The 288,358-nt window shown below is 39.0% G+C and overlaps 11 protein-coding genes and 1 non-coding gene across 48 annotated transcripts; 6 read left to right on the plus strand and 6 right to left on the minus strand.

Moving 5' to 3' along the window:
* Positions 1 to 11,830: 11,830 nt before the first annotated feature.
* On the plus strand, positions 11,831 to 26,321 carry LOC126378291 (uncharacterized). The gene is made up of 5 exons (XM_050026484.1): positions 11,831 to 11,938; positions 13,297 to 13,401; positions 17,788 to 17,850; positions 18,998 to 19,297; positions 21,146 to 26,321. Exons 1-5 carry the CDS (start codon positions 11,831 to 11,833, stop codon positions 21,350 to 21,352), a joined length of 783 nt encoding a protein of 260 aa, XP_049882441.1. The 3' UTR covers positions 21,353 to 26,321.
* Positions 26,322 to 27,440: 1,119 nt separating this feature from the next.
* Positions 27,441 to 47,874, plus strand: LOC126378441 (actin-like protein 6B). The gene is made up of 9 exons (XM_050026803.1): positions 27,441 to 27,760; positions 28,781 to 28,932; positions 29,780 to 29,887; positions 31,025 to 31,143; positions 31,599 to 31,716; positions 32,254 to 32,385; positions 44,935 to 45,085; positions 46,114 to 46,314; positions 47,269 to 47,874. The coding sequence occupies exons 1-9, from the start codon at positions 27,559 to 27,561 to the stop codon at positions 47,370 to 47,372; spliced, it is 1,287 nt and encodes a 428-aa protein (XP_049882760.1). The 5' UTR covers positions 27,441 to 27,558; the 3' UTR covers positions 47,373 to 47,874.
* Positions 47,875 to 48,608: 734 nt separating this feature from the next.
* LOC126378470 (uncharacterized) lies at positions 48,609 to 61,365 on the minus strand. 3 transcript variants are annotated; one of them, XM_050026851.1, is made up of 12 exons: positions 61,168 to 61,365; positions 59,596 to 59,679; positions 59,151 to 59,194; positions 58,407 to 58,540; positions 57,048 to 57,160; positions 55,874 to 56,010; positions 54,631 to 54,689; positions 54,077 to 54,248; positions 52,743 to 52,862; positions 52,250 to 52,316; positions 50,847 to 50,981; positions 48,609 to 49,995 (listed from the first exon to the last, which is right to left on the minus strand). In XM_050026851.1, the coding sequence occupies exons 2-11, from the start codon at positions 59,663 to 59,665 to the stop codon at positions 50,848 to 50,850; spliced, it is 1,050 nt and encodes a 349-aa protein (XP_049882808.1). In that variant the 5' UTR covers positions 59,666 to 59,679; positions 61,168 to 61,365; the 3' UTR covers positions 48,609 to 49,995; position 50,847. The 3 variants fall into 3 exon arrangements, with proteins under 3 accessions (XP_049882808.1, XP_049882810.1, XP_049882809.1); XM_050026853.1 differs by having other exon boundaries at positions 52,743 to 52,847; positions 61,168 to 61,364; XM_050026852.1 differs by lacking the exon at positions 61,168 to 61,365 and adding an exon at positions 60,909 to 61,104.
* A 12,979-nt stretch (positions 61,366 to 74,344) lies between these two features.
* LOC126378498 (uncharacterized) lies at positions 74,345 to 90,534 on the plus strand. The gene is made up of 7 exons (XM_050026904.1): positions 74,345 to 74,475; positions 74,725 to 74,790; positions 75,372 to 75,504; positions 76,558 to 76,678; positions 77,053 to 77,215; positions 88,357 to 88,473; positions 90,050 to 90,534. Exons 2-7 carry the CDS (start codon positions 74,734 to 74,736, stop codon positions 90,233 to 90,235), a joined length of 777 nt encoding a protein of 258 aa, XP_049882861.1. The 5' UTR covers positions 74,345 to 74,475; positions 74,725 to 74,733; the 3' UTR covers positions 90,236 to 90,534.
* On the minus strand, positions 85,159 to 87,467 carry LOC126378434 (differentially expressed in FDCP 8 homolog). Its single transcript, XM_050026797.1, has one exon. The coding sequence runs from the start codon at positions 87,212 to 87,214 to the stop codon at positions 85,886 to 85,888; it is 1,329 nt and encodes a 442-aa protein (XP_049882754.1). The 5' UTR covers positions 87,215 to 87,467; the 3' UTR covers positions 85,159 to 85,885.
* Positions 90,535 to 102,659: 12,125 nt separating the features above from the next.
* LOC126378381 (uncharacterized) lies at positions 102,660 to 116,680 on the minus strand. Its single transcript, XM_050026692.1, has 9 exons — positions 116,595 to 116,680; positions 113,870 to 114,015; positions 110,847 to 111,049; positions 109,398 to 109,501; positions 107,848 to 107,999; positions 107,007 to 107,081; positions 106,475 to 106,590; positions 105,338 to 105,603; positions 102,660 to 104,379 (listed from the first exon to the last, which is right to left on the minus strand). Exons 2-9 carry the CDS (start codon positions 114,003 to 114,005, stop codon positions 103,467 to 103,469), a joined length of 1,965 nt encoding a protein of 654 aa, XP_049882649.1. The 5' UTR covers positions 114,006 to 114,015; positions 116,595 to 116,680; the 3' UTR covers positions 102,660 to 103,466.
* A 961-nt stretch (positions 116,681 to 117,641) lies between these two features.
* Positions 117,642 to 149,260, plus strand: LOC126378408 (adenosylhomocysteinase-like 1). Of its 7 annotated transcripts, none has more exons than XM_050026752.1 (11): positions 131,106 to 131,189; positions 136,169 to 136,294; positions 136,910 to 137,112; positions 137,685 to 137,823; positions 138,470 to 138,640; positions 138,949 to 139,081; positions 140,293 to 140,419; positions 141,025 to 141,102; positions 141,730 to 141,909; positions 142,861 to 143,028; positions 143,285 to 149,260. In XM_050026752.1, exons 2-11 carry the CDS (start codon positions 136,186 to 136,188, stop codon positions 143,441 to 143,443), a joined length of 1,467 nt encoding a protein of 488 aa, XP_049882709.1. In that variant the 5' UTR covers positions 131,106 to 131,189; positions 136,169 to 136,185; the 3' UTR covers positions 143,444 to 149,260. The 7 variants fall into 7 exon arrangements, with proteins under 7 accessions (XP_049882706.1, XP_049882709.1, XP_049882713.1 ...); XM_050026751.1 differs by having other exon boundaries at positions 131,112 to 131,231; XM_050026755.1 differs by having other exon boundaries at positions 131,117 to 131,122.
* A 2,519-nt stretch (positions 149,261 to 151,779) lies between these two features.
* LOC126378326 (uncharacterized) lies at positions 151,780 to 165,490 on the plus strand. 17 transcript variants are annotated; one of them, XM_050026541.1, is made up of 14 exons: positions 151,780 to 151,888; positions 156,187 to 156,377; positions 156,698 to 157,612; positions 157,797 to 158,117; positions 158,369 to 158,716; positions 158,886 to 159,233; positions 159,423 to 159,908; positions 160,020 to 160,556; positions 160,660 to 161,208; positions 161,310 to 161,843; positions 161,927 to 162,478; positions 162,582 to 163,004; positions 164,223 to 164,525; positions 165,299 to 165,490. In XM_050026541.1, the coding sequence occupies exons 1-14, from the start codon at positions 151,885 to 151,887 to the stop codon at positions 165,338 to 165,340; spliced, it is 5,553 nt and encodes a 1,850-aa protein (XP_049882498.1). In that variant the 5' UTR covers positions 151,780 to 151,884; the 3' UTR covers positions 165,341 to 165,490. The 17 variants fall into 17 exon arrangements, with proteins under 17 accessions (XP_049882498.1, XP_049882504.1, XP_049882506.1 ...); XM_050026547.1 differs by having other exon boundaries at positions 160,660 to 160,684; positions 161,335 to 161,843; XM_050026549.1 differs by lacking the exon at positions 161,927 to 162,478.
* Positions 155,283 to 155,354, minus strand: Trnav-cac (transfer RNA valine (anticodon CAC)). The gene has a single exon. It is a non-coding gene; the product is annotated as a tRNA-Val (tRNA).
* Positions 165,491 to 165,910: 420 nt separating the features above from the next.
* LOC126378484 (E3 ubiquitin-protein ligase RNF113A) lies at positions 165,911 to 170,732 on the minus strand. Its single transcript, XM_050026886.1, has 7 exons — positions 170,473 to 170,732; positions 169,758 to 169,906; positions 169,039 to 169,194; positions 168,010 to 168,137; positions 167,282 to 167,343; positions 166,638 to 166,812; positions 165,911 to 166,124 (listed from the first exon to the last, which is right to left on the minus strand). Exons 1-7 carry the CDS (start codon positions 170,564 to 170,566, stop codon positions 165,932 to 165,934), a joined length of 957 nt encoding a protein of 318 aa, XP_049882843.1. The 5' UTR covers positions 170,567 to 170,732; the 3' UTR covers positions 165,911 to 165,931.
* An 8,130-nt stretch (positions 170,733 to 178,862) lies between these two features.
* LOC126378489 (cysteine dioxygenase) lies at positions 178,863 to 194,365 on the plus strand. Its single transcript, XM_050026890.1, has 7 exons — positions 178,863 to 179,046; positions 183,839 to 183,941; positions 184,608 to 184,757; positions 186,237 to 186,383; positions 189,725 to 189,993; positions 191,738 to 191,907; positions 193,231 to 194,365. The coding sequence occupies exons 2-7, from the start codon at positions 183,850 to 183,852 to the stop codon at positions 193,270 to 193,272; spliced, it is 870 nt and encodes a 289-aa protein (XP_049882847.1). The 5' UTR covers positions 178,863 to 179,046; positions 183,839 to 183,849; the 3' UTR covers positions 193,273 to 194,365.
* A 1,371-nt stretch (positions 194,366 to 195,736) lies between these two features.
* LOC126378331 (uncharacterized transmembrane protein DDB_G0289901-like) lies at positions 195,737 to 217,166 on the minus strand. Of its 13 annotated transcripts, none has more exons than XM_050026568.1 (13): positions 217,051 to 217,165; positions 216,112 to 216,341; positions 215,431 to 215,857; positions 213,202 to 213,350; positions 203,054 to 203,365; positions 202,141 to 202,458; positions 201,408 to 201,929; positions 200,494 to 200,826; positions 199,561 to 199,860; positions 198,849 to 199,466; positions 198,171 to 198,410; positions 197,428 to 197,475; positions 195,737 to 196,795 (listed from the first exon to the last, which is right to left on the minus strand). In XM_050026568.1, the coding sequence occupies exons 1-13, from the start codon at positions 217,055 to 217,057 to the stop codon at positions 195,941 to 195,943; spliced, it is 4,359 nt and encodes a 1,452-aa protein (XP_049882525.1). In that variant the 5' UTR covers positions 217,058 to 217,165; the 3' UTR covers positions 195,737 to 195,940. The 13 variants fall into 13 exon arrangements, with proteins under 13 accessions (XP_049882525.1, XP_049882519.1, XP_049882523.1 ...); XM_050026562.1 differs by having other exon boundaries at positions 197,428 to 197,751; positions 198,123 to 198,410; XM_050026566.1 differs by lacking the exon at positions 202,141 to 202,458 and having other exon boundaries at positions 197,428 to 197,751; positions 198,123 to 198,410.
* Positions 217,167 to 288,358: the final 71,192 nt, after the last annotated feature.

The raw sequence follows: 288,358 nt of genomic DNA on the forward strand, positions 1-288,358 counted from the left end.
AGACCATAATTCTGAGTATTGCCATAGAATAAGGAATAATACTAGGTGTCGTATATTATAATATAATAAGAACAATTGTTGCTTGATATTTCTTGAATCAGATATGGTATAGAATTATGTTGCTACCTTTATTGCTTCTCTTTATTTTAATCAGAAAAATAATGGGTGGAAGATATGTTGTGCCTGAGTGTAATAACATAACATAACATAACGAATACTAAGTAATAAGAACAAAAGAAACAATAAATACTTACTAAAAATAATTACTTATAATAATTAATACTAATAATACGGAACCATCTATATTTTTTTAAGAACGTAACCTGGAATGTTCCTCATTCCACCCGGAGGAGGTATGGAGCATACTCCACCACGCTGCTCCACTGTGGGTTAAAGGAAATATTCTCATAATTCTCAATTTATTAATCAACAAAGCATAATATTTGGTACCAGGTCGATATTAGGGTACCTACCCACACGACCTATTACATTACTCATTATAAAAAGTATGATGTTACACGCGAGTTCCTTTCGAATAATTAGATTTTGTAACACGAAACATAATTGAAAATACAAGTCAAAATTAACAAACCGTGAAATGAATTATTTAATTACTTAGTAGAAGTTAGTGGGCCCAGCGTTATACGACTGTCAGGGCGAAAAAACAAGAAAAATGTTAATAAAAAAATAAAAATACAAAATGGCAGCAGCTGTGTTTATGACAGCAATTTTGGCGGGAGTTGCATTAATCCTTCTCACTGATGATGCAGAGCAAGACTACGATACTCACGAAAATAATTTACGATTAGGCTCAGAAGAAAATTCTGAATTATTGTACGATAATATTCATATTAAAGAAGCTAAAAAGAACATAAAGGGCGAAGACAAAGTGCACATAGAGACGGTAGAAGATGAGGTTATTTCCGCCATCTTTGTTGACCTTTTGGCGGGAAATGGAGTGAGTTTTGTTCACAAAGGAGGTTTGGGTCAAAAAAAAATTGTTATCATTTTGAGAACTGAGTGGGGCGATGGTTATAAGTTTCGTGTAAGAATATTTGGAAAGAAAGAAGACTAATAATATTGTTTTAGTGTTAATAAGTGCAAGTATTTAATTTCGTTTTGTTATCTACATAAATAATCATGATTTTTGTATTCGTGTTCCATACAATAGTAACTGCTTTTTGAGTATGACGACAGGGAAGTAAATGTGTAAGTACCACGTTCTATAAAGTATAATAACTAAGAAAATAGGGATTCAAAATAGAAAAAAAAATACGTAAGACATGGCTGTATGGGCATAGTTCCCTTTGCATTACCCTTCGGGGAAAACCAAAACAAAAAATAATAATAAGAAAATAGGTATATTTCCCTGAAATTCTTCCGCATAGTGATGTTATCCGTGGTCGTACGTCGTGATAAACAAACTTTTCAGACAAATTGATACATAATGCAAGATTTAGGGATAAATAAAACCTATTCCGAACATGTTTGAGCAGTCATGATATCAATTCAACGTAATTATTGAGTAAATACAAGGAAACCCGCAAATCAAAGGTAGATATTTGAAATGTGGAAAACCACGTGATATTAATTATCTATGATCCAATCATTGATGATAATTCAAACTCAGGTCGAATTCAGAAATTTAGAGCCTGAGACTGGATTCAAACCTGTGACTCTGTGATGTAAGTACGTCACTTGTTCTCCGAACATTCCTATCACGTTAAAGAGAAAGTCAAACATTACATCTGCCCACCTCAAAAGCGTCACAGCGTAAAGAATCCCTAATCTGGGTTAATTACAAAACCTATTGATCAATTTGCAACGCTATCGACAATGTTTAGATTGTGAGATGATACCCTATATCTCATAATGAATTCATTTCATACAACATTCTCTCTTAAAACAAGTTAAATAAAACCCATATTCGTCCAGCATGAAAAATTTTAATTTTCCCGCGAGTTCCAGAAAAAATAATCAAAGGAAACTCAGTCGTATTCATTAGACAATAAAGTGTAATATAGATCAAGTCGTAACGTTGCACTGGAATCGAAGTTAACTGGATTATAAACAAAGTGCGCGCGCATCTACGAAGTTGTAGGAGTGTTTTATAGTATACACACGGTAAGAGTTACGCCTAGTATACCTAGTATGTTATTTTTGCCGTGTCAAACAAATACATTTAGCTTAATTTTGTAAGTGATTAGTTTTTAGACTTTCCAGTGTAAGTACTTACTCTTCAATTGTTTTTCCAGCCAAGTAGGTAACGCCATTTGCGGTAAATGTAACAATAAGTCACGTCAAAACTAACTTCTATCGTTTTCACTTCAGTAACCGCTCTGTAACCATTTTCATATCCAGTCTTATACCTTAAGTAAAGGATTTATGCACATTATTTTCATAACGTAGCTTAGGCACCTATTATTTTGGCTGAATAGATAATGTGTCAAACTCTACCTACCTGTTATTTCAGTAACTATTACACGAGTATTAGTTACCCCGCGGGCACGATAAACAACCTTCCCCAGTGTTATTCAGGAAGCGGACGTCACCGCATTTTTTACCCAAAAATCTCTATTTTACCAAGGAATTTTCACATAAATCCAATATTTTCTAACGCGTTTTTTGCTATTTCCTACGTTTTATAGTAAATTGTATCAAATTTTTGCCCCTTTTAGTACGTTTTTCACGTTTTCTATCCATATCAGAATTTCTAGAAGGTAAATTATGTATTTTGGTAATTAAGTGAGAGTGTCTTTCGATAAATTTGGAATTAAAAAATAAAAAAGGTAAGTGCATAATATAGAATACTTTTCAGTGTTTAAATTGATACCTCAATAATTATAAGTAGCCGATTTAAGTTGCTTACAAAAATAATAATATGTTTGGTTAGAGAAGATGCAACAGTTTTTTCTTTTATAATAATTTATATATATTTTCCTCTTATATACTTATATTATGACTTATCTTCTTACATTATAACAATTTTATTTCTCGTAATAATGTGTAGATATTTTTTGGCTGTCTGTTGACAATCGTATGTATCTGGTTTCCCATTTCATGTCAGTAAGTACCTAACTCGTCAACGTCAGTTAATAAATTGGCGCCCAAAATGGGCTTCTTTTTATAATGTTATTTTAATTTTAGAACTGCTTTTTCGTTCATGACATTTTTAATTCGTGTAAGTATTTATGTTTTATAAAAAAATATAGAGAAAATAAACATTTTTTATAAACATAAAATTTGGGAATTGGGGAAAAACCCTGTTTGTTTGTTGTAAAGATTACATAATTTGTGTTACCTTTGTAAGAGAAAATTAAGTATTTTAGTTTTAGATTTGCAATTATAATATAATAAATAATTTGAATTGAATTGAATATACATCTGCATAGATTTGTTGGGGTTAAAGATTAATTATACAATGCTTATCTAAAAATACTTCGAAGCCAGTTTAAGATGATCAAAAATCAGGCTTATTTTTCTTTAAGTACTTATGGCTTATTTTCGAATTATAATTTAGTAGTAATGAGTAGGTACGACGTTTGACTTTGACCCGGTCAAATACCCTATTACAGGAAAATATGAAATACAAAAAGTATGAATAATAATAACAGTACTGATTCTTCGTCTTATTAAATTAAATTCAAATTCAAAAATATCTTTATTCAGTAGGTAACATAGTTACACATTGAATCGTCAATTTTACATAACGAACGTCTCATCCGCCTAAAACTACTGCAGTTTCTCACAACCTGTATAGCCGGGGAAAAGAAGCTGCAAGAAAAACCTCGGCACAGGGCCCTAGACGTTCTTAAAAAATAAAACTTCTTCCATCAATCATCACTCAATACACATTATCATCACTAATTTAAGAGCCACGCTCTTGTGGCATTCTCCATTCTTGCCAAGACACGACGTTCGCCTTCTCTTTAATCTGTTCCATGTAAGCTCTCCTTGGTCTTCCCCTTCCTCTCTTTCCTTGTAGCTTCCCATCTATGATGTTTTTAATAAATTCGTCGTTTCTTATTAAGAGTCCAAGCATCTTGTCTCTTCTACGGATGTGAAACTTCGACACTGACACAGAAAGACAGAGAGAGTCTCGGTGTTGGAGGAGGATGGAATTATTGAGTTGATGGAAAGGGTAACGAAGAAGCTAGTAAGAGTAAGGGAAAAGTGACTAATGTTCAGAGTTATTGAAGACTCAATCAATCAATAATGCTTTATTGCACAACGACATATACAAAGGACATAAATATACGAATAAAAACATGAGCATAATACGGCCTTATTGCTAAATAGCAATTTCTGCCAGGCAACCATAGGGTGAAAGAAGATTATTCATTGGAGCACGGGCTGGTGTAATAAACATATTATGACACAAACATAACTAAGAACTCATTACAATACACACATACTTACTTAACTATTCGTTTATGTAAATGCAATACATATCTATACATATTTATCATATTTCTCTTTACTTACGGTTGAGGTAATCTTCTTCTATCGTGTGGGTTGTGAGGTGAATTACCAACCTCATCAACCCTGGTGTCAGGGCTATATTGAGCCGCCAAAGGCCCCTGATATGGCACATGTGACGACTACTTACTTACATCTGTAAGTAACCGGGACAACGGCTTAACATGCCTTCCGAACCACGGATCCTCTTACTTGTCTGCAATCAGGTGATCAGCCTGTAATGTCCTAACCAAATTAGGGATCACAAAGTGTTTTTTTGTGATATGTCCCCATTGGGATTCGAACCCGGGACCTCCGGATCGTGAGTTCAACGCTTAACCACTGGGCCACGGTGCCGTTGGTTGAGGGTAATGAATGATGGACAAGCGTAAGGTTGCTTGGAAGAAATCGACTCATAATATAAGGCCGACAATGGACGTGTATGAATTTAATAGAAAATTATAATACTTATGTATTGTATGCGCTCGGTAGCGCAGCGGTAAACGCGCTCGGTCTGCGATTGTTGAAGTTAAGCAACTTTCGCAAAGGCCGGTCATAGGATGGGTGACCACAAAAAAAAAGTTTTCATCTCGAGCTCCTCCGTGCTTCGAAAGGCACGCTAAGCCGTTGGTCCCGGCTGCATTAGCAGTCGTTAATAACCATCAATCCGCACTGGGCCCGCGTGATGGTTTAAGGCCCGATCTCCCTATCCATCCATAGGGAAGGCCCGTGTCCCAGCAGTGGGGACGTTAATGGGCTGATGGTGATGTATTGTATGAGTATGTGTGTATGTAAAAAGCATAATAACACCTACTGGCCAGCCAGCGAAAGTCGTATGAAAGCAATATAAAAGTACTTTATTATGGCTCCTATATGTGTAGTATTGCTGTGTAAAATTATATAGCGTATGTAGAGTTACCACAATTTACTGTAAAAGGTGTCCAATGTCCATGGCCAGACATAGCGTACGGTCACGAGCATAAATATGGATACACTTTGGTACCATGTCACATTAACTTTTTGACAAATTGAACTGTAAGTCTCACTAAATGTCAAATATGTTAGTGCGACAGAGTCCTAAAGTGGGTACATTATATTGCTCATGACTGTACAAGCACCGGTGTCTACCGTACTCGTAAATAAATAAAATATCTTTTTTACTTTTACGAAGACGACGAAAAACCAACAGGCTACTTGAAAACCGAGTCAAATGAGATACTATTTACGAAACGTCAAAACGAAAGTTTTCTTCGGAGTTTGTATGGAAATACTGGTGCTAATTCCTGCAGATGCCATCTAATTTATTTTAAGTTAATTTAATTTAAAAAAGTTTACGCAGTTATTATCATAATTAAAACACATAATAACGGGTTCTTACCGCGTTTTAAATGCGGTAAGAACCCGTTATTATGTGTTTTAATTATTTAAAAAAATATATACTTTATCTTTGACCCAGTCATCTTCCCAAATATATCCCTATTTAACCCGAACATATGGCCAACCTAAGCTAAAGACATAAAATAGCGAAGATAAGTCGACATTTTCCCTTATTTAATATCGGTTAGATTCCCGATTCGTATGAAGATATTGGCTTGTAATTTTATTCCACTGAGTTTTCCTTTCAAGTACTTATGTGAATCGCGTCTAGTTGTGGAAATGTCACAATAATGGTAATGTGATGTAATGTGTAATTGTGTGTGTTGTATGTAATGTGTCGCTTATAATGTCACTAACTGACATATCTGTAATTTTTGGCGAACTTAAATAATAATAATTATACTTAAATGTCCGTGCTTCGGAGGGCCCGTTAAGCCGTCGGTCCCGGCTATTAGCCGTAAAAACACCTCCACCAACCCGCAATGGAGCAGCGTGGTGGAGTATGCTCCATACCCCCTCCGGTTGATTGTGGGGAGGCCTGTGCCCAGCAGTGGGACGTATATAGGCAGTATATGAGTTTATACTTAAATAAATTTATTCCACATTAACATATCCATGTGTTTTATTAAAAACATCATAGAAGGAAAGCTAGAAGGAAAGAGAGGAAGGGACCAAAAAGAGCTTAAGTACATGGAACAGATTAAAGGAAAAGGTTAACGTCGTGTCTTATAGGGAAGTCAAGGAATTGGCCTTTGATAGACTGGAATGGAAAATGCTACACCGACAAGAGCGTGGCTCTTAAATTGATGATGATGAACATATCCATATCTAATAAATTAAATTAATAAAATTAACATTCAAAATTATGATTGCACACCTTTTACACAATTATTCAAAAGTAAGTATAATGTAATGGTACAAGCTTATACAAAAATAATTGTTGCTTGATATTTGGATAAGGGGGATTAAAAAGGCTACATCGATACAATTCATCTAAGAAAGCAATATTGCAATTTGACATTTGCGCATATAAAGTAAGTGCGGAAGCAAATACCACATCAAAGATGAATTGCTTTGATGTGGCCATTTTAACCCCCCAGCGGGCCTAGCACCGTAAGCAAAGCACGCAACTCTTTCTCGCCGCGACAGAGATCATCTGTCTCTTTCTGTGCAGTACTATGAGAGAGTGACGGGTGACGTATGTCGAGGCGGTTTTATCCCCCTGGTCGTTCTGTTTAATAGTACCTACTACAGACACTTTATGTAAAAAAGCTTATAATTAAGATTAATTGCTTTTTTTACTGTTCTGGAAGAAAAAAATCATAGAACACGTTCAGCTGCTTGTCTGTCCGGGCGTGTCGTAAAAACCGACAGAGGAATTGTGTCCTCTACATTATGGACTAATGTTATGGGCGATAGGCTGATGGGTATCACCATAAGGTTTATCATATCCAGCTTACGACATCGTATCAACAGTGGCTGCAAGTTGTCTTTGATTACTTGTGGCTCTGGATTAAGGATTACGGGCGTGAATTTATGTATGTATTAAGATTAATGATTACCTAAGCGATAAAAATGGCTAGTATTAAATGTCTTCCTTTATTTAGATAAATATTCTGGTGGAATGATGCTCAGTCTACCTCTCGTGTTTCGCATTCCAGTGGAATTTCGTTGCCTGAGGTTCTCGAGAAGATCTCGAGAAAATTTATAACGACATAACACTCAACGGAATTACGAGATTTCTCATTTTGCGAGGACGTTTGGTGCTGTGCCAGGGATGGAGTAAGGGTGTTTTGTTGACAGAATTGATTGTCGATGTTCAGAGCAAGGGCACAGTATTTGTTCCGCTCTTGGTTTGTGTGGACTGTATGTGTAGATGGTGAGAGGTCGAGGGTTCTAATTTCAACTGCAGCAAAACACCAGATTGATTCTTGTCACTATTTAATTAAATTGTTAATAAAATACACTTAACACTTTCGCGGGAGGGCGTCGGCCATTCGATTCCTACAACATTGCCATACCAAAAAAATATTACTTATTTATTTTTATAATTGTGTTGCCAGCAACAGTATTCAGTGTGATGATACACACATTAAAAATGAGCCAATAACTACCGCATCGCCATTTTTTTAAGTGACTTATTGTAGATTTGCCGCAGATGGCATTAACTACTTGGCCGAACGCATCGTCATTATCTCTCTCTCTATTAAGAGCTGCGCTCTTGTCGGTGGAGTAATCGCCATTCCTCTCTTCTTCCCGCCAAAACCTTCACCTCCCGATACGACACGACCTGCACCTTCTCTTTTATTTGTTTCATAAATGTTATCCTAGGTCTACCCCTTCCTCTCTTCCCTCAATTTTTCCTTCTATAATGTTTGTTATAAATGAATCGTGTCGTATCAGGTGGCCAATCATATTTCCTGTCCAGGTCCGGCATCGCTATTATATTTTACGAAATACATTATAGAGATGAAGTAACAAATAGGTTAGTTTCCAACTAGTAAAATCATCATCATCAGCCCATTAACGTCCCCACTGCTGGGGGCACGGGCCTTCCCTATGGAGGTATAGGGAGATCGGGCCTTAAACCATCACGCAGGCCCAGTGCGGATTGATGGTTATTAACGACTGCTAACGCAGCCGGGACCAACGGCTTAACGTGTCTTCCGAAGCACGGAGGAGCTCGAGATGAAAACTTTTTTGTGGTCACCCATCCTATGACCGGCCTTTGCGAAAGCTTAACTTCAACAATCGCGAACCGAGCGCGTTTACCGCTGTGTCACCGAGTTCCTCAGTAAAATCGAGTCAAATCAGTTACTTTTTACTAAACGTCAAGACACGAAATTACTTTGGAATTTGTATGAAGTAATATTACAGCTTGTTACATAATATGTAAGTATTTTTTTTGACGTTCAAAAAGCGCTAACTTTGTAAGCCATTTTGAAAAATAAATATTTTGTTTTTTTTTTTTTAAAGCACACTGTGACATCATAGAAAAACGTGATAAATGTATCTTATGTCACTACATCCCTGTTGTCTTGAAGAGAAATCTTTCCCATATTTTTCTCCCGAAAATGACTGTGTAAAGTAATACGCGAGAAGAATTATTACTTTTGTTTATGATAGGCCGCGCTTATAAGATAAAGATATACTTACTTAAAATACCTACAAGCGCGCAGCCTTCACTTGATCCCGACAACCCGATTACTCTAGCCATAGAGGCAGCCTATCAGCTCGCGACACCAAACACTTCAGGGGCCCCGATACCGACCCCGCCGGCGTGGTCGACGATTTCCCTCATTCAGCGCTTATCGCTATCGACCCACTAGGGTCGATTAATTCTTTCAAATATTTTTCCTCTCAGACGACGCCCTGAGCCGAGGTTCGCGCCCAACTGGGCACCCTCAGGCCTGTTGTCTTAAACGTTGTACGGTTGAGAGCCTTCAGCGCTCCCCATTTGTCCGGCCAAGTAGTTAATGCCAACTGCGGCAAATCTACAATAAGTCACGTAAAAAAAAGCAGCCTTCACTATTCAAGTCTAAACTATGTTCGAGGGGGGTGAGGTAAACCAAACTCAGACGCTGGCGGAGAGTTGCAGTTTTATTTACTTGTAGTATTATTCAAATTTCAATTCAAATTCAAAAATATCTTTAGTCATTAGGTAATATAGTTACACTTTGAATCGTCAATTTTACATAACGAACGTCTCATCCGCCTAAAACTACTGCAGCTTCTCACAACATGTATAGCCGGAGAAAAGAAGCTGCAAGAAAAACCACGGCACAGGGCCCTAGACGTTTTTTAAAAAAAAATCAAATTCCTTATTCTGTGGTAAAATGTGGAATAGTACTTACTTAATAGTCAAAATACTTCCTCGCATTATGCCGCTTCATTGTAATATCTTTCATCATTGTTATAGCCATTGAAAATAACAATTCGAAATATTCCTTTGACTCGTTTTTGTTATTAAAGACGTCAATGGATACGCGCTTTTATAAAAGCCTTGTAACAGACAGAATATGAAAGACTTTTTTAAAAAATACATAATCATAATCATTTATTTGTGAAACATGTGTAACATAACAATAATCTTACAATTTATATTTTGAGTTTCAACATGTCCAGCCTGGTCGGCATACAAATATTTAACACAAAAAATGTCTATTTAGATGCTTATAAAAAATATCAATAATAATAAAATACATTAAAACACTACTACTACTACTACTACTACAGGCTACTATACTAGGGTATTACTTACAGGCTGTTTAAAAAAAAGTAAAAGAGTGAATCAGAATCAGAATCATTTATTCAACGTAATTATCATGGATAAACTTGTTGAAGGTCAATGTAACATTTTTTAATTTACGTCATTTCGCAAGGTGTTATGGCTGAGGAGAAGAAATGACAAGAAACTGCAACAGCAACACATTTTTTAAATCAATGTATTTACGTTACAAGTTATTTAATAACTAGAAAAACAAGTAAGTAGGTAAGTAGTCGTTACATGAGCCATGTCAATAAAATACCAGATAATATTTTTAAATTTGTCAGAAAATAAATTTAAAGCTCATGTGAAGCTTACTTTATGTAAAAATGCTTATTATAAGATTAATGACTACCTAAATGATAAAAATGTCTGGTCATGAATGTGTTCCTCTAGTTATTCAATAACTTGTAATGTACCCTCATTGATGTAAAAGATATGTTGCTGTTGCAGTTTCTTGTCATTTCTTCTCCTCAGCCATAACACCTTGCGAAATGACGTAAATTCAAAAATGTTACATTGACCTTCAACAAGTTTATCCATGATAATTACGTTGAATAAATGATTCTGATTCTGATAAATTAACAACTCATTGGTGCATGTCCGGTACCGGGATTCGAACGGGAGATCCCCGTTTGAGAAGCAAGTCGACCCACAGTGCCAAGAGGGTGAATGAATGCTGTAACGAAGTGGAAACCTTTTAAGCAGAACTCAAGGCTGAAACAGATTTTAAATAAGAAATTTCAAACTATTTGCATATCAAAGATACTAACCCTTTTTCATAATTCAATGAAAAAGTTATGAGATTATGTTTTAATGGGTGAGTTTCCAGGCTACGTTCCCCAAAGGAAGTATGGATGGCGCTGTACAGAGTTCGCTTCGTTTAATCTTCTAATTTAATCAAGTGATTCAGCCTGTAATGCACTCTCACACACCCTCTTAACGAACATATGCACACACATCCTAACAAACACACGTAATTACACCCTCTACATGCACACTTTATCAACACAGCTCATTAATTTTAATTTGTTTTGATTATCTAGATTAAGCATTTATATTTATTTTTTAGTGTTTTTTTTTTGGGGCACAGCTGAAAATCAGCGTTGTGGCACTCCCTCAGTGTCGGAGTGTCACAACATATTGCTGAGTTGACGTCCCCTTTTTAGAAATAAGTTTGTAATTACTATGTTCACTCCTACTGTTATACCAATACTTTTATCTGAAATAAATGATTATATTCTATTCTATTCAATTCTATAATGTCTTAGCCAAAAAAGGTTGGTCTCACAAAGTGATTTTCGACAGTGACCCCATCGGAAATCGAACTTGGACCTCCAGATCGTGAGCCCTGCGCTCTAACCACTAGACTAAGGAGGCTGTTCTGTGCTGGGAGGTTTTCTGACCACGTCTTTCCCTCAGTGATACAGCTTCCGATGTGGTAGTAGTTTTACAGCTAGTTACATAATAAGTAAATTAATATTTGACGTTCAAAAAGCGCTAACTTGGTAAGCCAATTTTGAAGAATAAATATTTTTGAATTTTTATTCAAAATAAAGTAGGTATAAATAATCAGACATAGAATAAAGAAATCAAAACCGTGTAAAATAAGATTTATTCTAAGGATATAAATTTTATTTTACATGGTTTTGATTGGGCTAGCAATGGCGGCTTGTCATAGGATTGTTTCAAGCGTTTTGTTGTATTGTAACTTTTCCCCTCCGACAGATGGCGCCGTCGAAGTTTGGACTATTCAAGGCTCGGAGTCGCGACCAGGCTGACCAGCCCTCCACAGAGAATCTACTACAGACCAGCAATAGCAGTGATAATGGTAATGTACCTGCATACTTCTTCTTCTTCTATCGCTTCCCCTAGTAGTTGCAACTTCCGAATACACCCCGCTTAAGGACGGTGCTGAAAAGTACCTATCGGCGTCCGAAGGACATAATATACGATCCCGACGACCCGATTACGCTAGCCATAGAGGCAGCCAATCAGCTCGCGACACCAAACACTTTAGAACCCCGATACCGCGCCGACGTGGTCGACGATTTCCCTCAATCAACGCTTGTCGCTATCGACCTACTAGCGTCGATTAATTCTTTCAAATATTTTTCCTCTCAGACGACCCCTAAGCCGAAGTTCGCGCCCAACTGGGCACCCTCAGGCCTGTTGTCTTAAACGTTGTACCGGGTGAGAGCCTTCAGCGCTCCCCATTCTCCCGGCCAAGTAGTAAATAAAAAAAATCTTCTATCGCAATGTAGTCGGCATTGAGTTCTATTTCATGCGACTAGAACTTCGATGGTGCAGTCTCTCTCTCTCTCTCTATTTAAGAGCTGCGCTCTTGTCGGTGGAGTAACCGCCTCCTCACACACATGATGAATGATGATGATCATGATGGATGGTGCAGTCACGTGTCACAAATGGCTGATCCCGGTAGGGACATATCCCAAAAATCACTTTGTGATCCCTAGTTTGGTTAGGACATTACAGGCTGACCACCTGATTGTCCGAAAGTAAGATGATCCGTGCTTCGGAAGGCACGTTAAGCCATTGGGCTCGGTTACTACTTACAGATGTAAATATGTAGTCGTTACATGAGCCATGTCAGGGGCCTTTGGCGGCTCAGTAATAACCCAGACACCAGGGTTGATGAGGTTGGTATTCCACCTCACAACCCACACGATAAGAAGAAGAATGACTGAGCGGTGGCAAAGCGCGTCTTTTCCTGACTACTTTCCTTAGGTACAAAGAAGTGGTGAGGTCAGACAGGCAGTCGCTTAGTATTAAAAATCGGACCTGTCAAATCTTCAGGTAGGTCAGCGAATAGGTAAGCGGCCCTGTGAAAAACGGGATAACTTTAAAGAGATGATGATGATAAATATGTTATATAGGCTGATGTATTATGTATATACAGGGTGTTAGTGACATCGTAACGAATACTCAGGGGGATGATTCAGACCATGATTCTGAGTTAATATCAAGTGGAATTTTCCGTCGCAAAATTCATGGTTGTTTTTAGTTTTTTAGAATCATGGCTCGAATGATCCCTCAAAGTTTTCGTTACGATGTCACTAACACTCTGTATGGTTCAGGGTTCATAAGGCTGGTACTCCACCTCACAACCCACACGATAAGACTATGTAGGTATTTGCTATACTGTAGATACCTTGGCTAGCTATTTTTGTTCGCAGTTGGGACCCCCCGGTTCGCCGATACCGTCGACGAGTAAAGGCCTCACGGAGGACCTCACGCCCGAAGACATATCTGATCTGAACATTGACAGCGAAGATGATGAGGTAAGCTCACACTGAGGGACTTTCCAGGCTAGGTTCCTCGATAATAATATAATAATCATGATGGCTTATTTAAGTACTTTTATATTGCTTTCATACGACTTTCGCTGGCTGGCCAGTAGGTGTTATTATGCTTTCTTACATACACACATACCCATATAATTCATATTAAGTTCATACACGTCCATTGTCGGCCTTATATTATGAGCCGATTTCTTCCAAGGAACCTTACGCTTGACCATCATTCATTACCTCAACCAACGGCACCGTAGCCCAGTGGTTGAGCGTTAGGCTCACGATCCGGAGGTCCCGGGTTCGAATCCCGGTGGGGACATATCACAAAAATCACTTTGTGATCCCTAGTTTGGTTAGGACATTACAGGCTGAATAATACTACGTATAGAACGGCAACTCTGACCTATACTACGTATAGGTTTACCTCACCCCCCTCGAACCTTGAATCGTATGGCGTCAGACGTTACACACACAGATGCGCGTGTACGATAACGTCAATGTGTAGTGTCTGTGTAAAACGAGGTTGTTTGTATGAAGTGTCCGGGGTGTGGCTATAAGTCTCCCGATACCGACCCCGCCGGCGTGGTCGACGATTTCCCTCAATCAGCGCTTATCGCTATCGACCCACTAGGGTCGATTAATTCTTTCAAATATTTTTCCTCTCAAACGACGCCCTGAGACGAGGTTCGCGCCCAACTGGGCACCCTCAGGCCTGTTGTCTTAAACGTTGTACCGGGTGAGAGCCTTCAGCGCTCCCCATTCGTCCGGCCAAGTAGTTAATGCCATCTGCGGCAAATCTACAATAAGTCACGTCAAAAAAAGGCTATAAGTCCGACCTCGTACGTCCCCGAAGTTTCGTCGACCTATTTAAAGGTAATCTATTATATCAGAAGTATCTTCATACCTCGTGTTTTCAATTTGAGAGTTATTTCAAGCAAATATATGCCTATAAAAGAAAGCATTTCACTGTTTTCACTGTTTTTCCTTGTTATGTCGTACACGCTTCGCCCGTAATAAGTATCACGCCTGTATCCCCTAAGGGGTAGGCAGATGTGTATAGTTTATAAATAAATAAATAGTTAATTTTTTGTTAGCTCAGTATTCGTTACGCCAAAATTAATGTCAAAAATTGTGTCAAAATTCATGTCTTTTTTTTCTGTTTTATTTCAATTATTTTCAATTCAATACTTTTGCGATGGAAAATTCCATCTTGATATTAACTCAGTTTAATGAGCTGAATCATCCCTCTCAGTATTCATTACGATCTCACTTACACACCGTACAAGTACATACAAGTAGATAGAGTGTTAGTGACACCGTAACAAATTCCATTCTTTTGCAAATTACCTACTTTTGAAATTTCCACTTGATATAAAACCAGAATCATGGCCTGAATAATCCCTCAAAGTTTTCGTTACGACGACACTAATGCTCTGTAAGTATGTTATGTAGAAAGATATGTTTGACATTGGAAAAAGCGAAAATAATCAAGGTCGTTGCAAATGGAATCCTGTGGGCTATGCCTACCCCAAAGGGAAAGACGCGTGATATTTTCATCATCATCATCATCCAAGCCGTGTCCGGCGACGGCGACTCCTAAATGTCTATCCCAGGTCGATGTTATGATAGGCTCTAATATGACTAAAAACCGAACTATGGTAGTAAACAAAACTCACCCCGGGTGAGGAATCAAAACACATGAAAGTAATTTCCCAGGATATTTCCCCATCTTCAAATTTCCACATGAGTACGATTATAGATTGGACGAGGTACAAGAAACAAGTTTATTATTGGCAGGGATATTAGGGATCTCCGTAACCGTAACCGTAACCGCAACTATCGGATATCCGATACAAAAACACAACCGTATCCGAATCCGAAATAAAAGTTTCGGATAATACCGGATAGGGGCGGAGCCTAATAATTGAGACACGGTATGACAAGTTGTTTTGATCGGCCGGCCGCTGCCAGCGACACACAAGCCGCGCGCATTGTTTGTTTTTTTCTTCTTTTGTCGTCATAACATAATAACTTGTCGTTATAAATAAAACCACTTTATTACCTATTCGTATTTTACTTTTGAAATTCCTTAAAAAAAAAAATATCCGTAACCGAAATTATCCGAAACTAACGGATAATCCGAAATTATTTATTATCCGTATCCGTAACCGTATCTAGTAAAATAATCATTCTTAAATCCGTATCCGATCCGTATCCGAAATTTCGTATCCATAACATCCCTGTTATTGACGTAACATTATAACATTTATTACATCACGGCCATAATTCCTAATGTGGTGGGCAGAGCCGCAAATATCGTATGACAAGTTGCAGCCACTTTTGATTATCCATTATCGGCGCCCGAAGGACGTAAATACCATGCTATAAGAAAACCGGGTATGCTTAATCCTATGACAAGCCGCCATTGCTAGCCCATTGATGACGTAAGTGTTACCAATTATTTTATATTAAGTGAACCACGTCAGGGGCCTTTGGCGGCTCAATCATAACCCTGACCATCAGGGTTGATAAGGCTGGTATTCCACATCGCAACCCACTCGATAAGAAGAAGAAGCGCGTCAACATTTCAGAACCCCACGCCGAGCCCGCCGGCGCGGTCGACGATTTTCCTCATTCAGCGCTTATCGCTTTTGGCCAACTAAGGCCGATTCAATCTTTCAAATCTAATCCTCGTAGATGACGCCCTAAGCTGAAGTTCGCGCTCTACTGACCACCTTCAGGCCGTTAATGCCAGAAGCAAATCTACAGGGTGTTAGTGACATCGTAACGAAAACTTTGAGGGGTGGTTCAGGCCATGATTCTGAGTTGATATCAAGTAGAAATTTCCGTCGCAAAAGTATGGATTGGAAAATAATTAAAAAGAAAAGAAAAATTTTCATGAATTTTTTGACGCGAAATTCCACTTGATATCAACTCAGAATCATGGTCTGAACCATCCCCCTCAGTATTCGTTACGGTGTCACTAACACTCATACCTACTTATATGTCTACCTTATGTACTTGTACGGGGTGTAAGTGTCATCGTAATGGCGCATCCACACATGCCGCCGGCTTATGCCGCCGGGTTTCAGACCGCCTTGCCGCTGAATGCAGGCCGCCGGCTTTACCGGCGGTTGCCGGCGGCCTGCAGATGCGGTTGCAATTTTCGCATTTTTATTTACTTCTATGAAATTATACGACAACACTACCACTCCGTATCGAAGCCGCAAGCAAACTGCCGCCGGCAACCAAAAGCCGCGCGTGCCGCGGCTGAGATGCGGCAAATGCCGGCGGCACGGCCGCCGGCCATGCCGCCGGCCGTGCCGCCGGGCATGTGTGGATGCGCCATAACGAATACTGAGAGGGATGATTCATCTGATTATTTTGAGTTAATATCAAGTGGAATTTTCCATCGCAAAAGTATAGAATTGAAAATAATTTTAAAAAACTAAAAAAAAATCATGAATTTTGCGACGGAAGATTCCACTTGATTTTAACTCAGAATCATGGTCTGAATCAACCCCCTCAGTATTCGTTACGATGTCACTAACACCCTGTATATCTCAATAAGGGCTTTCCAGGCTACGTTCACCATAAACAATGTAGATGGCGTTGTTCAGCTTTAACGTGATAGTTACCTATTTTCTCATTCCTAGTACGTAATTATTCGAAAATACAATCCAATGGCGGAAGCATGTATGAAAATAATTGTTGCTTGATATTTGGATCACATTATTTTTAGAATTAAAGCTCTCTTACCTTCTAACTCGTAAATGGAAAACAAGGCCAATACAGGTTAGGTCACGTACTTCCGAAACCCATTTCCCGGGAATGTGGGTTTCTTCACGGTGTTTTCCTTCACCCCTGAGTACGTGATAAACGTTTGCAGTTGCCAAACACTACAATTACTACACATGACTACATAATATGGCTACGTGACTACTTATACATATTTCATATGGGTTGTCTGTTGCTACCTACTTATATTGCTTCTCTTTATTTTCATCAGAATAATAATGGGTGGAAGATGCGTCGTGCCTGGGTGTAATAACAAGGGTCATAATACCCAAAAACAAGGAAAAAAAGATGCATTTTATTAAGTCTGTTATTCATACGAAGTATTACGAAGTACACCTATGTTGACAGCACACGTCAGGTTTGCATACCAGCGAGACACCTTTTTGATTCGCCCGGGTTATTCATCATTTACTCATTCTTCCTAAAATTAAGAGCTGTCAATCATCCGTCCCTTTCCTTTTCGGCGGATAAGAAAATGACAGGTATAACTTAAAGTAAAATTAGGAGGTGTCTGCAGGAATCGGGGCCAAAGTCAGCCAAAGTAATTATTTTATTGATACAGGACCATTGTTGCAGGTTTCGGAGAAACGGACCCCGGTACGAAGGAGAAGTTTAAGCAGCAGAGCTGATGATAGTCAGGTAAGGAGAGTAGTGTTGGCTAATATTGCCTATCGATAAGAAAACCACGCCAAACTATCGGATACACACCATCTAATATGCTAGTTTTCAACTAGTCAAATCAGTTACTTTTTACTAAACGTCAAACACGAAACGACTACGGAATTTGTATGAAAAAGCACCCTGTGACGTCATAGAAAAACAAAAATGTCGCAATTATTATTAGGTACATTTTTCTTTATTAAAATTCATAAATAAGTAAGTACGTTAAATAGAAAACATAAACGTTTTTCTTTAGTTTGTCTATGATTAGAAATGTACTTAACCCTTCAACGGTACACACCTCGCCTTGAAAGTATTTATGTACTTACACTATGCTATAAGTCTGATTTAGATTATGAACAATTATGATCCAAAAATACGAGATCGTGATCACATTGTTCGTCTGATTAATAGGGACACTCTTGTCCTCGTAATTCGCATAATTATTTAAAAAAATTGGCACAATGTTTGCTTTCTTCTCAATGCGTTTACAACAAAGTAGAGCATTCGATTCCTAATACAAATAAATATCCTAACGCGCAATTAATATCACTTATACAGTCATTATAGGTATGTAAAAAGGTACACCCAAAAATCCACCCAAGTATTTATTATGATTATAAGGGGCTTACGCCACCCTAAAGGATTTCGAACGAGAGTTTATTTTCAATAACTTTATTACCATTCAACAATGTTATCTACACGCCTCATACAGGTAACATTATAAAATAAGAATCATTATGTTGTTGTTATTATTGTTATTTTTAGGTTATGGCCATGGATCGCTTAGGAATACGACCGTTCTGCTAGTGTCAAAGAGATCAGAAAACAAATTGAAAAAAATATACAAATTTAATAGGTTAAAACTGTAGCCTTAACCTCGAGTTAGGCTGCGTTTCCATTGACGCGGAGCTTTTCAGATATGAGCGGAGATGTGAAGGAATCGAGCAACCACCATGAGGGAGAGAGTGACAGAGCGTCTTCGTTTTTCGCTCTCTCGAACGCTGTGATTGGTCAAATCCGCACATCTCCGCTCTTCTCCGCACAGCTGTGCGTCAATGGAAACGCAGCCTTAATCTGGAACTGTTGTTTATGTAAGATTATCTTAGTAATTTACTCATTCTAGGTAAACTACCACCCATTAAAAAACCAGACGTCAACCGACGCCACGTCCACATTAACATTACACGAGGATCAGCCCTATGACGAACTTGGATCAACTCTGGCCTTCGAAATCGACAACGACGGCGCTTCCACATCAGCTGACTGCAACTCCATACAGATGGACGATCTTTCTGTAGCTCCCAGTGAGGATATATCGGTGTACTGCGGAACGATGAAGAAGCCGAAAAAAAGTAGATCTAAAGAGGAGAAACAGTTGAGGGACCTGGATATGTGGCAAGCTAGCAACGTTGAAGTTATGCAGGTATGTTTTTGAAAGTAATTCAATGAAAAAAAATAAAAAAAATACTTATAAGAAGTCTATATACGTGCCACTGCTGCGTACAGATTTCCCTTCAATCAACCGGAGGGGGTATGGAGCATACTCCACCACTCTGCTCCACTAGGGTTTGGTAGAGGAGACCAACGTCTTTATTTATTGACGTGACTTATTCTTTGCCGTAGGTAGCATTAACCACTTCCATCTCCACTCGTGCTCATAAAAGGGCTTACCGTTCCATTATGATTTCCAAAATCCATTTAACTTTCGTTTGACTTACAAGAAGTTGTTTACAACTCATAATGAGCCAATTAATGGTAACAGGTAAAAGCAAATACAAAGTTGATCCGCTGTGTGGAACTTTGTATGGCCCTTCAAAACAATATCGCTTTCTGCGCAAGTGGCTTGTTAGAGGAAAGTGCTTGTTCAAACATGTCGGGGTTTTATTGCGGGATTGAATTACATGATACATACATAAATATAAGTACTCGTACGTTCAGGGATGTATTTTATTTTCAAGGATAAATTGGTTATGACTTTTGGAACATTTTCGTCACAAAAACATAAATATGAACAAGTTTTCTAAACGTTATAATTTCGATGGCATTCAGATTTTGCCACCTAGACAGCACTAAACTCACAACACAGTTCCGATCCGTTCAAAACTTCACCTGAACAGTTATCTCTACTTCAGGTCGTCTGGATTCGGATTTCGGAGGCTAATTAAATGTTTCCATGTAAATCTCGTCAACCGATGGCCAACTGGGTGGTTCTCCGAAAAGGGCACAAATGGAGTTGGCAGCGTTTTTGTGACTTATTGTAGATTTTTCGCAAATGGCATTAACTACTTGGTCGGAATTATACTGCGCCAAAGACCGCATCTTGGGGCATAGATATATACCTAAAGAACTGTAGGAAACTATTTATAGCTAGAGCTTATCAACCCTACAAGTAGCCAATAAATTAATAAGTATCACATCACCCGCAAGGAAATCTCCAGATTTAACACAATAATAAGTACCTCCTTCGTTACTTCTTCCAAACGTGTCGTCTTTAACAGCTACTATAAAACTAAAGTCGTAAAGGGACAACTGTGCACTTTAACGACGGCCATAAGGCCATAACACACAGTAGCAGCGAAGTATCTTTTAATTCAATTTTTATGTCGCTCTTGTTAGTTATTTATTGTGCCTTTGTTTGTCACGAGGAGGAACTTTTACTACAATTCAGTTGTAGAAGTCCACTGAAATGTACGTGGAATGAAGATAAAGCCTTTGCCCAGCACTTGGACAATGTATGCGAAACTAGCACACGCTATATTGATGGACGTTTTGACATAATAAACTACAGCATTCGTTGCCTCAATATAGTTATAAAATACGAAGCTTGATGAAAACAATAAAGACGAACATGAAAACGGTCATCTTTCCTCTTTACTAAATTGAGGTTGGTAATTCAACTCACAACCCACACGATAGAGGCGAGGAATTGACGATGTCGTCCACCAATGGCCAGGAGGGTAAAAAGGCCACGTCTTTCCCTCAGCGTTACAGATTCCGATGTGGTAGTAGTTTTACAGCTAGTTACATAATATGTAATTTAATTATGTTTGACGTTCAAAAAGCGCTAACTTTGTAAGCCAATTTTGAAAAATAAATATTTTTTGAATTTTTGAATTTTGAAGGCCACATTAAAGCAATTCATTTAAAAAAGTAATATTTCTATTTGACATTTCTTGACATTGTGCAATTACTTTTACGATATTGCTTGTCAGATGAATTGCTGAAGATAGACGTAATGACGTCTACAATAAAATAAAAACTTTAATTTCAGAACTTACTAAGCCGAAGTGGCACACTCGACGAGCAGATCAAATGGGAGGCCATCGCGACGGCCCGTGGACTGTGCACACTCACAGACAGCTGCACTTGCCCTGACTGCAAGAGGGCGAAGTACCTCACAGGAGTCACCGACGGTGATGGAGGCCTAGGCGCTGCCCCACTCTTCAGCGCGATCAGTGTAGGCTGCAGTGTGCAGTGAAGCGAGCGAGGACAAAGTGGCTTGACAAAGCCGATGGGCAAAGTGGAACGTTACAGGGGTTTGGATCAATGAATTCTGCTTAGTATTCTGTAGGCAACGGAAAGTTTGGTGTTTTCTACAACAAAATATTAGCCGTCTTTTCTTCGTGGCAATTATTCATTGGAATAACCATCGTGGTGACATAGTGACATTAAGTTTGTCAATTAGCGTGTTAATATCAATGTAATGAAAAATTATATGAACAGGTCGGACAGTGAAGTGGCTTGAAAGCTAAATAAAATGTCGAAGCAAAGTGGGGGTCAAAAAGGCCACATTGAAGCAATTAATCTAAAAAAGCAATATTGCAATTTGACATTTGCGCATTAAAAATAAGTGTATGAAATGTCAAATACTTTCTTAGGTGAATTGCTTCAAAGTGACCTTTTTTGCCCCCTTGATTCGTATGAAAAAACATTGCCCCCTTTAAAATACCTTAATATCTGCACTGAATATATTTTCTGTTTTGTATGTGGTGTTGTGGTTCTATAGACAACGTTTAGATCTATAAGTACTTAAATACAAATGCAATGAAGTTATACTACCTATAAAGTGACTTAGATTGCAATGACTGAGCGACTAATACTCGTATAAATGATGATTATAATGAATTTTATTATATCTACCTATTAGACTAGATTATATCGACCACTATACACCGTCAAATAATGCTCGATTCATTTGACAGCTGTGAAAATAATATATTTTCAAAGACACTGGCTGGTTTTCTTTTGCAAATTATTCTTTCTTGTACTCTGATCTTTTTGCCTAAAGGTTAGATAATAAATAAAGCTCTTTTTACATAACCTTTGCGCCTTTTTGCTGTCGGGATGTTCCCACTTTTGAAACGTCACATCACTTTATATAACCCTCATAAAAAAATCATAAATACCGTACTTTATACATTTAAATATTAATAAAATTATTTTATGTATCTACTTACTTTATTAGTTAAGTTGGTGTGTAACATGATATTTGTATGTTTAAATAAGTTACGCTTGTGTATAGGATCCTATGTATTAGAATAATGTTATTTTTATATATTTTAGACTACAATTTTATATCATTAAAAAAAAATTACTTAGTACTACGTGATTTTTTTTTATTTACTTAGTATTATTGATTGATTGATTGATTTTATCAATTTGCGTGGTATATTATCGCAGGACCAGGGTGTATTTTACTGGGATACTTTTCTTGTACCCCATTTGTATTCACAACTTATGTATCACACTTTTCGTACTATGAGAGAGAACTTTCTTTAAACACAGTTTTCAAATAAAGTCAAAAACGTAATAAATACCTAGTGTCAATCACAAAATTTTGTAAATATAAAAGAAACTATTTTCGTAACTATTGTAGTCTTTTTTGTCTTCTATAAATCGATGTCTAATGATAATCGTCAATTTTGTACCTATATCAGCACTATATAATTTAAAAGTTGAATCAATATTCCATAAAACTTATTTAGACTCATAAACTTGATACACGCAGAGCTGGGAAAACGGGACAAGCGGAGGGGACGCAGAATTTTGTTTGCGTTTTGATTCAAGTTTCCGCTTCCCGGCCCGTGTTTCGCTTTCAGGGCTCTTTTGTGTGTAGCAAGATTTTGATATTTGTAAGTTAATAGAATTATAAATTAGTCTGTTTTTTTGTATAAGCGCATATTTTGCGCCATCACAGGCAATGGAATGCAATTTTCTAACTGCCTTCATCTAACATCAAATATATTATGTCGATTTTGAAACATTTTTGTGTAGCGTAAGAAATGTAAAAGTAATTCTCATATTAATGATAATTATTATGTGGTAGTAATAGTGACCCTAATGTGTGTATTGTATTATCCTAAATATGTGATATATGCGACTTACTAACCATACGTAGCCGAAAATAAATATGGAGAAACATGATAAGTATTATATACTTTATTGCACTTAACAACTAGTTACAAACAAGAAACGGACGTTTACAAGGGTGGACTTATCTCTAAGAGAGATCTCTTCCAGCCAACCCAGAGGTAGTATTATAATACTGCGGAAGAATAAAAAGAGATATCCATTTCTTTAAATCTTTGCCATCGTGATGAAAGATCATTTCCCCAAATTGAACCGTCTATAAATCGAACTCAATCAAATGAAGGAATTCAATTCGTTACGATTTGTTTTCGATTGATGAATGAGCAGGAAGCAAGAGAAGCGTGTCAGGATCGCAGGAAATTGAATGTCTGCTCCGGTGGAAAATAGATGTGAGTTTATGTATGTATGTATAAATCGGACCGGGACCTCTGCTTTGATATATTTATTATCGGCTTCGTGTGACAGTGTTTATAAATACAAAATCTTCGAATAAAGTGAGTCAATGGCCTCTAATCCATGTAAGACTGATGTGAATTGACACTTTTCTATTGTTGTAAGGAATAAATTTCCTTTTGCCTTGTGGAAACGTTTACGTCACTCCTTAACAAAATTTTATATTTTATTATCTTAAAATATGATATTTATTTTATGAATTACTCTTCCAGTTGATGAATAGATATTTTTTTTTGTTTTGACTGTAGATTTACTGCAAATAACATTACCTATTTGGCTGAATATAGTATATTATATCGTTTCCTCGGAAGACAACTTGCTACCAATCTTATGCAACGGTATATAGGTATTACTCCTATTTTAGACAGGGTGTCTAAAATTCCGAGTGTAAATCCGGTGGATTCCGAGTTGATATCAAGTGGAATTTTCTGTCGGAAAATTCATGATAATTTTAGTGACGGAAACTTACACTTGATGGTCTGAATCACCCCGTTACTATTCGTTAGGATGTCACTTATAAATAGCCTATATTATAGTTCAGTAAGGTAGGCTTAACTGTCCTATAGAAAATATCAATTTGAAGAGTATGTATTTTTTGCAAGTTTTTTATTATACCATGGAATGGAATAAAATAAATATAAAATCACCACAGAAATCGCCAACCGCTTCAAATGGCGTTCACTTGGCTGGAACTTTTGCACGGGGGTTAAAAAGGCTCCATTGAAGCAATCATCTAAAAAAGCAATATTGCTGTGTTTGTTGACAATAGCAATATTGCCTTGTATATGAACTTGGGACATTCCAGGCTACGTTTTACAAAAAAAAAAATATAGATGGCGCTGTACAGAGTTGCCTTTGCCTAACCTTCTAATTTCATCGATAAATGTATGCATCTTTTTTTTTGGTATAAATGATAGATAACCCTTGTGTAATAACCACACCGGTTGTAATAACATCCGGGCACAACACATCTTCCGCCCATTATTATTATCATCATAATAAACAGAAGACATATAGGTAGCAATATAATTCTATACCATATCTGATCCAAATATCAAGCATCAATTATTTTTATTTATGTCTCTGCCATTACATTGTATTTTTGAATAATTAAGCAATGATCAATATTGTTTTTGCGGAATGTAGCCTGGAAAGTCTCTCATTGCCTTAACGTGGCCTCTTTAGACCCTAATACGTACTCTCCATTCATCTACCAAAGTAGTGGTTGCCACTTGAGGCAAATCTGTACCATGGTATAACTTACAATTTGCGTTTAATATAGGGTGGTTGTGTCATTGAAATGTCTGAGTAAATTAAGGTTTGTATTGTACGTTGGATGGTAGGTATACAATATTTATATAATACCCGTAGGTTAGACATTAATATTTTACAAAAAGTTGTGGCCAAAATGATTTGGGACTAGAAATGATTCAATCCCGAAAGCAGATAAAAAGTTTTGATTTAAAATTCCCCTTGAGAAATATTAGAAAAACAATTATTAATTTATAAAACCTTACCTACCTGTGTGTAAAGAAAAGCTAACCCGTGTAAGTAAAGTAGGTAATTAAATTAGAATAAAGTGATGTACCTAATTATTTAGAGTTTTTGGTACCTTTTAGGTACATTTTAGTACTGTGTGTTTTATATTATAAACCCTTATCATATTTAGTCAAATAAGTGATAATTATTCTTATGATATTTTCCGAAGCCTTTCCACAGTTCCTATGTACAATTTTGCTTTTTTTGTACTTTGCTTGAGCTTGTGATTGAGTGGTACGTGTCGGAATATTCACGTATAGTATATTGTAACTCTGACCCAAATTATTTTTCTGAAGATTCGCTGTTCTGCCCATCCTGATAAGGAAATACTCACTATGACTCAACACATTAAAAAAAATGAATTACTTATCATGAAATCAATCGAAAATGAATTAATATTTTGATAAATTTGTTCCCACTCACAGTTTTTAAGTTTATAGTATTAAAATGATAACTAATTGAACTTTACAAAGAATTAGGTTAAACAATTTTGAGTACATTTTAGTGTTATTGTGAATTGTATCGTGTGATTTTAAGGTGAGCATTTTATAAATTTCATAATTTCTGCGTTACTAATTGACCATAATTATATAATTATTATAATTATTATTAATATAATTATTTATAATTATTGAGGAGCTCGGTGGCGCAGCGGTTAACGCGCTCGGTCTGCGATTGTTGGAGTTAAGCAACTTTCGCAAAGGCCGGTCATAGGATGGGTGACCACAAAATAAAAAAAAAGTTTTCATCGCGAGCTCCTCCGTGCTTCGGAAGGCACGTTAAGCCGTTGGTCCCGGCTGCATTAGTAGTCGTTAATAACCATCAATCCGCACTGGGCCCGCGTGATGGTTTAAGGCCCGATCTCCCTATCCATCCATAGGGAAGGCCCGTGCCCCAGCAGTGGGGACGTTAATGGGCTGGTGATGATGATGATGATATAATTATTAGACATTTATACAATATCTAAGCAGCATACATATTATTAAAATTATTACTTATACTTAGTGAACGTATTTGTGTTGTCGGTGTTTCGTAGCAAATAGCAACGTTCGCATAAATTGATTGTGTTATAATAATAAATTATTGTGCCGTACACTGAATCTGAATTTTATTATACAATATTGTTTGGTACCTCTATGTCTAAGAAAATATTGTTCTAATATGTCCAATATTTTCCTCGGACTTTGTAATCTATACTGTTACCCGCAAACCTACAATGATTTTAAGTATTTCAAATAAAATGTTACAAAAATGTACAAGAAATTTTATAATTTTCTGTACATTTTACACATTTTAAAACAGTATGCAATTGACGGGTTAAAAGTTTAAAAAGTATAAACACGTTGTCTATGGTATTAGCATTGACGTTCCATTCCACCCAGACCCTTAGCTCACTCTTATGCAGGTTTTTACATTACATCGATTTTGTTTAATTATGCTTCCGTCATGTTTTACTGTTTTATTTTGGTTTTATTGCATTTATATAATGAATATTACTTTTTAACAATAACAAATAATTATTCATAAATTTTAAATAAATAATATTTATGCTACGTTCCGTTCCCTCGCAACTCGCAACCTAACCAACAGTGTTGCCAACTTAGTGGATTTTCCACTAGATCTGGTGGTTTAGACATGTGGTTCGGCGAAAAAATATTAGTTTTAGTGGCTAGTGGATTTTTTAGTGGATTAGAGTCCTTTCAGTTAGCGGTAAATGACGAATTTAACCACTAACACAACCGAATATGGTTTATGAGTTACTTGAGCGAAAGAACCAATATAAAGTTTATTTATTAGTAATACATACAATTAGTTTTATATTGAGTAAGATCAAGATGCCTAAGTCACAGTACACCCGAAAGTTTCGTGATTGTTGGTTACGTGACCCAGTTTTAAAGGATTGGTTGCAAATAGTCGAAAGCACTGGTGGTCCAGTTACTAAGTGCAAATTATGTGGTATATTATTAAGGAATCATTATTAATAATAATTGGATAATTTACCCTGTCTCTAGCACGTTTTTGCCTACGACGCGACGCGGCGCTAAAGAGGGGGAAAAAACATCCCACGATCTGACTGCACTGATTCGGCTTTGGGTTATCTAGTGAAATTCTGGTGGTTTGAGAGACCGCTCAGTTTTAGTGGTTTCTGGTGGTTTGCACGGCCGCATTTGGTGGGCTGGTAAAAATAAAGTTGGCAACACTGCTAACCAAACAAAATTATCATTTGTCACTTAACAACAACAATTTCTGTGCCGCTTTTTCTAAGAAAAACGTTAATATTACATTTATTTATAAGACAAATATAGTTGAATTAGGTTTAATATGAGTGGGCCTAACGGCATGTTGTATGGAGGCGATGAGATAGGCGCGTTAGTGTTTGATCCGGGCCACCATTCGTTGAGGGTTGGGTATGCTCAAGAAGATACTCCAAAAGCGGATATACCAGCAGTGGTAGGAGTTGGTCCTGCTACTCACATCCCAGATCCTGAGGAAAAAGTCCCTGATGGCAATATCACTCAAAGCGGTAAGTTATTTCATGACTCTTTACTTAAAAATGTAGAGCGGTATTTTTATCATTTTACGCTTTTTTTGCGTCGTCGAGCCTTGAGTAGATAAAAGTTTCTGTCGCACTCTTTTTAGAAATGTTCTTACTGAGCACTTATAGCATTAATACGAAGGATTAAATATCATAAAACACTTTTCAAATATTTTTAGGTTACAATAATATTCAGAGGAAAACAAAATGAATTACGTCTGTCTTGAAAGATTCCTAACGACTTCTGTGTTCCAGTGGTTGAGGGTTGGGGTCATGATCTGGAGATTCCAGGTTCGAATCCAGGCCATTGCAAGCTTGTTTTTTGCTTCTTGACAGATTGTTTGAAAGTAAGAATGATCGGTCCTTTGAAGGGCACATTGGGCAGTTGGTACCACTATTACTATTTACTTAAGTATAGTTGTTACATGAACTGTTAGGGCCTTTGATGACACATTAGTAAGAGAAGAAGACGGGAATAATAAAATAAAAATAGCATTTATTCACCGATATACAGTTCTACTTTACATAGGTTTATTATAAGTAGTACTTATTCTAATCGGGCTGTCCTGAGACATAGGCCTCCTCCATCATGCGCCAATCTGCTCTATTGTGTGTGTATTGTCTCCACCCCTTAGGTAGGTCGTCCTCCCATCTTTTGATTCAAGTTTCAAGTTTATTTATTTTTGAACAATTTTTACATTGTGTCGAAAATTGTACAAAAAAAATAATAACAATATATCAGTAATAAAATAATATGTATGAGAACAGTAAAAAAAAAAATTGGCCTCCCTCTTTGCTTTTTGCTGTCTCTGAGGTACCATTCCGTGATGTCTTTTGTCCATTTGTTAGTTTTAGATCTCATCATGTGTCCGGTCCACTGCCACTTAAGTCTTCTCACTGTTTTGGTTACGTCTGTGACTTTTGTAATATATACATAATGGGAATAGCTATGAGTTTATGTATGTGTATATATTTTCCAAATATACACAATAACTTGTCTGATCGCAGGCAACAAAACAGGCAACGAGTTGCGTCACTACATCGACGTGACAGAACTGCACGTGCCACGGCCCGGCATGGAGGTGCAGACGTACATGAAGGATGGACAAGTCGACAACTGGGACCTGTTTGAGAAGATGCTTGATTACTGTTACGCTAAGGTTTGTTGACTTGCACAGGACTGGAAAGGGTGGTGTTAAAAAGAGGAGGCCTGTACCCAGCAGTGGGTGGATATTCATTATCAAATGAACATTAGCAAGAAACAGAGATGCATGAAAATCTCTAGATAAGACCTTTGTGTCGAAGGGTTTTTTATCTAATTTTTTTCGCCAGACAAGGTCACGGCTTAAAAGACACCAGATCCTGCAATTGTGCAAAAGAGGATTGGCTTCTAATAAGGAGTGTTGAGATTGATGAATCCAAATGCTCCTCACCCGACTGATGAAATGAAGGAACAGACCTGCTTATGGTCTTCAGACCGATTGCAAGTGGTCACAAAATAAGAAAAACGACAAAAAAAAAAAATTTTTTTCGAGGCTTCACTCTTGGTGGTAATGCCAGCCTCATAGTTTATCACTTATGAAGGGATGCACTACACAGGGGACTGTCAGTATTTAAGAATGTTTTTTTTTTATTTCACCATTGCAAATCTGTTCTACGTGTTTAGTTAAATAAGAGTCTTTGAAATTGATGTAGGGTATTGCCCATCTCAAATTAAAATTTAAACGTTTTTTCGAGTCTGCTTCCGATGCTTCCGAATACATCCCGCTTAGGAACGGTACAGAAAAGTATCGGCGCCCGAAAGACGGAATGTACGATCCTGACGACCCGATTACTCTAGCCATAGAGGTGGCCAAGCAGCTCGCGACAACAAACACTTCAGACCCACGATACTGACCCCGCCGGCGTGGCCGCGAGCGAGACAGATTATTATTCCCCCTTCCCCCCTTTTGATAGAGGGGAGGCCTGTGGTTTGTGATGTTAGATAAAACACTATCAAATTTGCAGGTGATCCGTTCCCCCTCGGAGCACCACCCAGCGCTGTTTACGGAGGCGGTGTGGACACAGAGACCAGCGAGGGAGAAGCTCGCTGAACTGCTCTTAGAGAAGTACCAGGTAAGGATATATCATCATGCATCAATGCATACAAAAAAAAAAACATTTTGTGACCCCTAGTTTGGTTACGACGTTGAAGCAGTCGCCGTAGCCGAAATCGGCCAGATCACATCATCATCACAGGCTGATCACCCGATTGACCGAAAGTAAGGTGATCCGTGATTCGGAAGGCATTTTCAGCCGTTGGCCCCGGTTACTACTTACTGATGTTAGTAGTTGTTACATGAGCCATGTCAGGGGCCTTTGGCGGCTCAATAATATCCATGACGCAAGAGTATGAGTATGAGTATTTATTCACATAACAATTACAAGAATTGTGTTCGAAATACTGAAATAGAATGGTAAAAAATAAGTTTAACAAGCAATCAATAGGGCCCTGTGCTGGGAGGTTTTCTGGCCACGTCTTTCCCTCAGCGTTACAGATTCCGATGTGGTAGTAGTTTTACAGCTAGTTACATAATATGTAATTTAATTATGTTTGACGTTCAAAAAGCGCTAACTTTGTAAGCCAATTTTGAAAAATAAATATTTTTGAATTTTTGAATTTTGAATCAAAAAATAAATGAACTTAACATAATAAAAATTTAAAAGAATATAAGATAAAAATGTAGTCATAAGTAATTTTACAATTTTAAGTCACAATATTACCATCAAACGTAAAAGAAAAACAAAAGTAAAATAAAAAAAAATACCGTATAACATTGCGAGGGAGTCGTTAATCACGTTTTAGTCTACCACAATCTCTATCACCAATAAAATCATGAACTGAATAATAACATTTACTAAACGTAACGTAACGAGTGGGTAGTGAGCTTTTAATACGTCCTAAATTATTTTTTAAATACTATAGGATCACATTTGACCACAATCTCACCTGATGACACACCCCGGACACTTCATACAAACAACCTCGTTTTACACAGACACTACACATTGACGTTATCGTACACGCGCATCTGTGTGTGTGACGTCTGACGCCATACGATTCAAGTCTTAACTATGTTCGAGGGGGGTGAGGTAAACCTAGCTCAGCCGCTGGTGGGGAGCGGAGAGTTGCCGTTTTATACGTAGTAGTGGTCTAGGGTGGATCACGTTTAGCTAGCAAATGCCTATATGTTATTGTTTTGTTCCTTCCAGGCTCCAGCTTTCTTCCTGGTGAAGAGTGCGGTCGTGGCGGCGTTCGCTAACGGCAAGTCCACGGCGCTCGTAGTCGATGCCGGCGCCAGCCAGACCTCCGCTGTACCCGTTGTGGACGGGTAAGATACATACTTTATTCCATAACTGTCTACTTGGCTTTTTTTTTGACGTGACTTATTGTTGATTTGTTTTACGCGGATAAGACGTTCGTTATGTAAAAATTGACGATTCAAAGTGTAACTATGTTACCTACTGAATAATGATATTTTTGAAAAAATCTATATTGCTTCACTTTATCAGTTGTGCCTAGGTGTAATAACAAGGGTCATCATTTATACCCAAAAACAAAGACAAAAGATGCATATGTCTGTTCTCCATGAAATTAGAAGGTTACGAAGGCAACTCTATACAGCGCCATCTGTATTTATTGTTGGGGAACAATTCTATTTCTCTTTTGTTTTGTATTTTGTTTTTTCCTGTTTGTGCAATAAAGTATTTGTTATGTTATAGCCTGGAAAGTCCCCCTTGTTTTAAATAAATAAAAAAATGAAGGATAACTTTTTTGTTGTTACAGGTACGCGCTAGTGAACGCTGCATTTCGGTCCGCTGTTGGCGGCGACCACTTGGCCGCACAAGCGAAGAACATGCTCAACAACATGCACATACAAATGCTGCCTGTTTATAGTATAGCGGTAAGTATAAACGTCACTACACTTTACCCACCCTTAACAACTTACCCATCCTTAACATATTACCCACCCTTAACAGCTACCCACCCTTAACACCTTACCCACTCTTAACATCTTACCCACCCTTAACACCTTACCCATCCTTATCACCTTACCCATCCTTATCACTTTACCCACCCTTAACACCTTACCCACCCTTAACACCTTACCCACCCTTAACACCTTACTCAGGTGAGTAAGGTGTTAAGTTTAACACTTAACCCACCATTAACGTTACGTTACATAAGTTTGACGTTATTTGTATTTATTTTTAATTATTATAATGTACTTGGTCACTACTTATGGAAGATAGCGTCATTGGTTGCTATACTTCTAACAAATAAATAACAATGCATCAAATCTGATTAAAGCTGCAAGCGATTGATTGCAGATAAAAGGATCAGAAAAAAAAATGTGACTCAAAACTCAATAAATATTATTATTATTTGTATAAAACTGGTAATATAAATAAATAAACTTTTCGAATTCGCCATGTTGTAGAGTAAAGAAGTGATCCGCGAGCGGGAGCGCGCCCGCTACACGCTCAAGACGTTGCCGGCTGGACTGACTACGTCCTGGCAGCAGTACATGCTGAAGAGACAGTACGAGGATTTCTGCCATTGCGTCGCCCAGGTTAGTAATAATAGTAATAATAAGGCGTAGGGATGTAACGACCCCATCGTCCCCTGGTGAATCCATCAGCGAACCTGGTTTTCCTCTATCGTGTTGGTTGTGAGGTGAATTACCAACCTCATCAACCCTGGTGTCAGGGTCATTATTGAGCTACTAAAGGACTGACATGGCTCATGTAACGAATACTTACTACTTATGTATGTCATTTCCATATCTCGGGCCTGTGGAGTCCCGGACTTTTGGAAGGCGTGAGTCGGGTAGGGCCGAAGCCAACACGTAGAGGGCAGAGACAATTTGATCTAAATGTTGTGCGACACCAACCGGCGATTATCCCTGTACGCACTATGGGAGTGCATCCTTCTCAAATTCCATAGCCACTGTAAAGTGGCAATGTATATTTTATGTGATAGGCTGTAATTTTATCGTTTTCGTAAGATACTGCATACATAAGTATTTTTTGATAAATAGCCGATCATACTAAGGTTTTTAGCTACATTTCGTAACATACTGCATACAAAAGTGTTTTTTTGATAAATAGCCGATCATACCTAGGTTGTTAGCTTTCAAATCAAATCAAATCAAATATACTTTATTGCACACAACATACAAAACAAATTAACACAGATGATGATAGATACAGTACAATCTGGCGGCCTTATTGCTAAGCAGCAATTTCTTCCAGGCAACCAGTGGATAGGAAACAATGGCCCCGATTCCTGCAGACACCGCCTAATTTTATTTTAAGTTATATCCGTCATTTTCATATCCGTCGAAAAGGAAAGGGACGGATGATTCACAGCTCTTAATTTTAGGAAGAATGAGTAAATGAATGAATAACCCGTGCGAATCAAACGGTACGTCGCTGGTATGCAATCCGTTTGACGTGCTGTCTACTTAACTGTGTCGGGTTATTGACATGGTAAAATTTTTAGACGGTTGGTTTGACCAAATTGGAGATGTCCTTAGAAAAGGTTCAATACGATCTACTCTGAACCGGCGTGCGTGTATGAAGCGATTGATGAATGTGGAGGAAGCAAGAGAAGTGTGTCAGGATCGAAGCAAATGGAATTCTATAGTCTCTGCTTACCCCGGTGGGAAATAGGCGTGAGTTTATGTATGTATGTATGTTGGTTTAGATTTGTGCTTAAAATTGACGTGTGTTCCATAAATTTTATGCTTGTCGATTACCCGTCCCTTTCCTTTTCGGCGGATAAGAAAATGACAGATATAACTTAAAATAAAATTAGATGGTATTTACAGGAATTAGCACCATTATTACACTTTGGTGCGGGACAGTGCAACACACGCACACGCACGCGCACGCACGCATGTGTGCACGCTTTCCTGTGATAAGGAGTCTTGCATGACAGTCGATAGGTATTTGATTTTTTGCCCTGCCAGGTTATAATGCACAAGACGACCTTTTAATATACTATCGCGGAGCTCCGTGCGTCGTTAAGTTTGCGGACGAGTGGAGTGCAAATTTGAAGTATGAACTATTTGCTCATACTTGTATGGCGCGCGTTTCGCGCTCACTTGGCCCTTCCAACCTCTTTCGTCTATTCCGCGATGTAAAGGCAACTTACAGTTTTCAGATTACATTAACAGCGTGACATCAATTTTTTCACGGTTTTGAAACATTTCAGATAAGATTGGACGAAACATAACATAAGCTTAAGAATGTATCCCAATTGGGGCAGTTAGAGGTACGGTCACGAGTACTAATATGTATACACTTTGCAACCATGTCACATTAACTGTTTTGACAAATTAAACCGTAAGCCTCATTAAATTTTAAATATAATAGTGCGACAGGGTTCTAAAGTAGGTACGATATTGCTCATGACTGTACATCCATCGCAAGATGAACTAAGTACCCACGCCTCACCGAGCTTTCTGTTAGACCAACGTGATAGGTGAGCCGTATCGCCGTCTGTAATGGTCGGGCCAACTGTGTTAGTAAAAATTGTACTTTAAATTAATATTGAGAAGGAAGCCTGTGAACCTCAAAGACTTATAAATCGATTGAATATAAACAGGGTTTAAATTCTACAAAAAGTGCCAATAAGATGCCAATTTATTTTTAAAATAAGAATATTCTCAAATAAAAAATAAAAATATATTTATTCTTTTTATATTCTCATATTCTTATTTCAAATCAAATCAAATTTGTGTGCAATAAAGTGTTTTATTACTATTATTCTCAGCGGATGTGACGTCACTTAGGTTCCGAAAAGATGGCGTCTTGATTGTAGTTCTTCAGTATTGGTTTCCAAGCCAGCATCGGTCACATCCTGGTATCCCTGCAATAATAAAAGAATTTATGTATGCATTCAAACTCCATGTCTCCCTAGCGTTATCCCGTTTCTCACAGGGTCCGCTTACCTAACCCTAAGATTGGTCAGGTCCAGGTTTTTACACAAGCGACTGTATGTCTGACCTTCCAACGCAAAAGGAAAACCAGCCGAGTACAGGTTATGTCACTTACGTCAGAAACGCATTTCTCGGGTAGGGGATTTAGGTTATGTTAGGGGGTTTCCTCCCATCCAAAATGAATTTTACCAAAATCCAACATGACTTTCAAAGTGTTCTTAGAAGAATTCTGCGTTGTAGCGTGGTGTGTAAGACAGCTGGCAGAATAGGACATTTCCTTTGTCTGTCTCTATTAAAAAGAAGAGAGAATCTACAAGAAAAAAATATATAAGACATGGCTGTATGGGCATAGTTCCCTTTGCCTTGACTTACGGGGAAAACCAAAACAAAACAAAAAATCTCAGTAGCTATTATTTAGGCTTTTTGGCGGGAACTGGACGGTTGCTTTCTACATTGAATAATCTAAATAATTAATACGAAGTGGTGTTTCGTTGTTAATGATCATAATGAAAAACATTCGCGATAGTGTTATTATATCGGAATATTGAATAAACAAAGTGTATCTATCTATTTTCGCTTCGTGCCATCAAGCCGCTTTATAACTCAAAAGCTTATGCGGACTTTTGAGTTAATTCGTTTGGGGTTCGGAGTAGGAGTCTGCTCCGAGTGTGGGGGCTTAGGTTTCATCATTCATCGTCATCACCTTTCATCATTTAGAAAAAAATACATAAGACATGGCTGTATGGGCATAGTTCCCTTTGCTTTGCCCTTCGGGGAAAACCAAAACATCAAAATATCTGTTATTTACTAACAAAATATGTTGTCCAAAACAAAATGATGTAGTTGAAATGTTTTCGTTAAATACTATTATTTTCATTTCCTATAACTATGACCCTGACTTATTTATACACAAACACGGCCCAATTTTATTTCAAGTTATACCTGTCATTTTCTTATCCGCCGAAAAGGAAAGGGACGGATGATTGACAGGCACAAAATTTATGGAGCACACGAAAATTTTAGGCAGACATTTCAACAACTCGCAAAATTTTACATTTAGATGGTGGCTACAGGTATCAGCATAATTATAAATAAAGCATAATGTAATTCTTTTTTTTTTATTTATTTAAAAGGTACACACAACAGAAAATAAAAGGTTACAGATGTGGGTAATAACTAGATTGAAACCCAAAACGTGTATACACGGCATGGTTAGTAAATTTTGTAAATTCGCATAATTCTATAAAAAACATAACTATAGAATAGAATAATTTTATTTGCTTGGATACATGGAAATAAAGCACAAAAAAAAAACAAATTAAAAAACATATGTATATTAAAAAGCTTGATTAAAAAGTTATATTTTATAAAACGAATGTTAGTTTTCAGACATATACGACAAAATAATAATAATAATATATTATTTTTCAATTCGCACCTGTTATCGGCATACTAACCTAACCGATTTGGCCGCGAACCGAAAAGTTATGCTTAATAACGTAATGCCAATCTTGTTATGAAGATTAATCCAAACTAATATTATGCGCATGTACATTATGCGGATTTACATTATGAATTAGATTATGCCACCACTCTTACGCAAAAGCTGTACTCTTCTATCTTTCTTATTCTATCTTGTCCTGCGCACCATGCTAGAGCGCAGATAGATAAACACATGACATTCTTTCAAAAACTCTTGCGCATATTTTTTGGCTATACATTAACCATTTAACTGCCGAGATACCAGACACAATACATTTTACATTGTGTCTGGTTGAGATCTGCGTTCCGGCAGACGAGAAGTTAATAGAAAAAAAGACCAGGGTTGATGAGGCTGGTATTCCACCTCACAACCCACACGATAGGAGAAGAGATAAAAAAAGAATTTGAATTCATGTTTGGTTCATAGATAATTGATATCATGTGGTTTCCGGGATTTGCCCGGTCGATGGCAATAGGTTCGCCCCTACATGCGAGAATTGGATGTATATACTATATACACCTCAGCGGGCCTAGCACCGTAAGCACGATCGTCTGTCTCTCTCTGTGCAGTACCGTGAGAGAGTGACGGTTGACGTATGTCGAGGCCAGAGAGTCACGCGCTTACGGTGCTCAGCCCGCTGCTATGTTATATTAATGTAGAGGTAAAGTTTGGGGGAGTAATCTCCGCAACTTCTGAACCGATTTCGAAAATTCTTTTACCAGTAGAAAGTACTTTAGCACTCATGCTAAAGGCTATATTAGAAGGCCATGCGGACGGCCTCCGCATTGGTGGATTCCGGCCTCATGACAGTTTTACCCTTCAAGAGGATCCAGCAAGTTAATGTTACCAAGGAGCCCCCAAAGGGGTACCCCCATTAGTCCAAGGTGCCTGTTGTTTCCGACCACGCTGCAGTCCGTTGCCGGCGTCTCATCCACCTAGCAAAAACAAATATCTGTTAATTTTTTTTTTTTTTTTTTTTTTTTTTTTTTTTTCTTTTTTTATTGTCCGCGGTCAACGATACCCCAACGAAAAATCTTGAGAGTGATCTAGCTCTTCATAAATCTGTGTCTTGATTTAGTATGTGTTATGACGTTTTTTTTTTTAATATAACTGTTGTTAGCACTAACTGTACGTGGATAAGGTGAGTTATTACCGTGCTGCCAGTCTAGCGTGGCTTATATAACGACAACGTACTTACTTAAGTAAATAGTAGCCAAGGTCAACCGTACTAACTACTAATATACTGAAATAGCAACCTATTGCAACCGATAGACCAGAAAATGACAACCATATTTCAACCTCACAACAACAGAAGACATCCTAACCAAGACAACCACAACGACACCATTTGACCGACAAACCACAAAAACACAAGAAAAAAAATATCCAATCCCAAAACCGAACCAAAATCCATAACTCAGAATTCATGCCAAAAACAAACATGGCTGACAGGAATAAAATCCTTTGCCTTTCCCAAGATGACACGACAAAACATAACACCACCCAAAAGACCAAGACAGCCGACAAATTAAAAAAAAAACTGACATTGGCAGAATAGTCAAAGACTGATGCCATTTCTATGAAAGAAGAAACATTTCCCACCAAAATGAAAAACAGACAAAAAAACAACCTCAAACAAGTATTCTTCCATGAATAAAACAAACAAAATTCTCATCCTAACGACTTATTGTCAAAAAAAGCAAATATTACACAAACTCTATGACACTTCTGATTTTTTAAAACACTTACCAACTAAAACAAGTTGACAAAAAAAGAAAACATCAATTTTCACTGCAAAGAGATTGTATATCTGCAAACTTCTTGTCGATGAAAAATACATACATACCGCGTTGCATGCATTTGAAATCTAAGAAAAAAAATCAGCAATACAATATTAATTAAAATTATTGTGCATTATAATAATGGCCATTAAAATAATTTCTTTAATCAACTGTCAAACCAGCATGAAACACCTATGATTTAATTATTTTAATTAAGAGGTGTGACGGCGTTTTCAACGAGTTAATAGACTAGCATTTTTTCACAATACAGCAGTCCAAATATTACATAATATATACACGGTACAACCATGTGGGACTTTCCAGGCTTCCCCAAAAACAACATAGATGGCTTTGTAAAGTTTTAACGTAAAAATCACCTATTTTCTCATTGCTCGTGTACATAATTATTCAAAAATACAATGTAATGGCAGAAGCATATATACAAATAATTGTTGCGTGATATTTAGATCACATTATGTATAATGTTCCTACCTATATTGCTTCTCTTTATTTTGACCAGAATAATATTGAAGATGTGTTGTGCCTGGGCGTAATAAAAAAAAAATCCTTTATTTCGGGTGTTTTCCCATAGCAATTGTTAGTAACAAGTCTTATATGTATGTTGGTAAAAATTACAATAAATTATTCAATTATATAATTTAGTGTTTTTGGCAAGTTGGACGCGGGTCCAGTGCTGCATAGTAGCACTGTCCACGTCCAGCCTTGCCGCGACAGTCTGCAGGAGGCTGTGTGTAGTAACAAGGGTCATCATTTATACTCAAAAACAAAGATAAAAGATGCATATGTCTGTTATCTAATATAAAGAATAAGAAACAGTGTAATAAAGTTTTGTGCTGGGAAAGTAAATGTAGTGACGGGAATTGAGAAAGAGATTCTCAGTATAAATGATGACTCCTTTTATTGCGTATGGCAGACAAAATTAAAAAAAGTTCTGCGTGGATCATATATCCAGCTGAAGCTCCCCTAACCAAGTCTCTGCCGCATCCGTCACTCAATGCAGCTTGACACTCTCGGCTCGGGAGTCTTTATTACACCCACGCACAATTACATTTTCAATATTATTCTAAATAAGTATCTTATGTAATAAGTATGTTGTGTGTGTTATGTAGTATGTGTGTATGTATTTAGTATGTTTTTTTTATTTATTTCTTGGGCTGAAAAATCTGAATGCCATCGAAACGACAAGAAGAAGAATATTATTCTGGTCAAAATAAAGAGAAGCAATATAGGTAGCAACATAATTCTATACACAATCTGATCCAAATATCACGCAACAATTATTTAATGGGGAATAGGTAATTTTCACGTTAAATATCAACAACGCAATCTATATTATTTTTGGGGATCGTCACCTGGAAAGTCGCTCATTGCTTTGATGAGGCCTTCTAAACCCCCCTCTCATATACAGTGTTAGTGACATCGTAACGAATACTGAGGGGGATCATTCAGACCATGTCTCTCAGTTGATATCAAGTGGAATTTCCTGTCGGAAAATTCATGAACATTTTTGTGTTTTTAAAATTATTTTGCGACGGTAAATTCCATTTGGTATCAACTGAGAATCATGACCTGAATCATCCCTCAAAGTTTTCGTTACAAAGCCACTAACACCCTTTATGTATAATGCTGTAATTTTTTGAGATATCGATAAAATATCTTTATTATTTAATATTCAAAGGTACATTGCAATCCTTTGGCGTTTTTTGCTTAAGCTTTGAAACGTGTTGTTAATGTTAATAGCATGCACGGAAAGGTTAGTAGAATGGTTTTCTCGAATGAAATGAGCACTTACCGGGGTCGTAACCGGACGCGTTGACAGCATAGATCAACGCTATTAACAAAACCCAAAAAGTTAGGACAGACGCCGACTTCATTTTGACCTAATGAATGTACAGACTCTCGAGTTTACGACCTATTTATATCCACTGGCTTATCTATGAACGGTAATACACGGTAGGGTTTTTCATCCGGCGCCTTTAAGCCGTGTTTCCACTTGGCAACATTAGCTCGCGACCTTCTTCTCCTTCCTTCTAGCTTCCCTTCTATGATGTTTTTGATAAACGTCGTGTCTTATAAGAAAAATTAAAAAAAAAGTGAAATAATAGGCTAGTTTAACTAATTAAATCAGTTACTTTTTACTAAATATCAAAACACGAAATTACTATGGAATTTGTATGACAAAGCAACCTGTGACGTCATAGAAAAACTTGACAAAGCGTCGCACTTATTATTACATTGTTCTTTATTAAAATTCACAAAGAAGTATAATAGAAAAAAGAAAACGTTTTTTATCACCTTTAGATCTGTGTTTATTTAGTTATTTAAAAATTACTGGCGCTTATTTTATATCCCTTAAAATATTTTATTTTCACAAAAATGCTTATATAAAGCATTAGAAAAAAACATAATTTTTCTTCAATTATTTTAAATTTCGCGCGAAAACGGTTGGTCACGTGACATTTCGGCTAGTGACGTCACGTTTCAACGAACAAAGAAACTGTCAAACAGTTTTTTTTTTGTTTTGGTTTTCCCCGAAGGGTAAGGCAAAGGGAACTATGCCCATACAGCCATGTCTTACGTATTTTTTTCTTGATTGATGAAATGATGAAAGATGATGATGATGAAACCTAAGCCCCCACCCTCGGAGTAGATTCCTACTCCGAACCCCAAACGAATTAACTCAAAAGTCCGCATAAACTTTCGAGTTATGAAGCGGCTTCCTGGCACGAAGCGAAAATAGGCAGATACACTTTGTTCATTGAATACTCCGATATAATAACACTCGCGAATGTCTTCCGACTAACTTAATGCGATCATTAACCACAAAACACCACTTCGTATTAATTATTTAGATTATTCAATGAAGAAAGCAACTGTCCTGTTCCCGTTTCCCGCCAAAAAGCACCTGACAGATAGTGTTTATTTTGTGAAATGTGACGTCACACGAAGCTCAATCTTGGCCTCACGTATTTCGGGTCTTATGATACACACAAATAAAAAAAAAAACATTTTTTTTATTTTTAAAGATGACCAGATGAGCGCGAACCTCGGCTCAGGGCGTCGTCTGAGAGGAAAATATTTGATACCAAATATCAGAGCTACGGGTAACCTTATGAAAAAAGCTACCGTGTGTCGCCGCTCTTAATTTCTTCTACACCGTGAACAGTAATTTGATGTTATGCATGCTCCGCAATGTAATAAGCTATAAATATAATACGAATATCAATCAAGCGGTCAATTGACCATGGGTATACATTGGCCGGGGAACTTTAGTAAAGGCGCACACATAAAGAGCATAACAAAAGATTACAGAATGTTTTACTGATGGACAATTATTGGTGCTGATTCTAATAGACCCCAACATACATAACATAAACAGCCTATATACGTCCCACTGCTGGGCACAGGCCTCCCCTCAATCAACCGGAGGGGGTATGGAGCATACTCCACCACGCTGCTCCAATGCGGGTTGGTGGAGGTGTTTTTACGGCTAATAGCCGGGACCAACGGCTTAACGTGCCCTCCAAAGCACGGAATCATCTTACTTTTTTTCGGACAATCGATAAAATTAGATTCAAGCCTGAAAAGTCCTTACCAAACAAAGGACAGTCTCACAAAGTGATTTCGACAATGTCCCCATCGGGAATCGAACCCGGACCTCCAGATCGTGAGCCTAGCGCTCTAACCACTAGACCACGGAGGCTGTTAATAGACCCCATCTAATTTTATTTTAAGTTAGTTATTAATTAGTTAGTTAGTTTTATTTTAGTTAGTTAGTTTTATTTTAGTTAGTTTTTTAGTGTTTTTAGTTAGTTTTTTATCGGCCAAAAGCGACAGGTATAAAAGTTATGGCACACACGTCCTTTGTGACATTTATAACCACCCTGGTTCCAGACTAGGAGAATGAAACGACACGAATCCAACATTCCAACTGCGGAAGACTTCTCCTGCAGAGCGAATTTGCCGCTCCAGAATTGGCTTGCATAAAAAAGTTGCAAAAAAAAATGCATGACGCTGCGACAATTACGCGAAACGAAACTTATTGTGTTTACAGTCTTTGAAAGTATCCGGTAATTTATTAAAAAATATTTTTATACACATGGGAAAGCTTTTATTATCGTTCCTTTTTGGTGGATAAGAAAATGACAGGTATAACTTAAAATAAAATTAGACGGTGTCAGCAGGAATCTGGGCCATTGTCGCCTTATGGAGAACCATGGTAGCCCAGTTGGTAGAACGCTTGTCTCACTTCGAGGTCGCAGGTTCGAATCCAACGCAAGCCTAAACCAATGATTGTCGAATTTGTTTTCGAATTCATGTTTAGATCATAAATGATTATCACGTGCTCAGTGGTGAAGGAAAACATCGTGAGGAAACTGACTTTATTTACTTTATTTCTTCCTTTACTTTACTCTTTACGCTAATAATAAATAGGTACTTTATACCTCGTGTGTTCATAAGTTTTGAGACGAGATATAAAAACTTATATTATTACTAAAGAGTGCTGGCAAATAATTTTAATACTTTTTAAATTTTGAATTTGGAATGTTGAGAATATCTAAGCAGTTTTCTTTTTATATTTTTTCATTCATTATAAAAATGGCGCGAACGAAAGATTTGCGGTCGACCGCAGTTTCTCTGTTCAACGCTGGAAAAAAAACCAATGGAGATTTTTAATGAAATCAAATACTTAGGAGCAAGCCGCAACTTGTGTATTATACCCTAAAGAGATATAAGGAGACTAATGTACCCGGCTTCATCAGCGTCGACGAATGGCCACCGTCAAGTCCAGATTTGAACCCTCTGGATTATTCTTTGTGGACTGAATTAGAGCTAAAGGCATACAGAAAGCCTCACCCAAATTTGGATTTGCTCAAGCGAGAGCTTGTGAAAGAAGCGGCTCGCATTCCTATAGAAAAGGTGCGTGGCACCATTGACGTGTGGCCTGGACGGGTGAAGAACAGCGGACACTGAATAAATTTATATGATTTTAGTATTTTAGTGTTAGTATTTTAGTAATACTTATTAAAATATTTTAGTTTTATTCCGTCTCAAAACTTATCAACCTACGAGGTAAATAGTCAATATAAAATAATACATATTTACTAAAAATATACCTAACCATAATCTAAAGAAACTGTAATAATAAATTATACACTACACACACATACAAAACAAGTATTGAAACAAATAAAATACATCATACATAGAATAGCCGCATAAGGAATAAAAAAAATGAGCTCGTAACTCGTAACTTAAACAGCAGAGCGTGAATAATTTTAAAACTAATAAATCAAAATATACTATATAAAACGTTATTATATTTTATTTATTTTAAATATTTTTTTACTTATATAATACTTGCGGACAATCGGTGATTCAACTTGCAATGTCCTAACCATGGAATAGAAGAAAAGAGGTTGGTAAGGCCCTAACGCGCATTTTGTATGAGAACCGCTGTCGCCGGTTCAACCCCACTTCTTTTACTACTACTCCTGCAAACAGATAACTACGATAGCTCTACTGCTTCTCGAATTCCATAACCACTTTACCGGTAATGTCTATTAGACTGCAATTTTATCTATTTTGTCGTAATGCACAAGACGACCTTTTAATATACTATCGCGGAGCTCCGTGTGTCGTAAAGTTATGGATATTCGGCAATGTGTGCCTGAATGCGTTTCACGCTCACTTGGCCCTACCGACCTGTTCGTATGGTCCTAACCATACAAAGGACAGTCTGCTAGTGATTTCGATAATGTCCGCGTCGAGAATTGAACTCATTAAGACGTTGCTCCTGATTACAAGTCACACACGCCCTTTTTCTGCCTGGACAAATTGAGATTACTGAGGCCTCACACCCGGTAGAAAACCTCACAGACCCTAGAGGTTCTTTAAAAAAAATCTTATACAATGAGGGATTTTCCAGGTTACGTTCTCCAAAAGTAAAATAATATTATTATTATTGTTTTATTTTTTTATTTGAATTTTTTTTTATTTATATTTATTTTATTATCTTATTATTCGGGACTCTGGACCTATATATTTACACATACTTATTCAAAAAAATACAATGTAATGACAGAAGCATATATATAAAAATAATTGTTGCTTGATATTTGGATCACATTATGTATAGAATTCCGACACCAAGAGGGCTTAGAATCTCGTAGGTCTAACCAAACACATATCTACATGCACACATACATATGTACACGACATATGTGTTGTCTTAAAACTAATATAATTAATAACAATGGAAATAAAGTTAAAGAAAAACTGTTGAAATAAAACACATCACTGTTTAAAAATAGTAAGTAAACCAATTTCTAAAACAAGATATAATGAAGCGATGGCATGCCAGGACAAACCCAAGACGGTTTATTGGTATGTCTGCATTATTCCATTTATATGTAATTTTTTTTTGGTTAAATAAAAAAAAAAAATTATGTTGTAACGTACCTATATTGCTTCTCTTTATTTTGAACAGAATAATAATGAATCATCATTTATACCCGAAAACAAGGATAAAAGATGCATATGTCTGTTATCCAGGTTAAACGAAGGAAAATCTTTACATTGTTATTGAGTAACGTAGCCTCGAAAGTGCCTCATTTAGTAATTTATTCCTATGTATTAATATTTTCTAAATAATCATTAATCTTAAAATAACCTTTTTTGAGTATCTAAGTAGTAGTAAGTTCTTAAAAAGAACTTATGAAATCTATAAATGCTTGTATGTGTGTGTGTGTGTGTATCATGTGTATGAATATATGCACCAGAGATAGTTTTCTACGTTCAAAAGGGGAAAAAAGGCCGGCAAACAAAAAAAGTTTCTGTTTAATAACTGTCCTATTTGTATCTTCTTAATAATCATATAACTTGTCCCAGATATCGGAGAGTCCTTATGATGAGCGCACGGCGGCGTCGGTTCCCGGGGTACACTACGAGTTCCCGGGCGGGTACCACCAGGATTTCGGCCCGGAGCGGTTCAAGTTGACCGAGTGTTTGTTCGAGCAGACCGTCGGCGCGCCGCATTTGGGTGAGTCAATACATAATATATGTCTGTTTCGAACGGTTCATGAGTATAATTGTCACTGTTGAAATGTGTGTGGCTTGATTATTTCACCACTCAATCAATCAATAATACTTTATTGCACAACAACATATACAAAGGACATAAACATACGAATAAAAACATAAGCACAATAGGCGGCCTTATTGCTAAACAGCAATATCTGCCAGGCAATCTTAGGGTGAAAGAAGATACCACTCGTAGACTGTAGTAAAGAAACGCTGATTGTTTTGCCACTTCGCATATAATTCAGTTTAAGTAGATAATTACAAAGGTTACAAACACGTCCGACAATAAGAGATAGATCGATGAATATAAAATTAATTTAAAAAGTAAAGAATTAATTATTTTTTTTATAAGGTATTTTTATGTTGCAATTGTCAACAGTCACAGTCATGCCTTTTTTTCATGGCTGATGATTGACAAATGTTAATTTTAAAATGAATGAATAACCTGAACTTAATCTGTCAAGTTTCAAGTGATACTGTTTGACAGTCTGTTTGTTTGTTGAACTGTGACGTCGTCACCGGGAAAAATATCACGTGACCAACCGTTTTCGCGCGAAATTTAAATTATTTGAAAAATGTGTTTTTTTTTTCTATTATATCGTAAGGCCCGGATTTCCAGACACAATAGTTAAACAATGGGATTTGGATTTTAAAAGGACTTTGGGCCTTACGACCATATATTCTAGAAAATAAAATATTTTAAGAGGTATAAAATTAGCAACACAAACAGAGTATTGCGGGGCAGAAGGCAAGTGGGAAACCACTGATTTATTTTACCCTAAAAAGTAGCATGGAGGATGCTACACCGACAAGAGTGTGGCTCTTAACCTCCTAAGGCCGAGATTTCCAGACACAATAGTTAAACAATGGGATTTGGATTTTAAAAGAACATTCGGTCTGACTTTAAGTTAGTGAAAATAAGTAATTGTAATTTTTAAAATACTTGTCCGAAAACGAAAGTAGCCAATTTGAGTGTTCTTGTGTCAGTATGCGCGGCGTGCGCGGCGTGCGACGCGGAGGCGCGGCCGGCGCTGTGGGGCGCCGTGGTGGCGTGCGGCGGCGGCGCGGCCGCGGGCGGCTGGCTGGAGCGCCTGGCGCGCGAGCTGGCGGCAAGGGCGCCCTCCTCGCACCGCCTCAAGACGCACGCCGCGCCCTCGCCCAACGAGAGGAGGTTCGCCGCCTGGATCGGTGAGGAGCGCGCTGGGCTGCCCCGAGACATGGCTCTAATGTGATAGGGGTACAGGGCGTTAGTGACATCGTAACGAACACTTTGAGGGATGATTCTGAGTTGATATCAAGTGGAATTTCCTGTATATACTTTCGCTACGAAAAATTCCACTTGATACGATGTCACTAACAAACAATTTCAATTTAAAAAAAACTATAAAGAAAATATTTAAAAAAATACAAATAAGTTGACAATTTCTAATTCAAGTCAATCAAAATTCAAGTTTTTTTTTTTATTTATGCAAACATCTATTTATCTAAATGTCCCTTAGCAAGTTTTCCTTTATAGAATGTAAAAGTGTCCGTTTCTAAATTGTTCCTTTTTTAGATAAAGTCCCTTAGCATTTCTTTTTTAGTTTATCTCTATTATTTTAAGTCCAAAGTGGCCCCGATTCCTGCAGACACCGCCTAATTTTATTTTAAGTTATATCCGTCATTTTCATATCCTTCGAAAAGGAAAGGGACGGATGATTCACAGCTCTTAATTTTAGGAAGAATGAGTAAATGAATGAATAACCCAGGCGAATCAAAAGGTACGTCGCTGGTATGCAATCCGTTTGACGTGCTGTCTACTTAACTGTGTCGGGTTATTGACGGATGTAAAATTTTTAGACGGTTGGTTTAGATTTGTGCTTAAAATTGACGTGTGTTCCATAAATTTTATGCTTGTCGATTACCCGTCCCTTTCCTTTTCGGCGGATAAGAAAATGACAGATATAACTTAAAATAAAATTAGATGGTATTTACAGGAATTAGCACCAGTAGCATGCTACATATTCCAATGAGGCGTTATTAAAAAAAATGCAAACTACTTATATTTTTTATCTGTTTTTACATGACTTATTGTAATTTTGCCGCACGCATTAACTACTTGGCCGTACTATACAATAAGAAAAAAAAATGTTTTTTTGACAGGTGGATCAATCCTAGCGTCGATAGGCTCCTTCCAGCAGATGTGGATATCCTCCCAGGAGTACGACGAGGGAGGCAAGGGACAACTTGAGAGGAAATGCCCTTAACTGAGAGGAAATTATATCGTGTTCTATTTGCGCACTAGCATAACGCTTAGACAGCAGGAGTGAAATATAAAGTACAACCTAGTGTAAAAGGAAGAATTTAGGTATTTTACTGAGTCGAAGATATATAATGTTAATCTAGAAATAGAAGCCAGTCTAAGATGATCAAAAATCATTCTCATTTTTCTTTTTGACTTGTTTTCAAATGTCCAATTTTGTGAGTTTGACCGCTTTTTAGGTAACGTCATATCGCGTTATTTCCATACAAAATTTTTACCATGCTAGAGCGCAAATAGTACAGTAAATTCCTACAGTAAAAGATCAGAAAAGCATTCAGGAGGTAACGAATTGATTTCGCTATTTTTTGTAATTGATTACATGATCAACCCTGGAATATAATATTTGTATTGAGTTGTATGAATCGAGTGATAAGAGAAAGTGTGTATTGAAAATGAATGAATTTTGTATTGTGCACTGAGAAATAAATGTATTATTAAGTACAAGATTCTTATTGTTTTTTATTTATCTTTATAAACATCCAACTTATATGTGAAAAGTATATTCCGTTATAGCTTGATCTTAACCTAACCCTTTTTAATCTAACATAGTCCTTTTGTAATGTAACCTAATCCTTTTTTAATCTAACCCAACCCTTTTTTTAATCTAACCCAGCCCTTTTTTAATCTAACCCAACCCTTTTTTAATCTAACCCAACCCTTTTTTAATCTAACCCAACCCTTTTTTAATCTAACCCAACCCTTTTTTAATCTAACCCAACCCTTTTTTAATCTAACCCAACCCTTTTTTAATCTAACCCAACCCTTTTTTAATCTAACCCAACCCTTTTTTAATCTAACCCAACCCTTTTTTAATCTAACCCAACCCTTTTTTAATCTAACCCAACCCTTTTTTAATCTAACCCAACCCTTTTTTAATCTAACCCAACCCTTTTTTAATCTAACCCAACCCTTTTTTAATCTAACCCAACCCTTTTTTAATCTAGGGTTGGGTTAGATTAAAAAAGGGTTAGGTTAGATTATAAAAGGGTTGGGTTAGATTCAAAAAGGGTTAGGTTGGATTAAAAAAAGGTTAGGTTGGATTAAAAAAGGGTTAGGTTAGATTAAAAAAGGTATTGTTTTTATTAGGCCCTGGTGAACACATAGAACGTCACGCCGTCTCGCGTTATCAGGGCAGGCAGGAAGCATAGAGAATGGGAGTAATATAATCAAACAACACAAGTAAATAATAAAAGTAGGTTTATTGACGAACTTAAAAATAATCTTACAATAACTGATATCACTTCGCGTGTAACAATTTATTTATCAGTGCCAATTCGGGCAACCACCAACTTAATTCGACAGCAGTAAAACTAGCTCCATCTCTTTCTTTCATTTATTGTTAGTGCAGGACGGCACTAGTTCAAGATCTATCTCTCCAGCATTATTCCGTTTTCACAGGGTGACCTAACCTGAAGATTTGACAGGTCCGGTTTTTTCACAAGCGACTGCCTGTTTGACCTTCCAGCTCGAAAAACCAGCCCAATACAGGTTAGGTCACATACCTCCGAAAACAAGCTGTTAAATTAAAATTTGTTTAAGTTGGTGGGTGCCAAAATAGGCACCATTTTCCAACATGATTGTGCTATGCATACGCCACTCAGAGAAAGACGACCCTTCCGGAGACTGGAGAAGAGTACATTCGTGAGCAATATAATGTACCCGCTTTAGGACTCTGTCGCATTAACATATTTGACATTTAGTGAGACTTACAGTTCAATTTGTCAAAAAAGTTAATGTGACACGGTACCAAAGTGTATACATATTAATGCTCGTGACCGTACAGTATCTTCGTTTAACCTTGTAATTCCAAGGATAATATAACTGGGCCGATCGACATCTCCCTGGGCCCAACATGGTGTGCCGGCATTTCGTGATAAATCAATCGGCAATCTCGGTCAGCCCAGTTTTGCGATCGGCTCACGTCTAAATGCAGTCACGAGCATTAATATGTATACACTTTGGTACCATGTCACATTAACTTTTTCGACAAATTGAACTGAAAGTCTCTCTAAATGTCAAATATGTTAGTGCGACAGAGTCCCAAAGTGGGTACATTATATTGCTCATGACTGTACCCAGGCAGATCTCGATCGGCCCACGACATATCTACAAACGGGTAATCTACCGCCCGGTATCAAGATCTAAGGGCATAGCACCGTAAGCGCGCGACTCTTTCTCGCCTCGACATACGTCACCCGTCACTCTCTCACAGTACTGCACAGAAAGAGACAGACGATCGCTGTCGCGGCGAGAAAGAGTCGCGTGCTTGCGGTGCTAGGCCCGCTGGGGCATTAAAAAAGCCACATCAAAGCAATTCATCTAAAAAAGCAATAATGCCATTTGACATTTGTTTGCATTGCGCACACTTACTTTTATATGCGCAAATGTCGAATTGCAACATTGCTTTTTTTTAGATGAATTGCTACGATGTGGCCTTTTTAACACCCCAGTTGTAAGAATATAAACTATTTTTGGATTGCACAGATGTGAAAACACTAGCTGAAGGCAACGCTTGCGTACGACTACTCTATCCTCCATGTTGCTCTCCAAGGGCGTCAAATCAGCAACTGAAAAACAAGAAAAACATTTTTTACATAACATTAGCTTAAGACTATCGCGAATGACTACCACGTGCTCAGCGGTGAAGGAAACCCACGCGGTTTTCCCTTCGAGGGTTGGAAAGTCAAACAGGCAGTCGCTTCTGCAAAAAACCGAACCTGTCAAATCTTCAGCACACCCCGGACACTTCAAACAACCTCGTTTTACACAGACACTACACATTGACGTTAACACGCGCATCTGTGTGTGTGACGTTTGACGCTATACGATTGAGTACTAAAACTAAACTATGTTCGAGGGGGGTGAGGTAAACCTAGCTCAGCCGCTGGTGGGGAGAGGTTAGGTAAGCGGACCCTGTGAAAAACAGGATGACGCTAAGCTGATGATCAGCTCACGAATATATCCCAATTCGGTAGTTTCCTAAATCAAAGATAAATTATGAAATTCTGATTACTAAATAAAGACAGACATAAAGGTGTCAAAAAAAGTTTTCTTTATTCTATTTAACGTATTTATGAATTTTAATAAATTTTGTCACTTTTTCTACGACGTCACAGGTTGCTTTTTCATACAAATTCCATAGTAAATTCGTATTTTGACGTTTAGTAGAAAGTAACTTCTTCTATCGTGTGAGTTGTGAGGTGGAGTACCAACCTCATCAACCCTGGTGTCAGGGTTACTATTAAGCCGCCAAAGCCTGTAATGTACTAACCAAACTAGGGACCACAAAGTATTTAAAAGTAACTGAATTGACTAGACAAATCTTTAAGGCACAAATATAAGCTAATGTGTTTATTTACTTGTACAAATTCGAATAACCCCCGTTTCTGCTCACCCCTATAAAAAACAAAGTGCGTACCTCACACAGTAGTGGCCCCGTGCTCGTCCTCGATGTGTTTGATGAAGTCTGCCCTGACCGAGGACTCGTACCCGCATGCGCCGCACACCAGGACATCTGCTTCTTCTACTTCTTTCGAATTTAAACTTATCTTACCTGTGGATAGAGATAGGTAAATCAGTTGGTAGAACGCTTGCCCTAAACGCTTGGCCTAAACCAACGATTGTCGAATTTATGTTTGGATCAAAAATGATTATCACGTGCCCAGCGGTGAAGGAAAACATCGTGAGGAAACCCACTTCCCGAGAAATGCGTTTCAGAGGTATGTGACCTAACCTGTATTGGGCTGGTTTCCCCTTCGCGGGTTGTAAAGTCAGATAGGCAGTCGCTTCTGTAAAAAGCCGTAGGGGTGGGTAGATGGAAATGTGTGTTGGTAAGAGTGAGTTATTAGTGTATCTTAAGAGCACTTTCCACTAGCACAGTTGGGTCGACCATTATGCAGGGTGTTAATGATGTCACAGACAAGCGCCATCTAGCGAAAACGGGATGTAACAATTTAGCTAGCTGGCCACATATTTTATTATAAGAAAAACAATAGAAACAAAATGGGGTAGCAAGAACGACGCCGCTTTATTTTCCCGCTCCTTATATTCATTTTATACAACCAAATATATCCAAAGCGAGCTACCTATTTCTTCAAGTGACATACTAAAGAAAACTTTGAAGGATGATTCAGACCATGATGCTGAGTTGATATCAAGTGGTATTTTTCATCGCAAAAGTATGGAACTGAAAATAATAAAAAAAAAAACACAAACATTTTCATGAATTTTCCGACAGGAAATTCCACTTGATATCAACTCAGAATCATGGTCTGAATCATCCCCCTCAGCATTCGTTACGATGTCACTAACACCCTGTACACGGCAATACGGCTCACCTATCACGTTGGTCTAACAGATAGCTCGGTGAGGCGTGGGTACTTAGTTCATCTTGCGATGTATGCACCTCTACCCCAATCGGGAATATAGTTGTGAGTTTATATTATATGTAATAACAGCCTCCGTGGTCTAGTGGTTAGAGCTTCAGGCTCACGATCTGGAGGTCCGGGTTCGATTCCCGATGGGGACATTGTCGAAATCACTTTGTGAGACTGTCCTTTGTTTGGTAAGGACTTTTCAGGCTTGAATCACCTGATTGTCCGAAAAAGTAAGATGATTCCGTGCTTCGGAGGACACGTTAAGCCGTTGGTCCCGGCTATTAGCCGTAAAATTACCTCCACCAACCGGTATTGGAGCAGCGTGGTGGAGTATGCTCCATACGCCCTCCGGTTGATTGAGGGAAGGCCTGTGCCCAGCAGTGGGACGTATATAGGCTGTTTGTTTATGTATGTGTGTATTTTATTTATTATATATTATACTTACTGCTTGTAGTTGTGCTGGTGATAGTGTCCCCATCGCCGAGATGTCTCGACTGTATGTGCTTCATTAGCTGTATTACACAGAAACAGAATTAAAAATAAGTAGATTTACTCGGCACACAATGTGGCACAACAGTGAAAATGTCACGAACTTAGCTTTGTGTCTATTTCCAGAGAGATACTGTGTGCGTGTGTGTATACGTGCGTGTGTGTATACGTGCGTGTGTGTATACGTGCGTGTGTGTATACGTGCGTGTGTGTTTACGTGCGTGTGAGTATACGTGCGTGTGTATTGCGTGCGTGCGTATATACGTGCGTGCGTGTATACGTGCGAGTATTGCGTGCGTGTATGTATACGTGCGTGTGTGTATTGCGTGCGTGCGTATATACGTGCGTGTGTGTTTACGTACGTGTAAATGTATATTTGTAGATGTCGTGTATAAATATTCTCGTTAGCCAATGAGGACACTTAGTGTGTCCTCCAGCGTGGTAGTCACCTGCACGTGCGAGGCGCCGCGGAAGGGGCACCTGGCGCACTGGTGCGTCACGAGGGCGCGCGCGCCTCCGCCGCGGTACTTGCCGGCGCCCCCGTGCGACGCCGCCTGCCACATACAGTGCTACGTGAACACTCCACATACGTCAAATTATATAAATAAATAGTACGCATACATTCGGCCACTGACCTCACAACTTACACGAGAAAAGAAGAATGTGGAAGGTTGTGAGACGTTCAACAAAAAAAATATTTAGGTAAAAATTTACAATTTAAAATATAATGGGGGCGTTTCCAGATTCCTTTCCTCAAAGTATATTAAAATCTCGTCTTGTGCATTACAACCTGCAAGGCAACAAATCAAATATCGACTATCATGCAAGATCCCTCCTAATCACAGGAAAGCTAAAAACCTTAGTATGATCGGCTATTTATCAATAAATTACTTTTGTATTCAGTGTCTTACGAAAAGTAATGATAATATTGCAGCCTATCACATAAAATCTACATTGCCGGTAAAGTGGCTGTGGAATTTCAGAAGCAGTAGAGCTGTCGTAGTTATCTGGGTGCAGTAGTAAAAGAGGGTTGAACCGGCGACAGCGGTTCTTATACAAAATGCGCGTTAGGGCCTGCAGCACGCTGGGTGGTGAGGATATGGTATCCCGCCGTGCCGGCAGAGTAGGGAAGTGATTGGTGATAACGATGATAAATTAGAAGCAAGCAGGAATATATACAGTTTATGAAAAACACTTCACAAACAGGATAGGAATATACATAGTTCACAATATACACACTTCACAATATAATCAAGAGTTAGAGGGCACGGCCCTAAACTGTATAATACACTTGTGTTGTTTTAATGAAGGTCGGGGATGCAGTGAGTCAAAAGCGAGTAAAATGAAAGGAAATGCGGAATGGAATGGAACGTGAATTTCGTAATTTAAAATGATGATGGTCAGAACGAAAGGCCAGTATGTGCACAGTTTGTACTCTGCTGTTCGGACCACGAACAAAATATAAAAATGTCTATGGTTTTGTTACTATTAAAAAGGTATTGTCATAGACAAAAATGTGACTTCCTTCTTGGCATCATAAATGGATGCATAATCAATATTTTCTTGTGTTAAAAAATTATCTAAAATAATATTAAAAATATATGGTGATTTATAAAATAATAATAATAAAAGTGTAAAATGTGTGAATAAGTAAAAGAAAACAATAAACTTTAAAATATTCCTTTTTAATTTAATTATCAGCACACCACTCAACCATCACACCTAGAACGCCACACTCTGCTACAGGCCTTTCCAACCTACTTCATCAATTCCGTGAACTCACCCGATGCGCTTGCAGCTCCTTGATGGCGTTGCACTTGAACATGCATAGCTTGCAGGAGTACAGGTACAGCTTGAAGTTGGGCGAGGCCAGCAGCTCGTGTGGCGGCGGCAGCTCGCCGGCGCGACGCCGGCCCCGCCGGCCGGGCCGCACGTTCGCCGTCCACGCCGCCGACCTGCAGCGCCAAAGACCCACATACAACCACTGCCCAGTCTATCCAACTCAAAGACTACCGGTGAACGGATATATTTAGATATAGGTTCTTGTTGTATATTTTATTTAATTATTTGAGACATTTGATTATTTAGACATGTTCCATAGAGGTTAATAACAAGCAATAAACAACTCAACCTAGTGTAATCAAGTGTGTAGTGTGTGTGTGTGTGTGTGTGTGTAGTGTGTGTGTGTGTGTGTGTGTGTGTGTGTGTGTGTGTGTGTGTGTGTGTGTGTGTGTGTGTAGTGTGTGTGTGTGTGTGTGTGTGTGTGTAGTGTGTGTAGTGTGTGTGTGGTGTAGAGTGTGGCTGTTATGTTAATATTAAATACAATAAATTACTCACTTGGCTTTCTGTAATACCTTCACCCTTTCCAATAACTCAATAGACGATATTTGCTTCTCCTGGAAACAAGATTTTATTTTTTATTTTATTTCTTTGGTTTACTAATAATCACTTACATTAATACATTGTAATAAGTAACACATTTGCAACTTGTAGTGACTAATTATAAGTAAACACAGCATGCATTTATATAAAAAAGAAAGTGGGTACCTTTAGACAAAACTGCTGTTTAAAAGTTAAAAATATTTCTATTACTAACAATAAGTGGGTAGATTTATTTAAACAATACAATGCAATGGCCTCGATTACTGCAGACATCTCCTAATTTTACTTTAAGTTATACCTGTAATTTTCTTATCCGCCGAAAAGGAAAGGGACGGATGATTAAGCTCTTAATTTTAGGAAGAATGAGTAAATGAATGAATAACCCGGACGAATCAAAAAAGTATCTCCCTGGTATGCTAACCGTTTGACGTGTGCTGTCAACATAATTCTGGCGGGTTATTAGCCAATGTAAAATTTTTTGGCGGTTATTGTAGATTTGTGCTTAAAATTGACGTGTGTTCCATAAATTTTATGTCCCTTTCCTTTTCGGCGGATAAGAAAATGACAGATATAACTTAAAATAAAATTAGATGGTGTTTACAGGAATTAGCACCATTATCAACAGTGCTTTTACGGAAGCCATGAAGTGAGTCAGCATTGAGATCTAAAACTTTGCTATAGTGGTTCAAAAGCTTGCATAGTCTGGGCACAGGTGAGTTGGTACCAAGAACAGTTCTGCGGAGAGATTAACCTCATGATAGGATTTTGTACTCCAAATACTCCGATGCAGTATAAAGTGGGATACACGCCTTCGATGAGTATATGGTTCGGACTAATTTAATGTAGTTTGGTGGCGAGGGGTGTGCCAATGGATGTTTTCGTGGTACCGAACAGAGCATAGTACCCCGCTAGCCACAAGTTAATAGCGTGACTAGGGATCGACGATCCAACGGTGTTATGTTGGAAGTTGTATATATGCGTCTTGCTGTGTAAACTTCGATATCGCGTTTCACGACTGCTTGAAGACTGCATTAATGAATGTGGCGCCATCTGTTGCACGTGGGCGGAACTAGCTGGCCAACTAGTTGGGTCTTACATAAGATCGCGCCTATATCCCTTTGGAGTAGACAGAACGGCCATGGAATAGGGTAAGTTTCTAACTAGTCAGCAACGGTATTGCTCAGGACTGTGAACTTACGGATGTCTTCTGCGGCGGCGGCGCAGGCGCAGGTTTAGGGTTGGGGTCTGAAGATGTTGATGACGATGGTGATGACTGCAGGAACACCAGCGGACCCTGGTCGCCGTCCATCATCACATACTCCTGGCTGTCGTGCTCTGGAATCAATTCAATTCAATTCTTTATTTATAATAAATATTACACGTCAACAAATATTTCGATGAGCAGGTACACATTCTATAAATTACATTACAATATTTCAATATTACATCACAATAAAATCATAATATACAAATTACATCGCTATATTGTCGTCATCCTAATTTTATGTTATTGAGAAACTCTGTTAAGTCATAATAGGCTTTATGAACCAAATAATGTTTTAATTTATTTCCGAAGGTATGCGTAAGGTGGTAGGCGTTGTACACTTGTGGCCCAATCACATCCAAGAGCCTGCCGGTTTTGTGGCGTTAATTATAATTATGTTTCTTTTACACTGGTTTAATGTTATGGGCGATAGGCTGATCCCTTATCACCATAAGGTTCATCATATCCATCTTTGGACTTCGTATCAACAGTGGCTGCAAGTTGTCTTTGATTACTTGTGGCTCTGCCCACCCCATTAGGGATTACGGGCGTGAGTTTATGTATGTATGTATGTACACTGGTTGCCTGGAAGAAATTGCTGCTTAGCAATAAGGCCGCCAGATTGTGCCGTATCTTCCGTCCATTTGTGTAAATTTGTTTTATATGTTGTGTGCAATAAAGTATATTTGATTTGATTTGATAAGGGCTTATCTTCTTCTTCTTCTATAATGTGGGTTGTGAGGTGGATTACCAACCTCAGCAACCCTGGTGTCAGGGTTACTATTGAGCACCATTGGCCCCGATTCCTGCAAACACCGCCTAATTTTATTTTAAGTTATATCCGTCATTTTCATATCCGTCGAAAAGGAAAGGGACGGATGATTCACAGCTCTTAATTTTAGGAAGAATGATTGACTGACGTAAAATTTTTAGACGGTTGGTTTAGATTTGTGCTTAAAATTGACGTGTGTTTCATAAATTTTATGCTTGTCAATTACCCGTTCCTTTCCTTTTCGGCGGATAAGAAAATGACAGATATAACTTAAAATAAAATTAGATGGTATTTACAGGAATTAGCACCATTATTACATTATTTATTATTACATACCTTCAACATCGCTAGACTGCAGTACACAAGTCACAGTGCCGTCTGTGGACAAGTCGCCGCCATCGGAATCCGTGTTGGACACCAGACGGTAAGACTCCTCGCCGTCATCGCATCTGTTGAGCCATAATACTTTATAAATAAATACACAATGGCCCCGATTCCTGCAGACACCGCCTAATTTTATTTTAAGTTATATCCGTCATTTTCATATCCGTCGAAAAGGAAAGGGACGGATGATTCACAGCTCTTAATTTTAGGAAGAATGAGTAAATGAATGAATAACCCGGGCGAATCAAAAGGTACGTCGCTGGTATGCAATCCGTTTGACGTGCTGTCTACTTAACTGTGTCGGGTTATTGACGGATGTAAAATTTTTAGACGGTTGGTTTAGATTTGTGCTTAAAATTGACGTGTGTTCCATAAATTTTATGCTTGTCGATTACCCGTCCCTTTCCTTTTCGGCGGATAAGAAAATGACAGATATAACTTAAAATAAAATTAGATGGTATTTACAGGAATTAGCACCAACATACCACCACGGACCACGGCCTGACAAATGGGGAGCGCTGAGAGCTCTCACCCGGTACAAAATTTAAGACAACAGGCCTGAGGGTGCCCAGTTGGGCGCGAGCCTCGCATCAGTCGTCTGAGACGAATTCGCATCACATTTAACCATATTTTATCACCATTTAACGGCCTGTGGTCCAGTGGTTTGAACGTTGGGCTCTTCTTCTTCTTCGTCGTTCCCTCACTGCTGAGGATCGCGACCACAGGTTATGGTTTTCCACTCGGTACGGCTATATGCTGCGTGGACCGCCCTCTTCTTCTTCACGATGTCAGACCACCTCGTAGGCGCCCTTCCTCGCGCACGTTTGCCATCCATTTGCCCAACGATGATCTGCTTCTCCAGACTGTGCTTCAGAGACCGCATAATATGTCCGAAGAAGCTTAGGGCACGATTCCGGCATATTGAGGAGAGCCGCGTCGTGATCTTGAGCTCTTTTAATATGGACTCATTCGTACGCATCGCAGTCCAAGGTATGCGTAGCAACCTACGCCAACACCAACGTTGGGCTCACGATCCACGAAATAAACGTATTATCTATCTAACTAAAAAAAAATGTGATGCGAAGTCAGAATAATGAAGGGGGTGATTCTGAGTTAATATCAAGTGGAATTTTCCGTCGCAAAAGTATGGAACTGACAATAAATTAAAAAAAAACACTAAAATTTTCATGAATTTTCCGACAGGAAATTCCACTTGATATCAACTCAGAATCATGGTGTGAATCATTCCTCAAAGTATTCGTTACGATGTCACTTACAGCCTGTATAGTTATAATTTTAGATTAATCTTACCTGACAAGAGTCAAATTGAGTAGGTCTAGTTGGACGAGGCCCTTATTAGGATCCAACACCTGCATGAACTTGTTGACACAGTGGCTCCCGTCCCCCGAGTCGGATATCGAGTCTGGCAGAATGGATTCCACATCCTGTTGACAAATAATTAATAGACAATAATAGACAACATAACATAAACAGCCTATACATGTCCCACTGCTGGGCACAAGCCTCCCCTCAATCAACTGGAGGGGGTATGGAGCATACTCCACCACGCTGCTTCAATGTGGGTTGGTGGAGGTGTTTTTTTACGGCTAATAGCCGGGACCAACGGCTTAACGTGCCCTCCGAAGCACGAAATCATCTTACTTTTTCGGACAATCAGGTGATTCAAGCCTGAAAAGTCCTTACCAAACAAAGGACAGTCTCACAAAGTGATTTCGGCAATGTCCCCATCGGGAATCGAACCCGGACCTCCAGATCGTGAGCGTAACGCTCTAACCACTAGATGGTGGCTGTTACTATCAATTAGCTTACATAAAACTCTTAATTAAAACACATAATAACGGGTTCTTACCGCGTTTAAATCAGGGATATGAGACTCCCGATATTTCATCCCGTGATCATGGCACTTGCAACAATGTCGAAACATCGGGAGTCTCATATCCCTGATTTAAACGCGGTAAGAACCCGTTATTATGTGTTTTAATTATGATTATAACCGCGTAAACCTAAATAAAACAATGTATAAAAACTCTTTACCTTATCTCTCTCAAATGGAGTTACTTGCACAATTTGTAGTTGTCCTGAAACAAAACATTTTAGAATTAAAGATTCCTCACATTCATTAATAAAAACATAGATGGTGCTGCCACACCCCGGACACTACATACAAACAACCTCGTTTTACACAGACACTACACATTGACGTGATGTGACACTACACTATGTACGCTTAAATCTTTAAAACTACGCTAATTTTGATGCAGTTTTTTTTAAATAGATAGAGTGATTCAAGAGGAAGGTTTATATGTATATTTGTATAATAACATCCATTAAATAGTGGAGAAATACCACTTAAAACCAAGTCATAATAACCGCTTATGGTCAGTCGACCGATCGCGTGTTTGGGCACAAAAATGAAAAAAAAAGTGGTTTTCACTATAAGGAAAAGATATGGACATAACATATTTAAAAAAGAACATACCATCTTTATACTCGGCAGTCAGTAGCTGAGCGTCTGCCGAGTCAACTGAAATGCCTTCTTCTTCTGACATGGCTCAAGTGGACACTGAAACAAATTTTTTTAAATTGTTAAATTCAAATATTTTTTATAACCTTTTTTTCTTAGTTTCCTTATTCATACTCAATAAATCAGACAGTACAAGCTTCTCTTACTTTTTTCTTAATCATTTTCCTATAATGGCGTAGGACAGGACATATGATGCGAAAAAAAATAGAGAAATGGACAAAAGATGTAACTAAACGGTACCTCAGAAATGGACCATGATTCTGAGTTGAAATCAAATGGAATTTCCTGTCGAAAAACTCATAATAATTTAGTGTTTTTTAAATTATTTTCCATTCCATATTTTTGCGATGGAAAATTCCACTTGATATCAACTCAGAATCATGGTCTGAATCATCTCTCAAAGTTTTCGTTATGATGCCACAGATTAAGTTCATAATAAAGGCTACATCTACCTATTTAATTTATAATATATTTTATCAATTGTGTTATACAATACATAAAATATTGTTATAATATTTTATCTTTATTTATTTTTTTAAAAGAATATCTAGGGCCCTGTGCAGAGGTTTTTCTTGAAGCTTCTTTTCCCTGGCTATACAGGTTGTGAGAAGCTGCAGTAGTTTTAGGCGGATGAGATGTTTGTTATGAAAAAATTGAAGATTCAAAGTGTAACTATGTTACCTACCTACACTGAATAGTGTTTAAAACAGACTGCCACTTTTCATGGTCTTTTACAGTCTCTTAGCTTGCTCCCATGAGTTTTTATAGTTAGAATATGCATTCCTCCTAGAAGACTGGAGGCACAGCCTGAACACTGCCTTTTTAACCAACTCCAAAATATAAGGAGATTATTTTTTTAGTTATTTGGAACAAAGAAAGAGGAGGCCTTTGCTAACGGGTACATAGATATAACTATACAAAAATGAGTTAGTATATTCAGTCTTATGATTAGGGTTGGATTGGACTACATCGTTCAAGTTTTAAAGAATTTCTTCCAAGGCGCAAATGTATTGACTCGCTATTACTAGTAGGAAACTATAATTTTATACCAGGCAAGGCAAGAAGACGGAATTCTATTAACGTGATAGTACAACTTCTCAAACCTCTGAAAGAATAACTGTTAACTAAATCTCGTCAGTTTTTCGAGCGTTTTTTATGCCCTATCTGGACCCAGGACCAAGAATCCTAGGAATTAATTGTACAATTAAGCTTAAAATATAAAACGATTTTTAAATAAACTAGAAAATTAAAATAAAACTTTTACAAACCTATGCAAACGTAAACGTATTTTTCCTTTCATGATTCCACGCTGTTATCGGATTTCTGTCCACGGCTCAGAGCGTAAGCACGACAACGTAATTAAACGAAACATAATGTAAATCAAGTAATTTAATGAAACAATTCGGTAAATACATCGTAAATAACCAAATCAACATGTCAAAGTGACCAAAATTCTTCTTGCAACACCAAAAACTCAGTGTTTCTATATTCTATAGTATTTTATGATTATTGCAACAATTTACTTACGTTTGATGGCAACAATCAATGTTTTGATGGTTCTCGCCGCTTTACAATGGAAATACACCGATAATACAACTTAGATCTCGCTAAACGACTATAAAATCAAATAGATCATCGCTAAATAAGCGCCGCCATTGCAAAATTCTTAAATTTTTCTGTAAATATTCTTGAGCAAAGAGTATTTCTAATGTACAGCCAAAGTTGCCAGGTTAAAAAACAATTAATTTGTTTTTATTTATCATCCTCAAAAGGGTAAATGACCCATTTCAAGGATCACATAATTAATTTTAATTTAAATTCTTATTTTTTTTTGTTTAATAAACGAAGAGCCTATGTATGTTGCTGATACTAGAGGGCTGTACATTTCTACCAATAGCATAAACATGCGCAGTAGACCGTTTTGGTAAAACGCTCGTATTACATCTGACAGAATAATACTCGTCTCTCTTTAACGTAAGATCGCGGAATCTCTGACTCTATCTAAAAATCAATGTTAGAGTCTAGGAAGACTCAAAATAAAAGTGTTTAAGAATGGTTATAGACGTGGGCGAGCAAAACTGGGCGTTAAATGTTCTGTCTCTTTTACTCCTACGTTAGCGCCATAAGAACCATAGCAAAAACATTTTTCACTGATAAATTAACAACCAAGCTAAATTGAACGACATGAAGGTAAAACATAGAAACTTTACGACTTTTTATATCATAAAAACAAACTTTCGTCAGAAGTTTGATTCATTAAAGGGGTAAAATTAACGTTTAAAACTCATGTCCTAAAACGCGCTATCGATGTTTTCCAAATTGTCCGTATATAAGCAAACGCTAGTGTAATATTGCCGGGAGGTCCGTAGCTACTACGTGAGCCGGTGTTGGCAGGGAGCCGGTCTACTTCCTTGCCATCAGATATGTTGAAGCGTATTAAGCAATAAAATAATGTCAAATATGTCAAGAAAATGATAAAGAGAGGCCTTGGTCTCATCCACACGGTAGTAGCTAATTTGACTTCCTTTTGGTCCAGTGAAAAAAAATAGTGAAGCTCATGTTTTTGGACTAGTTGTATTGTATTTCGACAGAGGGATTGTGTCCTCTAATATGATGGACTAATGTTATGGGCAATAGGCTGATCCCTTATCACCATAAGGTTTATCATATCCAGCTTACGACATCGTATCAACAGTGGCTGCAAGTTGTCTTTGATTACTTGTGACTCTGCCCACCCCATTAGGGATTACGGGTATAAGTTTATGTATGTATGTATGCTGTATTGTATACATATGAAATCCAATAACTATAACACGGCTATTACTTAGTAGATCTTATTAGATTTCATCTGAAGTCGTCATTGAACTCTAATAATAACTTAGACACGTAACTCACGCCCACGAACACTAACGAGTTAAGTAGAAACACAAGTACACACCACTAACCAAACAAGATAAAAGAAAACAATCCGAATGTTAATGATTGACAGCATAAATGTGCAATATACTCATCATGTTAAGTGCACTACTATCTACAAAGTATTTCAAAAACCCTTCGTTTTTCAGTCTATTTAGTTCTTGCATTTATACACATACACAAGATCTTACGCTTATTTCCCGTTTGGGTATGTAGAGACTACGGAATTCCATTAGCGGAATTCCATTAGCTACGATCCTGAATCCTGACACGCCATTTATGTGTTATGCTTTATGTACTAATAAAAAGAAACAAAAACCGTTGGTAAACAAATGAATGATGAAACTAGTAAAAGGAAGTCAAAGTCACTACAGCTGTATGTGTGAGAAGAATTCTCGTTTTTCATTTTACAGAATGATTGACATTGTTTTTATTACCATTTTATAATATTAACCCATACATGACGACTTAAAGACGACATATTCAGATGGCGGGGGCTTAAACCGGCCCCCCGCCACGACCGGCCACCAGTGTAGCAATGGACTCCCCGATTCGTTCTAAGTGGAACTTGTATATATACGGTGTGGAGCGAAAACTTCGTTAGCGTGTTTCAGGCCAAGTATTCTGATTGGACGAATCCCCTGACGTAGCTACGTCGTAATATAGAGTTCAATAACCAAAGGTGTAAGTCTGATCGTTGCAGTATCGAGGTTAATAGTCGCATGATGCACCGTTAGATGGAATAGAGCACTGTCTATCAAGCCTTCAATGTATAGCCACGAATGTATGACAATGTAAAATACATGTCATAATACAATTTGTGCAGCAAAATAATGGAAAGTATATGTTTTCTTTAGTTGTCTAAATCAATAAAGTACATTACTTCGAATATGTAGTCAATTAAATAAGCAGAAGTAGGGACTACATACAGAGCGAGGTTAGACAAGAAATATATAGAGCTAATAGTTAATGCTCTTTTTTATTCTGAAAATGAGTTGTACAGTTTCTGTATAGAAGCTAGAACGTAAAAACGTGACTCATTGTATCCGTTCATCCGCAGTTACCCGCCCATCACGACGTTATGTTGCTGTGACGACGTTACTGCCTACGCAACGTAATATTTTGTAAACAACTCTACGTTATCAAAGATCGGACTAACATTCGAAAACAAAAATAGATTCTGTTTTGTTTTCTATTGATCGCATCGTTGTATAGTAATTGTAGTAACCTTAGCATTCGAATACCTACTTAATCGGATGACGTTATTGTCACATTAAATTATTACTAAATTAAATACTAGTAGGAATAGAAATTTAATGATCTTTTCTAGGTAAAGAGGATGCTATATGGCAGTCAATAAACCAATGAATGATCATAAAACTTATGTAGAGCTGTACATAGAAGTTAATATTCTAGCTTGAAGTAAATTGATGTCTCAGGATTCCGTCTTTTTTAATCCCACTTGTTTTTTGAGCATTAAAGGAGTACCTACCTACTTTCATGTGACGAGCTCTACCATTTTCGTAAGTTTATTAAAAGTTACAAATTGGATAAGTAAGAGCCAAAACTAGTAACTTATGTAAAGTATCGTAAAAAAAGGTTAATAGTAATGTAATAATGTTCCATGTGTTTCTTAATTGTATAATTGAACTTATGTCCTTACAGTAAAACATGCGATTATTATATTTAGTTAAATTATAGTTTTTCTCCCCTTTAAGGCGCGTTCGTGCGAGTTTACAGTTTAGCATAGGGACTCAGTTTATCTTGCGATGGATTTTAGCACTTGGGAATTTAGTCGTAAGCTTACATTTATTTTTCTTCCTTTCCAGGATGTTTAAATAAAATACACACATAGTTAATAAGTACATAGTTTGTTAGAAAATGTATTTACTTCATATGCCTATGCATCTGCTCCAAGACAAACATGACACAGACGCTAACAAAATAATAAAAAAACCAAAAAGGAGTCAAATTAGCCACATCGGTGCTGTAAGCATTCAAACAAGTTCAAGCATTTGTCATTCCACAGCGTCGCGGGTATCCAAATACAGTCTAGCAATTACTTCTAGTCGACAGAATGGCAAACGTTGAAGTTAGGTCTAAATGGGCGCGCACTTGAGTGTAGCGGCTGCGCGAACCGCTGTACCGTGTGGTGCTGGACTCCCCGACAAATGAACACCGACCATTGCTTATATACGGAGTGTCTCGAAAACTTCGATAGCGCGTTTTAGGCCCGAAGACTAGTGAAAGTTCAGAGACAGCAGTAGAGAGCGAGGCATACGAATGGTTCTTGACACGTACGGTAAAGGTAAACCTTCATGTAATACAAATATTTGAAAGTGTCTTTTACAGGACTAAACATAATGTCATTTTGATAAGATTCTAGTAATTTCTCATTTCCAAAATAAGAATTTATGTTCCATACTTCAAAATCTCTGCCAGAAAAGAATTTTTAACGAAGACTTCCTAATATGGCTAAATATTCATTACTTTTTTATAGAAAACCTCGATTAAAATCTGGACCAAATATTGTATCGACTCGGTATGGCATTACTCTGTAATGTAGACGTGCACTGCAGTAAAGGGGTAGGAATCAGGTTTCTTTTACACAGACAACTCTTAAGGCAGAGTGCTACACTGTAAGTAGATTGAATGTGTGAATTTGTAAGTAATACCGGTTCATCATTCATAAGAACACGATAAATTGCATACACTTAATCCATATTGAAGTCAAAATCACACCACAAATCGACTGAAGACAACCAACGTTACATCAACGTTGCATTATTTACTGCAAAGTAACAGTTTAATGGCTGAGATTAATCTTTGACGTATATTGGATGGGATATGAGTACCTAATAGACTTTACTTTACTTTAGGCTATGACCAGAGCGATAAGTTGCACGTTAGTTTGTTACCGTCCATTAAACTAACTATTAACGCTATTATAATGACCTCTAATTGTCCCTTAACTCAATAAAGTATAACACAATATCAATTTTCTTATGACGCGAGTCCCTCTCAAATCCATCGTCTACAGGTAATACAAAATCGTTTCATGCGGAAAGCCACGGGAGCTCCGTGGTTTCTTCGCAATGAAAATCTGCACATTGACCTAGGTCTGCCAACCATTGCCCCAATGGCTCAAATTAGCTTGAAAACGTTTTTTCGATTCTGCTCCGCACCACTCAAACCCTCTAGTAGTTGCGGCTTCCGAATAAATCCCGCTTAGGGACGGTACTGAAATGTATCGGCATCCGAAGTATGATCTTGACAACCCGATTACTCTAGCCATAGACGCGGCCAATCAGCTCGCGACACCAAACACTTCAGAACCGACCCTGTCGGCGTGGTCGACGACTTCCCTCATTCAGCGCTTATCGCTATCGACCCACTAGGGTCGATTAATTCTTTCAAATATTCTTCCTCTCACACGACGTCCCGAGGTTCGCGCGAAATTGGGCACCCTCAGGCCTGTTGTCTTAAATTTTGTATCGGGTGAGACCCTCAGCGCTCCTCAATTATCCGGCCAAGTAGTTAATGCCATCTGCGGCAAATCTACAATAAGTCAGGTCAAAAAAAAAATTGCTTATAAGGTAATTTCTTCTCCTTAACGATACCAACCGGTAAATGTTGGCAGCGTTGGCGCTCATGCGAGTCGCGAGCTCAAGCGGACTGCGGAACTGCAATTGAGTATAATTGTATATTGAAACATGCTTTTCAAAATAATCTTCTTCCCCATACCCGAAGTGAAACAAGAAAAAATAATCTGTGGTCTTTCAAAATTCTAATCATTACTACACCTACTGCTCTCCCATCAAAACTGGCGGCTTCTGACAACTTATGGCTGTGCGCATCCCAATATGGACAATATCCGCATTATCAAGAATTATTTAAGTTAAAGGAGATCATCGGCTCTCCATACTTTGGCCGGCCCAAATTCGAAAGTGCCGGCCAGAGAAAAAAAATGTGTCGAACCTTTCGAGTACATTGATGTGAACATTTTTTACTATGACACCAAACGTGTATGACCATTAGTTTGGCTTTAATTGGATTTTAAAAATCTCGATTTTTCATACATTTTGTAAAAAAAAATATTATGTCCGTTGGGAATAAAAGGGATACAGGCGTATTACAAAGGACCGTTAGAACATTTATTAGTATGGCGCCAAACTTCTATGACCATTATTTTGACGTTTATTGGACTTTCCGTTTTGGTTAATATGTTAAAATGCCGGCCATCGAATTAAATACGTCAAATCTGTCTAATAGTTGCTTCTCAATATTTTTTAATATGACACCAAATATCTATGACCATTATTTTGACTTTTATTGGAATTTACGTTTTAGTTCAAATGTGAAAAGTGCCGACCACCAAAAATACCATGTTGAGAGTATCGAGTAGATGCCTGTTAACATTTTTTTCTATAGCGCCAAACGTGTATGACCATTAGTTTGCATTTTATTGTATTTTAAAAATCTTGATTTCTTTTTTGTTTTGTTTAAAAATAAAGTGCTTTAGGCAAAACTTGCGGTACGGCGGATTACAAAGGACCTTTAGAACATTTAATAATCTAGCGCAAAACATTTTTGACCATTATTTTGACTTTTATTCGTCTCTCTTTCCGTTTTGGTTCAAATGGGAAAATGTCAGCCAGCGAAACAAAATAAGTCAAATCTTTTGGTAAACGACTTGAAACGTATTTTTTTACTATATTACCAAATATCGACTTTGGCTTTTATTAGACTTTTTAAAAAAATCTTTTTTTTATATACATTTTAACAATGACAATAAGCAGAGCTTTCCCTATGACTAGTTATTAGTCAGATAAATACTTTGTGTTTTTGTTTTGTGTGTTGTTAGGTGAACTTCTATATTAATACTATCTGATTTTAGATATGACGTTGGCTGTAGTTTTTGCATTCGACTCAAGGTTACGGCCTAAGTTTAGGTCGAATTATGGTATTGATTCATCTTGACCGTAGATGGTTACCACCCTCCAAAGATAAGCTTGCCATCTAGTGACGTATTTTGGCATGACGTCTGAAGTAGCTGTTAGGGAAGACAGGAGTCGGGCAGTTGTACTTTGCATGTATGCCGATCACAATGTCCTGGTGCTACTCGGCCGACATAGCATCGTAACTCACTTTTCTTTAAAAAAAAATAAGCTTCTAAAGCGTGTATCACCATCAGGTGAGATAGTGGTCAAACGAAAACCTATTTTTGATTAATAAAAATGTGTCCAAAGACGACCACGATATTACGCCTTTACCTGCATTATCGCCAGATAAAACGTTTTTCGCCAAAGTGTAGGTATCTATGAAAACTCCAGATTTTTGAGAAATCTAATTGAGTTCAAAATAGTGGTCATAGACGTTTAATGTCATAGTAATAAACATTCTGACGATCCTTTAAATAACGCGCCTGTCATATTTTATTTTATAACAAAATAAATCAAGAATCGAGATTTTAAAAATCCAACAACAGCCAAACTAATGGTCATACACGTTTATTGTCATACTGAATAATGTTTACAGGTATCTTCTCGATAGTTTTGACATGTGTTTTTGCTGACCGGCACTTTTCACTTAGAAACTAAAACGTAAAGTCCAATAAAAGCCAAAATAATGGTCATAGACGTTTGGTGCCATAATAATAAATGGTCAAAGGGATAAGTTTTAACGGAATATACCAATATTAAGCTTTGAACCGTTATTTGAAGCCTAAGTAAAATTATTTTAGAGTAGTATACCTGATTTCCGGTAACGAGTCGGTTTTTGGACGAATACTTCCCTTTTTGCCCCTTCCATCATGTGACGTCACGTCCTGTCCGCCTGGTGGGGGGCCTCGGCAAGGTGGGCCGAGCCCCTAGCGAACTGGCTTCATTAGTGACTTGTAAGTCGTAACAGTCGGTTGTCGAGTAAGTACATACGTACAATTATTATAATTTTTATTTAAAAAATTACGGCAAAAATTTAAAAACGGTGTTACCGTTCGTTATTAACTGTTTTTTATTTTTCAGTTATGAATATTTCAAATGAGGACGAATCCAGCAGCTCAGATTCGAGTTCTAGCTCGGGTTCTTGCTCTGATACTTCTATACAACCCGCGCCACAAAGGGAGCCTGAGGCGAACGACGTCCCCGAACCTGACCCACCTAGGGTTAATAGGAAGAGAAAGGCAAGGAAATCGTCAAAAAAGTCTAAACGGCGCCGCCGCGACACCGATAAGGCAATTTGTATATTGGCCGAGCAAGTAAGTGGTATTAAAAACTTTTTAAATAGTGTTGCCTTCCGCCCTACTTTTCATTCAAGTGCTTATATGCCCGAACCTGACGAGATTAATGATGCTGTTTCCGAAATAAGTGCCGATGTTAGTAGGGAGTTATATAATGAGGACGCCGTCGAAAACAGTTTGGCTCCGGAAAATAACCCGACTTTTACGTTGATGTCAGATTCTAAAACGCATCTACCCTCTACATCGGAGCCCACGGAATTATCATGCACAGTAGATTTACATTTAAATACCGTTCTCAAGGAACCTTCTGTACCTAAATCTACCTCCAAACATTTGGATTTATTAAAAAACATACAACATTTCGATACTGCTGAGTGGAATAATGTCCGTTATGCGGAGGTTCAAAAGCAATATTGTTCTTCGCCGGGCTTTACGTATTTGGAAACTAACGAGGAGATTAAACCGTATGATAAATATAACTCTTTGGCTCTTCTTGAACGCGGATTTGCCGCGATTACACAGGCAGTCATTAAACAAAATGAAGCGGCGCAAAATGGTTTTAAAACACTTATCGAGTGGGCAAAATCGACTGGCCAAGTGCCACATACCATATTGCAAGAAAAAATTCATGAGATTTTTGTAAAGGGTAGTTTTCAGAAAATCAGTAGTGATATTTTGCAGTTGACGTGTGGCCATAGGGCTGACTTAATACAACAGAGACGAGATAATATATTACGATCAGTAAAAGACAATTTTCTGAAAGCTAGCTTACGCAAAATCCCACCTACTTGTGAGAATTTGTTTCAAAAGGATTCCTTCTCCTCTATCATGGAAAGGGCCGGAGGTGTATCTAAAACATTCTGGCCGCTCAGAGCGCCAGCACAAAACCGAGCTGCCGCGCAAGCGCAGCCTTCACAGCAAACTCAGGTCCCGCCTAGTTATGCTGGTAATTCTAATACTCCCGCTGTGTTTGGCCACCCAAGCGTGCATACACAAGGTTTTACGAACGCATATAATGCTTCTACTTTTCAAGGGCGCGACTACCATCGCCCCGCATATAAACAACCTACTCAACAACCGCGATCTTCACGTCATAGATCCGGCCGTAATTACCCAAACGAGACGTATTCCAATAACACCCGAGGACAGGGTAGGCCACCCGGCCAGTCCGGTCGTGGACAGCCGAGGCGAAAATATTGACTCGCACAGTTTCCGGGCAGGGCAGTTACAACATTTTGTCAGTCGCTGGAGGAGTCTTCAGGCTCCAACTGCGCTCGTAAATATGATAGAAAACTTCCGTATACCCTTCATAGCCAAACCTCCCTTAATAACTCCAGACTTGATAAGGCATTGCTTACAAACTCCGGTTTCGTCGGAAATGGACAAAATTATAAATCAAATGTTGCAAATGGGAGTGTTGGAAATGGTGGAGCCCGGCCCGAGCTTTGTGTCCCAATTTTTTCTCATACCCAAAAAGGATGGAACTGTCCGACCTATTTTCAATTTAAAGATTTTAAACAAATACGTGTTTGCGAAAAAGTTCAGGCTTATAAACATGCAAAGAATATCCGATTTTTTGCAACCCCGAGATTGGTCAATCAAAATAGATTTATCGAATGCATACTTCCACCTCGCAGTGTCCAGGACTCACAGATGCTTCCTGCGTTTAATTTACAATCAACGCCTTTACCAAATGACATGTTTACCATTCGGCCTCTCGTGTGCACCGAAAGTGTTTGCATCCCTGACAAACTGGGTCGCACAGGTACTTCGAGAAAAGGGGTTTCGTATAGCAGTCTATTTAGACGACTTTCTGATCGTCAATCAAGACCCTCAGCTTCTGATGATCCAAGCTCGAGAGATTATTCGACTTTTGAGCTTTCTTGGGTGGCACATAAATTTCGAAAAGTCAGAGTTAGTCCCGCAAACGTCTCTCCAGTATCTAGGCATTGTTTGGAACCCTCATACAAACGAAAAATCTCTGCCTCGTCAAAAATGTCGGGACGTACAAAGAAAAGTGACAAGTTTGTTAAAAAAGAAAACGGCCAATCTTCGCGAAATTCAAAGTGTGGTAGGGATGGTCAACTTCGCCAGCTTTCCGGTTCCAAGGGGACGCTTATACCATCGGGCTCTCCTGAAGCACTGCCAACAATTGTTATCGGCGAATCCACGGTATCGATATCCAATACCAACTCTAGCGTTGAAAGAACTAGAATGGTGGAGAGTCAACGTAGTGAAAAGCTCACCAATACATTACCCCCCAGTATCCAATTACTTGGTAACAGATGCCTCAGAGATAGCATGGGGAGCCCAATTAAACAACACGAAGTACTCGGGGCGGTGGACTCCGGAGGAGGCCTTACTTCATTCGAACGTACGGGAGATGTTGGCCATATGGTACGTCTTAAGAGATCACGCTCACTGCCTAGCGGGATCAACATTGCTTATCCAAAGCGACAATATGACTGTGGTTACATATGTGAGAAAAGAGGGGGGCATGAAGTGCATACCTCTCATGGAATTGACTTATCAGATCCTGTCAATATTGGACAGATTTCGGATTCATGTAGTGATACATTACCTTCCGGGTCGTTACAACGGCGACGCAGACCGCTTGTCTCGCCTAACTGTGCCTCCAGAATGGCACCTTCTGCCCAAAATCACGAATCTGATCTTCACCAAATTCGGCTACCCTGTAATCGACCTATTTGCGTCAGCCACAGCTCACGTAGTATCGGTTTATGCCACCCTAGATCTGACAGACCCTCAAGCTCGCCTTTACGATGCCTTCAGCCAACCATGGCATTATCCTCTGGCGTGGGTGTTTCCGCCACCTCATGTAATACCTCGTGTGTTACAACATCTCAACACTGCCTCCGGCATATACTTAATAATAGCCCCGAAATGGTTGAAAGTGTTCTGGAGGCCGGACTTGAAAAATCGGGCTCTGGCCCCACCATTCACAATCCACAACCTGGATCAAGTACTGGTGGACACGACGACGGGTCGGCCGCCTCCAATGACTTCCGACCTGATTCTGGAGGTATGGAAATGTGGGGGTGGGCAGAGAGTCTAGCAGGTTGGAATTCTGATCAAAAACAGCAGTTACGAAAATCATGGAGAGATACATCTTTAAAAACTTACCGATTAGCATGGCAAAAGTGGTGTGATTGGGCCCGTCACAATAATATTAATATTTCAAAACCTAACGGCGCTGATCTTGCCAGGTTTCTAATTGATTTACATCTAAAACATGGCTTGGCATATAATACAATCCTGGTATATAAATCTGCAATTTCTACGCTCTGTGATCCAAATTTAGATAATCGTTTAAGTTCACATTTATTAGTTCGTCAAGCATTAAAATCTATAAATTCAGCCAAAACGAATCGATCTAAAGTCCCAATATGGGATACCGATGTACTTGTCAGTTGGCTTGTGGATAAAACGCCTAATTCAAACAATCTATATGAATGTTCTGCTCGAGCTGCTATTCTGCTTCTTTTATGTACAGGAAGACGGGTGCATGATTTAACATTGTTAGCCATTGGTAATGACAATTGTATATTATCGGATGATCATATAGTTTTTTGGCCAAAGTTCGGCTCCAAGACAGATACAGTAATAAACCGTCAGTCAGGTTGGCATATATTACATAATAAAAATAACCAAAATATAGACCCTGTATTCTGGATAAAAAGAGTAATTACATTATCTGAATCGAGACGTTTCATCTGTGGTGGAGATAACTTGTTTTTGACGGCTTGTGGTCCTCCTAAAGCGGCATCACGCACAGTAATAGCAGGCTGGATTAAAAAAGTGTTACTGCAAGCGGGTATTGAGGCCAGTCCTGGTAGTATTAGGCCTGCTGTGGCATCCAAAAGTTGGGTTCAAAATTGTCCACTTGATGAGATTCTTGCTCGTGGAAACTGGCGGTCTGAAAACACATTTTTTAAATTCTATTGTCGCGAGATTAATACATGTACCCCTGCGCAAGCGCCATTTTCAGTCACGAGTTTGTTTACACCTATTAATTAATGAATTGATTGTTATGTAATGTTTATTTTCATTTACTTACCCATAGAAATTGTCTACACTAATTTATAGTTGTACACAGAAGTGCGAATCATAACTTCATCGAGACTTATGTTCTATTATAGTTTTCCTGCTTTTCTGTTTGGCTAATTTGATTTTTTGTATGTGTGTATTAATATGTTATTGCATAATAAACAAATTATTATAGAAACAGTGTTGCCTTCTTTTTGCCTGTGTATATTATATAAGTACCTATATTGTCCTGTCCACCAGGCGATAACAAACAGGTCTCAAATAATTTTACTTAGGCTTCAAATAACGGTTCAAAGCTTAATAACAGCATTTTACCTACCATTAAAATGCTTATTAAGCGATAACCTTATTTGAAGCCTAACATTTTAATTCTGCCTGGTAAAGTGGCATACAAAATAATTATTTGAGATCTAATGAAGCCAGTTCGCTAGGGGCTCGGCCCACCTTGCCGAGGCCCCCCACCAGGCGGACAGGACGTGACGTCACATGATGGAAGGGGCAAAAAGGGAAGTATTCGTCCAAAAACCGACTCGTTACCGGAAATCAGGTATACTACTCTAAAATAATTTTACTTAGGCTTCAAATAAGGTTATCGCTTAATAAGCATTTTAATGGTAGGTAAAATGCTGTTATTGTTTCTTGGCCGGCACTTCACATTTTCACCAAAATGTATGAAAAATACAAGTTTATTTTTTAATTCGAATAAAAACAGAAATATTGACGCTACGGCTTTGGTGCCATAGTAATAAATGCTCAGATGGATAAGTTCTAAGGATATATACCATTATTGTTACTTGGCCGGCACTTTACATTTTCACCAAAAATGTATGAAAAATACAGTTCTTTTAATTCGAATAAAACCGAAGATATTGACCCTACAGCTTTGGTGTCATAGTAATAAATACTCAGACGGATAAGGTCTAACGGAATATAGCAAAATTATTTTTTGGCCGGCACTTTGACTACTGGGCCGAAATCCGATGATCTCCTTTGTGAGAATATTTAATGTAGTGAAATCATGTTGTAGACCTCAAAGTGATGTCCATGCTAGTAATCTGGAAAGTCCTTCATCAACGGTCCATTCATTTGAATTAGATTTTCCAATTATATCTACCTTCACCTTTCAAGTTCTTGTTATTATTCTTGATAATAATAAGAATTTCATCATAGTAAAAATATATCATAAATTTGTATAACGACACCTATTGGACCATTTACCTTACCCAGCCACTGCTACTCAGCTGATTACACTTGTCATCTTCATGTTCAGCTGAAGAGCTACTTGATGTCGCTTTTATAAATACTACAGTATTTCAAGATTAAATAAGAGTCAATTTATGTACTTTAATGTTATTAAAAAGAAGAGAAATTAAAATTGACTCACTATTTTTTATTTTTTTGGCAAAGCAAACAAAAAGGACATTTACGGAAATAATTAGGCCTTGCAACCCCAAAATTGTACTGCGCAAGTCAATACAGTGTCATATTGTCACAGTACCTACCTTTGTAAAACGAGATTACGAGAAATGCAAAGTAGAAATCAGAAATAATATACGAATAACTTTCGTAAATAATTACTACATAATCTTAAAAATACCAAATAGATTAATAAGGTAAATATGTAGAAAATTATCTAATACAAATCATAGCCATAATATTTAAAATCAAGACGTAACATACTTTATTTTAGATTTTTTTTTCAATTACTCCTTAGCGACCCTTAGTTGTGTTATAACGTTAATTATTAAATAATAGATACCTGTAATTTTTAAAAATTTTCTTTAATAAATTGCTCAATTGATCTATTTTCATTAGACATATTGATTGCCCGCCACTTTTTTAATTATGTAATTTTTTTTAAGGTTTTAAAAATGACTACAGGGAATTCTGGCGCGGTATTTTTCCTAGGAACACGAGCGCATTATCAGGTAATTTTTATTATTCATAAAAAATATTTACATAAATAAATGGGATATGAATTACACCCCTGTTGAGAAAAGGGACCTATTGTGACAATTCTGTTCGAAAAACGGAACTATTGTGAAAATTTAGTGTAAACTAACTCCAGTAATTCTTAATGTGGCGGGCAGGGCCACAAATTGTTAGAAGCCTAAGATAATATTCCGACAAACTGCATAATATGACCCTACAAATAACGTAATGAGGTCGATTTTATATGATATTTTTTCTCAACTTCAGCAGCACAAAATGGGTCGTGCACTAGGTTCAATATAAATTATGAAATTCTGATTACTAAATAAAGACAGATCTAAAACTAACGAAACACATTTTCGTTTTTCTATTTAACTTATTTATGAATTTTAATCAACAAAAATGTAATAAGTAGGTAATAAGTCCGACATTTTTATCACGTTTTTCTATGACGTCACAAGGTGCTTTTTCATACAACACGTTTAGTAGAAAGTAACTGATTTGACTAGTTGGATTTTCGAGCCTGTTGTCGATGCTTGTTTGAAAGATGTAATGTCGCTCTAAACTTTCCTTGTAGGTGCTCCAGCAACCAGAGTCCCAGTACGACGTCGAGAATGGAAACTCGACCGACTCACTCGTCTACCAGAAGCCAGAGCTATGGCAGGACGGCGAAGTCGACAACCTCGCTTACTGCGATACTGAACTTAATGGTGAGAAGAGAAGTCACATAATAACTCTCGATTTGAGTTCCCGGGTTTGATTCGCGATATGGACATAGAAAAAGGCTGTCCAGCTAATTGTCCGAAAGTTAGGTAATCCATGCTTCGGAGGGCATGTTACGAGTCACTAATGGCTAATAACCCGACAGAATTAAGATGACAGCTCACGTCAAATGGTTTGCTTACCAGCAAGATACCTTTTTTTCGCCCGGGTTATATCGCTTATGCCTCCAGTCAACCTCATTGGAGTAAACGAGAGATAAGGTTGACGCGCGCCGTGTAAGAATACGGATTTTTACCTTAAGGCGTAGGATAAGGAATAATACTACGCGCGCGGTGATAGGCGGAGAAGAGCGGAGATGTGCGGATTTGACCAATCACAGCGTTCGAGAGAGTGCAAAACAAAGACGCTCTGTCACTCTCTCCCTCACGGTGATTGGTCGATTCCTGCACATCTCCGCGTCAATGGAAACGCAGCCATAAGGTCGCCTCAACCACACGCCGGACACTTCGTACAAAAAACCCCGTTTTACACAGACACTACACATTGACGTTTTCGTACACGCGCATCTGTGTGTGTGACGTCTGAAGCCATTGAAGGGTGTTTCCATTAGGCACCCATTCCAATACGCCCCCGTCCAGCACGCTCCCACACTTGAAAATTTGTTTTTCCACTACGCTCCCATTCGACTTTTTCTTAATTATTTAACCTTCATAACAATTCTGTTCACAACAGTACTTTTATATGTATGTATTCTGGCAAAAAATACAAAAGTGGGAACGTAGTGGAAAAACAAATTTTCAAATGTGGGAGCGTGCTGGACGGGGGCGTATTGGAATGGGTGCCTAATGGACAGACCCCTATTGAAGACTAAAGTAAGACCGAGGGGGTGAGGTACACCTAGCTCAGCCGCTGGTGGGGAGCGGAGAGTTGCCGTTCTATACGTAGTATTATTTCTTATTCTATCCCTCAATTGAGGAGTCAGGAAGGTTCGAGTTAATCTTAGAATACGCGTGTGAGGCTCCCTCTCTTCTCTACTACAGTAACAGAAGAGAAAGACACCAACGTAGTGAAGCGGCGTACAAAGAGGAGACAGAGCGAGACAGCACTGTGCGAGAGGGACATAGAGATGAAACCAGCGCTACTCAACAATATCAACGACAAGTAAGTAATAGAGACGCGCTGAGTAACACTTTTGCCGAGTAACGAGTACCGAGTTTTACTCGGCTTAATTTTTTTTAAACCGAGTACTCGGCCGAGTAACTCGTTGGAAATTCGCGAGTTTAGACCAAATGTTAAATTCTGACCAACTGCAAACTGTAATACCATTTTTATTGCGAATATCGTCGTCATCATCAGCCGTACGATGCCCGCTGCTGGGCATAGGCCTTCCCCAAGGATCTCCACGACGATCGGTCCTGCGCTGCCCGCATCCAGCGGTTTCCCGTGACCTTCAAGAGATCGTCAGTCCACCTTGTAGCGGGCCTACCCACCGTCTTTATATATTGCGAATAATGTGTCAATGACCGCTTTCTCAGTGACAGTGTGAAGGCGAAGCCGCGCTCGAGCCTGTTGTCGTTGCTAGCGTCGCTCGCGCGGCGCAAGCGCCGCCTCCACTCGCATATCCAGTACCTCCAACATCTGGAGACTGCCCTCACCAGCTGCACGTACCGGGAGTCCTGTAGGTGTTTGGAGTGCCAGGTCAGTTTACCAATATATCTTCTAACAACAGCCTATGCACGTCCCACTGCTGGGCACAGGCTTCCCCTTTTCCTCTCAGACGACGCCCTGAGCCGAGGTGCGCGCCCAACTGGGCACCCTCAAGCCTGTTGTCTCATTTGTACCGGGTGAAAGCCTTCAGCGCTCCTCATTTGTTCGGCCAAATAGTTAATGCTATCTGCGGCAAATCTACAATAAGTCACGTCAAAAAAAACAGGCCTCCCCTCAGTCAACCTGAGGGGGTATGGAGCTTAGTCTACCACGCTGCTCCGCTGCGGGTTGGTGGAGGTGTTGGCTAATAGCTGGAACCAACGGCTTAACGTGCCCTCCGAAGCACGGAATAATCATATATTTATTAGTAAAGAGTAAAGTGCAGCGCGCCGATAGTCTCTCTCACTCTTACGCGTTAGGTAACACACGGACGAGTATGAAAATTTTAAAGTAACCGCGATCACCTCGGCTGGTCCGCTGATCACCTGATTGTCCAAAAAGTCAGATGATCCGTGCTTCGGAAGTAGAATAGAATTAGTTTATTATAAAAGGTGGACCGACGATCTGGTGAAGGTCGCGGGAAGCCGCTGGATGCGGGCAGCGCAGGACCGATCGTCGTGGAGATCCTTGGGGGAGGCCTATGCCCAGCAGTGGGCGTCGTACGGCTGATGATGATGAAAAGGACGCCACACACAAAAACAAGACAATAACATAAATTTAAAAATCTTCACAAAACAATTACAAAACAGCAAAACGGATGTTCGTTGAAATGATGATAAAGGTGGTGGTGGACGTCCTGAGATAAAAGTAAAGTCACGTTAATGTTCGGGGTTATGGGTCAGAGGAAGAAAATAGAAAATACTTTAGTAAAGAAAAGAGTAAATTTATTAACGCAACACACCCTACGCCATTGCATGTCAGAGAGAGAGGCCGTAGACAAACATAGACACTATAGTCTTTTTCTTAAAATAATAGGGATGCGTCACACACGACCAACACCAGTGATGTGACATTGCTACCATAACACCCCCCCTCAATGTTACATCACTCAACACAACTATATGAAAAAATATCCTATACAAAACAATCAAAAACTTTACATCCCATGACAACTTAATACAGACTTCTAACTCATAACTATATCTCTTTAATAATACAAACTGTTTTCCATAATATAAAATCAAACCCTTACTTATATAAATTTAAACTCAAACTTAAACTTCTTGAACTCAAAAACTCTTCCCTATAAACTTAAACATCTTCAACTCAAAACTTAAACTTAAAACTTCAATAATAACTTCTATTAATCAACTAAACAACATGTCTCTACAACTTACTTACACACAACTTAACTTCTAAAACAATATCTCTTTACATTTTTCAAACTTAGCTTTACTCAATGCTTTAGTACATATATCTGCCACTTGACTTTCAGTTTCAATATACTTCAAAATTACAACATTATCTCTAACTTTATCTCTAATAAAGTGATACTTCAAATCAATGTGTTTTAATCTTTTATGATGCTCAGGATTCTTTGCAATATGAATGGCTGATTGGTTATCTTCAAACACAACAAAATTATTACACTTTAAATTAATTTCTCTTAACAGATTTCTAATCCAACATCCCTCCGAAATACCTTTAGCTAGAGCTACATACTCCGCCTCCGTTGAAGATAACGCCACACACTGTTGCTTACCCGATGACCACGACACAGGACAACCATATACCTTCATAATACAACCTGAAGTAGACTTCCTGTCCTCCTGATCTCCTGCCCAATCCGCATCAGTATATCCTACTAATGGTACTTCCTCACCTTTCCTGTATATCAACTTTAGACCTAATGTCCCTTTAATATACCTTAAAATCCTTTTTAATCCCTTCCATACATCCTCACCTGCGCATGACTGAAACCTGCTTAAATAACTCAGAGCATAACATATGTCAGGTCGAGTACCTAACATAGCATACATTAAGCTTCCAATCAATCTCCTACATCTTCTTATCAGTTCTTCGTTCTTCTTATCACTCTTCTCAATTCTCAGTCCTAGATCCATTGGTGTAGATACTGGCTTACATTCTTCCATTTTATATTCCCTTAGTATTTTTCTCAAATAGTCTTCTTGGTCAAGCTCAATCACTCCTTCTTTCTTTCTTATGTTAATTCCTAAGTACTTTCCCTTAATATCTTTCATATCAAAATCCCTTCTTAACGCATTCTTCAACTCCTCAATCTTCGTCACATCCTCAGAAATTAAAATAATATCATCAACATATAATAACACGTAGAACTTTACTCCTTCCTTGTAATATAGACAATAATCACACTTGCTTCGAATAAACCCTTCCTGCATCATCAGCTTGTCAAATCTCTCATTCCAGTATCTGGGTGACTTCTTCAATCCATACAAAGACTTCCTTAACTTTAGTACCTTCCCATCCTGTTTCATACCTTCTGGCTTCTCCAAGTAAACCTCCTCATCAATACTTCCATTTAGAAATGCATTCTTCACGTCCATCTGTTGTATTTCCAAGTCAAATCTATTGGCTATAGCAAGCAGGATACGTAATGTTGGTAATTTCGCCACAGGAGCATAGATTTCTGAATGATCTAACTTATCTTCTTGTTTAAAGCCTCGTGCTACCAATCTAGCCTTGTAAACTTGTGTATCCTCGTCCTTCTTTATTTTGAACACCCACTTGCTATCTATTGTCTTCTTCCCTTTAGGTAAATCTGTCTCTATCCACGTCTCATTTTTCTCTAATGCTTCCAGCTCCTTATTTATCGCCTCTATCCACTTTATCTTGTCTTTTCCCTCTACAGCCTCCTTGTAAGTTAGTTCTTCCTCTCCATGTACCAACAATCCCACATCATAGTCCTCCAACCATTTGGGTTTCTTTACTCTCCTCTTTTCTCTTCTATTTCCCTCCTCCAACACCTCTTCACCAGCACTCAGCCACTCATCTTCAAGATATTCTTCTTCAAACTGCTCACTTCCATATTCACTTCTTTCTATATTTTTCTCCACTTCTTCTGTTCGCTGATCCTCTTCACTTACCTCCATCACTTCTTCATTTCCTGTCATCTCCTCTTCTTGTATTACACTGTCTTCATTATTTCCCATTGTATCTTCATCTTCTTTCAACAGGTCTTCACCTTCTAATACCTCCTCTTTATTTATTCCTCTGCTTTCCTCTGTATTATTTCTTGTCCTTTCCAAAAACACAACGTCCCTGTGTGTCTCCACTTCTCTCTTATTTTTGAACCAAACTCTATATCCTTTTGTATTCACTCCATATCCTACAAACCTTCCCAGTTCTCCTTTTGGGTCCCACTTTAATCTTCTCTGCTTTGGAATATGAACCGATACTTCATCTCCGAATGTTCTCAACTCCTTGATATCATAACTCTTTTTATACAGTAACTCATATGGTGTCTTCCCTCTCTGGCTACTACATCCTGTTCTATTGATCGTGAATACCGCATTATGCACTGCCTCAGCCCACAATTCCTTGTCAACATTCGCACTTATCAACATCGTCCTAGCAGCTTCTACTATGGTTCTCATCTCTCTTTCTATTCTACCATTCTGCTCCGGGGTGTACGCCACAGTGGTTTCATGCACTATCCCTTTCCTCTTAAATATTCCTTCCAACTCCCTGTTTTTAAATTCACCACCACCATCTGACCTGAACTTCCTCACTTTACATTCAAACTCACTCTCAAACTGCTCTAAAAACTCTACTATTTTATCCTTCGCCTCATACTTATTTTTAAGAAAATATACCCACCTGTAGCTGCTGTAATCATCCTTCAGTAAAAGGAAATAAGTAGACCCGCCTAAAGACCTTGACTCCATCGGCCCGCACAAGTCTGCGTGCACCAGCTCACCTGGACCCTCTGCACGGCTGTCACTGTTGGAGAATGGTAACCTATGTTGCTTTCCCTGTATACAAGACGTACATTGACCAATTAGCCCTTCATATTTTACATTGTTTTGATTTAATATTTCTTTTACATGCCTAAAATTTTGATGTGCAAATCTCTCATGCCATGTGGTTAAACTTAACATTGCTAAACTATCATCATTATCAAAATTATTTTCAAACTTGAATTGCATAAAATAGAATTTGCCATCTCGTTTAGCCTGAGCACAAACTGTGTTTTCCTTTAAAAACTTTACATGGTTACTACTTGATATAGTTATATATCCCTTATCAATTGCAGAAGTAAATGAAAACAAGTTAGCCATCAAATTTGGAACATATAAAACATTATACATTACAGAAGGTATGTATTCTGAACCGTTAAAAGCTAGAAAATGGATATCACCTACTCCTTCACAATCCAGATGCTTACCATCTCCTATCACAACCTTTTTAGAGAGAACCCTAAAATTGAAAAATAATTTTCTATCATATGTCATATGCTCACTGGCTCCAGAATCTAAAATAAATTCAGATTTATTTTTTAATATTGGCTCCTGAACTATAAATGCATTTTGAGATTGTTTTTCTTTAGATATGCTACAGTCTTTAGCCAAATGTCCAATCTTGCCACACTGATAACACTTTTTCTGTAGGTTACAGACTGCTGAAACGTGACCTGGTCTACCACACCTAAAACACTTCAACCGACACTCACTTTTCATATGTCCGATTTTACCGCACGCATAACACTTTACGTTTTTCTTATCGCTTTTCTTAGCAACAAACGCCGACGACGACTGTACTGTACTATCGCCCTTTTCCTTCACTCGCTCTTCTTCTATTAACAACCTAGCGACGAGATTATCATAGGTTTGTTTATCTTCGGGCGCCGACTCCCATGCAGACACGAAATGTTTATAACACTCGGGGAGTGACATTAACACTTTTGTAATTACGAATTTCTCCGAAATATCTTCTCCCATTTGTTTCAATTGATTTTTCAATTCTTCTATCTTTGACAGAAAAGTAGACATCTCTGTACCTTCCTCGTACTTATATTGGAAAAAGCGTTGTTGAACTATGTGGATGCTTGCTTCTGACTTCCGTTCATAAACACTGGCCAACTTTCTCCACATATCTGCCGCCGTAGAACAAGTTATAATATGCGTCATCGCATTTTCCGACATCCTTGTCACTAACCATGTTTGAGCTTTAGCATCTTTCCTTTCCCATTTAATCCTATCATCCTCGACTTCTGGTTTCACACATTTTCCTTCTACTATTTCTAACAAGTCTTGACTTCTTAGTAAAATCACCGATTGGAATTTCCACAGATTCCAATTGGACGCTCCCTCCAACTTAATATGCGATCCCGCACCCCTGGAATTATCTTCTCCCATTTTCTTGCTTGGCTTTCACACCTTCCTTCCCTTCTTTGAAATAACCTTACTTTTGTTCGACCACGCCGCCCAGTACGCCGCTTCCCTGCCGATCGTACCAAATCCGCTCTCCGATTCTTAACTAATTAATCACTCGCGCGCCTCTGGGCCCATAACCTGTTCGGGGTTATGGGTCAGAGGAAGAAAATAGAAAATACTTTAGTAAAGAAAAGAGTAAATTTATTAACGCAACACACCCTACGCCATTGCATGTCAGAGAGAGAGGCCGTAGACAAACATAGACACTATAGTCTTTTTCTTAAAATAATAGGGATGCGTCACACACGACCAACACCAGTGATGTGACATTGCTACCATAACAGTTAAGCCGTCGGTCCGTTTATTACTTACTGATGTAAGTGAGTGGTCGTTACCTGAGACATGTCAGGGGTTTTTGGCGGTTAAGTAATAACCCTGACACCAGGGTTGATGAGGTTGGTAATCCACCTCACAACCCACTAGCATAGGTATTCAATTCAATACACGTCATAGTTTACTATTGTGGGGCTGTCATGTGATGACACAATTATGTTTTAATTGCACACGTGTTTGTGAACAATAATGATAATTGCGTAAATAATTATGTCACCGCTATGATTAGATAGGTTACTAGAGACAGATGCACCTAATTGACGCCAATTAGTTGGCTAATATGACAGTCGGTAACTAGTAGATGGGTTTATTTTTATTTTTTGACGTGACTTATTGTAGATTTGCCGCAGATGGCATAAACTACTTGGCCGGACAAATGGGGAGCGCTGAAGGCTCTCACTCGGTACAACGTTTAAGACAACAGGCCTGAGGGTCCCCAATTGGGCGCGAACCTCGAGTCAGGGCGTCGTCTGTGAGGAAAAATATTTGAAAGAATTGACTAGTGGGTCGATAGCGATAAACACTGATTGAGGGAAATCGTCGACCACGCCAGCGGGGTCGGTATCGGGGTAGTGCGAACGATCTTCCTAGGAATATTATACCTACAAACCGGGAGCCGTGGTAGCCCAGTTGTTAGAACGCTTGCCTCTTGCTTTGAGGTCGCAGGTTCGGATCCAGCACAGGCCTAAACCAATGATTGTCGAATTTGTTTTCGAATTCATGTTTGGATCATATTATGATCCAAACATGAATTCAGCTCATGAATTGTGCTCAGCGGTGAAGGAAAACATCGTGAGGAAACCCACATTCCCGAGAAATGCATTTTCGGAGGTATGTGACCTAATCTGTATTGGGCTGATTTTCCCTTCGCGGATTGGAAGGTCAGGTAGTCGCTTGTGTAAAACCGGACCTGTCAAATCTTCAGGTTAGGTAAGTGGACCCTGTGAAAAACGGGATAATGCTAGGGGGATGATGATTGGAGTTTTTAAAAGTTGCTACAACATAAACCCATTTTTGGACATACGCCTATTTCCCACCGGGGTAAGCAGACTATAGAATTCCATTTGCTTCGATCCTGACACACTTCTCTTGCTTCCTCCACATTCATCAATCGCTTCATACACGCACGCCGGGTCAGAGTAGATCGTACTAAACCTTTTCTAAGGTCATCTCCAATTTGGTCAATGTAAGTCCTTCTAGATATGAATGATGACCCTTTTTATTACACCCAAGCGTAATTACATCTTCCACCCATTATTATTCTAATCTGCATGCCGCTATTTCCCAGAAATGATAATGAATGCTGCGTTTTCCGCGTAGTTACAATACATAACATCAATCATATCCAAAAACAAAGATAAAAGATACGTGTGTCTGTTATCCATGAAATTCGAAGGTTAAATGAAGGAAAATCTTTACAGCACCATCCATATTGTTTTTGACGAAGAAATCCAACTGACAATAGAAGAATTAAAGAAAAGGAAATAAGTGTTGGCCATTGCTTAGAAAATTTTACATCGGCCAATAACCCGACAGAGTTAAATAGACAGCACGTCAAACGGATTACATACCAGCGAGATGCCTATTTTATTCGCCCGGGTTATTCATTCGTTTTAAAATTAACTTGTTGACAATCATCCGTCCCTTTCCTTTTGGACGGATAGGAAAATGACGGAAATAACATAAAATTAGGCGGTGTCTGCAGGAATCGGGGCCATTGTTTTATGTTATGTTCTTTATTTTTGTTTTGTTGTTAAATTGACTTAAAATAAATATTAATCATAATCTTTCTTTGGCGTGATTTAAATTCTCTTCTCGCCTCACCTCGTCGGTGTAAAAGCTACTTTAGGCGGTTACAAAAAATGTCCTTTTTCGTAACTGGTTAGAAATGATAATTAATTACGAAAATAGAAAAAAAAGTCTTCTTTCTTAACTGGTTATCAAACAGTGAAAATTCTTTTTTCATAACTAGTTATGAAACTTTGGTTACGACAGGGGATGAAGGGGAAAGTCCCCCTCATTAATTTCAATCCGGGTAAAAATTGGGACCACCAAACCACCACTGCCATACCTTGTTTGAAACTAGTTTTTCTATTGAGGTTTTGTTAGCAAAATCCACATAATGTGAACTTTCTAGAAGACGCTTATGTGGTTTTCAAATGACAGGTAATTTACTGAAACATATAATTAAATAATTTTGTTTATTTCTGTTATGTTCTCCTTAAAAATAATTGCATATAACTAAACATTAAGATCACAAAATATCCACATGTTTTAAAACTAAAATATGGTGAGATGGTAACTGGCCCATAATATTTAAAAAGTTTTTAGATAAATATATTTTTTATAATAACAAATTAAATAAATGAGAAACTTAATTCCAGAATTATTTATCACAAAAGACTGTTTTGAGCTACATTATTTAAATTCGATAATTCAATTATTATTTAAATTACAATGAAATTATGATGTCAAAAAAATAATACTAAAAATATTTGAATTTACTTATTAGGTATTTGCTATTTACTTTTGACACTACACTTTTTATATTAGTTTAGGCAAAATTTTGAAGACATTTCTGACATATATGAGCCATTTTTAAAGCTTTTCGTAACGATTTAAATATACAGCACCGTTGTGGTTATTCATTTACTTATACTATCCCGTTAATAGCATGCAAAATTATAATAAAAGCATGCCGTATTGGGCTCTGCTTCTCTCTATATCAAACTAATAACTACATTTTATTAATAACCTGCATGAAATTCAACAATGTTAAGTCTGGATTAATTGTTAATGTCTGTTGAACATTTATCAATGCAAGAGTCAAAGTATGGCAAAAAATAACCTAACAATATTTACAAAAACATTATAATTTTTAAAGTCAAATTAACAAAACAGTCAGGTACAAAAACTAATTAACAAACTTATCAATGTCATATTCTAAATGTGAATCGTTGTGATCCGGTACGTCTATCTGTTTCTTTCTCTCTTCCAAGCGAATACATTTGAGACACTTCTGTCCTTTTCTCAACCAACAACCCCTGTGGTACATAGAGTTACATTTTTCACACATTATCGCTCCACTATCAAATGGATACAAAATCTCGTTGTTAGCACAGACTTCACACAAATATCCCTTACCAGAGCATAAAGGACAATTCGTTATATGAGATCTGCAAACTTCCGTTAACTCTGTCAACTGAGTTTCTAAGCTGCCATCGTTGATAGCTTGTAAATGAGCCATGCTGTACTTCTTGTTGACGTCTCCCAGTTGCACGAACAACGGGGATAGTAACGATGAGCCTTTATCACACGCACAGAGGTAACGACGCATCCATTCCAAGCCCCTTCTCATTTTGTGTACCCATTCTAGTTCAGCTATGAAATTAAATAACTTCGGGTTTATTCTTTCAACGTCAATGCATGGTCTAGACCACGATAAGTTTAACATTTGGAACCCAATACGAGAAACGGACCGTTTCTCCCAATCCCAGTTGTGGACCACTCTCGCTGGTATAGCAGACTGATCATTCCAATGGCACGTTGCACAGTAATATAACCCGGTGTAATCGCAGAGTCTTGGTTCGTTCCATGCATCTTTAAATGTCAACGCTGTGTCACATTCTGCACACTTATAGTCTTGCCCGGCCAAACCTTTTTCAGGGCAAATCGTCATTTCAAACTGTCCTTTGTCCGTCATAACGACATGAGCACATACTCTGCAGATGTGGTCTACGCATTTGTAATGGCAGAGGTAACCGCAGTCGGTACAAACATATGAACTCTGCACTATGCTCCATATAACTCCACTGCAGTGGTCACAGTATTGTTTCCTGTTGCTAGCACTTGTTTGCTGTTCAAAGTGGTGTCCTTTTATCGACACGCGGACCCTTAGGACCCCCTCATTGTCTTTCAGATCCTCTAATCTAAGCCGTAACTCCACTAAATAGCGCACAAACCATTTCCGTTCTTCCGAGCATTGTGGGCTACTAAACACATACTCTTTACACTGCAATATAGCCTTTTCTATCTCTTCTTTGGTCGCTGAACTGTGAATCTTTAGTTTTTTGTTCGCTACGGACCGAGGTATATAGTTTGAGTCGTAGCTTTCGTCCGCGGAAACACATCCAGAAGTTGAAGACGAAGATGGCGGGCTGGTACTCACTTCGACGGTCCTAGGGCTGCAACATATAAGGCTGTTGCGGTATTTAGGCGAATCGTTGGCCAAAACTTCCGCCATGGTGCAACAATAACATTAAACGCACAAAGACACACTCAAGGTCCCCCACGATAACATTCCCTGCTAACACTTTTGTCAATTTTGATATCTATCTACGTCACTGTAAAGTAAATTTTGGAAGCGGAATATTTTGTTTTAGGCTAAGAAACGTCTCATGTTGAAGAGGAAGCGCTTTGTTATGATAATTGTGATGAATGATTTGCTCGCAAAATGTTATTTCGTCATTTTCATTTTGACTTTGACGTTTGTAAAGATTTTAGTCGTTAGGTTGGTTCGCCTGGGTACGTTTCGTTTCCTGTTTTGGTTCGTCTTGTAACATGGTAGATACAATAATCCTTGGAATTTATGAATAATAAAAAAGAGTTTATCGTTATTACATTTTTTTGAATTATTTTATTATAAAATAAACTTAAGGTATTTTAATATCTAACAGTTTGTTATGAAAACTTCAAACATATCAAAATGTGCGTATTACGAAACCAAGCTTTAACTGCTCAAGGTAACCAACAAAACGACAAAAGTAGGTTGACGTCTACGCCCTCCGAGAATCTATATCTTTTCCAAATACGTTACGTACTACGTGCAGAGTATGCTTATTATATTATATAGCAAAGTAGCAACGAATAGCAAAATTACTTTAAATCTCATTGTTTTCTTTTATTTTACCGTCATCATCGGCACGAGCATTGATGAGATCAGCCTAACGACCTATTTATAAGGGAAATTAAATAATTAATATTATCATAATGAAACTTTGACCCAGTTCATCACGTGTTTGATATATGTCTGGGGTGCGTCTAATATAAATATTTACATCATATTAATTAATAATTTGTGCATCCGTTTGTTTGCATGACATAATTCCGGATTTTGTTCTCATATATCACTTTCGTAATGTTGTGATTTGTACACGCGTTATGTTTTTATTTACGATAAGTACCTAAATACCAGCAGGGATAGAATAAAGTTCAATGTATTTAAATGCATTTAAAAAAATCTAGATACATCTCTCATCTAGACAAATCTAGAGACCTCTGTGGTAGTTACACATAGTTCCGGGTTCGATTCCCGGTCGGGTCGGTTAGGAGAGTAACTTTTCTTGTAACATGACTCACACTGGTAAATTTGCTAAAATGTTACAGAGCCGTTACTTCGAGTGTGACGAAAGCGACTACAGTTCGGAGGAGAGCGAAGAGTACACCTCGCGGTACGCCGCCCAGGAGACCCCGCAGCCAGTTGTGGAGGAAGACGACGATGAAGTAAGTTTCCCATTCCGTCACACTAACACCTGTACTCTCTCTCAGTTGAGGCGACCTGAAGGAAGATCTGGAACTCTGTTCAAACTCGGTATTACACCTATGTTCAGAAGTCGAATTCTAAAGGCTCAAGTGTTACCACATTCCTAAAAAGAATCGAGTAATGTTTGGGGTGAGTCGAATCTTTAAAATCGACGCTACTCTTAAATTACATACATAAACAGCCTATATACATCCCACTGCTGGGCACAGGCCTCCCCTCAATCAACCACAGGGGGTATGGAGCATTCTCCACCACGCTGCTCCAATGTGGGTTGGTGGAGGTGTTTTTACGGCTAATAGCCGGGACCAACGGCTTAACGTGCCATCCGAAGCACGGAGTCATCTTACTATTTCGGATAATCAGGTGATTCAAGCCTGAAAAGTTCTTACCAAACAAAGGACAGTCTCACAAAGTGATTCCGACAATGTCCCCGTCGAGAATCGAATCCGGACCTAAAGATCGTGAGCCTAACGCTCTAACCACTAGCCCACGGAGGCTGTTACAATAGGGCACGTTAAAAAAAAGTAAATATCCTTTGTGTTGTATAGTGTTAATCTACCTATCTCCTTAATTTCCTTTAATCTATCTTAATTAATATATTTTCTTCATAATTATATTTGCTTATTTTCTTATTTATTGTAATCAAATCCCGACACTTTTTTGTCGGCACGATAGTTCAAAGTATTTATAAGCGTAACTTTGGTACAGGCAGAATATCAGTGTTGCTAAGTGTGGTATTTCTACTATCCTTCGCAACAACATGCTGAGTCAGTCCCATTTCCCTGGCAGTGTATTTTTGATTTGTATACTTATCTTTATCTTCTTTACTATTGTACTGCACTGTTTTGGGAATAAAGTTTTTTTTTTGACGTGACTTATTGTAGATTTGCCGCAGATGGCATTAACTACTTGGCCGGAGAAATGGGGAGCGCTGAAGGCTCACACCCGGTACAACGTTTAAGACAACAGGCCTAAGGGTGCCCAGTTGGGCGCGAACCTCGGCTCAGGGCGTCGTCTGAGAGGAAAAATATTTGAAATTCTATAAATAAATAATAAATAAATAAATAATACATTTATTTCACACAACAAGAACAATTTACATATTTTTAAACATTACATTAACAATAAAATATAATTTTGTTGGTGGCTATTTAAAAGCAGAAGGTAGGTAACCCTGTCTCTCAAACTAGGAGAGCTGTATCTTGAGAGGCAGTGTTCAGTTTTTACAGTTTTTAAAAATAGCATTGAGTGGAACTATATAATTTATATCCGAAATAGTCCAAGTGCTCGAACAACAAAAATACCTAAACTAATTTGCGTGAATGATGTATGTGTGTAGGTGTGTATGATGTTATATGTGTGAGAGTGCGTGTACGTGTGTTATAGTGTGAAAGGATGAGTGTGTGTGTTTTAGTAGCTTAACATTTTAATTTATATGTTGTTGATTGATTATGATTAAAGATAATTGATGTATTTCATTTACGTTTGTATACGAATAATATCCTTCGTTTTGTCGTAATTAAGTCTATTCTCCAGGTGTTCATAGACTCGGCCCCCGGCGACACCGCGTCGACGGACTTGCTGCTCGCTCCCGCCTCCCCCCCGCGCAGCATGTCGCTGTCATCGGCCTCGGAGCCCGACATGGAGATAGAGGTCGCCGCCGGCACGCCAGTGCTTCTCAACTACCTGCTGACACACCCCATCACATGCAGCATACAGTAGACTGCAGAACCGCCGTCTTAAACTAGGCTGGGGCCAGCGGCGTAGCATGGGTGTCGGCCGCACAATTTTGCCGCCCTTTTATTTAGATATTTCAATTTAGAATAGAATAGAAATAGTTTATTATGAAAGGACGCCACACACAAAAAAAAAGACAACACATATTAAATTTCCACTAAGACAATTACAAAAAAGCAAGACGGATGTTTGTCGAAATGATCATAAGGTGGTGGTGGACGTCCTGAGATAAAAGGGCCTCACTCAGCACAAGTCGCGGCGTGAACCACGACGCTGATAATATTATGTGGAATTTACAAATTACCACAGATTTTTTTTGTTTTAAATTGAATGACGTTTACATTCGTTACGCGCGGTTTTTTTAAATATGAAAAATTTAACGTATATTTTTCAATCTTTCTGAGAGATTTTCTTAATATTTTTTTCCGTAAGAACCTTGTACAGATTGTTAGTAAACTACAAAAAAGAAATCAGCCAAATCGGTCGAGTCGTTTTTACGTTATGTCGTGACAACGGAAAACGGGTTTCATGCCGCCCCCTAAAAAGTGCCGCCCGGGGCGGGCCGCCCCTGCCGCCCCCACTACGCTACGCCGCTGGCTGGGGCCCTTGGGCACTCAAGAATTTGGGGCCCTTTTGGAAAGTAAAGAAAGCGAATTGGAAAGTAAAAAACTAAATACACTTACATTTTTTACTAATCAAATACAGCATAGGTTTTATGGTTTTTGGAAAAGTCGCAGTCATCGATAATATAATGGCGTAGTATATGATATGCCGTGTAAATCTAACCTTCTGATAAGATTCCTGATTTGTGAAAAAAGTGTAATGTGCCCGACAAAAATGTTTTGAGAATAAATGTGTAAGACAAATTGTGGAGCCTTCGGGGCCCCCCGAGAATGGGGGCCCTAGGCACGGGCCCCGTGTGCCTTTATGGTGAAGACGGTATTGATTGCAGATTGAGTCGGTTATTCCATTTGCCAGTCCAAGGTTGCGTCACACGAACACTTCATACAAACAACCTCGTTTTACACATACATTTGTCCGGCCATGTAGTTAATGCCATCTGCGGCAAATCTACAATAAGTCACGTCAAAAAAAAAAAAACACATACTACATATTGACATTATCGTACACGTGCATCTGTGTGTGTGACGTCTGACGCCATACGATTGAAGACTAAAGTAAGACCGAGGGGGTGAGGTAAACCTAGCTCAGCCGCTGGTGGGGAGCGGAGAGTTGCCGTTCTATACGTAGTATTGTTCCTTATTCTATGGTTGCGTCTTGGACAATGACGTTCCCGAGAATGTTACCTTTGGGAGCATTCCCGGCAGTAAAGGTGCACAACTTATATAAAAAAAAATTTTTTGACATATAAAACAAGGTTACAAAAAAAAATCATTGGAAAAAAAGACATTGGTGCTAATTCCTGTAAATACCATCTAATTTTATTTTAAGTTATATCTGTCATTTTCTTATCCGCCGAAAACGAAAGGGACGGGTAATCGACAAGCATAAAATTTATGGAACACACGTTAATTCACAAATCTAAACCAACCGTCTAAAAATTTTACATCCGCCAATAACCCGACACAGTTAAGTAGACAGCACGTCAAACGGATTGCATACCAGCGACGTACCTTTTGATTCGCCCGGGTTATTATTCATTCATTTACTCATTGTTCCTAAAATTAAGAGCTGTGAATCATCCGTCCCTTTCCTTTTCGACGGATATGAAAATGACGGATATAACTTAAAATAAAATTAGGCGGTGTCTGCTGGAATCGGGGCCATTGTCCTTACAATGAGGAACTTTCCAATCGACGTTCCCCAAACACACGATAGATGGCGTTGTTCACTTTTAACGTGATAATTACCTATTTTCTCATTACTCGGGTAAGTATATCATTATTCAAAAATACAATGTAATGACAGAAGCATATATAAAAATAACTATTACTTGATATTTGGATCACATTATGTATAGAATTATGTTGCTACCTATATGTATTGCTTCTCTTTATTTTTATCAGAATAATAACGGGTGGAAGATGTGTTGTGCCTGGGTGTAATAACAGGGGTCATCATTTATACCCAAAAACAAAGATAAAAGATGCATATGTCTGTTATCCATGAAATTAGAAGGTTAAACGAAGGAAAATGTGTACAGCGCCATCTGTATTTATTTTAGGGAACATAGTTTGGAAAGTCGCTCCTTGTCTGTTATCTTTAGGTTACAACGCCGTGACTTGGAGATGATGTTTGTTTTTATAAACGGCCTAAAAAAAATACAGAGTGTTAGTGACATCGTAACGAAAACTTTGAGGGATGATTCATGCCATGATTCTGAGTTGATATCAAGTGGAATTTTCCGTCGCAAAAGTATGGAACTGAAAAAAATATAAAAAAAAACATGAGTTTTCCGACGGGAAATTCCACTTGATATCAACTCCGAATCATGGTCTGAATCATCCCCCTCAGTATTCGTTACGGTGTCACTAACACCCATACCTACTCGTATGGCTACATGTATACGTACTTGTATGGGTTGTAAGTGACATCGTAACGAATACTGAGGGGGATGATTCAGCTCATTATTCTAAGTTAATATTAAGTAGAATTTGAAATAAAAGAAAAAAATAAAAGAAAATAATTAAAAAACTAGAAAAATTATAAAAATATTATGGATTTTGCGATGGAAAATTCCACTTGATATTAACTCAGAATAATGAGCTGAATCATCCCCCTCAGTATTCGTTATGATGTCACTTTCACCCTGTATACAAAAAGAAAGGGGTTGTTCGTCTATGGCAATCACTTTGAACAAGTTAATTGTGTTTAGTATTACAAAAAATGCGGAATCAAAACCGTCCCCTTAACTTTATTCCTTCAAAACTGCTTTGAATGGACAACTTTTGGTCGGCCAGTGAAATTTAGTTCAAATTGTCCAACCTCATATTAATGTTTTCAAATACTAGAAGAATAGATAGAAGTAATAATTCCGTTTCAGTATTATTTTACAATATACTTAGTTAATAAATAAATAGTTAATTATGAATATGTATGTAAGTACGATGAGCTGCAAAAGTCCAATCAGTTTCTTGCAAATTAATAAATTTACTGGTTGTACTTAAGATCTCCAGCGGGCTTAACACCGTAAGCGCGCGACTCTTTCTCGCCGCGAATTTTTCTGTAATAGACCAAAAACACCTCCAAAAACATAAATTTTATAATTATGACAAACATTACAAATAATTCCCTGGGGTCAGTGACTGGACTTTTGCTCTTTGTTTGTACCTCCTGGTAGCTCTTCGTACCACGGAAATCAATATCTTCTTCTTCTTATCGTGTGCGATGTGAGGTGGAATACCAGCCTCATCAACCCTGGTGTCAGGAACTACCGTCTGTAATTACCGTGAACGCATACACATTCTAAAATCTTTTTGTAAAAATCCAGTTAGAACTTATGTATGTCGCCAACTTAAATAGGTAAGTTCTATCTGAATATTTTCAAAAATAATAAATAAATAGAAGAATTCTAGGATATATTAGCGTTCACGGTAATTAAATTGCCGGTGTTCGAAGAACTACCCACCCACCTATTTTGTATTTATTTAAAAATATTGCTTGTATTTTAAATCTATAAAATAAAATATTTTAAGGATATTGAAATTTAAAAGACATTTTGCTTGTAAATGTAAATTAATTAAATCAAAATAAAACGATCAAAGAAATCAAATTTCAATTTATTTCGAGATTACATAATTTTCAAAGAAACCGTGGCAACCGCCATCTTGGGAAATTAAAGTATTCCTATAGTCCTTGCGCTCTAGCACGGTGCGTAAGAGAAGGACAGAAATATACGAGTTCAGCCTAGTGCAAATGGGACAGACTAAGAAAATGTACCATTCTGACAGCTGGGAGGTTAAACAGGCCACATCGAAGCAATTCATCTAAAAAGCAATATTGCAATTTGACACTTGCGTATACAAAGGAAGTGCGCAAAGCGAACAAATGTCGAATAGCAATTTTGCTATTACTTTTTTAGATAAATCGCTTCAATGTGGCATTTTTAACCTGTATGTTTTACGCACTACGCTATAACGCAAAAGGCGTATTTGTTCGTAGTGAAACAAAAATATGAACATTTCGTCTAAATCTAGAAAAAAAAGGCACAACTGCCTTCGTAACTAGAGTAGGTACCAATATATACAGAGTTTTTAAATAAAATTAACAATCTTTTTAACAACTTTTCTCAAGTTCATTAAGTTGAAAGTTGTTCTTCGTAACTATTGGCTTTGAGTGACATTATAACCATTTGTATATGGATAATGGTGCTAATTCCTGTAAATACCATCTAATTTTATTTTAAGTTATATCTGTCATTTTCTTATCCGCCGAAAAGGAAAGAGACGGGTAATTGACAAGCATAAAATTTATGGAACACACGTCAATTTTAAGCACAAATCTAAACCAACCGTCTAAAAATTTTACATCAGTCAATAACCCGACACATTCATTTACTCATTCTTCCTAAAATTAAGAGCTGTGAATCATCCGTCCCTTTCCTTTTCGACGGATATGAAAATGACGGATATAACTTAAAATAAAATTAGGCGGTGTTTGCAGGAATCGGGGCCATTGTTTGCGCACTTAACATAGCGGTAAATATAGCTTATTATATAGGCAGTTGAATTTCGAGTGGGTTTGAATTTCTGCCTAGAATTGACGTGTGTTCCAAAAATATTTGACGATTACCCGTCCCTTTCGGGGGATAAGAAAATGACAGGTATAAAATTTGATGTGTGTACAGTCATGAGCAACATGTACCCACTTTAGGACTCTGTCGCACTAACATATTTTACATTTAGTGAGACTTACAGTTCAGTTTGTCAAAAAAGTTAATGTGACATGGTACCAAAGAGTATACATATTAATGCTCGTGACCGTACTGGGATCAGCACTAATACGAAGGTACATAATGAAGATGTAGTGCGCAAACGCAGACCCAAACCTACACTATCCCTTTTACTACTAAAATAATAACTACAACTTCTAGCATTGAGCTAAGAAATAAAAGACATACAATCTAATGTTTTCTTAGCAATTCTTATAAAATCTACCAATTCTTTTAACTATATTATACATTCTCCTTAAACCGGCGAAGCTTGAATATGCACAGGGAATACCATGGAAGGAAATTTCAAAGGCAATAATGGATACTGCAGTGCTTTATACGTCTTGCACTCTAGCATGGTACCATGGAGTAACTACACTACGTAATGCAGGGAATCCCTCACCATACCACACTAACGACACTTCATACAAACAACCTCGTTTTACACAGACACTACACATTGACATTATCGTACACGCGCATCTGTGTGTGTGACGTCTGACACCATACGATTGAAGTGTAAACTATGTTCGAGGGGGGTGAGGTAAACCCAGCTCTGACGCTAGTGGGGGGCGGAGTTGCCGTTCTATACGTAATATTAAGAAGTTGCCGATAGAACGCGAGCAAATGGAACGCCAGCCGTTTTCGTTTTGTACTTACTGTTAAAATGTTCATAGAGTGAGTTTCATATTATAATTCTGATGACCTCATGTTGGCAAATGGGAGACTTTCCAGGCTACGTTCCTCAAACACAATATAGATGGCGCTGTACAGATTTTCCTTCGTTTAACTTTCTTATTTCACGGATAACAGTCATATGCATCTTTTATATATGCTTCTGCTATTACATCGTAAGAGGTTGGGAGCTATACAGGTTGTGAGAAGCTGCAGTAGTTTTAGGCGGATGAGACGTTCGTTATGTAAAAATTGACGATTCAAAGTGTAACTATCTTACCTACTGAATAAAGATATTTTTGAATTTGAATTTGGAGCCTGGTGATCTGTCACACAGGGTCACACCTAGTATCGACACCACTCTCTCACAAAGGCACTATAGTGTGTATCATTACCTTAGTTAAGTTTACATAATTTGTGTTACCTTTGTGAAGGGAAAATAAAGATTATTTTATTTATTTTTTATTTTATTTATTTATTGTATTTTGGAATAATTATTACGCTAAAGCTGTACAGCGCCATCTATATTGTTTTTAGAGAACGTCTTCTGGAAAGTCCCTCATTGCTTGTGAACTGATGAATCGTAAAACACCAGTCACATTTTGTCCGATGACGTCATGCTCTACGGGACCCACCCGATTGGACTACGGTCACGAGTACTAATATGTATACACTTTGAAACCATGTCACATTAACTTTTTTGACAAATAAAACCGTAAGTCTCATTAAATGTCAAATATGATAGTGCGACAGGGTTATAAAGTGGGTACATGATATTGCTCATGATTGTACACTCGAGGTAAGGTTGAGGTGCAAACTAAGAATACCGATTTTGAGCCGAGTTCGAGGAAGATTTGAGGTCGTCTCAACTGAGGACGGGTCGAGGAAAGTTTGAGAACATCTTAGAATAAAGCCGTATACAGAAAGATAGCTGGAAACTTATAAGCGCTTACCGGCGCTGGTCTGTTCTACACAAAGGAAGCAGGTTGTTTATTATTTTTAAATGGCAGCGCCCAGCGCTGACCAGCGCGTGTTGAAGCTTGTCGGAACTTGTCGGCACCGTTCAGTGCTTATCGGCGCGCGTTCATATATTTTCCTGCGCGGGTCACCAGCGCTATCAATCGCTGGTAAGCGCTTATAAGTTTCCAGCTTTCTTTCTGTATACGGCCTAAGGGTGTAAATGCTGGAAACTGAGTCCACTAACACAACATATGACTGTAGGTTCGAAGATAAAATACATTCCTCATAATTTCCTTTCCAAAGAGTTTATTTGCAGTGCATACTGTAAGTCACATCATATTTTTTTTACAAAATAATCATTATTCCATATTTTTATATTAGTAAAGAAATATTTTTGTGCATATTTATACTACACAGGTACAATATTCATAATATGAGTTTATTTTACAATAGTACTTGAGCTGTAGTAGATTTTAGCTATCGGGTAGATGCATAATGGCCCCGATTCCTGCAGACACCTCCTAATTTTACTTTAAGTTATACCTGCCATTTTCTTATCCGCCGAAAAGGAAAGGGCGGGTGATTGACAGCTCTTAATTTTAGGAACAATGAGTAAATTAATGAATAACCCGGGCGAATCAAAAATGTATCTCGCTGGTATGCAAACCGTTTGACGCGTGCTGTCAACTTAATTCTGTCGGGTTATTAGGCAATGCAATTTTTTATAGGGTTGTTAGAGTTGTGCTTAAAATTGACGTGTGTTCCATAAATTTTACGCCTGTAGATTACCCGTCCCGTTCCTTTTCAACGGATAAGAAAATGACAGGTATAACTTAAAATAAAATTAGATGGCGTCTGCAGGAATTAGCACCATAATTATTATATTTAGATAAAAAGTAAACAACGTAAGCTCTAGACTTTATCCCAATTGGGGTACAGTCACGAGCAATATAATGTACCCACTTTAGAACTCTGTCGCACAAACATATTTGACATTTAGTGCGACTTACAGTTCAATTTGTCAAAAAAGTTAATGTGACATGATACCAAAGTGTATACATATAAATGCTCGTGACCTTTATCGACAATGCCTCTATTAGAATTCTATTTTGGAAAGACTATGACCAGTTGTTAGTAAAGTGCTCCCAAATACAATATAATTCGTTACATAACAATTACCTAATTAGGATACTTTACCCAGCTATAATGATTAAATAAGACGTAGTTTCATTATTTACTGTGTCCTTGGGCACTTTTTATAAAATGTTATATAACAAAATTATAAAATCGGTGTGGGTTTACCTTTACATCGCATTTGTAAGAATCGGAAAATAATATGACTGCACCAATGTATATCCTATTCCTGTGCCCGCGGCACGGGTTCGCTGTCGCGCGCGGCGCGATGTATATCGCCAGTTACGACCAAAGCCACACGAATTTTATCTACGTAGATAACACGCCAATAGACACATCTAAAAACGCGTCGATGGTCGAAAAACGCGGTGTAATTCACGCCGGGCGCGACAGCGTACCCATGTCGCGGCAGTTGACTATAATAAAAACTACGACTACATGTAAATTTAACATTAAAACTTATATTTCAAACTATAGTTTTACCATAATATTATGCATCGAATTACACGACAGTAACATTTAATCTATAAACCTTGCGAGGCCTACCAACATTTCATGAAACTCATGACAAACTTATAGACAAGAGTTGCTTTTCGGCTAGCTTTACTCTACATTCTGTCGCACACTTATAAGACTCAACGTGTTATCGCGTTGCATATGGTTAAATTTGTTATGTATAAAGATCCGTATGTCCGTTCAATAATAAAGATCTTTTTATTTGTTCTCCACAATGTACAGGTGGGTTACATAAAAAATGCACAATGCAAACTCAACAGCAGCGCCATCTGATGGGAGAAATAGAAAGTTTTTATCCTTATTGGCAAACTAAAATAAAATTGGTGTTAGAATCCCAAATTAATGCAGAAAAGCGGTGGGCTGGTTCGGTAAGAATATGACAACTCACTCGTAGGAATAATTCGCAGTATTTTCTAAAAAAGTTTAATTTTTAAGGCATATTTTTGACAAGGCAAATTGTTTCCGTCGATGCCTCATGTCGCAATGTGTGTGCATATATCGGCCCCACCGTCTATGCTCCCGCGGTATCTCTCTACAAGAAGAACTCTGTGGTTTGCAACTTTTATATTATCCCCCGTTTTATATTTATCTAATAAGTTCGAATGATAAACTATCACCAGCCGATATTGGTCGAAGTCGTCGATATAATTAGCGCCGCACGCTGCACGGTTCCTGTGCCGCGGGGGCTGGAAGTGTTCCATTCGACAAACACCAATATTACATTATAAATAATGTAACAAATCTGAAATCTTATTTGTAATTGGTTACTTATAATCGTGTCATGTTATAGAGGTAGGTATATAACGTAATTTTTGAGCAATAAAATATATACAGAAATGTACGTAAAATAAATTAAATGTTTATTTTTCATACCGGGCGCATAGGTATCTTATCGTATCATATCTTTGCTGCGTGGGTTACGCTATTGCGTAAAACACGACATATACCGCTTCGACCAACGGACGTACGTTTATCTACGTACGCAACGACTGTTACGCGCCGCGCGCGATAGCGTTACCCATGCAGCACTTTGGAAACGAGAGATATAAAGGATTGTCAAGCGGGTTAAAAAAGCCACATCAAAGGAATTCACCTGAAAAAGCAATATTGCTAGTTGACATTTGCACTTACTTTTATATGGGCAAATGTCAAATTGCAATATTGCTTTTTTATGAATCGCTTCGCTGTGGCCTCTTTAACCTTCCGTTCTTTTTATATTTCTGTACTTATGGCCATTATGTACTCAAGATGATTTGCGCTATTATAACTATTTATAGTTTATATGATATTAAATCTAAATTAATAAAATAACAATATTTCATACATCTATTAAAGGATGTACCTACTGCACCCAGTACAAGAAAAATAAATATCTTTGAAAGTTTGGGCTGCCACTTAAATTCCGCATCTTGAATGGCTACTTTCCATGCTATGTTCTCCAAAAATAATACAACATAGCCTGCGGGCTTAGCACCGTAAGCGCGCGACTCTTTCTTGCCTCGACATACGTCACCCGTCACTCTTTCACAGTACCGCACAGAAAGAGACAGACGATCTCTGCCGCGGCGAGAAAGAGTCGCGTGTTTACGGTGCTAGGCCCGCTGGAAAGTACTTATTCTTGACTATCACTTATAATTTTTCACTATACCAACCCCGACATTAGGGGACTCCACAATTTATTTTTAAATTATAATAAGTATTATAATATTCATTTTCAGTCCATTTCTTGTCGAGATTCCAATTGACTATTCGATGTATAAAATCGATTATAGTAAATCGATATTTTGCACTCATTTCAGCACCACTTTGGTGTTATGTTAGGACATAAAAACCACATTTTATCTAGCTAATTATAATATTTTGCCGCGAACAAAATTACCTTTTAATTTATTAAATGACAAATTTATTACGTGAATCTATTTTTGAACATAATTCATTCCCCTAAATCAAATGGAGGAAGTTATATTATTTTTGTCAATAATATAATACTATTGTCTTTAGATATGGTGTGGCCAGATCTTAGAATTTATTATTCTGATCAAAATAAATAGAAGCAATATAGGTAGCAACATAATTCTATACATAATATGATCTAAAAATCAAACAACAATTAGTTTTATACATGCTTCTGCCATTACATTACATTTTTGAATAATTATGTACCCCAGCAATGAGAAAATAGGTAATTATCACGTTAAAAGTGAACAACGCCATCTATCGTGTGTTTGGGGAACGTCGATTGGAAATTCCCTCATTTAAAAATAAAGATTGATGTTTACTTTCAAAAAAAAAAACAATTTTATAACATTTGGATCAGCCAAATATCAAGTAACAATTATTTTTACCGACTTCAAAAAAGGAGGAGGTTCTCAATTCGACCGTATATTTTTTTTTTTTTTTTTTTTTTTTTTTATGTTTGTTCGGGCATATCTTCGTCGTATATGAACCGATTTTGATAATTCTTTTTTTGTTTGAAAGGAGATATACCCAAGGGGGTCCCATGTCAAGGAAGTCAGGATCTGATGATGGAAGACCAGAGAAATCGAGGGGAATTTTCAAAAATCGTAGGAGCGACTAGTGCGTTTGTAAAGTCATATTGATCGGATCGATCTTTAGGCTTCCCGAAAACTTCCCGGCCTTCGAAAACTGGTCAGCATCAGGGAGATACCCTATGGCCTGGCAAAACTATACAACCTGGAGCAATTTTTCTTTCACGAAACGTATTTAAATCTTGATCAAATCCAATCGCCGGTGCAAAAAAACAAAATGGCGGAAAAAAAAGATGGCCGCCATACAAAATTTTGTCGATTTTGGAAGAAGCCCGTTTGGGTAAAAATAATGTATGGGGCGCTTACTCAAAACGTCATGTAGAGTACGGAAATACTTTCTGATCACCAAAAACTGCTCCGCATCAGAGAGATACTCTACGGCCTGGCAAAACTATCGCACGTGAACCAATATTTCTTTGAGAGCACTTATTTAAATCTTGGTCAAATTCCATAGCGCGTAAAAAAAAAACAAAATGGCGGAAAAACAAGATGGCCGCCATACACAATTTTGTTTTTTCAGAAAATGTCTCGGGATATAAAATATATATCGGGGTTGTGGTCGGATCGTCATGTTAAGTATGGAAATACTTCCCGATTTTCGAAAACTGCTCCGCATCAGGGTGACACCCTACGGCCTGGCGAAACTATCACACCTGAACCAATTTTTCTTTCACGAAACCTATTTAAATCTTGGTCGAATTTAATGGCCGGTGAAAAAAATACAAAATGGCGAAAAAACAAGATGGCCGCCATACAAAATTTTGTTTTTCCAGAAAATGTCTTGGGGGTAAAAATGATGTATAGGCGTGTGATCGGAATGTCATCTTTGAAAACTGCTCCCAATCAGGGAGACATCCTACGGCCTAGCAAACCTATTGCACCTGGATTTTGTTTGTTTCCACGACACCCATTTTAATCTTGGTCAAATTCTGTCGCCGGTGAAAAAGAACAAAGTGGCGGAAAAACAAGATGGCCGCCATACGAAGAGGGACAGTTTCGAATAAACAGGACACGCGAGCTGCTTTAGCAGCGAGCGAACCACGCGAAATCTACTGTATCTATATGTATGCGTGAGTGTGTATGATAGCAGCTTCCACTGACAACCACATGTGTGTATGTACACATACACAAGTGTGTGTGTGTGCGTGTGTGTGCGCGCGCGCGTGTGTGTGTGTGTGTGTGTGTGTGTGTGTGTGTGTGTGTGCGTGTGTCTGTGTGTGTGCGTGTGTACGTGCGCGTGTGCTCGTGTGCGTTAGCGCGTGTGTGAGTGTGTGTGTGTAAACATGTTCATCAATAATAATTGTGATCACTACTAATAATATATTATATTATTATATATGAATATAAATCAGAAAATCTGTCTGTCTGCATCCTTGCTCGGTCTAACCATCACTTAAAATCGTAAAATAAAATAAAATTTTTAACAAAAAAAAACCGACTTCAAACGCAAAACTAAAAAGCAATAAATAAATTTACTTCGCACAAAGTAATTAGTACGTATTTTCAATTAGTTAATTATTTTATAATTCTGAAGTCGGTGCCAAGTAAATGCTACAACAACCCTACTACAATATCAAATTACTATGTACACACAATATTGTTTAATACCTATATCAAAGCAATTACAAAACAATGTCAAACAAAAAATTACAAAACAATCAGTATTGAAAAATATATGAATCGGTACTTCGTTGTAGCATTTCCTTGGCACCGGCTTCAGAATTATAAAATAATTAACTAATTGAAAATACGTACTAATTACTTTGTGCGAAGTAAATTTATTTATTGCTTTTTAGTTTTGCGTTTGAAGTCGGTTTTTTTTTTGTTAAAAATTTTATTTTATTATATTATGCTTCTGCAATTACATTATAAAACTTTACAGTCATGAGTAATATCATGTACCCACTTTAGAACCCTGTCGCACTATCATATTTGACATTTAATGAGACTTACGTTTTTATTATGTCAAAAAAGTTTATGTGACACGGTATCAAAGTGTATCATATTAGTGCTCGTCACCGTACAGCGCCATCTCTATTGTTTTTGGGGAACTTAGGAAAGTCTCTCATTCTTAATTTGAATAAACGAGCACGTTGGTACTGTAGTTTAGAGTACGTAGTCGTTACATGAGTCATGTCAGGGGCCTATGGCGGCTCAATAATAACCCTGACACCAAGGTTGATGGGGTTAGTAACCTCCCAACCCACACGATAGAAGAATTTGAATAAATTATGAATTTGTGTTCATAAATAAATTGGCTACATGAAGTATGTATTATTGAGTGCAGGTTTTTATGTCCTATACGCCATTGAAGCAATTAAAAAACGACACAGTCGCTTAACACTTCCTTAAAAACTGTACTTATCATAGTTGTAGGTATAAAAAACTTAGGTATTTAGTCTAAAATCAATTTTTAGGCACCAACGTTGAACTATCGAATAATCACATCAAAATCGCGACACTGCAATTAAGCTAGCAACACTACACGTCACTAACTGTTGTAATCCTTGTCACACCGATCATCGTGGTCCCAATACTTGTGGTTCCTCGGTACCTCAGTGACATGTCTCCGGACTGGTGGGGCCTTCGGGTTCGTTGGAGTCACTGGCTCGGTCGACTCTGAACTGTTACGTCTGCTCAACCTTGCCCCTGGACGAGCGCTCACCGACCTATTTTTGAACTTTTCACTCTCCTTTTCCTCATCGTTAACATTGTCTTTAGACCGTTGCCTGGTCCAGTTTTTGGGACGGTTCTTATTAGGGTCTTCTTTTAGTTCGGGTTTCTCTTTCCTCCAGTTCTCAATCGGTCTCCGAGCTGAGTTTTTCTGGACTTCGTTGTTGACTCGTTCCGGCAGGGGTCTGTCGTTTTGTGGGTATTGAGCAACGAAGTCACCTTGGTTCTTTTCTTGTGGTGTTGTTGGGTAGGTTTTCTCGAAGCTTTGCCGGTCATTTGGGTAGGCGAAGTCTCCTTGTGGGGTGAAGTTAGGATTATTCTGATACTGATTTTGTATGTATGCCCCATCTCCCTGTTGCAGGTAGTTGGGGAAGTTTTCCTGTTGGAAGTTGTTGTACCGTACTGTGGGTGGGGGAAAGTCTGGCACCGTGACTGGTGGTGGGAACGGTGGGATGGTCGGTGGCAGAACAGTGGGATTGTAAACCGGTTCGGATTCTTCACTTTTCTCTTCCTCTGTTTGCCTCCAGGAATTTAAATCATATCTTTTGGTTAAACTGCTTTTAGTGGTCCAAGTGTCGAAGGAGTCTTGGCTAATAGTGGCTTGCTCCTGTCGCAAGAGACCGGCACCTGCGCCTAATATCGGTCTCAATTTGGGTTTATGGTCTTCCTCATGGTTCAAACTGATCTGAGACAAGTTCTGGCTCGCTTTCTCTGTTTCTGAGCTGTCCGACCTATAATCATAATTATTGTTGCTGTTAACTTGATATAGCTTTGATATAAAAAGGTAAGTGTTTTTTCTAATTTTTGAGTCTGCCAACCTCAATGGGAAACAATAGATCTCAGCTCTCAGGCTGCGTTCTGGACACATTCCAACAAATAAGTTTTATCACTTAATGGGTATTAAACCTTCACCTCTGTGCCATGTCTGTCATAGGACCAATGACCTTTGCCATGTATTGTTGGAATGTGCCCGGAATTTAGATGTGAGAAGGGTTCTTCGCTCTCATGGTGTGAATTCCCTTGACAACAGAGAATAGAATAGAAACTTTATTTGCGTTAAACATGGTGAATAAGATGACAAGTGTAGCCAAATGCTTGTTGGCAGTACCACTATCATGTATGGCTTTTAGTTTATATTATCTGGTTGGCCAATCCTTGAGGCTGGCATGATCATTCAGGATGTTCAAAGCCTCGTTAAAGGTAAATAAAAAAAAAAACCGACGTTACGTACGGGTGTCAGTGACACCGTAACGAAAACTGAGAGGGATGATTCAGACCATGATTGACCCTGTGAAGAACGGGATGCTAGGGGGATGAAGATGATGACTTCCTTCTAGGTCTTGCTCTGCCAGCGCGTCCTCTGTGGTGTGGTTGAGCGCTGGACTCACGACCCGGAGGCTCCGGGTTCGAATCGTGGTGTCGGTGGGGACATATCACAAAAATCACTTTGTGATCCCTAGTTACGTTAGGACATTACAGGCTGATCACCAGATTGTCCGAAAGTAAGATGAACCGTGCTTCGGAAGGCACGTCAAACCGTTGGTCTCGGTTGTTACTTGATGTAAGTGAGTAATCGTTACATGAGCCATGTCAGGAGCCTTTGGCGGCTCAATCATAACCCTGACACCAGGGTTGCTGAGGTTGGTATTCCACCTTAGAACCCACACGATAAGAAGAAGATAAACGTACCTGTAACCATCCTTCTCAGGTTTCTTCCACGGACCGTAGCTGACTTCACTGTAATTCTCCTCAGTGTTCAACTCGAGATGGGCGGCGTAGAACTGCTGGAGCGTGTTGGGCAGTGGGAGGAATTTGTTCAGACACAGATCAGCTGACAACAGCAGCCATATTATGCTGACAGGCGGCGGGGAGAGAAGACGAAGGCGGATGGAAATGGACAGGTCGTCCAGCTCCGTCGCTAGCACTGACAGGAGCTCGCGACCGTTTTGCATTAGCTGGAAGTGAAAAGTTTTGGTATAAATGCTGTTTTGACATATACAGGTTAGTGAAGGGTTTCCCAATCTTTTTCAACCTGCGGCGCAGTTACAAGTTTAGTATTTGTTTTGTATTTTTGTAAGTAAGTTATCGTGAGGAGCTCGGTGGCGCAGCGGTAAACGCGCTTGGTCTGCGATTGTTGAAGTTAAGCAACTTTCGCAAAGGCCGGTCATAGGATGGGTGGCCACAAAAAAAAGTTTTCATCTCGAGCTCCTTCGTGTTTCGGAAGGCACGTTAAGCCGTTGGTCCCGGCTGCATTAGCAGTCGTTAATAACCATCAATCCGCACTGGGCCCGCGTGGTGGTTTAAGGCCCGATCTCCCTATCCATCCATAGGGAAGGCCCGTGCCCCAGCAGTGGGGACGTTAATGGGCTGATGATGATGATGAATGGGGACATATCACAAAAAAAATACTTTGTGGTCCCTAGTTTGGTTAGGACATTACAGGCTGATCACCAGATTGTCCGAAAGTAAGATGATCCGCGCTTCGGAAGGCACGTTAAGCCGTTGGTCCCGGTTACTACTTACTGGTGTAAGTTAGTAGTCGTTACATGAGCCATGTCAGGGGCCTTTGGCGTCTCAATAGTAACCCTGACACCAGGGTTGATGAGGTTGGTACTCCACCTCACGACCCACACGATAGAAGAAGAGAAGTATTTAAAACACATAGTAACGGGATCTTACCGCGTTTAAATCAGGGATATGAGACTCTAAAAATTGCTAGATTACAATCGATAGAATTTCCAATATCGATTATTTGATTATTTTGGGGTAAATAATCGATTATCTGGCAACACTAAAACACGTGTATTATTAAAAAAAAAACCTCACCTGGGTGGCGAGGCTGCGGTGTGCTCGTATGTCGTCGCTATGAAGCAGTGCGCGTAGGTATTGCAGTAAGGGGGACGCCAGGATATGCACCTTGTTACCGTTACAAAGACGCGCCTCTGCGGAGAGTAAGTATAGCTATTATAGTTTCCTAGATCAAAGATAAATTATGAAATTCTGATTACTAAAACAGGACATCAAGGACTTTTTTCTTCTATATACACACACACACGCACGCACTCACGCACGCACGCACGCACGCACTGACGCACGCACGCACTCACGCACGCACGGACGCACGCACGCACTCACGCCACAACGCTTAAGTGTTGTGGCGTGAGTGCGTTGCCTAGCCTAGTTGGTCGTGACGACGTATGCGACAAATTGTATTATTATAAAAGTTGTGACCATTTTAACAATGAAAAATGTAATTTGTCACGCCCGACATTTTGTCAACTTTTTCTATGACGTCACAGGTTGCTTGTTCATACAAATTCACTAACACCTGTATAGTCTAGGTATAAAATATCCTTACCAGCAAAATAATCTCCCATAAGGTTGGCTGCGTTTATCAGGTACGTAGGATTAGCCCGCTCTAACAGGTCCAACTCTGAAATTAGAGAAAATGTCATTATAACATCATCATGACGTCATTGCCTCGAAGAAATGCACTTTCTTTCATGGCTGTGCAAGCCAATCCTAGAGCGGCAAACTCTACCGCACACTCTGCAGGAGAAGTCTCCAACTGGTGGATTGTTGTCGGTTTGATAGCGTTTCATTCTCCTGCACGCCATATAACATACACAATATATTATGTACATGCTACGAAACGCTACGTACGGCTTTGAAATAGACCACTCTGGGCGCCATCTGGGCGTCAGACAGAGTACTGCGGGGAGGAAGGTAAGAGGGAAACCACTGTTCGATTTTCCCTAAAAAGTAGCATGGAGAATGCTACGCCGACAAGAGCGTGGCTCTTAAACTAGTGATGATGATCACGCTTAGTGTTAAACATTTTAACAATGATAACTTTGATAATGTTTATGGTCATCATATCCCTAGCATTATCCCGTTTTCTACAGGGTCCGCTTACCTAACCTGAACGTTTGACAGGTCCAGTTTATCACAGAAGCGCCACCTTTCTTACGCACTACCAACCCTTCTGCGCTGCGCCACCGTGTTCCTCGGTTTAGTTTATTAATGCCACCCTTAAATTGATGATGATGATAAAAACCACCACCAACCCGCATTGGAGCAGCGTGGTGGAGTATGCTCCATACCCCCTCCGGTTGATTGAGGGGAGGCGTGTGTCCAGCAGTGGGACGTATATAGGCAGTTTATGTTATGTTATGATGATAAAAAAAAATTGTAGTTACTGGCGAAGGTCCCCTGCATGACGACGTTGAGCAGCGCGGCCCGCAGCAGCTGCTGGCGCTGTTGGCGCGTGAAGGAGGCGCCCACGGCCGCCAGCTTGCGCGCCGACACCGCGCTGGCCAGCGCCGCCGCGCGGAACGACGAGAACGCTTGGCTGCGGGGAAACACATTTGTAACGATTCCTCACTTACACTTCTTCGTGTGGGTTGCGAGGTGGAATACCAACCTCATCAACCACCAGGGTTATTACTGAGCCGCCAAAACTTTTTTGTCTAGGCTACATTTAGAAAATAATTGGACATCAACTTGACTGATTTGTGCTAGTATTATAATGATGCTTATGATAAATTAATAAACTCTCTAGTGATTTTATTGATGTATTTTATTTAATCAAATACGCTCCAAGTCCCGAACACTACTAGCTACTGATCCGTTGGTGCTCTAAACACATAATACCAAAAGTAGTATAGTTGGTGGTCAGTTACGCTCGTGGGTACGGGACCATACTCAGCAACTACACAACGACAGATGGGCACAGCTGCCCACATGCAGACAGTCCAAGGATATCATGCCTATGATATCCAAGAGCTTCACTCGCCGAATGCTTCGCTTAAACCGCAATGACCTTCAAATAGTAGTGGGCAGTATTACGGGTCACTGCCCACTCAACAAGCACCTATTTAACTTAGGGATAACGGACAGCCCACTTTGCAGAGGCTGTCTGGACGCCCATGTAATCCTGGAATGCACGGGAGTGTCAGCACAACGGGTAAAAATCCTCAAAGGAATGGGGTCGCTCCGCGAAGCCTGTGAAAACCCCAGGAGGCTTCTGAGCTTCTGGAAGGAGATGGTTGGCTTACGTAGTCAACAATTACACGCATAATGCGCCATCTTACGAGTCTAAATGCGGAAAACAGAGCCCACTAACATAACATAACATAAGTATAGTTGGTGTTCTTTTTATTTTGGTGCAATAAAGTGTATTTGGGTTGTTCTTCTTTTTTATCGACAATGATCTGTCCTTCGTTCTGCTTCTGATAAGTTATGTTTTAGAATTTTATTTCATGTTTTGATTGTCCAAAAATATAGTTATCTTATTATACTCAAAATACAAGCAAAATACTAATCGGTTCCTCAATTAGTTATTAACGTAGCTTGATCGTTTTTCACAAAATTATGTGACAGAGTGGTAAATTGAAATGCTGTCTCCGATGACAAGGGCCACTCTGTCACAATATTTTTAGAATGCGCCTGCAAAGAAAAGTATGTTACCAAGATAAAGAGAACCACTAAATAGTCCTCTACAGACACATCTTTATATGATGTTTTAAAATATTTATTGCCGTTATAATTTTAAAGATGTTAAATCCGATAAATCGAGAAAATGTCTTTTTATTGTCGATAAAAAAGAAGAACGACCCATTTGTATTGTATTGTATGGCTCTACGTGGAATAGGTTTGGTGACCTAAACTTTGGTACTCTGCGTGGATTACGTCCTAGTTTGGTTAGGACATGGCTGATCACCTGATTGTCCAAAAGTGAGATACTCACTGTAGTTTAGCTTCGTCAGTGCACATGTTGGTGACCGTCGACTCGAAGTGTCGCAGCTTTCTGTTGAACTGTATACCATCCTCGCCGGGGGAGAATTGTTCTAACTGAAAACATAAACAAATAACCTTTTCTTTTTTGACGTGACTTATTGTAGATTTGCCGCAGATGGCATTAACTACTTGGCCGGACAAATGGGGAGCGCTGAAGGCTCTCACCCGGTACAACGTTTAAGACAACAGGCCTGAGGGTGCCCAGTTGGGCGCGAACCTCGGCTCAGGGCGTCGTCTGAGAGGAAAAATATTTGAAAGAATTAATCGAAATCAAATAACCATCAACCTCACAAAGTGATTTCGACAATGTCCCCATCGGGAATCGTAGCCGGACCTCCAGATCGTGAGCCTAACGCTCTAACTACGATCTATATTTTATTTTTAAATTTTATTTTCAACATTTGTTCGTTTTAATTTGTTAACTTTAGTTTCACACGTTCAGCTGCTTCTCTTCCCGGGCATGTCGTAAAAACCGACAGAGGGATTGTGTCCTCTAACATGATGGACTAATGTTATGGGCGATAGGCTGATCCCTTATCACCATAAGGTTCATCATATCCATCTTTGGACTTCGTATCAACAGTGGCTGCAAGTTGTCTTTGATTACTTGTGGCTCTGCCCACCCCATTAGGGATTACGGGCGTGAGTTTATATATGTATGAGTTTATGTAACTTTAGTTTCTACTTTTTATTATTATTTTAGTCAGTGTTGTTTTCGAGGCTTGAGCCTCTCTTAGTGGTCATGCCAGCCTCATAGTTTAGAGTGTTTAATGGTGATCAAATCATCACTTTACAAAAGAACACCATTACAGCACTACACCATGCTGTTGGGATCCCTAAGAGACACAGTACAGTATTTATATACAAGCCTTTACGAACACTGGATCTGCCAAGAGGCACCCAATCTCTCCTCCATGTAGATTTTGGTGGAATAATTTCCTTCCAATCTCTTTGTTCCGGTCACACTCCACCAAGAAATGTATAAGGTCCTCGACAGTCCCACAGCGTGTACAATTGGGCAAGTCCTTTTTGCTCATTAAGAAGTAAAATTTATTAAGTGGCATGTGACCAGAACAAACTCTAAATGCCGAAATTAAAGTGCCCCTCGACAGATAGTCAGTGTTGTGTGCGTCTATAATTGGTAGGCATACCGGGACTTTTCCTATATGTATTATATTTTGTGTGTTTGTGTATGTACTGCTGTTGATGCACCATAATAGAAATACTCTTTATTTGCCTTTGAAAAGAGTACATTAATACATGGATGTACATAGAAGTTCCTCCTTATCAGCTATCAACAATAGCATGCAAATAGATAAATAAACCACTAAACCCCGGAGGCTGTCTTCTGTTTGGTACGGTCTTTAAAGAGTAGAATCACCATTTTTAAAAAACTTACCAAAGCCAGCAACGGGGCGTACTGCTCATCAACACAAAGCAATTCCTTCATCATCACATCATCCTCTGTGTTCATGTGGTATTTGACTCCTTGTATCTCCGGCTTTGGGACGGGGACTTCTTTTACTTTCTCTTCTTTATGTTTTTCTTCAATGACGTCACATTCTTTACTTTTTTCCTTGTTAGCGTCCATTTTTACTGTCGCTGCGGAGAGAATGTTTTAAATTAATTTTTTGATACAACCCCCAGTGGCGGAACGAGGATCTGAGAATACAGCTGCTAGATAGTTACAGTAATATTTATCAGGTGGGGGGCTGTAACAGTGCTTTGTCTTTCCCATTGTCGGGAGAAGCAATGGCACTGTACAAAACTGTAATGGTGGGCTTGAAGAGAAGGGGATGAACAGTTTGTTTTAAGCCTAAACATTATTGTATTAGTTTAAGTTGTTTTTAGTTTGTGTAAGTTGTAGAATCGAAGAAGTCACTACGGAGTGACATTATAATTTTGTAAGATAAAACTCCTTAAATAAAGAAAAAAAAACCCCCAGTGGAGCAGCGTGGTATGCTCCTTACAAGTGGCGGCCCTAACAAAATATTTAGGTGGTGCGACACCTCAAAGCGGCGCCCCTCAGCCCCTTAAAATAGGGTCCACATAATATCAGCGTCGTGGTTCGCGCCGCGACTTGTGCTGAGTGAGGCCCTTTTATCTCAGGACGTCCACCACCAATTTATGATCATTTCGACTAACATCCTTCTTGCTTTTTTGTAATTGTTTTAGTGGAAATAAGATATGATATTGTTGTCTTTCTTTTTGTGTGTGGCGTCCTTTCATAATAAACTATTTCTATTCTATTCTAAAATACAAAATTTTTCGACTAGTTTACGGCCACCGAAATATACCTATTTAAATCTTTTAAAAATGTTGTTTACATCTACCCGGTATGAGTCTTATGTGGCCGCAATCTAACCCGATGAAGTTACTTTGCGGCCAGGGTGAAACCATGAAACCACTTTCAAACCATGTCACATTAACTTTTTTGACAAATTAAACCGTAAGTCTCATTAAACGTCAAATATGATAGTGCGACAGGGTTCTAAAGTGGGCACATTGCTCATGACTGTACATAATAATGCACATATAATTGTTATAATAAATAAATATGAATACTTAAACTATTACATATACTATGGAAGAAAAGGAGTAGATAGATTATGAAGATGAAGAGGAAATAGAAGGAAATGCGCCTTGACTTGCCCTTATATGATCCCAATGACGAAGCTTATGTTTTTAACACAAATACTTTTGGTTCTTAAGAACTTTTAGTTGTAACAAACAGGTGCACATTACAGGTGGAGACAGGTGAATTGCATGGCATTTTTTTTTATTGTGTAGCGGGGTTGCTATTGACAAAAAAAAATTGTGGTGTTGCTACAGCAAAAAAAAAAGATTTGGTGTTTTGTAGTAGTTATTGTAGCTACAAATGTTGAGCATTTAACAGGGTGTTAGTGACATCGTAACGAAAACTTTGATGGATGATTCAGACTGTGATTCTGAGCTGATATCAAGTGGAATTTTCCGTCGCAAAAGTATGGAACGGAAAATAATTTTCATTAATTTTGAACTTGATAGCAACACAGCATCATGGTCTGAATCACCCCCTTCAGTATTCGTTACGATGTCATTAACACCCTGTCAGTTCACAACAATTTAAGTCGTCAGACCCATCGCAAGATGAACTAAGTACCACACCTCACCAAGCTATCTGTCAGCCCAACGTGATAAGTGAGCCGTATCGCCGTCTATAATGGTCAAGGCAAGTGTGTTAGTGAAAACTGCACTTCATCATCATCAGCCGTATGACGCCCACTGCTGGACATAGGCCTCCCCCAAGGATCTCCACGACGATCGGTCCTGCGCTGCCCGCATCCAGCGGCTGCAAAACTGCACTTATGATAAAGTAATAACTCATTGGTGCGAGTCCTGTGCCGGGGTTCGAACCCGCGCTCCCCGTTTGAGAAGCAAGCCGGTGAACCCCAGGACACAGAGACTTGTTTCAAATCAAATATTATTTTTATTTTATTTTATTTTATTAATTCGGAGTACCAACAACTATAACTATACAATGAATGCTTACAAATTTAATTAAAACAAAGTCATTTAAAGGTATTCGCAAATACCTTTAAATGCCTTTAGGCTATATCCATAATCATTGCCTTGGGTTTTCATCAACCCGGCCCCAGGGGGGACAGACTTGTCTGCCCTCCACTGGGCAATTTCTGTTCGGCGCGTCCTTACCGCAGGGCCGCCTACTTCAGTAGGCCGGAGTGAGATGGTGGCTGTGGTCGGATTGGGACCCAGAACCCTTCCCCTGGTATAACGTAGAACCCTTCCCCAGGTAAACGAGTGAACCTTAACGGTTACAGAGGCGGAGATGAGAGCGACGGAAAAGGCGAGTCACAGGCAGTGTGTGTAACGTGGAACCTGACAGAGGGCAGCAGTAACTCTCAGTACTATTTAGTGGCGGAGGATAGGAGACCTAGTACAGCTTTGAAATAGACTACTCTGGGCGCCATCCCACTCGCGTAAGATAGAGCATTGCGGGGCGGAATGCAAGAGGGAAACCACTGCCCTATTTTTCCTTAAAAAGTAGCGTGGAGAATGCTACACCGACAAGAGCGTGGTTTTTAAATTGGTGATGATGTTGCATCGTCAGGAAATATTTGTGGGAAAGGTTTAAATGTTGAGCAAATATGGAAATAGGTGATGCGAAGTTCGTCAGGTGATCTAGTAAATAATAAAGTAGGTATATTATATTTAATTATATAACAATTTTTTTTTTCAAGAACGTCTGTGCCGAGGTTTTTCTTGCAGCTTCTTTTCCCCGGCTATACAGGTTGTGAGAAGCTGCAGTAGTTTTAGGCGGATGAGACGTTCGTTGTGTAAAAAATGACGATTCAAAGTGTAACTATGTTACCTACTGAATAAAGATATTTTTGAATTTGAATAATTAACATAGTATCTTACTAGGAGTGCCGGTGGAGCGAGGGCTGAGTTCAGCCAGCGTCCGCGCCGCCTCCTCCTCGGCCAGCTCGGGCGCGCCGGGCCGGGGCTCGCGCAAGTGGTGTCGCCCCGTGTAGCCGCGCCCGCGGCCTGTTGACATCCTTGGTCACCTGCAAACGACAGAGACAGAACGATGAGAGATGTGCTGGTTGATGAGGTTGGTCCAGTTCCCTCATAACCAACACCAGTCACCACTGGTCTGGCCCTATGGCGATGAGACCGCACCGGGTGCCTTTTTAAAGGGGGAGCCAAAATCAACGAAGACCCGAATGTCGAGGGGAGCAACTGGATTGGTCAAGAATACAAGAATACAGGCGTTCGGTGTAAACAGTGATGTGCGGCCTTGAGAATATTCCCACTTTCGGAACAATCATATGGCTTCTGCCCCTGCGACACAGGCGCACATTATCGAGGGCTTCGGACCAATGGACGAACGACATTTATCTGCGTAAATGGCATTCGCTACGTCTATTGGTCGAAGCCCTCGATATAACTCGCGCCTCGCGCATGGTTGCTGTGCCGCGGGGGACTAGACATGATTCTCATGTGGGTTGTGAAATGAATACTCCCAAGTCTATAGCGCTTTATCGGCAATTATGTGATAGGCTACAATTTTATTATTACTTTTCGTAAGATACGACATGGGATCCCCTAGCATGTTAGTCGATATTTAATGTTTTATCATTGTTAAAATATATCAATGTGTTACTGTGAATATGGTCATCCGGATCAAACCCTATCTCACATAGTGAACGAGTGCCCTCTACACCAGTTCCCAGGTGGCATAGCCGAGCTGCATTGTGTGAAGGACGCGGCAGAGACTTGGTTGAGGGAGCTTAAGCTAGAAATATGATCCACGCAGGATATTTCTTTTTTTTTGCCTTAAGCAATAATAATAATAATCAATATGTTTTGCCCTGTAGGTTTAATGCACAAGACGACCTTGTAATATAGCCGTAACGCCGACAGTCCTTTTAAAATCCAAACTCCATTGTTTTACTATTGTCTAGAAACCTCGGCTTTACGAGGTTATACTATCGCGGAGCTCCGCACGTCGTAAAGTTTGCGCACGAGTGGAGTGCAAAGTAGAAGTATGAACTATTTTCTTATACTTGTATGGTAACTCCTCTGCTGGACTGGGAATAAAGAAGAAACATAGAATGTGTGCCTATCTTCCCGTGCATGTCGTATAAGGCGACAAAGGGACAGCATCCTATCGAACATGATGGATCATCTGTAAGAGCCATAGGCTGATCCCCTATCATCATATGGTTTATCATTATCCACCTTAGGACTATGTATCAAAAGTGGCTGCAAATAGTTTCTTGATTATTTGTAGTTCTGCCCAGCCCTTCGGGGAATACGGGCGTGAGTTTATGTATGTATGTATGTATAGTGCGCGTTTCGTGCTCACTTGGCCCTTTCAACCACTTTCTTCAATTCCATGGAGTGAATAAACATACAGTATACAGTAACGGGGACCGACTGATTCAGAAAGTCGGGTGATCATCATGCAGTGTCGTTTTCTTTGTTTTTTTTTGGTGTGACTTATTGTACATTTGCCGCAGATGGCATTAACTACTTAGCTGGACAAATGGGAAGCGCTGTGCCGACCCCACCTAGAGTGGGAGAATGGCAGGAGGACGATGATGTTTTTATAATAAAAAAAAATAACAATAGTAATATACCAATACATTATTTAAAAAAAACAATTTTACATTCCGTTTACAAAGTAAGTTTCATAACTGTTAAGTTCATAAAAATGAAAGTTTGTAGGTACTTTCACCTTTCCCTTTCTAGTTGTAAAGCTGTTAGTAACATTCATATTGATGATGGATGCTTGGAAGATATTGCTTATAAGCAAAAAGGTTTAATGTAGTGTTAGATATTATTTTTTTTTTTAAACAAAAAGAACTTCTGTTTTTTGTATAGGTACCTATTAGAATTGTATTGTTTCCTTACTACAAGGAAGCACAGAGCATAAACCACCACACAGTTGCAGTAGTTTAACCTCAAAGACAATAGATCTCAAACATGATCTCTAACTCTTTCTCCATAAAGCCCATGTTCCCTTACAAACCATGCCAAGAAATTGAAAATCAAGGTCTTTTTTGACATTGTCAAAGGGCAATGACCACTAACCCCACGAGAAGTATGCAAATAACATGTTTTCCTTACACAAAACATGAGAATAACATAAAAGTGTAAAATAAAATGTAAATACACGCCATACTAACCTTGGATAGCCCAAAGTAAACAAAACACTGTATCTTTCGCAATTCCACAAACACCGCGATATTTATAACGAAAACAACGCGACAATAACACAATAATACTTATCAGTGCCCAATAAGAAATCGCAAAAACTCACGATAATTTACAAAATGACAAGAAATGGTCATTTTTACGTCTAGGAAAATGTGTCATTTTTTTCGACTTTGACGCAAAAATTATAAATGAAATCACGATTGATCTCATTGAGTTCATGTTTTATGAAGTTTAAAGACTTATTTTACGCATTTATACGGATATTTTTTTGCGAAATATCTATAGTAAGCCGGTAAAAGTTGGATAACGCGATTTGAAATACGAAGCACCGCAATTTCTTATTGGAATACCAATTTTTAAATCACAATTAGAAATAAACATCTTTAAATGTTTTTCAAAAAATGAATTGTATTTTACTCACCAAAAATTAAGGCTGAAAACAAAATTGCAAGTTATTTATTTCCTAGTTTCCTCTAGCGGTTGTCATACGTTTCACTTCCATATTGGCTAGCTTAAGTGCTTCCAAAAGTTACGGTTGACCACAAACAATCCTTCTATAACCGGTTTTCGTACATTGTTCGATATTTTATAAATTATCACTCATATAAAATTAAAAAAGCTTCTACTTTCTGTTCTATTATTAGTTTAGTTATTTTTTATGACATTTGCCTTCAATAAGAATAATGAATGAATAAAATACAATCAAACTCAAGCCGTAGTAGAAGGAAAGTAATCCGATGGCATTGTACAAAATAGTTGACAGGTGATTCAAGAGATAAGACTGTTTAGGATATGGCAATAAAAAAAAGCCTATACTCAGCATTGAATGAATAAGGAGCTATAAATGATGATGATCAGCATATTCGAAGCTGTTATTTATAAATGTATTAAAAAACCAAAAACCTTGCGTCAAAAGATTTACTTAATATTTCGAAAAACAGGTTTGGTTGAATAAGTAGTGGTCCCGATTCTGGCAACCATCAATTTAATTTAACTTAATTTATTGTAATTTATTTCACAGGACTAAAACTAGCTCTATCTCTTTCTCACTATTATTGTAAGTGAAGGACGGCACTAGTTTAAGAGCTGTCAAACTAACATTAAGTTTGAGTCTGCCCGAATTGGCAACAGTTTTTATTGACAGTACGTATGTATCCGATTTACTATTTTCTCTCTGCTAACTACCTACTGCGAAAATTGTGATTACAGAGTTTTTGAATAGTAAACGTTTCATACTAGGATATAGCGTTACAACATCATGTGACATTTTATAAAATATGGACATCATTAAAATATTTTAATTAAACCAATAATATGGCAATAGTCACAGGGAAAAACTAGTTAAATCGGTAATAGAGTAATAAGTCAGAGACAATACTTTCGATACATACCGGTTGAAAACACTAGTCGATCGAAATGACATTTCAGCAGCGGGGGTGAAGCGGCGGCAGAGAGGGGTGTACTTTTCAGCTTGCCGTCGGGCGGATAACTGAAATTCGTGTTTTTCAAATGTATTTCCAATTCTTATCGCCGCCAATATGCAACTATCGTTAATTGAATCTGTATAGATTGTGTTCTCAAACCACAATAACAGTTTAAAGTGTTTAGCCGCGAAAGCACTTGGATTTCATTGCCACTGCGGTTGTTTGTTCTGTTTTTATTATTGATATTTTTATTTTATTACATAAATCCATTTCTCGCTAGTCTTACACAACCAAAAATTTACTTGTAATTTGTTTATAAAATATCTATCGATTATTCAGGCACACGCCTGAAAAATACTTAAAAACAAAACTGTTGCCTATAAAATACTTTACTGAAAAAGTAAAAAAAAATAAGCAAAATATTTTTAAAAATGTCGGATGGCCATGGGCACGGGGAACCGAATCAGTCGATGCAAAATCGGAAAGAAAGTGTGGCGAATGCGAACGTGCCGAGTGATAGCCCTGTGACAGACCCGGGGCAGGTCCGTGGCGGGAATACTGACGCGTCAGCAGGCAAGTTCGATGGCCAACGGAAGTCTGGTGCTCTGAAAAAGTCGGCAAGATACAGAAGCAGATCCCTTTCAGCCTCTTCTGCAGATTCATACAGCTCTACTTCCTATACTGGTAAGAATTTTTTAACTTGTCTACCTAAGCCTTGTTTATACAATACAATACAATACAAATACACTTTAATTGCGGTTGGAGTGTACCTAAGGGGGCACTATGAGTTGGGACTTAGAAAAATTTTGATCGATTTTGTATGAAGCAGGGACATAGCCGAATTTTCGAGTGAAATTACTATGGAGCAGAGACTTAGAAAAATTTTGATCGATTTTGTATGAACCATCGACTTAGCCGAATTTTCGAATGAAATTACTATGGAAGCTGGACTTGTAAAATTTTCAAAAGTTGATTCTACGTAGTGTCGCAAAAAGGGTCCGACACTTAGAATAATTTTTGTCGTTTTTGTATGAGCAATTTTTTGTTATTTTTGCGTTACGACGCACCGTTTTCGAGATATTTTAAAAAATGCGTTTTATGTAATTTTAAAATATATCTTTAATTTTTTCTATGGAGCTCCGCGAAACACGTCCATGCTCGGTGTCCGCCACGCGTAATTTTTTTTTACAGGTATCCTTTTGTCACGGGTGCGAGCGAAGCGAGCACGGAAATTCGCGGCACCCCGACACTGTAGATATAGGTTACGAAGGCTGTATGGCAGGGGGCGAGCAAAGCGCGCCCCCTGCCATATAGCCGAGTGGGTTAGGTTACTTGTGACCATCGAGGCCCGAAGGGCCGAGAGGCGGCGGTGAAGATATGTTTCGTTATGACAGCAGTCACGGGTGCGAGCGAAGCGAGCACGGAAATTCGCGGCACCCCGACACTGTAGATATAGGTTACGAAGGCTGTATGGCAGGGGGCGAGCAAAGCGAGCCCCCTGCCATATAGCCGAGTGGGTTAGGTTACTTGTGACCATCGAGGCCCGAAGGGCCGAGAGGCGGCAGTGAAGACCTTTAAAGGTCACTGACTTTGAAGGTTTACTACACAAAGTTGATATAATGAGAATATTTTTGATTTTGGATAAGTGACCTTGACCTTTAAGGTCAATGATCTTGGTGACCTTGACCTTTGAGGTCACTGAAATCGAAAGTTTACTGCATAAAGTTGATATAATGCTAATATTTCTGATTTTGGATAAGTGACCTTGACCTTTAAGGTCAATGACCTTGACCTTTGATGTGTCTGACCTACACTATATTTGTGAAGAATAAGGGAATAAGGTCATGACCTTGACTTTAAGGTCAGTGACCTCCCAAGGTCATCTAAGGTCACCTGTGGTTTCCCCCCACCCTAATACTCCCACATCCCCCCGGATCCCGAATGTTACTTTTGGCGATTTTTGTTAAAAAATTTCTAAGTCCTAATTTTTCTAAGTCCCAACTCATAGTGCCCCCTTAGGTACACTCCGACCTTTATTGCACCAAAATAAAAAGAAATTATTATTTATTTATTTATTATTTATTTATTTTCTTAATTCAAGAACAAAAACTAATTTCCTTAGTCTGGATTTTTGGCAGCATGGTCTTATGATCTTCACCTGAATGATAAAGAAATAGCTAAGTTTTCTCTATTTAAAAACCTTGTTAAAAATCTAAATGGAAATCTATTGGCAAACATTTATGTTGGTAGAATTGTTTTTTAGGAGCTAAGAATTAAAAAAAATTAAGAAAACTAAGAATATTCTTATCAAGTAGGTATCTCTTACACAAATTAAAGACAAAGGCAGCAAGTTGAAAAAAAACAATAACTTTATTTAAAAAAACCATGGTTAGTCTAAAAGTTTATATAAATAGGCACTTATGATTCATACCACATACCCACATACAGCCGTAGAAATAATAAAAATAAAATGGTAGATATCAATGAAGCGGTTCACTTGTACCATTTGAAATGTTTTTATTTTTAAAGTAACCAATTTTTATGTAGATATTATGTAAGTGTATATACCTACCTACTTTAGCTTCTCTTACTATTATAATTTAAGACAATATTAGATTAAAATCCTTCTTTTTAAAATAATACATCTAGGGGGAGGGAGGCCTGTGCCCAGCAGTGGTATATTACCGTATATAGTACGGTGTTTATGGTACTTAAGAGTCTCGTTACGTCTAATTCCGTTACGCGGAGCCCGCTACGATTAATTCCGTTACGTCGAATCTTGTTGCTGAAGAGCCGTTACGACTAATGTTACGTCGTTTCTCGTAGTAATTCTGTTACGTTCCGTTTCTCGTTGTTTATTAGACGCTCGTTACGTTAAATTCAAATTCAAATTCAAATTATTTAATTCGGACAGTATCCATATATGTTAGTAACAAACAACTTATATTCTAATGTTAGTAACAACTTATACAACTTAAGCTAATACACACGCGCGACCCTTGGCACAGTAGCGTGCAGCTGCATCCAGCGCTTCAGCAGCGGGGAGTCCCACCGGTCTGCTAACACACTCAGGATACTGTTTGAGCTGGCGCGCACGCGGCGTAGCAAGGAGGCGCAACGTTTCCTCATGATTGTATAGAAGCAATTAATTTGCGCCTCTGCAAACATTAATGAGGCGCTGCAATAACGCGGCAGTCCGAACAGCATCCTGAATGCGTTATTATATTGAACACGCAGAGCTCCATAAGTTCGCTGCGTAAAGCTGACCCACAGACCGCACGTGTAGAACGACTGGCAGAACGCTTTGAAAAGCGTCGCCTTTACTTGTTCACTACAACGCGAAAATCTGCGGACCAACATGTTACAGCGAACAGACAGCGCCCTGCGCTCCCTTTCTATGTCTACATTATCTGACAAATTATCAGAGACCCAATGGCCCAGATACCTCACCTTATCCACTTTTTTCAATGGAGAGCCACATAACGTTATATCAGGCACGTTTTGGTAGCTTTTAGCACCTGTATTAAACACCATGAACTCGCTTTTGGATGCATTGTATCTGAGCCCATGAGCCTCTGCGTAGGTCTCGCATATTTTCACCAGACGTCGCAGCGCACCAATCGATGGGCTCAACAGCACCATATCATCAGCGTAACTGATATTGTTGACACAGACACCATCGACATGGCATCCAATACCAGTGCCGCTCAGCTCACCGATCAGACGGTTCATATACAGATTGAAAAGCCGAGGCGAGCTCAATCCCCCCTGTCTCACCCCGCAGTCCAGTCCATACATGTCCGAATGCGCGCCTGCCCACTTAACACGGTTTATCTGACTATTGTACCAGTACCTAAATACTGATACAAGCTCAGGTGGAAGGCTAGTCTCATCTTCTAGCTTGCGCCATAACAAATCGTACGATACTAGATCGAACGCCTTCGACAGGTCCAAGAAGCAGGCATATATAGGGGTTTTTCTTGCTGTATAATATTGAACAGTTTGCTTGAGACACAAGATCGCGCTTTCAGTTGACAGCCCAGGCCTAAACCCGAATTGAGCATCATGGAGCTCAAGATGGCCGCCAAGGTGTTTATCAAGCAAACTGTCCAGCACCTTAGCTATAATTGTTGCCAAAGATATAGGCCTGTAATTGGACATATCGGAGGCGTCCCCAGTTTTATTTTTCAGAATAGGTACGACTACAGTATACATAAGCTCTTCTGGTAGATAACAATGACTGACACACAAATTGAAGAACATTGCAAGTACTCGCGGCATGTGCACACCAGCATACTTCAGATGTTCGACACTGAGGCCATCGTGCCCGGGAGACTTACCTCTTACCATTCTCTTAATTACATTAGCAACTTCCTTGGCAGTAAATTTTATGGTAAGCTTCCCAGGACTGGCGTCCGTCCCGAACACCCGAGGCAGCTGTGTAAATGGTGATTGCACTTGAAAGTGCCTCCGAAAAGCATTAGCAATGTCTGTTGGGTCATGCTCACCAGCCACACTGACAGGAAGGGTCGGCTTCGGGTTCAGTTTATTGGTGTTTTTCCAGAACTTTGAAAATATTTATTTATTTATTTATTGTTAAGATTATAATTCCATTAACTCTACTTCCGTTACGTCGAATCTCGTTGCTGAAGAACCGTTACGACTAATGTTACGTAGTTTCTCGTAGTAATTCCGTTACGTTCCGTTTCTCGTTGTTTATTAGACGCTTTTAATTCGATTAACTCTACCTCCGTTACGTCGAATCTCGTTACACCCACTACGTAGACAGTATCTATTACGTCTGCCTTCGCGGATCGGCAACCGCGCGAATTATAACGCCGTCTATGCACTTAGATAGCATACGCTGCGTCTATTGGTCGAATCCGCGATGTATGTCGCGCCGCGCGCGGTGGGGTTTCCGTGCATATCGCGACGTGCGCGACAGCGTAACCCAAGCAACCTAGCAGGCCTCGATGAGATTGTCACGACCCAATTTTCGCGTGACGAAGGCACCTTTCCAAGCGTATCATGTGTAGTTACTATAACAAAGTATGTATTGGCCATGACCGCAAATAATAGGGGAGTAAACAACTGCCTTTATCAAACAATAACTACGCAATTTGTATTATATGTAGATACACTTATTTTTTTTTCTTGATTGGCTTAAAAATTCAGAGGGTAGTTCGGGCCTGACATGAATTGGTGCGGGGAAAGTAGGCTAGTTTCCAAGTAGTCAAATCAGTTACTTTTACTAAACGTCAAAACACGAAATTACTATGGAATTTGTATGAAAAGGCATACTGTGACGGACCTTATTACGTTTTTTTTTATTAATATTCACAAATAAGTTAAATAGAAAAAAAAAACACTTTGTGATCCCTAGTTTGGTTAGGACATTACAGGCTAATCACCTGATTGTCCGAAAGTAAGATGATCCGTGCTTTGGAAGGCACCGGGCACGTTAAGCCGTTGCGCGTTGGTCCCGGTTACTACTTACTGATGTAAGTGAGTAATCGTTACATGAGCCATGTCAGGGGCCTTTGGCGGCTCAATAATAACCCTGACACAGGGTTGATGAGGCTGGTATTCCACCTCACAACCCACACGAGAGAAGAAGAAGAACGCTAATATATCCTAGAATTCTTTTATTTATTTAGTATTTATGTGAGGAGCTCGGTGGCGCAGCGGTAAACGCGCTCGGTCTGCGATTGTTGAAGTTAAGCAACTCGCAAAGGCCGGTCATAGGATGAGTGACCACAAAAAAAAGTTTTCACCTCGAGCTCCTCCGTGCTTCACGCACGTTAAGCCGTTGGTCCCGGCTACATTAGCAGTCGTTATTAACCATCAATCCGCACTGGGCCCGCGTGGTGGTTTAAGGCCCGATCTCCCTATCCATCCATAGGGAAGGCCCGTGCCCCAGCAGTGGGGACGTTAATGGGCTGGCGATGATGATGATCTTTGACCTAGTACACGTACCAATTATCACGTTAAATCTGTACAGCGCCATCTATTTTGTTTTTGGGGAACGTAGCCTGAAAAGTGCCTCATACATACATACATACATACATAAACTCACGCCCGTAATCCCTAATGGGGTGGGCAGAGCCACAAGTAATCAAAGACAACTTGCAGCCACTGTTGATACGAATTCCAAAGATGGATATGATGAACCTTATGGTGATAAGGGATCAGCCTATCGCCCATAACATTAGTCCATCATGTTAGAGGACACAATCCCTCTGTCGGTTTTTACGACATGCCCGGGAAGAGAAGCAGCTGAACGTGTTCTATGTTTTTAAAAGTGCCTCATTGGGAATATAATAGCGCGTTTGTGTTATATAACGCCTGCCCCTATTCTGAATTCAGCAAACACCACAAGGAGTATCTAGCACACGCCAAGTCGAACCGAAATAACTCGAATGTACTTGCTATGCAACAAAATGGTTTATGACTGTTTATCGTTCGTCTCAACTGGACAAGGTTTGTTAGTGACGGGAATAATGTATTTTAGCGTGGAGGTGGATATTGTTTGAAACAGTACCTTTACACCCTTATTCTCATAAAAAGTTAGTTAAGTTACCTTCCTCGATTCCTCAGTTGAGGCGAGTTGATCGGTATTTTAGACAGCGCCTCAACCTTCGAGTGTACGGTAATGAGTACTAATATGTCATACACATTGAAACCATATCACATTAACTTTTTTGACAAATAAAACCGTAAGTCTCATTAAATGTGAAATATGATAGTGCGACAGGGTTCTAAAGTGGGTACATAATATTGATCATGACTGTACTCCAGTAAGGCTTGCCGTCATAAATAGGCTAGTTCCCAATTAGTCAAATCAGTTACTTTTTTACTAAACGTCAAAACGCGAAATTACTATGGAATTTGTATGAAACAGCAACCTGTGACGTATTAGAAAAACGTGACAAAATATCAGACTTATTTTTACGTTTTTCTTTATTAAAATAGTTTTTCATTAGTTTTAGATCTGTCTTTATTTAGTAACCAGGATTTCATAATTTATCATAAACCTAGTAAACGACCCAATTTCGTATTATTATGTTGGCAGTATGATACGCTCGACTCCAGTGAGTAAAGTTCTCAAGTCGAGTACGTAATATCAACTTAAAATACCAAAATGCACAGCTGAGGCCGAGCCGAGTACACTTAACCAATTAGTCAAATCAGTTACTTTTTACTAAACCTCAAAACACGAAATGGCTATGGAATTTGTATGAAGCAGCAACGTAACGACGTATTAGGAAAACGTGACAAAATGTCGCACTTATTATTACATTTTTCTTTATTAAAATTCATAAATACGTTAAATAGAATAAAGAAAACGTTTATACATTGTTTTAAGGTTTACGCGGTTATTATCATAATTAAAGCACATAATAACGGGTTCTTACCGCGTTAAACGCGGCATTTAAACGCGGTAAGAACCCGTTATTATGTGCTTTAATTAAAGAAAACGTTTTTTGACACCTTTATATCTGTCTTTATTTAGTAATCACAATTTCATAATTTATCTTTGACCCCTCCGGTTGATTGAGGGGAGGCCTGTGCCCAGCAGTGGGACGTATATAGGCTGTTTATGTATGTTATGTATGTATCTTTGACCTATGAAACTACCCAATTCTAAACATATAAGTCTAGACTAACTTAGCTTAGGCAAACAACCCACGCTGTCTCTGGCAATAAAACTATAAATAGGCATTAAATTGAAACATGAAGAGAACAAACTCTAATTTGAAATCGATACCATTGTGAGCTACGGTTGTAACTGATGAATATGTTGTAGACTGTATAACTAAATGAAGGAATAACAAATACTTAGCTTTGATCGATCAACGTCCACCGGTGCCATCGACCGGCAATCGATCGATTGGTTATGTTATGTGCTCTCAGGAGAGGTGCTCGTCGTAATCAAACAATTCAACAATTCTCTTGAATAATGTTATATTTTCAAAAACAATGTTAACTCCCCAACTCTTCCCGCCACCGCCTTTTAAAAAGGCGGGAAAACGTTCCCGTTCGAAAAAGAAGAAATCAAAAATAAAAACAAAAGAAATAATATGCCAATTCCAAATTAAAAATAATAAAGTCGTGACACAGATTCACGACTCAAAGGTCAAAGGCCCCTGACATGATTCATGTAACGACTACGTACCGACGTTCCAACCGAGACCAACGACTTCACGTGCCTTGCGAAACACGGATCGTCTTACTTTCGGACAATCAGATGATCAGCATGTAATATCCTAACCAAACAAGAGATCACAAAGTGATTTTTGTGATATGTCCCCACAGGGATTCGAACCCGGGACCTGCGGATCGTGAGCCCCACGGAGGCCGATAACGACGTGAACGTGAAAGATGTGAACGATTTATGTTTGTTTGTTTTCTTGAATAGTATGGGGAACTGTCAAAATTTAAGAACACTCAACAGTAGCGACACCTGATGGGAGAAATACACAGTTTTTATCCTCATTCCATAGTCCCTGTTTATGGCGGAAAATAGGCGTGATTTTATGTACAGTCATGAGCAATATCATGTACCCACTTTAGGACTCTGTCGCACTAACATATTTGTCATTTAGTCAGACTTACAGTTCAATTTGTCAAAAAAGTTAATGTGACATGGTACCAAAGTGTATACATATTAATGCTCGTGACCGTATGTATGATAAAAAAGATTCTCAGAACAGTACTGTAGACTTGTGATAACTAATTCAGGAGTAAATTGGAGTGAATAACTCAGAGGTGAAGTAGTTCTCGCAATGATAATGTCCACTTGTAATAATGGTTTGTTTTTACATATAATTTTATTTTCTTTTTCTTTTTGTAGCGTGGCTTAATGTAGATTTGCCGCGAATGGCATTAAGGGTGTTAGGACCCTAGCTTTATAATTTTCAGCGACAATAGGTGGCGTTAGAGAGCCATGTTATTCGTAGATCGAAATATTTTTTGTCATAGATAAACTAAGCTAAATGAGCTCTATACGTTTTTGCCACTACTTGAAGGTCTAGAGAACCTACAAACAATAAAAAAACATTATAAATCCTTCTTCAGGTCTTCAGCCGTATCCCAGGGCAAAGGTTCTACGTTATACCCCGTAGGTCTGGGTCCCAATCCGACCTCAGCCACCATCTCACTCCGGCCTACTGAAGTAAGAGGCGCCCACCCCCGCGGCGAGGGCGGATGAATAAAAGTAACGCAAAGAAAAATAAATATGTACTATTAAACAGTCAGAGCCGCGTCGTCTAGGTAATCAATTTTCTGCAGGCATATAATACTGCAGAGGGCTCGGCTAGAGTGGAGATGGCTTAATTTTTTTGAAAATTAAATGTATCCTCCCTAAAGTATAAAAAAAACTAAAGAAAAGTTACATAAATAGCCTGCATATGTATTATATGTATATATCCCACTGCTGGGCACAGGCCTCACCTTAATCAACCGGAGGGGGTATCGAGCATACTACCACGCTGCTCCACTGCGGATTGGTGTGTTTGGGCTAGTAGCCCGGGACCAACGGTTTCACGTGCCTTTCGAAGCACGGAATCATCTTACTTTTTCGGGCAACCAGTTGATTCAGCTTGCAATGTTCTAGTGAAACAAAGAACAGTCCCACAAAGAGTTTTCGACTATCGATCGCGACCTCCATATCGCGAACTAAACAAAACGACACAATTTATCGATTTTATGTGATTCTCTTTCATATCATTACATAAATAAAAATTAAAAATCTAAAAAACCCCCGACCAGAAAAAAGTACGCTAACAGCAGACCAGCTCAGTGGTTCCAGAAGACATTAGTGTTTCAAATGTCAGATCCCACATATGCTTGCAAGCAAACTGAGCGTGTAACATTCCTATCACACCTAACAAACGACCCGATGACCCTGAAGAGCTGAACCGATTTTCACCAAACATAGCTAAGAACACTCTCGACTAATATACCTTTCAAACAAAAAAACTGCATTAAAATCGGATCATCCGTTTGGGAGCTACGATGCCACAGACAGACACATACACATTTACACATACATGTCAAACTTATAACACCCCGTCGTTTTTGCGTCGGGGGTTAAAAAGATGTTTGAAAAATTCTGAAACTACTGTTTTGTCATTGTCTGAAATTATATAAAACTGAATCACGGAAAAGACTTTTCCGTTTGATGATTTGAATTATATTTAAATTTAAAGTCACAGCCGTTTATTTAAATTAAAATTAATTGTTTTTTGTGTATTTAAAATATCTATTGTTAATTAATTTTTTTTAAGACAGATTTATTAAATGTTCCTTTAATTATAAATAATTTAATATTAATATATTAATTTACGTTTTACGAAAATTTGTGTACCTACCTACCTTGTGAGAGAAATAAAGAACTATATTATTAATATTCGCACGCTGTATGGTTGAGTGATGGACTTTTATTGATATAATTTATATTTAAGATCTTTTGTACCACTCTAGAGCGAATAAATTTTATTTCATTTCATTTCATTTCGAGTGAATGTGGATGGATATAGGGGTAGGTGACGACCCAAGAAAGTGTGGATGGATTGTGTAAAGAAGGATATGTGTGTGAAAGGTGTGAGTACTGAGATGACGGCTGACAGAAATGAATGGAAGAAGAATACAGACCCCATCTAGAGTGGAATAAAGGCAGGAGAAAGCATTCAATATAAATATACATTTTATTTATGGTGCTTATGTTAAACAAGGCCGTAGTCTCGCAGCCGAATGTTATAGGGTTTCTTTGAGCTACACCATAGACTTAAGGAATATTGTGAGATATAGAAATAACACAGGGTTGTTTAAATTCCTTACCTATATTTTAACAACCTACATCGCACCATCGACTCGCCTTTCTTACTTTTAAAAACTGCCTTACGTCCCATTTATTAACCATCCTCCATTCATACCATAAACAAACAAATTCCCATTCTTTATCCTTTCATAGTATTCTCACTTTCCTACATAATATTACGGCTACACATGATAACAACATAAATATAACATAGCATCACTCTTGTGTCCCTGAAGGGATAAGCAGAGGTGTCCACTCTTCACCAGGTACGTTTATTATCCATGTAATCCGGGGCGAACATATTGCCATTAATGGGGCACAAATCCTCTCAGATCAACGTGATACGTGGTGAGCCGTATCGACGTCTATAAAGGTCGAGCCAACAGTGTTGGTGAAAACTGCACTTAAGATAAATTAATAACTCATTGGTGCAAGAATCTTGAGAAGCAAACCGGTGAACGAAAAGACCACAGTGTCTAAATAATACACATGTATTAAACTTATTTTCGGTTCATCATATCTATCTTTTCGTATCAACAGAGTCTGTAAGTTGTAACTTTAAAGTGACTACAACGGTTTATTTAAAACTTTTATACGAGTATTTCGTTAAGCAATGATATTTTTTTTGGCAACAGTTTTTCTCTTTGACGTAAACCTTCACATTTAATCGTGAAAAACGTGCCAGCGTGCCCTTTTGATCACATTTTGTGATTCGCGAGCGTACCAGGATTAAAAATAGAATGCCCCTTCAATCTCTGTTGCCGAAATCTGTCTTGTTACGTGCGTACCAAATGTTTTTCGCTTTTTCTTGTTTTTGTATAAACATGAAAAAAAGTCTTACGGCTGTGACTGTTCGAGTTTACTTGGCTTTTTCAAATCAAATTCTCGATTGCTCCCACATACATGAATCATTTAAAAACATACACGAAACATTATAACAAAATTGGCGCCAAATATTTATTTTTTTCGGTAATCCAATAAGTATGACCAATAACCAATTTGGCTGCAAAAGGGTAGTAGACTGTTTTTATTTTTCTTACCATTAATCTACTCACCTGAACATGTATTTAGAAAGAAGAAATAAAAATGGTTATTTTTAAAAACTAAGGGAAATAAAAATGATTATTTTTATTTAAGTAAGTACCTTAGTTTTCTTTTTATGAAAACGGAAAAGTAGCCATGAATTATGTGGTGTTTTTTTTCATAAAGGTCATCAGTCGAGTGAAAGTCTAAAACATAATCTACGATTTTTGCGTGGGATTGTTTGTGCTTGGTTAATAGCAATAAGCTCGCCCCTATTACATATGACTTAGCTGGCGAGGAGTGGGTATATATATACTTTACACATCTGTCTATCTCTTCGGTGATGTATCGTCGGCCTGATGTTATGTTAAGTGTTATGTGACTCCAAGGTTCTTGGCGTTCTTGCATTCCTAGATAAGTATGAAGGATCATACTTCATGAAGATATTTCATCTTTTATTAAATATTCTTACGTCATCTGCTCTTATTCTCATCGTGCATATACGAGTAGGAAAATTTTTATGAGAGTCTTAAGAAGCGAATGTGGTGTTAGGGTCGTTATAAATGAAATTTCGTGGTATCTGCGCACTCCAATGGAAAATAGGCGTGATCGTGTGTTATTATCACCACCATCTCCAAACGCATTTTTCCAGAATGTGGGTTATCCTTCATCGCTGAGGACGCGACGCAACATGGGTAGCTGAACTCGGATTTGTCTAATATTTTCGACAAGTTAAAGATAAAAACAGCGATAAACAGATAAATGTAATCGCAAATAAATAAACCTACTAACAAAACACGTAAATATGTACCGCACAGGTAAATAAATATTGTTTTTTTATTAAAATAAATATTATTATTACAATCCTTTTAACCTCCATTTTCTTTAAAAATAGTGGGGGTGGGGGATGTAGAGGCGTATATAACTTTTTAATATTTATTATTAAGTTCAATTATTTAACAGTCTGTGGCAGAATGTGATGTCTTTATGTAAAAAAATAATTTCTAAATATGCATCTATGTAATGCCTATGTACGGCATGCTTTTCTTAAATATTGACATACTTCTTATTATTCAATGAGCATTCGAATCGATCGATAAGTTAAAAATATTTGCACCACAGGAATTAGGAATAAAATTTAATTTAAAAAAATGACATAAATAAAGTGGTGTCGGATGGGAGAAAAAATAGGAAAATTATTTGAACGTCATTAGAATGCGTACGTGTACATTGACATTTATCACAAATGTTTTATCTAATACGTATTGCTTTGTTATCTTCATCTGGTTTTTATTATAAAGATACCATACCGTGGTCAATCGGTGTAGTGTGTTTTTAAATTTATTTACGACAGGTATACCTAGTGTACTGTTTAAAGTGTTAGAAAAACGTGTTAAAAATACTTAAAAAATCTACTAAAAATACGCCAATGTATTCAATAATTTCGTGATGTGCTTACTCCGGTTTTAATAACTGTAACATATGACAGATTGAAAAAATACATAAAAATAAACTAAGCCATAGCATAGGTACTTACTATAAAACTACGATAATCAAAAAACATGCGGTAAGAAGTCGCCTCCATACTAGCCGAACATAAAATATTTGTACTAAAATCGCACCGTGGCGTATTAGCAATTTTATGTAGCCATACTTTCGTGGACACGGCGCGAAACGAACGTATTCCAAATACAAATTTTATAATTTTAAAAAGTTTAGAAATAAAAAGTACTAGTATTATTTAAAGGTGCGCGAGTGTTATTTTTTAAATTAATGAAATGAATGCACTGTACGAATTTTCAAACAAGTTTTTAAATGTTGTTTTCTTATGCGTAGTTTGAATTTTAAAAGACCTTTTTAAATGTATATTTTTTTAAATATGTGCTTATTTTGAAACGTTTCGGTTGTAATTTAATAATATAATTTCCCGCCTTTAAATAAAGTGTTGTGATGGTGTAAAACGAAAAAAAGTTATATTTTTTATTGGTTTGGCTATTTTATAGTTTGGCGAATTTACGACCTTGTGTTTTAATGAACATGTGAAGGTTCCGTGCAGTTAATGCGTTCTTATTTATGCAGAAGTATTTTTTTATACTAATCGATTACTTATGTACCTACCTACCTATGTGAATGCAACAGGTGATGTTAAATTAATAGTTAGAATTTCTTGCAATTGCCTTTTACCATTTTTTTTTTGACTTGACTTATTGTAGATTTGCCGCAGATGGCATTAACTACTTGGCCGGACAAATGGGGAGCGCTGAAGGCTCTCACCCGGTGCCTTTTACCACACCCCGGACACTTACATACAAAGATCGCATTCTTACTGCTTGCCTGACGCGTAAGTGCGAGCGAGTAAGACAGTTCGCGTGCGCTCGCTTACACTTTAGCGGCTTACGGCTATTTAGATTGAAGTTAGACCCAGAGGGGGTGAGGTGAATCTACAATACGGATTAGTGCGGGGAGGACAGTTACCGTTGTATACGTAGCTAGTTATTCTTTATTCTACTTATGCCTATATGTAATCTTTAATTTTCACGTTAACTCACTTAACGTTGTCTAAATCTCCCAACTGCGACAGAAGGAGAGTTATGTTTTTGTTCACTATCATTGTTTAACATGCTAAAAATTTGCAATTATATTGAACCTACTTAAATTAATAAATTAGTTCAAGTTGATTTTCTAAGTCAAGTGTAAAGCCTCATCATCATCAGCCCATTAACGTCCCCACTGCTGGGGCACGGGTCTTCCCTATGGATGGATAGCGAAATCGGGCCTTAAACCACCACGCGGGCCCAGTGCGGATTGGTGGTTATTAACGACTGCTAATGCAGCCGGGACCAACGGCTTAACGTGCCTTCCGAAGCACGGAGGAGCTCGAGATGAAAACTTTTTTTTTTGTGGTCACCCACCCTATGACCGGCCTCTGCGAAAGTTGCTTTACTTCAACAATCGCAGACCGAGCGCGTTAACCGCTGCGCCACCGAGCTCCTCAAAGCCTATTTATTTATTATTGTGAAACTTTATTGTTAAAATATATAATCTTTCTTGTTTGAGATTCGTTTGGTAAATAAATACATAAATATTAACTGATTATTATAAAGCATCTGTCGTAAGTAGTACTACCTACCTAAGTAATGACGGTTAAATTAGGTATTGTATTTGGCAGCCCTCAGACGTCACACACAGATGCGCGTGTACGATAACGTCAATGTGTAGTGTCTGTGTAAAACGAGGTTGTTTGTATGAAGTTTCCGGGGTTTGCCTACGCCGAAGTGCTATAGGTTTAAAAAAAAAGTGCCTAGACGAAGCTAGTAAAAGTATAAAGTCGGCCAAGAATCAGAAAACGTTATTAACACGACCCAGTTAGGTGGTACGGTCACGAGCATAATATATGTATACACTTTGGTACCATGTCACATTAACTTTTTTGACAAATTGAACTGTAAGTCTCACTAAATACCAAATATGTTAGTGCGACAGAGTCCTAAAGTGGGTACATTATATTGCACATGACTGTACTGGGAAATACGAGTACCTACCAGCCACATTATTATGTAGTTTATTCAATGATTGGTTACACTTCTGGAAACGACTAATGAAACGTTTCCCTGCATTTACTTTATCGACGTAGGTGGACTACAAGCATAGGTTTATCATCCCGTTTTTCACAGGGTCCGCTTACCTAACCTAAAGAATTGACAGGACCGGTTTTTTACACAAGCGACTGCCTGTCCGATCTTCCAACCCGCGAAGGGAAAACCAGCCCAATACAGGTTAGGTTACATACCTCCGGAAATACATTTCTCGGGAATGTGGGTTTCCTCACGATGTTCCCTTCACCGCTGAGCACGAGAATATTATTATTTTCTATTTAACTTATTTACGAATTTTAATCAAGAACGCGACACGATTTTCTATGACGTCGCAGTGTGTTTTTCATACAAATTCCATAGTCATTTTGTGTTTTGACTTAAAGTAAAAAGTAACTGATTTGAGTATTTGGAAACTAGCCTATTGCTTCGATGCGGCCTTTTTAACTCCCCTGTTCCGTACACCACTAAGAACCAAAACCGAATAGGAGGATAGGAGTCCTAGTACGGCTTTGAAATAGACTACTCTGGGCGCCATCCCACTCGCGTCGGACAGAGTACTGCGGGGCGGAAGGCAAGAGGAAAACCACTGCCCTATATTTCCCTAAAAAGTAGCATGGAGAATGCTACACCGACAAGAGTGTGGCTCTTAAATTAGTGATGATGTTCAGTACAGTCATGAGCAATATAATGTACCCACTTTAGGACTGTCGCACTAACATATTTGACATTTAGTGAGGCTTACAGTTCAATTTGTCAAAACAGTTAATGTGACATTGTACCAAAGACCGTACACCGAAACATCCTTTGGCGACAGCACACCCTCGCCATCAGACCGCCAAACGTAGTGTTAGCAAACTAATAAACATTTGACGAAACTACTAAAGCATTGTACACTACTAAAGCACTCCACCGCAGATGATCGGGCCGTCAGTGCGTTGCATTTAGAATACTTAGTTTTATTATTATTGATTTTATGATTTTGGTTTGCTTTTCTTTTTGTTTTGGATATTTTTTATTTTTTTTGTCTGTGTACTTATTGATTTCCGTGTGGTTTCTGTCCTGTGTTAAATGTAATGTACCTGTCTGTCTGTGTCTGTGATGTCCGGAAGTAATAAATGTTTCTTTCTTTCTTTCTTTCATTGTGTTCAATTTAGTCTGTTGACGTTGGTTGTGTCGTAAACAATTCGTATTCGTAATGTATGTTTGTGTAACCAAATAACATACCATAAGCTCAGAACTATTACCCAATGGCGTAGTCAGAGCCATGGCATAAGAAGACCAGGTATGCTCAAAAGTGACAGCTAACATTTCAAGGTTAGCCCAGCTGACGTCATCCCACCTTGCGTTGCCATTTTGTATTTTTTTTGTAGTTTATTCGTGTATTCATCAATGCAGAAAAAAATGTGCATGTGTTAAACTTAGTATCAATAGTGAAGAATCGCATACAAACAGATGACTTTATAATTACCATGACCTTAGTCATAGGGCACTAATGAATCCTACAGTTACCTAACAACGTAGAATATTTATATAAGTACAGTCATGAGCAATATAATTTACCCACTTTAGGACTCTGTCGCACTAACATATTTGACATTTACTGAGACTTACTATTCAATTTGTCAAAAAAGTTAATATGATATGGTACCAAAGTGTATACATATTAATGCTCGTGACCGTACGTATTTATGTACATCGTAAGTAGCTATATTAAATTTTATGCTTGTCGATTACCTGTCCCTTTCCTTTACGGCGGATTAGAAAATGGCCCCGATTTCTGCAGACACCTCCTAATTTTACTTTAAGTTATATCTGTCATTTTCTTATCCGCCGATAAGGAAAGGGACGGATGATTGACAGCTCTTAATTTTAGGAAGAATGAGTAAAGAATGAATAACCCGGGCGAATCAAAAAGGTGTCTCGCTGGTATGCAAACCGTTTGACGTGTGCTTGGCCAATGTAAAATTTTTAGACGGTTGTTTTAGATTTGTGCTTAAAATTGACGTGTGTTCCATAAATTTTATGCTTGTCGATTACCTGTCCCTTTCCTTTTCGGCGGATAAGAAAATGATAGATATAACTTAAAATAAAATTAGATGGTGTTTAAAGGAATTAGCACCAATACCTATTTATGTTTTTTAATTATGCAGTTTTATTGTACAACTGTATTCCGCAATGGCGCGAGGCGTCATTAACGGCCGAGTGAACTTGAAAGGTCCGCAGATGAAATAGCTGGTTTCATTTATAACTACGTCATATGGGGGACAACAGCCTCCGTGGTCTAGTGGCTAGAGCGTTAGGCTCACTATCTGGAGGTCCGGGTTCAAACATTACAAAACAGTTAAGTCGTTAACATACAAACACACAGTTAACGTAACCTAAACCTTGTAACCAAACTGTTAGAAATAATGAACTTAGGTGAAATTTTACAAGACAGTTATGTTCCTTAGTAATACAATTTTATGAAGCCACTCTTATTTTGTAAAGAGTAACCATCAACGTCAAATGGTTAATCTGTGAGAAATATGTCAAGAAATATATAATCAAACCTGTGATTTCTTTCTTTGTGATTTTCTTTTCTTTTTTTCTTTCTTTTTTTCTGTGGTTTCTTTCTTTCTTTGATTGTTCACCTAAAAACGAAACGGTTTTCCGTTCGTCGTAAGTAGCTTAATATATTACATACATACAGGGTGTTAGTTTTCCTGTCGGAAAATTCAAGAAAATTTTATTGTTTTTTTTTTAAATTATTTTCAGTTACATACTTTTGCGAAGGAAGATTACACTTGATATCAACTCAGAATCATGGTCTGAGTCATCTCTCAAAGTTTTCCTTACGATGCCACTAATGCCATGTATACACAAATAGCCTATATACGTCCCACTGCTGGGCACAGACCTTCCCTCAATCTCGGGGGTGGAGCATACTCCTCCACGCTGCTTATTATATTAGATACCTGAAATTATTTATGGTCAAAATAAAAACTTATAAAACGTGATTCTTCATTAAGACTACTTTCTCAAAGGATACGAAACGAATACATTATACGTTTTTTACAAGCAATCATAGGTTGTCATATCAAATAGTTGTTACAAAAAAATAAAATACAGTAAATTTAAATGTCGAAAGCAGGCATTCTTAAAAACAAAATGGCTGAAGTGGATGTAAAAGTGGATAATTTAGAGATCTTGGAGAATACACAGAAAAGGGATAAATTGAAGAAGCGGCATTCTGTGGGCTCTGGCAGGAGTGAGTTTTGTAAGTGTTTAACATAACATAGATATAAATATTTGTTTCCTTTATGTGTAATGAAGAGTTATTGTATTAAAAAAGGAAAGTCTTTTTTTTGACGTGACTTATTGTAGTTTTGCCGCAGATGGCATCAACTACTTGGCCGGACAAATGAGGAGCGCTGAAGGCTCTCACCCGGTACAACGTTTAAGACAACAGGCCTGAGGGTGTCCAGATGGGCGCAAACCTCGGCTCAGGGCGTCGTCTGAGAGGGAAAATAATTGAAAGAATTAATCGACCTACTAGCCAAAATCAACAAGACTGGTCCAACCTGGCCAGCAGCCCCGTATCTAGAGGGGAGCAACTAGGTTTTGTATTTTGAGGAGCTGAGGGACGCCACTTTCAGGTCTCGCACCACCAAAATATGTTACTAGGGCCACCACTGCTCTCTTTTTTACCTTTGATGGGTTTGCTCTTGGCCCCAGACTTGCCTGAAGGCATTGACGAAGCCAAAGATGGAGCTCGCCCAGAAGGTGCCTGTTCACTCTGGGCTTGAAAGCACCCGGGTTATATGCATTCGGAAATACAGAAGACTTTACTTCCACCCTTGCTTATATAAAATCCTTTCTTCCATTGTTCCAGGGTCATCATCAGATGAAGACGAAGGCATCCAGCCCCACGAGAAGGCGATAGCGGCCGGCCAGCCCAACCCCCCTCACTGTGTCCGCAACATTGAACAACACGCCTTTGGCCGCAGAGAGATCGAAATTGCCGAGCAAGAGATGCCCGGGATAATGGCACTTAGGGCCCGTGCCAAAGATGACAAGCCTCTCAAAGACGCCAAGGTAAGATTAAGAACGTAAGAGGAAAAAGAACAATTTTTTTTTATTCAATAGGCAACATAGTTACACTTCGAATCGTCAATTTATACGTAACGAACGTTTCATCCGCCTAAAACTACTGCAGCTTCTCATAACAACAGTGACACTTATTAAATAGGCACTTAATAAATACATCCATCATGTAAAACTCGGCCATAGAGAGATAGCAAACTGCTGCAGCTTCTCAACCTGAATAGCCGAGGAAAAGCCTCGGCACATGGTTCTTCAAAAATGTAGTAATATAATTTCATTTAAGTCAGTGTGAATAAGCCGTGGATCTCGGCTAGTAGCCGCAAAACACCTCCACGATCCCGCAGTGGAGCAGCGTGGTGGAGTATGCCCACCCCGGTTTATTAAGGGGACGCCTGTGCCCAGCAGTGGGACGTATATAGGGTGTTTCTCTATGTATGGATCAGTAATTTGGCTGCCTAATATTGGTTCCGAGCGAGACGGACATTTTAGCTTTGTAATTATACCTTGTAAATGTGTGAGTAGGTAAGAAGATTTTATTGAATTTTTTCGCTCTATCTGTCCAGATTGTCGGCTGTACTCACATAAACGCCCAGACGGCAGTGCTCATCGAAACACTGGCAGCTCTGGGCGCCACGGTTCGCTGGGCAGCGTGCAACATCTACAGTACACAGAACGAAGTCGCCGCTGCTCTTGCGCATAACGGTAAACTTACAACAGGGGGGTTGAAACGCTACATCGGAGCAATTCATCTAAAAAAACCATATTGCATTTTTGACATTTGTTGCCCAAAACCCGAAGCCGTTAGTAGAGCGCTTGCCTCTCACTTTGAGGTCGCCGGTTCGAAAGCAGCACAGGCCTAAACCAATAATTGTCGAATTGGTTTTCGAATTCAAGTTTGGATCATAAATGATTATCATGTGCTCAGCATCGCGTGGAAACCCATATTTCCGAAAAGTGCATTTTCGGAGATATGTGACCTAACCTGTATTAGGCTGGTTTTCCCTTCGCGGGTTGGAAGGTCAGGAAGGTAGTCGCCTCTTTAAAAAACCAGACCTGTCAAATCTTCAGGTTAGGTAAGCGGACCCGGTGAAAAACGGGATGATGCTAGGGAGATGATGATTATGTTTTTGACATTTGTTCGCATTGTATACTTACTTTTATGTGCGTAAATGTCAAATGGCAGTGCTTTTAATGCACGCGTATTTATGTCCCACTAGGGTAAGCATAGACCATGGAATCCCACTTACTACGATTCGACACAACTTTTGTCTCTTTCACTCGAAAGTATTAGAGTAGTTTAGAGTATTATCTGCAGCTGGTAACCTGTATTTGTCCTTCATATCCGTAGGCTTCGCGATATTCGCGTGGCGCGGCGAGAGCGAGGAAGCGTTTTGGTGGTGCATCGACCAGTGCTGCGCGCCCGGCGCCGCTTGGCAGCCGAACATGATACTAGATGATGGTGGAGATGCAACGCATCTCATGCTCAAGAAACACCCACAGGCCTTCAAACAGATCAAAGGTAAATAAGTAATGATTTTGAATTTGGCGCCCAACATGGGACCCATATTCTATACGGAAAATGAAACAAAATGCGAAGTAAGCCGAATTGAAGGTGGTGACGTCAGGCATCTCATGTTCACGGAACATTCGCAGACCTTCAAACAGAGCAAAGGTAATCGTCACATGCAAGTTTTGTTATTGGCGCCCAATGTGGGGCTCAATATTGTATTATCATTATGAGCCATATTAGGGGCGTTTGGCTGGTCAATAATAACATACATGCGAGAAATAGACTATCAGCTTATAAACTAATGCCATATCTTTCAGGTATAGTAGAAGAGAGCGTGACAGGCGTCCACAGGCTGTACCAGCTCAGTAAAGCGGGCAAGCTGTGTGTACCGGCTATGAACGTCAACGACTCAGTTACTAAGACCAAGTTCGATAACTTGTACTCATGTCGGTAAGCCATATTTTTAACCCCTTGGGGGATAACTTTCTCAAAATGTATTTATTTATTGCATTGCATGTCATATGGTATTATAGTTCTTATAGATAAATATGTACAAACATGTGACACCCTGTAAGGGCATCGCAAAAAGTAGTCATTGTCAAATCCCGTTTTCGTGAGCATCGATGTTCTAAAAGGAACCCCTATGCAAGATTTGAGACTCCTAGCATTTGAAGTTTGTGAGATTTCGTGATTAATCAGTTTCGTTTTAGTGATCGTAACGGATACTGAGGGGGATGATTCACACCATGATTCTGAGTTGATATTAAGTGGAATTTCTTGTAGAAAAATTCATGAAAATTTTTGTGTTTTTCTAAATTATTTTCAGGGGGGTTAAAAAGGCCACATGGAAGCCATTCATAAAAAAAAGCAATATTGCTGTTCGACATTTATTTTCACTGCGCACTTATTTTTATATGCGCAAATGACGAATTGTAATATTGCTTTTTTGGATGAATTGCTTCGATGTGGTCTATTTAACCCTTTTTAACCCCCCAGCTCCATACTTTTGTAACGGAAAATTTCACTTGATATCAACTGAGACTCATGGTCTGCATCATCCCTCAAATTTTTCGTTATGATGTCACTAATACTGTATCCGTCATTCAGCGCTTATCGCTATCGACCCACTAGGGTCGATTAATTCTTTCAAATATTCTTTCTCTCAGACGACGCCCTGAGCCGAGGTTCGCGCCCAACTGGGCACCCTCAGGCGTGTTGTCTTAAATTTTGTACCGGGTTAGAGCCCTCAGCGCTCCCCATTTGTCCGGCGATTTTTTTTTACTTTTTGAGCTGACTTATTGTAGATTTGACGCAGATGGCATTAACTACTTGGCCGGACAAATGGGGAGCGCTGAAGGCTCTCACCCGGTACAACGTTTAAGACAACAGGCCTGAGGGTGCCCAGTTGGGCGCGAACCTCGGCTCAGGGCGTCGTCTGAGAGGAAAAATATTTGAAAGAATTAATCGACCCTAGTGGGTCGATAGCGATAAGCGCTGAATGAGGGAAATCGTCGACCACGCCGGCGTGGTCGGTATCGGGGCCCTGAAGTGTTTGGTGTCGCGAGCTGATTGGCTGCCTCTATGGCTAGGTCCGGCGAAGTAGTTAATGCCATCTGCGGCAAATCTACAAAAAAAAAAATAATACTGTAATTCGTTTCCAGGGAAAGTATAATAGATGCCCTAAAGCGCAGTACAGACATAATGTTTGGTGGGAAGCAGTCGGTGGTGTGTGGGTACGGTGAGGTCGGGAAAGGGTGTTGTCAGGCCCTCAAGGCTTTGGGATGTGTGGTGAGTTGTCATCTTTTTAACTGCCTCCATGGTCCAGAGTTCGAATCCTGATGAGGACGTAAAAAAAACAGTTCACTATTTTATTTTTATGATGTTATTGTAGTCAAAACGCGTCGTATTGTATTGGGTTTGAATCCCCAATTACACAGCTACGTTGAAATGCTTACTGTCGCCGAAGAAGCACAGCAGCGTAAAGCTACAAAGAACGTTTGGTCCACCATCCTGATCCTTTGGCTAATTCCCTCCTAAAGGAAAGGACGCGAAAGGTTGCTTGTCTGTGACCTGGTGACGGAAGCCTGTCTGACCCTCCAACCCGCGAAAGGAAAACCAGCCCAATACAGGTTAGGTCACATACCTCAGAAAATGCATTCCTCGGGAATGTGGGTGTCCTGACGGTATTTTCCTTCACCGATGAGCACGTGATAATCATTTATGATCCAAACATGAATTCGAAAACAACTTCGGAAATCATTGGTCTAAGGCCTGTGTTGCTACAACTGAGCAACCACAGCTCAATATAAGTAATTTTCTTCTTATCGTGTGGGTTGTGAGGTGAAATACCAACCTCATCAACCCTGGTAATAATAATATTCTTTATTTTTCAGGTGTACGTAACAGAAATAGACCCAATTTGCGCGTTACAAGCCGCAATGGACGGATTTAGAGTTGTCAAATTAAACGAGGTAAGGAGTTTTTTTTTATTTTCACTCCCCCTTCTTCTCCCTCACCCCCTTTCTTTTTAATTTTAAAATACTTTGGGCGCAAAAAAAATAATATCCTTAACCGAAATTATCTGAAACTAACGGATTACCCGATATAATTTATTATCGGTATCCGTAACCGTATCCGGTATAATAATCATTCTTAAATCCGTATCCAATCCGTATCCGAAATTTAATATAAAAAAATCCCTGATATATATCAGGGACTTCTTCTTATCGTGTCGATGGCAAACTAAATAGTATCAGCCCAAAACTTGGCAACAAGTATATCGCTATCTGCAGCTCTCATCAGATCCTCCTGCGTGCAGGTGTTCGGGCACGCAGGACACGATGTAAGATGTTCTATCGTTTGGGGAACAGTGCCGCACTTGCACTTTAAGGCCGAGCCTTCCGAGAAATCCCACCTGAACAAATTGTCCTTACTTCGGCCCACCTGAGTCCGAAGTCTATTTAGAGACTTCCAGGTAAGCCAAGGCAAATCAAGACCTGGCGGAGGTCTCTCGGACTGCGAAACAAAAGGTTTTGGGAGGTGTACCCTGTATATGCAGTCGACTGATATGCAAATGAATATTTTCCTTTCTCTCACAGGTTATAAGGCAAGTGGATATAGTAATAACGGCGACAGGAAATAAAGGTGTGGTCACACGGGAACACATGGAGCGCATGAAGAATGGCTGCGTGGTCTGCAACATGGGTCATAGCAACACGGAGATAGATGTACACGCGCTGCGCACGCCGGATCTGCTGTGGGAGAGAGTCCGGAGTCAGGTGAGAGATATAGAAAAAAAAAAGATTAAATGTGAACTACACATATGACAGCTAACTGATAGGAATGTAGATAAATTGTTGGATTTATAGGCATATTCAGGGATATGGCTGTTGTATGGGTGGTCCATATTAATATAATTTTCTAATTGTTTTCTTTTTTGTTCCTTTTTCTTTTTGTTAGAAATTAAGACAATTATATTATGTAAGTTAAGTACGCCGTAACTGTGATTTACATCAGATCTCTATATATATAATTAAAGTTAATTAGTATAATGCATAAATGTAAACCATGTGGCTGTACTAATTAAATAAATAAATAAAAGTAGAAAACTAAAGAAGAAGTAATGAAGTAGTTCGTTACTTAGTACTTTAGTAGTAGTAGTAGTAGTTAGTAGTAGTAATATATATACAGGGTATTTTAGTTTTTTTTTTAAATTATTTTCAATTCTTTACTTTTGCGATGGAAAATTGCAATTGATATTAACTCAGAATAATGAGCTGAATTATACCCCTCAGTATTCGTTACGATGTCACTTACACCCCGTACAAGTACGTACAGGTAGCCATACGGGGATGATTCAGGCCATGAGTCTGAGGAATCTCCTGTCGAAAAAATCATGAAAATTTTAGTGTTTTTTTTTAATTATTCATCAGTTACATACTTTTGCGACGGAAAATTTCACTTGATATCAACTCAGAATCATGGTCTGAATCATCCCCCTCAGTATTCGGTACGGTATCACTAACATCCTGCATAGTAAGTCGAACACTATACAGAAATCTCACAGATGTGTGTTGTGTGTGTCACGCCTTATCCCGTACGCGTGAGCGAGAAGTGGGACCCAAATCACCGACGGGCTAAAACTTTATGGCACACGCGCCAATTTTGAATTTGAAATCGGAAACTTAGCGCTGAATCCCCATTTCTTCTGACGATCTTTCGTCCCGCAGGTGGACCACATAATCTGGCCAAACGGCAAACGCATCGTGCTGCTAGCGGAGGGTCGGTTGGCCAACCTGTGTTGTTCTTCTCTACCTTCATTCGTGGTCTCCGTCACAGCCGCCACACAGGCTCTAGCACTTATAGAGCTGTACAACGCGCCACAACCTAGGTACAAGGTGAGTACTCTGATTACTACTGTATGTGTTATATGGGTATGGGACCAAAGTGATAAGGGACCTAAGTGATATGGGACCTTCTGCAGGAGTCGGGGCCAGTTACGTATTACGTCTAAACCTTAGCATAAGCCAACAAAGTTTCCACCACCGAATAGTACAAATGTCAAGGGTGTACATAAAAAAATTTTTTTTGGAGTAAATAAATAAATTACTAAACTAAAATAAAACGCTTGTAACCAGTTCCTTCTATCCACAGGCGGACGTGTACCTCCTACCAAAGAAAATGGATGAGTACGTAGCAAGTCTTCACCTACCCACATTCGACGCGCACCTCACAGAGCTAACAGACGAGCAAGCCAAGTACCTCGGCTTGAACAAGGTCGGCCCTTTCAAGCCGAATTATTACCGTTACTAGCGCCAGTGCAGTTGCGAGCAGTTCCACGCGGTCTCGTGCTGTTTCCCGCAAGTGAGAGATATTCGGTGTGGGGTTAAAGACGGGCAGAAGTAAAGTGTAGTTTGATAAAAAAAGTGCAGTTTGGTAAAAAAGTGAAGTGTGGTAAAAAAGTGAAGTGTGGTAAAAAAAAGTGTAGTTTGGTAAAAAAGTGCAATTTGGTAAAAAGTGCACTTTAGTAAGAAAGTGCAGTTTGTTGGCAAATTGTTAGCAGTTTTGTAAGAAATAGGATGCAGTTTAGTGAGAAATAAATTGAATTTGGATAAATACATTAAAGCGGTTGCTAAAATTGCAGGTGCAGGTCTGCAGCTCGGTTTTAGTAATGTACGGAATAAAAAATGTAACACTTTCGAATAGCCTAAGAGCCAACGGTCGCCAGACCTTCATTGTTTTATAAAAGCTGCAACTACCTGCGTTGTCTCCCAACCCAGACAACGATCAGCAACTATGAAGTTTGGATCATTGTGGCTTATATGCTATTTTGTAATTCAGTTGAAAAACTACTAACTTCAGGGCAATTACAGACGGGAATTGCCTTTGGATTGGCTTTGCACTTAATTTTTTTCTGCCTCTTTTAGGATGTGGTGAGATACAGAGTGTTAGTGACATCGTAACGAATACTAAGGGGGGTGGAATTCAGACCATGATTCTGAGTTAATATCAAGTAGAATTTTCCGTCGCAAAATTCATAAAAATTTATGTGTTTTTTAAATTATTCTCATTTCCATACTTTTGCGATGGAAAATTCCACTTGATATCAACTGAGAATTACAGTCTGAATCAACCCTGAAAGCTTTCGTTATGATGTCACTAACACCCTGTTTACACGGGGAACGGTTAGAGTCCAGTCTTTGGATTTTGGGAAAACCAAATATGCAAATATTTATCTCAGGACATCCACCACCACCTTATGATCATTTCGACGAACATTCGTTTTGCTTTTTTTGCAATTGTTTTGTGTAAATTTAAAAGATGTTATATAGAATGCTAAATATGACCATTTCATGAAATGGTCGACCACATCATGAAATGATCAATTTTACGATCTGGCCACGACATATAATATACCAAATCAAAACCGTGACGCAAATACCAAACACGTGCCCATTTTTCATGTACTCGGCAGGGAACACTTGGCAATATCCGTCTATAATTCCTCTGAGCTGCTTATTCATCTTTTAACTGATGGAGTGAGTAATGACAGGGGCCTTTGACGGCCCAGTAATAACCCAGCCAGGGTTGGTGAGGTCGGTCTTTGGCCTTAACAGTTACAACTTTACAACCCGATTGATAAATGCGTGTAACCATTGTATAAGAAAACCCGGTATGCTCAAAAGTGACAGCTAACATTTCAAGGTTAGCCCAGCTGACGTCATCCCACCCTGTGTTGCCATTTCGTAAAAAATAAATTACCCACGACCAATGTTTTTTTTGCAAGGAAATTTTAAACTTTAAGCAAAATATTTACTTATAGTTTTAATGATTTTTATATAATTATGACAATTAATAGTAATAAAATACATTAGTCAGTACTTCACTTAATATTCAATAATAAAATTTACGTCCTGTTGGAGATACCAATTTAATGGTAACACAGTGGTAACTTTTACATCATCAATGGGCTAGCAATGGCGGCTTGTCATAGGATTGAGCATACCTGATTTTCTTATACCATGTGTGTAACGGCAAACTACAAATCGTTAGTGGAATTGTAATAACGACTATTGTAATAACGGATAGCAAAATAATGCCTTGTTTTCACTGTGGCATTGTGTCATGACATTTTTATTATACAGGCTGTTAGTGACACCGTAACGAATACTGAGGGGGATGATTCAGACCATGATTCTGAGTTAATATCAAGCGGGATTCTCCGTCGCAAAATTCATGTATTTATTAAATTTATTTTCAATTCTACACTTGATATTAACTCAGGATCATGGTCTGAATCATCCCCCTCAGTATTCGTTACGATGTCACTAACACCCTGTATATAAGTATTACTTTTTGGAGGCAGATAGCACCGCGTTTTGCTTTGACGTTTTAAAATAGTGTTGCCACTAATGAAATTAGAATAGGTACTTAGGTACTCTCAACTTATTATTGCGCCTGCGTTTAGTTTATAGCAATTGCTCATTGAATAAAATCCACAGGCGCCCACATGAAAAAAGGACATCGTTGTTGGTATAAAAAGATCTTTTTTGAATAATGAAAAAACAAAATGTCATGACTCAATGTCAAAATGTGACATTGAAAAAATAATGTGTAGTTAAAAAAATAATTAATTATAAGCTTTCAGATGCTTTGATGTGAATGGTTATGGTAAGGGATGCGTGAAAATGCGAAAATAAATTTGTCCAAAGATTATTGATTTGGCCTAAACCACAACTCGGACAGTCCATACAATAATCTGATTCCTACCTTTTTTTTTGACGTGACTTATTGTAGATTTGCCTCAGATGGCATTAACTACTTGGCCGGACAAATGGGGAGCGCTGAAGGCTCTCACCCGGTAAAACGTTTAAGACAACAGGCCTGAGGGTGCCCAGTTGGGCGCGAACCTCGGCTCAGGGCGTCGTCTGAGAGGAAAAATACTTGAAAGAATTAATCGACCCTAGTGGGTCGATAGCGATAAGCGCTGAATGAGGGAAATCGTCGACCACGCCGGCGGGGTCGGTATCGGGGTCCTGAAGTGTTTGGTGTCGCGAGCTGAAAAATATCAAGTAACAATTACTTTTTTATATGCTTCCACCATTATATTACATTTTTGATAAATTATGTACCCCAACAATGAGTAAATAGGTAATTATCACGTTAAAAGTGAACACCGCCATCTATCGTGTGTTTGGGGAACGTCGATTGGTAAGTCTCCATTACCCTGTATAAAGTTGATAATACCGTTCAGCGCTTCATTTTAAAATAGTAATAATTTTGTTCGCACTCTTCTAACATACTTTGGTATGTAATAAATTACATCCAAATGTAATGAATTACTCTTAAGGCGAAAGGTGTATGGTGAAAACTATTCTGTTTTTATTTTTTGTTAATAAATATGTGAGGTGGTGTTATGTGAGGTGTGGGGACGTATTAGAATTTTAAAAAAACCAAAGCCGTAATAAAAAATGTGTTAGACAATGCAATTAGTGATAACGTACATAGACCGAAAGAATTTTGCATAGACAGGAGGACACGGTGGTGTAGTGATTAACACGCTCGTCTGGGTTTGACAAGACCTGCGGGTTCAAGTCCCGTCCGAGTCAGAATTTTTCTTGATTTTTTTTGTGAGTTTCCCAAAGCCCGTGCTTGTGCAAGCAAGTGCTTTCCCCAAGCAAGTGCGTGCTTTGTAGCACTTCCCCGTAGAAGTGCTATAAAAAATAAAATTAATTTAGTGATAACGTGTTACCAATTTCTAGTTTTGTTTTTTATAAGTATTATATATTTTTTGTTATTTTATTTAGAATTTTATTTTTATTTTACGAGTAAGATTGTTTTGTTTGTGTATTTGTTTTAATGTACTATAGAATACAGGTAAAATACTACTCGAGTTTTCTAGAAAGGTTTGAAAAGTTTGTTATTCGTTGTCATAGCAACGCTCGGCGCGTATTTGCCTAGCCACATTGAAAAGACGTATAAAAGTAAGTGCGCAATGTCAACAGATACGAAATAGCAATTATTAGATGAATTACTTAAATGTGGCTATTTAGGCCCCCCCACCTAAAAGACAATTATTATCGCAATTTGAATATTGATTTTTTAGATAAATTGTTTTAATGTGGCCTTTTTCGACCGCCTGGGAGTTAAAAAGCCCATATTGGAGCATCAGGAGTACTCATCTTTGGTATTCGTTTACATTACACACTTCTTTCTATGTGCGCTAATGCCAAATTGCTTTTTTTAGATGAATTGAATTGCAATGTAATCTTAATTAAACATTCCTTTTTTGTAATAACTTATAAACGTTTGTTTTAAAATAGTGAATGTGAGAGAATGTGTTCATTAAGTTGCTAATCGAATTATTCGATGTAGGAATACATTTAGGCCGTGTCCATATTAGACTCACAGTTAGCGACTGACTGACTCAGCGTCTCAATGAGGTACTGTCCAGGCCACGTAACCAAAAAAATAAAATACGCTGTCATACTTTAACGTGTGGGATGGCGCCCAGAGTACATTGTGTCTTATTTCAAAGCTGTACTAGGACTCCTGTCCTCCGCCTCTGAATAGTATTGACAGTTACTGCTGTCAGGTTCCAGGTTACAGTCCCTGTGACTTGCACCTTCCGTCCTGCATTGCCATACCCATGGCTTCCATCTCCGCCTCTGCAATCGTTGAGGTCTTCATCCGTATCCGCAAGGATTCTACGTTATGCTCCGTAGGTCTGGGTCGTTATCGGAACTCGGCCACCATCTGAAAGGAAGAGGCGCCCACTCCCTCGGCAAGGACGCGCCGAACAGGAATTGCCCCAGTGGGGGGCAGCGAAGAACTCTGTCCAGGGGGCCGGGTTGACTTTTCGAACGCCAGAACGCACATCTCAACCAGACACAATGTAAAGTCTATTTACAGCCAGATGCGAAACCAAGACCAAAGGCTGTATGGGCATCGTCATCATCAATTTAAGAGCCACGCTCTTGTCGGTGCAGCATTTTCCATGCTACTTTTTAGGGAAAGGGCAGTGGTTTCCCTCTTGCCTTCCGCCCCGCAGTACTCTGGCTGACGCAAGTGGGGTGGCGCCCAGAGTAGTCTATTACAAAGCCGTACTAGGACTCCTATGGTGCTGTGTATGGTGGTGTGGTGCTGTATGGGCATTCCACTTAAAATGTATTGATTGATTGATGTGATCCAGCGGATTTCGGCTACGGCGACTGCTTCAACTCGAGGCGAACAAGAGGCAAACAGTCAGCTAACTGTGACCGTAATGTAAACACGGATTTACGTCATTGATGGCTTAGTGAGAATGTCCGATCTTTATGTTGGTAGCATTTATCATGCACTCCGGACACTTAAAATCTCTTTCGTACCGCGTGCCCTCAAACGCGTAAGTGCGAGGGAGACAGATAGTCCGCGCGCTCCCCATTACTCCTTAGCTTACGGCCAACATACATACATAAACAGCCTATATACGTCCCACTGCTGGGCACTGGCCTCCCCTCAATCAACCGGAGGGGATATGGAGCATACTCTACCCCGCCGCTCCACTGCGGGTTGGTGGAGGTGTTTTTTATACGGCTAATAGCCGGGACCAACTGCTTAACGTGCCCTCCGAAGCACAGAATCATCTTACTTTTTCGGACAATCAGGTGATTCAAGCCTGAAAAGTCCTTACCAAACAAAGGACAGTCTCACAAAGTGATTTCGACAATGTCCCCATCGGGAATCGAACCCGGACCTCCAGATCGTGAGCCTAACGCTCTAACCACTAGACGACGGAGGCTTACGGCCATTTAAGACCCAGAGGGGGTGAGGTACGAACCTGGCTTGATAAAGAGGTATGGGGTCAAATCTCGATAGTCTTTTTCGATTAAATTTTCTCTTTGTGAGTTTCCCAACGCATATGTGAGTGCTATGAAAACAAAATCCTTTCACCGTTTGGCTGGACAATAGATCGCGACTTTCTCACAAGCAGGGCGTACACATTGTTGAATATAATATTTTTATCCAACAACATAAAGTGTAAGTGATAGCGTGTTGAACATTAAAATAAACTAAAGACGCCTAAACCAAGTGTATTTATATGACCGTAGCAAGTATTGTTGGCAAGTTTTAATAAAATAAACGATTAGAAAAAAATATTTTAGATTGTATCATTTCATAAACCCTAGAGACGCACTGACGTCACTAAGAGATACATCGACTACACTAGAAATGCACCGACTACACTAGAAATGCACCGACTACACTAGAGATGCACCGATTACACCAGAGTTGTACCGACTGGACTAGACTTATACCGACTAGACTAGAGATGCACCGTCTACACTAGAGTTGTACCGACTAGACAAGGGATGCACCGACTACACTAGAGATGCACCGACTACACTAGAGATGCACCGACTACACTAGAGATGCACCGACTACACTAGAGATGCACCGACTACACTAGAGATGCACCGACTACACTAGAGATGCACCGACTACACTAGAGATGCACCGACTACACTAGAGATGCACCGTCTACACTAGAGATGCACCGACTACACTAGAGATGCACCGACTACACTAGAGATGCACCGACTACACTAGAGATGCACCGACTACACTAGAGATGCACCGACTACACTAGAGATGCACCGACTACACTAGAGATGCACCGATTACACCAGAGTTGTACCGACTGGACTAGACTTATACCGACTAGACTAGAGATGCACCGTCTACACTAGAGTTGTACCGACTAGACAAGGGATGCACCGACTACACTACAGATGCACCTACTACACTAGAGATGCACCGATTACACCAGAGTTGTACCGACTGGACTAGACTTATACCGACTAGACTAGAGATGCACCGTCTACACTAGAGATGCACCGACTACACTAGAGATGCACCGACTACACTACAGATGCACCGACTACACTAGAGATGCACCGACTACACTAGAGATGCACCGACTACACTAGAGATGCACCGACTACACTAGAGATGCACCGACTACACTAGAGATGCACCGACTACACTAGAGATGCACCGACTACACTAGAGATGCACCGACTACACTAGAGATGCACCGACTACACTAGAGATGCACCGACTACACTAGAGATGCACCGTCTACACTAGAGATGCACCGACTACACTAGAGATGCACCGACTACACTACAGATGCACCGACTACACTAGAGATGCACCGACTACACTAGAGATGCACCGACTACACTAGAGATGCACCGACTACACTAGAGATGCACCGACTACACTAGAGATGCACCGACTACACTAGAGATGCACCGACTACACTAAGAGACGCACAGTCGGTGCATCTCGGTGGGTGGTAGATGGTTTAGTGTAGTCGACACTAAGAGATGCACTGACTACACTGAGATGCACTAGTCTCTTTCGTCCCACCTTGGACACTTCAACAAAAATCTCTTACCTCCCCTAACAGCTTATTTCCTTATTGAACGTGTAGCAATTTATTCCAGGAAACCTCAACAAAACCGACTTCCGTGTTCCTATCTGTTATAATTCAATTGCACAAACGTAATTAAAGATAATAAAATCAGCACATAAGCTATGTTTAAGTCCCATGTGATAGACCGGGCACAAATCATGGAAACCACGTGATATCAATGGGACTTTCCAATCGACGTTCCCCAAACACACGATAGATGGCGTTGTTCACTTAACGTGATAATTACCTATTTTCTCATCGCTGGGGTACATAACTATTCAAAAATTTTAATGTAATGGCAGAAGCATAAATAAAACTAATTGTTGCTTGATATTTGGATCACATTATGTATAGAATGATGTTGCTACCTATATTGCTTCTCTTTATTTTGATTAGAATAATAATGGGTGGAATTTATAATTGTACCTTGGTGTAATAAAAAGGGTCATCATTTATACCCAAAAACAAAGACAAAAAGATGCATATTGTCTGTTATCCATGAAATTAGTTAAACGAAGAAAAAACTTAACAAAGTCATCTATCGTGTCTAACGCCCCGATTCCTGCAGACACCTCCTAATTTTACTTTGTTATACCTGTCATTTTCTTATCCGCCGAAAAGGAAAGGGGCGGATGATTGACAGCTCTTAATTTTAGGAAGAATTAGTAAATTATTAAACTTGGAAGAATTAGTAAACCCGGGAGAATCAAAAAGGTATCTCGCTTGTATAGTATGCTTACCGTTTGACATGTGCTGTCAACTTAATTCTGTCGGGTTATCAGTCAATGCAAAATTTTTATACGGTTTTAGATTTGTGCTTAAAATTGACGTGTGTTCCATAAATTTTATGCTTGTCGATTACCCGTCCCTTTCCTTTTCGGCGGATAAGAAAATAACAGATATAACTTAATATAAAATTAGATGGTGTTTACAGGAATTAGTAAACTAATCTCAGCTTCGAGACTGCCTTCGAGATCATGTCACTGTGACAATAATAATTCTCATATAAAAACAGGGACTTGAGCGTGATCTTGAGGGCAGTCTCAGCTGAGATTCGTTTATTAATACCACCCTAAGTCTCACGTTCTCCGAGGGCTATCACGGATTCAAAAAGATAATGCGAAATACTAATTGGAAAACAATCTGATTATATCTTAACACATGTATCGGTTATCATAAATCGTAGATAGGACGTAGCACAGAGCGACCACAACGCGAAATGGTAGTTGTGTTCGCGTCTTACCACTGCACTGAAGAATACGCAAGAAATAATTACTGTTACCTATATATTTAAATGGGTAAGTAGGTACCTACCTTTTTAACCCTTTCACGGACAGAGACCATGGGTCATAATAGGTTCAAATTCAAAAATATCTTTATTCAGTAGGTAACATAGTTACACTTTGAATCGTCAATTTTTACATAACGAACGTCTCATCCGCCTAAAACTACTGCAGCTTCTCACAACCTGTATAGCCGGGGAAAAGAAGCTGCACGAAAAACCTCGGCACAGGGCCCTAGATGTTCTTTAAAAAAAAAAAGATGGTCACCTTGGAATCGGAACGTCCGTAGACGTTCTGTCCTTGAAAGTGTTAAATCATAATCTCCCTACCGTTTCTCATAGGGTCCGCTTACCTGAAGGTGACAGGTCCGATTTCTTACTTTACCACAGTTCGCTCAGTCGTTACAGACTGCGATACGGTTCACCTATCACGTTGGTCTAACAGAAAGCTCGGTGAAGTGTGGGTACTTACTACTTAGGATGGTATTTATAAACAAATCTCAGCTGAGACTGCCCTCAAGATCGCATGATCTTCAGCATTCAAGTCCCTGTTTTTCTATAAGAACTTTCACATTGACATGATCTTGAGGGCAGTCTCAAAGCTGAGATTAGTTTATTAATACCACCCTTAGTTTGTTTATCTTGCGATGGATGTACGGCCACGAGCATTAATACAAATTTTGACAAATTGAACTGTAAGTCTTATCATCACCAGCCCATTAACGTCCCCACTGCTGGGGCACGGGCCTTCCCTATGGATGGAGATCGGGCCTTAAATCACCACGCGGGCCCAGTACGGATTGGTGGTTATTAACGACTGCTAATGCAGCCGGGACTAACGGCTTAACGTGCCTTCCGAAGCACGGAGGAGCTCGAGATGAAAACTTTTTAAACTGAACTTTTGAACTGTAAGTCTCACTAAATGTCAAATATGTTAGTGCGACAGAGTCCTAAAGTGGGTACATTATATTGCTCATGACTGTACATCTGACTACCCCAATAAAGGACTTTCCAGGCTAAGTCCCCCAGAAAAATATATAGATAGCCTTGTACAGAGCCTTCGTTTAACATTCTAATTTCACGGATAATAGACATAATGCATCTTTTGTCTTTGTTTTTGGGTATAAATGATGACCCTTGTTATTACACCCAAGCGCAACATATCTCCCACCCATTATTATTCTGATCAAAATAAAGAGAAGCAATATAGGTAGCAACATAATTCTGTAAAACATCTGATACAAATATCAAACAAAAAATATTTTTATAAATATGCCTTTGCCATAACATTATATTTTTGAATAATAATAATTATGTAGGTAGGTAAGTAAGGTCATTTTGTCAACCCAAGTCTCATCCACTGGTTTTGAACCGTGGTCCAGTGGTTGAGCGTTGGGCTCACGACCGGGAGGCCCCAGATTCGAATCCTGGTGGGGACATATCAAAAAATCACTTAGATCCCTAGTTTGGTTAGGACATTACAGGCTGATCATCTGATTGTCCGAAAGTAAGATGATTCGGGCTTCGGAAGGCACGGTAAGCCGTCGGTCCCGCTTATATGAGGCATGTCAGACCAGGGTTGATGACGTTGGTAATGCACCTCACAACCCACACGATAAGATTAGTTTAGGTCACATATCTACTTCAAAAACGTATTTCTCAGGAAGATAGGTCTCGTGAGATGAACTTATTTTTGTTAGACTATTCGAATTCGTTTTCGAATTAATGTTTGAATAATAAATGATAATCAATTTTTTTTGACGTGGCTTATTGTAGATTTAGGTATAGGTAGGAATTCCTGTTCGGCGCGTCTTTGTCGCGGGGGTGGGTGCCTCTTACTTAAGCAGGCCGGAGTGAGTGGCTGAGTTCGGATAGGGACCCAGACCTACGGGGTATAACGTGACCTCAACGGCTGCAGAGGCGGAGATGGGAGCCATCGGTATCGGCAGGACGGAAGGGGCAAGTCACAGAGACTGTAACCTGGAACTTGACAGAGGGCAGCAGTAACTGTCAGTACTAACTATTCAGAGGCGAAGGACAGGAGCCCTAGTGTGGGTTTGAAATAGACAACTTTGTGCGCCTTCCCACTTGCGTCAAACAGAGTATTACTGCGGGGCGAAATGCAAGAGGAAAACCACTGCCCTATTTGTCCCTAAAAAGTGTGGCTCTTAATAATTATGAACGCTCAACCACTGGACTACAGAGGCCGTTACCAACTCACATCCTTGACTTTGAAATTAACGTCATAACAATGTTGTGGTAATGACAACAATTTGTAAAGGAATGACGAACACTGATTTTGTATCGATAAGTACTAGATATTATAAAGAAAAATGTTGTATTCAGATAACGCTATCAAACACCATCTGAACACTACTACATTACGCTGATTTATATTGTAAATTCTTAATTATTTAAATAATGGTGCTGATTCCTGTAGACACAATCTAAATTTATTTTAAGTCATACCTGTCATTTTCTTACCCCCCCCGAAAAGGAAAGGGACGGATAATCGACAGTCATAAAAGGGATTTGTTTCATAAATGTGCACCTAGGAGAACATTTATGAAACAAATAAAAGAAAAGGTGCAGGTCGTGTCGTATCAGGAGGTGAAGGATTTAGGGGGAAAAATAGAGGAATGGCGATTGCTCCACCGACAAGAGCGCAGCTCTTAAATAGAGAGAGAGAAAATTTATCGAACACACGTCAATTTGAAGCACAAATCTAAAACAACCCTATAAAAAAATGCATTGCATAATAAACCGACAGAGTCAAGACAGCACCTCAAACGGTTTGCATACCAGCGTGATACCTGTTTTATTCGCCCGGGTTATTCATTCATTTACGCATTCTTCCTAAAATTAAGAGCTGTCAATCATCCGTCCCTTTCCTTTTCGGTGGATAAGAAAATGACAGGTATAACTTAAAATAAAATTAGGAGGTGTCTGCAGGAATCGGAGCCAATGTTTTACATTATCAAATATACTTTCACCTGACTAACATCAGTATTCAAAGAAAGTTCACTCGTCTCTTCCTCCACTGGACTCGGCCTCAGCTGAACATTTTGGTATTTCAAGTTCTCATTTACGCCCTCGACTTGAGGACTTTACTCACTGGAGTCGAGCATATCATACTGCCAACTTAACAATACGAAAATAATGGCGTCATGGAGTAAACTGGTAAGGCGAATTACCAGCCTCATCAACCCTGGTGTCAGGGTTATTATTGAGCCGCTAAAGGCCCCTGACATGGCTCATGTAACGATTACTCACTTACATCAGTAAGTAAGTAGTGACCGGGACCAACGGCTTAACGTGCCTTCCGAAGCACGGATCATCTTACTGACAATCAGATGATCAGCCTGTAATGTCCTAACCAAAGTAGGGATCACAAAGTGATTTTTGTGATATGTCCCCACCGGGATTCGAACCCGGGACCTCCGGATCGTGAGTCCAGCGCTCAACCACTGGGCCACAGAGGCACGTAGTTGGAGTAATAAAGATGTTTTAATAATCGATTACTAATTTAGATACGCATCATTTAATCCATGTTGCAATGTGCCAAATGATAACAGCTGTAGTTTCCGAGTATTCTAAGCTGATGTCGTCATTTCAATATCGAAACATGATCACTCACAAACAATTTAATGATAAGGATAGAATAACTCATCATCATCAGCCCATTAGCGTACCCACTGCTGGGGCACGGGCCTTCCCTATGGATCGCAGCGGTTAACGCGCTCGGTCTGCGATTGTGAAGTTAAGCAACTTTCGCAAAGGCCGGTCATAGGATGGGTGACCACAAAAAAAATAAAGTTTTCATGTCGAGCTCCTCCGTGCTTCGGAAGGCACGTTAAGCCGTTGGTCCCGGCTGCATTAGCAGTTTTTAATAACCATCAATCCAATCCGCACTGGGCCCGCGTGGTGGTTTAAGGCCCGATCTCCCTATCCATCCATAGGCAAGGCCCGTGCCCCAGCAGTGGGGACGTTAATGGGCTGATGATGATGATGACACAATAGGTCAAGGTTAATCGGAGATGTCCTCAGGAAAGGTTTAATACTACTCTGAACCGACGTGTATGAAGCGATTGATGAATGTGGAGGAAGCAAGAGAAGTGTGTCAGGATCGAAGCAAATGGAATTCTATAGTCTCTGCTTACCCCGGTGGGAAATAGGCGTGAATTTATGTATGTATGTAGAAGGTTACACGAAGGCAAATCTGCACAGCACCATCTATATTGTTTTCGGGGAACATAGCCTGGATATTCCCTCATTGGTTTTAAACCGGCTAAATTATCTATCAATGTTTTCCAGCGATATTCTTCTTTCTACTGCTGTTCGGTTTGTCATCCGCCTCCTACCTCCCGAACGGCTGCCCGGAAGACCCTCACATCCACCTGCTGCTCCCCCACGAGACTGACTGCACCAAGTTCTACTACTGCGTTCACGGCGAGAAACACCTTCGACAATGTAGCGGGGGGCTGTACTTCGATCCTGTTTATCAGGTTAGTGTTATAATAATATGTAGTGTAGAGCTTCTTCTCGTCTCGTCGTCGTCTTTATAGGCCCTTTTTACGCAGGAACGAAAAGTCACAGGTACATTAAGATAAACTAAGTACCCACATCTCACAGAGCATTCTGTTAGACCAACATGGTGGTGAGTGTACTGAAAACCGCCCTTGAGATAAATTAATAACTCATTGTTGCATGTCCGGTCCCAGGGTCCGAACCGGTGCTCCCCTTTCGAGAAGCAAGCCGATGTCCCACAGAACCACAATGACTCTTGCTATGTTATGTTAAAAATTACATAAACATTATTTTCCAGGTTTGCAACTGGCCTCAAAATGTAGACTGCCAACCGACACACGTAACAACAGAGTCGGTTACAACAACAGAAAATGAAGTAGCAACTACAGAAAAAACAACAGACACAACAACAAATTATCTGACGACCACCGAAAGTTCGGTTACAACAGATAGAAATGAGGAAAGCACTGAAATAATAACACCAGAACAACCAACAGCAGAACCAACAACCAAGGAATCAACAACAGTAGAACCAACAACCGAAGAATCAACAACAGTAGAACCGACAACCAAGGAATCAACAACAGTTGAACCAACAACAGAAAATCCTACAACAGTAGAACCAACAACCGAGGAATCAACAACCGAGCAATCAACAACAGTAGAACCCACAACCGAGGAATCAACAACAGTAGAACCAACAACAGCAGAACCATCAACCGAAGAATCAACAACAGTAGAACCGACAACCGAGGAATCAACAACAGTTGAACCAACAACAGAAAATCCTACAACAGTAGAACCAACAACCGAGGAATCAACAACCGAGCAATCAACAACAGTAGAACCAACAACCGAGGAATCACCAACCGAGGAACCAACAACAGTTGAACCAACTACAGCTACTACTGAAATGACAATTGATTCTGAAGGAACAACTATAGAAGTGTCAACTGTAACAGAACCTACCACGAATGAGAGTGAAAGTTCAAATGAAAGTAGAGACGTCGAAAGTTCCCGAGAACCAGCATTAACAACAGAAAGAACAGTACCGACAACAGAACAACAGCCCGAGACCCCCGCTATCTGTCCTCCAGGGTTCATCGGCAACGTGCCGCATCCTGAGCGATGTGACTCATACTTCTTGTGTTCAGGATGGGAGCCCATACAGCTGTTCTGTGCGCCGGGACTTGAGTTCGATGCTGCGTTACAAGTGAGTTTTCTGTAGAAATGTATTTGTTCAAGTATCCGATTTGAAAGAAAACTCGTTAGCCTTGCAAATAATATAATCGAAAAATAATTTGTCCTTAATGTAGATTATGTCTATTGAGCAATATGGGCCAATTCCTAAGAATTCAGTCAGATTTTACAATATCAGTCAGAAATGTGTGTTTTAGATATGCGTAGCAATAGCGGAAGGAGGCTGTAACTGGCAGAACGGTCAACTAACGTCAACAACGACTCATCCGTCAACTGACGAAGAATCAACAACAACAATAACAGAAGAAGAAACAACGACAGAGCCAGCAACAGAGCTAACAACAGAAACAACAGTGCCGACAACAGAACAACAGCCCGAGACCCCCACTATCTGTCCTCCAGGGTTTGTCGGCAACGTGCCGCATCCGGAGCGATGTGACTCGTACTTCTTGTGTTCAGGATGGGAGTCCATACAGCTGTTCTGCGCGCCGGGACTAGAGTTCGATGCTACGTTACAAGTGAGTTTGAATTAAAATTTGTTTCTGTCCAAGGATCCGATTTGAAAGAACAGGCGTTTTCCTTGCAAATAATTAAAATTAATTTGCTTTTAATAAAGACTATGTAAGTATATTACACAATATAGGTCATCAATTAATTGTTTCCCACCATTATATTTCTTTAATTCTTAAAAGTGTGATACAATTGGCTTCTGCTAATTGCTAAGAATTAAGTCAGATTTTGCAATATCAGTCACAAATGTGTGTTTTAGATATGCGTAGCAATAGCGGAAGGAGGCTGTAACTGGCAGAACGGCCAACTAACGTCGACATCGACTCATCCGTCAACTGACGAAGAATCAACAACAACAACAACAGATGAACAAACAGTACTCACCACTGAAACACCAACTACAAGCGAGGCCCCAATGACAGAGCTAACAACCGAAACAACCCCATTGACAACAGAACAACAGCCGGAGACCCCCGCTATCTGTCCTCCAGGGTTCATCGGCAACGTGCCGCATCCGGAGCGATGTGACTCGTACTTCTTGTGTTCAGGATGGGAGCCCATACAGCTGTTCTGTGCGCCGGGACTTGAGTTCGATGCTGCGTTACAAGTGAGTTTTTGTTCAAATATATTTCTGCTCAAGTAATCGGTTATAAGAAAAGGCACTTGCCGTGCAAATAAATAATCGAAGACAAATTTGCCAATAAGTTGAGCAACATGAACATCTGATAAATTACATCGAACTAGGTTTTACAATATTAGTCAAAAATGTGTTTCAGATATGCGTAGCAATAGCGGAAGGAGGATGTAACTGGCAGAATGGTCAACTAACGTCGACAACAACTCATACTACAACTGAACAAGAATCGACAACAACAACAACAGAAGATCAAACAGTACCCACCACTGAAACAACAACTGCAAGCGAGGCCCCAGTGACAGGGCTAACAACAGAAACAACTCTGTCAACAACAGAACAACAGCCCGAGACCCCCGCTATCTGTCCTCCAGGGTTCATCGGCAACGTGCCGCATCCGGAGCGATGTGACTCGTACTTCTTGTGTTCAGGATGGGAGCCCATACAGCTGTTCTGTGCGCCGGGACTAGAGTTTGATGCTGACCTACAAGTGAGTTTTTGTTCAAATATATTTCTGCTCAAGTAACCGGTCTTTAGAAAAGGCGCTTGCCATGCAAATAAAATAATCGAAGACTAATTTGCCTTTACTAAAGATTTTGTCTATTGAGTTGAGCAACATGAACATCCGCTAAATTATATCGAACCAGGTTTTACAATATTGGTCAAAAATGTATTTTAGATATGCGTAGCAATAGCGGAAGGAGGATGTAACTGGCAGAACGGTCAACTAACGTCAACAACGATTCATCCGTCAACTGACGAAGAATCGACAACAAGAACAACAGAAGAACAAACAGTGTCCACTACTGAATCACAAACTACAAGCGAGGCCCCAGTGACAGACCTAACAACAGAAACAACTCTGTCGACAACAGAAGGACCGATAACAATAACAACAGATGTACCAACAACAGTAACAATAGAAGAACAAACATTATCCACCACTGAATCACAAGCAACAACAGATGAGCCAGCAACAGAGCTAACAACAGAAGACAAAGAATCGACAACAGAAAAACAGCCTGAGACCTCCGCTATCTGTCCTCCAGGGTTCATCGGCAACGTGCCGCATCCTGAGCGATGTGACTCGTACTTCTTGTGTTCAGGATGGGAGCCCATACAGCTGTTCTGTGCGCCGGGACTAGAGTTCGATGCTGCGTTACAAGTGAGTTACATATTCAAACTTTTATTTATTAATTAAAATCCTAAACATAAAACTACCAGTTGGTACATTGAAAAACCTTAACAAATTATTCAAAATGGATACTTTTTTCAGACATGCGTAGCAATAGCGGAAGGAGGTTGCAACTGGCAGAACGGTCAATTGACGTCAACCACTGCTGAACCTTCAACTGACGGAGATTTGACGACGACAGAATTTACATCGGAAGTATCTACTACTACTACTGATGAACAAACAGTATCAACCACTGAATCACAAACAGCAACAGAAGTATCAGTAACCGAAACAACAATTACCACTATAACAGAAGATCTAACAACCACAACAGAAGAACCAGAAACCATAACTACCACAACAAAAGATACAACTATAACAACAGAAGTATCAACAACAATTACTGATGAACAGACAGCAACAAACACTGATTCTGTAGGGACATCCACAGAGCTATCAACAGAAAAAACAGTAACTACAACAGAACAACAGCCCGAGACCCCCGCTATCTGTCCGCCAGGGTTCATTGGCAACGTGCCGCATCCGGAGCGATGTGACTCGTACTTCTTGTGTTCAGGGTGGGAGCCCATACAGCTGTTCTGTGCGCCGGGACTTGAGTTCGATGCTGCGTTACAAGTGAGTTTTGTGTTAAAATATATATATTTTTGTTAAATAATTAATATGTCCAGTTGGTACATTAAAAAGCCTCAACTAAATATTGAAAATGGTTACTTTTCAGACATGCGTTGCAATAGCGGAAGGAGGTTGCAACTGGCAGAACGGTCAATTGACGTCAACCACTGCTGAACCTTCAACTGACGGAGATTTGACGACGACAGAATTTACATCGGAAGTGTCTACTATTACTACTGATAAACAAACTGTAGCAACCACTGAATCGCAAACAGAAGACTCAGTAACCGAAACAACAGAAGAAACCACTGATGATATAACCACTATAACAGAAAATCTAACAACCACAACAGAAGAACCAGAAACCATAACTACCACAACAAAAGATACAACTATAACAACAGAAGAATCAACAACAATTACTGATGAACAAACAGAATCAACCACTGAATCTGTAGAGATATCGACAGAGCTCTCAACAGAAAAAACAGTAACTACAACAGAACAACAGCCTGAGACCCCCGCTGTCTGTCCTCCAGGGTTCATCGGCAACGTGCCGCATCCGGAGCGATGTGACTCGTACTTCTTGTGTTCAGGATGGGAGCCCATACAGCTGTTCTGTGCGCCTGGACTAGAGTTTGATGCCACACTACAAGTAAGTTTCGTATTGAAATATATTTTTTATAAAATAATTAAAATGTCCAGACAGTATATTAAAAAGCCTCAAATAAATATCGAAAACGGTTACTATTTCAGACATGCGTTGCAATAGTGGAAGGAGGTTGTAACTGGCAGAACGGTCAATTGACGTCAACCACTGCTGAACCTTCAACTGACGGAGATTTGACGACGACAGAATTTACATCGGAAGTGTTTACTATTACTACTGACGAACAAACTGTAGCAACTACTGAATCGCAACCAGCAACAGAAGAATCAGTAACCGAAACCACTGATGATATAACCACTGTAACAGAAGATCTTACAACCACAACAGAAGAACCAGGAACCATAACTACCACAACAAAAGATACAACTATAACAACAGAAGAATCAACAACAACAATAACTGATAAACAAACAGAATCAACCACTGAATCCGTAGAGATATCGACAACGCTATCAACAGAAACAACAGAACAACAGCCCGAGACCCCCGCTGTCTGTCCTCCAGGGTTCATCGGCAACGTGCCCCATCCGGAGCGATGTGACTCGTACTTCTTGTGTTCAGGATGGGAGCCCATACAGCTGTTCTGTGCGCCGGGACTTGAGTTCGATGCAGCGTTACAAGTGAGTTTTGTGTTAAATGATTAATGTGTCCAGTCGGTACATTAAAAAGCCTCAACTAAATATTGAAAATGGTTACGTTTCAGACATGCGTTGCAATAGCGGAAGGAGGTTGCAACTGGCAGAACGGTCAACTGACGTCAACCACTGCTGAACCTTCAACTGACGGAGATTTGACGACGACAGAATTTACATCGGAAGTATCTACTATTACTGATGAACAAACAGTATCAACCACTGAATCGCAAACAGCAACAGAAGTAACAGTAACCGAAACAACAGAAGAAACCACTGATGATTTAACCACTATAACAAAAGATCTTACAACCACAGAAGAACCAGGAACCATAACTACCACAACAAAAGATACAACTATAACAACAGAAGAATCAACAACAACAATAACTGATAAACAAACAGAATCGACCACTGAATCCGTAGATATATCGACAGAGCTATCGACAGAAACAACAGTAACTACAACAGAACAACAGCCCGAGACCCCCGCTATCTGTCCTCCAGGGTTCGTCGGCAACGTGCCGCATCCGGAGCGATGTGACTCGTACTTCTTGTGTTCAGGGTGGGAGCCCATACAGCTGTTCTGTGCGCCGGGACTAGAGTTTGATGCTGCGTTACAAGTGAGTTTTGTGTTAAAATATATATATTTTTGTTAAATAATTAATATGTCCAGTTGGTACATTAAAAAGCCTCAACTAAATATTGAAAATGGTTACTTTTCAGACATGCGTTGCAATAGCGGAAGGAGGTTGCAACTGGCAGAACGGTCAATTGACGTCAACCACTGCTGAACCTTCAACTGACGGAGATTTGACTACGACAGAATTTACATCGGAAGTGTCTACTATTACTACTGATGAACAAACTGTAGCAACCACTGAATTTGAAATAACAATGGATCCAACAGAACAAACAATAGAAGATTCAACCGCGACAGCAGAAGGAGGTATAACAACCAGTAATTCACCAACAACAGTGGAATTGACAACAGTAACAGAGGAACTAGAAGCCGAGCCGTTGTGCCCCGAAGGGTTTATTGGATCAGTACCACATCCAGATAGGTGTGATTCGTACTATATGTGCACTGGTTGGACGCCGATACAGCTCTTCTGTTTGCCTGGACAAGAGTTCGACCCTGTTTTAAGTGTGAGTTTTTGTTCTAATCTAATTTAGCCTACAAGACCCCACTGCTGGGCAAAGGCCTCGCCTTCCTCTTTCCATTTTTCGCGGTCCTGTGCGTACTCCGGTCTGTCCCTCCGGCAAGCGTCCAAGTTGTCGCGCCATCTCTTTCGAGGTCTACCACGACGCCTGTACCCGTCATGAGGCACCCAATTTATGACGATCCGTGCCCACCGCTCAGGGTGCATGCGACAAACATGTCCGGCCCAATCCCTTTTGAGTCTGGCGGCTTTTCGTCCCACATCAGTGATTCCCATTTTTGAACGCAGTGTTGTGTTTCGGACTCGATCAATTCGTTTGACACCTACCACACTACGCTCAATCGCTCTTTGGCAGACCTTGAGCCTGGACTTTTGACGTTCTGTCAATGACCAGGGCTGGGCACCGTAGGTTAGGATGGGCAGAATACACATGTCGATGAGTTTTATTGTGGTTTTGTTATTTATGTTTATTTCTCGGAAAGTGATTTCAATATTGTCCCCGTCGGGAATCTAACCCTGACCCCCAGGTCGTGACTATGCCCTAAACACTAGACCATGTAGGACGTATGTCTGTACTGACTCGATGACTTTAGCACACACCGGCTAGGTTAAAAAATGTGTTGCTGTTGCAGTTTCTTGTCGTTTCTTCTCCTCAACCATAACACCTTGCGGAATGACGTAGATTCAAAAATGTTACTTTTAACAAGTTTATCAGAATCATTTATTCAACGTATTTATCACAGATAACTGAATAAAGATATTTTTGAATTTGAATTTGAATAAACTTGTTGAAGGTCAATGTAACATTTTTGAAATTACGACATTCCGCAAGGTGTTATGGTTGAGGAGAAGAAATGACAAGAAACAGCAACAGCAACACATCTTTTATAGGTACATTACAAGTTATTTGATAACTAGAGAAACATATTTAATACCAGGCATTTTTATCATTTAGGTGTAATGATTAATGTTATAATAAGCTTTTTTACATTTAAAGTAAGCTTCACATGAGCTTTAAATTTATTTTCTGACAAATTCAAAATAGTGTCTGGTATTTTATTGTAAAAACGTATAGGTACATAACCCCAAAAAAGATGAATTTATTTAGGTTAGAATTTGGGATAGCAATTTTATTTTTGTTCCTTGTATATCTATGTTAATTACGTTGAGTAAATGATTCTGATTCGGAATTTTCTCTTTCCAGCAATGTGTTGTAATAGCCGAGGATGGATGTACATCCCGTCTAACAAATGAAGTTGTCAACAAACAAGAAACCAGGAGTCAGATTCATAAAGGGGATGTCGACAGAAATGACTTGAACCGAAAAGCTGATGGAAGTCGAGCTACTGCTGAGTTTGCGAATAGAATTGCGAGAACTGAATTATGCCCCTTGGGATTTGAGGGTCGCATAGCGACTCCAGAGGGGAAATCCTTTTACCTTTGTTCAGGGGGCAATGCTATAGAACTGCTTTGCCCAGTTGAATCGAAATTCGATCCTGTAACTGGGGTGAGTAGAGTAGTAATATATCCACTTACCGCTATCGACCCACTAGGGTCGATTAATTCTTTCAAGTATCAATCAGACGACGCCCTAAGCCGAGGTTCGCGCCACTGCCTGTTGTCTTAAATTTTGTACCGGGTGAGAGAGCCCTCAGCGCTCTGAATTTGTCCGGCCAAGTAGTTAATGCCATCTGCGGCAAATCTACAATAAGTCACGTCAAACAAAAACATCTTGAGGGCAGTCTCGCAGCTGAGATTAGTTTATTAATACCATCATATGTTTATTTTCTTTGACAGGTATTTCATCTATCCACCAATTTTTCGTCAATCACGACTCTTTTCAAACAAAAATCGACCTTATTATTATTGCAGTGCGATCGTTATTTGTAGGGTCGTGTGTGTTTACCACGGTAAAACCAAGATCACCCATAGTCAAAATATATTGCCGACGAAGTTTAGAAAAATCGACCTTATTATTACAGCACTGCGATTGTTATTTGTAAGGAGTTTTCTAATCTTCGTTGTCAATAATTTTGTCTATGGGTGATCTTACACCCATAGACAAAAATATCATTATTTGGTGGGTCTTTTGTCTTGGGTGGTGAAGCATACAACCCTACAAATAACGATCACAGTGTTTGTTTGTTTGAATAAAAAGTCGTAATTGACGAATGTTGGATAGATGTAATATCCCTCTTTCATTCAACCTACACATCAACGATTATTAACGTAGAAGATATATTTTAAACCTACCCTCATAACTGTTTATTATTTTTACAGAAATGCATTTACAAGAACTATGAAAAACGGATGCGAAGCTAGAAGAATCTGATTATTTTGAACAAATATACTACTAGACGCGTCAAGGTCACGGGTGGATACAATGGTTACTCCCCACCGACTCTCGTTTCCCGATCAGATCGTGTAGTCAAATAAGGAAATTTTGAACTTTTAGTAAAATATTTACTTGCAGTTTTTATGATTTTTATACTATATGTGACAAGTAATAGTGACTAAATACATTAGTCAGTGATTCACTTAATTTTCAATAATAAAATTTACGTCCTTGGAATGTTGGAGAAACCAAAATAATCGCAACACTGCTGTTAAGTTAAGCGCGAGTTGCCGAGTTCTAATCCCGGTGGGGACATATCACAAAAATCACTTTGTGATCCCTAGTTTGGTTAGGACATTACAGGCTGATCACCCGATTGTCCGAAAGTAAGATGATCCATGCTTCGGAAGTCACGTTAAGCCATTGGTAACTACTTACTGATGTAAGTTAGTAGTCGTTACATGAGCCATGTCAGGGGCCTTTGGCGGCTCAATAAAAACCCCGATACCAGAAGAAGTTACACACACGATAGAAGAAGTTCTAAGTATAAAACATAATCAACTCAACATCTTTAATCATCAATCAACATCATCATTTTGTTCAACTTCATCATCATCATCATCACTATCATTTTCAGCTCGTGTCTTCAGTTTCGCAGCCAGTTCTGTCGCCGGGTTGAACATGCCATTGGTCTGTGCGTTGCAAATGAAACAGCGTGAAGATTTCTTGAAGTTGTCCAACGCGCATTTCTCGCAGAAGTAGTGTTTGCATCTGTAAAGAAGAAAATACTATCACGGATAAGCGCCATCTAGCGCACATTTTAGGAACCACGACGAACTTAGTAACCAAGAAATCTAACAGATGTCGCTAGTAACCAACGTCGATAAAAAGAATAGGCTGGTTTCCACACTAGTCAAATCAGTTACTTTTTACTAAACGTCTAATCACGAAATTACTATGGGAATAGGCTACTTGACAACCTAGTCAAATGAGATACTTTTTAGAACCGTCAAAACGAAAATTTTCTTTAGAGTTTGTATGGAAATACTGTCCTGTGACGTCATCAATAAAAGCGGTCAAACGTCGTACTCATTGTTACTTAATTCATAAATAAAATTCGAAAATTAGTTGAAATGTAAAATGTGACTGATTTTTGATCGTCTTAGACTGGCTTCTATTTCTAGATTAACATTTCATAATTTATCTTTGACCCAGTCAAATACCCAATTGTGTGAAAAATCACACTGTGACGTCATAGAAAAACGTGGTATTCTGTGTACGTACTTGGTGACCACAGGGTCGGTGAAGCTCCCCCGGCATATGAAGCACTTGAACGGCAGCTCGTCGTCGCTGTGCACCTCGTAGTCGCTGTCGTCGTCGCCGGCGACCGTCGCCTCCTCGCGCTCCAGCTGCCACCCGTGCTTGTAGTCGGAGCGGTCGTGGAGGAACTTGCATGAGTCTGAAAGAGGACTTGCATGAGTTTGAAAGAGAACTTGCATGAGTCTGAAAGAGGACTTGCATGAGTCTGAAAGAGAACTTGCATGCGTCTGAAAGAGAACTTGCATGCGTCTTAAAGAGAACTTGCATGAGTCTTAAAGAGAACTTGCATGAGTCTTAAAGAGAACTTGCATAAGTCTGAAAGAGAACTTGCACGGCAACTTTACGCTCCGCACCAATTCGTATCGGAAGCCGACCTCACCCCCTTTGGGTCTCACCTTGGTCTTCAACAGCCGTAAACCGCTAAGGAGTAAACGGAATGGGTTATGAATTTATATTAAGTGCAGTTTTGACTAACACAGTTGCCTCGACCATTATAGACGGCGATACGGCTCACCACCTATCACGTTGGTCTAACAGAAAGCTCGGTGAGGTGTGAGTACTTAGTTCATCTTGTGATGGTTATACCTGACTACCCCAATAAATCTTACCTCCAAACCCACAGAACCCTGTCTCCTTGTAGTCCTTGCATATATCTGGTTGATAATCCCATCTGAAACAAAGAATTTACAAATTAATTTAATATTACATGGGTTATGGGGTGGTGGGTTATGGGTATAGTGACTAAGATTGAGAAGGGAATGTTAAGTTGGTTTGGACACGTAGAGCGGATGAAGGATAATAAGATTACGAAAACGTTATGTAAAGCGAAGGTTGTAGGTAGGGCTGGCAGAAGATGTATAAGGACATACATTGACCAAATTAGGAATATCCTTAAAATGGTTTGGCACCACTTACTCTGAACCGGCGTGCGTGTGTGAAACGATTGATGAATGTGGAAGAAAGAAGAGAAGTGTGTCAGGATCTTCAAATAGTTTATATATGTATGGGTCAAAAATAATTTATAAAAAGCTAATCTAGAAATCAGCGATTGCTCTGACCGCGTGACTTATGTGTCCCTGATTCGAATCAAGGGTTCTAACACTGAATTCAACTTTATGAGTTTGAATTCATGTTTGGAACACTAGATAATTGATATCACGTGGTTTCCAGGATTTGTGCCCGGTTAATGGCATTAGGCTAGGCGTATGTACAAAATGTTACTGCAATAACTTTAAAAAAAAAAACACTGCATTCTATTCCTGTTTGGCAGACCTTGAGCTTGGATTTCTGAGATTCTATCAGTGACTGTGTTATGTTAAGTCAATGTTATTTGTACCTGACGGTGGCTCTGAGGTTGGCGGGCGCCCGTATGGGACCCTTCCTGACGAGGCCGGAGCTGGCGTTGCCGGCAGCCGTGTCGCGCTTCTTGTAGTATTGAGCATAATTGTTTATACCACGGTACACCTGCAAATCGTACGTAGGTAGTTGGCGATGCTATTAAGTAGCAAAGTTCTTTATTAATACAAGTATTGGCCCCGATTCCTGCAGACCCTTCCTTTTTTTCCATTTTTTGTGCCCAAACATGCTATCGGTCGAATGACCATAAGCAGTTTTGATGGTTTGGTTTTAGTGGCGTGCAGGACAGGCCCCCTCATTAGAGGGCTGCCTTCATTAAGGTGTTACTGTTTATTATCCCATGCCTATGTCCTTTTGAGGCGTCTCATGTAGGGTTGTCACTTAAACTCCGGGCCAGTTTGTTCTTGGGCAGACCCCTTCTAATTTTATTTTAACTTATAACTTAAAATACCTACCTACAAAGTGTAAAAACAGACGATGAGTTGCGGTGTACAGAAAAACCTGTCGATAGGTTTATGAGACACCATTTTGATTGTAAAATGTTTTTTGTTACTTTGAATACATACATAACATACATAAACAGCCTATATACGTCCCACTGCTGGGCACAGGCCTCCTCTCAATCAACCGGAGGGGGTATGGAGCATACTCCACCACGCTGCTCCAATGCGGGTTGGTGGAGGTGTTTTTACGGCTAATAGCCGGAACCAATGGTTTAACGTGCCCTCCGAAGCACGGAATCATCTTACTTACGAAAACGGAAACGGTACGGTTTCGGAATCATGTTACTTTGAATAAATAATAAAAAAAACGGCGTTTACGGGTATACCCGTCGTTTTCTTATCCGCCGAAAAGGAGAGGGACGGATGATTGATAATTGTTAATTTTAAAACAAAATAAAATAGGCATCTCGCTGATATGCGACCCGTCTGACGTGTGTCTGGAAATCCGGGCCTTACGACATTAAAACATTCTCCTCCAGGCAACTGTAACAAGTTTTTTTACATACCTTATCATCAGCCTGCCCCTGGAGGTCCTCGTTAATCTTCTGAGCCTTCTCAAAGATGGCTTGTGCGTCTCTGTCTCGCTCGGTGTCCAACTCATATGTTGCTGTCGCATTCTCTCTCTGTTGCTGTACTGAGAGTGTTGTACGGGCGTCTTTGGCCTGAAAGTGTAACAAAATTATGTAATAATTACACTCATGTGGGAGTAGGTTTAGTGAGAAAATTAAAAAGAATAAAACCATTTGAATTAGTGTAGTGTGATACATACATACATAAACTCACGCCTATTTCCCACCGGGGTAAGCAGAGGCTATAGAATTCCATTTGCTTAAGTACATACATAAAAAACATATTATATAGACAAATTCTACCTAGAAATGCCTACCGTCGCTGAAGAAGCACAGCAGCGTAAAGCAGTACACAAGGAACATTTGGTCCACCATCCTAATCCTTTAGCCAACTCCCTCCTATCCTCTTGGGACATAAAAAGACTGACACATGCTAATGTACTTACGGACTAATAGACAATGCAATGCTGGCTGTATAGTACAAAACATTGAAAATAACAGAACAAATCTGATAATAGTCTAGCGACTGATGGCAGATAACAAAGACAAAAAAAAATTCAGACAAATTGAGAATCTCCTCCTTTTTTGAAGTTGGTTAAAAATGACCAATGTCACTTAACGGCTTCTTTCTGTAGGGGCAGAACTACCCTAATTACCTTTTCATCATCGCTGCTAGAATCACTGTTGGCAAGTTCGGGTTTCTGTTTCTTCGGTCCCGACGTGCTCTGGATGTTAGGGTTGGCTTTCTGTGGACGTTTTGTTGGCAGCACTATTCTTTGATCGTCTGATGAGGTGTCACTCTTTTCTGGAAGATGGATTTATTTTAAATGAAATAACTAGGTCAGTCTATTTTTTTTCATCAAATCAAATCAATTTATTTGCGAGAACACACAATAATAATAATTTAATAATTTTTATGGATAGTAATAGTATATCATACAGTCATTGTCCGTTGAATTTTATTCATGTATATACTGATGGTGTATCTTAATATATAAATAAATAAATAATTAATAAAAAATATTATTGGATGGATGAAATATTAAAATTGGCTGATAGTTGTCTTTTGACCATTTAGGGCTCTGTTTACTTCAATAGCGTTTGGGTGTAAGTTTATATTTGTATAAAGGTAAATCCAGCTTTAAATGTAATACAAAAAGTTTTCAATTGGATGGGTGTGGTGAGGCGTGGGTATTTAGTTCATCTTACGACGTATGTACCTCTAACTATCCCAATGAGATATAGTCGTGAGCTTAGTTTAGGTTCAATTGGATTATCTTTGGCCAAAACATAACCTCAAAACTTACATACATTTTCTTGTTGGAACGGCAGTAAAAATGATAGTTTTATAATAAATTCCATTTGCTTTACCTTCAGAACTGGTTGATTTTCGCTTTCGCCCTCCTCTATTTCTAATATTACGCTTTTTAAACGTTGTTGGAACATCGACTTCTGCGTCCGACATTTTTGTCAAATTTTACACTTAAAATTACATGCAAATAGATCTATACAGGTTAAATTAAGCGAATTAACTGGTGCAATATTAATTATACACTATGTATTGCTTTACAGTGGTGTAAAACTCACGAAAAACGACATAAATCGATTGTTTACAACAAGTACAACAACAAACTGACACTTCACATTGACGTTCGCTCGCCTTTCCTGCGTTTCGAATAACGCAAATTATTTTATTTTAAAACATTCTATAACTACTTAAAAGAAATTCTTATTATTGATTTTTTTTGTAAAATATGTTTTTATTCATCTTTTTATTATTACTAATATTTATTGTAGTATTACAAACGAATTTCCTGTAATATTTTTTTTGTAAAATATATTTTAAATTACACATTTGAAAGGGAACGTTTGGGACAAGTTTGAATTACGTAATAGTTTGTAAAGGTTCCGTAGATGATTAAAAATGTAGTAATTATTTTACTAAACTTTTTATTTTACTAACTATTATTATGAAATAAAACTATTTTTTTTAATTCCGTATTTGGGCGGCCAGACCAATATGGTACTTATAAGAAGACAATTTGCAGTCACCTTTGATTTTTTAAAAGTATAACATAATATTGACCTATTGCAAGAATGGTTTACGCGTTATTGACCACAAGTTTTGTACTTGACTTGATCTTCCGACCGAGTATTGAATGAGGAAAATCTGCAATACATCACGACATAAAATAGATCTTGATTAGAAAGACATAAATAGCCTAGTGTATACGTTTTGTTTACTTACTTTACAATTACTCTATCAGTCTTCGTCATTATAAAGTATTAGCATACTTGAGTCATTTAAGGTACCGTAGGAGCTCCATGATAAGCATAATCAACGTAAACATTTACGAAATTCCATTCGCGTATTTTACTCTCGTTCACCCATATTCCGCTACGCAACTTGAATTGCTTATTACTGCTGGATACAGCAGCGCAGCTCCAAAAAGACACAAGTCTCGCTAGAAGTTAGTCACTTACGTCGTTTTTGTCATTGATTAAAGAAAATAGTATACTACTTTTGCGCGGTTTCTGCAAATTTGCAAAACGACGTATGTCTATATGTTTTTAGCGTTAGGATACATCGTTTCAAGTCGAAAAGGATGTGTTCTCGTTTTAAAAATGGTATACCACTTTTACGCCGATTCTTTCTCAGCTCCAAAAGGCAATAACTATGGCGTGGATTGGCGCAAACTATGCTTTTTCGATGTTAACTCGGATTTTTGTACTAGTTACAAGGTATGCGTTTTCGAAAGCGGAAAAAATAGCTTTCGATTACGAGATTGCCATTTTGAAATGTAATTTTATTTAGTTTTCGCGCTAATAATATGAAGTGAAGTTTGAACACAAATGGTGCTTACGCCATTTTGTTTTTTAGCCACGCGTCATTGTTTTGATACATTGGTTGTTTAGTTTGAAAATAACATTTTTTATAAACAAAATAGTCAGTGGACTTGAATGTAGGTATCTAAGGTGAATCATTTATAGCCTATCGTGAAGAGCTGCCTTTACGATCGGAAAATATTGAGAACGTGTATATAAATTCGTTACTAAGGTTGAATTTTAAGTAGGGCCAGTTAAAAACTTGTCTAGCATTAGCCTTTGAGATTTTAACTAGCCTACCTAAACCGTAGTAGGTACCTAGGTAAGGCATAATAAATATAATATATAATCAAGCATTCGAATTATAATTATTTCTGTACCTTATGCAAACACAGATTTTACAGAAGGTGAGAAAATAAGACCTTAAGTTTCGCAGACTATGCTAAAACCAAAGGAGAGGTTCTAACTATTTACCTACTTAAATCAGGTGCCTAATGAGCAATCAGCATTAATAATTTTACCTACAAATTGCTGTTTTTATGAGGCAGGTCAGGTTTCTCGACACATAATTGCAGGGAAGGGTAAGGTGGCAAGGTTTCTGACGAGATAAACCTATTTTATCTGCGGGTCGGTAACCGTTTGCCTTCGGGCAGGACTTACGTAGATAAAAGTAGGTACTTGGTTCATTGTGAAACGAGGCTGTTGCAATATGCTATCGCTAAAACTTTAAAGACATTAGTGCATTTGTATATGGGCAAATTTCAAATTGATGATCGAATGGAGTTTTCAACCGACCCAAGGTGTAAACCTGCAATTTGCCACAACGGACAGTCTCACAAAACAATATAGGTACTTACCCTTTGGGAACCCGGACCTCTAACCCAATGAAAATGTAACTATACAGTGTTTTTTTTTCATAAATGAACAACCAAATACATAATCCAGGGGATCTAAAGAGGCCACATTGAAGCTATTAATTTGAAAAAGCAATATTGCTATTCAACATTTGCTTACCTATATAAATGTAAGTGCACATACAATATACATTGAAATATTGCTTTTTTAGATAAATTGCTTTAATATAGTTTTTTTAATCCTCAAATTGGAGAACCACTACCAACTGCTTTACGAAATTTTATTTTATGAGTTATTAAAGAACCAATTCTTAGAAGATTAGATTGTTTCATGTGGTATCGATTACAGTACATATATTATCTATAAGTACGTAACAATGAATTCAATAGGCTTAAAAGCAATATTGGTAAATAATAATATTATTGTTTGATATGACGCACATATTCTGATGTGCGCAAATATAATATGAAACAGTCTAAAGTAGGATTTTTACTATTGTAGCGTACCTAAATCGCGCCTGCTGACATCGACTAACACCCGTATTCTAAGATGTTCACTCGACTCGACCTCAGCTGAGCATTTTTATTTTAAGTTGACATTTAGGTATGTCCCCGATGACTTTACTCACTTGAGTCGAGCATTATCATACTGCCAACATAATAATACTAAAATAATGACGTCATGCCTTACTGGAGTAAACTCGAATTAACCGTATAAAAATAAATTTTAAAAAAGTTTTCAGACTTCTCAGACCCATATTACATCTAAACTTATCTAATATAAAACACAAGAAGAACACAAATGAAATTTTATTTTTATATATTTATGTATTTTGACGTATTTTAGTGTAGGTTTTTAATTTGACTATGGTATATATTTTATTAACATTGTAACTATAATAAATAAACCAAACAGTAAAAAAATACATACATGTACTTAAAAAAAAGGTAAAATAAAATAAAAACACGACAAAATATGTATTTTGTACATTTACATTAAAAAATGTAAATCTGTCCCTACAGTTTAAAAGTCATTTTTTATTTCTATTTATATGCTCAGAAACAGTACAGAAACAGTGCTGTCAGTACTATTCAGAGGCGGAGGACAGGAGTCCTAGTACGGCTTTGTAATAGACTACTCTGGACGCCATCCCACTTGCGTCAGACAGAGTACTGCGGGGCGGAAGGCAAGAGGGAAACCACTGCCCTATTTTTCCCTAAAAAAGTAGTATGGAAAATGCTGCACCGACAAGAGCGTGGCTTTTAAATTGATGATGATGATGCTCAGAAAGCAAATGCTAAGAATACCGATTTTGAGCCAAGTTTGGGGAAGACCATGCGGTCGCGTCGCCTGAGAACCGAGTCGGGGTAGGTTCGAGTGAACATTATCTTAGAATACGGGTATTAGACTTTATTGCAAACACGTTTATCAATTATTTTGGTTACACTACGCTGACGCTTGTTTTCATGTTTTTATCTGGGGTTGGACGCATGATAATTGTTACATGATAAACGCACTAGTTCAGAATAAATAATATTTTGATTTTGAATTACTTATCTAGCATGATATTTATGATCTGATAGTAAGTGTATCCCACCTTGGGTCAAATCGTCACTTATCAACAGGTGAGACTGTGGTGAAACACCTATAGAACCTGATAGAAAAAAGTAAGTTGGAACTTCTCCATGATAACCCTGTTCGGAGAACGCATGACTTATATAGTTCATTATAGTATCAGGCCTCCGTGGTCTAGTGGTTAGAGCGTTAAGCTCACGATCTGGAGGTCCGGGTTCAATTCCCGATGGGGACATTGTCGAAATCACTTTGTGAGACTGTCCTTTGTTTGGTAAGGACTTTTCAGGCTTGAATCACCTGATTGCCCGAAAAAGTAAGATCATTCCGTGCTTCGGAGGGCACGTTAAGCCGTTGGTCTCGGCTATTAGCCGTAAAAATACCTCCGCCAACCCGCATTGGAGCAGCGTGGTGGAGTGTGCTCCATACCCCCTCCGGTTGATTGAGGGGAGGCCTGTGCCCAGCAGTGGGACGTATATAGGCTGTTTATGTTATGTATGTATAGTGTCAGGACCTCACTGGTTCGAATACCAGCGCGGGCTCGAAACCATTGGTTTTATGCCCGGTTAATGGCAGTAAGCTCGCCCCTGATCACATGTGATTTAAACATAGCTACGTAACAGTATTAGCAATCACTAAAAACTTGACTTGGCGACTTGTGCGGAGTGAGGCCCTTTTATCTCAGGACGTCCATCACCACTTTATAATCATTTCGACAAACATCCGTCTTGCTTTTTTTTTAATTGTTTAGTGGAAATTTGATATGATGTTATTGTCTTTTTTTGTGTGTGGCGCCCTTTTATAATAAACTATTTCTATTCTATTCTAAAAAAGTATTGTTAACCTCTCATCTGCCGAGACACCAGACACTAGACTTCACATTGTGTCTGGTTGAGATCTGCATTCCGGCGTTCGAAAAGTTTTTATTATGTTACATCCGCATAGAGACGATAATAGTTACAATCTTCGTTTATAATTTTTACTTAATTTAAAAGATGCTTGCCCAAGATTTGACCTCTTAATATCTCAGTCACGTCCATAAGTTATTGATAAGTTGAACTCGCTACTGTCTCTGGAAAAGTTAAGTTAAAGTGATAAATAAGATGTAGTTGACTGTATACTACTTGTACTTGATATTTGATGCGATGCAAGTTATGAGCTATGATGTGTATATTACTTCTACGGATATTATGGCATACAATACCTTTTGCGCTCTAGCATGGTGCGTATGCGCAGCACGACAGAAAGATAGAGTACCTATATAGGTAAGTACAAAGAAAACTTATTTACTTCAAATGGCTGAAGTAATAAAAATGTATACAAAAAACCTCATAAAAATGTACATTTTCTTGGAATGTATAATTTTGCAATACAAATGGCTTAGCTTGGCCAGATAATGGAGACGACAAGGGTTCTCACTCCGTCTTCTTCTATCTGGTGTCAGGGTCGCCAAAGATCCCTGACATGACTCATGTAACCACTACGTAATTACATCACTAGGTAACCGGGACCAATGGCTTAACGTGCCTTCCGAAGCATGGATCGTCTTACTTTCGGACAACCAGGAAGGTGATCAGCCTGTAATGTCCTAAATTTTTGTGATATGTCCCCACCGGGATTCGAACCCGGGGCCTCCGGATCGTGATCCAACGCTCAACTATTGGACCACGGAGGCCCTCACTCACTCGTTCATTAAGAGAGTAAGACAACGTATCTGAGAGTGTCCCTCAGGGGCGTAGATACGGCATTGCCTGAGAGGTTTATGTTGAAGACAAATCGCCCGAAGTGGGCCGACAGCGATAAGCGCTGAAGGAGGATACATGTAAACTATTCGGCTCATGAAGAGATGGTTGATTTCGTCAAGGAATGTTTATCATCTTATTGCTAAACTGTTTTTTTTCCAGACAGACTTAAGGTGAAACCTCAGAACAAAAAAAGGACTTTCAATCAATCAATCCTTATTGTTATTCATTAAAGTTCGTAATAATGGTAATTTTATTATATTTACTATCCGGTGAAATATAATTAATTTAAATCATCCATTTAACGTTATCAACTAAAGAAAATCTTATATTTTCCTACTTAGAACTGGTTAAAACTAGTAGAATAGCCAGTTATTAGATATCGCTGCTTGAATGAAATACAACGCTCAAATGCTTTTATGACGTAAGTTGTACCTACTTAAGCGAAGCAGTCCCTTATAGAACACATTCTTAAATGCCTAAGATACGGTTAAGATTCACTTAAGTACTTAGTTTAGGCATCAGAAACTATTATACTTAATAAAAGTGGCAAATTGGCATTTTTCCTATAAGTACTTACCTTTTTTTTATGAAAGTTCGGACACGTGTGTTACGAAATTTCATTTTATTAATATTTTCAGTCATAATTTTGGTTCTAAAAAGTTTCCCATTCTAAAATGTTGTAAGCACCTACCTACCATGTGATGTCATTACTACAGTTGCATAGTTATAAAATGTTATTATTTATTTTTTGTAATATATTTTGTGTTTATGTATAATTAGACTAGGTTTTTTACTGATTACCTAAATAGATAGAATATATTACCTAAATGATAAAAATACCTGGTATTCAAATATGCTCCTCTAGTCATTAAATAACTTGTAATGTGTTGCTGTTGCAGTTTCTTGACATTTCTTCTCCTCAGCCATATCACCTTGCGAAATGACGTAAATTCAAAAATGTTACATTGTCCGTCAACAAGTTTGTCCATGATAATTACGTTGAATAAATGATTCCGATTTCTGAACTAAAATAAATTATTTTTATAGAATCTATACATGATCGCGCTAAGAAATAATAGGTAAGACCCCTGATAAAAAACTTGGAAATATTTTACAGATAATAAACTTGGTAAGTAGCTATCATAACATTTACTTATAAAAATAGTTGAGTGCGTAGGTAATAAGCATTTAATTTACCATGTGCAAACAAATCACGAAATATACTTAACTTGTGTTACTGTTGCTGTTTCTCGGCATTTCTTCTCTTCAGCCATAACATAACACCTTGTGAAATGACATATTCAAAAATGACAAATGCCCTTTAATAAGTTTTTTCATGACAATTGTGTTGAATCAATTATTTAGATTCTGATTGTAACAATCCGTCTTGCTTGTCTTTTTTTTTTGATAAAGTAATTAACTTATTTAATTAATTAACTTATTGTAAGTTTGCATCGGATGGTATTCACTAATGTCCTGCAAATGTTTGCTTTAATCCGGTAAAAAATAACACTAATATTAATAATAGTGATATCCCTAGGGCTGTCGTCTTAAATTTTGTACAGACTGAGAGCCCGCCTCAGCGCTATTCATTAGTCCGGCGTAGTAGTTAAAACCACTAGCGGCATATCTACAATAAAAAAAAAACTATAGTGTTTGTTGACATAGCCACAAATAACACTTTTGAAACGAAGTCCTAGGTGAAGCTGCAGTAGTTTTAGGCGGATGAGATGTTCGTTATATAAAAATTGACGATTCAAAGTGTAACTATGTTACCTACTGAATAAAGATATTTTTGAATTTGAATTTATCGAATAGTAGTTTGCGGAAAGCTCAAGCTAAACAATGTTAATAAGGGACGCCTAATGATCCTTGCAAAGATGTAAACAAGTACATACATTAAGTAACTTGACGATGTATGTCCGTCTCTTTCACTCCTCAGACGTAATCACGAGATACATAACTGTGAACTGTCAAATACGAACATAGTTCTAGTATTAAGGGTTCTGGTGAATAATATTGATTGTTGGTTTATTTGGCCCGCATGGAAGTTTGTTTTTTAATTTAAATGATATATATTATATACTTAGGTATCAAGTAACACCTCTTGAGCGAGTCTAGAATGATCCACATCAAAAATGCTTCTATATTAGGTCGAGTCTTATCAATTTCTATGACGTAAGTATGTACATATAACTTAAAACGTGGTTGTTATATGAGGCACGTCCTAACATAAGCCCTTGGTAGCTCTATAATAATTCTAACTCCAAGGTCAAGGGTCGGCCATCGAACTTATTAAGTATTAGATATATAAACAGAAGAAAAATATGTTATTTACTTTTGTCACATTATGTACGGTCACGAGTACTAATATGTATACACTTTGAAACCATGTCACATTAACTTTTTTGACAAATTGAACTAAGTCTCACTAAATGTCAAATATGTTAGTGCGACAGAGTTATAAAGTGGGTACATTATATTGCTCATGACTGTACACAGTAATGATGCGAAAATGATGATTTGATCTGTTTCCGTCACACTATTGTCAAAACAAGAAAAATATGAGGGTGTTTCATTACCTACTATTTATATTTATTTTAAGGCTAAAAAATTTTAAAGATAAAATTTTATGATAAAAATATCACTTTTATTCGTAACCAAAACCATAATTTTAAAAACTACAAACTTAACAATGGTTTTGCTTCTTCCCACGGAACCCTCAAACACTTTCAACAACCGATGAATAAAAAGAAAATTCGCGGGAAACGAGTTGTCACTTCGCACGCGACTTCGCGCCAAGTTGGTACCTTTTTTCGGCAAAGACGTTTAAAACTTCGTGCCTAGTTAGTGAGAAAGGAGAATTTATACAAGTGTTATTTTAATATTGATTATTGACATTGGATGCTTTCTCGTACTCTTGAGAATTTTCTAGAGTGATTGTCAAGTGAGTATAATTTGTTATTTGTTTAAAGTGATAAGTGTGTGACTTTAAGTACCTAAATGGGAATAAGAATAAAGAATAGAGACAGCCTCCATAGTTCAGTGGTTGAGCTTTGCATTTCTTCTTCTTCTATCGTGTGCGGTGTGAGGTGGATTACCAACCCCATCAACCCTGGTATCAGGGTTACTATTGAGCCGCCAAAGGCCCCTGACATGGCCCATGTAACGACTACTTACATCAGTAATTAGTAACCGGGACTAACAGCTTAACGTGCCTTCCGAACCACGGATCATCTTTCTTTCGGACAATCTGGTGAACAGCCTGAAATGTCCTAACCAAGCTAGGGATCACAAAGTGATTTTTGTGATATGTTCCCACCGTGATTTGAACTCGGGACCTACGGATCGTGAGCCCGACGCTCAAACCACTGGACCACGGAGGCCGTGAGCTTTGTAGTCACGCTCCGGAAGTCCCAAGCTCGAATTCAATTATCGGTGGAGACATATCTAGTGCGTAGTTTGGTTAGGCGTTCAGGATATCACAGGCTAATCACCCGATTGTCAGAATGCAAGATTATACATGTAAGGCCTAAAATGTCATGATCACGGGATGACTCCATAGGTACATGTTTATTTCCTTTTGGTGGTTGCCTGGAAGAAATTGCTCTAGAGCAATAAGGCCGCCCAAATTGTACTGTATTCATGTGTTATGTCTGATTGTTTAAATGTAGTTCTGTGCAATAAAGTATATTTGATTTGATTTTGATTTGATAGATTAGTCATCCCGTGATCATGGCACTTGAAATAGTGTCGAAATATCGGGAGTCTCATATCCCTGATTTAAACGCGGTAAGAACCCTTTTTACTATTTACTTACTTAGTGGAGTCAATGAAGGGTTGCGCCGCTTAAGATGTTTTTGATTTAAAATTATATAAAAAACTACGCTTACAAAAGAAAAAATCATCAAAATCGGACCTGTCCCTGGCAAATTAGAAGTTAGTTAGGGAGCTCGGGCTTCATTGACGTTCCTTCAATCAGCGCTTATCGCTATCGACCCACTAGGGTCGATTAATTCTTTCAAATATTTTTCCTCTCAGACGACGCCCTGAGTCGAGGTTCGCGCCAAACTGGCCACCCTATGGCCTGTTGTCTTAAACGTTGTAAGTACCGGGTGAGAGTATTCAGCGCTCCCCATTTGTCCGGTCATCTGCGGCAAATCTAGAATAAGTCAGGCCAAAAAAAAAGAAAATAAAAGGGCTTTATTGACTTTATTGGTTACTTGACAACCCAGTCAAATGAGATACTTTTTACGAAACGTCAAAACGAAAGATTCCTTCGGAGTTTGTATGGAAATTGCATTCCCTACTGTTTACGTTATGTTAATTAACAGAATCATACATTTCCTAGGCAATAACCAGCTATATTCAATGAATGTACAGGCCTATAACTTAGTTTGTCGGTAAAACCTGTTTTTCGAACAAGATTCCTTGGTTCAAGTAAAGGTTCTTGTGCGAGGTCGATTCCTTGTAGATAAAATACCTGTAGATGCTAGATGTTTACATACATTCACGCCCGTAATCTCTATAGGGATAGGCAGAGCCATAAGTCATCATAAAGACATCCCCACACCTTGCACCCTGGTCCCCGTAGCGCCGAGTATATATCGCGCGCGCCGCGATAAAAAACCCCCCTTTACACAAGTAATACTAACATAATGGTGCTAATTCCTGCAGACGCCAACTAATTTTATTTCAAGTTATACCTGTCATTTTCTTATCCGCTGAAAAGGAAAGGGACGGATGATTGTCAACGAGTTAATTCTAAAACGTCGTGTACTTGGTTCAGAGATAAATAATGAAATTATGTTTACTAAATAAAGAAAAATCTAAAACTAACGAAAGCCATTTTGATTTTCTAAACTTACTTATTTAATGAATTTTAATCAAGAAATATGTAATAATAAGTCTTACTTTTTATCACGTTTTTCTATGACATCAAAATGTGCTTTTTCGTACAAAATCTATAGTAATTTCGTGTATTGACGTTTAGTTAAAAGTAACTGATTTGACTAGTTGGAAACTACCCTATTAAAGTCACAAGTTACCACATCTTCTTTGTGTGCACTAAATATGACCGTTCATCATTCCTTAATGCCCTCAGTTCCGCCAATGTTCCTCTTCCCACTCGAGTTTCCTGTTTAATTTTAAATCCTATTTTGTTTTGTGATATTATATTTTCCTTTCTTTTGCTAAATGATATGAAACTATAGCAGATACCTATTTACAACATCCTATTTATTATATTCATTTTTACTTTTTTAGACTCTCATATTTATATTATTCTCATATTAGAGTAGCTCGGTGGCGCAGCGGTAAACGCGCTCGGTCTACGATTGTTGAAGTTAAGCAACTTTCGCAAAGGCCGGTCATAGGATGGGTGACCACAAAAAAAAAAGTTTTCATCTCGAGCTCCTCCGTGCTTCGGAAGGCACGTTAAGCTGTTGGTCCCGGCTGCATTAGCAGTCGTTAATAACCATCAATACGCACTGGGCCCGTGTGATGGTTTAAGGCCCGATCTCCCTATCCATCCATAGGGAAGGCCCGTGCCCCAGCAGTGGGGACGTTTATGGGTTGATGATGATGATGATGAGACTCTCATATTTATTTTTTATTCCATTTACCTGATCCTATTTTTGTGTAAATTTCCTTTCCCGAATGTTATTTCCTTCCTTTTAGTTTCCCAATCTTTTAAAACTTGACATTGGCACAAAGCAACACTAGTGCCATTACAAAAAAAAAGTCACAAGTAGCTACAACCATCGCAAGATGAACAAAGTACCCACACCTCACCGAGCTTTCTGTTAGACCAACGTGATAGGTGAGCCGCATCGCCGTCTATAATGATCGACCCAACTGTTGATTAATAACTCATTGGTTGATAATTTCCAACTAGTCAAATGTGTTTTGACACGAAATTACTCTGGAATTTGTTTGAAAAAGCAACCTGAGACGTCCTAGAAAAACGTGACAAAATGTCGCACAAATTATTACATTTTTCTTTATTAAAAAAAAAGAAAAAAAATATCGTAATTGGGTGAATCTCAAAATATCAAGTTTGGTGGCGAAATTTCATATTATTTTTTCGTGAAAAATTGGGTTCCGACATGAAAAAGATCCAAAAGGATCCTCGGTTCCGACATGAAAAAGGAATTTTTCAATTCCCAATTTTTCCAATTTCCCCAATTTTTCACGATAAAAATATATGACAGTTCGGCACCAAACTTGACACATTTTGATATTCACCCAAATAAGTTATATAAAAATATGATAATGTTTTTTGTCACCTTTAGATCTGTCTTTATTTATATATCAGAATTTCATAATTTATCTTTGACCTAGGTAACTACCCAATTCTGGTAACGTGGTTCGAACTCGCGCGCGGTTTCTGCCTGTTTGAGATAAGTCGGTGTACAGTCATGAGCAATATCATGTACCCACTTTAGAACCCTGACGCACTATCGTATTTGACATTTAATGAGACTTACGTGAGGAGCTCGGTGGCGCAGCGGTAAACGCGCTCGGTCTGCGATTGTTGAAGTTAAGCAACTTTCGCAAAGGCCGGTCATAGGATGGGTGACCACAAAAAAAAAAGTTTTCATCTCGAGCTCCTCCGTGCTTCGGAAGGCACGTTAAGCCGTTGGTCCCGGCTGCATTAGCAGTCGTTAATAACCACCAATCCGCACTGGGCCCGCGTGGTGATTTAAGGCCCGATCTCCCTATCCATCCATAGGGAAGGCCCGTGCCCCAGCAGTGGGGACGTTAATGGGCTGGTGATGATGAGTCTTACGGTTTAATTTGCCAAAAAAGTGAATATGACATGGTTTCAAAGTGTATACATATTGGTACTCGTGACTGTGCCGCATCGCAGTAACTATAGGTAGTATAGGTACTAATAATTATAACACCAAACATACAATGGGTGCTCAGTTTTCGAACAAACACTGTTACTATGCTGAGGTGGCTGAGGTTAGAAGTCAAACAATACATCGATAAGATTATATGGACAAGAGTCGGTAGTTCTGTTTTAAAATGAGGGAATTTCCAGGGTATGTTCCTAAAAACAATATAGATGAAAAAAAAATGAAAATTTTTTTTATTACCAGAAAACAATACAATGAGGCATATAAAATAGGATGGGTACTTATATAAAAAAAAGACTGTGATCTCTAGTTTGGTAAGGACATTACAGGCTGATCGCCTGATTGTCCGAAAGTAAGATGATCCGTGCTTCGGAAAGCACGTTATGCCGTTGGTCCCGGTTACTTACTGATCTAAGTAAGTACTTATTACATGAGCCGAATTCAAATTCAAATTCAAAAATATCTTTTTTCAGTAGGTAACATAGTTTACATTTTGAATCGTCAATTTTTACATAACGAACGTCTCATCCGTCTAAAATTACTCCAGCTTCTCACAACCTGTATAGACGGGGAAACGAAGCTGCAAGAAAAACCTCGGCACAGGGCCCTAGACGTTCTTTAAAAAAAAAAAACATAATATTGTTATACAATTGACTAATTTAGCTGCCTAATATCAGTTCTCAGACAGTTAATCCCATGCATTCATATCTTCTAAATAATCACTAACCTTATAATAACCTTTTTTGCAAATTTTCTGTTTAACTACTGTCTTAAAACAGTTGAAAGGAAAACTCTGAATCAGGAGCAAGTCCAGTACCGGGGTTCGGATCGGCTTTCCCCGTATATGTACTTTAATATGTAAACATTTTTTTGCAGGAAACGCCATTATGGATATAGAAAACGTAAACTGCAAACTCAAGGTGTCCCAGTGTGCTGATATGGAGATATCCTATATAGAACGACCTATAAAGGTTACACAGTAAGTATTGAGGAGCTCGGTGGCACAGCGGTTAACGCGCTCCGTCTGCGATTGTTGAAGTTAAGCAACTTTCGCAAAGGCCGGTCATAGGATGGGTGACCACAAAAAAAAAGGTTTCATCTCGAGCTCCTCCGTGCTTCGGAAGGCACGTTAAGCCATTGGTCCCGGCTGCATTAGCAGTCGTTAATAACCACCAATCCGCACTGAGCCCGCGTGATGGTTTAAGGCCCGATCTCCCTATCCATCCATAGGGAAGGCCCGTGCCCCAGCAGTGGGGACGTTAATGGGCTGTGGTGATGATGAGTAAGTATTAAGTACTTACATAACATAAACAGCAATATACATCCCACTGCGGGGCACAGGCCTCCCCTCAAGCTGCGTTTCCATTGACGCGGAGCTGTGCGGAGATGTGCAGGAATCAACCAATCACATTGAGGGAGAGAGTGACAGAGCGTCTTCGTTTTTCGCTCTCTCGAACGCTGTGATTGGTCAAATCCGCACATCTCCGCTCTTCTCCGCCTATCACCGCATCAGCGGAAATCCGGCTTCAATGAGGATCTTTCCAGGCTACGTTTCTCAAACAAAACAATATGGAAGGCGGTGTAAAAAAATATGTATTGGTATTTATGATCCAACCATGAATTCAAACTCATGTCTTTTTTGCAGGGAAATAACAGGGCTGGAGAAACTAGTGGAAGAACTACACAGGGTGTTCTCAGACAACCACGTGAACGTACAGGATGTTCAGAAACTGATGGCCGGGTACAAATCTGACCCGAAAGACTGGCGGAAGTACGCCAAGTTTGACCGATTTCGGTACGTTTACTTTTTATATCTTTAATCAAACATATTTTTAACTGTTGAGCGTTGGGCTTACGATCCGGAGATCCTGTGAGGACATTCGATGGCCACCCCCGCGGATGAGTGACGTTTTCAGTGGCAGTGGAGACAGTTCTCCCCTCCCCCCAGCCCAACGGCGCCAGCTGCCACGGCGACGGAGCAGCTTCAACGGATTTGACACCACCACTAGCTGACGGGCGCTCACTGGGCCTCCCCCAACGGGGAACCACCCGGTGGGCTCGACCTCGCTAGTGGCACCTCGGACTGACTGACAACCGGGCTCACGGAGGGGCGACCATCGCCCGCCGTGTCCGACCCCCGTGCCCCGTCCGTTGAGGCGTGGGTGCTTAGTTCATCTTACGATAGATGTATAGTGAAGTCATGAACTTGTGTTATGTCATTTTATTTTGAATGTAGATAACATGACGAGCCTCCGAAAACAAATTAGCTATCTGATAAAAGATTAGTCATGGAAATATTGGCTCAGTTTGAAGTATTCTAGATAATAATAGACATATCTAATATCTTATATCGAGTAAACATGTTTTTAATTTGAAAATCATTAAAGATATAAAGGCTTATCTGTCAACGAGAGTTTTAGGTTAAGACCGCATGGTTTTCGAACTCATGTCCCCGATGCCGACCCCGCCGACGTGGTCGACGATTTGTCCCACTACGGTCGAATAATTCTTTCAAATATTATTCTCTCAGACGACGCCCTGAGCCGAGGTTCGCGCCCAACTGGGCACCCTCAGGCCTGTTGTTTTAAACGTTGTACCGGGTGCCTTCAACGCTCCCCATTTGTCCGGCCAAGTACGTAGTTAATGGCATTTGCGGCAAATCTACATTAAGTTACGCCAAAAGAAAATCGAATTCATGTCAAAATACAATACAATACAAATATATTTTATTTTACAAAAGACTCTTAACTAAGTACATGTCAAATGGCGGCCTTATCGTTTAAAGCGATTTCTTCCAGACAACCATAAGGCGAGTTAATAGTTCCTATTGTTTGTTTGTTAGAAGTGCCGGGAGCATAGCCGGTTGGATTGGAATATGCACAAAACGGTCATTATCTCTCTAGCATTATCCCGTTTTCAATGAGTCCGTTTACCTAACCTGAAGATTTGACAGGTCCGGTTTTTTTACAGAAACGACTGCCTGTCTGACCTTCCAACCCGCGAAGGGAAAACCAGCCCAATACAGGTTAGGTCACATACCTCCGAAAATGCATTTCTTCGGGAATGTGTGTTTGTTTCACTGCTGAGCATCTATGATAATCATTTATGATCCAAACACGAATTCGAAAATCATTTAGGCCTGTGCTGGATTCGAACCTGCGACCTCAATGTGAGAGTCAAGCGTTCTACCAACTGGGCTACCACGTTAGTCCCGGCTATTAGGTAAAAACACCTTCTGTTTTTTTTTCAATTTATTGTTTTTTTTTGTCATCAGGTATACAAGGAATCTGGTTGACTGCGGTAACGGATTGTTTAATATAATGATCCTGTGTTGGGGGCCTGCGCACGCGTCGGCTATCCACGACCACGCCGACTCGCATTGTTTTATGAAGGTGCTTAGTGGGAGACTGCACGAGATCAGGTATACACATACGTACATGGGTCGTTCTTCTTTTTTATCGACAATGATCTGTCCTTCGTTCTGCTTCTGATAAGTTATGTTTTAGAATTTTGTTTCATGTTTCCATTGTCCAAAAATATAGTTATCTTATTATACTCAAAATACAAGCAAAATACTAATCGGTTCCTCAATTAGTCCTTAAAGAAGCTTGATTGTTTTTCACAAAATTCTGTGACAGAGTGATAAATTAAAATGCTGTCTCCGATGAAAAGGACCACTCTGTCACAATATTTTTTGGAATGTGTCTACAAAGAAAAGTATGTTACCAAGATAAAGAGAACCTCTAAATGGTCCTCTACAGACACATCTTTATATGATGTTTTAAAATATTTAATGCCGTTATAATTTTAAAGATGTTAAATCCGATAAATTGAGAAAATGTCTTTTTATTGTCGATAAAAAAGAAGAACGACCCACATACATAAATTACAGGGTTAGTGACATCGTAACGAAAATTTTGAGGGACGATTCAGACCATGATTCTGAGTTGAAATCGAGTGGAATTTTCCGTCGCAAAAGTATGGAACGGAAAATAATAAAAAATAAATACAGAAAATTTCTTGAATTTTCGACAGGAAATTCCACTTGATATCAACTCAGAATCACGGTGAGAATCAGCCCCCTCAGTATTCGTTACGGTGTCACTAACACCCATACCTACTTGTATGGCTACCTGTATGTCCTTGTACGGGGTGTAAGTGAGATCGTAACGAATACTGAGAGGGATGATTCAGCTTATTATTACGAGTTATAAAGTGGAATTTGCCATCGAAAAAGTATAGAATTAAATAAATAAATAAATAAAAATAATGTTTATTTCTCTCACTAGCTTAGAACTTGAGTACAATATCCAATGAATACGGGTACAAAATTAATAAAGCAGGCGAGAGACTGGTGTCTGTGATAGGCGTGAGCCTGTGTTACAGATCACCAGGCCCCAACCTTCGGACATTACGGAATAGATAATAGGCTTATACAGCAATTGAAAATAATTTAAAAAAACTAAAAAAAAAACATGAATGTTGCGACGGAAAATTCCACTTAATATTACTTAACTCAGAATCATGGTCTGAATCATCCCCTTAGGTATTCGTTACGATGTCACTAACACCCTGTATACCACATGTATATCGCTAAAGCCGAAGACGCCTTTAGTTGAACAAGTACAATTACTAAAACACCAATTCTTAATTATTTTAGGAATGCATTCGATTGCGTGCGATTTTGTTTCCGATAATTGCATTGAATTGTACCAAATAAACATATTTGACACAATTCCTTGAATTCCGACGTCGTTTGTTACATCATTATAGGTAATTAATCCATAAACATACATAGCTTCACGCCTGTAAGTATCTCTGAAGGGGTGGGCAAAGGTGTCATCATCACCAGCCCATTAACGTCCCCACTGCTGGGGCACGGGCCTTCCCTATGGGTGGATAGGGAGATCGGGCCTTAAACCACCACGCGGGCCCAGTGCGGATTGGTGGTTATTAACGACTGCTAATGCAGCCAGGAAACGGCTTAACGTGCCTTCCGAAGCATGCAGGAGCTCGAGATGAAAAATTATTTTTTTTTTGTGGTCACCCATCCTATGACCGGCCTTTGCGAAAGTTGCTTAACTTCAACAATCGCAGATCGAGCGCGTTAACCGCTGCGCCACCGAGCTCCTCGTAATACCTATTTACATCCATCCAGCTATGTTTAAGTCCCATGTTATAAGGGGGCGATAGGCCGATAGGCCGATAAAGAGAAGGGGAGGGGAGGGGATTATTATCACGTACTCAGCGGTGAAGGAAAACATCGTGCGGAAACCTACATTCCCGAGGAATGTATAACATCCCTGCTAAAGATGAAAAAGGGAGCGCTAGGACCGTCTGTCTCATTCACGCACACGTGGTGAAGCGTCACACGCTAACAAAGATTTTTGTATATAGTGTCCGGTCTGTACTAGGGTCACAGAATAAGAAATAATACTACGTATAGAACGGCAACTCTCCGCTCCCCACCAGCGTCTGAGCTAGATTTACCTCACCCCTCTCGATGTTACTTTCGTCTTCAATCGTACGGGCGTCAGACGTCACACACACAGACGCGCGTGTACGATAACGTCAATGTGTAGTGTCTGTGTAAAACGAGGTTTTTTGTATGAAGTCTCCGGGGTGATATGCGGTTTTTTTTTTGTACCAGCATATAAGTTGTTGTTGTAAGTTTTGTGCAATAAAGATTATTATTATTATTATTATTATTATTAAGTCATCATCAATTTAAGAGCCAGGCTCTTGTCGGTGTAGCATTTTCTATTCCAGTCTATCAAAGGCCAATTCCTTGACTTCCCTATAAGACACGACGTTAACCTTTTCTTTAATCTGTTCCATGTAAGCTCTTCTTGGTCTTCCCCTTCCTCTCTTTCCTTTTAGCTTTCCTTCATTTATATGAAAGTTACTTATATGCTATATATGCTTATGCATATACTCGTATAGCTTATAAGTAACTTTCATAAATCCATAATTATCGAATAATAGAATGTAATGTCTTCCAATAATTACATTTCTCAAAACATAATATAACAAGTATGAAGCAGATAAGGTCGACAAATATTATGTTTATAATATTAATATTATTATTGTACAATCAATAAATAAGCTTTATCTAAAACTGGTTCAATATTAGTACAAATTACATCATGTAAAAAGATTTACATTCTGGGAATTCAGAGGCATTTATTAATAGCTCATTTGACTTGACTACTGGATCGAAGGTCCCGGATTCCATTGCTTCCTACTCTGAACTTTTTAGAAGAAAAAAAACTAAAAAAAAAAACTGGAAACACACCGCGGACACTCCATTCAAAAACCTTACCGTGTCCTGCCTAACGCGTAAGTATGAGCGAGACACCACGCGCTCTCCTCCTTACTCCTTAGCGGATTACGGCCATATAAGACTAAAGTAAGACCCAGAGGGGGTGAGGTCAGCGCCCAATACAAATTAGTGGGCGGGGGGAGTTGCCGTTCTATACTATAATTCCTTATTCTATACAAAGTAATTTAAGAGCCACACTCTTGTCGGTGTAGCAATACAATACAATACAAATATACTTTATTGCACCAAAGTAAAAGGAAATATTTACAAAAGACTCTTAACTAAGCACATGACAAATGGCGGCCTTATCGCTTAAAGCATGCATCCTCCATACTACTTTTTAGGGATAAATAGGGCAGTGAGGTTTCCCTCTTGCCTTCTTGCATGCAACAGAACCTCTGTTTGGTTTTTCACTTACCCGTATTTGTCTTCTTTACCAGATACGACTGGCCAGAGAAAATCCAACCCGAAGTAATGAAAAAACTCAACAAATCAAGAAGAAGATGCTGTTCAGAAAGCGAAGACAAGATTTTGAACGACTCTCAACACTGCGAAAATGACAGCTGTCACAATTACGGCGGGAAAATTGACGGGCAAGATGGCGGACAAAATGGCGCGAACGGAAAAGAAAATGGCGACTACGACCCGCAGAATATGGAGGAGATTGGCAGGACGCAATTGGAAGTTAACGATGTCTGTTATATAAACGGTATGTATTTTTTACCGACTTCAAAAAAGGAGGACGCTCTCAATTCGACAGTATATTTTTTTTAACAAACTGACATGGCTCATATAACGACTACTTACATCAGTAAGTAGCAACCGGGACCAACGGCTTAACGTGCCTTCCGAAGCACGGATCATCTTACTTTTTGGACAATCAGGTGATCATCATGTAATGTGGTTATCGGTGTTGGTTTCACAATTACCCACTATCATGTATATTACTATAAGTTAACAATTTTGATTGTGATACTGTTTGATGACCCAAATAATGAGAAATAAAAATGTCCTAAACAAACTAGGGATCGTGATTTTTGTGATATGTCCCCACCGGGATTCGAACCTGGGACTTCCGGATCGTGAGCCCAACGCTCAACCACTGGACCACGGAGGCCGTTAAAAGGGGGTGAAGAAAACATTAGGTACGCGCGCGATAATCGAATGGAGTTGCTTGCAGGGCAATGGTATAAACAGAAGTATCTATTTAATATATTCGCGATAATTAAGAGTCACCCATGCTAATATCAATACAGACTGGTACTTTTCCCGAGTTAATTTGCACTTTATCATGGAAAAATGTTTTGTTTTCAAACGGCGACCTTGTGGTGACAATTTCGTCGTTGTTTACATTTTTACTTAGGTATATAAGTATGGACATACTATTAGGTATACGATTTATCTATTCATTGACTCCGTATTTTTTTTGTTTATCACCTCTTAATTTTATTTTAAGTTATACCTGTCATTTTCTTATCCGCGATTAACGGGTACATATTTATTCTAAAATACAATGTAATTGCAGAAACTTATAAATAATTATTGCATGCTATTTGGATCACATTATGTAGTATAGAATTATGTTGCTACCTATATTGCTTCTCTTTATTTTGATCAGAATATTAATGGGTTGAAGATGTAATTGTGTCTGGGTGTAAGAAAAAGGGTCATCATTTATACCCATAAACAAATGTAAAACATGCATATTATGTCTGTTATTACATGAAATTAGAAGGTTAAACGAAGGGAAATCTGTACAGCGCCATCTGATAGTGGAGACACACAAAAATCACTTTGTGATCCCTAGTTTGGTTAGGACATTACAGGCTGATCACCTGATTGTCCGAAAGTAAGATGATCCGTGTTTAGGAAGGCACGTTAAGCCGTTGGCTCCGGTTACTACTTACTGATGTAAGTATGTAGTCGTTACATGAGCCTATTTGGCCTTTGCCGGCTTAAAAATAACCCTGACATCAGGGTTGATGAAGTTGGTATTCCACCTCACAACCCACACGATAAGAAGAAGACTAAAACAAATGACTACTCTAACTTTTTAACAGGTTGCCTGTAGAATTAAAAACAGTCAGAAGTCTTTCCATTTTTAAAACAAGATTGAAAAATATGCTGTTGGAAAAGTGTTGTTACTGTATCGACGATTTTTAACTTTGTGATATACTGTGTATTGACTATTTTATAAATTGTTTTAATTGACTTCTTTTTTATTGTTTGATGATCTTTATTCTAAGTATAATGTGTATTTGAATTGTTTTATAATTTGTACGATTGACTTATTTATTGCTGCTTATTATGATAATTGTTACTTACCTGACATTCGCATACAATGATATTGTTTATGAATAAATTATGAATTGGAATTTTCTTGTGATCTTATGTAATTACTCTCTTTTTATAACGTTCTTCTCTTTCTAATTCTTGTCTCTCTCTCTCCCCAGACGCCCTAGGCCTCCATCGGATGGAGAATCCTTCCCACGTGGATGGCTGCGTCTCCCTCCACCTCTACTGCCCCCCATTTGACAGTTGTCGGGTGTTCGATGCCCGGACCGGGAAGCCTACTGAGGTGAAAGTGACTTTTTGGTCTATGTACGGGAAGAAGATAAATCGAGTAAGTATAAAATGATATTTTTCAAACGATTTTCCGAATATACAAACTATTCATTGACCACTACCGTAGATACAGCGCTTGATATAAAAATGCGGCGAAAACTTAGCCCTTGTTTAGCTATACATTCGTATACAGCGATATATACATACATTCAATAAAATCGTGTCAAATTAAAAAAGTAGGTACGCATCCTCTTATTACATATATTAGCGCGTGGTGCTTCGTAACGCGGTCGGGTTATACCGCGAAAATTAAAATGTTTATATACTATGATAACATGCACAATGTCATTACTTTTTGAGCGCTGATGTTCAATCTACGGTAGTTATAAATCTATGATACAAACTGTTAGATAGACAAGAATCGAACAAACCTAATTTCGAATGATACTTCACTACGCTAAAGAACGTCACAACACTAGTTCGGGTATTTTCCTAGGTCAAAGATAAATTATGAAATTCTGATTACTAAATAAAGACTGATCTAAAGGTAACAAAAAAGCATCTGATTTCTACGTTCCCTTAAAGATGTAAAATAATTATAAAACTTCTAAATCAATGCACTCCAAAGACACGCTAGAGGTTAGCAAAGCTGCAGTACTAGTAGAATCATCATCATCACCAGCCCATTAACGTCCCCACTGCTGGGGCACGGGCCTTCCCTATGGATGGATAGGGAGATCGGGCCTTAAACCACCACGCGGGCCCAGTGGTGGTTATTAACGACTGCTAATGCATAATTAAAGCACATAATAACGGGTTCTTACTGCGTTTAAATGGGGATATGAGACTCCCTAAGGCGGTAAGAACCCGTTATTATGTGCTTTAATTATGATAATAACCGCGTAAACTTAAAACAACTGCTAATGCAGCCGGGACCAACGGCTTAACGTGCCTTCCGATGCACGGAGGAGCTTGAGATGAAAACTTTTTTTTGTGGTCACCCATCCTGTGACTGGCCTTTGCGAAAGTTGCTTAACTTCAACAATCGCAGACCGAGCGCGTTTACCGCTGCGCCACCGAGTTCCTCCTTACTAGTAGAATAATGTAACATAAAATAAGCTCACGACTATATCCCCATTGGGGTAGTCAGAGGTACATCCATCACATGATGAACTAAGTACCCACACCTCACCGAGCATTCTGTTAGACCGACGTGATAGGTGAGCCGTATCGCCGTCTATAATGGTCGAGCCAACTGTGTTAGTGAAAACTGCACTTAAGATAACTTGATAACTCATTGGTGAATTTCTGGTACCGGGGTTCGAACTACAGGATCATGGCTATTATATATCTACTGCATTATAAACTATTTCTTTTTCAGGTCATCGAAGCAACTCGAAACGATATTGCGGACAGCCAATAATAAAAACACAAGTTTATTAAAGGAAGCTCCGTTTTGGTTATATTTTTGGGTACGACTGCATCAAAACTGCAAACCAACTGCAATAAAACTGCTATTGGGTATACCTAATATAGAACGCAAATGCTCGGTCAAATCCATTTAGGAAATATATTCCAGCACACACCATCTAAGTTTATTTTAAGTTATGCCTGTCATTTTCTTATCCGTCGAAAAGGAAAGGGACGGGCGGGTTATAGTCAGGCATAAATTTTATGGAACACACGCCAATTTTAGGCAGAAATTTAAAAAACCGTCCCAAAATTTTGTATTGGCTAATAACCTGACAGAAAGTTAATAGTACACGTCAAACGGGTTGCATATCGACGAGATGCCATTTTATTCGCCCGGGTTATTCATTCGTTTTAAAATTAACAGTTGACAATCATCCGTTTCCTTTTTGGCGGATAAGAAAATGGCGGGTAATACTTAAAATAAATTTAGGAGGTGTCTGTAGGAATCGAAGCAAATTTAACATAACATATCTGTTAGCGACACTAATTGACATGTAACATTTTAAAATAAAGCGGCAAAGTATTTGGTGCGGGCAACCGACTCGGCGCTAGATGGCGCTCGCCGCGCCTGCGCGTCACTTCTTTCCGATTTTTGATTTTTAAATTTCTCTCTTGCTAACCTCTACGCCGCGCACCAAGCTCTTCGGTTGCTCACACGCAAAAGCCATTATATAGCGATCGATAAGTGTTTTTTCTGTTTTCTCGTCCTATATATAACAATATCAAATGTGCCTGTTTCCCCGAACGGGTAGGCTGATGTACACCTATAGTAAGTTCATTCATAAGATAAGATAAATGATAATGTCTTTCAATGCTCAATATTTTGTAGATATTTTACAATACTGAATCATTCTAAATATATAGTAGGTACTAATCTGTATCATAACTTAGTTAAAAAATATTTTTGTACCTAACAAAATCATTCCATTAAATAAATATTGTATAATATACTAATTTATACATGTTTTAAGATTGTATCAAACTTTTTTATTGTTAAGAAACAATGCTTATTTTGTTGAAATATATTTATTGTTGTATTTTTATTATTTTGAAAATCCTTTTTTTAATAACATAGGCTCGCTTTTGAGCACAAACTTCTCTGGCCAAGTAGTTATAGCCATCTGCGGCAAATCTACTATAAGTCACGTCAAAAAAAAACACAATCTCACATGATGAAGTGACGATGTGCTCTAGGGTGGATCACGCTTACCTGGCAAATGCCTGTTTATTCTAGCCTTGAAGACTCCCAGATTATTTAACGAGTTGGAAAAACAGACGACGGCAGGCAGTTCCAATGCTTCGCTGTTCGCCTCAAAAAGAAGAGCCGAAGCGTTTTGTCAGTTTCCCATACTATTTGAGTAAACAAACATATTGTTTTGGTTATATTTTTACAACAGCCTCCGTGGTCTAGTGGTTAGAGCGTTAGGCTCACGATCTGGAGGTCCGGGTTCGATTCCCGATGGGGACATTGTCGAAATCACTTTGTGAGACTGTCCTTTGTTTGGTAAGGACTTTACAGGCTTGAATGACCTGATTATCTGAAAAAATAAGTTGATTCCATGCTTCAGAGGGCACGTTAAGCCGTGGGTCCCGGCTATTAGCCGTAAAAATACCTCCACCAACCCGCAGCGGAGCAGCGTGGTGGAGTATGCTCCATATCCCCTCCGGTTGATTGAGGGGAGGCCTGTGCCCAGCAGTGGGACGTATATAGGCTATTTATGTATGATGTATATTTTTGAATTGGAGATGTCCTTAGAAAAGGTTCAATACGATCTACTCTGAACCGGCGTGCGTGTATGAAGCGATTGATGAATGTGGAGGAAGCAAGAGAAGTGTGTCAGGATCGAAGCAAATGGAATTCTATAGTCTCTGCTTACACCGGTGGGAAATAGGCGTGAGTTTATGTATGTATGTATATTTTTACACTATAACCCTTTGCGCAGCGTTTCACTGCAAAATCGTAGTGTTATATTTTACTCCCTAAAGATCGGAAAGGAAAAATGTAGAAAAGCTTATTTTCAATCAAAACTGCCTTTTTCCAACGGGCTGATTTTCTTAATCGTAACTCATCTTTCAGACGGGATTCACTCCACGTTGCTCCACGTTTTATAGGAATTTATCATGAATTTTAGCTGGACAGTACGGAACACTCAACAGTGCTGCCACCTATATTTGAACTTCTAGTTTTTATCCGCATTGGAAGTTGTCTTCTGATTCCTTATAACTCCGCCTAAAATTGGCATGTGTTTCAACCATTTTTAGTTTGTCGATTACCTGTCTCTTTCTTTTTTGGCGGATAAAAATAATGGCGGGTATAACTTAAAATAAAATTAAGAGGTGTCTGCATGAGTCTATATCAATGGCACTCATCCTTATATGATCTCGGGCATGATAGTCAAAAATAAATTACAAAATTAAATTGAAATAAATTTATTATAATTTACGTGTACATTTTAAAATAATTTTAATTTTATTTAATATATTATTCCTTACATTTCTTTTGTCAAATTTTGTGTGTCTAAGCTATGGAATCGTGATCTTTCTATTGGTTTTTGAATATTTCTTACATAAATATGTTATAAGTAAGTATTTATATTATGTAAAAGTATTTATATTATTTAAACATCGTAAATATCCCTCATGCTATCATTAACCTTATCCCACGGCACGAATATCTTCAGACCATTAGCGTCACCAGTGGTTTGTACGTTGTTTCGTGTACAATTGGCATTACAAATGAAGTCACAGGTGCCTGTTCTGGCATTGAAGTGTAGGCCTTCAGCACATATGACTAAGACAGCTTTTTCACCTTCGCAGCGCCAGTATTTGTCACAAGCGGTCTCATGGGCCCACGGGAGGATGTTGCAGGCATCGGAGCATTTGCTGTGGTCCGGTTCGGTTTCGCCTCCGTTACCATTGTCTTCACCACCGTCCTCTCCGCTGTCACCACCGTTCTCTCCGCTGTTGTTACCGTTGTCACCACCGTTCTCTCCGCTGTTGCTACCGCTGTCACCACCGTTCTCTCCGCTGTTGCTACCGTTGTCACCACCGTTCTCTCCGCTGTTGCTACCGCTGTCACCACCGTTCTCTCCGCTGTTGCTACCGTTGTCACCACCGTTCTCTCCGCTGTTGCTACCGTTGTCACCACCGTTCTCTCCGCTATTGCTACCGTTGTCACCACCGTTCTCTCCGCTGTTGCTACCGTTGTCACCACCGTTCTCTCCGCTGTTGCTACCGTTATCACCACCATTCTCTCCGCTGTTGCTACCATTGTCACCACCGTTCTCTCCGCTATCAACACCGCTGTCCCCTCCGTTTTCACCACTGTTGTTTCCTCCGTTGTCACCTCCGTTATCGCCTCCATGGTCACCACCATCTTCACCACTATTTTCACCGCTGTTGTCACCGCCGTTGTCACCACCATCTTCACCGCTGTTGGCTTCGCATCCAGCGTTGGCTGGCCAATCGCAGACCTAAGAAGAAGCAAACAGTTCTTATAAACACGATAGTTACTTAAGTGTATTATATCCTCTGTCACCTTAGAACAAGTTTCTCCTGTAAATATTTTGATAAGTGTGTAATAAAATGTTTTATTATTATTGTATGTCGTTTCTATATGTCGGGCCTATGGAGTCCTGGACTTTGGAAGGCGTGGGTGGTGCCGAAGCCGAATACCAAACTAAAACGATGCCGCACGGGGCTTTAAGAATTTTGAAATAAAGGCTATGAATAACAAAGTGAAACTTAATAATACTAATATACTTATCATAAAAACATTCTAGAATATATATAAAAAATCACACGAAACTTCATTTGGATCTTCTCAGCCGTAATTATACTCTCTCACACTGGGTGGGGTGGGTATTTTCTAAGAACTATCTCCTCGCGGTCCACAATGGGTAACGGCCAGCCGGTTAAACGTTCTCGACAGCTCTGGACTGGAATGGACTGTTCCTTGACTACATCATGGATCTCCATCTCACTGCCTATATATTATACTTCGGCGGTGACAAGAACTTGTGCGCATATAATAAGTATTTTTCCAAATTTATGTCTTCAGATTTATTTGAATGCAACTACATAAAAAAAATTGGTCGATACTTACTTGGATTTTGGGGTTGAAGTGCAGTCCAGCGGGGCATTTCTGTTCTACCTTCTCTCCGAAGACACAGGTGTAGAAGCGACCGCAGTCAGATTCGTGAGGCAGAAGCTGGTGAACGTCGAAGTCAGCTGGACATCCGTTGTCCAGATTTCCTCCGTTATCACCATTACCGTTTCCATTATCACCGTCGCCGTTTCCGTTATCACCATCACCGTTTCCATTATCACCGTCGCCGTTGCCGTTGTCACCATCACCGTTTCCGTCGCCACCATTATCACCATCACCGTTACCAGATTCACATCCAGCAACTGAAGGCCAATCACAGACCTGGAAAATGAGAATTAGTTTATTATAGACAGCGATACGGCTCACCATCTATCACGTTCGTGTAACAGAAAGGTCGGTTAGGCGTGGGCACTTAGTTCATCTTGCGATGGATGTACCTCTGACTACCCCAACTGAGATATAGTCGTTAGCTTATTTATGTTGTGACTTGTGCATTAGCTTCTTCACAATTTGTGTATGTGTAAATAGTGGAATATAATGGTTTATTAATTTTTTGTCATAAAAATAAAACAAAAAATAAAGCGCTTCAATTCAGGGAAAATATAACTCTTTCGAAACTAAGTACTTGTGTTGTTATTTGCTAAAGATAGGCATTCTGGTATAGGAATAATAGTGATTATGTTGGTACTTACTTGGATTTTGGGGTTGAAGTGAAGTCCAGCGGGGCATTTCTGTTCTACCTTCTCTCCGAAGACACAGGTGTAGAAGCGACCGCAGTCAGTTTCGTGGGGCAGAAGCTGGTGAACGTCGAAGTCAGCTGGGCATCCGTTGTCCAGATTTCCTCCGTTATCACCATCACCGTTTCCGTTGTCACCATCACCATCACCGTTTCCGTTGTCACCATCACCGTTTCCGTCGCCACCATTATCACCATTACCGTTACCAGATTCACATCCAGCAACAGAAGGCCAATCGCAGACCTGGAAATATATAAATCAGTTTCTTAAATTCCTCACAATTAAGTAAGTAAGTATAATGTTTATTTTCCATAAAAATACAGAAAATATTGGTACAATAAAAACCCGTTTACTGACCCGTGCTTAGGAAAACTCACAAAGATAAAATATCGACACTGAGTCAGACATATTTGATTTATTTTCCTCATAGTGAAATCTAGTCTGCTAGTGGTTCTACTTTAAGCCATATTTTTTTTTTGTTAATCTTTTTAGACGTCATATGTTGAGATAAAGCGATTCAATTGAAGAAGTTTCATTTTTGGTGTGACTTATTGTAGAATTGCCGCAAATGGTATTGACTACTTGGCCGGAAATCAATTTAGGAAGAAAGTTAACTTCGTCGTAACGAAATATGTTAGTATTTTCTGATGGTAGGCTCTCTGAATCATGGTTGGAACTTACTTGGATTTTGGGGTTGAAGTGAAGTCCAGCGGGGCAATTCTGTACCACCTTCTCTCCGAAGACGCAGGTGTAAAAGCGACCGCAGTCATATTCGTGTGGAAGAAGCTGGTGAACGCTGAAGTCAGTTGGGCAGCCATTTTCCAGAGTACCGTTACCATTTCCATTTCCATCACCACCATTGTCGCCACCATTCTCTCCGCTGTCACCACCGTTGTCTCCTCCATTGTCACCACCGTTCTCTCCGCTGTTGCTACCGTTGTTACCACCATCCTCTCCGCTGTTGCTACCGTTGTTACCACCATCCTCTCCGCTGTTGCTACCGCTGCTACCACCATCCTCTCCGCTGTTGCCACCGCTGCTACCACCATCCTCTCCGCTGTTGCTACCGCTGCTACCACCATCCTCTCCGCTGTTGCTACCGCTGCTACCACTATCCTCTCCGCTGTTGCTACCGTTGTTACCACCGTTCTCTCCGCTGTTGCTGCCGTTGTCACCACCGTTTTCTCCGCTATCTACACCACTGTCGCCTCCGTTGTCACCACTGTTGTCGCCACCGTTATCACCACTGCCATTTCCGTCACCAGATTCACATCCAGCATTGTCAGGCCAGTCGCAAACCTGTAAATATAAAACGTTATAGCATCAAATGGATTGAAATAGTTATTTTGTAACATTTATAACCAGTGTTGTTTATGTTTTAGTTGACACTTACTTGGATTTTGGGGTTGAAGTGAAGTCCAGCGGGGCAAATTTGTTCTACTTTCTTTCCGAATACGCAGGTGTAGAAGCGACCGCAGTCATATTCATGTGGCAGAAGTTGGTGAACGTCGAAATCGGCTGGGCATCCGTTATCCAAGTGGCCTCCGTTATCACCGTTTCCGTTTCCGTCACCGCTGTTATCACCATCACCGTTTCCGTCACCACCGTTATCGCCATCGCCATTTCCGTCACCACCGTTGTCACCACCACCGTTGCCAGATTCACATCCAGCAGCAGAAGGCCAGTCGCAAACCTAGAAAAATGTATGTAATTAGAATACAATGAAGTGCAAGATTACTTTAGTAACACACAAAAATCACTCTGTGATCCCTAGTTTGGTTAGGACATTACAGGCTGATCACCTGATTGTCCGAAAGTAAGACGATCCGTACTTCAGAAGGCACGTTAAGCCGTTGGTCCCGGTTACTATTTACTGATGTAAGTACGTAATCGTTAAATGAGCCATGTCAGGGGCTTCTGGCGGCTCAATAGTAACCCTGACACCAGGGTTGATGGGATTGGTAATCCAGCTCACAACCCACACTATAGAAGAAGATTGCAACATATTATACATCGATGCATGCAAGTCTCAATATTAATATTATTTATTTATTTATAACTAAACAGCAGTGTTCTGCTATATTTTTTGAACAGTTTGGCTACATGAATGAGTCTCTATTAATAGTAGAATACTTTAGGAGACAGTATATGAGATATCTCGTTTAAGCAGCGTTTTAAATTTACTTTTATTTGAATGAGACGATTGGAGTTTAAACGCTTAGCTGATAAATTACTTGGTACCTACGTAGGATTCGTAAGATTAAGTGGGCGAGGGATTGAAACCTCTGAAACTTTTTATTAGGATCTTGATTTATTAGTTACTTACTTGGATTTTGGGGTTGAAGTGAAGTCCAGCGGGGCAATTCTGTTCTACCTTCTTTCCAAAGACACAGTTGTAGAAGCGACCGCAGTCAGATTCGTGGGGCAGAAGCTGGTGCACGTCAAAGTCAGCTGGGCATCCGTTATCCAGATTTCCTCCATTATCACCGTTTCCGTTATCACCATCACCATTTCCGTTTCCATCTCCTCCGTTGTCACCACCGTTGTCGCCGCCATTGTCGCCACCATTATCTCCACCGTTATCACCACCATTGTCTCCACCGTTGTCACCATCACCGTTTCCAGATTCACATCCAGCGTGTTTAGGCCAGTCGCAAACCTAAATTGTATTTATACAAGGTATTAATGACATCGTAACGAAAACTTTGAGGGATGATTTAGACCATGATTGTGAGTTGATATTAAGTAGAATTTTCCGCCGCAAATGTATAGAATTGAAAATAATTTAAAAAATATGAAAAATAATCATGAATTTTGCGACAAATTGGACAATCATTGGTTTAGGCTTGTGCTGAATTCCGAACCTGCTACCTCAAAGTAAGAAGCAATTCTGATTTTTTTTACTGAACTGATTCTTAATCCCAAGAAAAAAACATTGAATTAATTTAGCTACTTACTTATCATTTTTGGTGTAAATATCAAATTTTGTAACCAGTATCTCCTTATTAAGTAAAGCTCCGCAATAAAGTATATTTATTATTATATTTATATATGTGTTAAGGGATTTTGTTCTTAAACCTTTCACAATAAAGTTCATTCTACCTATTTTATATGATTATAGCTCCAAGCGTGGCTCTGCAGAATTATTATAATTTGTGCAGATTGAAAATATGAAAACCTATTCATATATCTTCTTACTTTCTTTATTAATAGAATCTTCTTTTTCAAACTATTACTTACTTGAAGGTTGGGGTTGAAGTGAAGTCCAGCGGGGCAAATCTGTTCTACTTTCTTTCCGAAGACGCAGTTGTAGAAGCGACCGCAGTCAGATTCGTGGGGCAAAAGTTGGTGAACATCGAAGTCAGCTGGGCAGCCATTTTCCAGAGTACCGTCACCATTTCCATTTCCATCACCACCATTGTCGCCACCGTTCTCTCCGCTGTTGCTACCGTTGTTACCACCATCCTCTCCGCTGTTGCTACCGCTGCTACCACCATCCTCTCCGCTGTTGCTACCGTTGTTACCACCATCCTCTCCGCTGTTGCTACCGTTGCTACCGCCATCCTCTCCGCTATTGCTACCACTATCCTCTCCGCTGTTGCTACCGTTGCTACCACCATCCTCTCCGCTGTTGCTACCGTTGCTACCACCATCCTCTCCGCTGTTGCTACCGTTGTTATCACCATTTCCGTTTCCATCGCCACCGTTGTCACCACCACCATTGCCAGATTCGCATCCAGCGTTGTGAGGCCAGTCACAGACCTGAAATGAAGTTCGTTCATAACAGATATCCGCCCATTCGCGTACAAATAGTCAAGTATCCATTGTAACGTTGATAGAAAAATAATTTATTAATAAAATGAATAGTGACATAGCGTTTCCTATGGCACTAGAAATATTACTTTAAGTTTAAAAAAATCTTATTAACATTTTTGTGGAAGAATAAAAGTATTGTACGTTAAATGATACTTACTTGGATTTTGGGGTTGAAGTGAAGTCCAGCGGGGCAAATCTGTTCTACTTTCTTTCCGAACACGCAGGTGTAGAAGCGACCGCAGTCATATTCATGTGGCAGAAGTTGGTGAACGTCGAAATCGGCTGGGCATCCGTTATCCAAGTGGCCTCCGTTATCACCGTTTCCGTTTCCGTCACCTCCGTTGTCACCGCCATTATCTCCATCACCATTTCCATTACCGCTGTTGTCACCTTCACCGCTGTTATCACCATCACTGTTTCCATTTCCATCACCATTTCCGGCTTCACATCCAGCGTTATTGGGCCAGTCACAGACCTGTAAATCGATTAAACTCATAAGACTGAGATTTTCAGACACAAAAGGTAGGCTATGGGGTTTGGATTTTAAAAGACTATTCGGTTTTACGAGGTTTGAGGAGCTCGGTGACGCAGCGGTAAATGCGCTCGGTCTGCGATTGTTGAAGTTAAGCAACTTTCGCAAAGGCCGGTCATAGAATGGGTGACCACAAAAAAAAAAGTTTTCATCTCGAGCTCCTCCGTGCTTCGGAAGGCACGTTAAGCCGTTGTTCCCGGTTGCATTAGCAGTCGTTAATAACCACCAATCCGCACTGGGCCCGCGTGGTGGTTTAAGGCCCGATCTCCCTATCCATCCATAGGGAAGGCCCGTGCCCCAGCAGTGGGGACGTTAATGGGCTGGTGATGATGATTCGGTTTTACGACTTTCATAGTACTTCAGATCAGGTTTGAAAAGTTTATTTAAAAAGGAATTATGTGTACTGAAAAGCTCTAATTTAAATATATAATGTTCTTAGTCTAAACAAACGTAAGAGGAAGAAGAAAGAGGTTAGCAAAAAATATATATGTGTAGGAAAATTCAAAATGTAACCACGTACTAAAAACTAAATACTTACTTGGATTTTGGGGTTGAAGTGGAGTCCAGCGGGGCAATTCTGTTCTACCTTCTTTCCGAAGACGCAGTTGTAGAAGCGACCGCATTCAGATTCGTGGGGTAGGAGCTTGTGCACGTCGAAGTCGGCTGGGCATCCGTTATCCAGATTTCCTCCGTTATCACCGTTTCCGTTTCCATTGTCACCATCACCGCTTCCATCACCGTCACCATTTCCGTTACCGTCACCATTTCCGTTACCGTCACCGTTGTCACCATCGCCGTTTCCGTCACCGCTACCGTGTTCACAGTCTACGTTCCGTGGCCAGTCGCAGACCTGGAAAGGTTACGGGTTTACTTAGTAAAAAAAAAAAAAAATACTTGGTAACCACAGGCTTCGTCAACAATGTAATTGTAAACAGTCAGTGAAGTCCACGGAATAGAAGAGGTTGGAAGGGCCAAGTGAGCGTGAAACGCGCGCCATACAAGTATAAGCAAATAGTTCATACTTCAACTTTGCACTCCACTCGTCCGCAAACTTTAAAACATACGGATCTCAGCGATAGTATATTAAAAGGTCGTCTTGTGTATTATAACCTGCAGGGCAATAGGCCAAATATTGATGAAATCTAAGGGAATGCAAACAGTGCCTGACAAAACTTTAAGAGCAATGTCACACTTATCCGTAACGTTCTTGAAGTATAGACAGGCTTGCTCTCTGTCATTGACGCGCTCATCTACATCTCTTTAATCACCAATTGTCCCTGGCTTTGACTCCAAGCGAAAAATCTGGACACGACTAAACCGGTGTAGGACCGACTATGGAAAGTCAAACCATCACCTATGTAGATGGGGCTTAAAGGAGTCACCATACTGTGAATGTGGTCACCCGGACCAAACCATATCTCACATAGTGAACGAGTGCCCTCTGCACCGGTTCCCAGGTGGTATAGCCGAGCTGCATTGTGTGACGGATGCAGCAAAGACTTGGTTAAGGGAGCTTAAGCTGGATATTTGATCCAAGAAGGATATTTGTCTGCCATACGCAATAATAATCTACATCTCTGTATTTTAAAAGAATATCTCATTAAAAGTGTTTAACGGCCTCTGTGGTCCAGTGGTTGAGCGTTGGACTCACGATCCGGAGGCCCCGGGTTCGAATCCCGGTGGGGACATATCACAAAAATCACTTTGTGATCCCTAGTTTGGTTAGGACATTACAGGCTGATCACCTGATTGTCCGAAAGTAAGATGATCCGTGCTTCGGAAGGCACGTTAAGCCGTTGGTCCCGGTTACTACTTACTGATGTAAGTAAGTAGTCGTTACATGAGTCATGTCAGGGGCCTTTGGCGGCTCAATAGTAACCCTGACACCAGGGTTGATGAGGTTGGTACGTCACCTCACAACCCACACGATAAGAAGATTAAAAGTGTTAATTACATTCAAACTTACGAAAATAATGATAAAATTGCAGCCTATCACATAAAATATATATCGTGCGTTTCTTTAGCGAGAAAAAAACTGATATTAGTAAGTCAAATAGATATATAGATATTAGTAAGTCGTTTCCTTGCCAGCTTTTCTTTTTACGTGACTTATTGTAGATTTGCCGCAGATGGCATTAACTACTTGGCTGGACAAATGGGGACCACTGATGGCTCTCACCCGGTACAACGTTTAAGACAACAGGCCTGAGGGTACCCTGTTGAGCGCAAACCTCGGCTCAGGGCGTCATCTGAGAGTAAAAATGTTTGAAAGAATGAATCAACCCTAGTGGGTCGTAAGCGCTGATTGAGGGAAATCGTCGACCACGCCGGCGGGGTCGGTATCGCGGTCCATTTCCTTGCCAGCGGTGGGACAACTGCCTATAGAATTGAATATGAGAATAAGTACTCCGTCATAGCCCTGTTCATAGGCACGTTAAGCCGTTGGTCCCGGTTACTACTTACTGATGTAAGTAAGTAGTCGCTACATGAGTCATGTCAGGGGCCATTGGCGGGTCAATAGTAACCCTGACACCAGGGGTGATGAGGTTGGTACTCCACCTCAAAGAAACCACACGATAGAAGAAGATAGCCCTGTTCGGAGAACGCGTGTTCGATTCCCGACTCGGGCTATAAACCACTGAATTCGACTTTATGAGTTTGAATTCATGTTTGGATCATAGATAAATTGATATCACGTGCTCGCGCTGCCCAAGAGTGGGTGTTCTATACACCTCTGCCTTGCCCCTTCGGGGATACAGGCGTGGTGCTATATTATGCTGCTATTAAAAGCTTCCGAATAAAAGTAAAAGAATACTTTTACAAATCCCACACATCCCCAAGATTGTAACAATATCATTGAATACACATTAAGCTGTTGGATACCTGAATAATAATGAATTAATCCCAATGAGGTGTTCGTCATTGGGATTAATTCATTAATATACTTGTTGAATTAATATTATATTGTTATATTATAATATATTAATTCAACAAGTAAATATAAAATAATAATAATAATAATATTGGTTTTTAAAAATAATATGACCTTCCGTTTCTATTGTAATATTTTTTTAACATCTGTAAGAAACATTTAATACACGCTAGTAGAGAAAATTGCGTTTGTAAAAAAAATAATTGTTGTTTGTTGTTGTTTTTTTAAGACTATTTGATTAGATTTGATTAAATTTTTTTTGGGATCAGCTTGTACATTGGTTATTTATCTCAGATACCTACATATATATTTTGCATTACATACTAAATACTGACATATAAGAATACAAACATACACACATACAGGAATACCTTTTATTTTTTTTTATTAAAAATTATAGCGAGTGACACATATATTTTACTTTTCAGAACGTTCATTTAAAATATGTACTTAATTAGAAAATTCGAAATGTGCTTAGACTTCGTGTCCATTTTTTGTTTAACGTGTTACCTGATTACCTTACCGGTTCCAAAAAAAAAAAATCAGCGTCATAGTCTAGGCTATGGCATTATGCTGAGGTGGAACCGTTTCGGCATACATTCATAATTGTATTATTTTATACATTGTTTTAAGTTTACGCGGTTATTATCATAATTAAAGCACATAATAACGGGTTCTTTAAATGGGGATATGAGACTCCCAATCTCATCAGTCATCCCGTGATCATGGCACTTGCAACAGTTTCGAAATATCGGGAGTTTCATATCCCCATTTAAACGCGGTAAGAACCCGTTATTATGTGCTTTAATTGTATTATTTTGTTTTAATATGTGAAAACATGTATGTCGAATAAATATGTTTTCTTTCTTTCTTTTTTTCTTGTGTTATTATAATAGGCTACTTGACAACCTGGTCAAATGAGTCATTTTTTACGAAACGTCTGTCCTGTGACGTCATCAATAGAAGCGGTCAAACGTCGTACTCATTGTTACTCAATTCATAAATAGAATTCATAAATGAGTCGAAAAATAAAATGAGATTGATTTTTGGTCAAGTTAGACTGGCTTCTATTTCTAGATTAGCGTTTTATGATTTAATCTTTTACCCAGACAAATATCCTATACTCGTGTCATTTAATTATGATGACCTTGGCAACGAAAGATTGTGCATGTATGGATAATCTCTTCGATATCGGACAACAATAAAACAGTTGCAAAAATATCTATTCAATTCTTATCTAAATAATTTATTAGACGCATGAAAATTTTCCTTTTTCCAACGGGACAGACACAAATAGGCCGATAAGACGGAATTCTGCTTGCTACGATATTGATATTCACTTTTTCATCTATCTAGGATATAATAGGGGTAGACAGAGATGTAAACTATACACACCTACTCCTCGCCATATTGCCATCATCATCATCATCAGCCCATTAACGTCCCTACTGCTGGGGCACGGGCCTTCCCTATGGATGGATAGGGAGATCGGGCCTTAAACCACCACGCGGGCCCAGTGCGGATTGATGGTTATTAACGACTGCTAATGCAGCCGGGACCAACGGCTTAACGTGCCTTCCGAAGCACAACACACACGAAGCACAGCACGAAGATATAATTATTATAATGTATTTCATATATTGCACCTCTTTTTATTCTCCCGCAGCTATTCTTATACTACGTCTGGGTTGGCTGGAAGAGATCTCTCTTAGAGATAAGTCCTCCCTTGTAAACATTTGTGATGTAACTAGTTGTTAAGTGCAATAAAGTATATATTATTGCCAGTACCAATTTTCATTTTTATATAAGAACTAGGTAATTATGAATATTACGAATACGGGCAAAAGGAAATGGCTAAGCTTGTGCTGTGACGAAGCCATGCTACGGCGCCATCCAGCGCGGGTTTCCAGTCATTTATTCTTCCTGGGATATTGGGCGGAAGTAATGAGGAATTTTCCAGGCTATGTTCACTAAAAACAATATAGATGGCGTTGTTCAGATCTATTTTCCCATTACTCGGGTACATAATTATTCCAAAATACAATGTAATGTTGCTTGATATTTGGATCACATTATGTATAGAATTATGTTGCTACCTTTTTTTTTTTTATTTTTTTTTAATGCTACATTTTAAATAGTTAACATCGGAAAACCCTAAAAGGGTTTGTCCCGACATTAATCCCACATATTATTATACTAGTACATCTTATACTAAAGATAAGTACACTCAAATTGCGACACCCAACGAAGTTGCTTGCGCAGCATAGACTGCTTGTTTTTACAAACACATGTTTATAGCGATATACCAAAGCGGCAATCTACACCGCAACGAACTATACCTCCGCTGGATATCACAACCTATATTGCTTCTCTTTATTTTGATCAAATTAATAATGGCAGATGTAATTGTGCCTGGGTGTCATAAAAAGGGTCATCATTTATACCCAAAAACAAAGATGAAAGATGCATATGTCTGTTAACCATGAAATTAGAAGGTTAAACGAAGAAAAAACTGTACAGCGCCATCTATATTGATTTTGAGGAACGTACCCTTTAAAGTTGCGAAGCGAAAGTTGATGGTAGGGCTGGCAGAGGAAGACCGAGAAGGACATTGACCAAATTGGAGATGTCCTTAGAGAAGGTTTAGTACGATCTACTCTGAACCGGCGTGCGTGTATGAAGCGATTGATGAATGTCGAGGAAGCAAGAGAAGTGTGTCAGGATTGACCAAATTGGAGATGTCCTTAGAAAAGGTTTAGTACGATCTACTCTGAACCGGCGTGCGTGTATGAAGCGATTGATGAATGTCGAGGAAGCAAGTGAAGTGTGTCAGGATTGACCAAATTGGAGATGTCCTTAGAAAAGGTTTAGTACGATCTACTCTGAACCGGCGTGCGTGTATGAAGCGATTGATGAATGTCGAGGAAGCAAGAGAAGTGTGTCAGGATTGACCAAATTGGAGATGTCCTTAGAGAAGGTTTAGTACGATCTACTCTGAACCGGCGTGCGTGTATGAAGCGATTGATGAATGTCGAGGAAGCAAGAGAAGTGTGTCAGGATTGACCAAATTGGAGATGTCCTTAGAAAAGGTTTAGTACGATCTACTCTGAACCGGCGTGCGTGTATGAAGCGATTGATGAATGTCGAGGAAGCAAGAGAAGTGTGTCAGGATTGACCAAATTGGAGATGTCCTTAGAAAAGGTTTAGTACGATCTACTCTGAACCGGCGTGCGTGTATGAAGCGATTGATGAATGTCGAGGAAGCAAGAGAAGTGTGTCAGGATTGACCAAATTGGAGATGTCCTTAGAAAAGGTTTAGTACGATCTACTCTGAACCGGCGTGCGTGTATGAAGCGATTGATGAATGTCGAGGAAGCAAGAGAAGTGTGTCAGGATTGACCAAATTGGAGATGTCCTTAGAGAAGGTTTAGTACGATCTACTCTGAACCGGCGTGCGTGTATGAAGCGATTGATGAATGTTGAGGAAGCAAGAGAAGTGTGTCAGGATCGAAGCAAATGGGATTCTATAGTCTCTGCTTACCTCGGTGGGAAATAGGCATGAGTTTATGTATGTATGTATGTACCCTGGAAAATTCCTCATTGTCAACGAGGGCTAGAGGACATTAAATAGAAAAAGTAGCTTTAGATAAAAAGCAATAAAATCTAAAAGATAATTGAATACAGTAGCAGGTAGTGATAATTGATAATTACTTAAATGTTGGTATTGATATTTTTTTTATCACTGACGATTGTCAGTGATGAGCAATTCTTATAATTTCGGACAATGGCGGATTTTCTATAAACCCCTTTATTATTCGTTGTTCTGATAAAAATAGAGAGAAGCAATATAGGTAGCAACATAATTTTATATCATATCTGATCCAAACATCAAGCAACGATTATTTTTATATTATGACTCTTGTCATCACTGCATAGTATAAAACAAAGTCGCTTTTTCTGTCCCTATGTCCCTATGTAAGTACGCTTAAATCTTTAAAACTACGCAACGGATTTTGATGCAGTTTTTTTTAATAGATAGAATGATTCAAGAGGAAGGTTTATGTGTATAATAACACCGATGAAACAGTGGAGTTATACTGTTCTTTTTGAGGTTTTTAATGTGATGTCGTAAATAATTATTTTTTTCCTCAGCATTGCACCCGGGCGAAGCCGGGGCGGGTCGCTAGTTACATTATATTTTTTTAATAATTATGTACCCGAGCACTGCCGTGGTAGACCAGTTGGTAGAACGCTTGCCTCTCATTTTGAGGTCGCAGATTCGAATCCAGCACAGGCCTATTGCGATTTACGAGAATTCCTCTCGATATTAACTCAGAATAATCAGCTGAATCACCCCTCTCAGTTTTTGTTACGATGCCACACACCCATACGAACTTGTATGGATACCTGTACATACTTGTACGGGGTCATGACATCATAACGAATACTCAGAGGGATGATTCAGCTCATTATTCTGAGTTAATATCAAGTGGAATTTTCCGTCGCAATATTCACGATTTTTTAAAATTATTTTCCATTCTATACATTTGCGACGGAAAATTCCACTTGATATCAACTCAGAATCATGGTCTGAATCATCCCTCGAAAGTTTTCGCTACGATGTCACTAGCACCCTGTATATGAGAAAAATTCTAGGGTAAGTATATAAACCGCCATTCCTCCACCAACAAGACCCACCGACAAGAGCGCAGCTCTTAAATAGAGAGAGAGAGAGAAGTATATAAAGTTCAACAGATATACTTTTTGTTTTTTAAGTTTACTGTGGCCCCGATTCCTGCCAGAGACATCCTAATTATCTTATGTAATCAACGTGTAAAGCACTTTGTGATCCCTAGTTTGGTTAGGACATTACAGGCTGATCACCTGATTGTCCGAAAGTAAGACGATCCGTGCTTCGGAAGGCACGTTAAGCCGTCGAAACCGGTTACTACTTACTGATGTAAGTGTCGTTATATGAGCCATGTCAGGGGCCTTTGGCTGCTCAATAGTGACCCTGACTTCAGGGTTGTTGGGGTTGGTACTCCACCTCACAACCCACACGAAGATAGCGCCGAGATTGTCTGTCTCCCTCACACGTACAAAGAAAAGACAAGTGGGCCCATCTTCCATTATAATAGTTGACTTCTGTTAATACGAATGCGATTGCACGCTGTTACATAGCTGCCCGCGCCTTCGGTGACTCGGGCCGGCCTCATGTAGCTTATTTTTATGTTGTCGTCTTTCGAATCTGCTCCTAATACTAGGTTAAGCTTTTTGTTACTAACAAATTATGGACTAGTCTCCGAAATAAATATTGAATTTGAATACTTTCTGGTCTTCTTCTTCTTATCGTGTAGGTTGTGAGGTGGAATACCAACCTCATCAACCCTGCTGTCAGGGTTATGATTGAGCCGCCAAAGGCCCCTGACGTGGCTCATGTAACGATTACTCACTTACATCAGTAAATAGTAACCAGGACCAACGGCTTAACGTGCCTTCCGAAGCACGGATCATCTTACTTCTGGACAATCAGGTGATCAGCCTGCAATGTCTTAACCAAACGAGGGATCACAAAGTTCACGTTCCCGTTCACGTGATGGTCATAAATACGTGCAAAATATAATTTTCGTTACTAACAATAGTTTCATAAGTCACATCTTACTAACATAATATGGATGTAATTTTTTGATCCGAAATAAACAATTTTATTTATTTATTTATTTATTTAAAGTGATTTGTCCCCACCGGGATTCGAACCCGGGACCTCCGGATCGAAGGTAAATGAACACTTTCTACAATGTCAGTTAGGCGGTGATACAACCTAATAAAAATATTCATGCTTCATGTAAGACATATATAACTCACATACATAATAATATATGTAGGAAAGTGAGAATACTATGGAAGGATAATGAATGGGAATTTTATTGTTTATGGTATGAATGGAGGATGGTTAATGAATGGGACGTAAGGCAGTTTTAAAAGTAAGAAAAGCCAGTCGATGGTGCGATGTCGGTCGGGTTAGATGATTTTGTTAAAACTAATTAAAATATAAGGAGTAAAGATATTTCAAATATCACATTTACAAACAGTATCACACATACATACAGTATAATAAATATACTTCTGAACTTTTCTCCTGCGTATATAATGTTTATACGTAGTATTATAGGTTTATTACCTTCCGAGGAAACACTAATATGTTATTACTCGAGTTTATAGTCAGGTTTAGTCTCTTTAGCAAGTATTCTGTATATTTATTCATTTATTTATTTTTCTTATTATTTTCTTTTTCCTCATACATACATACATAAACAGCCTATATACGTCCCACTGTTGGGCACAGGCCTCCCCTCAATCAACCGGAGGGGGTATGGAGCATACTCCACCACGCTGCTCCACTGCGGGTTGGTGGAGGAGTTTTTTACGGCTAATCGCCGGGACCAACGGCTTAACGTACCCTCCGAAGCACGGAATCATCATACTTTTTCGGAAAATCAGGTGATTCAAACCAGAAAAGTTCTTACCAAACAAAAAAGTCTCACAAAGTGATTTCGACAATGTCCCCATCGGGAATCGAACCCGGACCTCCAGATCGTGAGCCTAACGCTCTAACCACTAGACCACGGAGGCTGTCTTTTTCCTCAAATAGTTTATATTACGGTTTAGGTACGTAATTATGTGCTTAGACTTTAGAGCCCAGTTTTTTGTTTCACTATCTTTTGATTCCCCAGCCGGCTGCAGCTGAAAATCAGCGTCATAGTCTTGCTACAGCTAGGCCGTGACATTTGCTGAGCTGAAGCCGTTTCGGCATTAAGTATAAAACAGAAACTTTACAAAAAAGGTTATTATAAAGTTAGTGATTATTTATAAGATATGAATGCATGGGATTGACTGTCTGAGAACTGATATTAGGCAGCTAAATTACTCAATTGTATAACAATATTTTATGTTTATTTATTTTTGTAAAAAACGTCTAGGGCCGGAGCCGAGGTTTTTCTTGCAGCTTCTTTTCCGCGGCTATACAGGTTGTGAGAAGCTGCAGTAGTTTTAGGCGGATGAGACGTTCGTTATGTAAAAATTTACGATTCAAAGTGTAACTATTTTACCTACTGAATAAAGATATTTTTGAATTTGAATAATTATTAAGTAATTTAATTACTTTTTAAGTATGTTTTGTTAATTAATGTTAAGTATGCCGAATAAATATTTTTTCTTTCTTTCTTCTTTCTTTCAAAGGATACGATTCGTCTGTCGGATTTTGCAAGATAATCTGCTTTCCTTTTTACGTTTTTCCCCGCTCGTACCTATTTCAACATGATAATAAGCTGATAAAATCATAACTAATCAGTAAGTAGAAAAATGTAGTGATTAAGATAACAAGGGGAATATTTCTTTCTCCTAGAACAGATAATTATGATGTGTAGGTAGGAAAAATATTTGAAAGAATTAATCTACCCTGAAAAGGAGGAGGAGGAAGGTTATATATATATAACCCATGAGCAAATAAATATAGAGTAAAGTAATTATATAGATAAAGTAATTATATATATTTATATTTCCTCTAAGACGACGCCCTGAGCCGAGTGTCGCGCCCAACTGGGCACCCTCAGGCCTGTTGTCTTAAACGTTGTACCGGATGAGAGCCTTCAGCGCTCCCCATTTGCCCGGCCAAGTAGTTAATGCCATCTGCGGCAAATCTACAAGAAGTCACGTGAAAAAAAATATTTTGTAAAAAAAACATATCCACATACCTGCAGTTTAGGATTGAAGAGAGTTCCAGGTGCGCACTGTCTCAACACCAGGCCTCCGAAGTTGCAGTAATAGAACTTGCTGCAGTCGCTCTCGTGGGGCAGGAGTCGGTGGACATCGAAGTCAGCTGGACATCCGTTGGGGAGATCCCCTGTTGATGGAAATGTAGAAATCACTGCACTGCACCAAGTGATGTGTCATCATCACCATCAATTTAAGAGCCACGCTCTTGTCGGTATAGCATTTTCCATTCCAGTCTATCAAAGGCCAATTCCTTGATTTCCCTATAAGACACGACGTTAACCTTTTCTTTAATCTGTTCCATGTAAGCTCTTCTTGGTCTTCCCCTTCCTCTCTTTCCTTCTAGCTTTCCTTCTATGATGTTTTTAATAAATTCGTCGTGTCTTATTAGGTGTCCAATCATCTTGCCTCTTCTGTCCTCAATAATTCTCAGTATTTGTCTCTTTTCCCTTACTCTTACTAGACTCAATAATTCAATTCTCAATTATTTATTGAATTTCATGTAGTACAATGGGGTGTTACATAGGCATAGGAACTATAACATGGACCCTGTAGGGTAGCAACGTTGAAGGGAAGAGAGAAAGTGTGTATTAAAATCAAGTGATGTGTAAATCCCGTAAAAAAGCACAAAACATGTGGAAAATGAGCTTTAACTTAACCTTTAGCACCCCGGACACTTCATACAAAACACCTCGTTTTACACAGACACTACACATTGACGTTATCGTACACGCGCATCTGTGTGTGTGACAGCGCCCATACGATTGAAGATTAAAGTAAGACCGAGGGGGTGAGGTAAACCTACCTCCTAGCGTTTTGTTTACTTAAATAGTATGGGGAACTGTCAAAATTTAAGAACACTCAACAGTAGCGACCTGATGGGAGAAATGTGCAGTTTTTTTGAAAGCGGCCCGCAACTCCTTGAAAGTGGGGTTAACTTTTATATGGAACCTTTCGCAGTTTTCAAGGTAGAAAACTATAAACTTTGCATTCTATCTCCAACTGAAAAGACAAATATGTAATATAATCTACAGTGGCCCCGATTCCTGGAGACACTGCCTAATTTTATTTTAAGTTATATCCGTCATTTTCATATCCGTCGAAAAGGAAAGAGACGGATGATTCACAGCTCTAATTTTAGGAAGAATGAGTAAATGAATGTGTCGGGTTATTGACTGATGTAAAATTTTTAGACGGTTGGTTTAGATTTGTGCTTAAAATTGACGTGTGTTCCATAAATTTTATGCTTGTCGATTACCCGTCCCTTTCCTTTTTGGCAGATAAGAAAATGACAGACATAACTTAAAATAAAATTAGATGGTATTTACAGGAATTAGCACCAGTAGCGCATTAAAATAATATTCTGTTCCGAATTCTCTTCTGTTCTAAATCAGGCAAAGCCGCAGGCAAAAACTATTCGTCACAATTGTACAGGGTCTTAGTGACGTCGAAACCAAAACTTTGAGGGATGGTTCAGAGCATGATTCTGAGTTGATATCAAGTAGAATTTACGATTGTTAAAGAATAGAATTGAAAATAATAAAAAAAAACACAAAATAATCATGAATTTTGGGATGGAAAATTCCACTTGATATTAACTCAGAATCATGGTTTGAATCATTCCCTCACTATGCGTTACGATGTCACTAATTTCCTCTATGTGGAAATTCTTTTTAGACATTTTAGCTTTTTAGAATCTTGTTCATTTGTATTATTTTGCTGTAAATTTGCCTAAGAATGAATAAATAATAAATTATTTAATTAATATAATTAGTAAGCTGCAAACTGTAAGATGTAAGCTGGGCTGCATCCGGAACGATGGGCAAAGATCATCACGCACTTGGTACCACAGGACGGACACCGTAGACGTGGTAGACCCCGGAAACGATGGCGCGATGATCTCGACGGCTATCGGAATGACTGGATAGAGCTCGCACAGAACCGGGACACTTGGAAAGACATGGGGGAAGCCTTTGCCCAGCAGTGGGATCATACAAGCTTATAATAATTAGTAAGATATTTCGTACATCAGGCTACTTGGACAAATGCCTACACCAAACATACTGGAGCAGCGTGGTGGAGTACGATACTCCTCCGGTTGATTGAGGGGAGGCATGTGTCCGCCAGTGGGTCGTATATACATAGGCTATTTAATAGAATAATTGATATAATAATTTTCAACATTTTTGTTTGTTATTAATTGTACTAACCTGCGCCATTATCTGTCTCTGGTTTGGGTTCTGGAGCGGGTTCCACGGGAGCTTCAGTCTCAGGTTCCTGAGTTACAGGTTTCTGAGTTGTGGGTTCCTGAGTTACGGGCTCCTGAGTTGTGGGTTCCTGGGTTGTGGGTTCCTTGGTTGTGGGTTCCTGAGTTGTGGGTTCCTGAGTTACAGGTTTCTGAGTTGTTGGTTCCTGAGTTAGGGGCTCCTGAGTTGTGGGTTCCTTGGTTGTTGGTTCCTGAGTTACGGGTTCCTTGGTTGTGGGTTCCTGAGTAACGGGTTCCTGAGTTGTGGGTTCCTGAGTTACGGGTTCCTTGGTTGTGGGTTCCTGAGTTATTTCTGTCTCTTCCGGTTTCGCAGTAGTTGCCGGAGGTACTCCGGGTAGGGTACAATTAGTTTCTGCAGGATGGACGCACACCTATGAAAGAAAATACATATACTATGTTTAGGTACTTTTCACCACGTGCTTCAGAAGGACGTTAAGACGTAAAAACCACCAATCCGCAGTAGAGCAGCGTGGTGGAGTATGCTCCATAACCTTTCTGGTTGGTTGAGTGGAGGCCTGTGCCCAGCAGTCGGACGTATATGGGCTGTTAATGTTTATGGTACATTTATTTGATGTGCCAGCCAGGACGGTGTGAATAGATGAGGTCCGGCCATCACAGTACTAACCTGTCTATCATCATCGAAGACGGTACCAGGTGAGCAGTCTCTTGCAGGCTCCCTTCTATACCCGTATTCACAGTAATAGAACTTGGTGCAGTCATATTCGTGGGGCAGAAGCAAATGCTTCAGCTCCTTAGGGCATAGGTCGTGAGGAGTGAGGGTTTCTGTCAGGGGTTCCTCGTCTGCATGAGGCCTCGCGTGAGCTAGGCCTAGCAGGGCTAGGAGTAAAAGTTTTGCTGCGGAAGAGAGTTTGAGTTAGTTTCTATAGGTCTATGTATCGTAAATAAATAAATAAATCGTTGACTTATTGGGAAAATCATGTAAGCGCCATTTTGAAAATTCAGATTCAGATTTTTGTTAACAAAACCTTGCAATAGACAAGATACTCTTCTTCTATCGTGTGGGTTGTGAGGTGGATTACCAACCTCATCAACCCTGGTGTCAGGGTTATTATTGAGCCGCCAAAGGCCCCTGACATGGCTCATGTAACGACTACTAACTTACATCATTAAGTAGTAAGCGGGACCGACGGCTTAACGTCCCTTCCGAATCACGGATCATCTTACTCTCGGACAATCAGGTGATCAGCCTGTAACGTCCTAACCAAACTAGGGATCACAAAGTGATTTTTGTGAAATGTCCCTACCGGGATTCGAACCTGAGACCTCCGGATCGTGAGCCCAACGCTCAACCACTGGACCACGGAGGCCGTTGACACCAGGGTTGATGAGGTTGGTAATCCGCCTCACAACCGACACGACAGAAGAAGGCACTATGTACGGTCACGAGTACTAATATGTATACACTTTGAAACCATGTCACATTAACTTTTTTTACAAATTAAACCGTAAGTCTCATTAAATGTCAAATATGATAGTGCGTCAGGGTTCTAAAGTGGGTAAGTACATGTTATTGCTCATGACTGTATATCCTGCACTACCTTACCTATCATTGTGGCGCCTATGAGACGCTGTGTAATCTTGCAGTATCTTCGTTGCTCACTAAAAAATGAGTTTGTCACTGAAGATTAACAACTGCTGTACTCTTTTCTAAGTTTTGCTTTAAATATTATATTTTCGCGATAAACATTTCGATAAGAGATTAATATGATTAGTAATTGTTAATTTTGCATGTTATCTGTTGTATTTACTACTTGTTTTTATCAGTGCCTACCTACTGCTGTTTTTATGGAAAGGATAATCATGATATAATGTCTCTTTTAGTGAAAGAAAGGAAATAAAAAAAAATATATATTAGAAGACGCCACAGAAACGCACGAGTAAGAGCCGTGGTAGTCCAGTTGGTAGAATGCTTTCCTCTCACTTTGAGGTCGCAGTTTCACATCCAGCACAGGCCTAAACCAATGATTGTCGAATTTCTTTTAGAATTCATGTTTAGATCATAAACGATTATCACGTGCTCAGCGGTGAAGGAAAACATCGTGAACCCACATACCCGAGAAGTGCAGTTTCAGAGGGTATGGGACCTAACTCCTAACTTGTATTGAGCTGGTTTTCCCTTCGCGGGTTGGAAGGTCAGACAGGCTTGTAGCTTCTGTAAAAAACCGGACCTGTCTAATCTTTAGGTTAGGTAAGCGGACCCTGTGAAAAACTGAATAATGCTAGGGGGATGATGATGATAACTGTAACGCACGCTTCACACGCACACTGATAGTGTAAACAGTGTGTGCGGATAGTGCTTTTCACATTGTTCCTATCACGTTGGTCTAACAGATTCCCGAGTTACTTAGTTCATCTTGTGATGGGTGTATTATATAGTTTTGAGCATATGTATTATATATTTTTTTTGACGTGTTTATTGTAGATTTCCCGCAAATACTATTAACTCATTGGCCGGAGAAACGTAGAGCGCTGAGGGCTCTCACCCGGTAAAAAAAATTCGACAATAGGCTCAGGGCGTCAACTGAGAGGGTTTTTTGAAACAATTAATCGACCCTAGGAAGAATGAGGGAAATCGTCGACCACACCACGGGTTCGGTATCGATGTTAAAAATATTTGTATTTATTGTAATCTACTGTACATATGACATATTCTTCTATCGTGTGGGTTGTGAGGTGGATTACCAACCCCATCAACCCTGGTGTCAGGGTTGTTATTGAGCCGCCAAAGGTCCCACATGGGACTGCTTATTTACATCGGTAAATAGTAGCCGGGACCAACGGCTTAACGTTCCTTCCCAAGCACGGATAATTCTACTTTCGGACAATCAGGTGATCAGTATCAGTGAAACTAGAGATCACAAAATGATTTTAGAGATATCTCCCCTCCGGGATTTGAACCCGGGACCTCCGGATCGTGAGCCCAACGCTCAAACCACTGGACCTCGGAGGCCGTTACACTATATAGTAGATTAGTAGTTTACACTTAGAAATACTTAGAATCAAAATCACACCCAAAAAAAAAGTATGATTTACGTTTTGAGTTTAAAGTATAAATTAATTGTACTAACCTCCATTGCCATCTGTCTCTGGTTTAAGAGTGGGTTCCTCATACTCTTGAGCATCTGCCTCAGGTTTTCGAGTAGTACGAGCTTGAATTGTGGGCTCCGGTTTCTAAGTTGTGGGTTCCAGAATTAAAGGTTCCTCAGTAGTGCGTTCCTGAGTTGTGGGTTCCTGAGTTTAGGGTTCCTCCGTAGTGCATTGCTGAGTTGTGAGTTCCTGAATTGAGAGTTCCTGAGTAGCGAGTGCCTGAGTTGTGGGTTCCTGAATTGTGGGTTCCTGAGTTTAATTAAATATCTCGTTCCTACACAGACACCACACAGATGCACTTCTTAAACACGCCGCAGGAGGATACGCTCACTCATTCTGCTTGCGCTGTTTTTTTTTGACGTGACTTGTTGTAAGCTCGCCTCAGATGGCATTAACTACTTGGCCGGACAAATGGGGCGCGCTGATCTCACACAGTCTAAGCTCGCGGATTTTTTGTTCATTATGCGAAAGCTGCAACTCTGCCCACCCCAATTGTGATTATAGACGTGGGCTTACGTGTATTATTTTATAATATCGATCTAAGCCTGATCTTTGTGGACACGGATAGAACTTATCTTTTAATTCTTTAATCACTAATTTCCGGTAGGCTTCTAACAGATTTATAGGCAATTTATCATTATCATATCAATATGGGTACACAAAAACAAGATCACGACTGTATTCCCAATTGGGGTTGGCACAGGTACACCTATTGCATTTTCCATGCTACTTTTTTAGGGAAAAATAGGGCAGTGGTTTCCCTCTTGCCTTCCGCCCCGCAGTACTCTGTCTGACGCGCAGGGATGGCGCCCAGAGTAGTCTATTTCAAAGCCGTACTAGGGGTGGTATTAATAAACTAATCTCAGCTTTGAGACTGGTCTTAAGATCATGTCTAAAAAAACAGGGACTTGAGCATAATCTTGAACGCAGTCTCAGCTGAGATTAGTTTATTAATACCACCCTAAGACTCCTGTCCTCCACCTCTGAATAGTACTGACAGTTACTGCTGCCCTCTGTCAGGTTCCAGGTTACATTATCTGTGACTTGCCCCTTCCGTCCTGCATTGGCGTACCGATGGCTCCCACCTCCGTCTATCCAACCGTTTAGGTCTTCACCCGTAGGTATCCCTGTGCAAGGGTTCTGCGTTATACCCCGTAGGTCTGGGCCCCTATCCGAACTCAGCCACCATCTCAGTAGTAGTATCATCTAAACAGGTACTAGTTAAGCTAATAGTAACCCTGACTCCAGGGTTGATGAGATTGGTAACCTCATAGACCACACGATAGAAGAAGAGGTACAACGCAAGGTGAACTAAGTACCCACACCTCACCAAGCTTTCTGTTAGACCAACGTGATAGGTGGTGCGCCGTATCGCCGGCTGTAATGGTCGGACCAACTGTGTTAGTGAAAACTGCACTTAAGATAAATGCAGTGTAATTTTAGTGTAAGGAATCTCTAAAAATTGAGGTTATAACTTACAAGTACAAGAAACTTGTAAGAAAAGGGTTGAAGAGGTCCGCTTTTTTGACGTGACTTGCCGCATATACTACTTGGCCGGATATAAGATCGGTCATTGACCTTGGCTTCGATTCCCGATGGGGACATTGTCGGAATCACTATGTGAGACTGTCCTTTGTTTGGTAAGGACTTTTCAAGCTCGATCCACCTGATTGTCTGAAAAAGTAAAATGATTCCGTGCTTCGGAGGGCACTTCTCTACCTCGCCGAACGCTGATCCCCAAGACGCAGGCCTATAAGCTTAGTTTGGAGATCAAAGTTCAACAAATAATTTGTACACTTTCTATATAGGTACTTAACTTAATCGCATACCTGTACAAATCTCTTTAATAATAAAAAAAATATTATATTGGCTGATCCCTTATCACCATAAGGTTCATCATATCCATCTTTGGACTTCGTATCAACAGTGGCTGCAAGTTGTCTTTGATTACTTGTGGCTCTGCCCACCCCATTAGGGATTACGGGCGTGAGTTTATGTATGTATGTATGTATGTATTATAAATTATTATTATTATTACTTTAAGCTAACCAGCAGTGGAGCAGCGTGGTGGAGTATGCTCCATACCCCCTCCGGTTGGTTGAGGGGAGGCCTGTGCCCAGCAGTGGGACGTATATAGGCTGTTGATGATTTATGATATATGTCAATAAAACCCACATGAAAGTACAGAATTTTTCGAATTTCGATATCGCCTCTCCCCAGGTTTTTACACAGGATGTTATGACTTGATTATTTAATCGATAAATCGACCTTTTGTACTGCGGGCGTGCAATCGCACGCATGAAGATAAAGGCGTCATGCGTAATAAAAATCTATTAACTGATCTTATAAGTCAATTATTTTACGTCACAATGTGTAAATACGAAAAAGACGTATGATTTCCTTGAAATTGCAGCAGTAAATAAATTAGAATGTGTTATTGGTAATCCATGATTAATGGAGATAAAGACGGCCTGTTTCTCCCGTCAGGTGTCGCTACTGTTGATTGTTTTTATATTTAAGTATAATTTTTACACTCTAATATTGTTTAGGTTATAATGGTTATTATTGGTTATTATTATCATATATTTGGAGCATTGCACTCTATGGAAGTGAAACGTGGACTATGACACAGAGAGACAGAGAGAGGTTGGAAGCGTTTGAGATGTGGTGTTGGCGAAGGATGGAGGGCATAAGCTGGACTGAAATGGTGTCAAATGAAAAAGTGCTGGAAAGAGTTGAAGAAAAGAGAACCATATTGAAGACTATAGGGAACCGGAGAGGAAATATGATTGGCCACCTGATACGACACGATTCATTTATAACAAACATTATAAGGGAAGAGAGGAAGGAGTAGACCTAGGATAACATTTATGAAACAAATAAAATTATGCATTAACTACTTGGCCGGATAAATGGGGAGCCCTGAAGGCTCTCACCCCGTACAAAATTTAAGACAACAGGCCTTAGGGTGCCTAGTTGGGCGCGAACCTCGGCTCAGGGCGTCGTATGAGAGGAACAATATTTATAAGTAAATAAGATAAAAAGTAATAATATAAGTAAACAAATACGAATACAATGTGTATTCTGTAGTCTGTACAGTTTTTTTTTTGACGTGACTTATTGTAGATTTGCCGCAGATGGCATTAACTACTTGGCCGGACAAATGGGGAGCGCTGAATTCGAACCTGCGACCTCAAAGTGAGAGGCAAGCGTTCTACCAACTGGGCTATCACGGCTACCATTTTGTATTTAATTTTACTTGTTTTGAGCTACGAATAAATATTTATTCGTAGGTTTTGAGCAATAAATAAAAAGGTAGATATGGTGTTGATTGCTAGGTGTTAAGATATTCTACCCGCGCGTTTATTGATTATAAATAATAAAGATGCCTGTCCATAAATACACTTCTCATCAAAAAAATCGAAACACTTCCGTTTTCATTGTTTCTGTCCGAATTTAACACAAAAAAGAATTCATACGATGAAAAAAAAATACATAAATGTATAGCTGGCAGTTTGGCCATTACAGTAATAAGCGAAAATTCTAAATTCAAAATTAGAATTTCATTTGTTTATCTTATAAACGAAATGAATCACTGTTTTGAGACAAATGTGTGTTTAGGGTTGGAGTACATTTAGCGTTTAAAAACTAAAAATTGGCGCCTATCCTTAAACTTTTTGTTTTTTATTTCAATACTGTGACTTTGGGACGTCTGAAAAAAGGTTTTTTTTCTAAAACGTATGGATACTTCGCCCACAGAAGCCGCCCAAGTTGTGGCATTGCTGGATTCTGGCCTTAGTCAGCGTGTTGTGGCTGCAAGACTGCATCTAAGCCTGTCATCTGTTCATAGAGTCTATAAACGTTATCGGGAGACTGGTTTGTTCACGCGCCGTTCAGGATCTGGCAGGAATCGGGTCACTTCTGAGCGAGATGATCGATTTATTGTAACAACTTCTTTAAGAAATCGACGCCTTAACGCTTTTCAACTGCAGCAGCGGCTTCGTGTTGTACGAAGGGTGGCTGTAAGTGACTCTACAATTAGAAGAAGGTTGAAGGATCGTGGACTGGTACCGCATAAGCCAGCAAATGGGCCGAAATTAACTGCAGACCATCGAAGAGCGCGCCTTAACTTTGCACGTGAGCACCTAAATTGGTCATACCTACAGTGGAGCAAAGTTCTCTTTTCTGATGAGTGTAAAATTATGCTGTATGGTAACGACGGAAGGAACAAGGTCTACAGAAGAGACGGAGAACGCTATGCACAATGCTGCATTGAAGAAAAGGTCAGCTATGGTGGCGGTTCGTGGACGGTTTGGGGAGGAATCAGCGCCGACGGTAAGACAGAGCTTGCTTTCGTGTCTGGGCCACGTCTGCCTGCACTAAACTATCATCGGTACGTCGAAGAGTGTCTCGAGCCTCATGTGATGCCCTATGCACATTTTATTGGCAACGGCTTCATATTCATGCACGACAATGCTAGGGCTCACACCGCGGGCGTCGTACGAGATTATCTTAACGAAGTCGATATCTCTATTATGGAATGGCCAGCAAGAAGCCCGGACATGAATCCCATTGAACATCTGTGGGATGAATTAAAGAGACGAATTCGAGCAAGAGATCCTGCCCCAGAAACACTTAGCCAGCTGCAAGATGCAATCCAAGAGGAATGGGACAATATACCACAGCATGTGATCGTGACTCTCATCCGATCGATGAAGAACCGTATGGAAGCAGTAATTAGAGCTCGGGGAGGGAATACAAGTTATTAAATAAACGTTTTTTAGCTTTTTTTTCATTTACCTGTGTTGTTTTATCCATTTCCTTTATACTCCATACGGAATAAAAATGACTCATTTAACAAAATACGAAACCTATGAAAAATTCATTTAAATTTAGAACATTAACATTAAGATTTGATAAGCTCATATTACTCACTATTAAACGACATTTAACATTTATTCCTAAATGTACACATTTTTCTGATAATCCTGACAAAACGTAAACTTGCAAGGTGTTTCGATTTTTTTGATGAGAAGTGTATTATTATTGGGTTTTATAGTCGTTATAATAAAGTTATCTTTTTTTATTGTTTCTTACCTGGCTGTTATAGCTGACACGTCTGACAGCAGCTTTATTAAGCACTTTTTTTTTGACGTGACTTATTGTAGATTTGCCGCAGATGGCATTAACTACTTGGCCGGACAAATGGGGAGCGCTGAAGGCTCTCACCCGGTTTATTAAGTACTGGAGCCATCGACATCTAAGCGTGTGCCATTATGGTGTATTCTAGTTTTTAGTACCGACCTATTTTATTTTCTTTTGTGTTTTATGTTTGTCATTAATATGGATGTAAAATTGTCCGAAATAAAGTTTTTTTTAATAAATTAAAAAAACATAATTATCAAATCAAATAATCTAAAAATAACAAAATAAATTATAAATAGAACAATAAAAAATAAAATAATAAAAAAATATAGAATAGTTTTTTTATTTATTTTTTTATTTACAACATTGCCGCTTTTCCGTTTTATGGCCAGGTCAGGTGGTACAGTAAATCTTAGATGACAGTGGAACAAGCGAAAGTGTGCCAAGATCGTGGAATTTCGTGGTCTAAGCCAACCCCAACGGAAAATACGCGTGATCTTATGTACCGCCACTCGAAACTAGATGGCGCTAGTCGTCAAACTTGAATTTTTTAGATTCGTAAAACTAATAAGCATTAATTTTATAGCGAAAAAGTAAGAAATTTTAAATATGATTCAATTTACATACTTATTTAAGAGTTAAAATTTTGTAGTAATAGCTAAATCTGTTTCTTTCGCATTTAATAATTAATGATACTAACATAGAATAAGTCATATTACTAACAACTATGGAATTTATATTGTTAGCTGTTGGTCTTCCAATAAAAAAAAAATTTTCTTCTGAAATAAATGACTTGAATTTCAATTAATCGTCCGAATCACTGCGTCAGTACTAGCGTTAGTATTATATGATCTGTGGTACTAGACTTCGCCATCAACTCCCTACCTAGCGATATCCAGTTATTAAATAAAACTTATTTAATATATTAAATAATGATGCACGCATAAGAAATATTATAAACAGTCTATAAAATACAATTTACACGTAATCATTTAAAAATGTTACCGCTACTCAATACTAGATGGCGCTAGATGTCAATCTTGAGTTTTGAGATAGCTACGAAAGAATAATAACTAAAATAATCTAAAGCTGCTTTTTCGCATGTGACTACAAACTCTCCTAATGTTAAGTGGCATATGCAACATTATCATAATTATTCATACATACATAAACTCACGCCTATTTCCCACCGGGGTAAGCAGAGACTATGAAATTCCATTTGCTTCGATCCTGACACACTTCTCTTGAAAGTGGCATATACGACTTACTTACCTATTAACTTCGTGAATTCAGCTGTTTAACTACCGAGAGCCCTCAGCGCTCCTCATTTGGCCCGGCCAAGTAGTGGACGACATCCGAAACATATCTGCAATAAAATAGTATCAATGTAACAACTCTGTTTTTACAATATTCTTTAAAAACGGCTCAAATCAAATCTTTGATGAACTTTGAAGAATGATTCAGACCATGATTTTAAGTTGATATCAAGTAGAAAAGCATGAAAATGGAAAAAAAAACTTTTCACAAGGTTTCCGTTACAGTCACTGACACCCATAAGTACCCGTATGGATACCTGTATTCGCAAAAGTATAACACTGAAAATAATAAAAAAAAAGATAAGAAAAACACAACGGAAAATCCCTCTTGATTTCAACTCAGAATATCAAGTGGAATTTTCCGAAATTTCATCGTATTTTTTTGAATGTTTTTTTTTTAATTTTCCGTCGCAAAAGTATGGATCAGAAAATAATTTAAAAAATACTATAATTTTCATGAATTTTTCGACAGTAAAATCCACTTGATATTAACTCAGAATCATGGTCTATCCTGTAAATGTCTTGTAAAGTTGTGTGTAATAAAGTGTTTTATTAATATATTATATTGACTTGTCCGGCATGCGTGTACCTATGAAGCGATTGATGAATGTGGAGGAAGCAAGAGAAGTGTGTCAGGATCGAAGCAAATGGAATTTCATAGCCTCTGCTTACCCCGGTGGGAAATAGGCGTGAGTTTATTTTTATTTATTTATCAAAACTTAAAACTATCATTACAGGACCATCCTAATCCGATAGTACAGCACTTATATCTACTTATGACAAATAACACAATACATACTAAGTAGCTTTTTCAAATTCGCTCAGACTACAAACAAATAAGTTGATCCTGGTTGCAACCTCATTGAGTTATGTATGTATGTATGTATATTGAATGCGACCGTCAGCAATATAAGTGTGGATTAGATAATATTTGTAAGAGGCTCACCAAAACAAGAGGAATTATAATTCTCGGAGAGTAGGAGTGCCGCGGTGGAATAATATTATAAGCCGATCTCAAACAGATGTCTACAGCTGAATCTTATTACGATAGGGAGACTGGCCTGTAGTCGGCAGATGACTTTATTACAATATTTTTGTAATATAACATTTATTTCCCCACTTATAACACAACAAACATTTATTTAACACTAACATTTAACATATATTAATTATTTTAGCTCCTCCGATTGACTGAGGGGAGGCCTGTGCCCAGCAGTGGGACGTATATAGGCTATTTATGTTACGTTTTATAACACTTATTTCAGATTTTACTCCGTATAAAACGCGTGCGTGTGTGAAACGATTGATGAATGTGGAGGAAGCAAAAGAAGTGTGTCAGGATCGAAGCAAATGGAATTCTAGTCTCTGCTTACCCCGGTGGGAAATAGGAGTGGGTTTATGTATGTATGTATGTGTACTCCCAAATATTATTAGTAACATAAGCAGCCTATATACTATATACTTCCCACGGCTGGGCACATGTCTCCCCTCAATCAACTGGAGAGGGTATGGACCATACTTCAACACGCTGCTCCACTGCGGGTTGGTGGAGGTGTTATTACCGCCAATAGCCGAGAGCAACGGCTTAACGTGGTCTTCAAAGCACGGAATCTTTTTACTTTTTCAGACAATTAGGTGAATCAAGCATGAAAATCCTTGCCAAACAAAAGACAGTCTCACACAGTGATTTCAGTGATTTCAACAATGCCCCCATCGGCAATCGACCCCACCACGCTGCTCCACTGCGGGTTGATGGAGGTATTTTTACAAAGCCTGTATAAAAATAATTGTTGCTGGATATTTGGATCACATTATGTACTTATAGAATTATGTTGCTACCTACATTGCTTCTCTTTTGATTAGAATAGTAATGGGTGGAAGATGTAATTGTTCCTGGGTGTAATAAAAAGGGTCGTCATTTATACCCAAAAACAAAGATAAAAGATGCATATGTATGTATGTTATCTATGAAATTAGACGGTTAAACGAAGGAAAATCTTTACGCGTCATCTTTCTTTTTCAAGAACGAAGCCTAGACCTTCATTACGTGACAAAAATATATTTTGGTTTTATTCTTAAGATGGCATGCACTGAGCCATTCTCCCTGCGCTGCAAGGATAACAAACATAATTCGTTGCTTCTATACTAATAACAAAATAATTCGAATAAAGAAAACCGAATGAGATATATAACCGGAACTGTTTATGTATGTGTGTCAGATTATATAATAAGACTCTAGCCATAGAGGCGGCCAATCAGCTCGCGACACCAAACACTTCAGAACCCCGATACCGACCCTGCCGCCGGCGTGGTCAACCATTTCCCTCATTGAGCGCTTATCGCTATCGACCCACTAGGGTCGATTAATCCTTTGCCGACGCCCTGAGCCGAGGTTCGCGCCCAACTGTTCACCCTCAGGCCTGTTGTTTTAAACGTTGTACCGGGTGAGAGCCTTCAGCGCTCCCCATTTGTCCGGCCAAGTAGGTAATGCCATCTGCGGCAAATCTACAATAAGTCACGTCAAAAAATAATAATATAATAAGTTACTTACATAAAGAATTTATAGTTTTAATTTTATCTGTTGTTTTTCTCTGACTGCCTGTCCGACCTTCCTGCGAAGGGAAAACCAGCCCAATACAGATTAGGTCACATACCTCCGAAAATGCATTTCACGATGTGCGTTTCTTCGCGATGTTTTCCTTCGCCGTTGAGCACGTGATAATCATTTATGATCCAAATATGAATTCAAAAACAAATTGGACAATAGGCCTATGCAAGCGTTGTACCAACTAGGCTATAACAGCTCTTGCGGCAGCGGATGAGATGTTCGTTACATAGAAACTGACGATTCAAAGTGAGTGTAGTGTGTGTGTTTTTTTTATTATTTATTCAAAGTAACAATAAACATTTTACAATCAAAACGGTGTCCCATAAACCTATCGACAGGATTTACTGTACACCGCAATTTATCGTCTGTTTTTACATTTTGAAGGTAAATACAAAAAAGGATGTGTAATGTGTGTGTAGTGTGTGTGTATAGTGTGTGTGTGTGTGTGTGAGTGTGTATGTTACCTACTGATTAAAAATAATTCGGAATTTTCGTAAACATGTACCGCGCTCAAAGTTAAGCTAAATGCTGCGAAATCCATTTCGGGTTGTGTCGAGTCAGCGCCGTGTTACAGATCTATTACCGGCATCGTCACGCTCTAATTGTTCGGGGGTGGCCAGGGAGGACGGAGTGCTAGAGAGGACCAAGAATGAATTTTAGCCATTTTCATAGCAGGTGAATGATAAAATTGTGTAGCTAAATAGCAATAGCCTCCGTGGTCTAGTAGTTAGAGCGTTAGACTCACGATCTGGAGGTCCGGGTTCGATTCCCGTTGGGGACACTGTCGGAATCACTTTCTGAGTACTATGGAACTTGTATGAAAAAGCACATTGTGACGTCACAGAATAATTGTTACGTTTTTCTTGATTATAATTCATAAATAAGTTCATCATCATCAGCCCATTAACGTCCCCACTGCTGGGGCACGGGCCTTCCCTATGGATGGATAGGGAGATCGGGCCTTAAACCATCACGCGGGCCCAGTGCGGATTGATGGTTATTAACGACTGCTAATGCTGCCGGGACCAACGGCTTAACGTGCCTTCCGAAGCACGGAGGAGCTCGAGATGAAAACTTTTTTTTGTGGTCACCCATCCTATGACCGGCCTTTGCGAAAGTCGCGTAACTTCAACAATCGCAGACCAAGCGCGTTTACCGTTGCGCCACCGAGCTCCTCAAAATACATAAATAAGTTAATAAATAGAAAAAAAAAGTTTTCGTCAGGTTTTAGATCTGTCTTTATTTAGTAGTCAGAATTTTATAATTTATCATTGACCTAGGATACTACCGAAGGAGGATAAAAACTAGAAGCTCAAATGTAGGCAGCATTGTTGAGTGTTCCTACATTTTCACAGTTCTCCAAAAAACCAAAATTCGTGATAAAATGCTTGCTATACATTTGAGTAGTGAACTGATGTATGTGCCTGCCTACTTACACCAGGGTTGATGAGGTTGGTATTCCACCTCACAACCCACACGATAAGAAGAAGACGCAACAAGAAACAACACGGGGGTTAAAATGGCCACATCGAAGCAATTCATCTAAGAAAGCAATATTGCAATTTGACACTTGCGCAGATAAAAGCAAGTGCGCAATGCAAGCAAATGTCAAATAGCAATATTGCTTTCTTAGATGAATTGCTTCAATGTGGCCATTTTAACCCGCCAGTACCGACATCTAGTGGGAGAAATAGACAGTTTTTATCCTTATTCATTAGTGACGTGTCAGCCTCTTGAATGAAGCGATCCATGGCTGGAGTGTGAAGCGACCGAGCTTTTAAATTCCGTTTTACGCGCGATACTGAGCTGAATACAAATATTACACAACTATTTGTACGCATCGACGTTTTTGTGTGCAGAACTACAAATAATCAAGAAACTATTTGCAGCCACTTTTGATGCATAGTTCTAAGGTGGATAATGATAAACCGTATGATGATAGGGGATCAGCCTATCGCTCTTACAGATTATTTTTTTTTGCGAGAAGAATGAGCATAATATAACAATTACTCTAAGGGTCCGCGGAGGTCCGTGCTGCTCTATGCACATTCTTCATTTCACACAGAGGAAATACACAAGAGAAATAGAAAGTACAATAGGCGGCGTTATTGCTAAGTAGCAACCTCTTCCAGACAATCTTTGAGTATAGGAGATATTTAATATTACATAATGCAGCGGGATAGTGCAGCATGGAAATACTTGTATAAACATAACTTAAACAGCCTACACACGTCGTCATGTATTTTAATTTATTTTTGGCATATTTAAATTTATTTTATTATTACAATTGTAGCAGCTTTTTTCTTTTTTTTTGACGTGTCTTATTGTAGATTTGCCGCAGATGGCATTAACTACTTGGCCGGACAAATGGGGAGCGTTGAAGGCTCTCACCCGGTACAAAATTTAAGACAACACGCCTGAGGGCGCCCAGTTGGGAGCGAACCTCGGCTCAGGGCGTCGTCTGAGAGGAAAAATATTTTAAAGAATTAACCTCTCATATGCCGAGATACCAGACACAATAGATTTTACATTGTGTCTGGTCGAGATCCGCGTTCCGGCGTTCGAAAGATTAATCGACACTAGTTGGTCGATAGCGATAAGCGCTGATTGAGGGAAATCGTCGACCACGCCGGCGGGGTCGGAATCGGGTTATATTGTAGCAGCGAAGTCGCAGAAATAATGCAAGCCTTCACAATATCTGTTGAAATTGATTCCACCTTTATGACAAGGACGTAACAATACAATACTCATTTTATGTTGTTGTTGGAGGAAGCACATAAGCCTTGTTGTAAACAAGACGTTCCTAGATGTTACAAGATTTTTGGATTGCAACGACTATGTGTTTTGGCGACATTCGATATTTATTTTTTATTTATTTGTTTTTTTTTCGTGCTTCAGATGGCACGTTAAGCTGTGGGTCCCGGCTATTAGCCGTAAAAATACCTGCACCAACCCGCATAGGAGCAGCGTGGTGGAGTATGCTCCATAACCCCTCCGGTTGATTGAAGGGAGGCCTGTGCCCAGCAGTGGGACGTATATAGGCTATTTAATATTTATGTTGTATGTATACACAACAGGTTACAGACAATATGCTGATCCCAGTACACATCATCTAATTTTATTTTAAGTTATATCTGTCATTTTCTTATCCGCCGAAACGGAAAGGGACGGGTAATCGTCATGCATAAAGTTTATACACGTAACACACATATAATATGCATTTACAACATAATAAAATCATAATTTTCAATAATAAAATTTACGTCCTTGGAATGTTGGAGATACCAGTGGTAACACTTACGTCATCAAACTGCTAGCAATGGCGGCTTGTCATAGGATTGGGTATATCTGGTCTTGTCAAACCATGATTTCGTTAAGCAGCCAATACGTACCACCGACGCTATGTGACACATAAAAAAGTCGCAGCCGTAAAGATGGCGTGTTGTCTCCGAGTACACATTTCCTATCAATACCTCCACATATTAACTGTGGTACAAGCCACGAGCTTTTTCTTTCTTCTTCCTTTCTTGTTTCTTTCTTCTTTCATCTTGCTGGCCATACAGCGGGGGAACGCTGCCAGTCTGACGTTTGAGCCAGAATGATCCGGGGTGGACTTTTTGAGTAACGAAGCTTGTTGCTGATAAGGTTTATTCTTTGACGAAGCTTGTGGATTTCACCACGGAACAGAAGATAGAAGTTGGAAACGCCCTAACGCACATTTTGTATAAGAACTTGTGGCAGCGGTTGTGAAAATATTCAAATCCTGAATTCTGCCGGGAGACTGGGCCCTTCTTCTTCTTATGGGTTGTGGGGGGGACCTCATCAACCCTGGTGTCAGGGTTATTATTGAGCCGCCAAAGGCCCCTGACGTGACACAAGTCAAGACTACGTACTTACATCAGTAAGTAGTAACGAAACGGCTTAACGTGCCATCCGAAGCACGGATCATCTTACTTCTGAACAATCAGGTGATCAGCCAGTAATGTCCTAACCAAACTAGGGATCACAAAGTGATTTTTGTGATATGTCCCCCCGGGATTCGAACTCGGGGCCTCCAGATATTGAGTCCAACGCTCAACCACTGGACCAAGGAGGCCGCCCTCCATCAGCTGCAATCCAGAGGTGATGTTAAAAAAAAGAATGATTTGATATCGCGCCTTTTCCAAACTTGCACCAAACATTATTTGCGCGGTAATTCCAGACATCGAACTGGCGACCTTTGGGGTAAACCGCCGAGTTTACGATGCAAGGTAACTAGGCTTTTACAGGGGCGACAGGGATCGGCTGATCCCCTAATAGCGGGGTACAGGTTCACGGGTGATTTCGGCCATTTCCTTATAATTGAATTTGGAGTCGTATTGAAGTAGTATTTAGGATCGCGTTTGGTTTTATTTTTCAATAAGGGACTTTCCAGGCTGCGTTCCCCAAAAGTAATGTAGATGGCGTTGTCCAGATTTACAGGGACTGTAACCTGGAACCTGACAGAGGGCAGCAGTAACTGTCAGTAAGTACTATTCAGAGGCGGAGGACAGGAGTGCTAGTACGGCTTTGTAATAGACTACTCTGGGCGCCATCCCACTTGCGTCAGACAGAGTACTGCGGGGCTGAAGGCAAGAGGGAAACCACTGCCCTATTTTTCCCTAAAAAAGTAGCATGGAAATTCTGCACCGACAAGAGCGTGGCTCTTAAATTGATAATGATGATGTCCAGATTAAACGTAATAATTACCTATTTTCTCATTACTCGGGTACATAACTGTAGCGGACCCAACTAGTTGGCCACCTAGTTCCGCTCACATGCAACAGATGGCGCCACATTCTTCAAGCGGTCGTGAAACGCGGTATCGAAGTTTACACGGCAAGACGCATATATACAACTTCCAACACAACACTGTTGGATCGTCGATCCCTAGTCACGCTACCAACTTGTGGCTAGCGGGGTACTATGCTCAGTTCGGTACCCCGAAAACATCCTTTGGCTGCCGCCAAATAACTATTCCAAAATACAACGTAATGGCAGAAGCATATTATATAAAACTAATTGTTGCTTAATATTTGGATCGCATTATGTACAAAATTATGTTGCTATGTTGCTTCTCTCTGTTTTGGTCAGAATAATAATGGGTGGAAGATGTGTTGTGCCTGGGTGTAATAACAAGGGTCATCATTTATGCCCAAAAACAAATATAAAAAATGCATAATATGTCTGTTATTCAGAAAATAGAAGTATATTTACTGATACCTGTATTGCACCGTTCCCGAATCCAATATCTAGCAAGTTCTTTCACCCTAAGGTTGCCTGGAAGAAATTGCTACTTAGAAATAAGGCCGCCGATTGTGCTTCTCTTATTTATACAATACAATACAAAAAGTCTAACTAACTAACAACTCTCTCTCTCTCTATCTCTCTTCATTTAAGCCAGCAACATCATAATACATTAAAGCATTTTTACATTTAGAAGGTTACGGTATTGTGACTACATATATGACAATTACGGCGTACATAACTTATACAATTAAGGGTTAGTATTTAAAAATACTAGACAAAGAATACAAAATACGAAAGAATACTAGACTAGTTTTCTAAACAAAGTGTAGTTTAGAAAGTCCTCATAACATGTGCATAAAAGTATACAATTAGATAAGATACCTGATAAATTTAAAAACGGACCCACTAAAGTTATTACTTTTAAATTACGCGAATGGCTAATTACTAATAGTTTTTATAGTATTAGAGAATTTTTGAATTTTCGACGTTTGCATGCTAATAATAATTAGCAGAATAGAGATGCTGTAACACTGCTTTATACCACATTGTGACTCTGTACCTACCTATCCTAAGCAAATAAATGTTGGAAAATCGTCCTTCTTTCCTTACCTTCTCAAATAATTTTCTTCAAAAGGCCAGAATTGGCGAAACGTTCCTTAATACGAGAGGTCCCATTCTGGTTGAGTTACGACAAGGTCAACGTCGGGAGTCGAACCCACGACCGCTTAAACCTCGTTTGATAAATAAACCAACAGGTTACCCTACCTCGCAAACATGTTTTAGGGTTGGGTAGAATGAAAATGAAAGTAGATAGAATGACGGAAATGTAATGTTGTAAAAGTTTTTGAAGGCTAGTGAGTTCGAAAAAAGAGCTCGGTGGCGCAGCGGTTAACGCGCTCGGTCTGCGATTGTTGAAGTTAAGCTAGTTTCGCAAAGGCCGGTCATAGGATGGGTGACCACAAAAAAAAGTTTACATCTCGAGCTCCTTCGTGCTTCGGAAGGCACGTTAAGCCGTTGGTCCCGGCTGCATTAGCAGTCGTTAATAACCGTCAATCCGCACTGGGCCCGCGTGGTGGTTTAAGGCCCGATCTATATCCATCCATAGGGAAGGCCCGTGCCCCAGCAGCGGGGACTTTAATGGGCTGGTGATGATGATGATTAGTTCGAAATGAAATGAAATGGAAATTCATTGTCATAAATGTGGTAGGTATATACAGGGTGTTAGTGACATTGTAACGAATACTGAGATGGATGATTCAGCACATTATTCTGAGGTAATATCAAGTGGAATTTTCCGTCGTAAAATTATATACATACAAGTAGGTATGGGTATTAGTGACACCGTAACGAATACTGAGGGGGATGGTTCAGACCATGATTCTAAGTTGATATCAAGTAGAATTTCCTGTCGGAAAATTCATGAAAATATTTGTGTTTTTTTAAATTATTTTCTGTTCCATACTTTTGCGACGGAAAAATGCACTTGATTTTAAATATTTTTTCTTCTTTTTATTTCATTTTGTTCATTAACCAGGCAAAAATCTTGGAAACCAACCTAACAACATATCAAAGATAAGCAGCTAAAAGTATTCCACTTTTTTTTCACTTTTAATGCATTAGAAAAAAAGAAATAAAATATGGAATAGCTGGCAACCCTGTGAGCTAATATGTGAGTGACAGATGGTCATAAATAACAGACGTCGAGTGACTCCGCCGGGACGAGAGTAATGTCATGCGATGATGGTTCAAAGTTCGATTCCTGTTGATGCTAAAAGAAAGAATATTTTTTTCAGAATTTGCCTTTCAACTGTTTTAAGACAGTAGTTAAACAAAAACATAGAACACGTTCAGCTGCTTGTCTTCCCGGGCATGTCGTAAAAACCGACAGAGGGATTGCGTCCTCTAACATGATGGACTAATGTTATGGGCGATAGGCTGATCCCTTATCACCATAAGGTTCATCATATCCATCTTAGGACTTCGTATCAACAGTGGCTGCAAGTTGTCTTTGATTACTTGTGGCTCTGCCCACCCCATTTGGGATTACGGGCGTGAGTTTATGTATGTGTATGTTAAACAAAAACTTTACAAAAAAGGTTATTATAAAGTTAGTGATTATTTAGAAGATATGAATGCATGGGATTAACTGTCTGAGAACTGATATTAGGCAGCTAAATTACTCAATTGTATACCAATATTTTATGTTTATTTTTATTTTTTTAAAGAACGTCTAGGGCCCTGTGCCGAGGTTTTTCTTGTAGCTTCTTTTCCCCGGCTATACAGGTTGTGAGAAGCTGCAGTAGTTTTAGGCGGATGAGACGTTCGTTATGTAAAAATTGACGATTCAAAGTGTAACTATGTTACCTACTGAATAAAGATATTTTTTGAATAACATTTAAAAATTATAATATTTTTATGACGTTCCGGTTACGCCCCATACCTCCGAAACGTATTTCTTGGCAATGTCGGTTTCCTCACCGCCTCTTCTTCTATCACCGCTGAGGACATGTGAACATAAATTCGAAAATATTTTTTTGTTTAACTTGGCTCAGGCCTGTGCCCGGCACACCTGGGGAGTTAAAGTGGCCACATTGAAGCAATTCATCTAAGAAAGCAATATTGTAATTTGAATTTTGCGCATATATAACTAAATCAAATCAAATCAAATATACTTTATTGCACAGAACTAAAATTTCAACAATCAGACAAAACACATGAATACAGTACAATTTGGGCGGCCTTATTGCTCACTAAGTGCGCAATGCAAACAAATGTCAAATAGCAATATATTGCTTTCTTAGATGAATTGCTTCGACATGGCCATTCTAACCCCCCTGCTCGAACCTGCACGAACTAACGAGTTATAAAAATACGTATTTCCACAATCCGTTAGTAAAAGTAACGTCTCATCAACTTACTTTTGACTTTCTTCTTCTATCGTGTGGGTTGTGAGGTGGAGTACCAACCCCATCAACCCTGGTGTCAGGGTTACTATTGAGCCGCCAAAGGCCCCTGACATGGCTCATGGAACGACTTACTTACATCAGTAAGTAGTAACCGGGACCAACGGCTTAAAGTGCCTTCCGAAGCACGGATCATCTTATTTTCGGACAATCTGGTGAGCAGCCAGTAATGTCCTAACCAAACTAGGGACCTCAAAGTAATTTTTGTGATATGTCCCCACCGAGAATCGAAATTTGATTTGACTTTTAAATCCCGTTGAACTAAAAAAAAAGATTGTTTTTCTATTTTATTTCTAGAGTGAAGCTACCCAGCACACGAGAGGTAAACAAGTTTATGACGGCCGCGCTCAGGGCGGCTTACCCTACCGATACCACGATATTTCCTACTAGTGGAAAAAATCGTATCGACACCCTACGACTACAAATGCTACATTTATTTTAGCTTATACCTATTACCTATATACTTACATAATATATAATTATTTCATCATCACCAGCCCATTAACTTCCCCACTGCTGGGGCACGGGCCTGCCCTATGGATGGATAGGGACATCGGGCCTTAAACCACCACGCGGGCCCAGTGCGGATTGATGGTTATTAACGACTGCTAGTGCAGCCGGGACCAACGGCTTAACGTGCCTTCCGAAGCACGGAGGAGCTCGAGATGATTTTTTTTTTGTGGTCACCCATCCTTTGCGTAAGTTGCTTAACTTCAACAATCGCAGACCGAGCGCGTTTACCGCTGCGCCACCGAGCTCCTCACATACATTGACATAATTATTTATTATACATAATTTATTGTTATTTACGTAAAGTTGCTGTATATTTCTATTTAATGTCCTCTAGCCCTCGTTGAAAATTACTTCCACACAATATGAGCCATTTCCTTTTGCCCGTAAGTATTCGTATTATTCATAATTACTTACATACATACATAAACTCGGTGGAGCTCGGTGGCGCAGCGGTTAACGCGCTCGGTCTGCGATTGTTGAAGTAAATCAACTTTCGCAAAGGCCGGTCATTGGATGGGTGACCACAAAAAAAAAGTTTTCATCTCGAACTCCTCCGTGCTTCGGAAGGCACGTTAAGCCGTTGGTCCCGGCTGCATTAGCAGTCGTTAATAACCATCAATTCGCACTAGGCCCGCATGATGGTTTAAGGCCCGATCTCCCTATCCGTCCATAGGGAAGGCCCGTGCCCCAGCAGTGGGGACGTTAATAGGCTGATGATGATGATACATAAACTCACGCCTATTTCCCACCGGGGTAAGCAGAGACTATAGAATTCCATTTGCTTCGATCCTGAAACACTTCTCTTGCTTCTTCCACATTCATTAATCGCTTCATACACGCACGCGGGTCAGAGTAGATCGTACTTAACCTTTTCTAAAGACATCTCCAATTTGGTCAATGTAAGTCCTTCTACGTCTTTTCGCAAAAAAACATACCTAATTATCTAGTTCTTATATAAAAATGTAAACTGTTACTGGGAATAAGTTCATTTTATTGTTTATTCTTTTATTTTTTACCAGAAAGCGGGACAAGTATGCTGTTCTGGGGGCCAAATACCACTTTGTCCCTTTGGCCTTCGAGACGACGGGATGTTGGGGATCGGACGCCCTTAACTTTGTCAAGGAGATTGGGCGTCGGTTACGAGAGAGGGGATGTGATGCTCGCTCCGGGGCCTACCTGATGCAAAGGCTGTCCATCGCCATTCAACGTGGCAACGCGGCGAGTGTTATGGGGACCTTTGCGCCGGGTGAGGCGAGGGGGGGCCTGTTTGACTAAGCAGGGATCCCTGCTACAATGTTTAGTTAAGGTATTTTCTGTTTTTTGTATTTTTTTTTCTTTGTATTTTCCATTTTTATGTTTGTGCAATAAAGTATTTTTATTTCATAATAACATAACAGAAGCTCACTACCAGGTGTATGTTTATCCCAACTTTCTACTTGATAGTGTCGGATAGATAAGTATTGTAAAAACTACAAACGCTTATTATAAACATCATAACATAATATTTTATTTTCTTTAAAAAGCTTATGTACAAGAAAAAAAAAAACATTTTTCTTCATTAATTTCAAATTTTTCGCGAAAATCGCATTCTTATCTTTATTGAGGTCGCAGGTTCGAATCTAGCACAGTCTAAACCAATGATTGTCCAATTTGTTATCGAATTCATGTTTGGATCATAAATGATTATCACGTGCTCATCGGTGAAGGAAAACATCGCGAGGAAACCTACGTTCATGGGAAATGCATTTTCGGAGGTATGTGACCTAACCTGTATTGGGCTGGTTTTCCCTTCGCGGGTTGGAAGGTCAGACAGGCAGTTGCTTCTGTAAAAAACCGGACCTGGTAAATCCTCAGTTTAGGTACGCCGACCCTGTGGAAAACGGGACAATGCTAGGTCGACGATGATGACTGTATTACGGTAATTAAAGCACATAATAACGGGTTCTTACCGCGTTTAAGTGGGGATATGAGACTCCCGATATTTCGACACTGTTCTGTTGAACAATGTATTACGGTATTTTACATATTGACCATAATTTTATCACAAAAAGTATATTACCAATGTAAAACACGTGGATGTTATTTGTCGTTATATCCGACACGCGTTACGGCGTTCATAACCGAAAATGTGACGTCAATAAAAATAAATAATAAAAAATATATATCTAAAGTATCACTCAGGAATATTGCGAGTAGTCCCGTGTAATTTAATAGTGATGGGATGAGCTTCGCGCCCCAATTATGTTTTTGCCGCAGACAGAGAATGTAGAAGAGATACTAGAATCTCTCTCTCTCTTTATTTAAGAGCAGCGCTCTTGTCGGTGGAGTAATCGCCTTCATTACTCCATATATAGGGCGTGTAGAACGGTGGTTGCCTAAATCGCCTTCCGTTCCGCAGCATACCGACCAATTTCTCAATCGGTGATGTTCTAGCTAGAGCCCTACCAGAATCCATTTCCTCGGCCTCCAACCAGTACTGATACCGCTGCTGCCCGGCATCAGGAGTGCGTTTTTCAAGTAGCGGCGCCTACTCGCTACGTCACAAGATCGTCATAGAACCTAAGTATTACTACTACTATTATTAGAATCACTTAGAATGAATTTTATTTAAAATCTACATTATAAAGACCTAAACCTAACTAATCTAGGTGCGAATGATTCCGATGTTAGGACTACACTCAATTTTACTTGAAAACTATTTCACATTATGGCTATTCAATACCCCGCCACAAGTTGGTAGTGTGGCTAAGAATCGACGATCCACTAGAGTCATGTTGGATATTGTATCTGTCGTGGCCAGATCTTAGAATTGATCATTTCATGAAGTGTTCGACCATTTCATGAAATGGTTATGACCATTTTCATACAATAAACAGCCTGTAACGTCCTAACCAAACTAGGGATCACAAAGTGATTGTGAATGAGTGAATGGTTAGTGATTATGGCGATTCTCACACTGCCTCGCATGCTGCAGCGTAGCGCGTGGATGCGTGTTCTTCCGTTGCTTGTAAGTATCTCCGTATCTATAGAAAACACACACGGTCTAACACACAGAAAATGCATCCACGCGCGTTCATGCGGGGCAGTGTGAGAATCGCCTAAGTGATAATGGTCGAGCCAACTGTGTGAGTGAAAACTGCACTTAAGATAAATACAGTGTAAGTGTGAGAAATCCCCAAAAACAGAGTTTACAAGTACAAGAAACTTGTAAGAATATCCCCCAACTTGTAACGCCCGTTTCCCCTCCCTATTTGAGCAACATTACGACTGTGGGCAGCAATAAAATGATATTTGATGCGTTACTTTTGGCGGCAAAATAATTGCTCAGAATAGCTGTTAGTGCCCCTTAGGGATACAAGTATCGATATAAAATTGTATCATGTAGGACTAAAATGCGCAACGCGATAAAATTTATGACGATATAATTATGTCGTTTTGTCGATTGATGCTAATATGTGTACCCATAGTATGCTCAAAACCAGGATGCTCAAAAGTGACAGCTAACATTTCAAGGTTAGCGCAGCTGACGTCATCCCAGCCTGCGTTGCCATTCCGTAAAAAATAAATTACCCACGTCCAATGTTATTAATTTACTTTGCAAGGAAATTTTGTACTTTTAGTAAAAGATTTACGTACAGTTTTAATGTTTTTTATATTCAGGCTGTTAGTGACATCGTAACGAATACTGAGGGGGATGATTCAGACCATGATTCTGAGTAAATATCAAGCAGTATATACCGGAACTTTTCCTATGTGTATTTTATTTTGTGTGTTTGTGTAATGTGTATGTACTGTTGTCGATGCACCATAATATTTATTTATTGTTTTGGTTTTCCCCGAAAGGCAAGGCAAAGGGAACTATGCCCATACAGCCTTGTCTTATGTATTTTTTTTTCTTGATGATTAATGAAATGATGAAAGGTGATGGCGATGAATGATGAAACCTAAGCCCCCACCCTTGGAGCAGACTCCTACTCCGAACCTCAAACGAATTAACTCAAAAGTCCGCATAAACTTTCGAGTCATAAAGCGGATTGTTGGCACGAAGCGAAAATAGATAGGTACGCTTTGTTTATTGAATATTCCGATATAATAACACTATCGCGAATGTTTTCCGACTAACTTAATGCGATCATTAACCACAAAACACCACTTCGTATTGATTATTTAGATTATTCAATGAAGAAAGCAACCGTTCCCGCCAAAAAGTCGTATCACACCATAATAAATAAATATAAGCAAAAAAATCAGAAAAGAGATTGTTTAATGTAAATTGTCTGCAAACTCTTTCCAAAACGTCATAATACGAAGAAGAATAATATTTTTCAAATGTCACACGGTGGAACATGGGATTGAGCAGTAATAAGTACGTATGGTCGTTTATTTTTTATTGAAACATATTAAAAGCGTGTTGGAGTACGCTCCATACTCCTTCAGAGTGATTGAGGGGAGGTCTGTGCCATAGAACAAAGAGTCAAAGAATAATATCACGTATTCAAATTCAAATTCACAAATATATTTATTCAGTAGGTAACATAGTTACACTTAAATTTGAATCGTCAACTTTTACATAACGAACATCTCATCCGCCTAAAACTGCTGCAGCTTCTCACGACCTGTATAGCCGGGGAAAAGAAGCTGCAAGAAAAACCTCGGCACAGGGCCCTAGACGTTCATAAAAAAATATATACATAAAATATTGTTATACAATTGAGTAATTTAGCTGCCTAACATCAGTTCTCAGACAGTTAATCCCATGCATTCATATCTTCTAAATAATCACTAACTTTATAATAACCTTTTTTGTAAAGTTTCTGTTTAAAATACTGTCTTAAAACATTTTTTACAATAATAGAATTGAGCGGCCTACTAACATTCGATAACGTAAATTAAACATAAGTATTTTGTTTTATTTTCATTCAGTAGCAGGTTGTTTACAGTAAACCAATCAACTACCTGTGAAATGGCGTTGTTTACATCGTCAAAGGAATCTTATCGTCTCTTTACTTTAAAAAGTAAGGAGGTATCATTTGCAAACAGCACCACCTCATGTTTTACAAGACTAGGTAGGTCGTTTATGTTAACTATAGAACGGTAATTCTCCCCCCCGCTCCAATTCGAATCGGGCGCCGACCTCACCCCTTTTGGGTTTTACTTTAGGTTTAAAGGGTGAGCCGCTAAGAAGTAAGGGGAAGAGCGCAGATTGTCTGTCTCCCTCGCTCGACTTCGTGATTTTTACGTTAAATAGAAAAAAGAAAATGTTTTTATGTATTAGATCTGTATTCAGTAAATCAGAATTTCATAATATATCGAATCTAATCTTCTCGGTGGAGTAATCGCCTTCATTACTTCAACCTAATACAGGACCCAATTATTTTAATTTCCTTTTATTATGTATACATAACAGGTGACAGACATATATAGCTTAAGGTAATTTATATTTACAAAAATGATTTTTAAATTAATCCAAAATTTTATATTTATTTTTTCTTTGCAGTCATGGCAGGAAGACAGATAAAGAAACTCAGTCGCCGATGCTAAAAATCTTCAAAGAAATCATGCAAAGGGAACATAAGTAAGATTATGTCGCACTTTCCTATGCTTCTATCCTTTTCTGCAATAAGGTATTTTGGTGCAATAAGGTATATTTATTTATTTGGAAATATGATTGGCCACCTGATACGACACGATTCATTTATAACAAACATTATAGAAGGAAAAATTGAAGGGAAGAGAGGTAGGGGTAGACCTAGGATAACATTTATGAAACAAATAAAAGAGAAGGTGCAGGTCGTGTCGTATCGGGAGGTGAAGGTTTTGGCGGGAAGAAGAGAGGAATGGCGGTTACTCCACCGACAAGAGCGCAGCTCTTAAATAGAGAGAGAGAAGGTATATTTTGTATTTGTAAATTGCACTTATTATTATTATTTGTATGTCATTTCCATATCTCGGGCCTATGGAGTCCCGGACTTTTGGAATCTAAATGTGATGTGACACCAACCGGCGATTATCCCTGTATGCACTATGGGAGTGCACCCAAAGACAATCCCCGGTTCGTGTAGGACTATTGCAGATTATGGGAACAAAAGGAACTGGGCTATTTATTGGGTTGATTATTATTAATATAAATTATGTAATACAAACTGGATTTAAAAAAGAAAGAAAGGAAAACATGAAACAGTAGGACTAGGGCCCTGTGCTGGGAGGTTTTCTGGCCACGTCTTTCCCTCAGCGTTACAGATTCCGATGTGGTAGCAGTTTTACAGCTAGTTACATAATATGTAATTTAATTTTTTGATGTTCAAAAAGCGCTAACTTTGTAAGCCAATTTTGAAAAATAAATATTTTTGATTTTTTGAATAACTCTCAATGTCCCACTGCAGGGCAAAGGCCAAACTGCACTTATGATAAATTGAAAACTCGTTGGTGCAAGTCCGGTATCCGGATCCGGACCCGGATCCGGACCGGCGGTCCCTGTTTGAGAAGAAAGCCGGTGTACCACGGAATCACATTGGCTCAGTGGGCTTAGTTCAGCAGAGATAACAAGTTTTAAGTGTAGTGTGTGTGTGTAGGTGTGTGTGTGTGTGTGGGTGTGAGTAGTGTGTGTGTGTGTGTGTGGGTGTGTGTGTGGGTGTGTGTGTGGGTGTGTGTGTGGGTGTGTGTGTGGGTGTGTGTGTGTGTGTGTGTGTGTGTGTGTGTGTGTGTGCGTGCGTGCGTGCGTGTGTGTGTGTGTGTGAGTGTGTGCGTGTGCGTAGTGTGCATTTAATTTCATTTCAGAGACAATAACGCAACGAATGAGAGAAAGAAAAGAGAAGTTTTTTTTTATTATTATAAACAATTGCAAAGTACATTATCATGTTTAGTATATAAGTACTTGTGTTTTTGTTGCAGTGATCTAGAGAAGGCAACTTTGGTGAGGGAAAAACGCAAAAAGAAGAGGAAGATGCATTCTTCACAGCAGTCCAAATCTGATCCGGTAAGACCATCAGAAACCATACATACATACATAAACTCACGCCTAATTCCCACCGGGGTAAGCAGAGACTGTGGAATTCTATTTGCTTCGATCCAGACATACTTCTCTTGCAGGAAGCAAGACACCACATTCATCAATCGTTTCATACGCGCACGCCGGTTCAAAGGACATCTCCAATTTGGTCAATGTACGTCCTTCTAGGTCTTCCTCTACCAGCCCTACCACCAATCTTCGCTTTATATACCGCTTTCGTAATCCTATTATCCTTCATCCGCTCTACGTGTCCAAACCAACTTAACATTCCCTTCTCAATCTTAGTTACTATAACATCTTTTTTGCCACCGAATTACCTCTACGTATAATTCCACAGCCTATTCTCGACTGCTAGCAGTCTCCGTGGTCTAGTGGTTAGAGCGTTAGGCTCACGATGTGGACGTCCTGGTTCGATTCCCGATGGGAACATTGTCGAAATCACTTTGTAAGACTGTCTTTTGATTGGTAAGATTGCAGGTAACATTGCAGACTTCAATCACATGATTGTCCGAAAAAGTAAGATGATTCCGTGCTTCGGAGGGCACATTAAGGCATTGGTCCCGGCTATTAGCCGTAAAAACACCTCCAATAACCCACAGTGGAGCAGCGGGGTGGAGTATGTTTCATACCCCCTCCGAAATAGAGATTATGTATAAGAGTTTATGATGTGTATGACTTTATATATTATTTACATAATACAGTATATATTTGTGTTTTTTAATTGTTTCGTCCTTTTGTTGTTTAGTTTGTTAATGCTGTGTCCAGTATGGAAATATATATTTTCTTTTCATTCATTCTATTTTTTATAGAAATCTGGTGAGTCCAGTGGAGTGGAAAGGATAAAAAGAAACGCACAGTTCAACGTAGCTGAGAGAAACAGAGCCTACAGTGGTACCACACGCAGCCATACTCATGTAAGATAATCACACACAGTCGTACAGTCATGAGCAATATAATGTACCCACTTTAGGACTCTGTCGCACTAACATATTTGACATTTAGTGAGACTTACAGTTCAATTTGTCAAAAAAGTTAATGTGACATGGTACCAAAGTGTATACATATTAATGCTCGTGACCGTACTCATGTAAGATAACCACACACAGTCATAGTTAGGATCAAAAGTAATAGAAATATAGTAAATTAGGAGAACATACGGATTTTAGGACATGCGATTCAATGATAATTAGGACATAATTGATACTTAGGACTAAAATCGTTAAGATAATGAAAACTAGGATGATATATTTTAGGAATTACAGTTGACTGGATTGAATTCGGTATTCGGTTTTTCGACAAATCGAATATCCGGCCCGCATCTCTACGTTTAAAATTATTAAACCTTTTTTTTTAATTTTCAGCCTTTTCCGAGCGAGAAAAAGGACAGTTGGTGGTTGTGGGTGAGTTTATTCAAATATTTACTATATAATTAAAATAATCGATTAAAAACTGTCGTTATATTAATGGGAGAAAGCTACAGACGCTGAGTGGAAATCTGTTATTCGACCCCTTCATCCCAACAGAGGATAAAATAATTAGAAGAAGAAGAAGAAAAATGAATAGGAATCTCCAGGTTAATGCGGATTTATATCCGCAGTGTAGCAGCGTGGTGGAGTATGCACCATACCCTCCGGTTGATCGAGGGGCCCAACAGTGGGACGTATATAGGCTGTTTATGTATGTATGCATGCAGTTACCTCCTAATTTGATTTTACGTTATACCTGTCATTTTTGTGTCCGCCGAAGAGGAAAGGGACGGGTAATCGACAAGCATATAATTACAATTTTATGCAGAAATTAAAAAAAGACCTCCGAAAATACTATATTGGCCAATGACCCGACAGCATTAAGTTGACAGCACACGTCAAACGGGTTGCATATAAGCGAGATGCCATTTTATTCGGGTTATTCATTCATTCATTCATTTTAAAATTAACAGTTGTCAATATTTTATACGGAAAAAGTTAGCAACATTGTATACAGGGTGTTGTTAGTGACATCGTTACGAAAACTTTTAGGCATGATTCAGACCATGATTCCGAGTTGATATCAAGTAGATTTTTTCGTCGCAAAAGTATGGAACTGAAAATAATTTAAAAAAACACTCAAATAATGAATTTTCCAAGAGGAAATTCCCTTTGATATTAACTCAGAATCATGATCTGAATCATCCCCCTCAGTATTTGTTACGATGTCACTAACACCCATACGGACTTGTATGGCTACCTGCACACACTTATTCGGGGTGTAAGTGACATCGTAACGAATACTGAGGGGGGTGATTCAGTTCATTATTCTAAGTCAATATCAAGTGAAATTTTCCATCGCAAAAGTTTAGAATTGAAAATAATTTTAAAACACAAAAAATTTCATGAATTTTGCGGACTCAGAATCATAGTCTGAATCATCCCCCTCAGTACTTGTATATTACTTACTTACCACTAAAAATGTGACAGGGATTCCTCCCAGCTAATGCATTTACATATCCGTTTACAGGGCGAGACGTGCAGCAAGCATAACAATCCCAATCAGTCTACCACATGTTCCTGTGTTTCTTGCCAGTGAGTATATTTATATTATCTGTATTTTATGAGGTAAATAGCCGGCTTCATAGTCACTAATTATTGTGGAGCCTCAGGACCTCCGGATCGTGAGCCCAACGCTTTTTTGTTAAATCACGTCATGAATTGTCTTTTAAAAAGCTCTAGAAGCATATAAAATATATTTATACTTACACCGAAGGTTGTGAACGGTATAAAGGTGAACGCACGCTTAATTAATGGACGACACGCACGCATCAAAGGCTCAATAAAATCATTAAAAACCTCTTTGTGACATACAGACTTTTTAGTATGTAATAATCTACTTATGTAAAAAAAAACAAGCAAAAGTAAAGTAGCATGGAGAAATGCTACACCGACAAGAGCGTGGCTCTTAACCCACGACATCGTAACGAATACTGAGGGGAATGATTCAGACCATGATTCTGAGTTAATATAAAGTGGAATTTTCCGTCGCAAAATTCATGCCTTTTTTAGTTTTTTAAATATTTTCAATTCTATACTTTGGCGATGGAAAATTACAACAAATACTTCCCATTAAAAAAATTAAAGTATTCCAATTTTTTTAATGGGAAGTATTTGTTGTAGCAACGCGGTGCGCCTTCAAAGCGTCTTTCGTCCATTAATGTGTGCGTTCACCTTTAGGCCGTGGATGCGGTGTTGGCGAAAAGCGAAGGGCAAAGCCACCGTGAAGAAAGAAGACAAAAAAAGAGAAGGAGAAGGAAAGAAGAGAGAAATAGAAGTTAAGAGAGCAGAGGGAGCACCGAAAAGAGATGGTGTAGGGAATAAGCCGCCTGAGCCAGAGTAAAGTTTACGTATTTGCATGTGTGTTACTGTAAGAGGTAACATAAGCTCACGACTATATCCTAATAAGGGTAGGCAGAGTACATCCATCGTAAGATGGAACTACGTACCCACACCTCGCCGAGCTTTCTCTTAGACCAACGGGTTGGCTGGTGAGCCGTATCGCTGTCTATAATGGTCAAGCCAACTGTGTTAGTGAAAAACTGTACTTATGATGATAAATTAATAATAAAAAAATAACCAATTATTAATTAAAATAATAAAGATTTTTTTGTATAATAAATATTTAATTAAGTAATTAATTTATATTATTATTAATGCTTTAATTGACTGTAATTGTAAAATTTTGATTATTATTTTTTTCTTAATTAATAATTGTTTGGTGCAAGTCCAGTTTTCTGTCCGGTATTGGTGCAACGATAAGAAAACGACCTAATGTAAAGAAAGTCAGGTTCCAGGGTACAGGTGACAGAGGGCAGCAGTAACTATCAGTTCTATTCAGAGATGGAGGACGGGAATCTTAGTACGGCTTTGAAATACACTATTCTAGGCGCCATCCCACTCGCATCAGACAAAGTACTGCAGGGCGGAAGGCAAGAAGGAAACCACTGCCATATTTTTTTCCCTAAATAAGAAGGATGGAGAATGCTACACCGACAAGAACGTGGCTCTTAAATTAGTAATCTTCAAAGAAAGTAAATAATAACATTTAAAATCAACGGTGATAAACTAGATTTTGTTGAAAACACAAACACAATACAAATATACTTTATTGCACAGAACATACAATACAAGTTTTACATACATGGACGAAAGATAAAGTACAATCTGGCGGCCTTATTGCTGGGCAGTAATTTCTTCCAGGCAACCAGTGGCAAGAAAATATTTATCACAATTTGGTGTGGGATGGTGCAACATCTTTTCACACTGAAAACATTGTTTCATTAAGAATGACTGTAGATTGACTTATGTTTACGTTATGTTGTAATTTTTCTCCAGATTGAAGAAGATCGTCAGCAATGAGTACGCCTGTATCGGCTGTTTGGTGTTCCTGTTCGTCATCAGCGTCATCGTGGCCTTCATGCTGGTATTCAAGTGAGAACATAATTTATTTAATAATATCCCGCATGAAGTATGCTCCATACCCCCTCCGGTTGATTGAGGGGAGGCCTGTGCGCGGTAGTGGGACGTATACAGGGTGTTAGTGACATCGTAACGAAAACTTTGAGAGATGATTCAGGCCATAATTCTGAGTTGATATCAAGTGGAATTTTCCGTCGTCGTCGATTTTTTGTCGTCCTTTAATACCCAACAGGGCATTAAAGGATTAGAAGAAGAAGAAGAATTAATGGGTATCTCCACCAACCCGCAGTATAGCAGCGTGGTGGAGTATGCTCCATACCTTACCGGGTGAGAGCCTTCAGCGCTCCCCATTTGTCCGGCCAAGTAGTTAATGCCATCTGCGGCAAATCTACAATAAGTCACGTCAAAAAAAAATCCATACCTTCTCAGGTTGATTGAGGGGAGGCCTGTGCCCAGCAGTGGGACGAATAGGCTATTTATGTAATTAATATTAATAACTAAGCATTTACCTTATAATAATAATAGATAATATCGGCCTCCGCGGTCCTGTTGTTGAGCGTTGGGCTCACGATCAGGAGGCCCCGGGTTCGAATCCCGGTGGGGACATATCACAAAAATCACTTTGATCCCTAGTTTGGTTAGGACATCACAGACTGATCAGCTGGTTGTCCAAAAGTAAGATGATCCGTGCTTCGGAAGGCACGTTAAGCCGTTGGTCCCAGTTACTACTTACTGATGTAAGTACGTAGTCGTTACATGAGTCACGTCAGGGGCATTTGGTGGCTCAATAATAACCCTGACACCAGGGTTGCTGAGGTTGGTAATTCACCTCACAACCCACACGATAGAAGAAGAACTCAAATAGCTTAATTCGGATCATCTTACTTTCGGACAATCAGGTCATCAGCCTATAATGTCCTAACCAAACTAGGGATCACAAAGTGATTTTTGTGATATGTCCCCACCGGGATTCGAACCCGGGACCTCTTTGTGTTTTAATTAATTAAATCGGCGAACATTCTTGAAGACTGATGACAGTGAAAGAAGCGAAATTGGTATGTCTACTCTTAAAGGGTAGTAGGCGTGAACCTATATTTGTATGGATGTAACTTTGTGTGAACAAATAAATTAGTAAGAGCGATTGAAAATGTAACATGTATACTATAGAATAGAGTTAATTTTAAGTGACGAATTTTATGTGACGTAGCACTTTGCTACGCCGCTACGAGGGCTACTTAGTGTCGTAGCAACTTAGACGCGTAGTAAAGGAAAATTAATGCATAAAAAACATTTATGAATACCTCCACATTTTTTGAAGACGGTTAATTTTTTTTTCTGAGAGTAACGGACGTGGTCTGTGAATCTCCTTTCATAACAAAGCACACATAGTTTTTTTTTTTTAATTCCAATTAAAAACCGATCACAAAAAACAATTCAACTTTAGAACCCTGTCATATTAACATATTTGATATTTAGTGAGGCTTTTTATGAATTTGCCGATTGACTTAATGGGACAGGGTTCTAAACTTTAAAAGACGTTGTTAATGAACAAAATAATCTCCCAGAGGCGTCTTTTAAAGAGCCCTGTCACATTAAGTTATTTGGCAAATTCATACAAAGTTTCACTAACTGTGAAATATCTTAATGTGACAGGGTTCTAAACCTGTTTAGTCATTTTTATGCTTTGCTGAATTGATTAAATGATTTGTTTTTTTTTCTATTGTGAGAGTAACGGACGTTTTCTATGACTCATTTTTATAATACGGGCATTTTTCTAAAATATCACGATAAAAAATTTCAACTTTAGAACCCTGTCACACTAAGATATTTGATATTTTGTAAGACTTTGTATGAATTTGCCAAATATGTTAATGTGACAAGGTTCTAAACTTTAAAAGACGTAGCTGATACATACCTATTATCAACAGGATAGAGGCGTCTTTTAAAGTTTAGAACCTTGTCACATTAAGTTTATTTGGCAATTTCATACAAAGTCTCACTAAATATCAAATATCTTAATGTGACAGGGTTCCAAAGATGAAATTTTTATCGTGATTTTCTTAAAAACAATGCGCCTTTTTTCTTAGGTTTTGGATTTCCGCGGCTTGCGCAAAAAATGCGCCTTATTAAAAGAAATTTTTCTAGAACAAAATCAGTTTTAGAACCCTGTCACATTAACATATTTCACATTTAGTGAGATTTTGTATGAATTTGCCAAATATTTTAATGTGACAGGGTTCTTAAACTTTAAAAGACTTTGTTAATGAACAAAATAATCTCCCAGAGGCGTCTTTTAAAGGTTAGAACCCTGTCACATTAACATATTCTACATTAAGTGAGACTTCGTATGAATTAGCCAAATATGTTAATGTGACAGGGTTCTAAATTTTAAAAGACGCCTCTGGGAGGGAGATTATCCTGTTGAAACAACGTCTTTAAGGTTAGAACCCTGTCACATTAACATATTTGGCTAATTCATATGAAGTCTCACTTAATGTGGAATATGTTAATGAGACAGGGTTCTAACCTTTACAAGACGCCTCTGGGAGATTGAAACGTCTTGTAAAGTTTAGAACCCTGTCATATTAACATATTCCACATTAAGTGAGGCTTTTTATGAATTTGCCGATTGACTTAATGGGACAGGGTTCTAAACTTTAAAAGACGTTGTTAATGAACAAAATAATCTCCCAGAGGCGTCTTTTAAAGAGCCCTGTCACATTAAGTTATTTGGCAAATTCATACAAAGTTTCACTAACTGTGAAATATCTTAATGTGACAGGGTTCTAAAACTGTTTAGTCATTTTTATGCTTTGCTGAATTGATTAAATGATTTGTTTTTTTTTCTATTGTGAGAGTAACGGACGTTTTCTATGACTAATTTTTATAATAACGGGCATTTTTCTAAAATATCACGATAAAAAATTTCAACTTTAGAACCCTGTCACACTAAGATATTTGATATTTTGTAAGACTTTGTATGAATTTGCCAAATATGTTAATGTGACAAGGTTCTAAACTTTAAAAGACGTAGCTGATACATACCTATTATCAACAGGATAGAGGCGTCTTTTAAAGTTTAGAACCTTGTCACATTAAGTTTATTTGGCAATTTCATACAAAGTCTCACTAAATATCAAATATCTTAATGTGACAGGGTTCCAAAGATGAAATTTTTATCGTGATTTTCTTAAAAACAATGCGCCTTTTTTCTTAGGTTTTGGATTTCCGCGGCTTGCGCAAAAAATGCGCCCTATTAAAAGAAATTTTTCTAGAACAAAATCAGTTTTAGAACCCTGTCACATTAACATATTTCACATTTAGTGAGATTTTGTATGAATTTGCCAAATATTTTAATGTGACAGGGTTCTAAACTTTAAAAGACTTTGTTAATGAACAAAATAATCTCCCAGAGGCGTCTTTTAAAGGTTAGAACCCTGTCACATTAACATATTCTACATTAAGTGAGACTTCGTATGAATTAGCCAAATATGTTAATGTGACAGGGTTCTAAATTTTAAAAGACGCCTCTGGGAGGGAGATTATCCTGTTGAAACAACGTCTTTAAGGTTAGAACCCTGTCACATTAACATATTTGGCTAATTCATATGAAGTCTCACTTAATGTGGAATATGTTAATGTGACAGGGTTCTAACCTTTACAAGACGCCTCTGGGAGATTGAAACGTCTTGTAAAGTTTAGAACCTTGTCACATTAACTATTTGGCAAATTCATAGAAAGTCTCACTAAATGTGGAATATATGTTAATGTGACAGAGTTCTAAAGTTGAAATTGTTCACGCGATTGATTTTTAGAAAAATGCACGTTATTATAAAAATAAGTCACAGAAAACGTCCGTTAGTCTTATAATAAAAAAAGAAAAACAAAATCATTTAGTCAATTTAATTCAGCAACGTCTTTTAAAATTTAGAACCCTGTCACATTAACATATTTGACAAATTCATACTAAGTCTCACTAAATATGAAATAGGTTAATGTGACAAGGTTCTAAAAATAAAATTTTTATAGTGATTGTTTTTTAGAAAAATGCGCTTTTTAATAAGGCGCATTTTTTGCGCAAGCCGCGCGAAGCCAAAAACCTAAGAAAAAAAGCGTATTTTTTAAGAATCAATCACGATAAAAAATTCATCTTTGGAACCCTGTCACATTAAGATATTTGATATTTAGTGAGACTTTGTATGAATTTGTCAAATAACTTAATGTGACAGGGTTCTAAATTTTAAAAGACGCCTCTGTATCTGTTGAAACAACGTCTTCTAAAGTTTAGAACCCTGTCACATTAACATATTTAGCAAATTCATACAAAGTCTCACTAAATATCAAATATCATAATGTGACAAGGTTCTAAAGATGAAGTCTTTATCGTGATCGTTTTTTAGAAAATGCGTTAGCGCAATTGTTTGAGCAAGCCGCGCGAAGCCAAAACCTAAGAAAAAAAGCGTATTTTTTTTAAGAATCCAATCACGATAAAAATTTCATCTTTGGAACCCTGTCACATTAATATATTTGATATTTAGTGAGACTTTGTATGAATTTGCCAAATATGTTAATGTGACAGGGTTCTAAATTTTAAAAGACGCCTCTGGGAGATAGATTATCCTGTTGAAACAACGTCCTGTAAAGGTTAGAACCCTGTCACATTAACATATTTGGCTAATTCATACGAAGTCTCACTTAATGTGGAATATGTTAATGTGACAGGGTTCTAAACGTTAAAGACGTTGCCGCGTTGCTGAATTAAATTGACTACTTATATGATTTTGCTTTTTTTTTTATTATCAGAGTAACGGATGTTTTCTGTGACTTCTTTTTATAATAACGCGTATTTTTCTAAAAATCAATCGCGTGAAAAATTTCAACTTAAGAACCCTGTCATATTAACATATGCCACATTTAGAGAGACTTCGTATGAATTAGCCAAATATGTTAATGTGACAGGGTTCTAAACTTTAGAAGACGTTGTTTCAACAGGATACAGAGGCGTCTTTTAAAATTTAGAACCCTGTCACATTAAGTTATTTGGCAAATTCATACAAAGTCTCACTAAATATCAAATATCTTAATGTGACAGGGTTCCAAAGATGAAATTTTTATCGTGATGGATTCTTAAAAAAAATACGCTTTTTTCTTAAGTTTTGGTTTCGCGCGGCTTGCGCAAAAAAATGCGCCTTATTAAAAAAGCGCATTTTTCTAAAAAAACAATCACGATAAAAAAAATATTTTTAGAACCTTGTCACATTAACCTATTTCATATTTAGTGAGACTGTATGAATTTGTCAAATATATTAATGTGACAGGGTTCTAAACTTTAAAAGACGTTGCTGAATTAAATTGACTAAATGATTTTATTTTTCTTTTTTTATTATGAGACTAACGGACGTTTTCTGTGACTTATTTTTATAATAACGCGCATTTTTCTAAAAATCAATTGCGTGAACAATTTCAACTTTAGAACCCTGTCACATTAACATATTCCACATTTAGTATGATGTTATCAAATAACTTAATGTGACAGGGTTCTAAACTTTAAAAGACGTTGTTTCAACAGGATAATCTCCCAGAGGCGTCTTTTAAAGTTTAGAACCCTGTCACATTAAGTTATTTGATAAAATCATACAAAGGTGCTAATTCCTGTAAATACCATCTAATTTTATTTTAGGTTATATCTGTCATTTTCTTATCCGCCGAAAAGGAAAGGGACGGGTAATCGACAAGCATAAAATTTATGGAACACACGTCAATTTTAAGCACAAATCTAAAACAACCGTCTAAAAATTCGCCCGGGTTATTCATTTATTTACGCATTCTTCCTAAAATTAAGAGCTGTCAATCATCCGTCCCTTTCCTTTTCGGCGGATAAGAAAATGACAGGTATAACTTAAAGTAACATTAAGAGATGTCTGCAGGAATCGGGGCCAAAGTCTCACTTATCAAATATCTTAATGTGACAGGATTCCAAAGTTGTTTTTTTTTTTTAATGTGATCGTTCTTTAGACAATACGCTTTTTTTCTTAGGCTTTTGCTTCGCGCGGCTTGCGCAAATAATTGCGCCTTATTAAAAAAGTGCCTTTTTACTAAAAATAATCGCGAGACAAATTTCATCTTTAGAACCTTGTCACATTAATCTATTTCATATTTAGTGAGACTTTGTATGAATTTGCCAAATATGTTAATGTGACAGGGTTCTAAACTTTAAAAGACGTTGCTGATAAACCACAAAGTATTATCAACAGGACGATAACTCTCCCGGAGACGCCAGATGCTCTCATAGAGACCCCGGACACCAGGCCTACCCTGGATAGCAACAATATGGCTGATAGACTGAACAGGCTCCAAGGGAAGACTCCGGAATATCGAAGACTTGATTTCGGAAGGGATATACGCCGGTTTGTATTGTCATTTGATATTAATTTATCTTAACTAAATTACTAACGGCCTTGTGGTCCAGTGGTTAAGCGTTAGCCTCACGATCCGGTTCGAATCCCGGTGGGGACATCACAAAAATCTTAAACATGGTAGGCTGATCACCCGATTGTCCGAAAGTACAATGATCAGTGCTTCGGAAGGCACGACAAACCGTAAAAATATACATACATACATAAATTCACGCCTATTTCCCACCAGGGTAAGCAGAGACTATAGAATTCCATTCGATCCTGACACACTTCTCTTGCTTTCTCTACATTCATCAATCGCTTCATACACGCACGTAAAAATAATGTGAATGCAATTAATGATTTCAGTTAATTTTTAAGTCAAACGTAAAGCCTATTTATTTACATCGTTCAAAATGTTTTCTTTGTGATTTGTGTAGTAAAGGATTAAATATTAACTGATAATTATATTAGCTTCTTTAGTAACTAGTATTACCTACCTAAGTAAGCAATGACGGTTAAATTAGGTATTGTAATTGACAGGCCTCAGACAGCACATACACAGCTGCGCGTGTGAACTACTAATATTTAAACACTTTGAAACCATGTCACATTAACTTTTTTAGCAAATTAAACCGCAAGTCTGATTAAATGTTAAATATGATAGTGCGACAGGGTTCTAAAGTGGGTACATGATATTGTTCATAACTGTACGATAATGTCAATGTGTAGTGTCTGTGTAAAACGAGTTTGTTTGTATGAAGTGTCCGGGGTGTGGCTCGGTGAGGTGTGGATAATTAGTTCATCTTGCGATGGATGTACGAGAAAGTGCAAAAGTCCAATCAAGTTTTTTCAAAGGAATAAATTAACTGGTTGCACTTAAGACCTCCTGGTTACATGTCGTTTCTGTAATAGACCCAAAAACACTTACAAAAACATATTTTTTTATAATTATGACAATGAATGTGTTTCTCTAGTTATTAAATTCAAATTCAAAAATATCTTTATTCAGTAGGTAACATAGTTACACTTTGAATCGTCATTTTTTACATAACGAACGTCTCATCATCCGCCTAAAACTACTGCAGCTTCTCACAACCTGTATAGCCGGGGAAAAGAAGCTGCAAGAAAAACCTCGGCACAGGGCCCTAGACGTTCTTTAAAAAAATAAAAATAAATATAAAATATTGGTGCACAATTGAGTAATTTAGCTGCCTAATATCAGTTCTCAGACAGTTAATCCCATGCATTCATATCTTCTAAATAATCACTAACTTTATAATAACCTTTTTTGTAAAGTTTTTGTTTAACTACTGTCTTAAAACAGTTGAAAGGCAAATTCTGAATATAAAAGGCAAATAACTTGTAATGTATACCCTTATTGATTTAAAAGATGTGTTGCTGTTGCAGTTTCTTGTCATTTCTTCTCCTCAGCCATAGCACCTTGTGAAATGACATAAATTCAAAAATGTTACATTGACCTAATTCGCCTGGCTCAGTGACTGCACTTTTGCTCTTTGATTGTATCTCTGGCTACCCCAATTAGGGTACAGTCTTGAGCTAAATGTTTATATTAATGTATTTGTGCTTGACAGGAGCCTGTGGGACAATTCTCTGCAGAAGAATTCAGACATGGGTCTGTATGAACCAGGTGAGTTCAACTAAGATCTTCGCCTTCGTGCCATTGAGGTCTTCTTCCATCTAGTGGGTTGTGAGGTGGATTCCCAACCGCACCAACCCTGGTGTCAGGGTTATTATTGACCCAATGGCCCCTGACATGACTCATGTAACGACTACGCACTGACATCGGCAAGTAACCGGGACCAACGTCTTAACATGCCTTCTTAAGCACGGATCATCTTACTTTCAGTAAACCAGGTGATTAGCCTATAACTCCTAACCAAACTAGGGATGGCAAAGTGATTTTTTTGGTGTGTCCCAACTGGGATTCGAACCCGGGACCTCCGGATCGACGACTCCGGATGACTTAATATGATGACTTAGGCGATTCTCACACTGCATCCGCATGAACGCGCGTGGATGCATTTTCTGTGTGTTAGACCGTGCGTGTTTTCTATACAAACGGTTTGTAAGTATCTACAAGCAACGGAAGAACACGCATCCACGCGCTACGCTGCATCATGCGGAGCAGTGTGAGAATTGCCTTAATAAAAAAACGATTTGTTTCAGATTTCGGTGAACAAAGTTTACAAGAAATGGTGAGTTTGTTAATAGCTCACTTATACTTCTACGGCTGCTTATCGCCGATTTGTGATCTAACTTTTAGACCCCTTAGCGGTCTCCATTTGTTCGGTCAAATATTACTTCACCACATCTGAAAGCACCGCATGGCACTTTCCTACTCCAATGAGAAACTTTGCAGGTCACGATCCTCAAAAGCAATATAGATGGCGAAGTAAAGATTTTCCTTCGTTTAAACTTCTGATTTCATGGATAACAGGCATAATAATGTTTTTAGAGGAAAACCACCATAAAAAAGTAGCATGGAGAATGCTACACCGACAAGAGCGTGGCTAAAACACATAATAACGGGTTCTTACCGCGTTTAAATGGGCATATGATGCTTAATATCGGGAGTCTCATATCCCCATTTAAACGCGGTAAGAACCCGTTATTATGTGTTTTAATTATGATAATAACCGCGTAAACTTAAAACAATGTAAGAGCGTGGCTCTTAAATTAGTGCATATTTAGCCCTCGACGGGGGTTAAAATGGCCACATTGAAGCAATTCATCTACGAAAGCAATATTGCTATTTGACATTTGTTTGCATTGCGCACTTACTTTTATACGTCAAGTTCCAATATTGCTTTCTTAGATGAATTGCTTCGATGTGGCCATTTGAACCCCCCAGTTTACCTGTCTTCATTCACGTATTTCCCCCATACTTCGCCTCTCATGCCGTTACCAATAAACATGGATTGTAGCCTCTCCCATAATCCGTTTCGAAGCCGAGTCCCTGAAGACTTTGAGCCACATAAATATGGTATAAATATATAAATATAGCATGTTGTAGTTGTCGCCGGAGCGGCTTGGGAGTCGTTTTTATCAATCAAGCTTTCGTACTGAGGTACTTTCGGTTCTCGATTGCAAGTCGATAATAGTATTTTATGCAACAGTTGTATAAGAAGGGTAAAAAAATGCGAGTGGCGTGAGTTGCGATGTGAGCCTTGGCGAACATCGCAATAAGAGACGCCACGAGCATTTTTTGACCTAGTTATACAACGTTGCATACAATACTTTTTCTACGACGACGTAATTTTAAATGAAACAAAAATTTTCCAATTTATTTTCCAACGCGCGGGAAAATGGCGGCAAATGTATACTTTTTTTTTATAGTATATCTATGGCACCAAACAAAGTAAAGGTGCCAGTTTCCAGGTCAAAAAAAAAACAACAACAATGCTTTTTTGGCGACATTATAGTACAGTTACACTTTGTAAACAATGCTTTTATAGGCCATAGAGCGTACACTTTTTCAAAGAGTTTAATTATGTATGTACTTATATTAGACTTTTTGGTTATTTAAATGCCAGATTAAAGTAGAGGAGTAGAAAAAGGCTTTTACATAACTCACGGCTATGTCCCAACTAACTCGTGTACTAGATTCAAAATAAATTATGAAATTCTGATTACTAAATAAAGACAAATCTAAAACTAAGGAAAAACATTTTCTTCTTTCTAATGAACTTATTTATGAATTTTAATCAACAAAAACGTAATAATAAGTCCGACATTTTATAACGTTTCTTTATGACGTCACCGTGTGGTTTTTCATACAAATTCACTACACATTGACGTTATCATACACGCGCATCTGTGTGTGTGACGTCTGACGCCCATAAGATTGAAGTAAGACCGAGGGGGTGAGGTAAACCTAGCTCAGCCGGTGGTGGGGAGCGGAGAGTTGTCGTTCTATACGTACTTAGTATTATTCCTTATTCTATGATTCAGTATAACAACAGTCATCACATGACTAATTTATAGCCACGCTCTTGTCGGTGTATTCTTCTCCATGCTACTTTTTAGGGAAAAATAGGGCAGTGGTTCCCCTCTTGCCTTCCGCAGTACTCTGTCTGACGCGAGTGGGATGGCGGTCAGAGTAGTCTATTTCAAAGCAGTACTAGGACTCCTGTCCTCCGCCTCTGAATAGTACTGACAGTTACTGCTGTCAGTTTCCAGGTTACAGTCCCTGTGACTTGCCCCTTCCGTCCTGCATTGCCGTACCGATGGCTCTCATCTCCGCCTCTGCAACCGTTGAGGTCTTCACCAGTATAACAATAGTACAGTAACTGAATAACAACAGTATAACAATGGTACCATAAACTGCCTATATACGTCCCACTGCTGGGCACAGGCCTCCCCTCAATCAACCGGAGGGGGTATGGAGCATACTCCACCACGCTGCTCCACTGCGGGTTGGTGGAGGTGTTTTTACGGCTAATAGCCGGGACCAACGGCTTAACGTGCCCTCCGAAGCACGGAATCATCTTACTTTTTCGGACAATCAGGTGATTCAAGCCTGAAAAGTCCTTACCAAACAAAGGACAGTCTCACAAAGTGATTTCGACAATGTCCCCATCGGGAATCGAACCCGGACCTCCAGATCGTGAGCCTAACGCTCTAACCACTAGACCACGGAGGCTGTCAAGTTAGTTTATGTAACAATGGTACAACAATGGTAGGGGCTTGTCATATCCCTTTCACAAAGGGTGGGATTACGCGAGTTGTGCCACGGTGACGTAAGGTGTTGTTGGGACGGGGTGCATTGGCTGTTGAGAGTTAGAGAGAGAGAGAGAGAGAGAGATAGGTCGTTAACACAGTAACTTTTGCGTATTACAAGTACTAATAGTAACAACATGACACAAGCTCAAGACTTTATCCCAATTAGTAAGTTTGGTAGTCAGAGTTACTTCCACCGCCTCACCGAGCTTTCTGTTAGACCAACGTGATAGGTGGTGAGCCGTATCGCCGTCTAGAATAGTAATTACAATCGCTTCGAATTCGGACCCTCACACGCCTTCCTAATGTCCAGGACTCCAGATAAGTAGTCCCACCGGAAATAGAAAAAGTATTGAACATAAAAATAATAGTTTATTTTTTTAACTTTACCGACTTTGTGTATTCAAATGCTGTCAGTTACACGTTGATGCATCCATAATTTATACAATAGAGTACAAATATACTTTATTGCACCCAACATACAAAACAAGTACCAAGTACGCAGTGGTAGTAAGTAGGTTTTACTTGTTTTCCTCATCTTATTCTTGACTGAAAGAACTCGCTGTCAGAGATAAGACCGCCAATTGTGCTGAATAAACCTCTGTTTCCGTATTTTTTGATGGAGCATGTTTTGTATTTAAATAAAATCTAATAATTTACTCCACGAAACCAATTCAAACCGACCCCACTACATACCAAAACAAACTTTGCTTTCCCTCAGTATTGTGTAAAGCTGTCCACCCTCCAACCGCTTTGTTTTAGCGCGATGTTTCAATGCAGTTTGAAGCACCATTGATATATTGCTGAGTTTGTAGCTTTTAAAAACTCGCTTTTGTTTTTTTATTAAATTCTTCTTAATATATCTTTAGTGCAGTTTTCGCTAACACAGTTGGCCCGACCATTATAGACGGCGATACGGCTCACCTATCACGTTGGTCTAACAGAAAGCTCGGTGAGGTGTGAGTACTTCGTTCATCTTGTGATAGATGTACCTCTGCCTACCCCTATTGGGATATAGTCGTGAGCTTATGTTAAAAAAAAAAATAATTTACGCTACTACCGCAGTCTGAATTCCCCAATTCCTCCTATATTTCTGCCTACCACATTAAGGTATACCTACCGTGAATATAACTCAAAAACCTCTGTAAATATGAAATATAATACCTTAAATACAACTTACACTCTCCTACACATTTACATTCAAAATTCAACTTTAAAATGTCACATTGATAAGGTCTATAAGGATAATTTTGCATTTTAGAGTTCCGCAGGTGAACGCGCAAAGTGGTTGGTGAACCCTCGAAGTCGATAAATATTAATATATCGTGTTCCGGTATAATGGGAGTCAATTGGTGAATACTTCTTTGCTGTATACAGGGTGTTGTCTGATCATCATAGGACGAATATAGTGGCTGCGAGCGTCCATAATGTCTTTACTACAATGTCCCTCCAAAGAATGTCCTTATCCTCAAAATGTCCCTTACTCAAAATGACCCTTACTCAAAATGTCCCTTACTCAAAATGTCCCTTACTCAAAATGTCCCTTACTCAAAACGTCCCTTACTCAAAATGTCCCTTACTCAGAATGTCCTGCGAGCGACAGCTCTAATGTTAATTGAAGACATTCAACTGCTCTAACTATAGCGATAGTCATCAGTTTTTTAGTTTGTTACTAATATTGTATACAACAATTATAAGTAATTATTTGTTACATTTTACTTCACATTGCTACTAGAGATTGTTACTTAGCAATAAGGCCGCCTATTGTACTCATTCTATTTCTCTTTTGTTTTGTACTAGCGACCCGCCCCGGCTTCGCTCGGGTGCAATGCTGAGGAAAAAATGAAATTATTTACGACATCACATTAAAAACCTCAAAAATAACAGTATTTCTCCAGTATTTAATGGATGTTATTATACATATAAACCTTCCTCTTGAATCACTCTATCTATTAAAAAAAACCGCATCAAAATCAGTTGCGTAGTTTTAAAGACGTAAGATATAGGGACAGAAAAAGCGACTTTGTTTTGTACTATGTAGTGATTTTCATGTTTGTGCAATAAACTATTTGTCATGTTATATTGTTCTAACAGAAAGCTTGGTGAGGCGTGGGTACTTAGTTCATCTTGCGATAGATGTACCTTTGATTACCTAAAGGGATAATGTCATGAGCTTATTTATTGAGTGATAGAGTGAGAAACAGTGTGATAAGACAGAAATGTGGTGTAAAAGACGATATAGTGACTAGGATTGAGAAGGGAATGTTAGGTTGGTTTGGACACGTAGAGCGGATGAAGGATAATAGAATTGCAAAAGCGGTATATAAAGCAAAAGTTGATGGTAGGGCTGGCAGAGGAAGACCGAGAAGGACTTACGATGACCAAATTGGAGATGTCCTTAGAAAAGGTTTAATACGATCTACTCTGAACCGGCGTATGAAGCGATTGATGAATGTGGAGGAAGCAAGAGAAGTGTGTCAGGATCGAAGCAAATGGAATTCTATAGTCTCTGCTTACCCCGGTGGGAAATAGGCGTGAGTTTATGTATGTATGTATTTTATTTATTGCTTTTGAGGTCGATTTCTTTTTAATTTTATGCAAAATGGCTTCCGCGAATCACAATCACCCTGTACAATATAAGGGTGGACCTACAAATCATATCTCTGTGCGGCCGTCTTAAGAGCTATATTTATTCCTATCCCCAGAGCATAGGGTCTTAAGTGATTTGTTGCCAGTCTTGGGAAGAACTCTTTTTTTTCGATTGTCCCAAGACAAATTTATAGCTCTCAAGTTGACTGGTAGAAAGTACGGGATTAGGTGCATTAGATGGCTTTTTGCAAGATTCAGTAGTTTTTTGACAGGTGTTTTGTTTTAGTCCAAATGGAGTTTTCCGATTTGTAATATTTTTAACAGCCTCCGTGGTCTAGTCAGAGCGTTAGGCTCACGATCTGGAAGTCCGGGTTCGATTCCCGATGGGGACATTGTCGAAATCACTTTGTGAGACTGTCCTTTGTTTGGAAGGGACTTTTCAGGCTTAAGAAACCTGGCACGTAAGCCGTTGGTCCCGGCTATTAGCCGTAAATACACCTCCACCAACCCGCATTGGAGCAGCGTGGTGGAGTATGCTCCATACCCCTCCGGTTGATTGAGGGGAGGCCTGTGACCAGTATTGGGACGTATATAGGCTGTTTATGTTATGTTAATATTTTTCGGAACTATACAGGGTGTTAGTGACATCGTAACGAATACTCAGAGGCATGATTCAGACCATGATTCTGAGTTAATATCAAGTGGAATTTTCCGTCGCAAAATTCATGTTATTTTTTTAGTTTTTTTTAATTATTTTCAATTCTATAGTTTTGCGATGGAAAATTCCACTTGATATTAACTCAGAATAATCAGCTGAATCATCCCTCTCAGTATTCGTTACGATGTCACATACACCCCATACAAGTACATACAGTAGCCATACAAGTAGGTATGGGTGTTAGTGACACTGTAACGAATACTGAAGAGGATGATTCAGACCATGATTCTGAGTCGATATCAAGTGGAATTTCCTTTCGGAGAAGTCATGAAAATTTTAGAGCTTATTTAAATTATTTTCCGTTCCATACTTTTGCGACGGAAAATTCCACTTGATATCAACTCAGAATTATGGCCTGAATCATTCCTCAAAGTTTTCGTTACGATGTCACTAACACCCTGTAATAAAGACCGCACCATTGGAGAACCGGAAACGAAATATGCTTGGTCTGTTATGACACGATTCGTTTATAAAAAAAACATCATAGAAGGAAAAATTAAGGAAAGAGAGGAGGGGTAGACCTAGGAGAACATTTACAACATACATACATACATACATACATATATATACATACGTCCCTAATTATTGGACATTCTGGATGTTGCTAACTATATTATACCTTGACTGTCACTATTTGCTTCTGACTGTACACCAGGGTTCGAACTGGCGTTTTCCGATTGAGAAGTAAGCGTACCACAGGACGAACTATATACAACTTATAACCTCGAAAAGCGTAAAATAATAGTTCAAAAACACGAGACAATGTTTTATTATCATTGTGTGCTTGCAAAGAGTTCTTTTATTTCCCCTTGCCAAATGAAAACAGCGTAATAAGCAAAGTACACTATACAAAAAAAAAACTTTTTTTTCTCATATCTAGGTACTAAAAAGAAAAAAATTTCGTCTGTTTGTACGTAGATTTAATGACAGACAGACATAACTCGCGTCAAAGAATAAACAATAGGTTTCTTTTTTTGTTATGGCACTAGTGACGGTAATTCTTTTAGGTTGGTATTTGTATACGAACGTTGGTCTCTCGATCCGAAGGTCCCGGGTTCGATCCCTGGTAGGGACGTATTACCAAAATCCCTTTATGATCCCTAATTTAGCTAGGACTTCACAGGCTGAACATCCGACTGTCCGAAATTATCTTCATTATAATACCTGTCATTCCTCACCTCTTATTTGCCAGGCAGAAATCGCTCTGAGCAATAAGACCGCCAATCTGCTTTTTATTGAAATTTTAGTTGTAGTGGTTCAGTGGCTGGCAGCGGTACGAAACACCGGAGTTCGAATCCCCATGAGTTTTAGTCTTTATTTTAGGTTTTGCGTTTTAATATTGTAAGTTAGTTTTTGGTCTAATTTATTTTCTCCGAGGGTTATAATTATTTATTTATCATCCCGTTCCGTAACTATGACGTTGGTTTAACTGAAATTACAAAAGGTTTGGTGAGGTGTGGATACTTAGTTCATCATGCGATGGATGTAACTCTGACTACCCCAATTGGGGTATAGTCGTGAGCTTACGTTATGAATAATGTTGTTTCTTCCGTTGGTACAGTAAAGAATACTGCATTTGGCTTGTAAATATTCATAATTAAAACACATAATAACGGGTTCTTACCGCGTTCTTCGACTCCCGATATTTCGACACTGTTGCAAGCACTGTAACACTGTTGGACTATTGTTTATGTGTTTTAATTATGATAATAACCGCGTAAACTTAAAACATTGTAAATATTCAGTATTTGTTTTTAAAGGAAACGCGACGAAATCCGCGGGATTAAGCTAGTATCCGTATAAAACGTTGACAAAGGGCCTGTCCGTCTGTCTGTCCAGAACAATGGCGTCCCGAGGCGATTTCAGATTAAAACTCTTGCAAGAGATTACGCGGGAATCTATATGTATGTTTATCTAAGTGATTATGAGAAGGGCTTCAAAGTGTTGGCTGTTTTAAGATAAGACAAGTATAGCATTATCTTATATTGACAACAACGGCCTCTGTGGTCCAGTGGTTGAGCGTTGTACTCACGAGGTCCCGGGTTCGAATTCCGGTGGCGACAAATTACAAAAAATCACTTTGTGATCCCTAGTTTGGTTAAGACAGTACAGGCTGATCACCTGATTGTCGCAAAGTAAGATGATCCGTGCTTCGGAAGGCACGTTAAGTTGTTAGTCCCGGTCACATGAGCCATGTCAGGGGCCTTTGGCGGCACAATAGTAATCCTGACATCAGGGTTGATGGGGTTGGTAATCTACCTTACAACCCACACGATAGAAGAAGATAGATAAACTTGTTGAAGGTCAATTTAACAATTTTGAATCTACGTGATTTCGCAAGTTGTTATGGCTGAGGACAAAAAATGACAAGAAACTGCAACAGCAACACATCTTTTAAAACAACGTATATATTACAAGTTATTTCACAACTAGAGGAACACATTTAATACCAGACATTTTTATCATTTAGGTAATCAATGGCCCCGATTCCTGCAGACACCGCCTAATTTTATTTTAAGTTATATCCGTCATTTTCATATTCGTCGAAAAGGAAAGGGACGGATGATTCACAGCTCTTAATTTTAGGAAGAATGAGTAAATGAATGAATAACCCGGGCGAATCAAAAGGTACGTCGCTGGTATACAATCCGTTTGACGTGCTGTCTACTTAACTGTGTCGGGTTATTGACGGATGTAAAATTTTTAGACGGTTGCTTTAGATTTGTGCTTAAAATTGACGTGTGTTCCATAAATTTTATGCTTGTCGATTACCCGTCCCTTTCCTTTTCGGCGGATAAGAAAATGACAGATATAACTTAAAATAAAATTAGATGGTATTTACAGGAATTAGCACCATTATCTTTATATATCTTTATTTCGTACCATTAAAGCCTTAAATATATGTTATAATAAGCTTTTTACATAAAGTAAGCTTCACATGAGCTTTCTTATTTTCTGACAAATTCAAAATATTATCTGGTATTTTATTGTAAACGAATTTAATTTATCTAGTCTAAAATTATAGATACCAACCTTATGAATGTTAGTATATTGCAACTACCCACAGAAACACACTTAAATCAATCACCCCCTACTTTTTCCACCCAGTTTCTTCCACCCACTGCAGCACTAAGCCCCCCTCGCACCTGCGTTGTAATTAAACGGTAATATTTATGAATCTATCGAGTGTACTGTAATTGAGTTTGACTAAAATTACGAGACATTAAGTTGAAACGTCCATTTTGTTTCCTCGTTATATTTTAGGGAGAGTGTTCCTTCACGCTATGTCAATATCAGGGTGGGCTGACAAGTTTCAAAATCAAATTCAAAAATATCTTTATTCAGTAGGTAACATAGTTACACTTTGAATCGTCAATTTTTACATAACGAAAGTCTCATCCGCCTAAAACTACTGCAGCTTCTCACAACCTGTATTGTATAGCCGGGGAAAAGAAGCTGCAAGAAAAACCTCGGCACAGGGCCCTAGACGTTCTTTTAAAATAAAATAAAATGGAATAAACAAACAAGCTGAGAAGCTGCATACTATAACATACTTGTACAAAGTCACCTGTATCCCGAAAGAGGTAGGTAGAGTTAAGTCAAAACCAGTATGGAATGATCATAGCCATAGGCGGCCAATCAGCTTGTAACAACAAACACTTCAGGACCCCGATACCGGCCCCGCCGGCGTAGTCCACGATTTCACGGGTCCAACAGAAGTTTTACAACATGTGGCAATTACTTGTGATCCAAACATGAATACGAAAATAAATTCGACAATCAAAGTGAGAAGCGTTCTACCAACTGAGCTACCACGGCCCTGCAAGTAGTCTTCTAAAGAGTAGTAATTTGTGGTGTGTACGGCCACGAGCATTAATATGTATACACTTTGGTACCGTGTCACATTAACTTTTTTGACAAATTGAACTGTAAGTCTCGCTAAATGTCAAATATGTTAGTGCGACAGAGTCGTAAAGTGGGTACATTATATTGCTCATGACTGTACTAGTACTTTAGTACAACAATCAACAAGTACTTTGTCCACGATGAAACGCGTTGAAAGGTATTTTTTGTGGTCTCATCATTATGTTGTAGGCCGAGACGCGACAACGGGATTGAGTAGTTTTCTAGGTCAAAGATAAATTATGAAATTCCAATTACTAAATCATCATCATCCCCCTTACATAAACAGCCTATATAAGTCCCACTGCTGGGCACATGCCTCCTCTCAATCAACCGGAGGGGATATGGAGCATACTCCACCACGCTGCTCCACTGCGGGTTGGTGAAGGTGTTTTCTAATAGCCGGGACCAACGGCTTAACGTGCCCTCCGAAGCACGGAATCATCTTACTTTTTCAGACAATCAGGTGATTCAAGCCTGAAAAGTCCTTACCAAACAAAGGACAGTCTCACAAAGTGATTTCGACCATGTCCCCATCATCCCCCTAGCGTTAAGATAAGATATTTTTACAGAGATCTTAAAAGTAGAGGAAAGTACAAACAGGAACCCTGTAAGGGCACTACATCATCATCAATTTAAGAGCCACGCTCTTGTCGGTGAAGCATTTTCCATGCTGCTTTTTTAGGGAAAAATAGGGCAGTGGTTTCCCTCTTGCCTTCCGTCCCGCAGTACTCTGTCTGACGCAAGTGGGATGGCGCCCAGAGTAGTCTATTACAAAGCCATACTAGGACTCCTGTCCTCCGCCTCTGAATAGTACTGACAGTTACTGCAGCCCACTGTCAGGTTCCAGGTTACAGTCCCTGTGATTTGCACCTTCCGTCCTGCATAGCCGGCGCTACAACAACTTAAAATTATACACAATAAAAACAGAAAACTAAGAATAAAAATAATAAAGAAAACCCGTTATCCCGTTTTTCACCCGCTTACATAACCTGAAGATTTGACAGGTCCAGTTTTTACAGAAGCGACTGCCTGTCTGACTTTTCAGGTCGCGATGGATAAACCAGCCCAATACAATACGGTCACATACCTCCGAAAATGTATCATCAAAACATACATGTAACCGATTACTAAATAAAGACAGATTTAAAACTAACGAAAAATACCGTTGGTCCCGGCTGCATTAGCAGTCGTTAATAACCATCAATCCGCACTGGGCCCGCGTGATGGTTTAAGGCCCGATCTCCCTATCCATCTATAGGGAAGGCCTGTGCCCCAGCAGTGGGGACGTTAATGGGCTGATGATGATGATAATGTTATGCTCCAGTTGGTAAGCAGGTCTAAATAAATGAACCTTTTCGTGTCATAATAAAGAAATGAAAGTTTAATCCACCTCCCGGCCTACAGTAGATTGTCCTCGCCGACCAAAACTTGAACTCTGATGTCGGCCATCTTTTTTATTTGTATTTTTTAATACCGCCCTTTGTTGCGCATAATGACAACGGTAGTGGTCTGGTGCATTTCGTGTAATCATTTCTGTTTATCGATGGTTCTAGAAAGTGCAGGTTTTTAAAGGAAGTTGGTGGCTAGACGACGTAAAATGTATTTCATTCTAGATTTTTCTTTTCATTTCCTTGGTAGGTACTTCTTCTGTTTATTTTGTGGGTAGTTTGTTATTAGAGGTATAATTCCACTGCTAAATTGGGAGAAAAGTAGATCTTATCGATTACTATAGAATATTGATGTAACGCAACACACATAGCTTCACGCTTGTATCCCCAAGGGGGTAGGCAGAGGTGACTAGTACAGTCATGAGCAATTTCATGTACTCACTTTAGAACCCTGTCGCACTATCATATTTGAGATTTAATGAGGCTTACGGCTTAATTATCAAAGAAGTTAATGTGACATGGTTGCAAAGTGTGTACATATTAGTACTCGTGACCCCTTTCATCATCATCAATTTAAGTGCCACGCTCTTGTTGACCCCTTTAATTGGGCACAAATCTTAGAAACCATGTGTGTATTAATTGCTAGTTTCGAATCTGAAACCATTCTTCTACAGTCGCTTCGACGTTGAACGGTTCACCGACAGATCGTTACGTATGTGAGTGTTTCCACGACACAGTACCTTTAAACTGTGAACGATTCAAAACGATCAAAAATTCTAATAATTTATGAACATGTTAATTAGCATTTATTTGTAATCGCAAATGCGATGATTGAAGACGGAAATTTAGTAAAGTATTCTCTACATACATACATACATAAACTCACGCCCGTAATCCCTAATGGGGTGGGCAGAGCCACAAGTAATCAAAGACAACTTGCAGCCACTGTCGATACGATGTCGTAAGCTGGATATGATGAACCTTATGGTGATAAGGGATCAGCCTATCGCCCATAACATTAGTCCATCATGTTAGAGGACACAATCCCTTTGTCGGTTTTTACGACATGCCCGGGAAGACAAGCAGCTGAACGTTTTCTATGTTTTTTATTTGCTCCCAAAACAGCATAGAAGCAAAAACAGCATAGAAGTAAAGTATTCTCTATTTCGCTGGTAAAACCCTCTTACTAATTCACAAGTAAAATCCAATGTTGACTGGGATCAATAATATAAACAAGTTATTTTATAACAATAATAATATACTTACTTGATATGGAAACTCAATATATTGCATTCGACCCGAAACTTATCGAATTAAAACTTAACAAACAAAACATATCAAGTTACTTGATATGATATGTTAAGGTCAAGTTATTACCTATGAAAACTTAAGTATTTTATGTTTATTATTTATCAACTTCACCTGGGGGCTTTAATAGGCCACATTGAAGCAATTCATTTAAAAAGCAATATTGCAATTTGACAGTTGCGCATCATCAGCCGTACGACGCGCCACACGTCAGTTGCGCATAATATAAATAAAAGTAAGAACACAATGTCAACAAACGTTAAATAGCAATATTGCTTTCTTAGATGAAGGCAATATTGCAATTTGACATTTGTTTGCATTGCGCAATTACTTTTATATGCGCAAATGTCAAATTGCAACATTGCATTTTCATTGCATCGTCGACTTATAGTGAAAACCGAGTCAGCGATTTTTTGAAAAATATTGCGTTGTTCGCCTTACATTGCGTCGCAGTAAAAACTCAAAATCTCAATTGAACATCAAATAGACGTTCCATTTTTTTTTTTCGTTACGATCTCACTAACACCCAGTATACACTGCCTGTGGTGAACGAAACCAGAGCGCCTAGAAATCCAGCAGACGAGTAACTTCAGGTCAGTCCAATTCTCTCTTTAGCTTTCGAAGTTATTTTCCCAAACAGTAGACAGTAGAAATGAAGATCTTATAACAACAAAATCGTTTCTACTTTCACATTCCGGCTTCCCCTTAACACTCGCCGAAATTAAGCAGTCGTTAGTAACATGTGACGTATTTAAGTTCTAAATCATTCTCCGTCCCGCTCGCACCCTACCAAGTTAGACAGAGATAGACATATAGTAAACTACACAGACTTATGGTACTCTGCGGAACCCTTGTGAAATGTTGATTTTGGAATTAAGTGATTATTTGTATACTTCTTGGAAAGCCCCCCATAATTATGTGTGGGGAAAGGAAGAAATAAATTCGCGTCTGAGATCCCCATTGGGGTTGGTAGAGCTGCTAGTCTACTAAAGACAATTTGTACTTTATTGGTAAGTACTTAGTAAAAATAACATACCAAATACATTATCGCAGACACAGGAAATAGTTACTAGTAACTTTTGTAATTTAGATTTTATTTTGGTGAAAGTGTAATTGAATTTGAAATGGAAAGTGCAGTTTTCACTATCACAGTTGGCTTCACTTTGTTCTAACAGAAAGCTCGGTGAGACGTGACTATTTAGTTCCTCTTGAAATGGATGTACATCTGACTATCCCAATTGGGATATAGTCGTCAGCTTATGTTATGTTATTTACTGAGTGTATTATTAACTGATAACACTTAATTACAACACACACTTACACTAAAACATACACTACACTTCACACAAACACACTACACTTCTTTTTTGATCATTTCGACAAACATCCTGCTTTTTTGTAATTGTTTTAGTGGAAAGATATGATGTTGTTGTCTTTTTTTTTGTATGTGGTGTCCTTTTATAATAAACTTTTTCTATTTTTTTCTATTCTACACTTACACTACACTTTACACTTTCTTTATATGTCTGTTCAGTGAAGTGACTTATGTAAGTTATGAAGTAAACAAACAAATAACGCGAGCGCTAAACATTTTTAATTTTTAACCCTTATTTAACGGAGTCGTTACTTTAACCTGTAGTGCGCAAAAATAAATCGTTTTAAAATTTGAAATGGCGTCGCTCGGCCACCTGGGCGCTTTTAAATTAACCACACTTATTTATAGAGTTAATACTCAAAATGGAAATGGACCTTTATAAAGGGCGGTTGTTTACACGCGGCGGAAAGCGGAAAATTCAAACATAAGGAAATGTATGAAAGCGTTTTTGTTAACGCGTTTTTGTGCATGCCTTATAATCAAAGCTTGACTCCTTTCCCTTTACTCTTTTTAGCAATCCTGAGTTCACTTTCTAATATTCATAATATCCAAAAAAATCATACCAAAAGCAAGCTGTCTTTCGATTAGTTACTCTGCCCAGCCCGTTAGGCATTCTTCTTGGTCTTCTATTGTGTGGGTTGTGAGATAGATTACCAACCTCAGCAACCCTGGTATCAGGGCTATTATTGAGTCGCAAAGGCCCCTGACATGGCTCATGTAACGATTACTCACTTACATCAGTAAATAGTAACCGGGACGAACGGCTTAACGTGCCTTCCGAAGCACGGATCATCTTACTTTCGGACAATGAGGTGATCAGCCTGTAATGTCCTAACGAAATTCGGGATCACAAAGGAAAGAAAGGAAGGAAAGTGAAAAATAAAGAGAGTTTATGTGACTTCTTAGGAAGACCGAGAAGGACTTACATTGACCAAATTGGAGATGTCCTTAGAAAAGGTTTAATACTATCTATTCTGAACCGACGTGCGTGTACGAAGCGATTGATGAATGTGGAGGAAGCAAGAGAAGTGTGTCGGGATCGAAGCAAATGGAATTCTATTGTCTCTGCTTACCCCGGTGGGAAATAGGCGTGAGTTTATGTATGTGACTTTTTCACAGAAACAGTGTTTTATGAGCTCCCTGACAGTAGCAGGGCTGTCCACAGGAAAAAAAAAACATCCCAGTGGTTCATCTGGGTGGGCTACAGGAGAAAAAAAATTGAAGTGGACTACGTAATAGGGGATAACGCCTTCTCATGGGCCGCGTCTTTATAACATCACCAGCCCATTAACGTCCCCACTACTGGGGCACGGGCCTTCCCTATGGATGGATAGCAGGCCCAGTGCGGATTGGTGGTTATTAACGACTGCTAATGCAGCCGGGACCAATGGCTTAACGTGCCTTCCGAAGCACGGAGGAGCTCGAGATGAAAACTTTTTTTTTTGTGGTCACCCATCCTATGATCGGCCTTTGCGAAAGTTGCTTAACTTCAACAATCGCAGACCGAGCGCGTTTACCGCTGCGCCACCGAGCTCCTCTTTATAAACGTTCCTTAAAATGTTAATTGTCGTCTTATAGGTACCTTATTTTCGAGTTAACTTGTATAAAGGAGTTTTAATAGACCGTTATGTTGCAAAAAGGGTGTACTATAGGTTTTTAAAGTGTCTTTTAGGTGAATAAGAATGTCGTAAGTTGGTCTCGGGTAGGCTGGGAGATTGAGAAATTTTGGCGGGATGTCTTTTAAGGAAATAGGACCTGAATTGTTAATGTGTTTTTTTTTAAATATAAGTATAAACATCCTGTAAACTGTGATGTGTGTTGCAGGCCGTTTTGGTTATGCGCATATTTATGGCTTTCTAAAACAAGTTCGATCCTGAGACCTCACATTCCGTCCATCGTTCTAACAACTGAGCCACCACGGTTCTCAGAATTAGAATAAATAAAATAATAATCAATAATAATAATTTTATTTGAATTATTATTTTTTGAATTATTGAGGACAGAAGAGGCAAGATGATTGGACACCTAATAAGACACGACGAATTCATTAAAAACATCATAGAAGGAAAGCTAGAAGGAAAGAGAGGAAGGGGAAGACCAAGAAGAGCTTACATGGAACAGATTAAAGAAAAGGTTAACGTCGTGTCTTATAGGAAAGTCAAGGAATTGGCCTTTGATAGACTGGAATGGAAAATGCTACACCGACAAGAGCGTGGCTCTTAAATTGATGATGATGATGAATAATAATTTTATTTTATTAATAAATTAATTCATAAAATTAATTTCAGGAAAACAGCTTGGTCCAGCAAACAGCTGAGCACCAGTCGAGCGACCTCTCCAGCATTCTGGACCTCAACAAGCTGAATGACGCTCACACCAGCCAGCGGTTGAAGAGTAAGTCAAGGGCCTTATCAAGTTAAATAACCAGTTATATCACAACCAGTTATATCAATTCCACTTGATATTAACTTAGAATAATGAGCTGAATCATCCCTATCAGTATTCGTTACGATGTCACTTACACCCCGTACAAGTACATACAGGTAGCCATACAAGTAGATATGGGTGTTAGTGACACCGTAACGAACACAGATGGGGATGGTTCAGAACATGATTCTGAGTTGATATCAAGTGGAAATTCCTATCGGAAAATTCTTGATTTTTTTTGTATTTTTTTAAATTATTTTCAGTTCTATACTTTTGCGACGGAAAATTTCACTTGATATTAACTTAGAATAATGAGCTGAATCATCCCTATCAGTATTCGTTACGATGTCACTTACACCCCGTACAAGTACATACAGGTAGCCATACAAGTAGATATGGGTGTTAGTGACACCGTAACGAACACAGATGGGGATGGTTCAGAACATAATTCTGAGTTGATATCAAGTGGAAATTCCTATCGGAAAATTCTTGATTTTTTTTGTATTTTTTTAAATTATTTTCAGTTCTATACTTTTGCGACGGAAAATTTCACTTGATATTAACTTAGAATAATGAGCTGAATCATCCCTATCAGTATTCGTTACGATGTCACTTACACCCCGTACAAGTACGGTCACGAGCATTAATATGTATACACTTTGGTACCATGTCACATTAACTTTTTTGACAAATTGAACTGTAAGTCTTAATTAAATGTCAAATATGTTAGTGCGACAGAGTCCTAAAGTGGGTACATTATATTGATCATGACTGTACTAGGTTCAAGATACAAATATAGAATTTTAATCAAGAAAAACGTAAAAATAAGTCCGACATTTTGTCACGTATTGCTATGACGTCACAGTGGGCTTTTCCATACAAATTCCATAGTAGTTTCGTGTTTTGACGTTTAGTAAAAAGTAATTGATTTGACTAGTTGGAAAAACTGAGGTAGTTACATGTGAACTAAGTACCCCGTAACTAATTAAATGAATAAAATAAATAAATAAGTAATCGTTTATTACCTCCACAACATGATAGTAATAAGTTACATTTTGACTTATTTAACATATGTTTGTGGAGGCTGGAGCGTAAACTAGGTTACCCTGTACTATAGGCTCCAGGCCTCCACCTCCAGAATAAATATGGACACTAGGGAGTATGTTTCTGCACAGAATAATTATGTTTAGCAAACTGAGTAATAAACGCGACAAGAAAGAAAAAATAATATTAATAAAAAAAAATCAGAGTTTCAGTAAAATAGACTATAGTACTACTACAGTAAAGTAAGTGTGTGTATATATGTGTGTGTGCGAGTGTGTGTGTTTGTGGTAATATGATTTGCAACACATTATCAGTTGTGGCCTATGTCCGGCCAAGTAGTTAATGACATCTGCGGCAAATCTACGATAAGTCACGTCAAAAAAACAGTTGTTGCCGAAAAGGAGGAGACTCAGCTGCTTTTTAGTCACCCGCTGTACTAACAGAGTCTACACTAGACGTTGCATCTCATTATGGATTCGAGGAGCTCGTGAGACTTTTAACATATTAAAAACAATTCCGTTATCACAAAGAGAAAATTTAAATAGAAAAATATTTCTGATCCGGACTGGACTTGAACCCTCAGCTCTTGCTCTTTCCGTTATCTTTAACATTGACTTATTTTCAGATTTCTACAAGAAACTCATAGAAACGGACGCTCAAATAAAGAATCTCAAGAAAGGGCTGTACGATAACCCGACAGTCACAATCGTGGGGAACAAGGATAGCTTATATCGACTGAAAAGATCTCTGTTCCACCATCACAAGTCAACGAAATCTGACAAAGATAAAACTACCCAAGCGGCTACAAAACCGAAAGAGAAAATACACACAAAAGAAACTAGGAAGAAGACTGATGAGCCTGTGAAAGAAGAAAAAGTGACAACGGCGAAGCTTATAGAGAAAGACATTGAAAAAGATAAGGAAGAAAAGGAACCGGAAAAGGAAGAGGAAAAGAAAAAAGAAGAGAAACATAAAAAACATAAAGACCATAAACTTTTAGACGGAGTTTTTGAAATTAAGAACTCTGACAAGAGCCGAGCAAGGAGATTCGACAATGGTAGTGAACCTTCAGGGGTTATGTTTGAGAAGAAACAAATATTCGTCCATTACTTAGACAATAAACCGACATTTCCGAAATGCTCTCACGCTCCAAAGGTAGTGAATCCTCAACTCAAACATCCGTTTTATAAGAACAATCAACGTTTAGATGAGCTGCTTGACCAGTTTCTAGATAAAAATCTTCATGATTTGGTAAATGATCAGTTTGGACTTGATTCAATTTTCAGTAAGTATAACGGACTTTAGGTAATGGAATTTCTGCTTCTTCGTTCTTTTTTTACCTATGTCAGTGACACCTTTTGGGCGAGCTCACTCCATCTTAGGCCTTGTCAATGCCTTTGGGCATGTCTGGGGCCAAGAACAAATCCATCAAAGGTAAAAAGGTGTCTGCCTCGATTTCTATTCCCGTCTTGAGGCACCCAGTGAATAACGACCCATACCTCTCGCGGATGCATCCTAAAACTATACGTACATTAAATTAGTTTAGTTAACGAATTCGCACTTTTTAGACAAAAAGAAAAACAAAAGCAAAGATAAAAAGACGAAAACGCAGAAGACTCAAATGACGACAACAACACCGACCACAACAACGGCAACGACAGTGAAAACAACAACGTTGCCAACAACACCATTAACAACAGTGTTGAACACGATGTCGCTAGCGAACTACCAAGCGGCTACAGAGAGACTTTACGCGAAATACTTAAGACCTAACATGGCTAAAGCTAGAAAGATCAAAACAGAGTTAAAGAAGTTCCTCAAACAAGAAGCTAACGCCATGACGAAGAAAGATTATGGGTTCAAGAACATGTATGAGAATGATCTGGGGCAGTTGCAGTACACTCCGTCATATGATATTGTGCTCAGTGTTTCTACTTTGATGTAAGTATATTTTACAAACATAAGGACATAACAAGAAAGGTTAAGGGGTTCTCTGTATTGCACTTCCTGCCACGACCATGGATGTTTTTCTAATACCTTTAGACGGTAAAAAATAGTCAGGATTTTGTACTATTATTTACCATGGTTTTGAAAACTTCAACTAACTAGATCCAGGAGATAAGTAAACTCTACGTTGCCCCGCATTTTGTAGCAATTTATCACGAATTTTAGCTGGACAGTAACACTCAACAGTGCTGCCGCTTACATTCGAGCTTCTATTTTTTAACCTCATTAGAATGGTTTTATGATAAAGAAGAATATAACTGTCACTGTCAAAAAAACTAATTTCTGACGGCTCTGTTTCTTTTAAAATTTTGATTACCAGGAATCCAGGAACGTTAGGAGGTACATCTGACCACATAAATCATGCTACGGGATTCGCCTCAGACAATCTCCTAGCCAAACTACCAGGGCGTAAGCTGATGCAGGTTGAAGGGGAGGATGAGGAGTCGGTAGCATATGAGGACTTTAAAGAAGTCCTATCAGACGACATGTCTAATCATGATGAAAACGATCGACAGAAGGATAGAAAACGACGTAGTGTGAGTAGTTTCTGATGACCCGATTACTCTAGCCATAGAGGCGGCCAATCAGAGGGTCTAAAATGGACACATTGTTGCAATTAATTTAAAGACATAATGCGACATATCAATAGATGTCAAATATCTATATTGGTTTTTTAGATGAATCGATTCAATGTGGCCTTTTTAATCCCAAAGCTCCCGACATTTCAGGACCCCGATACCGACCCCGCCGGCGTGGTCGATGATTTCCCTCATTCAGCGCTTATGGCTGTCGACCCACTAGGGCCGATTCAATCGATTCGATTGACTCTCAGGTGACGCCCTGGGCGGAGGTTCGCGTCCAACTGGGCGTTACTGGGGGCAACTGGGCCACTAAGCGTCAAAAAAAGGGAATTGTTGTAATTTTTAGGAACATTTTTTTCGTAATTAAGGGTCTTTTTTATTAGCTTATCAAACCAAACCATATTTAACAACTAATTTTACTGATTTAATAACAGGAAACAAAACTGGATGACACGCCGGAGCCCCCTATAAAGCTAAACCCACCTTCGCCAGGCGTATACAATCCAAACTGGAAGGGCCCAGTGCCTTTGTACCCAGACGAACTAAATTCTATGATGAAACACATGCCCACCGAGAAAAAGCAACAAAAAGAAACAACCAAATACTCCAAAGACGTTGAGGACGTTGAGTTTGAATACTTAGATGAATATAATAATGATGATGATAAAATAGTTAATATGGCCCAAGCATACAGTGATTATGGAGTATTAGATGGAAAGAAAGATGCTCTTAAAATGCCAGTAAAGAATCAAGATAAGGATAGGAGAGTGAAGTTGTCCGCGACTTCGGCGGCGCAAGGTTAGTATCTGTTTACAGATTGAGTTAACAGATTAGAATACGGGTGAAAGACTCTGACTTAAGGAGAGACTGTGGTCGACGTTGTTAAGCGTCAATTCAGTATTACATAAAGTATATAAAAAATGTAGAGCTGTCAGACGTAATACACCACGGAATAGAAGAGGTTGGAAGGAACACGTGAACACGAAACGCGCGCCTACAAGTATGAGCAAATAGTCCATACTTCAACTTTGCACTTCACTCGTGCGTACACATTACGACGCGCGGTGTTCCGCGATAGTACATCAAAAGATTGTCTTGTGCATTATAACCTGCAGGGCAAAAACCAAATATCGACTATCATGCAAGGAGATCTCTCCTTATCACAGGAAAGCTGAAAATAATAGTATGATCGGCTATTTATGAAAAACATACTTTTGTATGCAGCATCTAACATAGAGTAATAGTACAAGAGAGCGGAATTGAACTGGCGACAGCGGTTCTCAATCAAAATGCACGTTAGGGCCTTTCCAACCTCTTTTTTTATACTACGTGTAATACACAGCCTAGGCTACGCACAAAAATGCTTACGTCTCTAGAAAATACAAATGATATACTTAGGTAGATTTCTAATAGCTTAAGGTATCTTTAGAATGAATGAATGAATAAACACATTATTGCACACACAAACACAAAACAGGTAAACCAGGAAAAACTAAAAACAAAAAGTGGCCAAATACGGCGTTATGGCAAAAATTTCTTCCACGCATCCTTTGGTAGAGGATAAATATAGGTACTTACACATGTACAGACTGCAGTGTAGCGCGCAAACAGACAAATTTTACACAATTTATATGATAAAATAACATAGGTACTATAGACAATAAATATACGCAAATAAATACATACACTTACATATATACATACAATTAGAATAGTTATTTAAGATAAAAATACCAACAGTAAGATAACTACCAGCAATTTCAAATGAAATAGTGTTAGTAATTAGAATAGCATAGGATTTTCCAGGATAACTATACAACTTTCTAGCAATACAGAATATACAATGCAAAGAAAACATAGATAAAACCGATATATAGGATTGCCAGGTGTTTATTTTATTCCTAGAACGCTATAACTTTGTTTCCGGCTCTAGAAGGGATTAGTTTCCAGTTCAAACCTTATGGGAATAAGCCCTGCGATGATGATCCTGCGGAATTCATAAGAGAAATATCCAGACATATTGCCTTTAAGAGACCAAATGCAAATACACCACGGCTGATGCAAAATATAGCACACACAACACTAGTACCTATGAACCCCGACTTTGAGATAGTCTTCAATCCCGCCCAGCACCTGTTCTTGAAAGAGAAAAAGAAATATAATTACAAAAACAAAGAGTCTGATTATTCCATACCATTTGGTATGGGACGATCTCTGAAATCCATTGAAATTGGAGGCGATCATGTTGTAAAAATCACAGAAACGACTTCGATCAACGTCAAACAGCAAACTAAACCTGGGAATAACGCAAAGAAAGGCGTAACTTTTAAGAACAGTAGCTACATAACAATAGACTTAAAACCGTACGTAATCCAGAAAAGAGAAGCTAAGGATGTCACTGAAGATATTATAGACTTAGATAATCTAAAACCGAAACCCTACAGTAAAGAAGCTGCTGAGAATAAAAATATTAGCGCAAATGGTTTCCAATCAGTAAATGATGTTAAAACAGCTATTGAAGAGTTGAAAAAAAGTGTGGTTCAGGAAAAGATAGATAAGTTAACAAATGAAACTGATAAGGAAATGGGTCCAGGGGAGTTCTTTGCACTGCTATCGAATTGGTTCAGCACATTGGCTGGGGCATCCGAAGATACAAGTATGGGAAACAAGACTCAAATGGAGTTAGTATAATTTTACCTTATTTTCTTACATTCTTAACCCCATTATTGCATATAAAATAATGGCAGAGTCACATACAATTTGCTACCGCTTTTTCTTCTTTCATCGTGTGGGGTTTGAAGCGGATTACCAACGTCATCAACCCTGGTGTCAGGGCTAATATTGAGCTGCCAAAGGCCCCTGGCAAGACTCATCATGTAACAACTACTTCTTATCTATTTATAGTAGGACAGACAAAAGAAATTTACAGAGAAAATAGGTAGGCTTATCATTAAGAAATAGATTTCTTCCAGCTAGCTTACATGACAAGAGATACATGCAATATATGTATATAAAAAAAAAATAACGGTCGAATTGAGAACCTCCTCCTTTTTTGAAGTCGGTAAAAAGTAATTTACTACGCATTATAATACGTGTTTTTTTAGAATCCAATAGAATTTGATAAAGATTTGGCAAAGATTTACTATTTGATTTCAGTCCTAAAACCATTACGCTGAAGATATTAAATAAATCAGCTCTAACAGACAACAATAAAGATATTGTCTACCCAATGTACGATAGCGATATGATTGACAACATAGGTCATAGATCCAGAGTACTGCTGTCTTTTGAAGAGGATCATACCAATGTATCTGATGCGAGTGAAGGAGATAGCACTAGTACGAGTACAGAAGAGCTTAGGAATACAAGTAGGTATCCGCATCAAACGCTTGGACTGACCTTTTTAATTTAAACAGCGAACGAATAACCTTAGAGAAATTATACGACGGGAATTGCCAAGCGCATGCGTGCCCTTCTGCCACAGTATATGAACGATCGGTTCGTGTTTTGTTGTGTGACGGTTTTGATTTTTTTTTCGGCCTCCGTGGTCCAGTGGTTGAGCGTTGTGCTCACCATCCGGAGGCCCCGGGTTCGAATCCCGATGGGGAAAAATCACAAAAATCATTTTCTGATCCCAAGTTTGTTTAGGACATTACAGGCTGATTGTCCGAAAGTAAGATGATTCGTGCTTCGGAAGGCAACTTAAGCCGTTGGTCCCGGTTACTACTTACTGATGCAAGTTAGTGTGGTATGCGTTTCGAGACGTTGATTTTTTCATATGAGTGTGCGGCAGTGAGTAGATGTTGGCTGTACGTGTGTACCTTACTTTCCCCAAAAAGTGGCAGAAAAAAATGCAGAGTAGCTATCGCAAAAGAAACTACCGTCTATAACTTGAGATTTAAAGACTAAGAGTGCCAAATCAGTTTTATAGGTCTTCAAAGCTGCGTCTGTCTGTACTATCGTTAGCGGTTATAACCTATTGAACTGACATCCGCCGATGACTTTGAAAAGGTTGAGAATACATAATTTCTTGGGGATAATTAGCAAGTAAAACACAGTCGAGCCAAGGACTAACTCACACTGGGCAATGAATACGTTTGTAAAATAGCCAGCATAAGTTGCTCTGACTCGAACCGGAGTAGCGTGAATTTTATAGTACGTTCTTCGTCCACGATTGATACCAAATAGCGCTTATGGCTATCGGCACAGTAAGGCGATTATTTCTTTCAAATGTAATCCTCCCAGATGATGCTCTGAGCCGAGGTTCGCGAGGTTTTGTACCGGGTGAGAGCTTTCAGCGCTCCGCTTCCCATTTCTCCAAGTAGTTAATGCCATTTGCGGCACATTAAAAAAAGTTGTGTATTTGTAGGAACATCAATAGCAACCACAAATTTTACTGTCATTGTGAACTTGACAAAAAGAGAAGCAAATACATTAACTGGTAAGCAAGAAGGAGATAGCATGCGTGAAAATAAAACAATAGTCAAAAGGAATGCTCTAGACGAACCCAATCTTGTATTTTGGAACGATATATATGATGATGAATATGGTATCAAATTGGACCCGTTAGATGAAAATATGGGAAAGAACTCTGCTGGTAGTGAGTTAGTGAAGAAATCTGCAATTTGGATTCAGGATAAGATGAGAAAAATGACGGATTCGTTGAAAAGATCCAAAGATGGTATCAATAATTTTTACAGGATGAACAAAAGACAGTTTAGGAATGCTGATAAAGTAAAGTAAGTAGACGAAAATTTTACTGTAGAGAATGCAATCCCGACTCGATATCGCTTATTTCATAAAAAAAATGTAAAGTTAGGATGTCTGAAAACGATGAAAACAGATTTTTGTAAGCTGATAGTAAGATTAATTAAAACAAAATATTTTTTGAAAGAAAACAAAATCATTTATCCTTCAATATTACTAACTAAAAAATTAAGTTTTCTTTGGAAAACAGCATAATCAAAACAAAAAATATAACACAAGGAGATTCGCCCAATCCCGTCAATTTCGTATGGGATCTCGTCATATTATGCTTCGGGATTGATCCCAAACCCCAGCCTCCGCGCCCAATCCAAAAATGAAGCAAGAAGTAATCAAAGACATCTTGTAGCCACTGTTGATACGAAATCCTAAAATGGATATGACAAAAGGGATCAGGCCATCAGACGAACAGGAAGAAGAAGATATTTAAACAGACAATCGTTTTGGTTTACCTAACCTGTATTGGTTTACCCTTGCGAGTTGGGAGGGCCAGACAGGCAGTCGCTTCTGTAGAAAACTGGACCTGTCAAATCTTCAGGTTAGGTAAGCGGACCCTGTGGAAACAGGATAACGCTAGGGAGATGATGATGATGAATCGTTTTGGTTTCAGAGACAACATACAAACTGTCCTGCACAAAATTACGAAACGGGAAATCCCAGATATTCGTCAAAAACAACTACTACAGGTGCGTATACAAACAATCAACAGTATAACGTCTGTATCCCTGAAGGCGTAGGCAGAGGAGTACAGTATACACACTCACTCCTGGCCAGCTGCGTGTAAGATCCATGTACTCGTAATAGGGGGCGAGCCTATTGCCATTAACTGGACTCAAATCGTGGAAACAACCTGATATCAATTACGTACGTCTAGTTATTCCATTAAATACAGGATTATTAATTTGACAGCAAAAACCTGTAAAAATTCCCGGACCTGTACAGGTTACTTAAGCGGACAGTGTGGAAATCCCGGACCGGTCAAATTTACAGGTTACTTAAGCGGACAATGTGGAAAACAGGACAACGCTAAGGAGGTGGTATCCGAAGGACGTAATATAGATCCTGACGACCCGTTTACAGCCATAGAAGCGACAAATCAGCTCGCGACTAAAAACATTTCAGCATCCCCACGCCAGCGTGGTCGACGATTTCCCTCATTCAGCGGTTATTGCTACCGGCATATTACAGTCCATTGGTTCTTTCAAATAAAATCCTCTCAGAAGGCGCCAGTCGACGTTCATCGAAAGAGCACCCTCAGGCCTGTTGTTTTAAATTTCATACCGTGGAAAAATCCTAAGCGCTTACCATTTGTTCAGCCAAGTAGTTAATGTAGTTAATGCCATCTGCGGTAATCGTGCAATAAATCACGTCAATGAAAAAGCTAGTGAGGTGATAATGATAATTTGACAGCAGGGCAGAAGAGATAAAATCTATTTCACAAAGTGACAATCCGTTTCAGGTAAATCTGGACACGAAGAGGAGTTTTGCGTCTCTTACAGCACACATGCAGGAGGTGTGCAGACAGGCGTCACACGCTGTTCAGCAGACGCGGAATATCAGGCGTAAGTTTGGAGACGAACATTATCTATTAGGTGTGTTGATGCCTACATACCGTTGCTGCAGAGAGGCAAGTGTGTAAAAATATGTTTGATGCTTTGAAATAAGTATTATAAGCTGCAAAAGTCCAATCAGTTTCTTGCAAAATAATAAATTAACTGGTTGCACTTAAGACCTCCTGGTTACATGTCGTTTCTGTAATAGATCAAAAACACCTACAAAAACATAAATTGTATAATTCAACTGTCTCTTTATTTAAGAGCTGCGCTCTTGTCGGTGGAGTAATCGCTATTCCTCTCTTCTTCCCGCCAAATCCTTCAACGCCTGATACGACACGACCTGCACCTTCTCTTTTATTTGTTTCATATGTTCTCCTAGGTCTACCCCTAGATCTAGGTCTAGGTATAATTCAAAATGGTTCATAATTTCACCACTGTTTACAAATAATTGGCTGGGCTCAGTGACTGAAAATTTGCTCTTTTATTGTACATTTATTCCCGATTTCAGCAAAGCAAAAAGGGTTATGCGTTTGATTGCTATGTATGTCTGTTCTCTTCTAACATCTAAACCAATTATCATAATTTAAAAAGTAAGGTGTTACTAAAACCGTCTTGATTGTCTGGTTTTTATAGTCGCCCTCAGACAAAAGTGCCCAGATTTTTTTATAATTTACATTTTAAATCTGCTTTGGTGTACAGAAGACGAGAGTCACGATTCAGAAGTGGCGACGGGTCTGATGCAGCAGCTTGTGAAGTTAATGTCCGAACTGGTGGACTTTGAAGTCCAGCAGAAGACGTGCCTCAGTTAGTACCACAGATAAAATTTATAAATATTTTATTCTATTAAAAAATAACCGGAACGGGTATGGAGCATACTTCACCACGCTGCTCCAATGTGGGTTGGTGGAGGTGTTTTTATTGCTAATAGCCGCGACCAGCCGCTTAACGTGCCCTCCGAAGCACGGAATCATCTTACTTTTTCGGACAATCAGGTGATTAAAGCCTTGCTAAAAGTCCTTACTAAACAAAGGACAGTCTCACAAAGTGATTTCGACAATGTCCCCATCGGGAATCGAACCCGAACCTCCAGATCGTGAGCCTAACGCTCACGGAGGCTGTCAATGATCTGTTGTTATATTATAATATAAGAAATCTATTGCTTTTTTTTTATTTACCTCGTGCTTCTCCTTAACAGGGTTGCCTGGAGACTTAAAAGACTTCCTGGAATGGCTGACGATGCCTATACCAGCGCCTCCTGAGAAAATAAAAAACCAGAATGTTAAAATTGTACCTCCCGATGAAGGTGAGTTTCGGAAGCTACGATGTACTAGCTGGACAATGTACTAGCGGGAAAAAAACGGAATGTTAAAATTATGAAAATTATCCTCCTAATGAACAGATTGGTTCGTGTACGGTCAAGAGCATTAATATGTATACACTTTGGTACCCTGTCACATTAACTTTTTTGACAAATTGAACTGTAAATCTCACTAAATGACAAATATATTATTGCGACAGCGTCCTTAAGTGGGTGCATTATAATATTGCTCATGACTGTACTAGGTTCAAGGGAAATTATGAAATTTTCATTTTTAATTTGCTGTATGGCATTTGTTGACAATGCGCAGTAACTTCAATATGCGCAAATGTCAAATTGCAATATTGCTTTTTAGATGAATTGTTTCAATGTGGCGTTTTAACCCCCCAGATCGCATCGACTCCTCGACAGCGCCATCTAGCGAGCGAGAGGAGGCGCGGACGGATGCCAGGTCGGAATGTCTAGGAACCCTGCATGCTGTACAAAACCTGATGCAGGAGTACACACAGCTCAGTGATGAGGACAAGGTACGTAATACTCACTATAACTATTGAAACGCGACGATTACTTTCATCATCATCAATTTAAGAGCCTCGCTCTTGTCGGTGCAGCATTTCCATGCTACTTTTTTAGGGAAGATTACTTTAACGCCTCGACAGTGTACTTATCTACCAATACGCAGTGTCAGTATGGGTGTTAGTGACATCGTAACGAATACTGATTCTGACTATAATTCTGAGTTGATATCAAGTGGAATTTTCCGTCACAAAAGTATGGAACTGAAAATAAAAAAACTAACATATTCATGATTTTCCGAGAGGAAATACCACTTGGTATCAACTCAGAATCATCCCTCTCAGTATTCGTTACGGTGTCACTAACACCCATAAGTTCTTGTAGCTACCTGTATGTACTTGTACGGGTGTAAGTGACATCGTAACGAATACTGAGAGGGATGATTCAGCTCATTATTCTGAGTTAATCTTAGGTGGATTTTTTTCTCGCAAAAGTATAGAATTGAAAATAATTTAAAAATACTAACATTTTCAGGTTGATTGAGGGGAGGCCTGTGCCCAGCAGTGGGACGTATATAGGCTGTTTATGTGTAACATTTTCATGATTTTTCGAGACGAAATTCCACTTGTTATCAACTCAGAATCATGGTTTGAATCATCCCCCTTAGTATTCGTTACGATGTCACTAACATCCTGTGTAATGGTAGATGGCTTTTAAGTCTTTTTTTATTTCAGATTAAAATGGGCGGAGTGAAGGAATACTTGGAAGACCAATTGGAGTTCCTGCACAGGCATCTTAGTGCCATTAATGAAATTAGCGTGAATGGAGAACCTAACTTAGCAGTATGTATTTCTTTTGACTAATAAGTGTATTTTTTGTGGACTTGGAGTAAAGAATAACAGAACAGCGGCCTCCTGGTGTAGTGGTTAGCTTTGGTCTTTCGATCTGAAGGCTTCGGGTTCGATCCCCACAGAGGCTTATAACAAAAATGGCTTTATCATGTCTAATTTGGTTGGGATATTGCAAGATGCTCAGCTGCTTGTCCGAAAGTAAGATGATCCGCGCTCAATCATATCAGGTGATCAGCCTGTAATGTCCTAACCAAACTAGGGATCACAAAGTGATTTTTATGATATATCGCCACCGGAATTCGAAACCGGGACCTCCGGATCGTGAGCCCAATTATTGCACCCAATTATGCTCCGATTTTGACCCCAAGACATTATAAGTACTTTTTTACAGCTGGCCAACTTATACGCAAGGAACGCGTTGCCTTACCGAGTTAGAAGAGACACGTCAGACCTAAAGAACCCAATAACAGGCAGACTTCACATACACAGACACAACAACGAGGCACGAAGCCACCGGGATAAGAGGAAGATGAGGAAGTTCATAAAAAACTACGGACGAAAACACACAAGAACCACGCCAAATAACTTTGAGTCTTTGCAGGTTAGTTTCTTTTAATAATTTGTCTTGATTGGCGTTCAATATTTCGCCAGAAAAATTGAGTAGTTGACTGGAGCAAAGATAAACTATTATATACTTTAAGATGATCGAAATTCTATCCAATTTTTTTTTTGTTTTTTTTTTACGACTACTTACTTACACCAGTAAGTAGTAACCGGGACCAACGGCTTAACGTGCCTTCATGGATCATCTTACTTTTTGCACAAGCGGGTGATTAGCCTGTAATGTCCTAACCAAACTAGGGAACAAAAAAAAATGCATCTAACTATCTAATACATCATCTCCGTAGCAACCTCTCTAGTATTATCCCGTTTTACAGGGTCCGCTTACTTAGGTAAAAGCTGAAGACTTGACAGGTCCGATTTTTGACAGAAGCGTTCTGACAATCTAATACAATGTGTTCTTTTAGGTAACAACTGATATATTTAAGAAAGAACACGACTTCGTCTCGCTAGCATACGCATCGAATTTAAAAAGGGAACATGGCATCAGACAAGAAGAAATAACGGAAACAGAACAAATTCCAGAAAGTTCCAAACTCAAGAGGAACGTTGACACACGAGACGATGATAAAGAAAAAAGGAACCTTCAAGATGTGTATTATAAAGCGTTAGCTGATGCAAAGAAAATGTCCACTGTCAAAGGACATAAACACGAGTTTGATGAATTCGACAAAGTAACAGTTGTTACTGCTAGGCGAGAATGATTGGAAGAAAGGACAATGACACTCGCCAATTTTGGCTACACACTATTCTCCCAAATCTTTCAAACAGTGTACAAATTATTTATATTACTAATGAAATAGTTTACTTCACTACATAATATACATTTATTCAAACATAAACACGCAAATCCTACAAACACGCTCACACACACACACACACACACACACACACACACACACACACACACACACACACACACACTCACACACACACACACATAGACACACACCCACACACACAAGAGTACGTACCTATAATTTTATTTGATTGTCTTTTGATTTTATTGTTTTTCACCTAAAGCTTTTATATATTACTATTTAATGTCTCTAGCGCTCGTTGACAACTACTTCCACACAATATCCCAGGAAGAGGAAATGACTGGAAACCCGCGCTGGATGGCGCCGTAGCATGGCTCCGTCACAGCACAAGCTAAGCCATTTCCTTTTGCCCGTATTCATAATATTAATAATTACCTAGTTCTTATAAAAAATGTAAACTGTTACTGGCAATTTTATTTTATTCTTATTATCATTGATTGTTATTAATATTGTTTTGTTACAGTTTTTCACATTTTTCTTCATCATGTCTGTCCATTTATCTTCTGATAATTTTACACTACTGAGCGTCTCTCAAATTATGTGATTACGATAATTTTAGTTCTTGATTTTTTTTGAAGGTTCGTGTGTCGTGTTATCACCTGTGACTTTATCACACTTTGTTTGTCACACTACGTTTGCCATACTACGTTTGTCACACTACGTTTGTCACACTATGTTGGTCACATATTACGTAAAAGTTACTTCGTAGTCACGCATATTGGTATTTTAACATTGCGTAGTGTTTCAATTACAGGAGGACAATGCAGCAAATCAAATCAATTTATTTGCGAGAACATATAAAAATACAAAAAGGTGGTTAAATAATTGACATAACAGTGTTGTGATGTGTTCGGCCTGCATGCATGCGTACAAATATTTAAAAAATAAAAATAAAATTAGTACATTGACAAGAAGATACTTATTGTTATGGAAAATTATATTATTACAAAATGTAACTATTATTATACAGAGTGTTTGTGACATCGTAACGAATACCGAGAGGAATGATTCAGCTCATTATGCTGAGTTAATATCACATGGAAAAACTAAAAAAGAAATCATAAATTTTGCTACGGAAATTTCCACTTGATATTAACTCAGAATTATGGTCCGAATCATCCCCCTTAATATTCGATACGATGTCGCTAATATCCTGTTTATTATATTATTATTGAAAGATTGTTTTTTCTTATAATTCAATTGAAATCACAAAACGCAGTGTGACGAGAAAATGGCAAAGTCACAAATGGACATTAAACACATACCGTCAATAAAATGAAGAATAATTTACTTTTATATGAACGTATTTATATATTAGATTTTACGATTTGTATAGGGTTTATGTGATGATAATTATAAAATAAAAAGTGTTCGAAATGTATCGTTTTTTTATTATAATTTATAAAGAAGTTCCGTCCCGTTTCAGAATCTGTCCTTATGAAAGTAATATTGACTGAATCCATGGAGTTTATGAAGCTTCGATACTGAAACAGCTCTCTTGCTTCCTCCACATTCATCAATTGTTTCATACACGCACACCGGTTCAGAGTACCGTATCGTACTAAA

The sequence above is a fragment of the Pectinophora gossypiella genome, chromosome 26 (assembly GCF_024362695.1).
Source record: "Pectinophora gossypiella chromosome 26, ilPecGoss1.1, whole genome shotgun sequence".
Classification (NCBI taxonomy): Eukaryota; Metazoa; Arthropoda; class Insecta; order Lepidoptera; family Gelechiidae; genus Pectinophora; species Pectinophora gossypiella.

Bases quoted from the DNA above. Each gene is read 5' to 3' on its own strand.
- LOC126378291 (XM_050026484.1), top strand. From the start codon at position 11,831: ATGGCGCCGTCGAAGTTTGGACTATTCAAGGCTCGGAGTCGCGACCAG. The intron at 11,939-13,296 runs GTACCTGCATAC...TTTTGTTCGCAG, and splicing joins ATAGCAGTGATAATGGTAAT to TTGGGACCCCCCGGTTCGCC. The intron at 13,402-17,787 runs GTAAGCTCACAC...CCATTGTTGCAG, and splicing joins TTGACAGCGAAGATGATGAG to GTTTCGGAGAAACGGACCCC.
- LOC126378441 (XM_050026803.1), top strand. From the start codon at position 27,559: ATGAGTGGGCCTAACGGCATGTTGTATGGAGGCGATGAGATAGGCGCG. The intron at 31,144-31,598 runs GTAAGATACATA...TTGTTGTTACAG, and splicing joins GCTGTACCCGTTGTGGACGG to GTACGCGCTAGTGAACGCTG. The intron at 45,086-46,113 runs GTGAGTCAATAC...TTCTTGTGTCAG, and splicing joins CGTCGGCGCGCCGCATTTGG to TATGCGCGGCGTGCGCGGCG.
- LOC126378470 (XM_050026851.1), bottom strand. From the start codon at position 59,665: ATGTCAGAAGAAGAAGGCATTTCAGTTGACTCGGCAGACGCTCAGCTA. The intron at 59,195-59,595 runs GTATGTTCTTTT...GTTTTGTTTCAG, and splicing joins GACTGCCGAGTATAAAGATG to GACAACTACAAATTGTGCAA. The intron at 54,249-54,630 runs GTGAGTAATTTA...TTGGCGCTGCAG, and splicing joins AAGGTATTACAGAAAGCCAA to GTCGGCGGCGTGGACGGCGA.
- LOC126378498 (XM_050026904.1), top strand. From the start codon at position 74,734: ATGACTACAGGGAATTCTGGCGCGGTATTTTTCCTAGGAACACGAGCG. The intron at 74,791-75,371 runs GTAATTTTTATT...CTTTCCTTGTAG, and splicing joins GAACACGAGCGCATTATCAG to GTGCTCCAGCAACCAGAGTC. The intron at 77,216-88,356 runs GTCAGTTTACCA...AAAATGTTACAG, and splicing joins GTAGGTGTTTGGAGTGCCAG to AGCCGTTACTTCGAGTGTGA.
- LOC126378434 (XM_050026797.1), bottom strand. From the start codon at position 87,214: ATGGCGGAAGTTTTGGCCAACGATTCGCCTAAATACCGCAACAGCCTT.
- LOC126378381 (XM_050026692.1), bottom strand. From the start codon at position 114,005: ATGTCAACAGGCCGCGGGCGCGGCTACACGGGGCGACACCACTTGCGC. The intron at 108,000-109,397 runs GTGAGTATCTCA...GTTTCCCCGCAG, and splicing joins ACTGACGAAGCTAAACTACA to CCAAGCGTTCTCGTCGTTCC. The intron at 107,082-107,847 runs GTAACTACAATT...CTCTAATTTCAG, and splicing joins CATGCAGGGGACCTTCGCCA to AGTTGGACCTGTTAGAGCGG.
- LOC126378408 (XM_050026749.1), top strand. From the start codon at position 118,029: ATGTCGGATGGCCATGGGCACGGGGAACCGAATCAGTCGATGCAAAAT. The intron at 141,103-141,729 runs GTAAGGAGTTTT...TTTCTCTCACAG, and splicing joins GAGTTGTCAAATTAAACGAG to GTTATAAGGCAAGTGGATAT. The intron at 141,910-142,860 runs GTGAGAGATATA...TTCGTCCCGCAG, and splicing joins GGGAGAGAGTCCGGAGTCAG to GTGGACCACATAATCTGGCC.
- LOC126378326 (XM_050026541.1), top strand. The intron at 160,557-160,659 runs GTGAGTTTTGTG...GTTACTTTTCAG, and splicing joins AGTTCGATGCTGCGTTACAA to ACATGCGTTGCAATAGCGGA. The intron at 161,844-161,926 runs GTGAGTTTTGTG...GTTACGTTTCAG, and splicing joins AGTTCGATGCAGCGTTACAA to ACATGCGTTGCAATAGCGGA.
- LOC126378484 (XM_050026886.1), bottom strand. From the start codon at position 170,566: ATGTCGGACGCAGAAGTCGATGTTCCAACAACGTTTAAAAAGCGTAAT. The intron at 169,195-169,757 runs GTAATTAGGGTA...TTACACTTTCAG, and splicing joins CTAGCAGCGATGATGAAAAG to GCCAAAGACGCCCGTACAAC. The intron at 167,344-168,009 runs GTACAAATAACA...TCTTTGTTTCAG, and splicing joins AACCTCAGAGCCACCGTCAG to ATGGGATTATCAACCAGATA.
- LOC126378489 (XM_050026890.1), top strand. From the start codon at position 183,850: ATGGATATAGAAAACGTAAACTGCAAACTCAAGGTGTCCCAGTGTGCT. The intron at 184,758-186,236 runs GTACGTTTACTT...TTTTGTCATCAG, and splicing joins GCCAAGTTTGACCGATTTCG to GTATACAAGGAATCTGGTTG. The intron at 189,994-191,737 runs GTATGTATTTTT...CTCTCTCCCCAG, and splicing joins CGATGTCTGTTATATAAACG to ACGCCCTAGGCCTCCATCGG.
- LOC126378331 (XM_050026562.1), bottom strand. The intron at 203,366-213,201 runs GTATGTGGATAT...TAACCTTTCCAG, and splicing joins TCTTCAATCCTAAACTGCAG to GTCTGCGACTGGCCACGGAA. The intron at 199,861-200,493 runs GTAAGTAACTAA...ACATTTTTCTAG, and splicing joins ACTTCAACCCCAAAATCCAA to GTTTGCGACTGGCCTTCTGC.